Genomic DNA, 236,531 nt, shown 5'->3' with positions numbered 1-236,531 from the left:
CCCCCCATGTATTCAAACATCAAAAGATTACTGACATCTCAAGCAATGATTTTAGTACCTTTCTATGTATAGGAAGATGCAAGAGTCTGGGCTCACTGAAATTATTCTTTTGATATGCATTTTAACTATCTAGGGCCAGTATCCTGTTTTTCTCCATCCTGAATTCCCCTCAGGTTGCACCATCAGGGGCTGCTGCAGTAGCCGATGGCTTTATGGCTGCAACATCCTTTGTTTACTGAAATGGCAGGCGACATTCTTTGTCCACGGTGTGTGATATCACTTATATGTGGAATCAAAAAAAGAAAAGAAACTAGTGATTATAACAAGAAAGAAACAGACTCACAGATGTTGAGAACAAACTAGTGGGGAGAGGGAAAGGGGGAGGAGCAAGATAGGGGAAGGGGACTAAGAGGTACAAACTACTATGTATAAAATAAATAAGCTACAAGGATAAATAGTACAACACAGGGAATATAGCCAATACTTTATAATAACTATAAATGGAATATAACATTTAAAAATTGTGAATCACTATGTTGTACACCTGAAACTTATATAATATTGTACATCAACTATACCTCAATTAAAAAAAAGTAAAATCATTTGAACTCAGGCTAATGACATCTTAGATATAGACTTTCTATAATCTATAATCCTCAGAACAACCCATTTTACTGACAGAGAAACTGAAGTCACTATGAGCTCTATGTTGGCAAATCCAAAGAACATCTCCATGCCCCTTCTCACTTAACCTCTCAGCATCGTTGGCCATGGATGACCACTCCTTCTTGGGAACACTCTCTTCACATGGCTTCTATGACAACATACTCTCATAGTCTTCCTCCTATAGCATCAGGCAATCAGTCTCTTTTTCTGGCTCTTTTCTCCAACTTTCAAATGATGGAGCTCCAAAACTGGGACTTGCATCTCCTTCTTTCCTCTATCCTGATTCTCTCCCTAGGGGACCACTTCCCCTTCCATGGCTTTAAATACTGTCTACGGGCTTGTGCCTCCCTAAACTCCAAACTTTCATCTAATTACCTACTTCACATCTCTACTCGGCTCTCTAAAATATATCAAACAAACATAATATATTCAAAGCAGAGCTCTTAATTCCCCACTCCGAAACTTGTTTCTCCTCAGTCTTCCCCACCACAGCAAATGACATACCATCTACTCATCATCTATTTGCTTAGGCCCCAAACCCAGGAGTCATCCCTGATATCCTCTAAGACTAGTATAACTGTTGAGAATATAGACTCTGCCAAAGGCAAAGGTTTCCTGAAGAACTTTGCATCGAAGGTGGAGCCTTTTCCCACAATTAAGAGATCAAGGATTTTTGGCAAAAAGAATGGTAAAAAATTTGCCCCAAGTGTTGGCTGTCAACTTGCATATTAGCTCAAGCAGATTTTTCACCTGTGAGGTAGCCCAGGGCCATCCAAGGCCCCACAAATTGGCATCCAGATAAGTCTTTGCCTATGAAACAAGATAATATTTGTGAAAGTGCCTACTACAGTGCTTCAGGAAGTGTGATGGTGAAGAGGGCTTGGGACTGCTCAGACATACCCCAAGACTGCAGGACAGATCTACCAGCAGTTGGTTTTCTAAGCCCTCAGACCCATCCATGTATTGCCAAAGTGTCATGTGAGACAGTGAGCATCAGATGACTTATTCAGTGTTGATGGGGTCTGCTGATTGAATTTGATGGACTGACTGATACATGAAGAGTCTTCTCTTCCCCCATCATCCAGACCTGAACACAGGCTAACTGTGCAAAGAGTAACTGTGCAAAGGCATAAAACAGGCTCTCTTCCTTACATGGGCTTCTGGGAGTCGATTAAGTGTTAATTAATTAATTATTTTTGTTTGTTTGTTTTAAGAACTGCTTGGTATCCCTGGGCACACAGACAATACAACCTAATAGGGCTTAAGATATATAAAAAAGAACCAAACAAAAAATTTTAATTCTCTAATTAATTAAGAGGCTAAGCCTGTTGAGAATAGCATTAAAAAAAATCAACACTGGCCCAAACCCTAGTGAGGTGGCCAGCTGAATGTGTTTATGCTGACCTTTGGCTAACAGAGTGGCTGTAACTAACTGAAGATGAACTATAGCTTGTCAGCTCAGTGGTTCTCAACCTTTTTATGTAACATCCCAACCATCACATTTCAACGAATATTATCAAACCTGCTTTAATCCTGGGAGAAACTATATCTGACAGAAGAGACTGCAGAATGAACTCTGTATCAGGCTGAATAAGCCAGAACATTTTTTTTTTAATCAAATAACTCAAACATAAAAAATAATAAAGGTGAAGCTTCTGGTTCTTTCCAAGATGGAATAAGACCACTACATCCTCCGTCTCCTATGGATTCAGCTAATAACTCTGGACACAACATGAAAAGCAACTACATGAGGATCTGGAAAGTAAACAAAAGAAGATAAACTGTCAAGAGAAGTCAAAACTTAGAGAAATGAGGCATACAGATGTGAATTTTTTGATTTTTAAAAAATTTCCTCCTTTTTCTCATAGCTTTGACCGGAGGGCAGGTACCAGTTATAAAACTGTGTGGTGGTGGCAGAAGAGGCTAAACTTGTAGTAGAAACCCCACCTTTCTAAAAAGAAGAAACAGGAAAAGAGGATTGACGAGAGTATGTGTATGTGATCCTCATTTTTTTCCTCTCTTACCTTTTCTTTGAAATGGGGCCCTAGTTGTGGAAATGGGGCCCAAAGCTGTACTTTGATGGTAATGTAGGCAATTAAAATTCCAGTTAAAATCCTATCTGGTCAGAGGAACTGGAAAAGGTGGCCCTGAGGGCCTGAGAGTGTGAGAGGACTCATGCGGAGGAGAGAACTGGAGAAGGGATCACTTAATTCTGTGTATGAACCTATACATGTCATGGGCTGATGTTGAACTGTGCTTGCATGGGACAGACTGAAATCAGTACAGCAAAGGCTTTGAGAACTGAACTGAGATTGAAACTACTGCCCACAGAAGGTGAAGCAGAACTAGCAGTCTGACCCTAACTAGGTTGACTGTCTGCTATAATGAAAAAAAATCAACATTCTTAAGAGGATTTTAACTGGACCCAGACCTTATACAGCATAATATTAAAAATGTCTAGCATATAATCTAAAATTACTTTACATAAAAAGAAAAGGTAAGTGTGACCAGATCTCAAGGGACAATTAACAAATGTCAACCACAAGATGACCCAGATGTTGGAATTATCACACAGACTTCAAAGCAGCTATGGTAACCATGCTTCATGAGCTAAAGGTAAACATACCTGAAGTGAATAGAAAAATAGAAGTTCTTGGAAGAGAAATAAAAACTGTAAAAAAGAACCAAACAGAAAATTTTTTAAACTGAAAAAATATAGCACATGAAATTTAAAAATTCATTTGATGGGCTAACAGCAGAATGGAGATTATAAAAGAGAGAATCAAGGAACCTGAAAATAGATCAATAGAATGTATTCAATCTGGAGAACAAAGAGAAAAGCAGTTGGGATGAAAAATGAACAGTATCTCAGGTTTCTGTGGAATAAAAAAAATAAAAAAAATTGTAACATTTATGACATTGGAGTTCCAAAGAAGAGGAAAGACAGATTGATGCAGAAATATGTTAGAAGAAATAATAGGTTAAAACTTCCCAAATTTAATGAAAGATATAAATTTGCAGATTCAAGAAGCTCGGTGAACCCCAAACAGGAAAAACTAAAACAACAACAACAACAAAAAAAACAAAACCCCAAAACCCCTAACCGCACACATGAAGACACATCATAATTAAACTGCTAAAAACAAAATATAAAGAAAATTCTTCAAAGCAGCTAGAGAAAAATGAAATATAGCGGACACAGAGATGAACAACTATTTGCATTACAGCAGATATCTCATCAGAAATGTTACTGAGTCCAACCTTGTACTGCTTGTTGCACAACAGGCCAGTAAATCAAGAGATGATGTGTTGGGGCAAAGAATAACAATTTAATTCAGTAAGCCAGCAGACAAAGAATATGGTGGACTAGTGTCCCAAAGAACCATCTTACCTGAGTTAGAATTCAGGCTTCTTTTATACTAAAAGGGGAGGGAGTGAAGTTGGTTGCTGCAAACTTCTTGGTGCTGGAACCCTTGTTCTTGCAGCTGTCCACGTAGGTCTGGTCAAAATGTTCCTATAAACCTCCAACAAGACAAATGTTATTCTCCGTTCTGCAACTTTTTAAAGGAAAAGGGTTACACCTTTAAAGGTCAGAGCCTTGAGAATGGACTATCCTGTATATTTCAGACTATAGGCAACATTCTTTTGCAAAAGGTGCAAAGCCAGCATGACTAAGCACAGGCAACAGAGCACAAAGGTTAGAGCATATTGAATAGATACAATATGGAGTCAGGTTTGTTCATCTCTGTTACAGAAACTGTGGAGGCTAGAAAACAGTGGAACAAAATCTTTAAAGTACTAAAATATCTGTCAACCCAGAGTCCTACATTCAACAAAAATATTCTTCAGTAATGAAGGCTAAATAAAGACATTTTTGGGAATTCCCTGATGGTCCAGTGGTTAGGACTTGGTGGTTTCACTGCCATGGCCCAGGTTCAACCCCTGATCAGGGAACTAAGATCCTGCAAGCTGTGCGGCACAGCCAAAAAAAAAAAAAAAAAGACATTTTCAAATGAAAAAAAACTAAGGAAATTTGTCATCAATGGACTTATTCTAAAAGAACAGGAAGAAAGGAAGTTCTTGAAGCTTAAGGGAAACAATGCTAGAGGGAAACTTGGAAATTTAAGAAGAAAGAAAGACCAACAGGAGTGGTTAATAGCTAGGTAAATATAAAAGTCTATTTTTTGTCTCTCACGTTTCTTTAATATATATGACTGAGTGAAAGCAAAAACTATATCATTGTCTGTTGGAGTTTTCAAATGTTCCTATAATACATATGACAGCTATAGTATAAAGGAGAAAGGGTAAAGAGGCCTATATGGTTAAAAGCTTCTACATATTATTTGAGGTAGTAAAATATTTACTCTGAGTAACTGTGAAAAGTTAGATATATATACTGAATTTCCTAGAGCAACCCCTAGAATAAAAATCCAAAACAATATAGCCAAAAGGCCAATAGATAAAGTAAAATAATAAAAAATATTCAAATAATCAAAAAGAAAGCAGAGCAGTGGGGGACAAAAACAGAAAAAGAAATAGAAAGGAAAAGCAGAAAACAAATAATAAAATGGTAACCCTAAATCCAATCATATTAATAATTATATTACATGTAAATTGTCTAAATATACCAATTAAAAGGCAGAGATTGTCAGACTGTATTTTAAAAAGACCACATCACGGTTGCACAACCTTGTAAATTGTAAATTGTACTAAATATCACTGAATTGTTCACTTTAAAAGTGTTAATTTTATATTATTATATTTCATTTCAATAAGTGATTTCTTAAAATTACCACAACATAGGCTACATACAAATACAGTTGACTTTTGAACAATGAGGAGGTTGATCCTTATATAACTTAGAGTTGGCCCTGAGTATCCATGGATTCAACCAACCACAGACCATGTATTTACTATTGAAAATTATCTGCATATAAGTGGACTCATGCAGTTCAAACACACATTGTTCAAGGGTCAACTGTAACCCACTTTAAATATAAAGACACAGATACGTTGAAAGTAAAAGTACAGAAAGGGATGTAATCTGCAAACACTAATCGAAAAGAAAGCTGGTAGGGGAAAAGGAATGGCTCTCCCTTACAGATAAATGCCAGTTAATAATTGTAGAGGGAATGAAGGAAATAGAAAATTATCATTATGAGATGACTGTATTAATTGTCACTGACAAGATTCACCAATAGATGCTAAAATTAATGGGAGAAAAATTGAGGAGAAATTAGGTATGAGAATAGTTTCAGTGTATCTTCCCCCAGATATTTATTTATTACAAAGCTGAAGACAGTCAATTTTCAGTGGAGAAATCTTGCAGACACCACCTAAATCAAGTGATCAAGTTAGACATCACCAGTAATAAGACATACTGACATCATGTACCTGCAGATGTAATGTACTGAGAAGGGCACATCATGCTGAAAGATGTAAAACCTCAATCTAATGATGAGAAAACATCAAACACAAATCAAGGAATATTTTGCAAAATAACTGACAGGTACTGTTCATTTAAAGTGTCAAAATCATGAAAGACAAGGCAAGAATGATGAACTTCCACAGACTGGAGAAGCCTAAGAAGATATACAATTAAATGTTCTGTGGGATCCTGGAATGGATCCTGGAACAGAAAAAGGACATTGGCCAAAAGCTAATAAAAGTCAAATAAAGTGTACAGCTTAGTCAGTAATATTGTACCAAGGTTAACTTCTCAGTTTTTATCGTCATATCACAGTTATGCAAGATGTTAATATTAGGGAATGTTGGATGAAGGATATGTGGGAAATCTCTGTATTATTTTTGGAATTTTCCTGTAAGTCTAAAATTACTTCAAAATAAAAAGGGTTAAACATTTTTTAAGTGAAAGAAAGGAAAGAAAGAACGAAGGAAGGGTAGAAGGAAGGAAGGAAGGAAGGGGGGTAGGTAGTGGCTATATTAATGTCAGATAAAGTAGACTTCAGAACAAGGAATATTACCAGCAATAAAGAGGGACATTAAATAATGACAAGAGTCAATTCACTAAGAAGACATAACAGGGGCTTCCCTGGTGGCGCGGTGGTTAAGAATCCGCCTGCCAATGCAGGGGACATGGGTTCGAGCCCTGCTCCGGGAAGATCCCACATGCCACGGAGCAACTAAGCCTGTGCACCACAACTACTGAGCCTGCACTCTAGAACCCTCGAGCCACAACTACTAAGCACACGCACCACAACTACTGAAGCCCTCACACCTAGAGCCTGTGCTCTGCAACAAGAGAAGCCACTGCAATGAGAAGCCTGCGCACCACAACGAAGAGTAGCCCCCACTCGCTGCAACTAGAGAAAGCCTGTGCGCAGTAATGAAGACCCACAGCAGCCAAAAATAAATAAATAAAAATAAATTTAAAAAAAAGAAGACATAATAATCCTAAACATGCATGCAACTAACAATAGAGCTTCAAAATACATGAAGACAAAATGGGTAGAACTGAAAGGATAGATAGAGAAATCCACAATTACATTTGAAGATTTCAACACTCTTCTCTGAGTAGTTGATAGAACCAGTAGAAGGAAAATCAATAAGGATATGTATGACCTGAACAACACTATCAACCAATTTGACATAACTGGCATTTTCAGAGCACTCCACTCAGCAGCAGATGAATACGTATTTTTTGTGTGAGAGATTCTGCAAAATTAGAACACACTTAGAGACTTATGTCTTGATCTGAGATTATCAAGAACACATACCTCTTATAGGGAATCAGGGTTAGCCAGCACACCTGTGACAAACCCAAGCTTTTTGTCAGAGATTCTAAGCATCTAAGTGTAAGCTACTCAGGGATTTTTTAATAAATTTAGCCAACTGGAGACCTCCCCTGATGTGTCTGCCTGGTATCTCCCAGGGCATTGGTGGCTCTACGTGGTTGCTTTCTGCTTTGATGTTTGCTGTGACTTCCAGGAAAGGAAGCACCTCCACTAAATTAATACCCTATCTGGTACATAATCTAAATCAGTTTATCAAGAAACCAGCAAATGTGCCAGGCCTAGCAGCCATCTTCCTACTCTCAGTTTTTCTTTTAAAACCCAGATGTGTGTGTACGCCTATGTGTGCACATATCATTTTACTTTTCTGAATCTTATAACAGAGTTTCAGATGCTATCAGCTTCATCTATCATCAGATATGTTAATCTGTTACGTAGTTGTGGTAGACAAAATAATGTCCCTCCCAAAGATGGTCATGTCTCAATCCTTGGCATTTGTGAATATGTTACCCCACGTGGTAAAAAGGACTATGTGATGTGACTAAGTTAATAATTTTCAGATGGGGAAATTATCCTGGATTATCTGAGTGGGCCCAATGTAATCACAAGGGTCCTTATAAGAGGGAGACAAGAGACAAGAGAGGTGAGAATCAGAAAAGGAGGTGTAGGGAATTTCCCAGTGGTCCAGTGGTTAGGCACTTTCACTGCCTGGGCCTGGATTCAATGTCTGGTCGGGGAACTAAGATCCCGCAAGCTGGGTGGCACCGCCAAAAAAAAGGAGATACAACAACAGAAACAGGGTTGGAGTGTGTGCTCTGAAGATGAAGGAAAAAGGCCATGAGCCATGGAATGCAGTCAGTCTCTAGAAGCTGAAAAAGGCAAGGAGCCTCCTGAAGGAATATAGTTCTGCTGATACCTTGATTTTAGTCCTGTGAGACTCATTTCAGACATCTGACTTCCAGAACTGTAAGATAATAAATTTATGTTGTTTTAAGCCACTAAGTTTATGGCCTCAGAAAACTAATACAGTAGTCAAATTTATCAATCTTTCTCTTATAGCTTTCTAAGTTTGGGTTCATGTTTAGAAAGACCTTTGCCACTCTGAGATTATAAACCTTTTCCCCATGTCTCATTTGAAACTTACATGGTTTTAGATTTTATTACTTTAATAGATTGACTAATTAAAGGAACCAGCCAGAGGTCTGTATCTTGTACTGATATAATAGAAAAAGGAAACATAGATGGAAGAGTCTTTATCTGTTTGACCTTTGGACTGGGTCTGTCTTCCTCTATAGGAATCTACTAGCATAGGTAGGGATGGTCATTTATTGTCTGTCCAGCTGACACTGAAGCCTGCAAAACCTAGGCTTGGGGCATAGAGTGCTGGGGAGAGTGAAGGACTGAGGGAGCCAGAGCTCTCTTTGTGAGAAAGGATGTGTTTCTTGAGGTAAAGAGGTAAAGGAGGTAAAGGATGTGTTTCTTGAGGTAAAGGAGGTAAAGGATGTGTTTCTTGGGGTAAAGAGACTCAGTACTTTGTTTGGGCGTGGCAAATTATGCTCAGAGACTGAGATTGTTCTTGTTAAATATTTTATTTAACACAGGTTCACTGTGGGAATTACAATGATTTCACAAGCCAATAGCATACAGGAGAGTGTCTCTTAATAAGCCAGTAAAGAAACAACATACTGGGCTTCCCTGGTGGCGCAGTGGTTGAGAGTCTGCCTGCCAATGCAGGGGACACGGGTTCAAGCCCTGGTCTGGGAAGATCCCACATGCCGCGGAGCGGCTAGGCCCGTGAGCCACAACTACTGAGCCTGCGCGTCTGGAGCCTGTGCTCCGCAACAAGAGAGGCCGCGATAGTGAGAGGCCCGCGCACCGCGATGAAGAGTGGCCCCCGCTTGCCGCAACTAGGGAAAGCCCTCGCACAGAAACGAAGACCCAACACAGCCATAAATAAATAAATTAATTTAAAAAAAAAGAAAAGAAAGAAACAACATACTCCAAACCAATGATAGATTGCTCCAGGCAAGGGGAGATGAAAAAAATAAAGTCCAAATTTAGTTTAGGGAATACCTTTTCTATGAGTTTTGATTTCTTGGAAGAGTTGACATCCGATGCCAGCGCAAAAATAAAAGTCCCTGGTTGCTAAAGCACGTTGCTAGGGAACGATGGTGGTTGTGTTGGCAGGCGGGCTGGTCTCCCAGCAGTTGGTCACCACTGCCAATAAAGAAGTTGCCTTTACCAAAGCAGGGGCCAACGCCCCAAGGTCTTTGGAGAACTAGGTTAATAAAGAGTAGCTCTGCCCAGACAAAAATCTCGGTACGCATAGTCTAAATGTTCCCTGGCCATAGTTCCTTCTCCACATGTTCTATGGAAAAGCCCCCTTCCGGATCCTTCAGCCATTAAGCTACTGACTGCTTATCAACAACAGATGAGATGATGACATCCTGACACAGCTTACTTCATTCTCATATCAAAACAACTTTACTTCTAAAAACAACATTTTTTGTCTTAGTCATAAACAAGTAGATTAAAACAACTTCACTTAGGTCATAAACACCTGGATTTGAAATCATATCAAAACAATACACAACACTGGGGCAAGCACATAAACTGGAGGGCAGGGAAAGAAGGCCCCTGGGAACAGGGCCACATAGATAACTCGTGAGGCCCAATGCAAAATGAAAAAGTGGGACCCCTTATTCAAAAATCAGGAAAAAAAAGTGTTGTCAGAGGTGCTAAAATAGAAAACTTTTTCCTTTCTTCTAGCCCCTTGACTTGTGTTTTTTCACTTACTACTTAATGTCATTCTAAGTAAAGCTTGAATTTTAAATTGTTAACATAATTTTACCATTCAACTTTATATTGTACAAATGCCAGTTTTAAACGTAAACATATCAGCATTTAACTAACTCATCAGTGGAATCACCAAAATTACACAACTTTTATTTTGTAATTTGTACATGCATACACATAGTTGATCCTCACTATTTTTAGATTGTGTGTTTGTGAATTTGCCTACTAGCTAAAATTTATTTGTAACCTCAAAATCAATACTCAGTACTTTTGGTCATTCATGGACATGTGCATGCACAGTTTGGGAAAAACTGGAATTGGACAACATGCATATTCCCTCCCAAGGTTTGTTGACCTAAAACAAATAGACTGCCAGATATTTCTCCAGCAAAGATGGGTTTATTCGGAAACAGCAGAGAATTGCAATTCGAGGTCTGTGAACATGGTGTGCCATGTGCAAGTCCCCACATGGCAATGGAAGGGTACTTGACAAGGAGGAAAAGGAAATTGGGAGGGCTGTAGCAAACAAAGAGTCCATGGCTTTTCATTGGCTCCTTGCTGAGAAAGATGAGGAGTCTTCCTTTTTCCTTTTGGGCTCTGCTATCATCCCAGGGGTGAGAGCTTCCCCTTCTCATCCCCCACTCTATTCAACTGAGGTTTCTGTTTATTTTTTTACAGGTTGAAAGAGGTGAAGTTCTGCTTTCTTGTTTTAGGTCTCAAACTGTAAACAAGTGTCTTTTTTGTGGTCTATTTAGTGCCACATTTTTTGCATTTTTGTGTTTTTTGTTCATGATTTCACTGTTTCAAATGACCCCCAAGTGTAGTGCTGAAGTGCTGTCTAGGGTTCAAAGGGCAAGAAAGCTGTCATGTGCCTTATGGAGAAAATATGTGTGCTAGATAAGCCTCCTTTAGGCATGAGTTAGTGCAGTTGACTGTGAGTTCAAATGTTAATGAATCAATACTGTATGTTAAATAAAGTGTCTTTAAAGAGAAACACACATAAAAGAAGGTTATGTATTGATCAGTTGACGAAAATGTGATCAGAAGCTTGCAGGAACCGAACTCTGTATTTCCCTTGGGAGCACTGTGGTTCAGTATTCACCAATTCAGTGTTTGTGGTAACTTTCTAGACCATAACTACTGTGAATAACAAGAATCAATTGTATTTTGTTCTTACCAGAGCAGTGGAGACACTGTACAAAACTAACGTAACTGTTTTAACTCCTGTGATATAGTGACCTATAGTAAGAAATATATATTTGGTCTTTGTCCCCATTTCTGGTACAGAGATCTTAAAACTCTTAGAATTTCCTAAGTGATGAGAATGACAGATACCTTTTGTTATGTTAATGAGGTGACTACTGGACCCCACCTAAGGAAGGGGGCTGATTGTCAGGAGAACAAACCATGTGATTAGAGGGAAGGAAAGGACAAGGAGGGAAGGGAAGGGAGGGAAAGAGGAGCTAGAGGTTGAATCAATCGCCAGTCATCAATGATTTGATCAATCTGCTTGTGAAACAAAACCTCCATAAAGCCCCAGAAGGACAGAGTTTGGAGAGCTTTCAGGCTGATGAACCAGAGTGCTTCCACCATGATGATAGAAGCTCCTTTGTTTGGGATGGCACCCTGTGTATTGATGTCTGTCAACTGAAAAAAAAATGCACAATGTAAAAGCTGTGAGTTGAGTTTATTCAGTGTCTTACTGACAACTAGAGCCTGGGAGACAGCCTCTCAGATAGCTCTGAGAAACTGTTCAAAAGGTAAGGGGGGAGGTCAGTATGTATGTGATTTTGGCAAAGGGTGTAGGTGATTTTGGCGAAGGGTATAGGTGCAATCAAGCACACATCTCAGTAGAAGGTTGCTGCTAGTCATAAGGAACTTAGATAGCTTAGATAGCTTAGTTAACAGTTTAGTTGCAGGAAGGGGGACCCCCTTCCAGGGCCCCAGAGTGGGCTCTTGTCTAACACTCAGAAACGAATTGTTTGAGGAGACACACTTGCTGACAAAGCAAGAGACTTTATTGGGAAGGGGCACCGGGCAGAGAGCAGGAGGGTAAGGGAACCCAGGAGGACTGCTCTGCCATGTTGTTCGCAGTCTCGGGTTTTATGGTGATGGGGTTAGTTTCCAGTTGTCTCTGGCTAATCATTCTGACTCAGGGTCCTTCCTGGTGGTGTGTGCATTGCTCAGCCAAGATGGATTCCAGCGAGAAGGATTCTGGGAGGTTGGTAGGATATCTTCACTTGCGTCTCCTCTCTCCTTTTGACCTTTCTTAAATTCTTCCAGTTGGTGGTAGCTTGTTAGTTCTGCGTTCCTTACCAGGACCTCCTGTTGTAAGATAACTTGTGCAAACAGCTACTATCTTGTCTGGCCAGGGTGGGCGGTTTTGGTCAGTGTTTCCCCTAACAGTTTTAGTGACTTTCTAAGAATGGGAAGATGCAAGACTGCAGATTCATAACAAATTTCTCCTGAAAATATCTAACTATCTGAAGGCCTGTTTTGCCAGTTTTTCCAGAGCACAGAATGCCTAATTCCTGATCTCCACCCTGAATTCCTTACAGGGTGTGTTGAAGGTCAGTGACTGAGAGGCTAATGACTTAACTCTTATAGAACTGATGCTGAAAACTGGGCCTCTGTGCACCGGTGCCAAACTGAATCTTGGAGACAGAGTTTTGGGTGACGTAGAAAAGAATAGCTTTATTGTTTTGCCAGGCAAAGGGGGACACAGCAGGCTCATGCCCTCAAAACTATGTGTCCCAACCCAGGGGGGATTTGGTGAGGAGTTTTATAGCAGTGGTTCAAGGGCAGGGTTGCTGATAAGGATCAGGGTGTGTGCAGGGCCTCCATTCCTTTAATCTGGCCTCAGGTGGTCTCCTGATGAGGTTCTGTGATTCTCAAGGTTATCAAACTGTGCCCTTCTCTCTGGAATGAAGAATGCTTCGTCAAGTAGTTAACATCTTCCAACTGTTGGGGGTTTCAGTTCTGCAGAAGAGCTCAAAGATATTGTTATGTGTATCCCTTGAGGCGGAACCAGGACTCTGCCCCAAGGCTGCACTATATTTTCTTGATTCCTCCTCCCTTGTCTCTGCATCACCTCCCTTCCCTGATTAGCAACTGTTTGAACCTGCCTTTTGGTACTCAGGGAAGTTTATGGAGGCTGAAGGGTATTCCCTACAAACAAGAAATGGGGGACACAGAAAGGCTTCTGTGCCCAGGAGCGCCACAGGGTCCTGCTCGGTTTCAGAACCAGATGGTGAGTAACTTCTTTAGTTGGCATATCTCTTCATCTGGTTATTGAGTCATATCCTTTAATACCCTTTGTAAGAAACTGGTAATCTAGTGAGTTAACTAGTTTCTTGAGTCCTGTGAGCTGCTCTAGCAAACTAATTGAACCCAAGAAGGCAGTTGTGAGAAACTCTGATTTATAACCAGAAGCACGGGTAACAACCAGGACTTGCAGTTGGCATTGGAAATGGAAGGCAGTCTTGTAGGACTGAACCCTTAACCTGTGGGAACTGATGTTATCTCAGGGTAGATAGTGTCAGAAGTGAATTGAACTGTAGGATACCAAGCTCTGTTGGAGAATTGCCTGGTGTGCAGAAACTCCCCACATGCCGTAATCGGTGATTAGAATTGTTAACTCTGGATTTCCCTAGTGGCGCAGTGGTTAAGAATCTGCCTGCCAATTCATGGGACATGCAATCGATCCCTGGTTCGGGAAGATCCCACATGCCACAGAGAAACTAAGCCCATGTGCCACAACTACTGAACCCGTGCTCTAGAGTCTGCAAGCCACAACTACTGAGCCTGTATGCCACAACTACTGAATCCCGTGCGCCTAGAACCCATGCTCCACAACAAGAGAAGCCACCGCAATGAGAAACCCGTGCACCACAACGAAGAGCAGCCCCTGCTCCCTGCAACTAGAGAAAACCCATGCACAGCAACGAAGACCCAATGCAGGGAGGTAGAGTCAAGATGGCGTACTAGGAGGATGTGGAATTCGCATCTCTTCACAACTAGGGTATCTACCAGGCACCGGTGGGGGACCATGGACACCTAAGGGGACAGGAGGAACCCCCAGCAACCGGGTAGGACGTGCAGCGTGGGGGGAGTGAAGGGGGAGGAGAAGTGGAGGTGAGATGGGACTGGCGCCCCTGAGGGGCAGCTGGGGGAGGGGAAGGGATCCCACACCAAAAGGGGTAAATTGGGGAACCATTGGGAGGGCAAAGGATCAAAAGGGAGCATGGCCAGGGTTCCCCTGCCCACTTGGGCTCCCAGGAACCTGCTGAGATCCCGGGCCTGATCCTCTGCCCACCGAGGAGCCCTCCAGCTATGCTGGTCCTGAGGGAGTGGGAGGGGAGGAAGGGGGAGCAAAAGTAAAGGCCGGACTCCCAGGAATGGCACCCCTGAGGGGTGGCTGGGGGAGGGGAGGTGTTCCTACACCCAGCGGGACCCACAAATGGTTAGGGGTCCATTGGTGATGGGGGAGACCCTGGGGGAGACAGTGGGGGAGGGGCGCAAAGGAACGGAAGGGAACACGGCCAGTGCGTTCCCTGTCCACTTAGGCACTGGGGACCCTGCTGGGCTCCAGGGCCTAATCCTCTGTCCTCGGAGCCTCCCTCCTGCAGTGCAGAACCCAAGCCCCACCCCTACACCCCCACCCAGGGCCCCACCTCTACACTCGGAGACCCCCTCTAATGGCACTGGGCCTAAACCCCACCGACACACCCTCACTCAGGGCCCTACCTCAAAACTCCAGAACTCCACACTCCAGACGCCCTCCATTCATCGTGCCGCCTCTCTCCTTCCGCTCAGGTCCTAAGCAGAGGCCCTGCCCCACGCTTGAACGTTGCCCCGCCTAGGCCCCGCCTCCAGGGCTTTTTCCAGCTACATGGGTCCAGAACCTAGGCCCCGCCCCACGCTCAAACGTCACCCTCACCCACCCGCCTAGGTCCTGGCCCACCCTAAACCCCACCCCTGCCTAAGTTCCACCCCCGCCTAAACTCCACCCCCCTAGCCAAGACTTTTTTTTTTTTTTTTTCTTTTTTCCTCTTTTAGATTGGGGTTCTGTTTTACCTTGTTGATTCACTGTTGTTGATTCTTTTATATTTTTATTCTTCCTAACAAATCTTTTATTTTTCTAATTTTATCTTATTCTTTATACTTTGTTATTGTTCTCTCCTTTTGGCTTGTTTCCCCCCCCCCCCCCCCCTTTCTTTTCCTTTTTCTATTGTGGTTTCATTTTACCTGTTGCAGCTGTTTCAATTATAGTTTTATTTTTCCTAATATATTTTTTATCTTTCTAATTTTATTTTGTTTTTTATTCTTTGATATTGTACTGCTCCTTTTTTTCTTTCTTTCTTCCTTTTTTTTTCTTTTTAACCACACCACGAAACTTGTGGGATCTTGGGCCCAGGCCAGAGGTCAGGCCCAAGCTCCTGTGGTGGGAACTCTGAGTCCAAACCGCTGGACTAACAGAGAACCTCAGACCCCAGGGAATATCAATCGAAGTGAGGACTCCCGGAGGTCCTCATCTCAGCACCAAGACCCAGCTCTATCCAACAGCCTGAAAACTCCAGTGCTGGATGTCGCAGGCCAAACAACCAGTGAGAGAGGGATACAGCACCACTCATCTAAAAAATAAATAAATAAATGACAAAAAATATGTTACAGATGAAGGAGCAAGGTAAAAATCTACAAGACCAAATAAATGAAGATGAAATAGGCAACCTACCTGAAAAAGAATTCAGAGTAATGATGGCAAAAATGATCCAAAATCTCAGAAACAGAATGGAGGAAATACAAGAAACATTTAACAAGTATCTAGAAGAACTAAAGAGCAAACAAACAGTGCTGAACAACACAATTACTGAAATTAAAAATACTCTAGAAGGAATCAATAACAGAATAACTGAGGCAGAAGAACAGAAGATAAAATGGTGGAAATAACTGCCAGGGAACAAAATAAAGAAAAAAGAATGAAAAGAATTGAGGACAGTCTCAGAGACCTCTGGGACAATATTAAATGCACCAACATTCGAATTATAGGGGTCCCAGAAGAAGAAGAGAAAAAGAAAGGTCTGAGAAAATATTTGAAGAAATTATAGTTGAAAACTTCCCTAACATGGGAAAGGAAATAGTCAATCAACTCCAGGGAGTACAGAGAGTACCATACAGGATAAACCCAAAGAGAAACACACCGAGACACATGTTAATCAAACTATCAAAAATTAAATACAAAGAAAAAATATTAAAAGCAGCAAGGGAAAAGCAACAAATAAAATACAAGGGAATCCCCATAAGGTTAAGAGCTGATTTTTCAGCAGAAACTCTGCAAGCCAGAAGGGAGTGGCAGGACATATTTAAAGTGATGAAAGGGGAAAACCTACAACCAAGAGTACTCTACCCAGCAAGGCTCTCATTCAGATTCAATGGAGAAATTAAACCTTTACAGATAAGCAAAAGTTAAGAGAATTCAGCACCACCAAACCAGCTTTACAAAAAATGCTAAAGGAACTTCTCTAGGCAGGAAACACAAGAGAAGGAAAAGACCTACAAGAACAAAAAAAGACCTACAAAAACAAACCCAAAACGATGTAGAAAATGGTAATAGGAACATACATATCGATAATTACCTTAAATGTAAATGGATTAAATGCTCCAACCAAAAGACATAGACTAGCTGAATGGATACAAGACCCGTACATATGCTGTCTACAAGAGACCCACTTGAGACCTAGGGACACATACAGACTGAAAGGAAGGGGATGGAAACAGTTATTCCATGCAAATGGAAATCAAAAGAAAGCTGGAGTAGCAATATTCATATCAGATAAAATAGACTTTAAAATAAAGAATGTTACAAGAGAAAAGGAAGGACACTACATAATGATAAAGGGATCAATCCAAGAAGAAGATATAACATTTTTTTTGAATTTTTGAATTTTATTTTTTTATACAGCAGGTTCTTATTAGTTATCCATTTGAAGATATAACAATTGTAAATATTTATGCACCCAACATAGGAGCACCTCAATACATAAGGCAAATGTTACCAGCCATAAAAGGGGAAATCGACAGTAACACAATCATAGTAGGGGACTTTAACACCCCACTTTCAACAATAGACAGATCATCCAAAATGAAAATAAATAAGGAAACACAAGCTCTAAATGACACATTAAACAAGATGGACTTAATTGATATTTATAGGACATTCCATCCAAAAACAACAGAATACACTTTCAAGTGCTCATGGAACATTCTCTAGGATAGACCATATCTTGGGTCACAAATCAAGCCTTGGTAAATTTAAGAAAATTGAAATCATATCAAGTATCTTTTCTGACCACAATGCTATGAGACTAGATATCAATTACAGGAAAAAAACTGTAAAAAATACAAACACATGGAGGCTAAACAATACACTACTAAATAACCAAGAGATCACTGAAGAAATCAAAGAGGAAATCAGAAAATACCCAGAAACAAATAACAATGAAAACACAATGACCCAAAACCTATGGGAGGCAGCAAAAGCAGTTCTAGGAGGGAAGTTTACAGCAATACAATCCTACCTCAAGAAACAAGAAAAATCTCAAATAAACAACCTAACCTTACACCTAAAGCAGGTAGAGAAGGAAGAACAAAAAAACCCCCAAAGTTAGCAGAAGGAAAGAAATCATGAAGATCAGATCAGAAATAAATGAAAAAGAAATGAAAGAAACAACAGCAAAGATCAATAAAACTAAAAGCTAGTTCTTTGAGAAGATAAACAAAATTGATAAACCATTAGCCAGACTCATCAAGAAAAAAAGGGAGAAGACTCAAATCAACAGAATTAGAAATGAAAAAGGAGAAGTAACAACTGACACTGCAGAAATACAAAGGATCATGAGAGATTACTACAAGCAACTCTATGCCAATAAAATGGACAACGTGGAAGAAATGGAAAGATTCTTAGAAAAGCACAACCTTCTGAGCCTGAACCAGGAAGAAATAGAAAATATAAACAGACAAATCAGAAGCACTGAAATTGAAACTGTGATTAAAAATCTTCCAACAAATAAAAGCCTTGGATCAGATGGCTTCACATGCGAATTCTATCAAACATTTAGAGAAGAGCTAACATCTATCCTTCGCAAAAACTTCCAAAATATAGCAGAGGGAGGAAAACTCCCAAACTCATTCTATGAGGCCACCATCACCCTGATACCAAAACCAGACAAAGATGTCACAAAAAAAGAAAACTACAGGCCAATATCTCTGATGAACATAGATGCAAAAATCTTCAACAAAATACTAGCAAACAGAATCCAACAGCACATTAAAAGGATCATACACCATGATCAAGTGGGGTTTATCTCAGGAATGCAAGGATTCTTCAATATATGCAAATCAATCAATGTGATACACCGTATTAACAAACTGAAGGAGAAAAACCATATGATAATCTCAATAGATGCAGAAAAATCTTTCGACAGAATTCAACACTAATTTATGATAAAAACTTTCCAGAAAGTAGGCATGGAGGGAACCTACCTCAACATAATAAAGGCCATATATGACAAACCCACAGCCAACATCGTTCTCAGTGGTGAAAAACTGAAACCATTTCCTGTAAGATCAGGAATAAGACAAGGTTGCCCACTCTCACCACTATTATTCAATATAGTTTTGGAAGTTTTAGCCACAGCAATCAGAGAAGAAAAAGAAATAAAAGGAATCCAAATTGGAAAAGAAGATGTAAAACTGTCACTGTTTGCAGATGACATGATAGTATACCTAGAGAATACTAAAGATTCTACCAGATAACTACTAGAGCTAATCAATGAATTTGGTAGCGTAGCAGGATACAAAATTAATGCACAGAAATCTCTTGCATTCCTATACACTAATGATGAAAAATCTGAAAGTGAAATTAAGGAAACACTCCCATTTACCACTGCAGCAAAAAGAATAAAATACCAAGGTATAAACCTACCTAATGAGACAAAAGACCAGTATGCAGAAAACTATAAGGCACTGATGAAAGAAATTAAAGATGATACAAACAGATGGAGAGATATACCATGTTCTTGGATTGGAAGAATCAACATTGTGAAAATGAGTATACTAGCCAAAGCAATCTACAGATTCAATGCAATCCCTATCAAACTACCAATGGCATTTCTCACAGAACTAGAACAAAAAATTTCACAATTTGTATGGAAACACAAAAGACCCTGAATAGCCAAAGCAATCTTGAGAAAGAAAAACGGAGCTGGAGGAATCAGGCTCCCAGATTCAGACTATACTACAAAGCTACAGTAATCAAGACAGTGTGGTACCGGCACAAAAACAGAAATATAGATCAATGGAACAGGATAGAAAGCCCAGAGATAAACCCACGCACATATGGTCACCTTATTTTTGCTAAAGGAGGCAAGAATATACAATGGAGAAAAGACAGCCTCCTCAATAAGTGGTGCTGGGAAAACTGGACAGCTACATGTAAAAGAATGAAATTAGAACACTCCCTAATACCTTACACAAAAATGAACTCAAAACGTATTAAAGACCTAAATGTAAGGCCAGACACTATAAAACTCTTAGAGGAAAACATAGGCAGAACACTCTATGACATAAATCACAGCAAGATCCTTTTTGACCCACCTCCTAGAGAAATGGAAATAAAAACAAAAATAAACAAATGGGACCTAATGAAACTTAAAAGCTTTTGCACAGCAAACAAAACCATAAAAAAAGATGAAAAGACACCCCTCAGAATGGGAGAAAATATTTGCAAACGAAGCAACTGACAAAGGATTAATCTCCAACATATACAAGCAGCTCATGCAGCTCAATATCAAAAAAACAAACAACCCAATCCAAAAATGGGCAGAAGACCTAAATACACATTTCCCCAAAGATTTACAGATTGCCAACAAACACATGAAAAGATGCTCAGCATCACTAATCATTAGAGAAATGCAAATCAAAACTACAATGAGGTATCACCTCACACCAGTCAGAATGGCCATCATCAAAAAATCGACAAACAATAAATGCTGGAGAGGGTGTGGAGAAAAGGGAACGCTCTTGCACTGTTGGTGGGAATGTAAATTGATACAGCCACTATGGAGAACAGTATGGAGGTTCTTTAAAAAACTATAAATAGAACTACCATATGACCAAGCAATCCCACTACTAGGCATATACCCTGAGAAAAACATAATTCAAAAACAGGCATGTACCACAGTGTTCATTGCAGCACTATTTACAATAGCCAGAACATGGACGCAACCTAAGTGTCCATTGACAGATGAATGTTTAAAGATGTGGCACATATATACAATGGAATATTACTCAGCCATAAAAAGAAACAAAATTGAATTATTTGTAGTGAGGTGGATGTACCTAGAGTCTGTCATACAGAGTGAAGTAAGTCAGAAAGAGAAAAACAAATACCGTATGCTAACACATATATATGGAATCTAAAAAAAAAAAAATGGTTCTGATGAACCTAGGGGCAGGACAGGAATAAAGATGCAGATGTAGAGAATGGACTTGAGGACACGGGTAGGGGGAAGGGTAAGCTGGGACGAAGTGAGAGAGTAATATTGACATATATACACTACCAAATGTAAAATAGATAGCTAGTGGGAAGCAGCTGCATAGTACAGGGAAATCAGCTTGGTGCTTTGTGACCACCTAGAGGGGTGGTAGGGAGACACATAGCTGATTCATTTGTTATACAGCAGAAACTAACACAACAGTGTAAAGCAATTATACTCCAATAAAGATGTTAAAAAAAAAAAAGACCCAATGCAGCCAAAAATAAATAAATAAATTATATTAAAAAAAATTAACTCCACTGCTGGATAGACGTGCATTCTATCAACACTCTCCAATTTTGACTTGATGAGTAAGGGCAGACAGAAGAAAAAACCACGGATTCCCCTATTTTTCCCTTTCTTGATAATGCAATTTTTTCAGTGGGGGCAGGGAGGGAGATTTTCCTTCTCCCCTTCTAAGTTTCTTGGCTGGCCTAACTGACGTAAGACAGATTAACAGAAGAAAAAAAATCACAAAAGTTTAATAACATGTATACTTGGGACAGACCTAGGAAAAGTGAGTAACTCTCCAAAATGGTGGAAAAGGGCACCTTAAATACCATCTTCAGCTAAAGACAAAGGACATGGTGATGGGGAGTCAGTTATGGGCGATCACCAGGAAAAGCACAGTAAACAAGGGTAAGGTTGTTATGCAGATTTAAGTTGCTGACTTCTCCAATGATAAGAGTTTCTAAAGATTTAGTCATCTCCCTCTTCCTGGTACAGTGAGGGAGACACCCTTCCATTGGAGATTTCCCTTATAAATGTCAATGTCTCTTACAATGGGATAAATTTTTCTCAGTTTTCAGAGCTTCTCCTGTGTCTGCAGTTTCTTTAAAATAACCAGTTTAAAATAATCCTTATGACAAAAGGGCATATTTTGCAGTGGCAAAATTCTGCTCCCCTACAAACATAAGTGGTTAACCAATACAAGGAAATAATGTACATAGATAGGGTAGGGGGTCCCAGGAGGAAAAGACCCAGATATAGCTTTTTGACATAAGAAAAGCCATTTTGGCCAAAGCCATTTTGTGATATAAGCCTGGCCATAATTCTTGTCCTTGAACAAATCTCAGTAATGAATGATCTTAACGGAACACAGGAAAAGCAGCCAAGAAACAATAGTTCAGTGATAAAACAGAGTTATATAAAAACAGTTCCTCCTCATGGAACTGTTTTTATATAACAAATACACATCTTTGAGTTGTTCTACAAGAACTAAGGCTCCCAGCCAGGTGGAGGATGGTAAATCTTGCTAAGACCCCAAAATGGCTGGAACCTAAAGAATGATGATATTGACCTTTTCTGGCCCTCGTGACTTCAATCAACTAAGTCTTGGACTCTAACCTTTTCCCAATTCAAAACTTCCCCTGGGCCGCCCTGTTGGTGCAGTGGTTAAGAATCCACCTGCCAATGCAGGGAACACGGGTTCGAGCCCTGGTCTGGGAAGATCCCACATGCCATGGAGCAACTAAGCCCGTGCGCCACTACTACTGAGCCTGTGCTCCAGAGCCCGTGAGCCACAACTACTGAGCCCGTGTGCCACAACTACTGAACCCCTGCACCTAGAGCCCATGCTCCACAACAAGAGAAGCCACCTCAATGAGAAGCCTGCGCACTGCAACAAAGAACAGCCTCCACTCACCACAGCTAGAGAAAAGCCCGCGCACAGCAACGAAAACCCAATGCAGCCAAAAATAAATAAATAAACAAAATAGATACAACATTAAAGAAATAAAAAATGTTAAAAAAACAAAAACAAAAACAAAAACAAAAAACTTCCCCACTTTTGCTGTTTGAGGAGACACTGCTTTGGGAAAGATCCCCAGTGTTTTCCTTACTTGCTGTAAGTAATAAATCCTTCCTTCTCCTGCTCCTTGGCTTGGTTGAGTCTTTTGGCTTGACACCCACAAAGAGGTGAAGCCAGTATTTGGGTAATAGTAACAGAAGTAAGAATAGCTATGATAGATTTCCTTGGTTGTTTGTGCTTCCTAGAACACCATTGCCTTCTTTCTGTGACACCAGCTTATTGACTCATTTAAGACTGAGAGTTTCTGGAAGTATTTGCAAGTTCATACAGGCTCTCAGCCCAACGGAAAACCAGAAGTGACAATAAAGCACCGTGACACTAATGGAGTGTTCAGGAAGGAGACATGCCAGAGGGAATGTCCTCTGCTCACCATTAGAGGGTGAATGATAGAGACAGAAGGAGGAGACATAGCCAGCTTCTGTATTTGATACTAAACAGTACTCTGAAGGAAGTCACAATCTATATGGTACAAGTTTGAATAATTAACTTACTATATTTAACTAATTAAGGACTCATAATGAATAAGTTATTTTTATATCTACTTTCTCATCCTGATCTTGAAAAAATTTCTTCATATTTAGCATTATCAGGCATGTGAGATGGGACAATTACTGCAGCTGAAACTGCACAACTCAGATGGGACATGAACCCATGTGCCAGGACTCAAGCCCAGCCAGAATTCAGATTGGGGCTTGAAACCACGGTCTTTTAATTGAAATCACACACCTGGTCTCAGGACTTAAGGAAGCTCAGGTTCTTTAAGTTTCATTGCAGAAAGAATTCAGTGAGAGACAGTGATAGGTAAGAATGGATTTAATTAAAGAGATACACATTCCATAGACAGAATGTGGTCCATCTCAAAAGGTGAGAGTGACCTTGGGAGAAATACACTCAACAGACAGAGTGTGGGCCATCAGAAGGCAAGAGGCCTCGAAGTACGGGGTGGTTAGTTTTTATGGGCTGGGTAATTTCATAGGCTAACGAGTGGGAGGATTATTCCAAATATTTTGGGGGAAGGGGTGGGGATTTCCAGGAATTGGGCCACCACCCACTTTTTGGCCTTTTATGATTAGCTTCAGAACTGTCATGGTGCTGATGGGTGTGTCATTTAGCATGCTAATGTATTACAGTAAGTGTATAATGAGGCTCATGATCTACTGGAAGTGGAATCTTCCATCATCTTGGACCTAGTTGGTTCTAACCAGCTTTTGTCATGTCCTATGGCTATGTCATTCTTTTAAAGATTGTGCCCTCCCCCCTTCGCTCCTGTTTCACAACTGGGCATTCAATGTAACTAAAAATTTCCTGGCAACTAATGTGAGAAAATAAAACTGTTGGGGAGGGCTTCCCTGGTGGCGCAGTGGTTGAGAATCCGCCTGCCAATGCAGGGGACACAGGTTCGAGCCCTGGTCCGGGAAGATTCCACATGCTGCGGAGCAACTAAGCCCGCGCACCACAACTACTGAAGCCTGTGCACCTAGAGCCCGTGCTCCACAACAAGAGAAGCCACTACAATGAGAAGCCCGCTTGCCGCAACTAGAGAAAGCCTGTGTGCAGCAATGAAGACCCAACACACTCAAAAATAAAATAAATAAAATAAAATAAACAAAACAAACAAAAAAAACTGTTGGGGAAACACTGACTGAAACCGCCCACCCTGGCCAGCACCACAGTAACAACTTGCATGAGTTATTTTATGATAGGAGATCCTGGTAAGGAACACAGAACTAGCAAGCCACCACCAACCGGAAGAATTTGGGAAAGGTCAAAAGGAGATGCCAGTCCATCCTACCAACCTCCCAGCATCCTTCTCGCTGGAATACGTCTTGGCTGAGCAATGCACGCGCCACCAGGAAGGATCCTGAGTCAGAATGATTAGCCAGGGACAACCCGGAAACTAATCCCATCACCATAAAACCCGAGACTGTGAGTCAGGTGGCAAAGCAGTCCTTACCCTCCTGCTCTCCTCCCAAGTGCCCCTTCCCAATAAAGTCTCTTGCTCTGTCAGCACGTGTGCCTCCTTGAATAATTCATTTCCGAGTGTTAGACAAGAGCCCACTCTCGGGCCATGGAAGGGGTCCCCCTTCCTGCAACAAAACTGTAAGGGGAAAGAATTATAATAAAGTCTTTCATCCATTCATTTGTAAAAATTCTCAGAACAAGAAATAAACAGAAAGGTTACCTATCTGAGAAAATAATTTATTAATTATTCTCAGTTTGGGAGAATGTATATAAGGGTAACTGATATTTAAAAAAACAAAATTCAGCCAAGTAAATTTGAGATCTAATTAGCTTTATTGGGCGATTCAAGAATCAGGCAGCATCCCATCTAGCATTCCAGGAGTGGTACAAAATGGAAAGCTTTTATAGAAAGCAGGGTGGGACAAGAAAGCTATTAGCAAAAGAAAAAGGTTACTTTGGGCCAGGTCCTCTTCTTTTTGAGGGGAAGGGAATAGCAGGGATCTTTATCATGCAGATTACCTCACTTGTACTGATCAGGAAATTTCATATTGTTTTACAGGTCACATTTCTGGGCAGAACTGACACTGCAATTAAGCCGTGGTTTGATGTAGTGGAGGGCAAATGACTCCATTTGGGGCTTGTTATTTCTTTTTTATTGAGGTGTCCAGCTCATTGGGGTATAAGCATGAGCTGGCTTTCTTTTTTCTGGGACCTGCCACCCAAGTTGTAGGTTGAACCTCCCTTTCTTACTGGGTGGTAGCTCTCTTAACAACTCATTTTGATCCCATAATTTTTTATCTCATAACTGAAACTGAAACAGGAGGGAAGGGGGGCAGGGCACAACCTTTAAAAGAATGACAAAGCCATAGGACATGACATAAACTGGTTAGAACCAACTAGGTCCAAGATGGCAGACAAGACTTCAGCTAGACCTTGAGCCTCAGTATATGCTCATTGTAACACATCAACAAGTTAAATGACACACACACAGGCGCCATGACAGTTCCAAGGCTGACCATAAAAGGTCAACAAGTAGGTGGTGGCCAAGTTCCTGGAAATCCCTGCCCCTTCCCCAAAATAACTAGAATACTCCTCCCACTCATTAGCCTATGAAATTACCCACCCCTATAAAAACTGGCAACCTCATACCCTGGTGCCGCTCTCGCCTTCTGAGATGGTCCACACTCTGTGGAGTGTGTTTCTCTCTAAATAAATCCACTTCTTACCTATCACTTTGTCTCTCACTAAATTCTTTCTGTGATGAGACATTAAGAACCTGAGCTCTGTTAAGTCCTGAGACCAGGTGTGTGATCTCAATTAAAAGACTCTGGGTTCAGACTTCCCTGGTGGCACAGTGGTTAAGAATCCGCCTGCCAATGCAGGGGACATGGGTTTGAGCCCTGGTCCGGGAAGTTCCCACATGCCACGGAGCAACTAAGCCTGTGTGCCACAACTACTGAAGCCTGCATGACTAGAGCCCGTGCTCTGCAACAAGAGAAGCCACTGCAAAGAGAAGTCCGCGCACTGCAACAAAGAGTAGCCCCTGCTCTCTGCAACTAGAGAAAGTCTGTGAGCAGTACAAGGACCCAACGCAGCCAAAAATAAACAAACAAACAAATAAATAAATTCATTTATTTAAAAACAGACAAAAAAAAAAAAAGAGACCCTGGGTTCAAGTCCCATCTAGGTTTTGGCTGGGTTTGAGTCCCCCTAAAACTGAGTTCCTCTGCTGAGTTTATGATTAACCTCTCTATCCAAAACTTTATTCCTTTTCTTGTCCCGCCCCTGTTCCCCTCAAGATTGAGGAGTATCAAAGAAAAGCGAGGATTGACACCGAGCAGGATCCTGTGGGGCCCTCCCAGGTACAAAAGATAACCCCCCACTTCTTGTTTATAGAAGAAGGCTTTAGTAGTCTCCTAGGCCTTCCCTGAGTTCCAAAGAACAGATTCAAATTCAAGCAGTTACTAATTAAAGAATGCAGAAACACAGGAAAAGCAGTCAAGAAACAATAATTCAGTGATAGAAGAGTCCTAGTTCTGCCTCAGGGAATACACATAACAATCTGATACATATTTTCGAGTTGTTCTGCAGGAACTAAGACCCCCGTCCAGTTGGAGGATGGTAAATACATGCTGAGACGCCAGACTGGTGAGAACCAGAAGGTTGATGATTGAGATTCCTGGAACACCACCCTGTTTACCTCACCACCAACTAGTCCGAAGAAAGTTGTACACCCTGCAGCCCTCACCCCAAATATTGCCTTTAAAAACTCTTCCTTGGGAATTCCCTGGCAGTCCAGTGGTTAGGACTCAGCGCTTTCACTGCTGTGGCCTAGGTTCAGTCCCAGGTTGGGGAACTAAGATCCTGTAAGCCAAGCGGTGCAGCCAAAACAAAACAAAACAAAACAAAACAACTCTTCCCTGAAAACCATTGGGGAGTTCAGGTCTTCCGAGCATGAACCACCCATTCTCCGTGCATGGCCCTTGCGATAAACCTTTTTCTGCTCCAAACGCTGACATTTCAGTTTGTTTGGCCTCACTGTATGTCGGGCACATGGACTTGGGTTCAACTACATAACTGTCTCTTGGTTATGAGAATCCTTACATGCCAGTGTTTTTCAGTTCTGTCTGAATCTTCATCTCACATCTGACATAAATCTCTCCTTACTTGACTGAGTGAGGTTGCCATCCTTCCTCTGTGCTTATTGTTGCTTCCCAGGCCAACCTTTACTGGCCATCAATATCAGACTGATGTGGTGCCCTCTGTGTGGCAGGAATTTAAATGCTGGTCACATGCAGAGTGAATCTGAGAGCAATGAAGAAATCTACCCAAAATATAGCCACCAGGTATGAGAGAGCTAGCTCCTGTAAAAATCTGTCTTTATCCCACCGTCTTGGTCTGCTTGGGCTGCTATGACAACAATACCATAGACTGGGTGACTTAAACAGCAAACATTTATTTCTCACAGTTCTGGAGGCTGGGAAGTCCAAGATCAAAGTACTCACAGATTTGGTGTCTGGTGAGAGCCTGACACCTGCTTCATAGGCAGCCATCTTCTTGCTGTGTCCTCACAGGGAGGAAGGGGTGAGGGAGCTCCCTTGGGCCTCTTTTACAAGGGCACTAATCCCATTCACGAGAGCTCAAACGTCATGACCTAATCACTTCCAAAGGCCCCACCTTCTACTACTCTCACAATGGGGATTAGGTTTCAACATATGAATTTTGGGGGCACACGAATGTTCAGTCTATAGCAACCACCCAAGTGTTTGTGAAGCCACCTTAGATGGTCTATACCTCACAGATTTATCCTAGAGGCCCCTTGCCTTGGCACCCTGTTGAGGTGGTGCCAACAAAATGACCCAGGTCCAGATGCCTTCCTCTGGTGACACTTTTATTGTTGCCATGGCCAACGGTGGGTGGCCAGCTGCTCCACAGCCCTTTCTCTCAATTCTGGCAACACACTGCTCTTTCTCCCTTTCCTGGGGCATCAGGTACTCTGCAGAAGAGATGGTTAGCATCCCTGGGGATGGGGGCAGTGAGGGAGGAAAGAAACTCTTCCTGACCAGCATGTCCTCAAAGGCTAATCGCAGTCACATCTCAGTCCTCTCCTGTGGAGCAGGGATGCGATGTGGTGGAGAGCAGTACATGGTAGGACTAATTTTCCTACTCTCAGTAAGCCTTGAGTGGTGTTGGCAGACCCCTAACAGCTGGTGGTGCTCTGAACTCAGAATGTGGGATGTTTTTATACCTTGGGTACTTAGCTTTAAGCCTTAGTCTCCATTCCTGAACCACAGAAAAACCTCACTCAACATTTTATAAAGACATGCACTGAAACCACATCATCAACTGTCACATCGATAACCTGACTTTATCTTGGGCCTTGTGCCAAGAACTAGGGTGAATACAAAGGATTTAATTATATTTTCCTACAGGCAAAGTGATTTCAGTTTGATAGGAGAGACTGAGTACATACATTAACAGAACAATGCAGAAAACAGACAAATATCCAGAACAATTACAGTAGCATATGCTTTATATTATGTCCATTTTGCAGAAAAAGGAACAGAGGCACATTTACTTAAGTGGAATGAGCCTAGATGTCTTCACTTCCAGCTTTGTCCATGTTTTAAAATTATTTTTTGTTTTGACATAACTTACAGGAGAGCTGCAAAGATAGTACAGAGAGTTCCTGTATACCCTTCACCCAGCTTCCCCTAATGTTAATTATATAACCATGGTACATTTATCAAAACTAAGAAATTAACATTGATACAATACTATTAACTAAAATATGGACTTCCTTTTTTTTTCATTTCACCATTTTTTCCACTAATGCCCTTTTCCTGTACTATGATCCAATCCAAGGCATCATGTTATATTTTAGTCGTCATGTCTTCTTAGTCTCCGCCAGTCTGACAGTTTCTCCAGTCTTCCCTTGTCTTTCATGACTTTAACACTTTTAAGAGTTCCAGTCAGGTATTTGTAGAATGTCTCTCAATTTGAGTTTTCTGATGTTTCTCATGATAAGACTGGGGTTGTGGATTTTGGGGAAGAATACCACGGAGGTGAAGTACCCTTCTCCTTGATCATATAGCAATATAACTTATTACTGGTGAGTTGACCTTGATCACATGGTTAAGGTGGTGTCTACCAAGTTTAGAAACCAAGGTCTGAGAGCTAAGTGCATTCACTGCTACTGGACCATGATTGCTTCTAGACCCTCCAGTGGACAGTTAGGAAATATATATGTATACTAGCCTATGTATATACACGTCTATATTTCCTTTTCTACTTGCTTATTTGTCACTTCTTTCTCTGACAGTAAGAAACCTGCCTCTCCCTACCTGTAATATATTTACTTATTTGTTCAAGTATGCCCTACAAATTTACCAACTAGACTGCAGTGTTTGTTTTCAGTTCTTTGTGTCTTTATCTTACAGTTGCAAGCAAAACATTGTTTTCCAAAGTTACTTAGGCCCGCTCATTTCTTCCCCCACTCCCTTCAGTGAGATTATGTCATACATTTGTGAAGCAGTTAGATTCATTTTTTACAATCTGCATTTTATTGTGGGTTCCCCTGACAGCCTGGTGAATTTTTTTAAAATTTGCATATAATAAAAGTCACCCTTTGTGCTATACAGCCTTTTTTGTGTGTGTTTTGACAAATGAATACAATCATGTATCCATCACCATAGTACAATACAGAACAATTATCCTAAAAATTCCCTTGTACAGCTCCTTTGTTGTAAACCCCTTCCCTCTCCCCAAACCTGCCAACCACTTATCTGTTTTCCACCCCTATAGTTTTGCCTTTTTCAGAATGTCATATAAATGGAACCATACAATATGTAGATTTTTAGGTCTAGCTTCTATCACTTAGCAAAATACGTTTAATATTTGTCCATGTTATTGCATGAACCTACTTCACTCCTTTTTACTGTTGAGTGTGGATAAACTCATTGTGTGGATATAGGACACTTGTTTATCAATTCACCTGTTGAAAGACATTTGGGTTATTTCTAGGTTTTGGCAATTATGAATAAAGCTGCTATAAACAGTCATGTATGGGGTTTTTTGTGAATACAAATTTCACACTTGGATAAATACCTAATAGTGGAATGACTGGGTTGTATAATAGGTTTATGTTTATAAGAAACTGCCAAACAGTTTTCCAGAGTGAATGTTATGCCTTGCAATCCCTTCAGCAATGAGCGAGAGTTCCTATTGTTCTGCATTTTCTCCAGCGTTTGGTTGTCCACACTCATTTGAGAGCGGCAACTGTCCCCCCACCCCAACCCAACTTCCTCATTCCTTTTGGCCTCTGCCTGGATTACCAAATAATCTGTATTCCTGCTTTGCAGCCTGCTGGTATTAGTGAAGGTAATGATTTTAGACTACTTCATGTTTCCACTGTCTACTAAAGTACTCTTCCATTTTTAACCTCCTCACAGTCCTATAAGGCAGTTTCAGCATTCTTAAGTTGGTATGAGAGATAACAGCACCCTGCCTGAGAAGAATTTCTTTCTGACTTTTTCAAACCTCTGCTTTTGTGAGCCTCTTAGCTCCCTACTCATTTCAGCTTCTTTTTAGCGTAACCAAATGAATCCACTGAAATACAAGGGTGGTCAAGGGTCTTCACTAGACCCTGTAATGGCTATGGATCTGGCAGGATAGACCACTCCATGTGGCTTTCCAGCTGGGTGGCTGGGTCTTAATTCATCAGGAAGGAGCCATGTGTCAGGCCCCTGCTCAAAGTCCCTACCTCCTACCTTGGCAGCTCACACATTCTTGTAGTCACGAGAGTCTTCATTTGACATCTCTTCTCCATGTTTCATCTGACTGTTCTCACTCTGTGCAGATGACTGATAGGTCACATAATCCTTTAAGGCCAGGAAACTCCCTGACTGCATGACAGGTTGGATGTGGGTCTCGGGACCATCTGTCCTGCCCTCTACATGGTCTGTGTTTGAGGATGTCGCTTCCTTCTCCTCCTGCTGCTGGTTTCCACTGGGATCTGGTGGTACATTTTCATAATCTCTGCAGCACTGAAAAGTTCCCCAGGGCTGCTTCCCTTGGATGGTCTCGAGATCCAACACTGCCATGTTGACATAATCGTTTGAGGTCTGAGAAGACCCTTCCCCATCGTTGAGTGGATCACTGCTCTCAGTTCCTGGAGACCCCAAACTGGTGCAGTCACTGGCGTTACCACAGCCCTCATCTATTTCTTCAGTCAACTCCAGCACCTTGGTACTTGGGAGGATGAAGAGGTTCCCAGGAGGGCTGTTGGTAGAAGCTAAAGTCTCAGCAATCTCCTTTGCTGTGGGGATATTGACATAATCTCTTGAATCCTCTGAAGAAGTGCTTGGGCAATCTCTTGAAGCTCTGACATTGACATAGTGCGCTGAGGGAGTGAGGTTTCCACACATCTGGGGCCCCATGGCATTGTCATAGATGCCCACTGCATACCCCATGGCATGAGTATGGGCTCTGTGCACATGGAGGGCATCACCTGCTTGGGAGGGCTATGAGTAAGAAGAGAAAGCCAGTGACAGGATAGAAGTAGAAACATGGACAAAACCTTTCTTCTTCCCCGCCCAGTACTACTACATCTAATGGTTCTTTCTCTCAGTTCTTCACTTTGGAGAAAAGGTCTGAATCAGGGGTCTCAAACCTCAAGGCTTCAGATGCTAGGTAGGAATAAGTGAAGTAGGCTGAGTTTAAGGAAAGCAGCAGTGTAAATTTGACAATAAATTGCAACTGTTTTCTGGCCACACTGTGGGGTTTCAATGGGGAGTGGGGGAAGTATTATGAGTTGGAGACAGCCTTCCACCCCAGAGCACACTGAGAGGCGCGGCATAGTGGTTAAAGGTAGAGGCTTGGGCTCAGACTGAGGGTGCAAGTCCCAGGCCTCACCACGCTGTGCTGAGTTTGGGAAAGTCACCTAATCTCACTGTGTCTTAGTTTCCTAACTTATAAAATGGGTATAATCATAATAATATCTACACCATGAGGGTTTTGTGAGGAGTAAATGGATTACTGACCGTAAAGTGTTTAGAATAACTCCTGGAACAAGAAAACACTAAAAAATGCTTGTTGTTATGTTAGTATAGGGGCAGCTGACACGCAGATCAGCTGATTATGGCCAATTAGAGATGCTAGTCTGTTGTTTCCAGAACTTCTGATTTTCAAGAAAAGCTGGACATCTGGACTTTAATGTGAAATCATTTGGGTTTTTAAATGTTGCCAACTGGTTCAAAATGTCCTTCAAACACTACAGAGTACAATCCAAACATGTTTGTGGGCTTAAGCCAGTTTGAGATCTAAACTCTAGATGCAAAATTCCCTCAGGGCCCACCTGAGTCCTAGAAGTAGCTTTAGCAATGGAGTTTCCTCTGCTCTTCCTTTTATCAGCCACTTAGACTTTCTGCCCCAGGAAGTCTTAGAAGCAGGAGCAGAGCCCAAGGATGGGACATGCAAGAGGAAGAGGAAGCAAAGGTGGCGACATGGAGTGGCCGCATGGTAATCAACCTAAGCCCCTGAGTAAAGAAAGGCTGGGTAACAACCGAATTAGCAGCAGCTGCAGCATGGCTGTACTTACCCAAGGACGGTCACAAAACCAAAGGAACTGATTCTTTTCACAAGCTAATGAGAACTTATCTATGGAAATAAGCACCCTGATCTTCAAAACAGTCCCTCTACTGTCCCTGGTGTGACTCCTCCTGGGGAGCTGCCTTCAGAGCCAGACTACAAGACACACGGGATTATTCTTATTAATTGCAATAGTCCCCTTGTAACCTCAAAGGTATCCCCGACGTGCTCAGTGCTTTCTACACCAGTTACAGTGCTGAGTGAACTTACGAGTATTTCTGCTATGGAGGAGGATTGAAACAATTTGACACAGGCTCAGAAGTAATTGCCAAAGTAGGACTTTAAGAGTATTTTGAGCACGAACAGCACTGCTGGAATATTTAGGTACCCTCCCAAGGTGATGACTTTGAAGGGGACAACACTCATTTGGAAAACACATTTCAGTTCTAACATCGTGTCCTTGAATACATGTGCCCTGGTGCCTTTCCTAAAATCCCAAGTGCTTGCTCCTCTCTTTCTAAGTTTTTTGCCTTGGTTGGGAGGGAAGTCCTGAGGCTAGTCGTCCCAATTTATTAATAGGGCCTCGAGGGCGGGGGGCAGGGGGAGAGTGTGTGTGCCAAAGGACATGCTATTTGCAGTGAAACAAGAGCCAAGACCTAGAACTCTTGCACTTCAGCTCTTCTGCCAGAGACATATCATTTCTCCCAAATGGGTTGTCATTTCTCTTGACTCTTACCACATGCTCAGAGGGAGGGCTGTCAGAATTTCTGGAGAGGAGGCTCTCGGTACTGAAAATACGAATACTTCTTGACGGATGTCTTCCTGAAAGGACAGAGAACAAACCCTGAACATAGTCAGCCCGAGTCCTCCGAGTGCTTCAGCCTGTACAATCCCTGCATCTTGGGTGAAGTGGGTTTGTGTGATGTCTGGTGTTTGGGGCCTGGCGTTCTGTGGGGAGAGGGTCAGGGCTACAGGGATGATGTGCTAGGAGACCCGGAACCCTCCTCAGCTAGCTGAGGACAAAAGGACACTAGCACAGGAATTGAGGAGGCTGGGAAGGAGGCTCCTGGGGCGAACCCTCCCTGCCTTGAGGCTGGAGGCCATTTTCTCCTTCTGTATGTCTTTCCCAATGCTAGACATACCCAGCTGTCGCCTGCTAACTTACGTCAAGAAAAACCAAAGCTGCTGTCTATGTAATCAAACCATCATGCTGTACTCCATAAACTTATACGGTGATGTATGTCCATTTTTTATCAATGAAATCGGAAAAAGAAACAAACAAAACCCCCAACCCAGATGACCCCCCGCTCCCTTCTTCGAGCTCTCCAAGTCCCCACTGGAGTTGCATCTTGCAGTCTATCTATCCCATTCTCTCTCATGCTCCCTGAAGGGCAGAAAGGTCTGCAACTTTAGAGAAAGTTGCTTCCAGGTGAGAGGTACATTCCGGGGGTAGAAGTTCTGTAGGTCTGGACTCCAGGGATTAGAAAGAAAAACCTACCCAGCTCTTCTTGTCTTCGGGGCAAGAGGTCATAAATATTTTTGGTTCCTTGTCTGGGTCGAGGCAGAGTCAGCAAGGGCATGACGGTGACTTGGAAGTAAGGAACTTGCCCTGCAAGGCAATGAGAGACACGGAGGTCATGGCTGGGCCCAGCTGCACAGAATGCGGGGCCCCTGGGGATGAGATGGTCCCTGAAAATATTGCCCACCCTCACCATGTATCATGAAAAATATGTTTTCAGACTTGACCAATTCCCTTTGAGCTAGAAGCATAGGGGACTCAGTGGACAGAAGCAGGGCACAGGGATACCAGGGCAATGACTTTCAAAATGGAACTCTACTCAGCACTGAGCCTTATGGAGCCACAGCTTAGGATCCCAAGGGAGACCATGACCCGTGTGTCAGGTAAGAACAGAGGACTACCCAGCCCAACAGTTTATCTCTGGAGGGTAAACTGGGCTTTAAATACCAGGCTAGTTGATTGATCTTAGTGTGTCTCAACTTTGGACAAACAAGGGACTCACGCTTCTTCCATTTACTCCAGTTCCACAGGATGCAGAAAACTGCGACAACCAGGAGGATGGCAAGGAGTCCCGCAAACCCAGAAAAGATGCTGCTGTAGTGGTCTTTAGCTCTGCGAGGAAAACCAAGTGCCATGACCCAGCCATAGGAGGGTGGGAAATTGGAGAAGATGCTTCCTTTAGGAGGTAGGGCTCGAGGATTTGGAATGGGAGCCCGGTGAAGGAAAGCTGAGGTGGGATGGACTGGGTGGTGGAAGAGAGGGTCATCTTCCCTTGGAGAGAGGGAAATAGGACATGGGAGAAGGAATCTATCCCTTTTGAATGCCTACTGGATGCCAGTGTTTTGCATGTGAACCTTATTTAATCTGTACAACAATCCCATTTCTCTTTGTGACCAAGGAATCCGAGAATTAGACTCAGAAAGGTAGAGTAACATGTCAAAGATCACATAGGTAGGAAAGAGCATGATGGAACGTGAGTCTAGGTCTGTTGGGGCCCAAAGACTGTTCTTTCTATGGCTTCACGCTGTCTTCCAAACTTGTAATGTCAAGTCCACCTGCTCCTGCTTCCCCCATTCCCTGCTCCTGGGCTTTCTGTCTTGCTCAAAGGAGAAGATTACCCAACTCACAATTAGGGAGCAGCTCTGGGACAAGAGTCCAGGTTGCCTGCACTTGAATAACCCCTGTAGCACCAACTTGTGGAGCTGGTCTCTAAGCAACACTCTGGTGTTCTGCGGAATTTAACCAATGCAAATGCACGGAGCAAGTTCTGGGTTACATGCAATTCCCAGGCAGGCACGGAGTTACTGCTCTGCTTTGCCTATAAGAAGCAGCCAATTGAGGTTACAGAAGGACTCACTAGCAGACCTGCTCCCCCAATTACTAGAAACCAGGTCATCTATCAGGGAAGATTTTTGTCCTCCTGAGTTCTAGGCTTGTTTACCCAACTGTGTATTGGACATTTCCACAAGGTTGCCTAATAGACATTTCAAACCAAAAATGTCTGAAACAGAACTCCTGTTCTCCCCCCACAAACCTGCTCCTCTGGTGTTTCCCATCATCTAATGACTCGGCCAAAAACCTTGGAGCCATCCTTGAATGTTTTCTTTCTTTCACACCCCACTTCTAGTTAACCAGCGCATTCTGTCTGCTCTTCCCTGGGCATCTATCCAAACCAGCCACCTCTTGCTCCTCCATTACCACCACCCTGGTCCGAACCACCGTGCATTCCAAGTGGACCTTTGCAAGAACCTCTCTAATGGGTCTCCTTGCTTTCACTCTTGGCCCCAACACACTATCTTCACACACGGGCCAGAGTGATCCTCTAAACGGTAAATCAGATCACGTCCCTCCTCTGCTTGCTATGATACCCTCCATGACTTCCTATCACACTTGGGATAACATCCATAGTCCCTACCCAGTGAGGACTTCATGGCCTCTTCTATTCCGGCCTCTGCCTGCCTCTGACCTCATTTCCTACCACTTTCCCTCTGACCTTGACCGCCAGGACTCCGTGCTGTTCCTGGCAAAGCAGTCTGGTCTCTCAGACCTGCTGCTCCCTCTCCCATAGCTCAGTCCCTCATTTCATTCAGGTCTCTTCTGAAATGTCACCTCCTCAGACAGGTCCTCCCTGGCCACAGCCTCCCTGGTACTCTCAATCCCCTTACTCTGCCTTGGTTTTTCCTCATAGCACTTATGACTGACTGACATTATGTTATCCATGCATTTGTTCATCTGTTTCTATCTGACTCTCCCACTTGACTGTAAGCTCCAGGAGGTTATGAACTTGTCTGTCCGGTTCACCTGGTGCCTGGAACAGTGCCTGGCACTCAGTAGGGGCCTGATGAATATTTGTTAAATTAATGAATGAGTAAATTATCAAACAAATGAATCAATATAGAAATAGGATTTTTTTGCCGGGGGAGCTGCAGGGTTCTGACACTTTACGAATTCATTCTCCATCAAGGCCTCTGTCTACCTGCAAGTGACATGTATTTGTTTGTCATGGTAATGATATTTACCTCCCCAAACTACAGTGATTTAAAATTTATTATTTTGAGCTGTGCCGTTATGATAGCACTGAAATGTATACCTCCCACTGTCAAAGTTTCAACGGCTGATGAATATTTTATTTAATATAATATTGAAGCTTTTAGCTGTAAAATTTATATCTACGATTAGTTCTGTGGGGTTTTATGTTCTAGGGATATATCTTTACCATATCTATGATTCCATTTTTATTCATGGCAAGTTTTTAGGGCCTAAAACACATGAAAAAAGTGGGCTTTTTGTTTCCATCAGAGTGGGAACTAGTTTTTGTTTTTGTTTCTTTGAGGAGTGATTGGTGGGACCTGAGACAGAAATGATCGAGGACAGCAATCAGGGCCTCTGAGCATGAGAAATCCAACCAGGGCAGGCAGACAGCTCTAAGGAAATGCAGTGTTATCATATTTCGTCTCCTCCTATCAACTCCTTTTTCTCCTCAATACCCATTTCTTTCCTCCAAGCAGTTCTGAGTAAACTTCTCTGAGCCTAGAGTTTATTGGTCTCAGGGGACCACTCTGGTGAGGGGTGGCAATACTGCTGGGGTAGAAGCCTCCCAGGGTAGACCAGGGCCCTCTGTCTAAATCAGGGGAGGGGAGAGCTCACCACCCGGGCCACTTACCTGTCTGGGCTGCTGAGGGTTCCCTGCAGAGTGCTGGGCTGTGAGGTCCTCCCTCTGATTTCTGAGCGGGTCGGTATGGTGACATCCATTATCCCAGGACCGTCTCTGGCTTCAGCTCCTCCTTCTAAGCCTTCTCTTAATCGTCATCTGCTTGCCAGCCTGTCTGCCACTTTCCCTGGCTCTTCCTAAATTGCTGACTCCTAGGAGAAAAGGCAGAATTGGTTTGTGTTTTACATATAATCCTGTGTGGTATAACCACTTTTTGTAGTAGATAAGAATGACAGAACTCCTCCTGGTCTCCATGTCTTCCGAACATTCCCTAACATACAACTTTTTACTCTCAAAATTCATCTTCTTAAATCTTTATTTATCAAAGTCCCTCACAAATAAAGTCTATTGGTTTTTATTTCTTTCTTTCTAAAGTTTCCCATCTATCTTTCTAGAACTTTCTACCGCCCAATCAACTCCCTACCTTGCCTCTATCCCTTAAATGTCAGGCTGACTTGACCCAAAATATGAAACAACAGGTTTGGTTCTACCTGGATGTAGCTGCGATGCCGACTGCAGGAGGGGCAAGCTCGTCTGGGTGTGGTGCTCCGCAGAGAGGCTCAGGGGAAAGCCAGGGTCTCTGCCTTGTTGCGGGGATGTGAGGAGCACTGATGGGGAAACTGCCAAGAAGGCAGAGACAGGCTCCGTGAGAAGCTCATCTTCCCCCAACCCCCAAAGCAGAGAGAAGAGAGCAAACACTTTGCCAGAATGGAAACAGAGAGTCAGCTACAGGAAGCAACACCGCCAACGTGCTAATGAAGCACGGGGCCCAGGAAATGCTGCTCAGCTCTTAATAAGGTAGAAGCAGTCATGTCTGCACCCCGTTCCCTGGGCTGGCCGGCGCGCTGTGTTCTGGGCGGAGCGTGATTCAAGATGGGGCAATGTGGTGAGGGATCTGTGATTGTTCGCCCTGGGTTTCTGAGACACTGAGTTTTATAAGCCTCCAGATTTACCATGTTTGTTTCAGCAGACCTAAAGAGCACTGGGGAGGTGCTTTTTAGAAACAAATGCAGATCCCTGGCACCCGCTGCTGATTCGTGGGCGGAGGGTGCAGAGGGGGACCGGTGGTTTTCATAAACACTTCCCAGGTGATTTTGACAGAACTGGTCTGTGTTTCACATTTTGAGGACCTCTGCTCTGGGTACGAGCCCCAGAATGAAGCCCCAGAATGAAGCCGGATTGACATGGCCCCGGGGGCCTGACCTCGGGGCCCCCGGCTGCTGGCTAGCTTGCTTACAGGGCTCTTCAAGAGAAGATCCATCCCAGTCTGGCCTGTTGTGCACCTGTCTCAGAAGCTGGAAGATTCACTCCCCGTGTCTACCCAGTGTCCCAAATATCAAAGCTTTTTTAAAATAAATTTATTATTTATTTATTTATTTATTTATTTTTCGCTGCGTTGGGTCTTCGTTGCTGCACGCGGGCTTTCTCTAGTTGTGGCGAGAGGGGGCTGCTCTTCGTTGTGGTGCACGGGCTTCTCATTGCAGTGGCTTCTCTTGTTGTGGAGCACGGGCTCTAGGCGCGTGGGCTTAGTACTTGTGGCTCACGGGCTTAGTTGCTCCGCGGCACGCGGGATCTTCCCCCACCAGGGATCGAACCTGTGTCCCCTGCATTGGCAGGTGGATTCTTTTTTTTAACATCTTTATTGGAGTACAATTGCTTTACAATGGTGTGTTAGTTTCTGCTTTATAACAAAGTGAATCAGCTATACATATACATATATCCCTATATCTCCTCCCTCTTGCGTCTCCCTCCCACCCTCCTGATCCCACCCCTCTAGGTGGTCACAATGCACTGAGTTGATCTCCCTGTGCTATGTGGCTGCTTCCCACTAGCTATCTATTTTACATTTGGTAGTGTATATATGTGCATGCCACTCTCTCACTTCGTCCCAGCTTACCCTTCCCACTCCCTGTGTCCTCAAGTCCATTCTCTATATCTGCATCTTTATTCCTATCCTGCCCCTAGGTTCTTCAGAACCATTTCTTTTTTTGTTAAGATTGGCAGGCGGATTCTTAACCACTGTGCCACAAGGGAAGTCCCTTCAAAGATTGTTCTAAGCTTTTTTTCTAGCTTTCTCCCCCTCTTCCTTTTACGCATTTCCTGACACTCTTTCGTCTTGGGAGAGTCCAAGGAAAAGGGGCCACTAAGACTACTAGTGAAGAAGAGCCTCTGATGTCACTTTCCACAAGGAAATGGATTCCCAGCTGGATGGCAGGGAAGCCAGCCAGTGCCTCATCACATGCTTCTCTCTTATGTCATCCCAGTGGACACTGAGGCCTCAGCTTCCCTGAGGTGTCGGTGCCTGCCCGGTGTCCAGGCTCCCAGAGGGCTCCCAGGGGAATGGCCTGCAGGTTGGCCCTGGCCAGCTCTCCCCTGGGCTCTGCCAGTGCAGGTCTTCGCTGACTTCCCTCCAAGTAGCCTTACCTGGCAGGAAGCAGAGATGACTCAGAGGCAGCTGGTTCTGGAGCTGGAACCTGGGTCTCTGTCCACCTCTCCTTTGGATGGGTCTGAGTAAGAACTAGGACTCCTCACAGGGGAAGAAGATCCATTGCTGCATCACACTTGTGGCTGGGACCGAAGGAAGAGAGACAGCTCTACAGGCCTGTCCGGAGCCATTGGTGCCAATAGGGGATGGTGTGTGAACTGGGAACTTGGAAGATGGTACATGGGAAGTGCAGATAGAACCAAACCTCAGCACACTGACAGCTACTTAAAAAAAAAATTTTTTTTCAAGCACTTCCCCCTGCCTGTGATCATCTCAAGGTCTTATCATGTTATCTTATCTACCCAGTCGGCTTGAGTCAGACTAATCTCTCCGGTCTAATGATTTTCTCCTGCCCCCGCGCTTGAGTGAGACAGCCTCCACATAGAAAGTTCCCAGGGTTCACAGTGAGCTCTGGGTTTCCAGGCCCTGGCTGCGCCACTTTCCCCTGCTCTCCTTTCCCTCCCCATGGTACGTAAACCAATCAAACCTACCATTCAAAACACAAAACAGATACCTGAAGTTATTCATCGTGATAGCGGAAGAAAACTACTCACTCCTGGGTGACAGGGTATGTGTTTTAAACCTGATTGCTCTAGTGTTGGCTTTTAATCACTCTTAATGACTTGAGGGGTTGAACGTGACATATGATTCTAAAGTGTTAAGATTGGTTTTAAATAGACAGAACTTACGTGTCCAAGCAAGCAAAGCCCTTTGAGGGGGCGGGGCTACACGCTAATCGTTGTTGCTAATACCAAAAATCTTTCAGAATCCTCTCAGGAAAGACAGAGCACTGGGTTAAGAGTATCAGATCTTAAATTACTACCTGGGTGATGTCGGGCAGGTCCTCTATAATCTTTTTGGCTGTTTCCTTGGATGCAAAATGACGATAAAAATAGTGTTTAGGTAATGCTGTTGTGAGAATTAATTGGTCGAACAATGAAAAATGCTTGGCTTATGCAACAGCTCATTAAATGGGGCTGCTATTATCATGTCATCTCCTGATGCATGAGACTCATTTCTTTACACTTAATGGACTGCTCTCTCAGGCCTTTCTTTCTCTCTCGATGCTTAGTCTGCCTACCTTCTGCGTGGTCCTTTATTCTTTAAGCACATATCTCTGGGACATCTCCCACCGCACAGTACCAGGCACTGGCTTTGCACATAAAACAGAAGCGGTCCCGGCTCTGCTGCCGTGGTCAGTCTCAGATGGCCACCCCCTTGCAGGCACTCTGCACTCCAAGCAGACCCAGCTCATTGTTACTTTCGGACTCTAGGCCTTTGCACTAGTTCCTTCATTTTACCAGCAGATTCTTTTTCTCTTGTAGAATTCCAATAAAATCACATTTTAAGAGTTTATACTGGTTATTTCTGGGATGTGGGGCTTGAGGTATTTTGTTATTTTCTTTTTCAGACCCATTGTTTGAATTATTGCAAAGATCAAGTGTCATTTTTATAAAAAACAAAATTGTTATTTTAAAAAATGTGCCCTAAGCATCACCAGTTCTGTGAAGCCCTTTGCACCTGGAACTGGATTCTTGGTCTTCTGTGTCCCCGTGGCACCGTGTGTAACAGCACCTCTCAATTGTTGGGATTAGTTGTTTAAATGTGTGTCTCCCCAAGTAGACTCTGAACCCTCTCAGGGCAGAGACTGTGTTTTAATTTATTATATCTCTGGCATTTGGCACGGTGCCTGACTGGAGAAGTTCTCTCAGGCACTTATTGCTGCTGTGAATTTATGACTTAAGTGTGTAACAGGGTGAGATATTGAGAAAGAAATGAGTGTCCTTGTCTTTTTCCTGCTGTGCACTAATGGGCCAAAGGACAAAGCCATCTCTGCACTGCTCTCCCTGCACCTCACAGGAAGGGCAACCTGAGGTCCTGTGTTGGGTCTCCTTTGTCCTAGGAAGGGGTTAACGGTGGCTTTTGTATTTCTGGGCCCCCCAGAATGCCAAAATTGCCCTGTGTGAAAGACAACCGCAGTCAGGCTTTGTTTTTGAAGGTCTGGGGGCTGGGACAGTGGAGCAGGATGACAGCTGGAGCCTTAATGGCAGCAATCCCACCCCTCTATGCTCATTTGCTCGTGTCCTGGAGGCCTTCTCCAGTCCAGGCATGTCTGAAACAGAACAAAGGCAGAGAATACCTTCCTTTTAAGTTAACGTTGTGAGAAAGCAGGATTAGGACAAAACGATTTAGAAAGTACAGAAATATTTCTTTCACCTCTCTTCTCCCTGCCCCCACTCAACCAAAGGTCCTTGGGAAGAGTGAGGAGAATTTGGAAGCAAGGAGTGTGACCAGACTAGGGGATAGCTTCTGTCCCCTCCGCTAAGCCCCAGTGGAGGAGGTGGGTTGGCACTGCCGACAGGTAAGCGAGCCCTTTCCTTAAGCCTGGTGTCCTGAAAGAAGGCCGACCTCGGCCAGCTTGGTCCTTCTGGAGTTCTTCGTTTGGCAGCCTCCCCCTGAGTCCTGGCAGCTGGAGAGCCACGGAGCATAGATAGCTGTGAGGCTGACAGCCCGGTCTTCCCTCAGCCCCAGAGCTGTGAGAGAGCTGGCTTCCATCCCCTGAGCCCATACAGGCAGAGAGGCTCTGGCAGGAGGGTGATGACTCCTCAGCAGAGGGAGCAGGGTGGGTAGTCACATCAAGAATCAGATTAGAGCACAGCGCAGGTCAGAGGAGGCGCTGAGAGCAGAGGGCCTGCCTGGGGACCAGGCAGCAGCATGACAACAGGATTGGGAAGCTGGAATGGGGAAGGCACAGGTCAAGATGGTTTTCTTTGTTTCCTTCTTGTGTGAGTGAATAAAATATTATTTCAATCATTTCATTAACTAGGACATCCTGAACAAGCTGGGGTGGCAAGTTTTTCTGAATAAGCATTTTCTTTTCACTATTTTGTGTGTCATAGGACAACAGCATGACAGTGGGGCTTGAATTTACCTGTATCCCTTAGTATTAGCCTAGGCCCATGTGTGGCATGTGTGCTAGCTAAAGCTGCATTACTGTCCTTCCATTTTCCCTTGATTGCAGCCACACAATAGCCAAAGTGATCCCCTTAAACTGTAAGATAGATCTTTGGAATCCTCAGTTAAAACCCTCCAATGAATTCCTGTTTCATGAAAGCCAACCTTATACTGGCTTATAGGTTCTTGCGTCCACTTCCAGCCCTCCATCTCCGAACTTATCTCTTCACTTTCCCACTTGGTCACTCAGTGCCAATCCCTGGCTTCCCTGCATGTCCTCAAACAAAGCAAGAGCACCTGCCTCAGGGCCTTTGCACTTGCTATGCCCTTTGTTTTGAATCTCTTTCCTCTCCATATTTACCTAGCTCACCCTTTCACTTCCTTTGCTTCTCTTCACAATCTTCTTTGTCAGAGAGGGCTTCCCTGACCACTCTACAAAAGAGCAACCCTCTTGCCCTGTGCTCCCTATTTTCCTTACACCACTTTACTTTTCTCCTTGGTCCTTGTTACCGTTCCATATGCTCTGTATTTACTTGTTTGTTTTGGCTCTCTCCACAAGACTAAATTCAAAAAGGTCAGGGTCTTTGTTTTGTTCCCTGTTGTATCCCCAGTGCATACATTGGTGTCTGGCATAATAAATACTTGATGAATGAATGAGTGGACCAATATTCAAGTGGAGGAGATGAGACCATAAAAAATGACTAGCAGAGGCCACTCACAGGCCTTGGCCAGTGCTAGCTAGTTTGGTGCTAGACTTGACTTGATTTAGAAAAGAAGAGAAACAGATTTCTTGTACTTTAGGGGCTATGGAACAATTTGTCTTTGTTGCAGGTGTGAGTGGCTGAGCCCCAAGTGAAGCCTGCAGGTACTGTCCCAGTATGCGGTAGCGCTCAATGCACACACAGTGCCGCATTTCAGGGAAGATAAAGCAATGGAGAAACACCATCTAGACATTCTCTTATGGTTATTAATAGCAATTTTAGACACCAGAGCAAGAAAGAGTGTCAGAGTTGGAGAGACCCTTAGGTCACACAACAAATTAGCAGCAGGGTTGGGATTATAACACAGGCCTTCTAATTCCCAGGCCAGCTCTTTCCACCAAAGCTCAAATGAGCCACTTTGCTTCTCTAATTTTATGCCATTCCATTGGGTTAGATCTCTGGATTCCCGAACTACTGTTCTTCTTCACAGCAAATTCCAAAGCAGAACAGCCAGATAACAATCTCTGCAGAATGGACTGTAATCACTAAGTTTTACTCTATATTATTTATGCTTACGTTGATAATTATAATGGGAGACGATGAAGACGGGAACCCAATTATGCTTGCTTGTGTGTTTAATCACACAACTTGTGACATTGTCACCTAAGTTTGGATCATTTCAGCACTGATTATTTGATTTGTTAATTAGAACCTTAGCATTCCAGAGCCGGGGGACCTTAGAGATAACTAGTTCATAGTGCTTTTAAGTCATTTTTTAAAGCTACAGCTGACCTGGAAGCCAAACACTTAAAAAAAAGAAAAAATGAACACCGTGGGCTCTGAATCATTGCTGAGGAATCCCTTTCAGGTCTTCAAAGTATAACTGGAAAATGATTGATGTAGTTCCACTTTCTCATTGTAGAGATGGAAAATCAAGCCAGTCAAGAAGCAGACTTCACATCAGGATTTTACTCTATCTAATTTTTCTGTTTAAGCTCCTCCACCAAAGGGTGAGCAGAAGAACATTCCAACCCCTTTTCTTTCCTACCTGATTAGCAGCAGTTTCAATTCAAAGGTTTAATGCAAAAGGTGCAGGAATGCTTGACTCAAATTAAGGGTTTGGATAACCATGGCTGAAGACAATCACTAGTTTCCAGACCTTCCCTCCTCACCTTCACGTTCTCTTTCAAAAGTTTTCATATATATTTACTTTATTTTTTTAATTTAATTGTTTTGGCCACGCCAAGCGGCTTGTGAGATCTTAGTTCCCCGACCAGGGACTGAACCCATGCCCTCGGCAGTGAAAGCATGGAGTCTTCACCACTAGACTGCCAGGGAATTCCCTATATTTGCTTTAAATAAGGCCAGGATATGAAGATCTGGAATTAAAACAAGAAACTTAACCTAATCAACTGTGCTGTTTGGAGGATGGTCTGCATGGCCATTAGTACAGGGGACATCAGAGAAACCAAGTGGGGCCTGAGCCTGAACTCAGGGGCCAGGTCTAGCCGAGTAGGGACGGTGCAACTGGCTCTGAATGTGATGGCGCCAGCCACTCAGACAGCTCATGAGCATCAGTTAAACTTCTGATTCTAAGTTGGGCTTCCAAATACGTGGGTCATTTAAATTCTCATTGTAAGTAAGTGTGAAGTGGCATTTTGGTTTTGACACCAGCCTCCCAGGAGGTGACACTGGGAGGACATTCCCAAGAGACCACTCCCTTCTATGTGTGTATTTACTGAGGATTGGGAGGTGTTCTTTGAAATAAATTTCAGAGAAGATTTACAATTAGTTCCAACAAGATATGGGCAAGCCCAGAACCCAGAAGTCACTGCCTAAAAGGCTAAGAGTCAAGGCTAAAAGTATTCTGGTCTATGAATCTAGCTAGTTATTACTTCTTGGGGCTTAGGTGCATGTTGGGGACAACTGGATGTTAACAACATAACACAGAGATAGTAATAGGTGTGTTTTATTTACAACAGGGTTTCAAAGTTTGCTGGTAAAGGACATAGCATTTTTATCCTGCTTGCAGTGACATGGACCCAGGTCAGAGGTAACCAGCATACTGGTTGCTAACCAGCTTACTCACTCAAATCCAGTGAGTAATCCTTGGATTTGCGCAGAGTTCAAGTCAGGGAGTTCCTAGTTGTGTGTATATACTTGGGGGTGGGGGAAATCAGTCAGTCTTGATGGAGAGTTTCAAACAAACCCGATGGCCACAGGGAGAGGATATGGTAGCTGAGAAAGAGGAGATTCACAAGCCATTATTAAAGATGGAGGGCAAAGAAACTACTTTTTTTAGAAGCAGGGGTAGGGAAAAGATGGAAGGAAAGAGCATGCTTTTTTTCCATATGGTAATTTAGGCCTAAGGAGCTGAGCTGGCTTTACACCCCATGAAACCAATGTCTTAGGAAACACTGGTCTCTTCCGGAAAGCTACTTTGTAGCTCTTCTTCATGCCTCACCACACACTGGGGTTAGGAGGTATGGATCCTTAAGATCCTGTTTGGCGGACTTCTCTGGTGGCGCAGTGGTTAAGAATCCGCCTGCCAATGCAGGGGACACGGGTTCGAGCCCTGGCCTGGGAAGATCCCACATGCCGTGGAGCAACTAAGCCCGTGAGCCACAACTACTGAGCCTGCGCTCTAGAGCCCGTGAGCCACAACTACCGAGCCCGCGTGCCAAAACTACTGAAGCCCATGCGCCTAGAGCCCGTGCTGCACAACAAGAGAAGCCACCGCAATGAGAAGCCCGTGCACCGCAATGAAGAGTAGTCCCCGCTCGCCGCAACTAGAGAAAGCCCGCGCGCAGCAATGAAGACCCAATGCAGCCAAAAAATAAATTAAAAAAAAAAAAATCCTGTTTGGCGTAGCAGAGAGGCACAGTTCTAGGGCTCAACGAAGACAAGGTGAGAGTAAGAGGGGAAATATAGGACCAAGCTTTAGAAAGGACTCTAGTTTTGTGTGTGTGTGTGTGTGTGTGTGTGTGTGTGTGTATTTTGTGTATTTTGCACCCCTTTTAAGCAAGGGTATTTGGGATGGAAGCTACAGTGGAAAGAAAGAGACTTTAGTTCTGTTTTGTGAATGATTTGTTATCAAATAAGTCCCAGCCCGTTTGTTTGGTTGGTTATTAATTATTTTCTCCCCAACATGTTTCAAAGAAACTAAGGCAGTGTGGCTGTGCCTGTGGAGAGCAACCTGGGACAGGCAGGAAAAGTGGGGATAAGGCTTCTCACTACAGAAGACTCTTTCAAGGGCTCGTTCCTCCTTCGGAACCAGCCTGTTCAAACAGCCAGGAGAGTTGGGCTATTCTTCAACATCATACTTTTCCTAAAATACCTTGGGGAGCCAACAAAGTCCTTTCCTTCCTTGCTGTTCTATTTATTTATTTTATTTTAAAAAAAATTATTTATTTTAAAATTTATTTTTGGTTGCATTGGGTCTTTGTTGCGGCACGTGGGCTTATTGTGGTAGCTTCTCTTTGTTGCAGAGCACGGGCTCTAGAGTGCAGGCTCAGTAGTTGTGGCATGTGGGCTCAGTAGTTGTGGCACGTGGGCTCAGCAGTTGTGGCTTGCAGGCTCTAGAGCGCAGGCTCAGTAGTTGTGGTGCATGGGCTTAGTTGCTCCGCAGCATGTGGGATCTTCCCGGACCAGGGATTGAACCCGTGTCCCCTGCACTGGCAGGCGGATTCTTAACCACTGCACCACCAGGGAAATCCTCCTTGCTGTTTTAAAAGAGAGAAGGGGACTTGATTGTGTGCCTGGATGAGAGTTGCTGGAAGGAGTTCTGTCTTCTCAGATATGAGAGCTCAGAACTTAAATGACCTGCCAGGAAGCTGTTTTGACCTGAAACTAAGGCCTACTATTAGTCATGCTAGAGACCCAGTGAATGGAACAGCTCAAACAAACAACAAACAAACTCCCAACCTCTCCAAAAACCTTTGGGAAGGTGGGAACTGGAGAACCCCAGAAGGAAGACAGGGAATAGCTGCTATACGGGAAACTAATTTTCCCGATAGGCGTTTTGTTAAAAACAAAAAAAAATAAAACAAAGAAAAGAAAGAAAGGACTGCCAAGCCTGACTCTTTTTCATCCTTCCAAATTCATCCTTTCTTCAAAAGCTTCAGCTTCACAGTTCTCTGACTGCAGATTCTAACCAAGGTGGGCAGAGCAAAGCTTGTACTCCAAGGGAACGAAACTGGCAACCAGGGCTGCGAGTCACCAGAGGCAAGCGTTGGCAGAGAAGCATGTCAGGGTCCAGTGACAGGCTAAGTTCTGGGCTTGCACAGGTAAGCTCTCCATGTAGCTGTGGCAGACCCCTTGTCAACTTTGACAACCACTGACATTACCCAAAAGTGGATACACATTGAGCACAGCACAGTCTCAAGTGGGCATGGGTTTTTATTCTCAGTGCACGACAGTTTGGTTTCTGCTCGTCAGCAACAGCTTTATTGGTTCCAAAAAAATTACCCTTTTTTTCCCCTTCTTTTAAAACTCCCCTTCTATTCTTCCTTTCTCAATGGAACAACATATTTGAATTTCAGATTTGCCAGTTTATAGCATTTTTTTTCTAAGAACCCTATAAATACATGCAAAACATTGTACAGAGAGCTTAAATAATATCAAAATGCAAATACAGATTGGGTGCACAGTTTAGCTGAACTGCAGATTACGGCAACACACACTGGGGTACACGTTGCTTTGATATCACCATTTGTTTGTTTATGTCATGCAGATCACAATAGTCAATCTTTTGTTTTGTTTTTTTTCCTTTTATACAAAAATACCAGTGCCTGTTATACTAGTTACTGAAGAAAAAAAAAAAAAAAAAAAAAAAGAAGAAACTCAAAATTCCTATCTGCTGATTTGAAAAGAACAACACAGATAGATTTGTTGGCACATATATATGGCATATTCACATATGGCATATATACATATGGGGAGAAACATGAACGAAAGGCCAATTCAGCCATGGGGAGCTCACTTCCCTCCATCTCTCCTAATCAGGAGGAAAGGGGACAGCAGGCCCAACAGCAGGGCTGGAAAGGCAAAGGACAGCACTGAGCTAAATGGAAGGGTGTCTGGTCTTTTCTGAGGAAGAGCCTGGAATGGCTTAAGAAGAGCAGACATTTATAAGTGCCCCACCCCCACCACAGTAGTGGGGTGGTCCTCAGATACGGAGAGTGAGGAAGAGTGAGGACGTACGCACTTCGTGATGGCATCATGGGCTGCTTCAATCACTAGGCAGGGAAAGGAGGAAAGAAAGGAAGTGACGTGTTCAGAGGTTTCAGGGCACATGTGAGCTTGCCACACCCCTCTGGTTTTTGGCAGTAAGGTCATCACTCAGATTTAAGTGTGCAGACTCCCCCCTCTGAAGCTCAACGGGAAGAAGGAACGCAAACTCTAAGGAACTCACAAGTGCTGGCGGGATTTCTCGGTGGTCTCTCTACAACCTTTAGAGTTGGAGAGTCATTTCAGAGGGCAGAGGGCACCTGTGCGAAGGATCTAGTCAAGACTGTCACCCAGGCTAGAACCAGCCTTTATTTTTCCACTTAGAGCTCTACCTCCCAACTAATATATTACGTGAAACTTTTCTAGGGCAGGGAAGGAAGTCTCAAATCAAATCCTTGCACAAAAAGTCGCTAATGGAAAACTCCAGGGGAAACAGGAGGTGAAAAGAACCATAAAAAATGCAAACCCCAAATCAGAGAGAGTATCCTTGCAGCCCAGTGTCTTGGGTACCACTCTGCCAGCTGTTCTTCAAGAAATATAAATCTATCTGAGGTCCCTGATCCTGATCACGAGTTCCTGGTACCCATTTCCATGGGGGTGCACACTCATTTCCTGCTGGCTGTCCCTTCTTCCTGGATGCCTTCCTTCCCATCCGTAATCCACTGCCCATTCTTCTAGGTTTATCAAGAGAGGAATCTAGGAAAATATTTCCCCCTTTTCCCCATCAGACCCTTTTCAAATCCAAAGCACCGTTTTTGGGGAAAGCTTTATTAACTTATGCCGTATTTATTCACTGCCAGTTGGATCACTGAAACTGAACAGGAAAAAAAAATTATATAAAAAACATATGCACATAAACACTTAAACTTAATTCCACATCAACAAATTTATATTAAAAACATTCTAGAACCCAACAAATTTTTTTCCCCTAAGTATAAAGATGGCTGTTTGGAGAAAGGAAGTTTGGTGCACTGGTTTTAAAACCAATTGCAAATATACTGTAAGTCACCTGCCATGTCTAACAGCTGGTTATGTGCTCCCTTCCACAGGGTTACATGACAGCACTTTATTCTAAATCCTTTAAACAAAATACATATGGCTGACTCAAAAAATATCAGTTTCTCATCTAAAGAAAACTATATTTTTTTGCATAATATGTCTATATTTTCTCTCCTACTATGGAAACTAGAATACACACAAAATCCCCATTGACTTTAAACAAGTAGACACAAGCCCTCACAAGTAACCTGTCAGGCACCATGAGAGTCTTTTGGGAGCAGGAATGATAAAATAGCCTCCAAAGTTTGTTTTAAAAACTGATCTGAGGTAATAAAAAGACTCGACAGAACTAAATCTTCCACTGTACTTAATAAATATATATGTGAACACCTAACGCCTTGGGTGAGCTATTTTTTCCCCCATTAGTATTGAAGACAGAGAAAAGATCACTGAAACATGTAACCTTTACAAAACCAAAATCAGATCGGTAGCTGATGTAGTAATAGGGATGTGCAGGGGAAACTGTTTCTTTATTCTTCCTTCCTAGGGCAGCTCAGGTGAAAGGGTGAGGGAGGAGGGATCCAGAAGAAAAGGCCGGAGAGGAGAGGTTCGGGTCACCTGACTCCCAAATGGAAATTTGGCAGTTCCTAACAGCCTCAAGTCCCTTCTCCCTACTCCCATCACTCTAGAAAGAGGGGGTAGGCTTCATTTACCCAGTGGGAGATGGGAATTGGCAGACATGAGCTGACCCCTACACGGAAGAGCTTACAGCAGCATGGTAGGGATAGAAATGGAGATCCTGCAAACGCGGCTCCACCCTGTTGCATTAAGGAACACTTAACAAATCTCCTAGCCAAGTCCCTGGCTCCTGAGAGACCGGTGGGAAGGGGACGCTTTGGGCAGTGTTCAGGGAGAGAAGGCACAGGGCTTAACAGTGCAGCATTGAGCACATTCTGGAGGGGGCTTGAGTGGGGTGTGCAAGAGGGAGGGTGGAAGGAGGCGAGCTTTTCAGGGTGGGTCTTTTGCTCCTTTAAGTCGGCAAAGCGTCACTGAAGGCTCCCACTTTGGATACATGTTTTCAAAATCAGAATATTTGAGAAAGGCTGGGGCCTTTTCAGAGACTGATGTTAGCGGACATGGCAAAGAGTAGAATTAGAAAACTAAAGGGCATGTCAAAGCTGGTCCCCAGCCGTCTAAGCTCAAGGTTTCTGGTTTCTGAGAGGAAGGTTTGCTCAGATGCTGCTGGAATGGCACTTTGGTCTCTCCCAAGGCTGCTCAGTACTCACTCTCCCAACAATCAGGTCCTGCCCTGGAAGAGCCTTGGTGGATGGCTTTGAAAGCAGTAGTGGTCACCCTGAGGAGGACTCCACAGAGTTGACTTTGATGGTCTGTTTTCCAAGTCCAGTTAGGAGGCAAGGTCATTCTTAATTCATTCCTTTGCCACCACTTTAGGAACAGGAGAAAGCTCAGGCTTCAGGTAAAAACTACAAACCGCATATATGCAAGCTTCACGTCAATGCTGATCTCCCTGGCACTTAGAAACCACACACACCTGACAAGATGGCAGTTTAGAAGTAGATAACCTGGCAACAACAGGAATATATTTTTACCAGCTCTCAATTGCTTCCAAAGGACCCTGTTAGCAAAGAAACTTATCTGCCTCTAGAACTAAATCAAGGGCTCCACTGGGGCCAGAAGGGAGAATGGTCAAAGTCGACTTAACTCATCCATGTCCTTTCCATTTTCTAATCATCACAACTTAAAAAAAAAAAAAAATAGTGAAGCTAAGGAAGACAATGGTCACAAAAGACCAAGAGACCATGGGGAGGCTTGACTGGAAGGGCAGAAAGAGGTAAAGGGCTTTAGGTATAAGTTTTCAAAATGGAAAAATTGTTTTAAAACAATCACTCTATAGGCTGATTCTATACCTTCCATTCTTACCTCAACACATTTCATTTGAGGATATTTGTCACTCTGAACTTTTAACTGAGCTTGTAAACAGCACAGACTCATAGGGTAAAAATCCAGAAATGAGGAGATGGATGACACAGGTATGAATACTGGTAAGAATTTGGGTTGGGGTAAATGCCAAAAGGATTCTTGTCATTTCTTTAAAAATGACAACTGATACAGGCAAGGAGTAGATCTACCATTCATTACTTGCCTGGGGTCTAACTGGGTCCTGCTACAAACCCCAACTCAGGTTTCAGCTGAAGTCCTCGTAGGTCTGTGCTCTTGCCTCTTCATGGCCAGGTGGGGGTTCACACATACTTGGGAGCAGCTGACATGACAGTGAAAAGTCCCATCATCCCCTTAGTGACGGGGTAGATGAAAAGGGAAATAAGGAAGGCAGGAATGGGAGTCAGAGAATGAAGTTCAAACTGATGTCTCCAGGCTGTGTAGAGGGCTGTCTGAGTGGCAGGCAACAATTTGCACTTGGCAGCAATCCACTGCATTGTTGTTTTTGTTGGCTTGTGGAGTGACCTCACCATCCAACGCAAGCATCCTAGTCCCAGGCTTAGAGACCTTTTCAAAATTTTCCTCTTCTTGCTCATCCAGGAGTGGTGTTCGTGGCCCCTCCTCATCTATGGCAAATTCAGGGTGGGTCATGAAGTTGTGGATGGAGTTTTGGTTCTTGGGTTTCTGAATGCTTTCGTGGAGGGAACTATGGAATGCTTTGACCACTTTGATCTACACCAGGGGAAGGAAAAGGAGGATGAGAAAATACGGAGGCAAGAATTGGTTAGTAGAACAAGGAACTGGGGGGTTTGAGGACAGAAACAAAACCCAAACTACAAAACACTATTGCTCAACAACCAAAACCAAACATATGAGAGGAGATCATGAAACACTAGAAACATCACGTGGCTCAAATTTCAAGCATTGAGGTGGGGTGGGGAGAGTGAGTAATGGCAAACAACTGGAATATTTCAAAAGCTGCATAAAAAAAAAGAAGAAAACCCAAAGCAAAGTTAGCATTCCCAAACAATCCACTCTTAAAATGAAACAGGAAACAAAAAGATTCATTAGTTCTTTTGGATGGAGGGCAAGGACGCTGGAACTAGGTGCAAATTAATAGCCGAACTTAAAAGATAATTCAGACATGTGGATTTTTGTGTTGAAGCCAAACATTTTGTGAATGTGGAATGGAAAATTACACACTGAAGTTTAGTTATCTGTTTAAAACCCTCAAAGAGCCAAACACATATCAATTCACACACAATACACTTTGGGTGATAAGTGACCATGAATACCATTCAGCAAGGCAGACAAACCAATCTTCATTTGTGTCAGCAGCATGCAAGAAATGAAAACTCTTATACTCTACAATTTAATAATTGCTCTTTCAGTCAGGAAACATGCATATATTTATATTCCACAGCCTCCACCATGTCCTCTTCCCCCAAAGAAAGTAGAACTCCATTCCTTCAGTCCCTCCCCTGGAAAAGGTGAATGAATACAGGCATCAAAAGATGCCTCCCCCTGACGCTGACAGAAGGCCCGCTCTCTCAGCTCAGATGAGGCCGGACACGCATGGCCATGTCTCTGACACACAGCAGCTGTGTCCAGTCATGCAGCTTTCTCCAGCTGTTTGTAAATTATGAAGAGGAATGTGATCTTATGTGGAGAAGGGAAAGGATGGGACCAGGACAGAAAACACCCCATCCAGGAGGCAGTGCTACAAACAAGAGGCTTTTCTGATGGGGTGGACCAAGAGGATGGGGGAAAGGAAACAATTTGCAGTTTGACTGGGCAAAGGGAAATGCACTGCCCTATAAGTGTCAAAGTCTTTGTTCTACTGCACAACAAAGGAAGGGATTCAGTTTAGAGAAGAGGAAAAATCGACAATAATTGATCCCTGGGCCTAGCCTTCACCTTATCCACAGGGAGGGAGCAGCTCCTTTGGCAGCTGCTTTTCTGAACTGGGGGCCTCGCTGAGGGATGCTTTGCAACTTGGGTTGGTAGAATTGGAGGAGGGGAGAAGGTTGGATCCTGAGAGTTTGGAGAGAGAGGCCAGGGGAAAAGAAAGTGGTCCTAGGACAGTTTTAGTTGTTGGGAGGTGGCTGATCCTAGTCTTGTCCCAAAGTTCTTTCCTCAGAAAAGAAATGGAAGTAATGCAGGAGAAATTGTTGAGGTGGGGAGGGGGATAAGGAGAAATGATGAGGGTTAGGGTAGGGCACATCTTTCGTTACTCTGCTCTTAAAGCAAAGAATATGTTCCTGGAAAAGAGGCAAGAATATGGAGACATCAGAGCACCCAAAGAGGCAGGCAAATAAACTGGTTGGATTGCTTGTCTCAATGTTTCCTATCACTGTACAGAACCTTCAAAAGTAATGCACAAAGAAGGTTCATTAAAGTTGTGTCTCCACTGGCTAAGGTTTTCCTTACCTTGCCTCACTCCACAACAGACTGGCAGACTCACCCAGGATGGAGGGTGCTCAGAGCTCAGAAGGCAAAGGACTCTGTCACTCAATGGAATCCACTCAACGCTTCAGCCAAGAAGAATCAAGGAACCTGGGCACACATTCACCATGCTGCACAGAAAGTTAGGACCTACATTTCCATCTTTAGGTGAGATCAGATGGAATATAGGTTCCATCTGGCTTTCAGGAAATCCCAAGTTTTAATGGATCTATGTCAAACATCTTAGAGCAAGGCAACTTGGATTAAATGAGCCCAAACCCAGTGCCTTCTCCCCTGGCCCTAGTCAAGAAATGGGCTCAAAGCCATACCACCCCCTGTAGGAGTGATAATATAGCCCATACTTTTCACTCACTCTTCAGATCTCAACATTTCTAACAAGTGCTACAGGAGAACAGGCACCTTTATACCATGAGTTGATCATCTTCAATATCAGTGATTTCCAAACTTCCTGTTTCTATTTTTTTTTTTTTTTGAAGCAATTGAATACAGGTACCTTTATACCATGAGTTGATCATCTTCAATATCAGTGATTTCCAAACTTCCTGCTTCTATTTTTTTTTGAAGCAATTGAATACTTTGTTAAAATAATTATATGTGAAGTCCTATCTAGAAAACAGATTTTTAAAAATAGGAGTTGGAATGGGGGTCTGGAGCCCTGTTTGCTGGCTTTTCCTCTCACCTGTTGGGGTGATCAATCACTGTTACAGGTAAACAATAAGGGAGATAAGAGTGAATTGGGGATGGGTAGATGGAAAAGATAGGGACAATTTCTCTTTTGGGGGAGCAAGGAACAGTCATCCAGCTAGATAACAGGACTTCTGGAATCTAAAGGGAAAGCAGCCACCTGTAAGGGAAGCTCAAGAGAAGAGGAGTCAGAGAGCTAGGAAGCACCATCTTGTGGCCTGGCAGGTGGAGAGAAGGGTGGGGCTGCGCCAGAATGCTCCTCAACTCCAACACTGGCCTCAGAGACTATATAGTACGTGCCGATGAACAATCACACAGCTGCATCATCACCAATCCACCCCAAGTGGTGGCATCTTCCTTTCTTGATGCATGGTGCCTCGTGCATGAGCAGTGTATGGGGAATAAGACACAGATAGTGAGGCGGGTGCTGTGAAAGCTTCAGGTCCTCTCCACTCGGTCAATCAACCCTTCCTTCCCCAGTCATCATCTCTCAAAGTCTCTGGGAAATGTCTCTTCTGTGGCCCCTATCCTACAGGTGAAAGTGGATGACTGAAGGACAACCTTTTCTCATGGCTCAGAAGCCCAAACCAGGCTGGACCTTAGGTTAGGTATGAGCACTAAAGACCACTCTCTGGAGCTCAATGAATGGGCAGATGAAGACTCCATTTCCTCAGCTGGTATTCTGTAGGTTTCTGCTCCTTTGTCAGAAACCAGGGGAAGAGAAGGGATTAGGACCTTCTTACAGAGAGAAATCTTAGAGATTTATCTACTTGAAGGTTAGATAAATAAATGAATTCATTTGGAACTCTGGAATGGGAAATGGGTTTTAAAATGCATGACTATAACTTCTAGGCCCTCCAATAGGAAGGTACAGCTGGAGAAAGAGCAGGTGCGGCCTGACTCTCCTGAGTTTCTAGTCTTTGAGGGTTTTCACCATATCCTCCACCAGCAACTCTACTACATGAGCCCAGTGGGCTCTGTCTTTTCCTTAGTCTCCTTCTACCTTCAAGTTACCAGGGCAGCTGACACTACCCTTCCTAACGGAGAGGCATGATTTAAGAAAGAACAGTAACTAGTTAGAAGGACATGACAAAACTAGAAGAAAAAAGGAAATGAGAGGAATATGGAAGGACTAGAATGAGAGGCTCTTGCATATTTGTAGGGTAAGACTTACTTAGTTCTTTGACTGCCTTTGAGCCTAAAGAATATGCATCTATAGAAATCTCCTCTCCCGCTGCCCCTCATATCTCACACGAGAACACTTAGAGTTGGCTAGAAAGAAAACAGATAAGCTAAGTCTGATCAGCCTACACACTCACAATCAAGTGAACCACAGATAGTGCAATTGTTCTTTCTTTATCCCCCATCCCAGGGTTACGGTGGTGGTGATTGGGAGTGGGGGAGGAAGAAACAGACTAAACACTCAGATATTTGAAGCCCACAACATACTTAACACAGAGAGGCTCCTTCCCCACCAAATACCTTAATAGCATTATCAGCAAAGAGCTTTCCATTTCCTCTCTGTGTCCCACTTGGGGAAGGTAAAAAGATCAGGAATAGGAAGGCATAAGCATTAGCAAGAATCCAATAATCTACCAATAATCCACCAGATCTTAGGTTGAGCCTTCACAGCTTTCCGGTTGATAGGCTGGCTGAGAAAGGGGTTCCTAAAACTTTACATGCAAAATAAGATATGAAGTGCTGGCTATAAGTAAAACAAACTAGAGGAAAGGAGAAGGAAAAATAAAAAAGTTTGCTCTTCAGAAATTCCTAAAAGAAAACAAAAGACTTCCTGAGTCTTCATTTGGCTTAACCTTACACCTAACCTTGGGAGATAGAGTTGAGACTCAAAGGAGCAGAAGGAGAGAAGAGGAACAACAACATATTCAAACAAAGCAACAAACAAACAAAGTAAAGTAAAACAAACAAACAAAACTCAAGGAAGGACCAGGCAATGCAGAGGAACAATCAGAAAACAGGATTACTGTCTTTAAAATGGTTACGGTTTAATAGCTTTTCAACATTAAAAAAAAATAATAAAATTAAATAAAATGGCACACAGCCCAGTTCTGGAGTGGAATTTTTGCCCCGCTTTTCTTCCCTTAAGTCAAAGATCAAAGGGAAAAACCAAAAGGAAAAGATAACCACAGCTGGTTAAAGTGAATGCCACGTGCTCTCTTGTGGTCATTTTAGCAAATCATGCATCATAATAGACCATCACTCACTGCCCAGAGTAGGAGATGAAACAGCAGCAGCAACAGAAGTGGTGGGGGGAGATTTGACTGGTGCAACTGTTACATAGGATGAGCTAGGAACATGTTTTACATCAAGGTGTTGACCCATGGTCTGGCGCTTTAGGACTCCCTTAAAAGAGGCTCCCGTCTGGAATGTGTTAATTACGTCGATCTGCAAAGAATCAGAAAGTGAGACAGCTTTGCTCCACAGTCAGAAACAAGCGAAGAAAGAGGAAGGGAGGGTCCAAGAGGGTTAGGGAGGGGGATGGAAAGAGCTGGGAAAAGGGGACAGGAGACGGAGAGCAAGAGAGAGAGTCCCTTACACACAAAACAATGGTGAAGAGAAGGGGGAAAAACATTAATTGCACATCACACTTCATTTAAGGAACAATTTGCCATGGAGTCTAAATACCCAGCCAGAATCCAGTCTTCTCTTCCCTTTTAGCCTATGATGGACATTTTAGGTGTGCTGGTATCCAAAAGTATCTAAAAATTTAAATGGACTTTCCCACTCATGATTCCTGACAGAGAGTGACAGCTTATTCATTGCTCTGACCTGTACTGTCTTCTTTTTTTTGACCTGTACTCTTAAAAAAATAAGGCATGCAATTTAAGATAGTAGGCAAAGTGTATATATTACTGAATTTTGAGGCTCAGGAACCTCTAAACCAATTAAATTGACTACCTATTTTTGCAGATTTTCCAGGAAAACAACTCATGTGTTTAAACAGAGGCATGTAGTAGTCCATACACAGGTGCCATGGTGGAAAGGCTCCTGGACCATGAGTTGCTGGGCTCACCCTCTTCTGGGTTCTTCTCTGAGACTCCCTGTCCTTGGGCAGAAGTGGACAAGGCCCCTGAAAGTGGAGCTCAGGAACCCAGTGGCCAGGCTCTGTGGAGAGAATGCCACTAGCAGCATTCGCACACTGGAGACCCTGAGAGGCTGGCACAAGTGCAGGCGAGAACTCAGCAGTTAGACGGGGTGGGGGGAGGAAGAGTTGGTTGGCGGTGGTGGCAGTGGTCAGCAGCTGCAAGTCCAGCCCCATACAAGTTGTCTCTGGTTTTCAGTGTCCTACTCCTCAGAGACAGAGGCAATGAATGCCATTTGTTTTCCGACAGCGGTCTTGATCTAGGGCCTCAGTCAAACCTACAATCCTCATCCCTGACCTCTGCCTGACCAAGGGCCAGTTGACCAGGGATGTAGGAAAGGTGCTGATTTCACTCATCTAACTTTACTTCCCCAGGTGAGAAGGTGGGAAAGCAGGTACCTTGTGAGTCAGATAGTTGTTCTTACTTATAAAGCTTCCTGAGAAGCCATGAAATGTTTAGGGCTAGTTTCTGGACTCAGACCAAGTATGAGCTAAAATACCACTCTTCATCACATGATACAGTTTTCAGTTCCAGGGGACCGAGGAGCCTGATGCTATAAGAGGAAAAGGTCTGCATGTGGGGAGGGTTCAGCCACATGGAAGAAGGGGCTGGAGAGTCACCTTCTTCAGTGCTTATTAGGGTCACAAGGTCCCAACCTCCACAATGAAACTGGACCCTAGATTTACCTTCCCAAGATTCTAGACCTCAAGTTTCCCAACCTTCTGCTTTCTAGTGCTTTTAGCTCTCCCGAAGCTAAAGGGACCAGGATGGGACAATAGCCTGGCAACACTTCCCACCCATAAGTGTTGCAAGAATGACAACAAGGAACAACAATCGGATGGCAGGGAATTTCGTTAGAACCCTTTTGAGGTGAAGAGTTGATGCCAGGAGAGAGCTTTAGGATCCAGGATGCAGGTTAGCACCGTCATCTGCTTATGGAGTCAGGTGGGATGGCATAGATATGCTCATCATCGCATCTTTAACAGGTTGCCTTTGCTGCCTAAGTTTAGGCTTTAACGTCATTCTGGTCCAACTGCCTTTTGCTCCAACAGAGAAAGGTAGTATACCTAGAGCTATGTAGACAGCGAAACCAGAGAGGTATACAGTCGAGGGAATGGAAATTGGTAGTGGAGGGGAAGGAAGATCCATGAATCTCAGCCCCGGGAGAGAAGATTGGGAAGGAGCCAGGAGACACTGGAACGAGGGCATTCTGGCTAGGAAAAAAATTACATAGTAGAAGAGGAGGCAGATGATCCTGAAGGGAAGAAAAGCAGACAGGTTATTCTGAAAAGAGCAGACCTACAGGGAAGCACCGAGGCCTTAGAGACATGAGCCAAAGATGCCAAGTTCTCTGGGCACGTGAGGCCCTTGCTCGTGATGGACTTGGCAGCCTGGAGGGTGGAGTGTGTGTGGAAACTCTGGACATGCTGAGGTAGTGTTTGCAGGTCCCATGTGATTTCCCTCTCTGGGAGGGGGAACTCAAGAGAGGGGAAAGGAGCCCCAGTGCTTCCCTCCCTAGCCCTGCTTTCCCATTTCCATCTGTTGTCTTGTCTATAGGAGACAAATTCCCAGCTGCTACAGTAGTCCTCCCTTATCCATGGGGGATATGTTCCGAGACCTGCAGTGGATGCTTGAAACTGCAGATAGTGCTGAACCCTGTATATACTATGTTTTGTCCTAGAGTAATGGGTGGGTAGTGTATACAGCGAGGATGTGATAGGCAATGGGATGACTTATGTCCAGGGCAGGACAGAGTGGGGGGTGTGAGATTTCATCAGCTACTCAGAACGGCATGCAATTTAAAACTTAAGAGTTATTTACTTCTGGAATTTTTCATTTAATATTTTCAGACTGTGGTTTACCACGGGTAACTAAAACCAAGGAAAGCAAAGCCACGGATAAGCGGGGTACTACTGTATTTAGCTTAGACTATTCATTTCACCTCTTCCCTAGGAAGTGGTGGGCTCCACTAGGGAACTTTTGAGACCATCTGCAAGGCTAATTTTAGAGAGTGAAATTTACTTCTGGGATCTCTAGCCAATCAGCAAAGAGGGATAGGCCTGTTCTCTGGTGAACACCTTTGAGAACTTGGAGATTTACAATTCCTTGAGATGGGAAATCTCAGGACTAACACAATAGAGGTATGTGGGGTAAGAACAGGGAAAGTGATAGGATTATCAATGTCTAGACCAGCCCATTTACCCAGGAGAAGGTAGTTACAGTTGCTGCGCAGGAAGTGGGGAAAAAAAGTTACTGTAGGGCTATAGGAGGGGACTTAATAGCAGCAGGAGCAGCTTCTATCCCATTTTAGAAATTGCAGGAAGGGAAAAGGTTTGAAGAAATTATAGCTTCTTCCTTTCTGGGAAGCAAGTCTGAATCCTGTAAAAGATACTCAGGCGCTTAGAGACTATTGTCGTTTATATACACTTAGCCATCAGATTCCCCATCATGGCCTTAAATTTTGAGTGGGGAAGACATAAGAGAGCGAGTTTCTTTTACAAAGATCAATCCAGATAACACCTACATTCCCCTAATAGCAGCTTGAGGATATACAGTAAATGTCTGCTGGGGATGCTGGCATAGAGATATTGTCTAAATCCTTCCCTCTGCAGGGTCAGGAAAGACTCTGAACATTTCCCACCCTGAGGTTAGGCCTAGTGCTTACAAGAGACCTTATGCAGGAAGATGGCCCACCCGACAGAGGGTGGGAAGTGGGCTTCAGACGAACCCAAAGCTAGAGGATGATGCTAGCACTTAGTGTCCCGTGTTTTCGGCCCCCCATGATCACTCTCCTCTCAGAGGAGCCCATACCACTGCCTCTGCCTGTCTGTCCTGAAGCAAGGGAGCTCGGGCCGCCCACCAGTGAGAGGGCCTTAGGAAGGGGAGAGACGTTGGCCAGCAAGAACTGCTGCCCTCCCAACACCTCTCAAGAAAGATGGTGGAGATTCCTTCTCCCAGGGCGAGGATAGGCCACTATCACAGTACCTGAGTCTGGATACGGTTCAGGCCCCGGAACCAGAGGATCTGGCCTCGGCGCAGCTCCATCTCTGCATGGTCAATCTCGTCCAGCCCCTCAGCATCCTTGGTGATCTCCTCTTTGGTGGTGCCATGCCCAGCCTCCTTTAGGAACTTCAGGGATTGGGTAGGTATTGTGGAGATGACCTGAGAACAGGTGCAGCAAAAGGGTAGACACCAGAATCACGGCGAGAAGAGCTGTCACTCAACTTCATGGGTCAGGCCCTTGGGTAGGTCTCTCTTTGCCCTATCAACCTTTCCACTGGGAAAGCAGTGGGAAAAGTGCCAACCCATTCAGGCAAGCGTTTGCCAAGTGCCTACCAGCTGTCAGGCCCTCAGGAAGATTTTCTGTATTTGTGGACGTACAAAGGAGAACTTATAGTCTAGTATTTGACCAGCCATCTGCCTTGTTACATACTTCATTCTCTTCCTCCTGTCTCAGTTCTTTCTTTGCATTTTGCCATCTGTCTCTTAAAGGAAGTAGAACCATAATGCATGATACACAGTAGGAAGAGACAGAGACAAGGACCTGGGAGAAAACAAGTCTGGAGACAGGATGGTCAAAATGTATGTGTATGGGCAAGGGGAAAAGAAGGGTGTTGGAGGGGAATGACCCTCTTCTTAGTTACCATATGCTAAGTAATTCCTCTTTTATAAAACTATAGTGAGAGGATACTAAAAGTTTTCTTGGGCTTGGGGTGAGGAACTGGGTGGGATAGCCCATAGAAGAAGGGACATATGAGTATTATCAGAAGACATGGAGCAGTAGGTTGGGACTTGCAATTCAAAATAAATCACTCTATAAGCTGTCAGTCAGTTCTCCTTTACAAATAAGACAAGGGCTCAGCTGGGAAAGGGGGACTGTGTGAGCAGTCCAACATGGAGTCAAGTGTTTGAAATAGAAAGAATGTCCACGTTCTGCTTTTAGATGTTAGAAGGAGCTGTTGTGATACAGAAGGAAGGCTGTTGTTACCTGGCATCAAGGCCACATGGCCACATGTGAGACTAGACCCAGGTGAGAGTTTCAAACAGTACGTGAAATAATCAAGCTCCACCCAAGTGTAGAAGTGCTTTAGGGACCCACTGGTAAATAAACTTCAGCAAACAGAGCAGGGTGGAAGGACCTGTTAGGAACGGGGATAGGGATTAATCAGGGAGGCATCTAGGAGCTATGAAAGAAACAACTAGCAGGTCTATGGGGGAAAGCCTGCAGCTCTAGGGAGGGATCTTTGGGGCCAGTTAGAGCAAAGCCTCCATTACCCAGGTGGCTGGGCACCAATCAGTAGAGACCTGGGGTCTGCAAGCAGAGGTAAAGGCCAGGCCAGAGCTGAGGACGAGAGGGACTCGCAAAGTGGTATGAGGGAAGGAATGAAACTCTTATCAAACCTGATTATATTATTATAATATTAATAGCTAACATTTATTGAGTACTTACAGGGTACTAGACATTGTTCTAAGTCATTTCTGTATTGAAACTGATTTGCTGATTAACAATGATTCACAATGATCCTGTTATCCGGAGTTGAGGAAACTGAGGCAGAGTTGCTAATAAACTTGCTCACTATGATGCAGCTTGTAAAAAGAAAAACCGGGATTCAAACCTAGAGAGTCGGTTCCAAAGTCCGTGCTTTGAACCATACGCTATACTGCTTCTCTAGAGACCTTGTGAGTCTGGATTTATCTTAGATGACAGTCAGGCACCCATCCTGGATAAGGCGATGGTGAGAAACAGAAGAGGCAAGGGAGCCCTACATTATGACAGCACAGCAGCTCACGGCCAGACTGCGGCTTCATTGAAGACATATGCTTTGCAAACTCTTCTACTTCTAAGACCCTTAATTTTTTTTAAGCAAAATTCCATTGAAAATTTCCACTTCCATCTCAGAGAAGCTAGGGGATTTGTCTGTCTCCAGGCATGATTAGAGAAGAGATCAGAAGCCTCTGAAGAGGTGGGCACTGATCATTCTGCTTTGGGATCCTACAAGATGGAAAGAACTTGCAAACCTGGTGGTAGAGAGAAGAGGGAAGAAGAATATGAAGGCGAGGAGCTGGGCGTCTCCACAGTTGCTCGTTCCATCTCATCTAGGGGAGGGGGGGGTCTGCCGGCCATGTGACTGCACGGGGAGGGTGTGCCCATACTCACCTGGCCCCACAGCAATTCTCCAATACCGATGAAGAGACACCAGAACCACTGGGACAGGGTGAGGTTCGTACAGCTGAAGGGTTTCCCCCCAAATTCCACAATGATAATCTAGAACAGAGAAAGAGGCAGCCCATCATTGGGAGGTAACAGGTAGCCAGCCCTCCAGTCAAGGCCATCAAAGCCACGTCAGCCCCCTCCCCCAGGATCCCTGTGGTGTAAACCCTGATCTGCTTGTTGGGAAAGGAGAGAGAAGATATCCAGGTGGGGAGAAGGGAAGACAGACACAGTCTTTATAGAGCACTCTGATGGGGAGACAGATACAGCTACTATGAACATTATTAATGCAAAGGCTGGGGGATCAAGGGGAGCTGGAGGCTTCTTATGACTAAAGCCAGTAGGTGACAAAGAGAAGGCACAGTGATAGAGAAGAGGAATTTAGGAGCGGGCAAATAAGAGTGAGGCAGGAGCTCTTTTGTTACAGGGCAGGCTCATAATCTCTTGTATTGGCAGATGTCTTAGTGTACCTCTGACTGGGGCAAGAAGGAAGGGGCTCAATCCTTTCACCACCAGGGCAGCCATGCCCTTGAACCCACTTCCCACAGAAGGAGCCTACGTCAGGCTTATCTGTCAACTACATATGGCAACATTCCATGTCTTCTCCTTTTCTCTGAATTGCGTACCATTATCTACCATGAGCCCTTTCAGAACAAAGGGGCAAGGAGGGACAGGGAGAGATCCCATATAGCACTTGCATGCACATTTCAAGTATGCTGGCAGGAGGCATGGAAAGGGGTTAGAAGACAGTGATCTTCCTCCTGGTCACTATGTGAAATTGCTGTGTTTTAGAAAGATAAGGAAAGGATTCCACAAATTTTATTTTATTCACTACCAACATGCTGCCTTGCACTGGAGCACTTGACACAGCAGGATCCAATTCTAGAGCAATGAGCAAACAGAAGCATTTGGGAACCCCAAAGTGTTCAACCCACAGCCTGAGTCCCCATCACTCCCTCACTCTTTTCCCCGGGCGCTCAGGGAATCCTGGCCCCCAGCTTCTGGCCTTTATCCTCCCAGACCTCCTATCCAAACTCCAGCTAGAATCCCACCTGGCTGACGAATGTGCCCAAGACCACAGAGCAGAAGATGAGGTTGCGGAAGATGCCCGAAAAGACATTCCTCTCTCCATGGATCTTGCGGGAGTTGATTTCATTGAAGAGCTGCATCAGCACGAAGGTGTTGAAAATAATGGTGTAGTGCTGGCTGGGTGGTGAATGCAGAGGTGCTCTCCTCCCACTATCAATGTCAAAGAATTTCTCACCTAGTTGGGAGAAGGGATGCATCGGAGGATAAGTATGCTCTCAAGGAGGGTTCAGGTTGAGTCAGAACACTTGAGTATGACCTCACTGGTTGCTTATGACTGGTGTCCATTCTAACTGGTCAGTATCCAAACCACAACAGTCATCAAATATTTTCAGTGTTAGCCCTGGTCTCAACATTTCTTTTTTTTTTTTTAATAAATTTTATTTATTTATTTATTTATTTTTTGCTGCGTTGGGTCTTTGTTGTTGTGTGTGGGCCTTCTCTAGTTGTGTTGAGCTGGGGCTACGCTTCGTTGTGGTCCGTGGGCTTCTCATTGTGGTGGCTTCTCTTGCTGCGGAGCACACGCTCTAGGCACGCGGGCTTCAGTAGTTGTGGCGCATGGGCTTAGTTGCTCTGCGGCATGTGGGATCTTCCCAGACCAGGGCTCGAACCCGTGTCCCCTGCATTGGCAGGCGGATTCTTAACCACTGTGCCACCAGGGAAGCCCCCCCCCCCTTTTTAAAATTTTTTTGGCTGTGCCATGTGGCATGTGGGATCCTAGTTCCCCGACCAGGGATCGAACCTGTGCCCCCTGTATTAGAAGGTGGATTCTTACCCACTGGACCACCAGGGAAGTCCCTCAACATTTCTGACCCTCTCTCTCAGTTTGCTCCATCGCTATTTGCCTTCTCGTAGTGCTGCATTGCGGTAGAACTATGTGCACGAGAGTCTGGAAGACATAGGTCTGAATCTTCGTGCCACTATTTACTCAATATGTGACTTAAGCTTCAGTTTTATGATCTAAAACAAAGGTAACATAAAGCCACCCTTTGGAGATTCTTAAAAGGAGTAATAAAATGGCACAATGCACCACGTAGCGGGAACAGAGGATGCACTCAGTAAGTGAAGCTGCTATCATTCCCGTCTTGTGCTCAGCTTGCTCCCTGCTACTTTCTTTCCTTGGGCTGCTGTCTGCCCCCATCTCCCTCTAGCACTCCAAACGCCGCCGCCCACCCCCCCCCTTGGCTCACCGGCAAAGACAAGGAAAAAGATGACAGTGAGCTGATAGACGGCGTGACCCAAGATGTTCTTCATCATAGTGCGTGAGATCAGAGGCTTATTTCGGCCATAGGGGCGACGCTTCAACAGAGAGTCTGTAGGAGGCTCTGTGGCCAGGGCCAATGAGGCAAAAGTGTCCATGATGAGATTAACCCACAACATCTGCACGGCTTTCAGTGGGGAATCCTGGTGGGAAGAAAAACCACTCCTTTTAGCTTTTCTTGGAGACCACCCCCCACCTCACTCATCAGCCTCATCTTTGCCCTTGAAATGGCCTACCTCCTGCTATCCACCATTTATTAGCTGAGTGACATTGAGAAACTTATTTAACCTCTTTGAGCCTTGGGTTCTTCACCTGTAAAATGGGGATAATACCTACTTTGCAAGGTTGTTTTTGAAGAACAGAGAAACTACATATAAGTGCTCATCACACTGGCTAACATGTAAGTGCTACATTAATGGTAGATAAATTATCATCATCCCACATGAGCAGATGGAGACCTAGTAGAGCTAATTCCTGCCCCAACACCCCTTCGGAAGCTCTGGTCCTTACTCCTCAGTCGACATACTGTACCCCGCACCCCCTGTTCCTTAGCCCCAGCCTCATCCCTCCCATCTCAGCTCACCCCACATTCCCTTCACCTGGGTGATACAGGCGCCAGTGAAGGCCACAATCACAGCCACCACGTTGACAGTGAGCTGGAACTGCAGGAACTTGGAGATGCTATCGTAGACGTTTCGTCCCCACATCACTGCCTTCACGATGCTGGTGAAGTTGTCATCTGTTAGGATGATGTCAGAGGCCTCCTTTGCCACATCCGTGCCTGCAATACCCTGAGGCAAGAAGGGGAAGGAAAACAGTGAGGAACTGGACAAAATTCATGTACATTCTGAACTCATATCTTGACCTCCAAGAAGCTTCAGAACTCAGCATAAACACTAGAGGGCACACTAGCCACACAAATCCTACAGACTAAACCACCATATTTTGAGCGGTCTTCTCTCCCAAAGAAAATAAAGGGAAAATGTGTCACTGTCACTCTGTGGGAAAGGGGACTGGGCCATGATGCCACCACCTTACTCCTGAACTCAGACTGGAAATTACAGTTATCTCTGATATTCCTTTCTCCCGTCCCTCCTACTTCCCCATCTTAGAAAATAATTAGAAGATAGGGAAAAAGTCCTATCTGTTCTACCTCTAAATTTTAAAATTTCTTTTGCCACTGCCAATATTTAATTTAAATCCTTATCTCCCCCGCACCTTGAAGTTACTCTACATTTTTTCCCAGGAGGAGTAGTCTGGCAGTACAGTTCAGATGTCCTGTCCTTATTCAAAATCCTGTCACTGGGGAACCACTAAAGGTTTCTAAATAGACAGATCAGTGGTTGAAAGCAGTGTTTTAGAAACAATAAGCTTTCTAGTCTGGTAGTCAAAGCCCTCAACAAGTGAACTCTGGTTCATTTTCCAACCTGCTATATCTTTCTGCTCAAAACCTACTGCTTTGTTCACAATTCCCTGAATCTCTCATTCACTTCTAGAGTCCAGTCTTCTACTTACACCCTTTTCTCCAAGCCTGGAACATCCTCTTTCCCCATCTATTTAAATCCTATCTGTCCTTAAGGTTCCATTAAATTAATTAAGCCCTGCTTGCTTGGCAAAGCTGTCCCTAACATCCCCAGCCTATTCTTCTATTCCATGTCTTACCACCCCTATAAACTACAGAGGGGCTTGTTTGTGAATCTGACCTGCACTAGTAGATTATTTGTACTGTTTACCTGGTAGTATTATTTTCCTATCCAGATTGCAACAAATGAATATCTGTCAGATAGACTATACAATTCAATTTCCCCATCAAAAAGTTCTCTAACACATCCACACAATGCTGTACCATGCACTGTAAAGAGAAAGGACGGAAAGAAAGAAAGAAAAAAAGAAAGAAAGAAAGAGTATCTTTATATATGTACTACTGCAGAATAATCTCTAAGTTAGGTTGTTAAATGAAAAGAAGCAAGGTGGAAAAAAGAGTATATGGTGTGTATATAGATAAATATAGATAAGTATCACTTATCTAAGAGAGTGGGATATAAATAAACTACACATTTGATTGTATTTTAAAGGAGCAAACAGAAAGATAAACCAAAAATCAAAGAAGTAAGTTATCTGTGGGATTAAGAAGGAGGCAACAGGGTAGAGGTGATAGGGATAGAAGCTAGACTTCTATGAATAGACCTTGTTGGTATATTTTACTTTAGAATTATGTAACTACTTTATACAAGTATAAAACAAAATTAAGTTTAAAAGAAGCAATCTCAAAAATGGAAGAAAAAAAAAACCCATAATATAAATGAACTGGTATATAACCAGTTGGTAGCACAACCATACCAAGGGAAAAGTTCCAAATGACTTTTTGAAAAACACAGTAACTTGATGTTAGGATACAGTAGGATATACCTACAGGATAAAAAGAACTACAAGAAAAATCTTTAACTGTTTTTAGTAGAGTAATTGTATTATTATTGCTATTTTGAGCCTATTACATATATTTTAGGATAAAGCAAATAATAATTATGTTAATGCCGTTAGGAATCAAACTTTTCAGCTTAAGAGATAAATATAAAATCAGGGAAGTAAAATAGGAAGTTAGAGTTCTAGAATTCTAGATTTGAATTGGAAATGCCAATATGAATTCATGAAGTATTTATCTTTAAAACAAAGAAACACAAAAACAAAAAGAGACATAAAAGACATATTTCCTAGCTTTGTCCACTGAAAAGTTCTAGAAACAATAATTTACTCAGAAGTAAGGAACATCCTGACATTCAGATTGTGTTCTCTAAATATCATTTCTCACTGAAATGAAGCAGAACTCCTTTGAGAAGTGGATGATTCTAGATCTAGGACAAGAAATATGCATGATGAATCTGGAACATCTTATCATACAAGAGACCAAGAAAGCTATTAAAGACAGACAGCTGAGGTTGTACCCAAAGTACTTAGCAGTGTTGAAGAGGCTAATGATGGGTCAGTATAAACATCAAAATAATAATAAGGGCAATGGATCAAAACATATCACATATACTTAAAACCATGAGCTCATAATGATATTTTAAAAAAATAGACAATTAACTTTTAGTAGAGTAGTTTAGTAAATTTAAAAAAGTGAACAATTCATTGGTCACCTTTGGAGGATCCTAAAAAGTCAACTCATTATTTTGAAAACTGGTAAATAAAGGGAAAAAAATCAAGCATTTAACCTGTCTTTCATGTAGGAACTGAACCACACGGTAACCAAATAGTCGACGAGGGCAAATTTCTTTTTACAGAAGTATTCAAGTTAATAAATAAAGAAAATCAGAAAATTGTCATTTTGCAGCCCCTAATGAAAGATGGGATGTAGAATCTGATTGCTCATAGAACTAAGTACTAGTTTATAGGAAATACAAGAGCTAAAAGAACAGGTTAAAGGACACTGTAGGGATACAATCAACAAAATCCCTGCCACGGTATATTCTATGTAGAAAAACAACCTTATTCCTTCAAAACTAAGTAGCTAGAAAAAAAGATGGAAAGGGATTGTGCAGAAAAGAGTTAACATAGCAGGCCTGAGACTGCTTTCTTGAGAAAGTCCTGTTTGCAAGGTTGGCCCTCGGCTAGCACCTGGAAACTTGGCCCTCAGTCAACAATTAACTGAAAATTAATTAGTGATTCACTGTGCCTAGACTGTGCCCAAACATATGGTTTCCACTGAAAACCTGCTTCCTTCTGGAAGTCTGGAATCTTAGCACGTGCTAGGCAGAAGGTGCCTATACGACCAACCCCAATAAAAGCCTACGACACCAAGTCTCTGGTGGGTTTCTCTGGGCAGAAACATCACATGTATTGCTGCATTTTCATTGCTGGGGGAAGAAGGTGCTCTCTGTGACCCCTCACGGGAAGAAGAGATCGTAAGGGACCTTGTGTGTGGATTCCAGACTCTACCTGTGACTTTCTGCCTTACTAGATTCTTACTGTACCAATGGACTAAATCTTAACCATGAGGACAACTATATGCTGAGTCCCCTGAGTCCTTCCAGTGAATGCGCAAATGTAAATGGTGGTCTTGGGGACCCCTAACACATAGATCCTATAGGGTCAGTGGCTGCCGAACTTTAGGATGTGTCAGAATCACCCAGAGGGACTGTTAAAACATGGACTGCTGGGCCCCAACTCCAAGCTTTCTGATTCAGTAGATCTGGGGTGAGGCCTGAGAATCTGCATTTCTATAGGTTTCCAGGTAGAGTTGGAAGGAAGAGCACACTTCAGGAAATACTGTTATAGATTAATAGATTCAAGAGATATATCAACCAATTGCAATGTATGGATCTTGTTTGCATTCTGATTTAGACAAATAATCTATAAAAACAACATTTATGAAGCATTTGGGGAAATGTGAACACTGACTAGGTATCTGATGATAGTAAGGAATCAATTTTGTTGTGAGACAATGGTACTATAATTCGTTTAGATATATTTTATTGATACATATTTATTTTTCAGAGACACATACTGGATGAAATGACATAATATCTTGGATATGCTTCAGAGTAATTCAGGTGGAGATGGGGAAATGTGTATGTGTGGGCCAAGATTGGCCAAGTGTTGATATTTGACGCTGGGTGACAGATACATGAGGATTCAATAAACTATTCTATTTTTGTATATTCTTGAAATTTCCTAGAGTAAAAACTTTTTAAATTTATCTTTTGGTTAAAGAGAGCACCCTAAAGACAGATTTCTTCTTGAATCTTCTTCCCCTGCTTAAAAATCACCAACAGTTCAATGTGTATGGGAAGCTTACAATCATAAGTTACTTGAGTGTGAGAATGTACTTTGCAATCCGGGGACTTCTAAATGTTCCTGAGCATTAGAATCAATAAGTGTGCCTGTTCAGAAAATCCAAACACTTCCGGGACCCAGCTCAGATGCTACTGAATCAAGAGAGCCGACTGTGGAACCTTGGAATATATGATTTTAAATGAACTTTCCAAGTGACTCTGATGCTCCGGGCCTCACAAGTGAAAAGCAGAGTGACGAACAGTGCTAACTATAGAGTGCACATTTTCCATATAGAGTGTGAATTTTCTAGTGTGCCTAGGCAGACAATATCATCATGTTCATGGGCAAGTTTCAGTTGGTCTTGCTTTGCTGGGTAATGATACCTCATGATTTCCCTGCCTTTATACTTGATGGGTCCCTCATTATACATATTATTATTGGCCAGGTAGGTAGGCGAGATGGAGTTAGAGAAAGAGCACAAAGGGGGATGTGAAGGTACAGGAAGCATCAGGTTACCAGGAGCCTGTCCTGGCTTCCCACTGGAGGAGGCAGCTTGCAGCAGAGAGAGACACTACGCTGAGCTGCTTACCATGGCAAAACCAACATCTGCTTTCTTCAGAGCCGGCCCATCATTTGTGCCATCCCCAGTGACAGCCACCACCTGCCGCTGTTCCCCAACAGTGCTGTCGATGATGCCTGGGAAAGACAGACACACTACAGTGAGTTCCACATGTGCCATCTGAGGCCATTTCCCCATGAAAGGCAGTTTTTTGGTCTTCCTCTCCGGTCCCTGCCACCACCTCCTTTTCTATGCTCTTTCCTTCTTTTTTTCCCTATGCTACAGGTTCTATAGTGTCACCCGATGGCAGTAAATTGTTTCACGGGTAGCACTCTAAGCTAAGAAAGTCTGACCTTGTCGAATATCCTGTCCAGTGCCCCAAGGCAGCTATTATGTGGTGGAAAAAGCACTGGATGATTTGAAGGCAGAGACCCAGGGATTGAATGGTAACACTTCGACTTACCAGTTGGGCAATTTGGATAGGTTACTTGTTGTCTCAGCCTCAAACTTCCTTATTTGCAAAATGGGACTAGCTTAACCTGTACTGCTTAATTCACAGTACTATCAACAAACAAGATAGGATAATGTTTAAAAACAACTTTATTATATTATATACCTTATACTCACCAGGGCCTCAGATGTTTGCTAAACTGTCCCATGAGCGGGGAAGCTCTCCCAGGACCCCCCTACTCAGGACGGGAGAGTTGCTTTGGTTGATGGCTCTTATCTGTGCTCATCCCGGCCTGCCTTCCTCTATCCTAGGCACCTACTCAGGAACCAACCTCACCTTTCACCAGTGTGTGCTTGTCAGTGGGGGAAGATCGCGCCAGCACCCGGAGCTTAGGCCAGATCTTGTCCAGCTTTTCTTGCTCTACCTGCCAACACCAGACCACACCTGGGTCAGTCAAGCTCAGAACAGCCATCTGGGAAAATCTTACTTCTTTACCCATGCTGAGCTTCTGGGAGAGCTGGTATTCCATGGCCCCCGGGGGAGTGTTATCCTGGCCTCCAGTGGAGGTGAAGCAGCCAACTCAGGCTCCAGGGCGGATTCATGGATGGTGACCATTCAGGCCCTGCTTGTCTTCTTTTTCCTACCAATTCCCTACCTGGGAGCCAATTCCGTACTTCTTAGACCCTTGACAGAGGTGGGCCAGGGTTAGCTGTTGGCTCAGGTGGCTAAAGTAGTGCTTCTGAGGTCTTAGGTTCAATTTCTACATTGACTAGGAAGCTTTGGCCTGCTCCACACCCAGACCATGTCCTCTTACCAACCTGTGCCACTGTCAGTCACAAGGCAGTGACATAGGAGGGGTGAGGTAGAAGGAAATCAGTACAAAATCATCCCACAATTGAAAAAAATGGAAAGACATGAAAAGTTAGTGACACTGTCTCAAAAGATAGCTTGTGAATGAAGATAGAAGAAAAAAATCCAATTTTACTGTCTGAACAGCTTTGGTAAAAGGGACCTCTCACTATGAATAGATTTTAGTTTAAAAACCACCCACTTTCTCCCACCTGTCCCAGATGCCTTACACATGAACCAGCCCTCCGCTAATAAAAGAGGCCCTGATTCCTCCCACCCAAGACCCACCTCGCCCTTCTCGTTTCGGATGAGTCGATTGAATTCTTTGCCTTCTAAGCACAGAAAGTCATCCCCAGGTGTCACAATGCCACATTTGGTGGCGATGGCCCGGGCTGTGTTGATGTTGTCACCTGTCACCATTCTGACAGTAATGCCAGCTCGTTTGCATTTGGCAATAGCTTCCGGTACCTGTGGAGAATGAGGCAAGAGGAATGGAGGAGGTGGGGGTCGTGAGGCCTGGTAAGCTGCTCCTGTTCAGTTGTCCCTTCATTGTGGACAGGGGAGAGGCACCCTGAAAGCAGAACCATGGGGCATGGGCTAAGTCTGGTCATTTTTATATTGCTTGGTGCCACCTCGCTTCTGTCCTATCCATGATACTCACATTTGAATTTGCCTTATTGTACCATGAGTTGAAGGGGAAATTTGCTTCAGGAGCCAGGTGTAAAAGCTTACTCTCCCACTTACAATCTAGATTTCTTAGCAGGGCACGCCTGGCCTTTTGAGATTTTGCCACTGCCTTCCTTTCTAGCAGAAGTTTTAACCACCTTCCACCCCCCTGGCACATACTCCAACAATATCAATTCTTTTAAGTTTCCCAAATGCATGACACACTGTCATGCCTCTGGGTCTTGATGGTTGATAGTCCATTGGTCTGAACTCCTTAGAAGCAGAGACTCTTTCAATGCCCTAGAATTGAGAGTAACGCGCAGCTATTCTAGGGGTGCTCGACAAGAATGTGTTGCTTGAAAGAAGGTGGCTAGAGACAAAGTTGGTGTTCCAGTTAATTCCATCTCCTGACGATTCTTGAGTACCAAACAATAAGCCCAGTAAAACCTATGCTTCTTACCCGTCAGACAGCATGAACCGTAGGAATGCCACTTTCTATTAGTTCAGTACTCTACAGCAGTTCTGTGAAGCAGGAAGCACAGAAACATCTATCCCAGCAAATGAGAAACAGTTAGGTAACTTGCCTAAGTTTCCTAAGTTACAACTAGAAATGGAGCTAGTACCCCAGTTCCTGCGACTCCTGGGTGGCCTCGCATTAGGTCACACTGGGCTGGCGCATGGACCGGGGCCACTGGAAGACTTCCATTCATGTTTCCTAGCCCTTTTTTCAAGTCAAAGCCTCACCTCTGGGCGCACAGGATCCTCAATGCCCACCACTGCGATACAGGTCAGTTCAGTGAGGATTTCGCTCTCGTTGTCCCATGGGGGCTCTCCGTCATTGAAATCCCGGTAAGCTATGCAGATAGTCCGGAGTCCCTCACTGGCCATGGGCTCGATGACGGTGTGGACCATCTCATCTCGGTCCTTATTCTTGAATGGCACTGCTTCCCCTTTCTTGTCCAGGATTCGATTACACCTGGCAGGGCACACAGTCAGAAAGCAGCATCCCCCCTATGTGCTTGCATAGTCATTTACAGACATTCTGGCCACTCTGCATTACTCCTAAAGACACTGTTCTGTGGCCATAAATCTCCACTCATAACCCAAAGCTGAGCCCCTTTTTCCAAGGTGGGGTGGCCAGTAGGTGGGTAATGTCTAGGTGGGCAGAGCATTTGATTCTCCCATGTTGTCTGCTCCTACTCACATGTGAATACAATATCAAGGCTCATTTGTGGATCGCCTGCTCTTTTGAGCTTCGCAAAGGTGGAGACACTTCCTCAGTCCTCAGTATCTAGAGTGCTCAGTGCAGAGGGTGTTCTCAACAAGAACGTGTCACTCGAAAGGGGGTGGCGAAAGCCAAGCTGGGGCACTGGTTTTTAGCTACTGGCCCTATATCCACGTAGGTGATCCACGTAGGTCACCTTTTAATGACCTATGGATCATCTAGCCACTTTGATTATGCAACTTCCTGTGATCAGAATTGAGAATAAAAAGGAAAAGGGAACACAGAACTAACATTTCTAGTATCAATACTTGCTATGTGCAAGGCATTTTACATTCATTGAATCATTTAATCAGAGTAACCCTGTGAGATGGGTGGGTATTATTATCTCTTTTCAGAATAGGAAATGGAAGTTTGGATTGCCTAGGTCTGAACCGTGGCTGTGTCACTAAGAGCTGTATCACTTCCAGCAAGTTACTGAACTTCCCAGCACCTCTGAATTCTCATCCATAAAACAGGGATAATGACAGCATCTACCTCGCTGAGCTGTGAAGAGTAAGTACAGTATCCAAAGTACTTAACAGCAAGGCTTGGCCTGAACCAAGCTCAGATGTTAGTCACGATGTCACCGCCTGGAAGGAGGGTTTGCTCATCATCCAGGTGGATTCAGTGTGAGGCCTGGCACCCTGACCTCCCTGAGGGGAGGATCCTGAAGGGAGGAAGAAGCGGGGGAGGGGCGCTCACTTGCGCAAGATGATCTCAGAAGCACCCTTGCTGTACATGCGGTAGCCACTGCGGGGCTTCTCGATGACGGTGCTCATGGACTTGCGCACCGAGTTGAAGGTGTACACCTTGTAGAGCTTCTCCTCGGGCACCTCACTGCGCACGGCGTGGTAATCCTGCTTCAGGTCCGTGACGAAGCCCAGCAGGGCGCACTCGGTCTTGTTGCCCACCTGCCGCGGCAGGCCGCCCTCCTTCTCTGGAGGCTGAGAGGAAAAACACACGTGGGAGTGTTGGATGAGATGCCAAAGCTGGGGAGAGAACCTAGGAAGGGAAGGACTCCGCTCAAGGCTTTCACACATGTACCCAGGGCCCGTGGGGGTGCTGATTGTGGTCCCTGAGCCACCCAGGGCTTGGGGATTTTTTAGTTGCCCTGGGGCTGGTGCTGGTGTCTCACCCTGTGTGGGTCTTATTCTAACACTCTCTCTTAGTTTCTAGAAACTGAGTCATTTACTCCTGACCAGCATGAGGTCTCTTTTTATTTATTTATTTATTTTTTTTTAAAAAGATTTTTTGATGTGGACCATTTTAAAAGTCTTTATTGAATTTGTTACAATATTGATTCTGTTTTTTGTTTTGGTTTTTGGGCCCCGAGGCATGTGGGAGGGATCTTAGCTCCCCAACCAGGGATCGAACACACACCCCCTTCATTGGAAGGCGAAGTCTTGACCAGTGGACCGCCAGAGAAGTCCCAAGATCTTTTTAGAGATACTGCCTTTACCTGGTGATTGGAGGTCATTTCATAGCTATAGATTCCTACCTGCCTCCCCCTTTCCCTCCCATCTCCCAATCTACTCCCACGGATTATTTCCTAGTTTCACCCCAAACATGTTCACTGGGGAGTGGGAAATGGGATGTGGTATGGCAATTCAGGCAGAATAAACAAGAAAAAATTAATGGTTCCCTCCACCTACCCATTTTAAGTGTCCTGGCAAAGGAAACGCTTACCAGAACCTTGGAGGTGTAGGCACTGTTGATAGAAATACCATTGACAATAAGGTCCAGGACCTTGGGCACGAGGACATCAGGGCTTGGGATTTGATGGTGATGGGTTTCTCCGATATAAGCCTGCACCACAGTCATGCGGTTCATGGTCAACGTGCCTGTCTTATCAGAGCAGATGGCTGTGGCATTGCCCATTGTTTCACAAGCATCCAAGTGCCGTACCAGGTTATTGTCTTTCATCATTTTCTACAAAGGAGAAGAGAAAAGACTTCCCAAATACAGGTCAAAGGCCATTTCCTAGCCAGCATCTCTCCACATTTCATTCTCTGGTCCCACACAAAAATGCAGGATACCATTTTTGTAAATACTCTTAAGATTCTACTGGGTTACTTAAACGTTGATGCAACTGATCCAGACGGTCCTTCCAAAGTGCCAGTGGCTTCTGCTCCTGAAGGCATCACCCAGAGTTTATGAAGACAGAGTGGCCCATCCTTTCACCAGAGGCTATACGGTACCCTCCCCTCCAGTCTCTGTTCTGAAAGAAGACACAGTTTCATTCCAGTCTCACCTTCACAGAGTAAGCCAGTGAAATGGTGACTGCCAGTGGCAGCCCCTCTGGCACAGCCACCACCAGCACAGTGATGCCAATGATGAAGAACTTGACAAAGTACTGGACGTAGATGGGAGTACACTCAGCCAGCCATGGTCTGCGCTGTATCACAAAGTTGTCGATCACAAAGTACAGAATCAGGATGAGAACTGTGATTGCAGACATGATCAGACCTGTCCAGGAAACAAGTCAAATGAACCCAGGCTTCAGGGTATTCCTAGGGCCCTAGCCAGAGATGGATTGGCATAAATTGTAGCCTTTGCTATCCATTTTTAAAATGACTATCTAAGTCATACCCAAAGCCCCTATCCATTCTCTGGTGCTTGTACATTACAGTGTAGGGGAAAGAGGTGGCTTTGCATTCTAAAGACATGGGTGCTATTCTCAGCACTGCACCAACTTGACTCGTGGCTTCGGACTGGTCTTGACCCTCCCTGGGCCTATTTCCTCATTCATAAATAAGAGGATTGGTCTAGTTTTCTAAAATAGTATTCTATGATTCTATCTCAGACCTACTCTCTTCCTACAAATCATAATGTAGTGACTACAGGTGCCTATTTCCTAGTAGTTTATCAATTTTAACTTCTTCCCTAGTAGCCTGAGAATGTCAGGCAATTCACAACTTGTTCACAGTGTTGCCCCTATGGTGTTAGCACATCACCTACATAACTATCCCTTAGAGCGGTGCTTCCCAACCTTTCTCCTGACATGGCATAGACAGAAGATGACAATAATAACAACTACTAATATAGTGCTTACTATGAGTCAGGCAAGCACTTCACAGGTATTAACTCATTTAATCCTCACAACAATCCTGTGAGATGTTACTATTATCATCCCCTTTTATGTGTCTCTCTAAGGCACAGAGAGGTTTTGGTATGGCACACTGGAGGGGGACCAACCATCCTGGTTTGCCTGAGACTGAGCAGTTTCCTGGGCTGTGGGACTTTCAGTGCTAAAACTGAGAAAGTCTCAAGCAAACTGGGATAGTTGGTCATCCTACATATCCTACAATGGAAGAATCTGCTCAAGATCAGAAAACAACTGGTCTAGGGGCTCCAACTGTCTTGGGTGCTGCCTGGCTACTCTGAGGGCTGAGGGGATCAGTATTTGGGCATCTGTATCTACCTGTGGCACAATATCTGGGAAAAGTTCCACTTCAAATCATAGTTCGATTTGTGTCTTTGCTTTTCCTGAGGGCCCAGTGATTCAGAGGAATCAGAACAAGGCTAGAGGTGATTGTATCACTGAAAGCATATTCTTTTGTACTTTGCTTCATCAGGGTCAGGCCTAAGAGGTGAGGCAAGCAAGGCACCTAGGCTGCAAAATTTAAGGAGGCATTCACTCTCAGGGTGGTGCAAGGCACCTTGTTTCCCCCTGGTCCTTGTTTCCCCCTGGTCCTTGGTCTAGATAATATGTGAAATGAATAAACAGAGGAGACCAGTGGCCAGCCCTCAGGTAGCTTGTACTCCCTAAAGAATAAGGTAGGGATTAGGAGCACAACAGTAGGATCTGTTTAATGTTTCAAACCCGTGTGCCAGGCTCAGCAATTTGATTCCACACTTGCAATTTATCTCATCTGTGTATTGTTTTTTTAAAAATTAATTAATTAATTTATTTTTGGCTGTGTTAGGTCTTTGTTGCTGCACGTGGGCTTTCTCTAGTTGCGGCGAGTGGGGGCTACTCTTTGTTGCGGTGCGCGGGCTTCTCATTGCGGTGGCTTCTCTTGTGGAGCACGGGCTCTAGGCGCGCGGGCTTCAGTAGTTGTGGCACGAGGCTCTAGAGCACAGGCTCAGTAGTTGTGGCGCACGGGCTTAGTGGCTCCGCGGCATGTGGGATCTTCCTGGACCAGGGCTTGAACCCATTTCCCCTGCATTTGCAGGCGGATTCTTAACCACTGCGCCACCAGGGAAGTCCCTCATCTGTGTATTGTTTGTATGCAAGAGACTTCATGGTGGTCAAAATTAGCTAGGTACTAGAACTGGATGAATAGGCCAGACTGACGCTCTATAAAACTCTCTGTGGTGCTTAAAATGTTCTCTATTTGCACTGTCCAATATGGCAGCCACTAGCCACATGTGGTTATTGACCAACTGAAATAGGTTAATGTGACTGAGGAGCTGAATGTTTAACTATATCTAATTCTCACTAATTTCATTAATTTTCATTAATTTCAATGGAAACAGCCACACATGGTTAGTGGCTGCAGTAGTGGACAGCATAGGTTCTTGCTATTCAATGTGTGCTTAGCGGCACTGGCGTCACCTGGGGGATTGTTAGAAACGCAGACTGTCAGGCCCCACACAGAAATGTACTGGACTAGACTCTGACTGTAGTAAACAGAGAGGTGAGGTCAGCAAATAAACCGTGGGAAAAGACTGTAGTTTAAGGGATATGTACGCTGAAGGAGCAATCTTCCTTTGTTCCCTCCTCCAAATCCCCCGCCCCACCCCACCACTGAAAGAAGGCAGGAGAGAGGAGAGTGCAGAGGCAAGCGATGGAGAAGCTGCTTCCTCTCACGATGCACAGGAGTGCCTTTACTGACCTCTGCTCTGCAAAGCACCTCTTTAATCACTGTCTTCCTTTTCCCTCCAGTCCTTATTCTGAACTGATTGCTCTATGCCTGGCCATTCCTATGTAAGGAGTTTATAAGCCAGTACACAAGCAGGTGAGTAGCTATTAAAGTCTTCCTTCTTGCTAATGTAAATCTCCCATTTGTTTGCACCTTTAACCCTAACACACAGGAAAACATCTCTCTCTGCAAAAGCTAAACAGTAGCAGAGAGAGACACAGCTACCTGGACTGCACTAGCCACTTGGAATTTTTAGCTTCTTTCTGCCAGACCTGGTTGGTGTAGAAAGAAGGCAATCAAAGTAGCCAGGATCCAGAATAGCACTGATAAACAAACCAAGAAGGCTCCACCCTACTCACCAGCTTTCCCAATCTGAACAGCCAAGCGCGTCAGCTTGCCCTGCAGCACCGACTTCTCCTTTTTGGGCACCTTGGCTGCCTTTTTCTCCTTTTCCTCATTGTCGATCCCCTCCTGGCTGTTGAGTGGCTGGATTTCCAAGGCCACTCCATCCTGAGTCTTTGCTAGGGTGTACACACAAATAGGACAGGTAAGCAGGCAAGGTAGTAGCACTGAGTAGCAGGCAAGTGGAAACTAACAAATCCTTCTGTCTTATTCCGGGAATATACCTTGGACCCCTGACATCAGATCTGACCACCCTCACCCCATGCCAGACAGGGAACTTGACTTTGACCCTCTATTAGGGCTTTTGGAATGATATCTTAACAACTGGAGGTGAAATGTGGTGCTTTTAGGGTATGGATTTCCGCTTCAGTGGCAGCTTCCTGGCACTACCTCAGAGCCCCAAGCCATGTTTATTCCAGCAAGAGGATTAGTCATGCCACTAAGTGCTATTACCAACAACCATCCTTCCTGGAATTCAGTGCTTAATATAGTGAATCTTTACTGCAGAAAAGGGGCTGAAGGGGAAGGCTGGTAGATATTCCTAGAGCATAAGGGTCCTAGTCAGCTCTTTGAAAGGTTCATCTCTCTCTCACTATATCTATAGCTATATCTATATATATATAGACTGTCAAGGAAGAAACACAGACCCCAGACACAGGGTATTTTCCAGTTCCCTCTCGTATTAGTTGAACGATAAGGGAAGGAAATCTCTTTTCTCCCCTGTCTGATGAAGGTAGGGAGGTACAGAGTGGGACCTAGGGGAAAAGGGAAGAAGCTGGTGCGAGGGACTCCCTGGAATAAGAGAAAGCCAGGATAAAGACAGACATATAAATCCACTTTGCTTTAAAAAGAAGAGTTAAAGAAATCTAAAATTAAAGAATTATTTTTGTGGAGCCCTGGTTCTCCGACATGATGCCTTTATTTCTAAAAACTACTATGATGTGGGTTACAAAAGGAAAAAATCTCTAGGAGCCGTCTCAAGAGAGCAGTTCTTGCTGGTTCCTGGCACCCCTCCAGTTTCACCCCTGCAGAGCTCGACCCCTTTGGTTAGATGCCCTTCCTGAGATACTGTCTCTGCTGTCAGACTCACAAACAAGACAGAGACAGGATGTAAACACAGCCACCAAAAAAGCAACACACATCAGATTAGGAGGAAGAAAACAGACTGTGGAGAGAACAAAGAAAGAGGTGGGGAGCGAGGTTATGGAGAAAGGGCTCTCTCCAGCCCCGAGAAGACTAGCTGAGAAGGAATCCAGATCAGAAGAGGACACCGATGAGGAAGCCAACAAGAGGAGGGTGCAGGGACTGCCCATCCCAACTCCTTCCACCATAAGGACCCTGAAGTCTTCCAACCCAGAAACTGATGACCGTTGTTGTTTACATCTGGCCTAGGGCAGTGAAGCAAAGAGTTCAGCACCCTGGGAAGAGCAGATCAATCTCACAGGCTCTCCAAGATTGACATGAGGTTCCTTGAGCCAACAGCAGAGGATGCTGTTGTCCCATCTTAGATTGGGTTTGAGAGCTTGAGACCACCCCCAAATCTCTGCACCTTCCTCAGGATAAGGCATCTGGGCCACAGCAGCAGATAACAAATTTATGGAGAGGAAAAGGGAGGAGGCAGATGGCCTGGGAAGGCCTGGTTTGAGTGTGGGCAGGTAGAGATGGCAAATGAGTGGGTGGAAAGGTTACCTTTGTTGCGATTTTCAGGGACTCCTTGTTTTTTACCTGTTTGAACAAGAAAGAAAAAAATGGGGTGGAGACCCAAAGTGACTATTAAGAGATCAGATATCCAATGTTTCGGTCCTGCTCAGAGCCCAAAAGGGCAACAGCAAAGGGGATGAGTTGCAGGAAAGGGAATGTAAAGGAAGCTCACATCTGTTTACCTCCATTTTCATTAGGGGCTCTCATGATTCCTTGGGGTATGGACCAGGCCACTCATGCAGGTGAGTGCACACCCACTTCTGAGTTGCTTTCTTCTGGAGCACAGTTGCTGTTGGGAGGGTGCTCCCAGCCCGAGTCACACCACTTGGAGAAATGGGGTGGGGGTTAGGAAGCGAGAGGTTTGAACTGTTTCTGCCTGGTGGCAAAGGCCCTGCAAGGTGCCTCCATGTCAGTTTACCAGCGCCAAGCAAGCGGCCTCCTTATTCACTTGCAGGCAGCTGCAGAAACGGATAGTCTAGTTCCTGAGTGAATGTGTTTTGTCTCCTTCTCATTAACTGCCCTTCCCTAAACAGCCCAAGATGGTCCTACAGCCAACTGGTAGAAATCCTTCTCTCCTCCAAGGGAAGAAGGAATGCTTAGGGAAAGGTGTAGATATGGTTTGGTATCTTTTTTTGCCTTCTGTTTTTCCTTCTTTCAGGAACAAGTGAATGGCAAAGACAGGGCTAACTTCGGGGTAGACATTCCCTCTCTGTTCCCACTCTCCTGGCCGTGTCTCTCTTCCACTGACAGCCCATAGTTTCAGCAGGAATCCAGTTTCTTCTCCTGGACAGTTTTCCCTTAGCCTTGATGATTCATATAATCCCCCATGTCTGAGGCAAAAAGGGGCAAGGGTTGGAGGACTACACAGAGGGGAGGTGAGCACCTCGCCAACTCATTTGGGGCAGGCTTTCTACCTCATCCCTTTACAATCCACCAATAGACACGGGAATCAATGCAACCTGACTGGGGAGCCTAGAGTCAGGATCTGGTTTTCATTAGAGCACAGTGGGGAGCCAGGGATGATACCCTTAGCTCAACAAGGGGTTTGGATATCTGCACTCATCATCCTGCAGATTCTTCCAACCAGGTACTGCATCCAGATCTGCTCCCTTTCCTAGTTTGTCCATGGGGGTGGGAGGGAAAAGACTCTCATCCCGAAAGCCCTTTACCTTTCTTCTTCTTCTCTTCCTCTTCCCCCTCACTGGCCCCCAAGAGGGTAAAGATGATTCCAGTCTGAGAGTTGATACCCACAGCAGTCACTACCATTCGGCCAGAACCTTCCATGACATGGGTCCCTAAATGAGAAAGAAGACGAGAGATGTGTTGTTTTTTTATACCTGGCCATTCTTTGGTGTGAAACATAAACCTGGAAAAAAGCAATCCCTCTTTCTTCTTCTCCCATGGATAGTGATATACTCAGCAGATAGTAGGAAAAGATCAAGAACAAGCAAACTGGGGGGTAAGGAAAACAATGTGTCTAACTGCTTTAGGGTAAGGCTCCTTTCCCACCACCCATCCCCAGCCAGCAGAGCCCTTCCAAGGTCCCTATAGCACCTGCTTCATAGGCAACCTCTTTTAGGTTGCTTGATATCCTTGTATTCAACCCACTAATATGCTACTGCCTCAGTTGAACCTTGGGGCAGGGCCAGAAGGGAGAGCAAGGTCTGGATATGGTTTCTGTGGCTGACTGTCTGGGGGGGAGGTAGAATAGGAACTGGTGTAGCCAGAGGCCATACCTGAGAGCAACATGGGGTCTCTTTCCAGGGACTTTTTGACATGGTCCGATTCCCCAGTCAGAGAGCTCTCGTCAATCTTGAGATCATTGCCCTGGATCAGGATTCCGTCTGCAGGCAGCAGGTCACCTAGTACACAGAGGTGAAGGGGCAACAGGGAAAGAGCGTAGGTAAGGACCATCCAACCCCATCTCAGGGCTGCTCCCATGGGCCCTGCCTATAGGGCAAAGGCCCAGGGAGAATCTGGAGAGCCTTTGAAAGACAACTTCAGCTCTGACAACCTGGGATAAGACTCCATTCCGGGTATTATAAATTCAAACAGTTCCTGATCCCCAAACACCTTCCCGTGGACTGAATATTATATACTTTTAATCTAAGACACACAGGGTACAGTCTAACAGTCTTTGGGAGTTTCAGTTACTGCTTTCTGTGAATTTCTCTCCCATAACCTCCTTAAACTCTAACCTAGAAGCTAACACAATTTGGGGTCTTATCTTTTTGGGTCCTCAGCAATTCCAAGCAGCCCCCTTATGCCAAAGGACCTAGCCTTCAAATAGGGAGGGTGGCACAGGTACAAGAAACACAGAGCTCTCACCGTATTTGATTTGGGCAATGTCACCCACCACGATCTCAGCCACAGGGAGCTGAATGATGTGACCATTTCGGATAACGGAGAACTTCTGTTCCTTTTCAATGCGGTTCTGCAGCCCCCGGAATTGCTTCTCTTTGCTCCAATCATTGAAGGCAGTCACTAGCACCACGATGATCACTGAGAATAAGATGGCTGCCCCCTCAATCCAGCCGGCTTCTGCCTCCCCTTCATCTTCTGGGCTAGTTACGGCTAGACCACACTCTAGCCCAGGGAAAGTAGAGAAAAGAAGGGTCACCTAGGGGCTTTTGTTGACATTAAAAATGGGGGTTGTGCTTCTGCAACCCCCCAGGATAGAAAATCAGGGAAAGAGAATAACAGCTATTCTCTTGGGTAGAATAGCTCTCCTCTGAGGATACTGGAGGACAGCAGGATTGGGCGTCATCTCACCACCAATATAACTATTTATGTTTACCCAAAAGAAGCAAATGACTAAATAGCATGAAACATGTCAATACAAATTACAGGCAAGTCACATATAAAGAACTTGTGACCGCCAACATGGTAGCTCCCACTACTACTTCCTAAGATGCTCACACAACCGGGGGAACTCTGAGATGCAGGGCTTTGTTGGTTGAGTGAGCATAGAGGATTTAAGACATTCTGAATAAGGATTTGATGGGAAAAGGGGGAAAAGACCCTGGAATCAGGATAGGTTGGAAGAATAGCTTACTAGCTACTTGTTAGTTTCCTTTGGAGAACCCACTCTGGATAATGGGGGGGCATTTTTAAGCTATAATCTGTCAACGTGAATAATAAGTGCTTTTCGGTGGTGCTGGAAAGAACCCAGATCAGAGTCATGCTGGTCTGTTCAAGATACTCACGTTCATTTTCTTCCCCAGGGGGGCGATAGAAGGACAGGACCAGGGAGATGATGGCTGCGATCTCCAGGATGATGAGTGTGACATCTTGAAGGGCTTCCCACACTAATTCTAAAAAGGTCTTGGGCTTTTTGGGGGGAATCAAGTTTTGTCCAAATACTTGTTTACGTTTCTCCAGATCTGCAGGGTTTCCAGATAGGCCTGAAAAAGACATAAGAGTGGAGCAAATGAGTGAGAAAAAAGGGGTAGGGATGAATGGCAGAAGAAGGCAGTTAAAAGATCCCTTTAAAAAAGATCCCTTGCTTCCCGATCTGCCCAAGAATGAGATCCAGTTAGGGTGACTGGTCTCTGTGGCTGACAGACTTTTTGCTCAGACTCAGGGGGTGTGAAACTTTCAGTCTAAAAATGGGGGCAAACCAAGACAAGTTGGTCACAAGTTGGTTACCTCCTCTTGGTCTCCAGGGTAAGCTAACCTAGACCTAAAACTTCATCTCTTCCTCATGGAGTTTGCTCCAGGCTCCAGCTCTAAGAGCACAAACATTAAAATGTTTCCTGAGACTCACACAGAACTTTCCTCTCACATTAACATGTAAATGCTGGTAATGATTTAAAAACAGAGCTGGGACTTCCCTGGTGGCGCAGTGGTTAAGAATCCACCTGCCAATGCAGGGGACATGTGTTTGATCCCTGGTCTGGGAAGATCCCACATGCCGTGGAGCAATTAAGCCCGTGTGCCACAACTACTGAGCCTGTGTTCTAGAGCCTGTGAGCCACAAATACTGAGCCCACGTGCCACAACTACAGAAGCCCACGCGCCCTAGAGCCTGCACACCGCAACTACTGAGCCCACGCACCACAACTACTGAAGCCCGCGCGCCTAGAGCCCATGCTCTGCAACAAGAGAAGCCACCGCAATGAGAAGCCCATGCACCGCAACGAAGAGTAGCCCCTGCTTGTCGCAACTAGAGAAAGCCCGTGCACAGCAGTGAAGACCCAACACAGTCAAAAATTAAAAAATAAAATAAAATAAAATAAAATAAAATGTTAAAAAAAATAAAAAAATAAAAACAGAGCTGGCTTCCACCCACTGGCTCATACACAAAAGCCAGAAAGAATAAGCTATCTGCCCAAGGTCATGCTAGGAGGCTAGGAGACAGAGCCCAACCAGTTGTCCTGTCCAAGTTTCAGTGGTTTCAGGAGATCAACAGAGTAGAGGCTTCGAGACTTCAACTTTGGGCATCCCTGTTTTGCACACAGCCATCCTTTTCTGTCACACACAGAGGCATACATGCATAGACACACACACATCGCTAAGAGGTACTACTGTTCTGCTAAGTACTATGTACTTAGAGATGTACTAGGTGCTAAGAGAAGTACTACTTAGACAAAGTACTAGGAGAAGCACTATTATTCAGGCTGAATAAAAAGAGAACAATGAAGGTGAAGCCACTGAGTTAGTACTCAGTCCTTGATTATCAGCATGCTCCCCACTAACACACGTGTGCTTACATACCTGTGTGAGTGTGCACACATAGTCCAGGCATGTTGCCAGAGAGAAGAAGAGTGAGGCAGAATTATTCCCAGTGTCTTCCTTATATTTAGGCCCTTCTCCTGGGCCCCAGGGGTGTTATACTTTAAGGGAAGAGGAGACAGCCTCTAACTTTAATTAATGCCAGGTGACATTTATCAAGTTGTTTACACAACTTGATTAGCAAATTAGCCCTGGTTTTGGCACTGGACATTGTTGGCTATACTGTGGGTTCCCCACAGGCAGGGTGAGGCAACCTTTGTCTTGAAAAAAGATCAGCAGCTGAGGAGGGTTAGAATCAAAGGATGGGGACACTTAACACAGCTTCACACAGAGGTGCAAGAAAAGCAGATGACCAGAAGCTGCAAGGAGAAAATGGGGATACTGATGCCAGAGGACTTCTTCACACTTTGGTCAACGTGAAGGGCTACTCCACTGGTGGGGAATGGGGGCTTAGCAGGAGGGCAGACATCTATTCTCCATCTCCACTGAATAGGATGCAAGAGTGTCACTTTAAATGGCAAGGAGAGAGATTTGGGTTAGAACTAAGGAAGACAGAGCAAGATTTTGAAAATGGGAAAATAGGTACCCAAGGGAGTATTGTTTGCAGGGTCCATTTCTCCACCCTGAAAACAAAAACCATCAGGAGAGTTACTTGAAATCTACCTGGGGACCCTGCCTGGAGGTAAAGTGGGGATGTGCACTGGCACCCACGATTGTGGAGTGGGGACTGCAGACCACTTCCTCTTGCCAGTGCTCGGGAGAGGGAAACAGGGGAAGTGGCACCTGATGCTCTTATCCAGGGCCTCCTGCCTCCTTGGACCCAAAAGCACCACCTTGGCTGGAAATCTGAGAGGCACAGCAGAGCTCTGCAGGGGAGCAGGTTTGGCCAAAGCACTAGAAGCAAGCTGGGCTGCTTGCCAGAGAATCCCTGCCTCCACCACTCTGAGGAGTCAGTTCTCAGCAGGAAAGAAAATCCAGGGCCTGGGAAAGGAGTGTTTCTGGGCAGGGCATCTTGATCCCCAGGCAGGCAGAGGCAGAGGTGCCAGGGGACAGGGCCTTGCTGCTTCTCTCTCTCAGGGGCCTGAGATAGCAAGTCTGTGCTAACTTGGAACTGCTGTGCTGGATGGCCAGGCTTGCTGGAGGGAAATAGGAGTTCTGCTAATTTGTTAATCTACCTAGGATGTTTCTCAAGAAAGCAGGATTCACAGTGTAAAGGAAGGAGATGTTATTCCCTCCTTAACAAAGGTGAGTAGATGACTATGAGGGCAAATCAAGACATCAGATATTAGAGGTTATCATCAAGGGACATCCCAATAAGTCTAATGAAGGCCAAAATGACATCAACAACAACAAGAACAGTCTAGCTAAAAGTACCCCATCTGAGGTAGCCCTGCCTCTCCCTGCTCTCATATTAATACCTTGTAATCACCCTTGACTCCTCTCTCTCTCTCATCCACTATATCCATTTAGTCAGGGAATCTGTCAGCTCTACCTTCAAAATATATCCAAGGTCCCCTCACTTCTCATTTTCCACAGCTCCCATCCTGGTCTAAGCCACGGTTATCCCTCGCCTGGACCACTGCGACTGTCTAACTGGCCTGCTGCTTCCACCCTTGCCTTTCTGTTCTCAGTCTCTTCTCTTTCCAGAATGATCTCTTACAGCCCAACCCATGACACTCATCTACCCAGAATCCTCTGGTGCCTTTTACTTGGAATGAAACTGGGTACAGAAGACCTTACGATGGCCTATAAGCCCCCTTTATGAGCCCCCAGCCCCCCACCCCTTAACTCCTACCATTTTCCCCTTGTTCATTGAGATGCCGTCAAGTTAGCCTTCCTGCCATTCTCTGCATGCACTAGACACGTTTCTATTTCAGGGCCCCTGCACGCATTTCCTTTCTCAGATTCCTCTTCACTAGGTAGGGCTCATCCTTTCACCTCCTTCAGGTCTTTGCACAAATGCCACCTTCCTCATGAGGCCCAACCTGACCACCGTATTTAACACAGACTTTTCTGCCCCTAGCACGTTTGATCCCCTTATCCTGCTTAACTGTTTCCCTCTACAGGTCTTCTCTCAGAACAGATTATATATTTATCCTACATTTGTCTATCCCCCTCCACAAGGGCAGGATTTTTGCCTTTGTTCCTTAGGTCTAGAACAGTGCTTGACACATAGTATGCACACAAATTTATTGACTGAACTGCATGAATGAGTAATAAATAAGATTGTGAACATTTAAGCGATCACAATTGTGCCAGATGCTTCACCAGGCACATTTGTGTCTTCTCAGTGAAACACTGCAAAGCTCTATGTAGTAGCTGCTATTAACCCCACCTCACATATAAGCAAACTATGGCCTGGAGAGGTTTTGTAACTACTCAAGTAAGTACGCGGCAGTCTATACCGCTCTACAGGAAGCAGCTGGATGCCAACCTACACACAGTGGGGCTGGGGTGTGGAGGCAGCTGCACTCAGCTGAGGTTTCATTCTGGTGTGACTAACTTGTCCTGGTTTGTCTAGGGCTTTCCAGGTTTTAGCACTGGAGCTCCAGCCTCCTGGGACGGCCTCTCAGCCCCAGGCAAACAGGGATGGTTGGTCACCCACCCTCCTTTATTTACCTCGGGGCAGGCCCACATGCTGCTTTTCTCTACACCTCTAGGCAAATCAGTCCTGTTCCCACTCTTTATTTACAACCAGGGTGAATTAGTCCCATCTCTACCTGTCCTCAGGGATGGTGACACCAGGTCTGTCAGACTCTAACCTATGAATTTTGTATTCAATAAAAGGTTCATTATTGGCCTTTTTTGGACCCAAGCAAATGAAACAAGACAGGTTATGGAAAACAAAAAAGGTCAGGCCTTGCTCTTACCTAGATGCCCTCAAAGTCACACATTTACTTCCCTTTTGCCATTTTCTCTCATCTCTCTGCTCCACCTTAAGTCACCCTACGCTCTTACAATAGCTACCTTAAGAAGTCAAGTGGCTGCCCAAGTTCCCAGCATGCCGTGTGGCAGGGAGGGGCAGTTTGGGGCTGTCAGCGTAGTAGCCTTGGGAATCCTCTCTGACATGTGGCATGGCACAGGAAAGCCATGTGGGACCGGGAGCTCGGCCAATCCCCAGTTTTGGGCTTTCCATTCCCATTCTTCCTGCCCCCAAGAGGCTCTCAGGCCTTGATCTCAGCAGCTGTGATTTCACATAAATACTTGTCCAGCCCAGGAGGGGGTTTTAGTCCCTTATCTCCACAGTTGCTTCTAAAATATACCGCTTCCCGAAGAGGGGAAGGAAGACTTGGCAGGGAGAAAATGCTGGAAACACTGGAAAAGGGTTTCCCCTAAAAATACATCAAGAAAATGAGAAGAAACCTTGTCCCCAAGAACATAAGAGAGAAAATCCACCCAAATCGGGAGTACATCTGGCCCCAAGAGCCAGACTTAACACATGAGCTAGGAGAGGTGACAAGAATGTCAGTCTGTGAAGTCATCGCCCCCACCCCACGCTGGGGAATTACACAGCCCTGCCCAGGCTGGCGGGAGACGGAATAAGCAGCAGTGGAAAATCTGTGTCTGCTATGAGCCTGTGCGGGGACCCAGGGCTTGGGAAGAGAAGCGGCAGCCCAGCCCTCAGTGGCCTGGCTCCAGCAGGGAAGGACCAGGGCCAGCTTCCCTAGGAGGCCGAGGACTGTCGGCAGAGGCACCCCTTATCAGAGCCAGCTCAGGCCCAGAAAGGGTGAGGCTAGGTTAGACATCATGAGGGACTTCCCAGCTGTCTGAGTTATGATACCTTGCCAATGGGACAGCAGAATCTTCTCCTACAAAAATAGTATAAGGGAGAGGTTTCTCTGGGTTGATTTGAAGGCAATCCTATTTGGTATATAAGAACAGACATCAGAATACCTTTCAAGTCCTACCTTAAAAACCCTGGATTAGGGGGCAAAAGGGAAGAGTAGCCTAAAATCAACATAAGGACTGACAGCTCCTGCTGCTAACCCATTGCCACTCCTCCGAGGATTCAGAGCAGTTTCCCTGCTTCTGCATCTCTAGCTTAACACACCCACAGCTTGGAGATGTGCTCTGTACCTGCTGGCCTTCCAGCCCCCCAGAGAGAAGGCAGTCTCCCTAAGGTCACAACGAGAGGATGATGGACTTAGAGAAGAATGCCCCTTTCTCACTCTCAATCCTAAAGCCCTGCCCTAGGTGGACAGCTTCCTCAGGGAATGTCTCCCCTTATCTGGCCCTCTGCTGTATGCCTTTTTTGAACACTCCAACTCCGGCATAGAGAAGAGACAGCTCCCCGGAGTGCCCTCCTCACCCTCTGCTCGGCCGCCCTCTCCCACGCTGCATGCACACACTCCCCTCCGGTGTCACACCCCCCAGTACTCACACCTCAGAGCTAAATAAAAAGAGCGAAAGCTCCACTTCCAAGGGTGGATGCAACATCTGCCTCAGCCAAGGAGGGAATGCTATCTTTCTTCCCTCCCCTAGCTGACGGTTCAGTGCAAGGCAATGACAAGAAGGTTTAAAGCAAAACAAAACTCGCAAGAGTTTCTGCTGAGTTGCCAAAGGAATGTGGCACAAAAGGTTCTAGGCCTGGTGGAAGGGGAGAAAGCAGGGAGGGCTCTCAGGTTCAGGAGATGTAACTATTCTCCCTGCCTCCAGACTTCTCTACCCCCTGCTTGGTAGCATTATGCCAGCTAAGCCAGAAGCCCAACTCTGGGCAAGGAGGAGCTGGATAGAAAAGAATTCACAGAGCCTGGGGTTGGCCTGGGAAAGAGCAGGCCCACAGCTGTCACGCACGGTTGGCTTAATTCAGCCCTAGGCATATAACTCAAACCAGACAGGGAACTCCCAGGATGCAACGGGGAATTCCCTGCAGGGGGAGGAGGGACTGAGGGAGGGCGCTTTTTCTCTCCTGTCTTTCTCAATCATCTACCATCCCACTGTTGATGCTGCTTCCCCCAGGTTTTGTGAAAACCTTTCCCACCCCTCTGCCAAGTACTAAATATTTCACAGCTACTCACATCACAGAGTAGCTGCTCTCTGGCTGTTTGAGCTGGTCTGCCCATCTCTACCCCTTCTCCTCCCTCTAAGATATTCTTTTGGCATGTGTCTCTGTCATACCTTAAACTTAATATGTCTGCCCAAAGTGTGATGGGCAGAGAGGACCACAGATTGTTATTCTCAGCAGTCATGCCCACATGAATTGTTTTTAGAATAATTTATTTGGCATCTTCCAGGTGACGGCTATGGGGCAGAGGGCATGAGGAAAGAGAGGTAGCTTGGCTATGCTTCTAAGTTGAAATTGATGGACTCCTAAAAGTGGATTTTCTAAAACAGACTATAAGCCCTACAGATAGGGAGGAAAATCTCAGAGAAGCCAGTTGCCCATCTTCTTCTCATATCCGTTCCATCCCATATCCACTTGCCCATTTCTTTACATCCCCTGCAACATCAACATTCTCTAAAGCAGTGGTCTCTAAATGGGGGGCATGCATTCATCTGTTAGAGCGTGGGAAAGGTACTGGAACTTTTTGTATTACTTCATCCATTTCTATTTCTTGTAGATCCCATTATGTAAATAATATTAGTGTTAGAAGTACTGTAGGTGAACATTTATTGGGGCTACGTGTGCAATTTTCTTTCAGATTGACAATGCTACTAGAAATTTCAATCTCCCACACTGAGGAAGAGCCCAATCCCAGTATGTCCCAGCTTATGGGAAAATGGATAGTTCTTGGTAGAACATGCCACTGACCTCAAAAGGCATGGCAACAGGAACACAGCTAAACCCCAGAGACCTTAAGATGGCAGGAGATATTAACCTAAATCCTGCAGTTAATGAACCAAAATCAAAGTTTGGGCTGTCTTAAAACAGATTTTTTCCCCCTCCTGCTGTTTACTCCCCAAAGAATCTCAGCTCCCAAAACCTAGTAGGTGCTCAGTAATTAGGCAAGGCAAAGATGCTTGTATCTTATGCCAGGAACATTTAGTAAGTGGTAGCAATTACCACAGAGCATGGCCAGGCCAGAGCTTCCCTAGGCAATCACATGATGGAGGAGTCCTATCTCTGACTCCTAGGCCCCCTTTTCCTTCCCTACAATCCCCTCAGCTTAGGTCCCTGTACTATGTGCTCCCATAATACCATCATAGCACTATGACAATATTTCTGAAATTGCCTTAATTTTTGTGTATCCTCTTATTGCCTGTAAGCTCTATGGAAGGAAGAACTGTCCCTGTCGTGTTCACCATTGTGTCCCCAGCACCTGCTGGACATTAAATATTTGTTTAATGTGGTTGAAAAGAAATTAGAAACCCTCTGTATCCCACTGTCACACCCTCAACTCTGCAGAGGAGAAAAGGAATAGCAGGGTACAGAGGGAACATGAAACAGAAATTCCCACCAACATTCTTGTAGATCCAAATTCAACATAAATAGTCTTTAGCTTTCTGAAAGAAGCCCACAGGTAATGATTCATTGTTTAGTCAAGGCTCCCCTTCTCTGCCCTTTCTCATCTGGGCCCAGACCTCCCCCCTAACTGCTGGCCTAGCTCCTCCTCAGAAAACATCATTCTTCCTCCTAAAAAGGGTAACACAGCTGAGGACCAATGTGGAAAAGTTCTATGGGGAAGAAGAATTCATACAACTTTCTATCTAGACCAAAGAATCTCTCAACTAGGATTCTCTCTTCTTCCTGCACACAAAGGGAGACTGAGACTAAGGAAAATACCTCTCCTTTCTTCCCCTTAAGCCATGGGTAATTCTCATTCCAGATTCACAAAGGTTTCTCTTGCTCTTGGAAGCCAGGAGATAGCATGCAAAACTGATCAGAAGATAAAAGGCTATCTTCTAGCAGGTATCATCCAAAATGCTCAGCTCTTTGGGGATTGGAAAGATTGGTTGGGGTTGGGATGTAATGGGGAAAGAAGAGGCAATAGAAAGAGGGGGAATAAAGAAATTGGAATGAGGAAAGAAGCAAGCAAACTAAAAAGATTCCATTGGCGCAAAATGCTCAGGTTTTCCCTACTGATAAACCTCAGGCAACACAACAACCACTTATCCAGGAACTAGAGCCTCACCTCTGCCTCTCTGCTTCTCTTTAACCTGGCCATGAAGGCTGAACTCTTTAGTGGCTTAGATGAAAGCATGTGTCGTCTTTCACATCTCCCCCACCCTTTTTTGTTTCCCCAACTTTCCTTCCCTTTTTTGCTCACACTCAGCCTTGTGTCTGGTCGTTGCTGAATGCCATGGAGGCTGAGCACCTCCACGTCGTCTCGAATGTAACCAACTCTTGGCCACTGGGGCATCTCCTCTTGTTCCAACTAGCCATTGTACTCAAGGAACACAAGCCAACATTAAATTCACATTAGCATTGGGTCACGGTTAGACATTTTATCAGGCATTGGCATACAAAACAAATTGTAAAATTATCTGTGATTCTGAGATTCTCCGTGTTGCTGCTCTAGCCAAAGGGGCAGCAGAACATTAATGGACTGTGAATCAGAAAACATGAATTATTCCATCGAGTTCTACCCTGTGGTAAGACTTTAGGCAAGTCATTTAAACCTTTTGGTCTGTTATGAGCAAGAGAGAGAGAGAGAGACAGAATAAAAAAAAACATGTTAGCGTTTGAAATGTTATAAACTCCAAGTTCCATAAGACCCCTTAGTAGCTATGGTTTAAAACAATCTACCAATCTATACTAAAGATACTATCAATCCAACAGAAAATTAAGGGGAAGAGCCATATTCTAGGAACCAATCCCCCCTATCTTACTTCACCTTGGTTTCCAATCAGCAGAATTCTAACACCGGGAAAATTTCTTTATTCTTATTATTAGCCTGCAGGGGCCTCCCACAGCTATGCTAGGCTGTCAGGCACCTCAGTGGTCTTCTGTGAACAGGCGGTTTTTTTATGGCACCTGGATATTGATGCTCTTTTCTCAGCCTGTCCACCCAAACTGCTCAGCACCATCCCTGTCTGGGGAGAGACTTCTGTGTCATAGCTCTTCTGTGTCTCCTTTGCCTATCCCTTTACCCTTCTCACATATGAGGGGGTCATTGTTGGCACTGGGGGCTAAAAATTACTCGCAGAAAAGTTATTTTCTGACACCCTGCCTCAGCAGCTCCAGGACCAGCCCTATGGGTAAGTCGTAATATTGAAATAAATCAGGATACATATTTGTGATCTAAGGAAGCAGGAGAATGGCAGTGGACAACTGTGACAATGGTAGGGGTACTGGGATATAGGCATGGCCAGGGTCTGTAGCAACAGAGGCACCTGACATCAGAAGGGTGACTTTCAACTACAGGTCTGAAACCAGGACTGGGAAAGAATCTAAGCATTTGATATCTGATGTTGAGATTAAAGTACAATAGATATGCTGGCATTTGGGAATGGAAGCTCTCTGGGAATCAGGAAGTTAACAATAACAGCTATGAGAAAGGGTTTGGAAAATCGGCAGGAAAGTCTGGACCCTGTTCTTAGGAGTTTCTTAGGTTCCAGCTTATTTGGACTTCTGAGTTTCACTTTGTGAGAGAAACAACTGACCCAAGGGATAAGAACAGAAGAGAAAGGGGAAAAGAAAGATCCTGCTTAAATTCTGATGAGTGTTTCGAAAGTATTGCAGTATCTCAGTTAAACAAAATAGAATACCCTCTCTTTAAGGTCAATGCTACTGTGAAAGTGGCAGAATAAAGAAATCTAGCTGACAAGAAGTAGGCATTATCCAAAGGGCAGTCATTAGATACTAAACAGAAGGCCTTTGCTAAGCCACATGAAAGCAACTAAGCACTGCCATCTTAAACAGCTTTTTGACATCAACAGGTGAATGGAGAAAATGGACAGTGGTTGCAAGTAGACTGCAGCAGCCTCTCCAGATGTAATAACACATTGCACTCCATAGGCACTCATATTCTGGCAAATATCTTCAGACACATGGACTCCATTTTAATGTGAGACGACTAATTTATTGAACACCCATTATAAGCGTAAGCATTGTACATAACATTACATTATTTAATTCCAATAACTCTACAGGCTAGATACTAACATCATTTTCAAAGAAGAAAATGATGTTTACTTAGGGAGGCTGAGCAAACTGTTCAATGCTATTCAGCTAGTAAATGGTAGAGCTAATATTTGAACTTAGAGCCTATGAGATAAGAAACTGAATTCTAGAAGTACAGAGAACGTGTAGGGCAGCTCTCTTTGATTGCAAAAAATAAAATAAAATAAAATAAAATAAGGCATGGGCAATGTACAGATATCTAGATAAAAATCTCTTCCTTTTTTTAATCCTAGAGAGTCTGGACTCCAAGTCACTAACTTATAACATTGGCTAGGGGTCAAAACTTCTTAGAATTGGCAAGAAGTATGATGTGGCCTCCAAGGAAGGGTCAGAAATGGTATACCTCAAGAGGCTGAAGGCATCTAAAGGACAAGATCTTTGCTCTATCTCAAGCTACTCAACCGTGGCCTGCCTGACTGATAGGACCAAGCAAGGACCTGTAACAGATGCTGAAACCAGGCAAAGGAGAAAATAAGATTCCTCTGGTACTCTCTCCATTTCAATGAGGCAAAATTACCATGGCTCACTGGGCAACTGGGCTGAGCCAGGTAAGCATGAAGCTGGATTTTTCATTCTCTTTTAAGAATAGATTAAGAACAACTATACTAAAAGTGCATAGGACAGGGTTGAAAAAGTCATCAATAATTCCCTGAAAGAAAACAGAGTGAGTAATCCAAAGATATGGTGGGTACAACTCTCTAGGTTATGACTTACCATCCTGTTTGTAACTGTGTACCATAGAGAAGTGCTACATTAGGTAGATGGACTCACCCACTTTTCTTCATATTACACTGTAAGATCAGTGTGGGGAAGAATTATATCTTCAACCCTTCGCAATCAAAGACTGATACAGAATAAGGGACTTGATCACTGATAAAAGCATCTCTAACATAAACATTTATAAAACAGAGATCTTCTGCCTTCTGTACATTGATACAGAAAAAGGAGGAAAGAATGATCTTCAGAGAATACCACAGTCACTCAACATCATCTCTGGGAAAGAAATGACATTTCTCTCCATAGCCGCACCTCCTTTCAGCTCTTCAGATACTATACTTTACCCACCAGACACAGATATACCAGCAAGGTCTCCAGAAATGTTCCTTCTCTAGAAGTTGGGAAAATAATATATTTTAACACTAGCCACCTTCCTCCAATTCCCCACCCCTGGTATGGCCTTTACCTTCCACAGGGTTGGTTTTCAGTCTACTGCAGAGATTCATTACTCCTCCATAGTGGACATTGATCTGGTTTATTGCATCAGTTGAACGCAGCTCCATGAGCTTCCTCAGGTCCATTACTGTGCAGCCAAATTCCCCTTCATGGCTCTCAATTATCGAGTTGGCTGGCAAGGCGTGTTCTGTTGGGTTCGTCATTTTGCCTGCTGTTACCAAGCCCCTCAACCAGAGAAAATGTGAAATTTCCCTTCCACTGATCAGGGTCTCTTGCCTCTCTGCCTCACTTCTTCTTACTTTTTGCTTCACTGGGAGCCCAGATGGGAAATAGATCGACTATATCTTGTGCAATAAGCTTCAGAGTAGCAACCCGTAGCCCAGATCCTTTTCTGAGTATGAAGCTTGGCAGTGGGAGGAGGAAGAGGATGGGGGAACTGAGTGGAACCGGACCACGTGTCACGATGATTGGTGTCCCCAGGTGGTGATGGAAGTGGTTGTCCAGGGTAGGTAGGTTCCTAGCTTAGACCAACTTGCCCAGATGGAGGTGTAAACAGGATGTGCATGTTACCATGGAGGCAACCTTAGCAACAACCAGCGACTGCAGTGGTAGAGAGGCGGCAGGAGGAGGAGGAAGAGGAGGGTTCCCTGGATACCGATGACAACGGGATCTCTGGAATAAAGATTCAAAGATAGACAAAAAGAAACAATTAGAGCAGCATGGAGATCCAGCATCTGCAAGGGCAAGAGGTACTCATTCTAGCACAGGGTTTAGGTGACAGTTGATGTCTGAGCTGAACTGATAGCTGAGGCCTGAGCTGAGGCCCCTTCCTCCCTGGGAGGCCCCAGCAGCCTGTAGACTCCAACAATTTCAGATACACCCCAGTCTTCATACCTCACCTCTTCCAAACCAAGCAACACAAATCCTACAACTTCAGAAACTTGGAAATAAAAGGTTATGACCTCTAATTGTTCTAATGCACTCCCTGTCTATTTGAGGGACCTGCTACAGAATCTTTTAGTCTGACCTTACTTCTAAGAGGTGAGAAGAGGTCAGAAAAGGAGTCCAGACCAGAGTGATCTGGAGGGTGGCCTGCCAGTCTGCCACCCTCCCCCATACCCTGCACCCTCCCCTACTCCTAATACACACATTTACAAACCAGGAGGACAACCTGGTAGAAGATGCCCAATCCTCTGCAGCCCCTCAGAATACTCAGCCTGATGCTGTATAGAAATTCTTCAGGATGCCGCAGTTGTCCATAGATCAGGAGCTAAGCCCCCCACTGCTCCAAAAAGCTTTTGGGGGTAAAGGATGAGTAAAATGCTCTGTCAGTAGGTGATACAGGGTGGAACCTTTTTACATAAAGGGGACAGAAGGACCTCTGAGGAGGAAAGATAGTGAGTTTGAAGCCTATGAGTGTTAAAGTTCCTCTGGGGTGGCAGGAATACGACAGCTACTGATTCAGATAGAGCCTAGGGCCACAACAGGGTGAGTAGGGGAGCAAAGTTAGTCTGCGTGTGAGTGACACCGGAGGGTCTCAAACCAGCATTTCTCCCCAGGAAGGCATGTGTTACCTCTTACACGTGCTCACTAGGGAGAGAGGGTCAGGAGTATGTACAGGTAAGAACAGGGAGGATGAAGGTGAAAAGGCTTATCCTGAGCTCCGTTCTCAGCGTCAGAAAGGGGCTGCTGTGTGGCATGCAGGAGGACTGCCACACATTGGCTATTTAAATGTGAAGGGGCTCTTCCTGAACACAGCACCCAAACACTGGGGGCCCAGCCCCTCTCTAATAAATGGATGACATCCTTGCCTCTAGAAGGTGAACAAAGGAGCACAAGGACCATCAGATAAGGACATGACTCTTTTATCAATTAATTTTCCAAAAATCACATGTGGCCAAAGTTCCTGCTAATTATAATCAATCCTGTTCCTGGCAGGTTCCACTGGGATGGAGGTGGTTAAACCCCTCCCTCTCCCAGTCTGCCCTCTGCCTCCTCCTTCTACTATAAATTTTTAGAGCTACTCTGACTTACAAAGGGTTATGCAAGCAGGGTTTTGTTTTGTTGTTGTTGCTATTGTTTTTTAAACATCATATTCCCTTTCTTTTTAGATGTCATCAGAGAATCCTGGGGAACAAGGAGGTCTGGAGAGAACCTGAGGCAGAGTGTCAAACTCCCTTCAATCATACTGGCATAGGGATAAACAGTACCACAGACTTTTCTCTCCAATTCACCTTTTTCTCCAAGTCTGGAAGCAGTGGGAAGGGGTACAGCAGCAAGAAGCCCAGCTGACCCTTAAGTTGAACTCCTTAACCTTTCAAGAGGATGTTGAGGACAGTGCTGATTGAGAGCTTAACTGGAAATCAGAAGATTTTACTTTTTTTTACTCTCTACCCACTGCCATGTTTGTTCTATGAAGGCAGAGATTTTTCATGTGTCTTGTTCACTGCTTTTTCCCCAGTGCCTAGATGACCACCTGCATGAAGCAGGCATTCAGCTAATTTTTTTGGTTGAAAAACCAGTAGTAGATTCAGAACCAGATTCACCATCTTCCCAGGTACCCCTCAGGCAAGTCACTTGGCCTTCTTAGTGCTCAGTTTTCTTAGGGCTCAGCTCCTCCCATCTTTATCTGGGGGAAGAATCAGCCCTACCTTTTCGCACCATCCTAAGAAAGTGATAAAGGAAAGGGATTATAAATAGTAATAGTGCTTTGAAATCTTAGATGAAAGATGACCAGTGTCCAGTATAGGACACTCAAGTGATGCAAAAAAGCTTGATTTGATCTTAATGAACTTTTTTTTTTTTTTAAAGATTAGGTTTTTTTTTTTTAATACTTTATTTATTTATTTATTTATTTATTTATGGCTGTGTTGGGTCTCTTAGTTTTCGTGTGAGGGCTTTCTCTAGTTGCGGCAAGTGGGGGCCACTCTTCATCGCGGTGCGCGGGCCTTTCACTATCGCGGCCCCTCCCGTTGCGGGGCACAGGCTCCAGACGCGCAGGCTCAGTAGTTGTGGCTCACGGGCCCAGTTGCTCAGCAGCATGTGGGATCTTCCCAGACCAGGGCTCGAACCCGTGTCCCCTGCATTAGCAGGCAGACTCTCAACCACTGCGCCACCAGGGAAGCCCATAATGAACTTTTTAAATCTAGCCCTTAAAGCAGAAGAGCAATAATTTCCACGTGCCCCTCCATCTTTCCTTGCCAGGGGGAACTCCCACACCCCCAAAAGAATGGAAAATTCCAAAGCAGCTTCATTAGCAGTAACCATTAGCTAGGTTAGAACCATTAGCTATAACCACTAGGCAATGTGGCCTGGGATCTCTAGAGAAGTAGGGGCAGTCTGAAGAGATCAAAGAGGAGAGATTCTTCCACTCACGTAGACAACCAATGAGAAAAGGTCACTTAAGATTAGAACACATGGGACAAGTAGAAAGGAATGAGGTTTGTCTGCTTCAGGTTGCTCTAGAGACACATATCTAGGTCAAGCACTAAGCTGCTGGCACAAAGTCACAGGGACAGTGCCCATTTGGGACCCTTTCTTAAGTTGGGCTCTCCGTGAAAGTTCTTCCGGAATTCAGAGGCATAGCTGGTGCCAATACTTCTCTCTGAGCTCTTAGAATAAGAGCTCTCTGCAACTGCTGAGCTTGCCTAGCCCCTAACCTTATTAGGCAACTGGCAAAGAATAGTATGTAAATGCTCACACAGGCTCAGGCTCAGATGCAATGCTCAGATGCCTAGGAGGTACCACCTCTTGTCAGGTCAGGATTAGTCATTCGGCTCAGTGCCTCCTGGGTTAGGTATGTTCTCACTCCCCGTTTCTAGCATTTTGCCAGCTTAATGATGATGGGATGGAAGAGCAAACTCTCATCCCTTCCTGCAGGGGCAAGAAATCATACTAGTTATATGATCATTAAATCATTTTAATTTTTTTCCTCCTAAAGTTCTGTAACATCTGTTCTACAACTTGCAGTGACATGTAAAAGGATTGTCACATCAGTTTTAGGTAGGACAGCTGTGACTCCCACCTTACAGATGAAGACACTGAGGTCCAAAGACATAAAAAGTGATTTGTTCTTTGGCAAGTCAGTGGCCTTGACTGCCTGGTCCTCTTTTTGTTACACCTTACTCCTTCCCTCAAGTCTGGACCTCCCCATTTTCTGACAAATATAAGTCCTTTAAAAAGTAGGCAGCTTTGGGGTACAGAGAATACACATAACCACGCAGAGGAAATGCTGACTCTTACACTTGCTCTTTCTCTTTTAGAATCAACTACATCACATCACAGGCAATGAGGGTGAAAGAGACCCCCTCCTGTTCCTACACATACCTGAGAAGCAGACCACCCTATATTTCCTGATGACTCAATGTGCAGCTGAGCTCTCTAGCAAGTTCTAAACTGAGGCGCTGCCAGAGACAAAAACCTCATGCCTTAAGTCACCAAACCATAAACAACAGTCAGACACTGTTTCCTCCAATTTTGTCAAGAAATCCCTTACTCTTAACTTTCCTGGGGTGCATCCCCAGGCTATGAGGAAAAAGGGTAACTCCCTATGTAGGGAGTAGGGTATTCTGAGAATCTGAAAGGAACCCACCCCCTGAATCTCCCCTGCCAAAGGCTCCTAATGAATCTGGCATGATGCATGGGAAATGAAGTATGAATGGAAAGAGGAGAAAGGAAACAGGAGGGGCCAGGGGCCTAGGGCTTCAGGCTGGTGCAGCACTGCAGCCAGACCTGCCTGGAATAATAAGTAGCTATGCTCAACTCTGGCTTCTGGGCTGCAGGCAGGGGCTGTTCAGTGGAGCGGACTCTCATGCCCTGCCCCCTTTGCTGGGCTGGGAGCCTCTGCTCAGAAGTGAGTTGGTAGCACTTGGAGATGCTGTGGTTGGAGCATCAGTGCCAAGAAGGGAAGACCTTGTGCGGGTGGGGAGGGGGGTGGCATAGGAGTAGGCTGGTCCCACCTTAGAATGCACCAAACTGAAATATGAAACCTGCTTCAAGCCCACACTTCCCCGAGAGAAATCATATAGGTAAACACACACACATGCGCACACACGTGTGTACTGTATAGGCAGCAGCCTAGCATAGCAGCTGATATGTAGTGGCTGGTCCATAAATAGTAGTTATTTATCATTATTCTACATATTGCTTCACTGAATCTTCACTAACAGCCCTATAAGGAGGGCACCCCATTTTATAGCAGGGAAATAGAGATTCAGAGAACCAGGATTTGTGTCCTAGTCTGAATCCAAAGCTACCCTGCATCAAGTACAAGGACAATCCTGTAAGAAAAATGGAAACAAAGCTACAGATTTACTTTCTAAAGCTTGATCAGAAGGCCCGTATAAACCTATCTATCTGTCCCTGACCCACAACCCCTGAAGCCTCTACAACACATCAGGGCAGGCGTAGGGGCAGAGCTACAGCTTGTGAGGGGCAGACACTCCCCACTCCATCCCCACCCCCACACATACGTATCCCCCCAGCCAGAATACCCTTAGCTCTGGATTGGCATGATTCCAAGTATATCCAGTTCCCACCTAGAGACTGAAGGAGTGGGGCTTAGGGCTCCCTCCACTCCTCATCTCACACCCAGGGCCTGGCAGCCTGTAGGGACTGGGGAGAGGCACAGAGAGCCCCGGCTCTAGATTCTCTCCCTCCTTTCTCCAGCAGGGGCAGTTCCTCAGCCATTACCTACAGTGTCTTAAGCTTCACTCCTTTTCTCGGCACTGTCATACCTCTTAGAGGGGCTTTCAAGAAAGCTGGCAAGCACCTGAACATGGCAGGCTGCCCAGCATGAAACATCCCTGGTTGGCCCTTCTCTCTGAAGGTCGAAATTCTACACGAAGGCTGCTCTGCTCCCTCCTCATTACAGGCCCCTTATTCCCATAACCCAGAGTCTAGCCCACCTGTGCTAGTTCCCACCACTTGGGTGTAGCAGCCATCCTCATCGTGGTCCCAGGTTCTCTTTCCCTCCCCATGCCCGCCCTGCCCTAATTGCTCCCCTAATGCCTGCTGACTTGCAGAGCAGACCTGCACACATACCCTCCTTCAGTCTACTGAGGCCCTTTGGAGGCATATGGGAAGAAGGTCAGAGGCAGAGGATGTTGGCTAAAGTTCAGGTAGTGGGCGGCACCACCTGTCATCCTCAGCAATAGCCATGCCGGTGCCAGGAAGCCAAGTGAGGGCTGAGGCACCAAAACCATGCCTCTGTACTGACTACAGCATGGCACACTGTAGCCTGTGGTTCTGCTCCTGGTCTTGGAACTCGATGCTAATTCTCAGTCAGCCCCTAGGATTTGGGTTCTGGTGGGTACTCCCTTCCTAAAGAGAAAACATCACTTGCTGGTTAGGAGGTGGTATACATGAGGCTCCCTCCCTTACCATCCCCCTCCCCAAGTCTGCTACCCTGAGAGTGTCTTCTTCAACTCAGCAGCAGAAATGCAGTGCTAGAATCAAAGCATCTATCTGGAGAAAATGTCTTGTCCTCAACCCCTGGGTCTCAGGGATCCAGAATTTCCCCTCCTCCTTGGAGCCACCTCGTACTTGACCGAACTAAGTCTATGCATACCCTGGATCCAGTCATCAAGTGGGTACATCTCCCAAAGAAATTCTCACACAGGTTCAGAAAGGGGCATGTGTAAGGATGTTCACTGGGACATTATTTGTGGTGACAGAGCGTTGAAGGCAACCTGGAATCCCCTCTCCCAGTGATGGACAGGTAAAATATGTGAGCTAGATAAGAGGGGATATTATGCCACAGTTAGAAAGACAGATCAGATATACACACAACAATATTGCTATCTTAAAAACAGTGCTTAGTGGGGGTAAAAAAGGTGCTTTAACAAAAGTTAAAAACACATGCATCTAAAGCAAAACTATACGCTTTAAGGGATGTATTTAAACAAAAAGATACATATTAACACATTAGAATGCTGCTCCTAGGCAAGGAAGGGAAAAGACATGGGATACGGGGAAACAGTGAGCACAGGAAGGGCCTTGCATGGACCAACGATAATACTGGGCCATGAATCCATAGTATGACTGACTCAATAGTCTGTACCTGAGGTCTAAAAAAAAGTAAAACATACTATGATGCTGAAGCCTGGAGGGGCTGTACTGTCTAAGATATGCTATGACAATGAGGACAAAACTTATCAGTTCTGGCCAGATGCCTTCAGAGGGCAGGGAGAAGGTCAGGCGCATAGATAGCACAGCCTTCTCTAAACAGTGATACCAAGAATTGACCCAAGGCTGATGACAGTCTCTTCCTGATCATCTGGCCTGTTGATCCAGCCCCTCTCAGAGACTCCAGGAACCATCAAGATGAAGACAGGAAGCTTCACAGCATGGGGTGGGAAACGGAAGCTGGCATGTGCCTAGTGGGGCATTGTCACCCCCCTGCATTCATCCTAATAATAGCATCAATAGATCAAGATGAAAACGGGCAGTCCCTTGAGCCTAGAGCCATAGGGAATATACCCTCTTTTCCAAATATTATGAGTCATACTGGCCCGGGTCACCTCCGTGGCCTCCTGTGACTCAGGGGTGTTGAGGGAATGTTCACAGCAAGCCAGAGCTCAAAAAAATGTAGAGGATGGAAGAGCAACCTCCCACTCCTTCAGCTGATTAAGGAGGACAAGAGCTGACTTCAGCTGGGAGCAGCAGTGCCATCCAGAAGGTCTGTTGTCTAATGAAGGGAGTGCTGGCCAGATTGTGGGAAATGCTCAGGATATGGGTTAGAAGGGTACCTGCCTCTAACACTAAGGTGCAGCTGCTCGAAACTGGGACGGTTAGAGGCAGACCCTTGGGCAGCAGCATTCAAATATCCAGTACACACACTCTCCTGGGCAACACAGATTGCCTTTCTTGGGGCTATGGCGGTTTTTCCACATTTTCGTCCTAAGGGAAGCAAGGGGCTTTTTAGCAGCTGGATTGGATCCTGTGTTATTTTTAGAAACAAATTTCAGCAGAATCACGCCATGCTCGTGGAGGCGGGGGAAGGGCCAATCTCCCTTGACTACTGGAGTCAGTCAGGATCTCGCTGCTCCCGGGCCGCAGGCTCTGGGGAGGCCTCGGGGTGAGAGGGAAGTTGCCTGGCCTCAGACTGAGGAGGCCACATGGCATCTACCAAAAGAGGCTGCCGGGGCAGCTGTCCCAAGGGCTCAGCAGGAGAGGAAGCAAAATAACATTCCTGTGGGACCCAGACTCCAGCCAGAGTACCACCCCCTGGACACCGTGCCTGCCGGCGTCCCATCACCTCCCCCGCTCCAAGGCAGTCTTGCCGGTACAGAGTACAGAGAGCCAGCCCCCGCCGCTGCCTCTTCCAGCCTCTCTCAGCCCAGCTGCTTCCCGGTATTCCCAGGCGAATGGACAAGGGCTCCATGCTGAGAAGATGGAGTTCACCAGGAAAGAGAGCAGGGAGCATTCCCGAATAGCTGTCGCCTCATCCCCCAGCTTCACTCTTCCTTCTTCACACAGGAGGCGCTAAGTCAGCTGTGGTCTTTAGAAAGTGGGCAGACCATACTCTCTTGCACTTCTGTTGTGCCTTGCAGCAGTGATCCTGAAACTTGAGTGAGCCTCAGGACTCCCAGGAGGGTTCCCAGAGTTGCTGGTTCAGGAAGTCTGGGGTGGGACCTGGGAATGTGCATTTATAACAAGCTCCCTAACAAGGGGATGCTGATGCTGGTCTGGGTACCACACTTGAGAACGATGCAGAGTTTCCAACGTCGTGAGAATCTCCAGCCAACACCAGGCTAAAGCACTTTGAGAGCCTCGATTGGGGGCCCAGTCCCGACACTGTCCTCAGATCCAGCCTGACAGGGGACGCACAGGAGGCTCTCGTCACATCTCGCCCTCCTTTAGTCCTTCCAGAATGTTGATCTCTGCTTCCATTCATCTTGGGGCAGCCCCCTTTCCCAGAGAGACCCATGATCCTCCCAAGGAAAGCTCCTCTCCTGTGAGTCCTTGAGAAAATTAGACTTGAGAGGACCTCCCTGAACAGGCTGCAACTGAAGCCAAGATTTATACAGAAAGTTAAAACAAGATACCTGGTGAGAGTCAGAGGAAAACCCAGACCCCTTTCGGGTTCTGGTGCAGCTACGCACCCTCTGCACTCCTGTTTCCTACTCGGCAGGAGATGAGAGACGGTGTGGTACCCAGGGGTGGGGAAAAACGGACACAAAAGAGACCCACCACTCACTTCAGGCTCCCCAAATATTACTGCCCCCCAGCACATCTGAACCCCATGCTGCTTTTTTTCTTTTTTTTTTGAATTTATTTATTTTTGGCTGCATTGGGTCTCCATTGCTGCACGCGGGCTTTCTCTAGTTCTGGTGAGCGGGGGCTACTCTTTGTTGCAGTGCGCAGGCTTCTCATTGTTGTGGCTTCTCTTGTTGCGGAGCACGGGCTCCAGGTGCGTGGGCTTCAGGAGTTGCGGCATGAAGGCTCAGTAGTTGTGGCATGAAGGCTCAGTAGTTGTGGCTTGTGGGCTCTAGAGTGCAGGCTCAGGAGTTGTGGTGCACGGGCCCAGCTGCTCCGTGGCACGTGGGATCTTCCCGGACCAGGGCTCAAACCTGTGTCCCCTGCATTGGCAGGAGGACTCTTAACCACTGCGCCACCAGGGAAGCCCCCCATGCTGCTTTTGCTCTGTCAGTTCCCACGGCCCCCGCAGAAGGGCTGGCCTGTGGCCCCTGCAACACCTCTCGGGGGGTGCCTGCCTGCTGTGCTGAGGCCAAGGCAGCTGCTGTTTTCCAGTTGGGGCGACAGGCTGCTATAAACACTCGCCGAGGTTGCTATGGCAAAGTGAGTCTGCAGCCTGGCTATGGTGCAGCTATTTATGTGCCTGTAATGGCAGAGTGGTCTGTTTTGTATTATTTTACTTTTAAAGTTTTCCTTTCCCAACCCCCTAAAACAGCTTAAAAAAAAAAAAAAGAGAGTCAGCACAACTTTCTCAGGAACAAAAAGAGTATGGCCAGACTATCGAGCATGCGGTTTGAGCCAGCAAGGGGAACACCGAAGTGAGTAGAGTAAGTAAGCTCCTTTAAAGAAGGGGGTGTATGGCTTCTTGCCCCTACATGCCTCTGCCTCAGCTCGTCAAGGAGAAAGGCCCAAACTCAGGGTTTTCTCACCTCTGCACCACTCACACTGAGAAGAGACAAAGGCGCTTTGTCCTCTTCCTTCCTGTCAAAGGCTGGCTCCAGCCAGCAGCATTCCTCGCAGCCCCTTACTCCCCATCAGGCCCCACTGGCTGCCTGTATCATCAGGGTGAAGATACGGAGACCTCCACCAGGGGTCGTGGGAAGAGAGCCTCAAAGCAAGCCCCACCCCCTACAACCTGGGTGCAGTGCCACCCAGCATGGAGCCTGGTCACTCCTGGCTGGGGGGCTGCAGGAAATGACCTCTGAGGTACCTCTGAAGGGACACATGTTTCCGCCACTTGTACAGAGAACTTTCATCCAATTCTTACACCTCAGGGAGCTCTGGGGTGAAGGGATACCCCTGCACAACAAGATTCAAGGTTCTAGTCAGGGTGGTGAGGACCTCTCACCAGCACCAAGGAGTCAGATGCTGAAGGATGACCAAAAGCGAGGTTGATTTATCCTTGGACACATATGTCTCCAGGGCACTAGGCACTTGGGAAAAGATTTTGGTAGAAATAGCGAGTACCTCCTACCTCCAGCTACTGGATGGGGCACTATAGCCTCCTACCTTCTCCACTTGCCCAGTCAAACTTAGAGTAACAAATGAGAACAAAGAAATGGGCCATCAGGCATAGGCAGCTCAAGAGGGGCAAGAGAGTGGAAGATTACCATGTGGTAATCTCACACACACACATATACACACCCACACACATACACAACTGAGCTGAAAGTGTGTGCTGACTGATAAATATGCCAGCCACTAAATGATATCTAAGGAATAGAGAGACACCTTCCAGAAACAGCTGCTTGGAATACAAAAGATGCTGCAGGATTTTTACCATTCTTCTTTCTCCACCTTATTCCAGTTCCTTTTGGATTGTTATACACTTAGTAGGAGAAAAAACCCCACTGCTGATGGGCATATTAATCAGATTAAAAAATAAAGTTAGGGCAGTGTTAAGAAGAGCAAATCTCACAGACTGTTCAATTCTGTCCATCTCAGATTATAACTGAATGTCTTGCAGATACCACTATGGCTCAGAAAGGCTATCAATGAGAACAGCCCCCAAGGGGAAGAGAGAGGAAGAAGGGGGAAGCTGCTGCTGATTCCACAAGGGAAGCACCCTCTGCTGCCCCAGGAAAGGTCAAAGTCCTAACTGACAGCCGGGTGAGCTGATATCTTGCTGGGAAAATCAGAACTTGGGACACAAATCAGTCTTGGCAGCACCTTGAGGTCAAAAGAGCAGAGCAGGCATGGTTTCTAGGCTTGTCAAACCAACTGTCATCAGCATCCCGTTGTTCCTGTAGGGTAGGAAGGGAGCAGGGAGGAGGTAAGGAAAGGGCCCAATATGGGGCACCGTCCTGGATTGTCGGGAGTAGGCTGATAGCATCATAGACACCAGTGTATCTGTTCCTAAGTCTCAGGGTATTTACTCAGGCTGAGTGGCCGTTACTTGGGAATACATAAAAGACAAAGAAACAGACATGTCTCCGAACCCCCAAGGTAGAGTAAGCTTCCAAAAATCATGGTTAGAAAGAGCATCTATTCAAAAGCTCTCAGATCCACAGTGATGGACACCGGGCCCATTGTTGAAAGAAACAACGGGCAGGCAGAGAGGTGACTCAGCCCCAGCTGGTGGCTGTTTATGGAAATCTCACAGGAGAGAAAGAGGAAGGTACTGTGTATTCTTCTGAGCGAGCAGAAAGGTTGTATCACCTCTCTCTCCCAGTGTCTGTCCCAGTGTCCAACCTAACATGTGGAGTTCATGAATGAACCACCCTTCTCTGCTCCAGTATGCTTTTGTTTCTAAGGCAAGGAGAAAGATGGAAGGCCCAGAAGGGGACCCAATCTGCACAGAGAATCAGTTGTCTGTAAGTCCCAAGAAATACCCCCTCAGCACAGGCCCCATCTCCCCCTCTTGCCTCTGGGGCTATATCGTGTTGGTGTATTGGAGGCACATCACCCTTGTTCTCCAAGACACAGTCACGGGGCTTTTCTGGTGCAGACAGAAGGGAAACCAGCCATCACTGTAGGAATCATCTGCTCTCTAGGCAGAAGCAAAGGTAAACTATAAAGAATTCAAGTTCTCCTAACACCCATTTGATTCTAAACTCCCACACACAGCATTTTGAACATCACTGCCATACCTCCAAGGAAAAACCTGGGAGAACTATGATGATGGTGGTTGGGGGGAGGTCTGTAGGAAGTGGCAAAAAAGGATGTTTTCTGGATTATTTTTGAAGCACTGAGCTACCAGAAATCATGGGAAAAATACCCAGTACCAATCTCTTTCCACCTCCTCATTTTTCTCTCTATACCTCATTTCCAAGCCTCTCACTTTGTTTTTTCACATCTCTGTACATCCCTTTCCCCATCTCTCCCTCTCTTCTTGCCTCCTTCCTTCTCTCTCTCTCTTCCTCTCACCTCCTCTATCTATCTATCTATCTATCTATCTATCTATCTATCTATCTATCTATCTATCTCATTCTCAAAATCTCTCTCATTCTCTCTTTTCCACATCTCCGGGGACAACCTAATTGGACAGAATTCCATTCTCCTTACCTGGGTAATTTCTGAAACCAATCAGCCCTGTTAAGTCCACATTGGCTCAAATAGTGAAAGAGTATGGAAGTGCTGAGAGGCAAGCCGGGCACTCATGGGGCTGCCACAGCTAGCGCCAACACAGGGCCGATCTGTGTCATGGGTCATGGATGATGGGCCCAAATGCACACAGGATGAACTCTATGAACCAATCTGCATTCTCCAAATCTACCTGGAGCTTGCCTGGATAAGTCAAATATGTAGTATCTAACCATGCTTGAAGCAGAGGCAAACACTGAGGACTCAGAAGTGAGAAGCCCTAACAGAGATGGGGGGAGAGGAAGGATATGAGACTATTCTTATGGATTAAAAAGTAAAGTCAGGATTTAGTATGCTCAGCCAAGTTCCCAATCCAGTATAAATAGGAAGTGGCCTGATGGAGGAAGAGGCTGGGAGATCAGACAGATGTAAAATACAACTTGTGCTACAACTGGACTCTGGCTCCTTTCAGTACTCCCACAGAAGGTGAAAATTCAGAACTGAACATGATAAACGAGTCTTACCCAACCACAAGCTGCAAGGTGGCTCCACTATTCCACCTGAATTCCACTCTGAACCTATAAAACTGGGGCTGGGAATAGACAGATGGAGGCAAACGTTCAGCTCCCTGGTGACATGGCCACCTTCTCCTAGCTCTCCCCACCACTGTGCAAGGATTCAAGGATTTGCAGAGGGGACCAGAGGAGGAGCAGCAGAAGGCGTCCTAACCCAGCAGAGCCAGAACTCTGTAGGCATCTCACACTATTTACCTAACATTTGCTTCTGCAAAGGTTTGTGGGAGCTCCAGTCTCACATGCCCTGGCCAGCTGTTCCAAATCAGTTAAGACCTCTATCTCCAAAGAAAATCCTTTTCAGCATGGGGGGAGGGGTCAGTGCCCTCCCTTCAAGGCTTCAGCCACTAAACCCTCCCATGGCAAGCCTCCAAGTCCAAAGAGAAGCCAAGGACAGGCCAGCCCACTCTCTCCCCTCCCACCTCCAGTGGCCAACTCAAGAAAGAGGACTCCTTCGTGGGGGAAGTCCCTCGGCAGTGAGGCTATGGAAACTTTGCCGTCTAAGGCTGTGGAATTCTTCTACCGGGCTCCTGCAGTTAATCATCACAGCTCCCTGGATTCCCTACTTGGGGCTTTAAAAGGTAGCACCAGAGCAAGAAGTACAAACATGTCAAGAAGAAAAAGAGAAAAAAGTTGGTATAAGCTAAAAGATAAGCACCTCCAACAGAGTTTTCTAAGCAACCGAGTAATTGTGAGAAGGGAAAGGAGAAAAGAGCGTAAGAAAAATAAGTGTGGACCAGACGCTCCAGAATACGCTTCAGGATTCCCAGCTAATGCTGCCTATATTCATACACTGAATCTCACAGGGAACGTTGTTCCCATTCCTAACCAACTTGTAAAAGGATTATATAGGGGTTGGTTTGTTTGAAACTTTCTTCCTTTAGCAGAACTGAAAATTCAGAGGCTCCTGTCCCACTTTGGAAAAACGTGTTAGAGACCTCGCAGCTGTGAGTACAAGGCTTTGGAGCATTAACTTCCAAGGTGGTAGAAGTGGCCTCTTAGGCCAAGTTGCCATGGTTTCCAAGAGAACAAACAGAATATGGCCCTAAAGAGGGGTAGGAGGGTAAACTGCCTTTTTCTTCCAATGGGAGTAGTTTCAAGAGCCAAGACAGGAGGGGGATATCGTAAAATGAAGAGAAGTTTACAGAAGGTTACAGGGGACAGAAAATGGACTTGATAGTCCCCATTCTTCCTGGGGAGGCTAGGGCGAAGGCCCCATTTTTAGGATGATAAGGCACTATGTAGGGGGTGAAATAAACCTAGGAATTACACAGGAAGATGAGCAACTTCTCTTCTATATCAAATGCCCAGCCAACCTAACCTAGGAGGCAAGGAGAACAGAGGCTGAAACTGAGTTGCTTTGGGAAAGGCAAGGACCTCCAAAGCCTCTGAGTTTTGCCTGCAAGAGGACAGGTGAGACAACTATTCCCAGAAGTGATGCGTAGAGGTGCTGTTCCCCAGAACTGAGGCCCACCCCACTGGCCGCTCCCTACACCAGCATCAGTGTACTGACTCTCCAGGCCCCCTGGTCAGGACTCTTTACTCTCGTTCCAAAAGGAGCCAGATGGGGCAAAGTGGTGTCAAGTGCCAAAATGCTACCATGTCTTTCCAGCAGGAGCTGGCAGGTGAATGGGGCCACCTGGCCTAGGAATTCCCTTTCATGCTCATGGGCAGCTCTCTGCATTGTACAAGAACCCCCTGGATGCCTCCTCTAGAGCTGCTGCCAGCTTGACTCACGCTGGAGAGATGGAAAGGAGACAGACCTGCTCAGGACTCCACTACACCCAGAAGCAGTGATTGCAGCACCTTTGTAGGTTAAGTACCATGTATGCCCCGCTACCGTCTCAAAGCAGAGTGGGGCCAGGGGTTGACTGGCCACAAGCTAGGAGGCAGGCCAGACCTAATCACAACTTCATTATTAGTAACTGCACTCAAGAGTAAGTTCCTCGGCTTTTCAGGGAGCAGATCCTCTGCACTTCCTACCAGCTACAGCAAACACCTCACAGAATCCCAGAATCACAGCCCGGCAGGGAACTTTGGGGAAAGCCTAATACAAATCCCCTCATTTTACACTGAAGCCTCTATGAGTCAAACACTGTGCTGGGCACTAGGACAAAAAGACTATACAATCTAGATGGAGGACTTCCCTAGTGGTCCAGTGGTTAAGACTCTGTGCTCCCAATGCAGGGGGCCTGGGTTCAGGGAACTAGATCCTGCATGCTGCAACTGAGAGCCCACATGCCACAACTAAAACATCCCGCATGCTACAACGAAGATCCCACGTGCCGCAACTAAGACCCTGCCGCAGCCAAGTAAGTAAATATTAAAAAAAAAAAAATCTAGGGGCTTCCCTGGTGGTGCAGAGGTTAAGAATCCGCCTGCCAATGCCGGGGACACAGGTTTGAGCCCTGGTCGAGGAAGATCCCACATGCCTCGGAGCAAGAAAGCCCGTGCGCAACAACTACTGAGCCTGTGCTCTAGAGCCCGCGAGCCACAACTACTGAGCCCACGCGCCTAGAGCCCGTGCTCCGCAACAAGAGAAGCCACTGCAGTGAGAAGCCCGCGCGCTGCAACGAAGAGTAGCCCCCGCTCGCCACGACTAGAGAAAGCCTGCGCGCAGCAACGAAGACCCAACGCAGCCAAAAAATAAAATAAATTTTTAAAATAATTAATTAATTAATTTAAAAAAATCTAGATGGGAAAGCGGGGGGCAGATGATGCAAAGAAATCTGTCTTAGGTGTCAAATGAAGGGCGGAAATACCTCACTTACCCATTCACCTGTGTGTATCCAACACCTCCAGGGTCTGCTCTGCAGGCCAGCTTGCAGCCATCACGTGACTGCCAGGGAGCGCTCACTCACAGCACCCCCACCCCCCAACTCTGGGCTCAGCCCACACCCTGAGCAAAGCAGAGGTTTCTTACAGCTTTCCAGAGCTGCTACATACAGGTGTGCAGAGTGTGCCCTGAATATGATGAGCCATGGTAAGGAGGGGGTTGGGAGATGAGACATGCTAAGTTTTGCCAGGTAGGCTATGCACCCATGTGCTGCGTTCATCTGAAGGGAGCATCTTGCTAACATCTTTATAAAGGTGTCTTACGGGCTGGCAGTTGCGCTTAACCGTCAACCTGGCACATTGCCTTGGGTCAGTAGACCCTAAGAAATATCTAAAGAAGAAAATCAGAAGTGAATCCAGTGTGACCAGAGGATACACCAGAAGCAGCCAGTCCCGTGGGCCCAGGCCCTGATGGAGCTCTGCCTGGGGGCCAGATCTGCCCACTGTTGGCCAGGCTCCTGCCCCTCACAGCTCACAGGCTTTCCCTTAACAGTTCTTCCCAGGTAGCACTAGGCTTGCCTTCCCCTCAGCACACTCTCCTCCAAATCCATTCTGCCTAGGCCTTAATTTCCTCATCTGAAAAAAGGAGATAGTGAGAGTAACTGGCCTCATATGAAGTTGAGAGGGTTATTACTTCTTTTGTATCCAAAGGCCCATTGCCTTTGGATGAAGATCAGTTGCATTAAGAAGCTTTTGCAGAATGGAGGCAACCAAGGCTGCCCCTTTGTCAGAGGCTCACAGTGCCTCTGGCCACCTTGTTCCTATACCTCCCAGTACTGGGTCTGGATCCTGGCTCTGTGTGCCAGGAAGACATTGATACTCTCCATTCATGGACCTCTCCATAATCTCCAACTTTTGCAGCTTTATCTTGGGAATCTGTCTGCCTGAGGTTTTCTGTTAAGTGGTGTCAGGAAAACTGAGGAGAAAGGCAGAAAAGTTCATGAGAGTCAAAGAAGATTGTGGTAAGAACTCACATCCGGGTACTGCCTCGTAGTTTCAAAGCACTTTGATGTGCGATCTGAAAGCAGTCTTTTAAGATAAACAGGACTGATGATATTATTCCTTCTACAGACTTTATAACACATGGTCTTAAAGGTGACATGACTCAGTTAAGGCCACGCAACCACAGGAAGAGCCTAGAAGCGAAGACATACTACATGCTACAAGTTCCTATAAAGAAAGTGGAGAGAAACAGGAATAAGAGATAAGAGAGCAGCCTATATAAAACAGTCAGATGATTTTTGGCCCAACCCAGGATGTTGGGAGATTCCTGTCCTGATGAGCTCAGAGGATTAGTACAGGTTCTCCCACTTCCCCTGAGAAGTAACTGTGAGACATGCTGAGGGTATGTGTGATGACGGTGTGTGTCATCATCTTAGGCACGGACACCTTGAGGGTACAGATTGTGGTCCACATAAAGGCTATGCAGCTCTGGTGCATTGAGGGGGTGTGAAAGGGAGAGAAGCAGAGAAGGGAGAACAAAAAAGGGTGGAGGAAGATTCAGAGAAAGGAAGAGAGCCCTTCCCTTAAGGGAACTCCCAGATACAGAAGTCTAAATAAAGAAGACAGGATACGTCTCTATTAATAAACCCTACGATTATAGTATAGTACACACAGAAATACTGACGTGCCAAGCAGGAGACCAGAAATGACAGAGATTGATGAGAAGAAATATAAAAAACAAAAACATACGAACAAAAACTTAAAAATATAAACAGGAAAACCAAAGTTGCTCTAGAGTCTCTAGACCCTTTGCCTACAGCACTGAAAACAGAGCATCCCTGGGGCAGCAGTAGGCTCTGGACCCAAGAAGGCAGGCAAAGGCAAGCTTGTAGCCCCAGATAATCCCTTCTCTCCTTTGCCACTAGCACTTCTGGGTTCAGGTGACGTCAGCACATTATGTACCTGTTGGGAAGAGACCTCTGGAAAGGTGAAACCCCAGAAGAGGCTTCAGAGCAGAGTTTACAAACAGCACACTTGGCTGCACCCTCTCCCACCATCTGAGACAGTGACACTCCTCCGTGTTCTGCTGCAAGAGGCTGTTCTCTCCGTATTATTGCAAATTATGATATGCCCAAAGAAATTCGATTAAAGAAAAGAGAGCAGGGACTTCCCTGGTGGCGTAGTGGTTAAGAATCCGCCTGCCAATGCAGGGGACACGGGTTCGAGCCCTGCTCCGGGAAGATCCCACATGGCGCGGAGCAACTAAGCCCGCGTGCCACAACTACTGAAGCCCGCATACTTAGAGCCAGTGCTCCGCAACAAGAGAAGCCACCACAATGAGAAGCCCGCGCACTGAAACGAAGAGTAGCCCCTGCTCACCGCAACTAGAGAAAGCCCGCGTGCAGCAACGAAGACCCAACGCAGCCAAAAATACATATAGGCATAGGCATCTGCTTAGAACAGGTATAGCTAAGGCCTTCCTGACCCATGATGGAAATACAGGGTATCCAGTCTTTCTAAGGACCTCATATACGATCTCATTTGATCCAACAAACTAAGTGGATACTACCACCCTTATTTTACAGAGAAGAAAACTGGTTAAATACCTTGTCTAGGGCCACACAGTAAAGCAGAGCCAGAATCCAAACCCGAGTTTGGCAAAGGCCGTACTTTTCCCACATTATTGCCTTGAAGGTGCTTTCCAGACATGAGGGTTCTTTTTCTCAGGGACCAGTCACCTTTTAAGGTATAGTGCAGTGATCAAGAGCACAGGCTCTGTGGGCAGGTGGGCCCAAACCCCAGATCACCATCACTACCTGTTTGACCTTGGGAAAGTTAGTTAATGTCTCTGTTTTTCCATTTTGGCACTGATAAAATGGGGATGATAATAGTAATCCCACTTAAAATATTTCAAAAGATTTTGAGATAACTGAATAATCCATGTAAAGGCACACAGTGCTGCCACACAGTAAGCACTCAAATATAATTATTGTGGTTATTATTTAACACTATCAATCAGCCCATTTCAACTGTTGGGTCTGGAGTCACTAGAGACCTGCTCACCTTCAGAAGGTGAGTGGAGAAGCACTGCAGTATTTCCCTTGCTTCTGCTTAAGGAAGAAATGAACACCTTAAGGTCATCCAGACTAATCTCTTTTCCAGTGTTAGAAACCATTCTCTTCTTACTGCTCCCTAAAGCTCTTACTCTCTCTTATATTAAACTGGGATCTAATTTGTGATCTCCACCATCAAAGTGATTGGCATGCAGTCTCACAATCTTACAACCACCTTTTTTAATAGCTTTTTTTTTTTTATCCCCTTTCAACAGTTGCAGAAGTTGAGGCCCAAAGTCCTATAGTTTAAACTAAAGTCCTATAGTGGTCAAGCCCGGCCATGAACCCAGGTCTGCCTGAATCCAAAGCTCCTGCTCTCAGCTATTATGTGGATACTTCTGCATCAGAGAAGAGAGGGAAAGTGTACTACATGGAAGAGGGGAAAGTAGGTGTGGTTGAATTCCAAATACCTGGATTGGAATCCGAGCTCTGTGACTTTGCACAAGTTCCCTACCAATAGCATCTATCATTTAGTGAGCACTAAGCATTTAATGAGCATTGTCATGTGTCAATCACTGTTTGACTTATTTTCACAGATAAGAAAATTGAGGGGCATTTATGCTGAAAACCACAAAGCTCCTAAGTAGAAGAGCCGCCGAGTTTCATTCTCATGCTGCCTGATGCTTTTCTTTTTATCGTGTTTCTCAGAGACTCAGTTTGTTCATCTTTAGATAGGGATCAATATTCACTCCCATTTAATTCATTTTTCAATAAATGAGTGCTTACTAAGTTCCAGATCTTGTTTTAAGCACAGACATATAGTAATAATAGAAACTGACATTTTAATGCCTACTTTGTGCCTGGTACTCTTTTGTATATTACCTGAAATTATGAAGATTAATGATTCACAATGACTAACATGACATCTACTCAATAAATGGTAACAGTTATTATTTTCTTCCATAGCATAGCCTTAACCTTTTTAAACTGTAACATTTCCTATTGTCTTCATTCTTTTCTTTCTTTCCATTTTCTTCCCCTCCACTAGTTTGGAAGTTATATTATTCCTAGTTTTTTAGTGTTAGCCTAGAAATCTTAAAATCCTAGAATGTATATTTAACTTAAAAACTTCTGATAATCAATCTGATATCTTTAACCTCTTCCCAAACAATACTCGGACCTTAGAACACTTAAACTCTACTTATCTTCCAATTTATATGCTATTGTTACTGGCAATTTTAATTACAGCTTCACTTTATTGCTATAAATTAGACACTGTTATCTTTATTTTCTTTGTGAGTAATATTTAGATTTAGCACCATGTTTACAATTTTCTTTGCTTATCATTCTTCCTTGTACCTTCCTTGTGGGTAATTTTTCTTCTTCTTGAACTATTTCCCTTAGAAGTTGCTTTTGTGGAAGGCCTATTGGTAGAAACTTGGTTTTGTTTGTCTACAAAGGGCCTTATTTTGCCCTCATTCTTGGAAGATTTTCACTGATGACAGAATATTGTGTTAGCAGTTTTTTGCTTCAGAACTTTGAAGATATTATTCCACTATCTTCTCGCTTTTACTGTTGAGGTTGAAAAATCTGTTGTCAGTCTAATTGTCATTCCCTTGAAGATAATTTATCTTTTGGGTTACTTTAAAATTATCTCTGGTGTTTTGTAGTTTCATTATTGTGTGTCTAATGGTGAATTTTATTTATCCCTCTTGGGATTCATTAGGCCTCACAAATATAATGATTATACTTCATCAATTCTTGACCACTGCTGCTTTAAACATTGTCATACTCTTATTTTCTCTATTATCTCATTATGGAGCATTAATTAAGTGTATATTGGGATCTTTTTTACTCTATTCCTGGGGTGGGGAAACTATACAACCTGGGCCAAATCTGGCTTGCTGCCTGTTTTTGTAAATAAAGCTTCATTGGCACACAGCCACATCCATTCATTTATATATTGTCTGTGACTGATTTCATGTTACAACAGCAGAGTTGAGTAGTTATGACAGAGACCATATGGGCCACAAAGCCTAAAATATTTACTATGTGGCCAATCTCTGATCTATTTTCTATGCCTCTATACCTCTTCCACATTTTCCATCTTCATCTCTTCCATCTTCCATTGTCTATAGTTACTCAGAAATATCTTATAACTCGTTAATTTTATCTTTAGCTGCAAAATACTACTTTAAGCTATTCATTGAAATTTTAATTTCTTTTGTTGTATTTTTTTCATTTTTAGAAGTTCTCTCTGGATATCTGCCTGGTCAATTGAGTTTCCTGTCCCTGCATCATTCTTTCAATACCCTCCTATTTCTTTTAACATATTAAATATATTTTAAAATTTTCTATATCCAATAACTCCAATGTCTGCAATTTTTGTGGGTCTGATCTGTGAAGTGTTATTTCTGCTGTTCAACTTCATTGGTAATCAGAGCAATGCCAATCAAGACCACTAAGAGACACTATTTACACCATTCAGTTGGCAAAAATTTGAAAGTCTGATGATACCAGGCACTTGAGAGGACACAGACCAACAGCATCTCTTACACTTTACTGGTAGAGGCAGAACCACTCCAAACATATTGGGAACAATCTGTCATTATCTTATAAAGCTGAATATTCACATACTAAGACCTAGTAGTTCCCTTCTGAGACTGATACCTAGGAGTGACTTGCAGAGAAAAACATGAACAGGAAAGTTTGTGGTAGCACTTTTCATTATGGCGAAAAAGCGTGATAGCTTCGCTAATGGAATATTACATAACAGTGAAAACGAATGAACTGCAGCTACACTTAACAGGGATGAATCTTAGTATTATAATATTGAATGAAAATAAGCAAGCCCCAGAAGACTGTACACAGTATATATTTTTAATAAAGAATATGAAGATTAAATAATATATTTGTTTAGGCATACGTATGTTTATCCAAAGAATGGTAAACACAAAATTCTGGATAGTGGTTGGGATGGGTGATGAGGTAGGGGGATAGCATAGAAAGGGCTTACAGGTGGATGCAAAATATGGGAGTGATCTCATTTTTGGATTGGGTGGTGAGTTCAGGCGTCTTTAACAGGTTATTAAAATACATTAATAACCTATATAAATAAGTAGCAAAAGAGAGACATGCATAAACCAGTGAAGAAAATGTATCATGAACCATCCATTTTTGTGCACCAGAGAAATAAAAGGAAGAAAAAGAGCTAGAGATCAGAGAGAGAAGAAAGAAAAATGTTTCCAGTATTTCCGCCAGCAACATTTTTTAATCTGCGTGATCAAAGTCATGGATCTACCAAAAGTTAAGTTAGCAAGACTCTTTTAGATAAGACTTTCTGTTGTCGATTTCACGGTCTAAAGTTGCCATTTAACAACACAGTCAATATACTGCATTTGACCATGTTAGCTAGTAACATATCAACCAATTTAGAAATTCTGATTTTGGGCGTGGGGGCGGAGGGGGGGGGGGGCGCGGGCGCGGTGTCGGGTAGAGGTGGGAGTAAAGGGAAGCAGGGCAGAGGGCTGATTTGCATTATTCCTCTAGAGACCAGAGAGCCAGAAGGCGGGAGGGGCACAGAAGGAAGGTGGGAGGGAGAAGTCGGCAGTGACCTGGTCCCCCGCTTTGGGTGGGGAGAGGTGGAAGAGAGGCATTTCATTTCACAATGGAGGGAGACAGCAACTGGGGGCAGAGGCCTAAGCGCCAGTCTCCTCTTGGATCCAAAGTAAAATAGCTCGGGGAGAACCCCCACCCCTTCCCGCCGAGACTTCCTGGGTCCTCTTGCTGCCACCAACCCCACCCAGACAGGGAGCTCTATGCAGGCTCTGGGCGCGGGAGGCCAGCGATGAGCTCCCGAGCCTCCGCCAGCACGAAATCCCCGGCCCAGCCTCCACACGCTGCCGCGCCGGCCTCTGTACGGTAGGCGGGCGGAGCCCCAGGGTAGCAGCTGGGCCGCCGCAGCTGCCCGGGCCTCCCCTTCCGCTCGCTGGGCCGGTCTAGCCCTCGCCCTCGCCCTGGCCCGGGGCGGCCGGGTTCCGACGTGTCGCAGCTCGGCTCCCAACGCGCCCGGGCCCGGCCCCGGCAGCAGCTGGGGCAGCAAATGCCTCGGCCCTTTCCAAGTCTGGCTCTGCACCAAAGCCCGGGAGAAGGCGGGCGCCTCCACCCCTCCGCCCGGGATTGCTCAGAGGAGGCAGTGACTCATCGCGCCGTCAGGCCGGGCAGCCCCCGGTCCTCCCCCAGGACTCTTGTCCTCCCCGTGCCACACCCCGGGGAGGAATCGCCACCCTTCAGCCTCGGGAACCCTTCCAGGTCTCACCCCGCCCTTCACCTAGCCTCCCTAAACACTCGAGAGCTCAACCCTGCTGTTTCAATGGCTCAGCCGGCTGCTCAGCACAGTTTCCTCCAGAGAGCCCTGTCCCGGCGCTGCTGTGACCGCTGGGCGCAGGGCCGAGCTCCCCACTCTGCCCAGCACGTGCGCTTCACGAATGTTGATTTTCAGCGGCTGCATGATGTCAGAGGGCAGGGACAAATACTGGGGTGATTCTAGATGTTAGCATCCCAGTGGAAGGGAAGGCTGTGTTAAATCTGAGAGCCTGTGACACAGGACACTATGGTGTGTATGCAGAGTGCGTGATCTCCAGTGCTCACTCCTCCGCGCTGGGATGAGGGAGAGGTCAAACTGGAGGGCACCGCACTCATGTGGGGAACCTGGGCCCTAGAGTAGAGTGTGACCTGGTCAGGGTACAAGTGGGGACTGTGTGGATTCCCTGCACTCAATTTTTCTCGTCTCTAAAATTGAGGGAGTTGAGTGATAGCCCCTTCCAGTTCTGATATAATAGGATTCTAGGATTTGTAGTCTTAAACACTGGTTCATCTTGACATCCTCAGGAACACCTCTGAGCTCTAACAGTGTACTTTCACACATGTATAGTGCTTTTAACTTCTCAGAACACTTCTATTTAGATTCTACACTCTCCCCCTAGATTATCTATTAACAATTCTCATGGTTAGAAACAAATGACAAATGAAGAAACTGAGGTTCAGAGGTTAAGGGGTTTGCTCAAGGTCACGCTGTTAGCTAGTGGCATGGTGGAGTGGAACTCCATTAAGGGGCTCTTTTTAGTGCCTCTAGAGTTCCAGCTTTTTTACCTACTTTGAGCAAACCATTCACACTTGCTGGGTCTCACCCTCCATCTACAGCATGGAGAGAACCCACCCTACCTAAGAAAGAGGGCTCAAATTTTAGATGAGCTGGAGAAAAGGCCTTCCAAACCTCAGAGGAGTCACATGAGTGAGGAGGGGCTTCCCCACTCAAGAATCTTCGTTGTACAAAGTACTTTTACATCCATTGTCTCATATGATTCTTGTAATGATCCTGTAAGGTATTCAGAATTATATTATCTGACACTTTAAGGAGAATGAAAAGGCTGAAGTTTAGCAGTTGGGTGACACCTGCAATGATAACACCCAGTCTGTTATCTTCCTGTGTTATGGCAGGAGGTTCTGGAGTAACTAGTATAATAACAAAGATTCCTCTATTTCATAATGGAAACCAAAGCATCTCCCTCCATCTTCCTCATCTATCTCCCTAAGATGGCCTAGGAAGGAGGAAGGTACAGGGATGAAACCTCCCTAGGAAGGAGGAAAGTGCAAAGGTGAAACCTCCCTGTGGGCCAGGGGACAAAACGGTGGAAGGCTTCCCCAGAGTCACGTAGGGAGGTGGCACCAGCTCGTGGATGAACCCAAGACTTCGTGTCCCAGCCCTTGAGCCTGCACTGAACAAGTGCCAACATTCTTCGGATAAGCCTATATCCATCATGGTGGTCACCAAGACTCTTTGTCACTCTCAAATGTATAATTGCTGGTTTGTGCAACCTCTAAGAGGCTGACATCTTAGGCTTTCATTCCAAAGCATCCTAACTGTTGAGGGGTGTTGAGCTGCCTACCAAAAGCACAGGGACTTTCTGTCTCCATCATATGCACTCGACCTTGTCTTTGTCCCCAGCCCTACGTTTGCTAATTTTGGTGGTGGTGACAGCCTCTTGCTCTTCCTAGCTCCTTTCTCTCTGCCCCTCCCTGATCTAGTCCTCGATGATTATTTAAAAGACAAAAACAAAAAAAACCATTTCTTTTCTTTAAAAATACAGCCCAAGATGGGACTTCCCTGGTGGCACAGTGGTTAATAATCTGCCTGCCAATTCAGGGGACACAGGTTGGATCCCTGGTCCAGGAAGCTCCCACATGCCGTGGAGCAACTAAGCCCTTGTGCCACAACTACTGAGTCTGTGCTCTAGAGCCCGTGAGCCACAACTACTGAGCCCTCGTGCCACAACTACTGAAGCCTGCACACCCTAGAGCCCACGTGCCGCAACTACTGAGCCCGCGTGCCTAGAGCCCATGCTCCGCAACAAGAGAAGCCACCACAATGAGAAGCCCGCGCACCGCAACTAGAGAAAGCCCGTGCACAGCAATGAAGACCCAACACAGCCAAAAATAAATAAAAATTTTTTAAATAATTGAAAAAATAATAAAAAATATATACAGCCCAAGATAAAGTATACTCAGCCTCTTTCACACATACCCATTTAAGAGAAAGAAGACAGGAAAGCCATGTGGTTCTTTCCAACCAGGGGCTAGTGTGAGAGCAGGAGGAGCCAGCCTCTCTGCCGTTAATGAGTAATTCCACTCACAGGTTTATACGGGGCTTGATTTAGGGTGTTCCACATCTTCTTCCAGAGAGCCCGGCCCTTAACGGAGCCTGTGTAAAAGGCACTTTACATTTTTAACTCTCACTTCAAACACAAGTTGGCCTGGACCCTCATGTGGGATCCAGACACACAAAGGGAAAGAATTTTCAAAGGCAATTCAAGAATTCCAAGCTTTCTCCCCTCTCTGATCTCTTCATCCCAGGTTCAGACCCCTGTGCCCCACCCAGGTTGGCTCCAGACTGTCAACTTTCAAGGCAAAGGGTGCAGGCAACAGTATCTTTATTTCCCTTCCCAAATCACATCAACCTTTTGCCTCAGGTTGCCTGCTATTATTTGATTCCATGGACCATATTTTTAACTGACTTGTGGCCAGTTTCTTAGGATGTAGGAAAATGCTCATGACTTAGTATTGGGTAAGAAAAAATTTGAATCAGAAACTTGATATTCAATGTAGTCCCAATTTTGTTTTAAAAATGTTTAGAGTCACCTACATATATAAAAGAATAAAAGAGAATACACCAAAATGTTAACAATTATCTCTGGACTTATGGAAGTCTTACTTATCCCTTAAGAAAAGCATGCAAACCAGAAAGTACGAAAAACAGATTCTGTGAGTGGGTATGCAGGGGATGTTCTGCCTGCTTAGGGTAAGAGAGAGGCAGAGTTGCCTAGGGCTTAGACAGGATAACTAAGGAACTGAGTGAGAAACAGCCCTGACTTACACTGGGGCACAAGTTAGCTTCCAGTTAGACAAGGGATTTTGGGATTGGCCAGCCCTGGGGAGCTCTGAAGTGCAGCTGTTTACAGCAACAGGTGCATGAGATAAGCTGAGTAAGTTAACAGGAGAACGTGCACTTCACCAATCTGAATACAGCTGGAATCCTGGGTTGCCTCATGTTGTATTTATTCCAATGGTCTGATCTGTTTGTGCCCAAAACACTAGTGGAGGTTGGACAACAGAAAGAAGTGAAAAGGGAATTACCACCATTGCCACGGTTCTAAGATGGAGCCTCAGCCCTCCTCCCCACCTTGTAGTGGCCATGTAAAGTTATACAGAGGCAGCCCCAGGGAGCCTCACAATCTCCCAGCAGGGGTCCGAGGAAAAGGAAACAGGTGAAGTGGGGACAGCTTCCTCAGACAGGCTTAACAATTCTTGGAGGCCAACTCCCTAAGCAAAGTCTCCTGGGGCACTGGCTACTGTTTCTTTTCACAACCCAGTCACCAACCTCCCAGGAAGATCCCCCAGTCTCTGCCACCAAGCCCAGCTGAGCTGTTACCCACTCTTAGGTGCCCTTGCCTCCACCCTTAGAAGTTTTGCTTTCCCCATTCTAGGTTTGCAAATTCAAATGCCTACACAGACCAGGCAGGCACAGAAATGAGTGAAGCAGGCTGAGCATTAGGCAGTAGGCAGCAGGGAGAGGAGGAGTCCGTGGCAAACTAGAAAGCATACGCGTGTCTGAATGGGGCGGCAGGTACTCAGTTCCTGCTAACTGTTGCCATGGAAAAAAGGTAGGATTTTTGTCAGACTTCCACTTTTGGAGAAGAGGCAAGAAATTTGGATTTCTATGGGAAATCTTATTTTTAAAATTTGCTAACCAGCTCTAAGTAATCTGCAGGGTTGTTTGGGTATGAGGAGAATTGGGAGTTAAAACATCCCTGCAGTATACTTAGGCCAGACTATTCATTTTGCACCTGAACAAACAGCAGCCCTGATCTATCCCCAAAGTGACAGAGCAACTTAAAGGGTTCAAATTCCACATCTCGCAACTTCTAATCTAGAACTCGTTCCTCTAGACCACCCTGCTCGTCATTAGGAGTCCTTCGCAATTATTCAGCATGAGATGATGAAGTGTTGAACAGGGATGGTGACCCTGGGGAAAAAAAAGGTAAACTCTGCTGTGATCTTGACTCTAGTTTACAGAAAAATTTCTATTTGTTTATTCAGTCATTCATCCATCCAGCGTTTACTGATGATCATTCCTTGAACCAAGAACTGTGCTAAACACTGGCTAAACAGAGCTAACGAAGGCACCACTCCCCCCTTCAAGCAGCTCACAGGCTGTGCGTGGGCTAGGCTGATGCTGTAGCCAGAGCCGAAAAAGTTGACACGTCCCGGCAACCACGCTGCCATAGGCCTGCTCACACGAACTTGGTTAATAACTCACATGCTCACTTCTTCTGAAAGCATCTCCTGTCACTGGATGCCATCCCTGAGAGACTGGGAGGGGGCTGGAGAATCTCCTCCACTCCAAGAGAGCCTGGAGCACTTAAGTAATCCACAGGAAGCAGGAGCAAGAACCCAGCCTCTCACTGCCAAGCCCCTTCCAGCTCAGGGAGGGCAAGTTCTGGTTCATGCATTACCTTGGCCAAGCTGCCACTTCATACCAGCTAAAGTTTGTGTGGGTGCGTAGTGGGCAGAGAGGAGGAGATCCCAGACTGGGACTCTCCGGCCTGTTTAATTTTTAAAATTTACTTATTTATTCATTTATTTTTTGCTGCATTGGGTCTTTGTTGCTGTGCGCGGGCTTTCTCTATTTGCAGTGAGCGGGGGCTACTCTTTGTTGCGGTGCGTGGGCTTCTCATGGCGGTGGCTTCTCTTGTTGTGGAGCACGGGATGTAGGCTCACGGGCTTCAGTAGTTGTGGCTCACGGGCTTTAAAGCGCAGGCTCAGTAGCTGTGGCACACGGGCTTAGTTGCTCTGTGGCATGTGGGATCTTCCCGGACCAGGGCTCGAACCCGTGTCCCCTGCCTTGGCCGGTGGATTCTTAACCACTGCGCCACCAGGGAAGTCTCCTGGCCTGTTTATTAAGTAGCCTGCTTGGCAGCTGGCAGATGATCTGCATGATAGCAATGGCATCCTTGGGCCACAGCTTCTACAACCAAGTAGAGCACTGTCACCCAGTCTGGCTCCCTGCATCAACAAGAGATTTCCCGGCATGGCTCTTACAGTATCTACCTCCCGGGGGAGGAATGCAAGGCAGGAGCAAACAAGGTGAGGTGACTGTAGCTCTCCACCTGCCACTCTGCCTTATTTTGCCAGAACTCTTGCTGTGCAAGGATCAAGCACAATCTTGGAACTGGCACTGAGAGGGTAACCTGCCATGTGGAAACGATGGGAGTCCCCAGTCAGCCCCTAAAGTCCTTTGGTGGAGAGTTGCAGGAAGCTGGGGCCTTCTGGGCCTTTCAGTTACTTGGAGACAATGGGCTATGACCCTTTTATAAAGGTAGTCAGCCCAAAAGTTAGCAGGGAGCAGGTGGGCAGGCTTGTGGGATCCATGGAGAAGGAAGGGAGAACTGGAGGGATGGAAGAGGAAAAACTGAAATTCAACAAGGACCTACTATGGGCCAAGACCTCAGAACATGTAGCACTATTTATTAATATGTTATCCGCTTTTTTCAGAGAAAGTTGAGTCCAGTCACATGGAAAAACTTGTCCGTGGTCACAAGGATGGCAAGGCAGACTTGAACCCAGTTCCGTTTGACTCTCCCAAATCTGGGATTGGGAAGGTTGTCTGGGTGATTGAAGACAGAGAGCATTGCTATAGAGAAGGGCATGGGAAGAGATTCAGGATTTAGTAAACTCTGGACCCTGGGGCTGAAAACCCAATGGAAATTAGCATTATTTTCTCTAGGGCTAGAGGAGCTTGGCAACCTATTTCCTGTTCCAGTAAGTGAATTTTCCAGTGTTTGGGAAATCTCCTTTCACCTGCTCCCTTCACGGGGCTAAGTGTCTTAGGTCAGATGTACAGGACAGGAGACACAGATGGATATAGGGCCATACTTTCCTTTAGACTCCTCCATGTTGAGGGACTGTTCCTAATGTCTCCCATCAAAGTAGAGTTGAGCAGGGATCAGAGGCACACCCAGAGGGTTACCCCAGTTATTTCAGTGGCCCATCCTCCAACAGTTAGAATATTACCCTTTTCCCTCTGACCATGGGAAGCCCAGGAGTACAGAAGATACTAAAACAAAATCCACTCAACGATTTTTTTAATTGAGCACTTACTATATGCCACATACTATTTTAGGTGGGATACATAAGTGAACAAAAAGAATAAGACCTTTGCCCTCATGGAACATACATTACAGCAGGATCAACATAAAATATCTTTTTTTTGGTGAGTCTTGGTTAATAGAAAGGGTCTTAGTGTCAGACAGGCCTGGGTCAAATATCAGCCTAGCCCTAACTTAGCTTGCTGAGTGTTAGCTTTCTTATCTATAAAATGAAACAATGACACATTGTAGGGATGTTGTAAGGATAAAAGATAACGTACATAAAATGCCTGGCATATAGCAGAGTTCAAAAATGGTATTCTTATTTTTCCAGGCCCACCTGAACATGCAGATTCTGGGACAACTCACATGCTCTCTTCTTTAGGGGCTGCATGCAGGGCATCATCTCCACGATGTCCTTAGTGACAGTCCGGTGTGGTAAAGAGCATACTTGGGTTTGCATCTACCTAAGGTCAAGGATTTCCCCTCTAGAAATATCTGCTCCCACCCATAGCCCCTGTTGAAGGGATAGGCCTGGGTGGTCATGATTTGATTAGTCCACACTCTCCTCAAGCAGGCCACGGATAATTAGCAGGGGTGGACATTGGACCTGAGCTGGAAATCAGCATCTCTTGACTTGGATGGAGAAACTGAGTTAATTTACTTTGGAGAGTTAGGCAGGAAGGTCATATTGGAGAAACTGAGTTAATTTACTTTGGAGAGCTAAGCAGGAAGGTCATATCAATTTGGAGATTGAACCTGTTGCTTGGTGAACCACAATGGGTGCTGCGCATGTGGACCAGGAGGCAGAGAAGAGAGTGCTAGCACTTCCAGAGAAAAGACGCGGTCCACTGGGCGCTGCACTGCCTGATGCTAATCCTGTGATATTTCTCTGTAACCTCCTAAAGCCCCCTTTTACTTGTGCTTCTTTGGGTTGGTTCTGTTCTGCAGCCAGATGATGTCTAAGACAAATCCAGTACCTGTCTCAGACGGTGGTTATTGTGACATAATTTGAAATCAGCGTATTTAGCCGACATTCAATAAATGCTGTCGAATCTCTCCCTATTCTTGTCAACCACTCAATCATTCAGCAATGGAAAGAGGAAATTCAGAAATGGGCTACACTTGGGTTGCACCTCAGCCTGTGTTTTATGAACATCTTTACTAATCTGTAAAATGAAGATAATACTAGTATTACTTTACTGTCTGCTAAGAATATTAAATGATGGGACTTCCCTGGTGGCACAGTGGTTAAGAATCCACCTGCCAATGCAGGGGGCATGGGTTCGAGCCCTGGTCCAGGAAGCTCCCACGTGCCGTGGAGCAACTAAGCGCCTGAGCCGCAACTACAGAGCCTGCACTCTAGAGCCCATGAGCCACACTACTGAGCCCACGTGCCACAACTACTGAAGCCCACGTGCTTAGAGCCCATGCTCCGCAACAAAGAGTAGCCACCACAATGAGAAGCCCGCATGCCGCAACTAGAGAAAGCCCGTGCACAGCAACGAAGACCCAATGCAGCCAAAATAAATAAATTAATTAATTAATTAAAAAAAAGAATATTAAATGAGGTAATCCAAATTTAATACCTAGCACATAATTAATGGATGTTAGCTCAGACTATTACTTCTACTGTTGTTATTATTTAAGATGCAACAAGTGTTGTTTTAGATCTTGATCTAGGCAAGGAGAGAAGACACGGTAAGAGCAGAATCTGGAGTGGACAGTGAGAGATCAGAGAAGGATGTGCTGGCAAGTGGCGTCAAACGACTGGGCAGTAGAGGCGACCGAAATGCGAACTGGAAAATGAGAAGGGGGGCACTGGAATAATAAGCCTTACATACATCCAGCACTTCAGCGTCTACCCAATGCTGTCATCTACCGTATCTCATTTGTCCATCACAACACTCTACAGGGTAGATAAGGAAAGGTGATATTATATACACGTTATAGATGGGAAAACTGAGGTTCAATAAAGATGTGTATAACATGTATCAACTGAATCTAAATCCACTCTTTTATCCTTCAATATCACACTGCCAAGTAGGGTGGAAGGGCTGAAATGAGAAGTAAGGATTGGAGGAGAAACTGGAGGGTTTCTCTTGAAGTTTATTTTTTCATTCCGAGGTTCCATTCAGATGGAACTCTGCATATCCCTGCAACAGAATGTCTCTGCCCCATCAGATTCTGAGAACATAAGCAGGGGATTACAAAGTCAGATGACACTGGGATGCCAGCCCAAGGACTGGGTATACCAGGCTGGACCAACACCCAGCTCCAGCACCAGGCCCTGGCCCAGAAGGCAAAGGACAAGGGCAAGTCCTTCATCATCAGGCCACAGTCTCATTGGTAACACAGGGGTGCCTCTCCCAGCTCAATCCTTCATGGAATCTAGGCCTTATCTTCCTGAGTTCGGGGGTTAAGGGTATTCTCCAAGAACACAAATGCAAGTTCTCTGGAACACTGCTACAATCAGAGCTTGCTGTGGGCGCCCAGGCTCAGGATACTTGCCCTTGAGCTGAAAGTAGGTGATTTTTAGTCCTTCCCTGACTTCTGGATGCCACTTCTCTCCAAATACTAACATAGCACCTGGCACACAGTTTGTGCTTACTTTGTGTTTGTTGAATGAACAAATAAATAAATAAACAAGCAAATGAATGACAGATTGGCTCTGGCAATAAAATCGATCTGTGCTGTCCCATTACAGTGGCTCAACCATGCTGATTCTTAGCCCCAAAATCAGAGCTCCCAGCCAACCTGGGTTAGTCAGCTCCCAAGGAAGAAGTGAAGGTCAGAGCGCTTCCCCTCCACACTCCTTCCGAGAGGCCACATCCTGAGAAAAGGGCTGGGCTGGGGACACCCAGGCAGAAGGAGGTCCTTTTCCAGGACTTGTGCTTCCCCTCTTCATTATCCTGCCTCTCTCAGCTCAAGGCCCAGCTGCCTGGGAGGGGCTGTGGAAGAAAACCAGGTCCATCAGGAGCTACACAGTGATAAGGGTGGTGCCAAAAGTGCTTCTCCTTTGCATAGTCTCTAGTCCTAATGACCTTAATTGTTAATAATAGCAGCAACAATAGCAATCACAGCACAGCACTTTTATGGTTTCTAGCATCTTTCTTCCAAAAAGCTTCTAGCACATGACTTCATTGTGTCACACGTCATCCTAAGAGGGGCTGGAATAATTCTCCCAGTTACACGGGTAGAGAAATTGGGTACCAACACGGTTTGGTATTGATCTGGCTCACGCAGTGATGCACTGAGGGGCTCAGGGGCCCAGTCACAGACTTGGAGTGGGGAGAACTGGGCTTGGCCTCCAACTAGTCTGGTGTCCTTGGGCAAGTCTCTAGTTCTCAGTTTTCTCACTTGGGATAAAGGGAAATTGGACCATCTCTCCAACTCTATCCATCTCAAATGCCTGGCTCAATAAAATGAGCTACCCCCCCACCCAAAGCCTGGTGACTGACCTCCCCTGTACCAAGGTCAGAAAGTCCCTGGAAGTTTGGATGCCGGCTCTGCCTATCCTAGCATCCTAATAGATGTCTTATGAGTGCTCCCCACAAAGAAGGTTGTAGTACAGACAGTGGGGAGAAAACATCAAAAAATCATCCTAATGGTCCATGAGCACCAGGAGAGCAGGCAGGCAGCAGGCTGCTCCTGAGGCCAGATGCCATCCTGCTTGAGACCCAGGTGCTGGCTCAGACAGAGGGCTGGAGGCATTTCAGCAGGAGGGAGCATCACCTCACCTGCCAGAGCATCTGACTCTCCACGATGCTGAGTGTCCTCAGCCAGATGCAGCAGCACCACCCTTCCTCCCAATCTACCCCCACCCCCATCGTCTCCTTCATCAAAGCTATTTTCTCTCCTCATTCAAATCCTGTTTGGCAATCACCTCCCCCAAGAATAATTTTCAGGTGAGCCCTGCCAAATTCTGGTCCCCACATTCCCACTAATACCCCTTCAGCTCCTATATCACTGTGCCAGATGAGGCTTCAAGTGTGTGTCTCCGCTGTTGTCTGCCACTAGAGGGGGGAAATATTAGATGGATATTTCCCATTTCTTCCTTTCTTAGTTTCCTCCATTCTCAATCCCCAAGATATGAAGCAGGGCATTCAGGGCACAGGAATAGTGGACTATAGATGGACAGCACTCTCCTCTCTACCCATGGGCAGCTGCCCTGGCCAGTTACCAGAAATGCTAATGCTGAAATCTCAACCAGAGTCTGGACAAGGGCTCGGCCAATGTGTCTACCTCCAGGGCCGAAAGTCTGGATTGAGAGGTAGGATAGGCCGGCCTAGCAACTGGTGGCTTTACCCAAATTTCTCCAAACCCGATCCATTGTTCAGATGAAAATCTCATCTCTCCATCCCACGGCACTGACTGTAGTTCCTGATTTCCAATATCTAATAATATTAATATTACGTTGAATCACATTAAATTGCCTTTTATAGGTTAAAAGCGGTTGCAAACTGGCAATTTCATGTGGTTGGACCTAATAACTCTTTGGGGGGATCATGTTCCTTAGGAGATAGTAAACTACCTGAAGGCTTGGATTTCTGTATCTCTAGCTAATCTTTCTTTCTCTAGCTTAGGACGTAGCAGAATCGTGGCCTTAGAAGGTGTTGAGTAGGTACTCAATTGAACTTACAGACAGGTGGAGATGGGGACTCTAAGAACCTGTTCTAGTCCCAAAACTTGAGGGTGTGGTTGTCCACAAGGCAGATCTTTTTAGGTCTCCTTATGTCTGGTCATCCTGGGAAGAAGGATGGAACTTAGCTACAGGCTGTTACATTGTGCTAGACTATGATAAAGAGCTTGGTTTGGGTGTTGAGAGTTTTGCCTCTTTGTAGAAAAAGAGAATCTTGAATCAGAAATGCCTGTTTGGGACTTCCCTGGTGGTGCGGTGGTTAAGAATCCACCTGCCAATGCAGGAGACACGGGTTTGAGCCCTGGTCCGGGAAGATCCCACATGCCTCGGAGCAACTAAGCCTGTGTGCCACAACTACTGAGCCTGCGCTCTAGAGCCCTCGAGCCACAACTACTGAAGGCCACGTGCCTAGAGCCCGTGCTCCACAACAAGAGAAGCCACGGCGATGAGAAGCCCGTGCACCACAACGAAGAGTAGCCCCCACTCACCACAATGAGAGAAAGCACGCACGCAGCAACAAAGACCTAACACAGCCAAAAACATAAAAAATAAGAAATAAATTAATTAAAAAAAAAAATGAAATGCCTGTTTGTCCAAGCTTGGTTTCAATTTATAGTGGGGGAGACGAAGGCCCAGAGACATCACCTGCCTCTGTCAAGGTCACACAGTAGTCAAAAGCCCAGATCACCAGTTTTCTTTTTATTTTAAATAAATAAATTTATTTTATTTATTCATTGGCTGCGTTGGGTTTTCATTGCTGCGTGCGGGCTTTCTCTTGTAGCGGGGGCTACTCTTCGTTGCGGTGCATGGGCTTCTCATTGCGGTGGCTTCTCTTGTTGTGGAGCACGGGCTCTAGGCGTCTGGGCTTCAGTAGTTGTGGCACGCGGGCTCAGTAGTTGTGGCTTGTGGGCTCTAGAGCGCAGGCTCAGTAGTTGTGGCGCACGGGCTTAGTTGCTCCGTGTCATGTGGGATCTTCCCGGACCAGGGCTCGAACCCGTGTTCCCTGCATTGGCAGGCGGATTCTTAACCACCGCGCCACCAGGGAAGTCCCACGATCACCAGTTTTCTGACTCCCAGTCCCATGTTCTTCTGGCAGGCCTGGCAGCGCATGAGAACAAACTCCTCCCTGTCTGCCCCCTTTCAACTTCCTGGTTTCTGCTCTTTCAGCCTCCCTAAGCAAGACAGAAGGTGAATTGACTAAAGGATCAAGAGCCCTCTCCTACATGAAAAAAACCCTGAGTCACACAGGGCCTTAGTCCCAGGGTTTTCAGGGAGAAAAGAGAGGGGGAGTGAGAGATACGCCTCCTGGAAACCTGATATCTCCCCAGAGCTAGGACTAGGCTGAAAAGGCAGTGGTGAACAGCACAGTAATTTGGGTCAGTGACAGTGCAGCCGCTATGCAGGCTCCAGCAAGGGAGGATCTAGGAGCCCTTGCTTAGCCCACACATGAAGGCTCAGGGCAGGCACAGCTGGCTTCTCTCAGAAGCACCTCATTATAGAATTCAGAAGGGATGTGAAAGGTTGGTCAGAAACAACTTCTGGACTGTTGGTGGATTCCTCCTCTTACAATTGGGGACTCTCCTCAAAAGGCAGGTGGGTGACTCTGGAAGCCCTCAGTCCGAAGACTTCCTCAGCTGGCCCATGGCATTGTGGGGAAGTGCCTGCTTCCACCAGTTGCTCCTGGCCCACCCAGCTGCCCAGCCCATTGTGCCCCAGCTGCTCCCACCCAGAAAGAAAAGCCTGATGTTGACAGCAGTGAGAGTGAAAACAAAGACTCCCCGGGGAGGGTGGCGAGTGGCGGCTAGAGAGCTGAGAAAAGATGCCCCCTTTGGTCCGTTGGTCCAGAGTCAGGGCGATGAGTGAGGGCAGTCTAGGAATCTGGGAGTCCTTCTTAGCATGTACTTCTCTCCATACCTTGGTATTAGGAAACATTTCAAATTTGAAACGTTGAAAAAAATAGTACAATAAACAACTCCAGACCCTTCACTTAGATTCGCCAGTTGTTAGCATCTTGTATGCCCTGTCTTGAGGTATATATATACATTTTTTGCTGAACCATTTGAAAACCACTTGCAGACACTGTGCCCTTGAATACTTTTTCATAAAGATATTCTCCTATAAAACCATTGTCATGACCACTAGCACACCTTTAAAGATTAACAAAAATTACATGTCATCTAATATCTATATTAAAAATTCCCCAATTGTCCCAGAATGTCTTTTATGGTCTTTTTTTTTTTTTTGACCCAAGATCCAATTAAGGTTTCTGCATTACATTTGGCTATAATATCTCTTTAGTTTCTTTAAATCTAGACTGGTTTCCGCCTCCCCACCCTTCTCCCCAAACACATAATTTTAATGTTTTTTTTTAACGAATTCACTTTTTTGAAGTCTCAGTTGTCATGTAGGATGGCTCTCATTCTACCCCAGCAGATGCTTTTTTTGCTTTTTTTTTGTTTTTTGTTTGATAACATCCAGAGATGCCTATTTTATTTCTTACTAGGTGATTGCGTTTCAGGCTGATGACATCAAATAAGTCTAATTACCAACTAATTTTGTACCTCTGAACGCCTATGAGATTAGCTAAAACACTACCCCCCCCCAAAAAAAAGTGACCATACCAAGTGCTTGTAAGGATGTAGAGCAAATGGAATTCTCATACAGTGTTGGTTCCAAATGGTACAGCCACTTTGGAAAAGTTTGGCAGTTTCTTATAAATTATAACCCTAAAGAAGTGAATGATGTTCCCACAAAAACCTGAATCCAAAGTTTATAGCGAATTTATTCACAATCTCCAAAAATCTGGACACAACCCAAATGTCCTTCAACTAGTGAATGGATAAACAAACTGAAACAATGGACCACTACTCAGTAATAAAAAGGAACATACTCCTGAGACACACAAGAACATAGGAAGATCTGAACTGTGTCATGCTGAGTGCAAGTCAGACACAAAAGACCACATCCTGTGCAATTCCATCGATAGGACGTTCAGGAAAGGTAAACACCGTGGTTCAGTATCTCATGGCGGTGGTGATTATATGATGATCACTTTTGTCCAAACTCATAGAACTGGACACCAAAACGTGTGACTTTTACCACACAGGAATGGTTAAAAAGTGAATAAATTTGTTAGAAGGGTATTTAAAGAAAAATATTGTAAGGCTGTTACAAATATGTCTTAAAGAATGTGCACACATCTTTTTGTATTTGTGAATGTGCATTTTCTGGATAAATTTCTAGAAATAGGATTGCTGGGTAAATGCATATGTTGTTTTGTTAGATGTTGCTAACTTGCTCTCCATAGGGGCCGTACTAATTTGTACTCCTGACATGGATTTTGCAACCTAGGTGGAAGATCATAGCAAGATGCTAGGAAGTGTTCTGAGCTGAGAGTTACCCTGAACTTACCTTAGAGTCCTTAACCTCCCCACCAATAAACACACTACCCCAAGCTCCCTCTGCCCTAGCGATCCAGCAAGAAGGTAAAAGCAAAGGAATCTCACTGACTTCATTGCAGTCTATCTCCCTAAGTTATCCCAAAGATTTCTCTACTTAACTTGGGAAAACAGAGCAGAGAGAAATGATGAGGCTGAAGGCTGTAGCCAGAGAAGAACTAGAGTGAGGAGAGTCCAAATAGAGGGAGGGACCCTCGCCCCTTGACACCTATGTTCTCACCTCCCTTTTCTCTCCTTTGGCCTCTCTGCTACCCCCTCTCCCAACACAAATTGCCTCCAAAAGCTCCTCCCCTGACTGGGAGTCCTTGCCTCTGGTTCTAACTAGGTCCTGCCTGGTTTCCCTCCTCAGCCCGCCTTTATGTGGGCTGAACACAGAGGACTGGCTTAAGGTGGAGGCAGAAGTCCCCGTCATTTCTGTTTTAACACGTGCAGAGGAAATAAGTCAGTGGAACAAGAATGGCTCATACAAGGGAAAGAGGAAAGAGGAGACAAAGAGAGATGCTGGGAGAGGAAGCAGAGTACAAAACATTCCACACAAGCCTTTTGGACTCCAGCCCCGGGGCCAGCTTTATTCCTCTGACCCATTCTACAGAAGGGGGAAATGAGTGGGGAAAGGATGTCATCCCAGTTGACTCTGCCCAGGTGTTCTCCTTCCTTGTGACCCAGAGACCTTGCCTTTCTCATCCCTCCCTCCTTCTCACCTCTACCCACCAAATACCAATCAGAGATGACAGAAGTCAATGCATGCATGTCTGAGGAGCAAGGAACTGGCTGGGAAGAGAGCCCTGTCTCAGGGTAGGCTGGGGGGAAGAGGTCAGAGGGCGGGAAGAATTACTCCGGGAAGGCAGCGAGGCCTAGGGTAGGGCATTCCTCTTCAAAGTCAAACCAAATACCTGGGTCAACCTAAGCCAAACATGATTCTTAAGGTCCTGGGACCAAGAATGAACAACCTCCTTTCCTCCCTCCAAGGCTTTGGTGGATCTGGAATGCCCTAGATGGGCAGGCCTTATCCCTCTCTCTGGGTGCTGGGTCCAAGGCCAGGAGAATAGAAAAAAAGAGAAAAGGGGCCATGGGGGTTGCTGAGAGAAGCTAAATTCTTGACTAAGAGGCAGTTTCCTGTGTAATATTTGAATTGCTGGGTCAGTGCTGGGCTGAGTGGCCCAGGATCCCTCTTCTTTTCAAGAGGCTGCAGTCAGAGTGGGAAAGAGTAAGGCTCCCCCTTACCCTTGCTCAGGGACCTCTGCCCCTCCCCCACACCACCTGACTTCTGGCGCTCACACCTCAGGCAAACTGCGCCAGTTCTGCCCCTAACTGCGCCCTCCCATTTTGACTTTCTTCTGACACCAAAAGCCGTAGAAATCCCACAAATCTGACTCAGCACTCCCTCCCACCATTACTGCGGGAGCAGGCTTTCCACCGTGCAGGGGGTAAACCGAAGACGACAGGGCAAGCTAGGAGTCAGCCCGGATGAGGTTGATCCTCAGATCTGCTGATTCCCAGACTCCCCCAAAATGCCACCTCCTTCTTCCAACATTGACCAAGCGCCTAGGTGCTAGGAATCCCAGAGGTAAAAACGAGCTGTGTTCCTTCGAGTTGACCTTGAACCTAGCCAGGGACACGGAGATGGTAACTGGAGGGGAAGGAACCCAGGCTCAGCGCGGCCCCAGAGGCAGGAAACCTCCGCTCCAGCTCCGAGCGCCCGGTGCAAGGAGTACTCAGGTTCCCGCAGAGCCCGAGGGTGGAGCGGCGCTGCAGGAGTGGCTGCGACCGGGCGTGGCCGCAGAGCCGCCGAGGGGAGAGGGACGAGAGTGTGAGGCAGCACCGACCCCGCCCCGCGGCCCCGGCGGGAAGGGAGGGGGCTGTGGGGAGTTCCTCCCCGCCGCCCCACCCACCCACGACTCAAGGCCACGGGACAGGCGCCTCGGTGCGCGCCCTGCTTCTCAAGGAGAAGTCCTCCCGAGCCTACCAGAATCTACCCCTAGTCAGAGCACTGAAAACGGGAAGGTCGGCTGCAGGAACGGTGGGATTATGGGCCCCCAGAATGGGAGGGCGCAAGCAGGGGGGTGGCGGGCGGTGTGATTTCGGGGTTGTACCTCTGCAAGATGGTGGCAGGGACGATGGGGCTCCCGGGCAGAAGCAAAGAAATGGGTTCTCCTCCCTGGCTTTCTACAGAGCCAAGGCATGGATCCTGCCATGGGTCCCCTGCCCACTGGGTAAGGCCTCATTCCTTTCTCCAGCAGAATCTAGGGAGAGAGGAGCTGTCTGTCCTTGGGTGCAGGCGGACCAGTCATCCAAAACCTCAGGATGAAAACTGGTTCCTGTTGCTTCCCGGCCCCCATTTCTGCTATCCTCCAATTCTTTTGCTTCCTTCTTTCCAGTTTCTAACCTCTTGCCTTTACCACTCTTCCAGCCAAACTAGCTGGGGCAGGGGGCAGGTGCTTCTTTTCCACGCACACCCCCCCTCCCCAGCTTCGGTACAGGACCCACCTCATAGAGCACCCTTTACCCGCTCCCAGAGTCAGCTTCCCAGGCCACCACCCCTAGCCAACCAGCGAGGGAACCCAGCTCCACAACCCTTCCTGGCCTCCTCCTTCTCTTAAACCTTCCCCCACCCAGCTCCTCCTAACCCCTTAGGTCCCTCTCTGTGGCCTGTCGCAGCCTAGGGTGACCCAGGTCTCTTCCCTTCCCTTCCTTCCTCGTAAAGAGGGCCTGGAGCTGAGGGAGAAGTGGCGGGGGTGGGGGGTGGTTCCAAATAGGAAGGACCAGAAGGGGCAGCTCTGGGGAGAGGCTCAAGGAGGGAGAAGAGGATCTTGAGACTGCCTGCCAGACACCCCACCCAGAGGAGGAGGTAGCCTGGTAGAGTGGGATTTTACTTCCCCTCCCCCAGCGGTGCCAGTTGAGTGCCCGCCTATTTCTTCAGCTGAGCTTCCCCGCTACCAGGCTGGCTGGCACCGACTGCAAGTTATTGTAAGTCCGGCAGGAATGCCCACGAGGGTACTGTCTCTGGCCAGCAGAGTGCCCACTCTCTCCCAGGATGTGGTTAGCCACTCTCGCGTCCCCCACACCCAGCAAGAGAAGAGTGGTGGATCCTTCAGTGAGATGGAAGCGTGTGCGAGGCTGGACTCGTCTGGAAAGGATGCCAGCCTGCCTCTTCCACACCAAGAGCAAGCCAAGTGTTTCAGTGAGTATGTTTGTGGATGAAAGCAGGAGGGACAATCCCAGCCTTAATTTATAGCTCTTCAGCAAGACAGCGCAGTGGCCCAGGATGCTCAGGGACCCTCCCAAGGATGCCTGTGACCAACCCCCAACCACGCACCAGCCCCACAGTCACCAGCCTTGAAATTGCAAACTTTCCAACTTCACCTCTTCTCCCCTTTGGGAACAGCTATATATGGGGCGGTGCCCTCAGAGACACTCATACAGTTGGTTCTTGACTCTCCGCACACACTCAAATAACAACCAAACAACAACGGTACGAGGGAACTCCCAGCTTTTTCCACGACTAATTATAGACGTGAAAGTCTGAGGATGTTTTGCAAGCGGTAGAGAGAAATTGCGAGGTTTCTCTACAAAGCCAAGGAAATTTAATTTGTACATTCCCCTTCCCTACCCCCAACTTCTCCTAGCTCCTACCTCCAGCCATCCCCCCAGTGAGCCCCTCTCTCAGTCCCCACTGGTGTCCCTCCTTCCTGTTGAAGATTTCATACTCATTTTTTTTTTCCGTTTATCTTTGGTGCTTTCAAGAAAGGGAACAGACCCGGAAAATATTTTTGCAACAGTTTTCCATTCTGCGTCTCATTCCCAGGCCAGGGGGGAGGGGGAGGGCAGGAACGAATGGGGGAAAACAAATGCTTTTTCCAAAAGCTCAATTTGGGTATGAAGAATACAGTCCCTCCACTTCCCTACCCCCACAGCCCAGGAATGACAAAAACCAGGGGGGAAAAAAGGAGAAATCACTTGTTTGATTACATGGTTTCTAAGAGCTGAATCTAGGAAGGAAATACAGTATTTGACAAATCTGTGCACACACACACACACACACACACACACACACACACACATACATATACACACCCTAAACCCAGTCTCAAGAAATATGCTAGTCAGAGGAAATTCAGGGAGTTTTAGAAGCCATTCAGGGAGTTTTAGAGCCATTGAGAGGAAAGAAACTAAGTTTACAAATCAAGACTCAATTCATTTTCTGCAAGCCTACCTCTCTTTCTAGCCAAGATCCAGGCTTCTCCACGCGGGAATCTCCCTCTGGCTTTCCATGCACAGGGGTAGGGTGGGGGTGACCACCCACCGGTCCAATGTGGCAACCACGCCGGAGGTGCTGGCTGGTCTCTTCGGCCTTTCCAGCCACGACCAGGGAGTGGGCTGGGTCTCCTCCCCCGGCCCTCCCAAAGGGAAGGACCTCTCAGGTTTCTGGAAGGAAAGGGTGCAGGGGAGCTGGGCGGGTGTCTCTGGTCTTACTCTCCTCGGAGGGATGGCTCCCCAGGAAGTTCGTGCCCCCTTTCAACCCCCAGCTTTAGACGGTTTCAACAGCAGAGCTTTCTTGAGAAAATGCTTGTCATGGCAACAGCTCCAGCCAACTCCGGCAGACTCTGGCTCACCAGCCCGGCCGGAGCGGGAGGAGAAAGGGGCGGAGCGAGAAACGGAACGGGGGTGGGACTTGGCGAGAAGCCAGACCATTACTCCACTGTTAAGGTGGCTCGATTGCGAGCTGCGGCTGCTTCCTGGTTTGTTTTAAGGCGGAATGGGGAAAGAAGGGGAGGAATCCTCTTTCCTGTGGAGTTTCCTCCCCGCCCTTTCTCTCCCTTGTTGAAAGCAAAGTAGGGTGTGGGTGGAGCGGGAGTGGATGTGGGTGGCGGTATTCAACTGTTGCTGGGTGGAGGGAAAAAAGGAAGCTTCTGCAGGCGGTTGGCTTCCTGCAGCTCCTCTCAACCTCTTACTCACTTAGACCCAGGACCCAGAAACCCAAGGTGTCTGCGAAAACTTGGACTGTCCCCTGCCACCCTCCTGCCCCTGTCTGAGTAGGGGGCCCACTGGAGAAGGCGAAGGCATTGCTTTGGATGCACACACCTGTACACTGCTTTGCTTATACACACACATTAGTACACAGTCCTCACCCAGATTTCATACACACACTCCCAGGTCACATTTTGCTCCCTCCTGCCTCTGTACCCACATCCACCGTGCATGATAATAGCTGCCTACTTTTTTTTTTTTAATTTAATATTTATTTATTTGGCTGCTTCAGGTCTTAGTTGCGGCACGTGGGATCTTCGTTGGGGCAGGTGGGCTTCTCTAGTTGTGGCGCGCAGGCCCCAGAGCGCGTGGGCTCAGGAGTTGTGGTGCACGGGCTTAGTTGCTCTGCGGCATGTGGAATCTTAGTTCCCCACAGTTCCCCTGACCAGGGATCAAACCCGCATACCTTGCATTGGAAGGCGGATTCTTAACCACTGGACCACCAGGGAAGTCCCAATAGCTGCCTACTTTTGAGTTCAACTATGTGTGGGCTATGGCGCCAAAAGCTTTGTATATATGGTTTCTAATGATCATGGCAATCTTGAAGGGTCTTATTATCTTCATTTCAGAGTTGAGGAGATTGAGGATCAGTGACTCGCCCAAGATTACACACCTGGTAAATAACAGAGCAAGGATGCAAGGCCAAGTCAGACTGTCTCCAAAGCCTGTGTACTCTCCTGCACTTGTATCATGTTCCAGCACACATTTCCATTTTAGTTTGCACACACTCAGACATCCATGCACACTTATACATAGACTATAAACTGTTAATCACACCCAGCAGCCTCACACCCACCAGCATTGTGCAACAGTGCCACTCCTAGATTTTGCCTGAAAAATTCTGGCTTTCAGGTGCAAACATGCACCATCAACTGGTTCTCGCTGCATGTCTTCATTGACTGATATATCCCCACACCTACCTCAGCAGGCGCATACACACACACACACACACACACCCCTTCATATGCTAATGGAAGGCAGGTTAACACACACCTCAGAGTGTTGTAAACTATGAGTTTACAAACTAGAGTTGTAAACTATGCTGAGAGGTGACTGGCCACAACTTCAGGGTTTGGGAAGAGACCTCTTTGATCCTCCCATGCTAACTCAACACCTCACACCACACCTGTCCTCCTTTGCCATCCGATCTCCCTACCCTGGGATGAAGAACCATGTGCACATGGAGAAACAGAGTTGTGAATTAGACACAACTGGTTTCCCTTTGCCTATTAACACCCTTCCCCGTGTCCTAACATTGGGGTCCTTTCTTTCCTCTCTTTATTTTTCTATTCTAATATTTCTCAGTCACTCATCTATGTCCTATTTCTGAGCCAGGGAAAGTTAAAGAGACAAAAGTAAAGAAACTTTTTAGAGTGGTTGGGCTGGGCTCGGAACTCAGAGTTTCCTAATGTGGTGCTAGAGATTGCCTACTGCCATCTATTTTGGGAGCTGAATCCAAAATAAGCCCCTGCCTATCCTTGTGCCTCTCCTTTCCAGCCCAGCCCAGCAGATGGAAGGTTCCAGGGGTGTGGAGGGGAGTTTAGGGTCACCCTCTTTGAAAGCCATCATGGATTGTTTTCCAAGCAGTCCTTTTTTCCTAGGGATTGAAAGTCTCCTCCTCTTTGGCATTTAGAGGACACCAAAGGTGAGGTGTGCTCTCATTCACTCCCCGCCTCTCTCCCAACTCCTCTGGTCCATCCCACTCCACTCCCCAGGGCATTTCAGTGGAAGAACTGATGGCAGGGATAGAGATGGTACCTTGTTAGAGTTTGGAAGCATGTCAGTTTCAGGAGCCCAGATCAATTGTTGGGGAAGACAGGGGAATGAAAGGAAAGGAATCAGCAGAGCAGAGCTTCAGATTTAATGGCTTGTCAGGCTCCCTGCCGGATTGCAACAACTTGACATTTTAGTCCTCAGTGAGTGTCAGTTGCATCTTTATCATGAGAAAGGCAGTCTCTGAAATGGTGCTTTAAATGTATAAAAGTGTATTTTAAGCTTGTCTGCAGTGGCTGTGCCTGGAGGCCTTGCCTAACTGTTCCATAAACTTGTCTTGGAGGAGTAACAATTTAGGCCAGATGTGTGGGCCCATTAAAGGAAGAGTCTGCTTTGGCCGCCTGGCATGTGGGGGCCGGGAAATGATGCCTGGTTAGTATTTGAAAGGCTAGATCCTCTCCTCAAACTCCTTGGGTTCCAGGGAGGCAGGCTGTGCAGGGCAGGTGCTGCCAAAAGGGGCTCTGAAGTCTGTCCTACCTCTGGCTGGCTGGGGTCCCTGGGCCAGTGTCAGGTAGATCTGCCCAGTGTCTCCTTCACCGGTGGGGGGTTGCGGGATGAGGGAAGAACCCCCCCACCCCATCCCGACTCCAGCCCCCTTGTAGACAGGAGGGAGAATGTGGGAGTGGGGTGGCTGCCACCTACCTGATCTCCAGCCCCTGAAGCCTGTGTTTTCTGGAAACCCAGAAGCCTTGGTGCCTTGTTTCTTTTAGCAGTGGGCTTGAAATCTAGAATGGATAAAGATCAATAAAGATAAATCTACACATAAAAGTAACCGCCAAGTGTGGGAGAGTAGATTTGTGCCCCTTCCCCCACCATGGCAAGAGGGGGGTTACTGTCTCTAGCATCGAAAGTTCCTGGTTGGGCTGCTGTGTATGGCTGGCTGACTAGCCTCTGACTAGACCCTTTTCCTTCTTATCCCTGCCATGCCCTTGACTTTGCATGTTCTCTACTTCTTGAGCTCTAGCCCCGCTCTCCTCATCCAGGTGTCATGGCCTCCCCAGAGCAGGTCAGTCTAATGGGCTTCCATCACTGTGGACCCTGTCCTCAAGCTGACTCTTACTTGAAGAAAATGCAGTCAGCCTTGTCTCTCCCTTAGCTGTTTAACAGAGTGTGTTCCTCTGGCCTCTTGAGAGTCCCACTTTGAGTTCCCCAAATCACCTGTGTCATTTCTCGCCAGCTTTCTTGAATGCAGACTATACCTCTCCTTACTGTGAATATCTACTGTTTTATCTGTCTAGACCAGCAAATATCCTCCCCACACCCAGACCCAGGTCTTCTTTAAGGTGGCCTTTCTCCTCATTGTTAATATGGGAACTGTCATTTTATTAGAGGCCCCATCTCTACCTGACCCAAACTGAGCCAATTATATTCTTTCCTGAGATTTTTGAGTTTAAGGCCAAAAAGAAAATGAGGCTTGATTCTCTCCAGCAGTGGACACTCTGAGGAGTGAAGCTCTGGAAGTATGAGGGACTATATTCCCTGCCACATGAAAGAAGCCTGCCATAGGAAAGAATAAAGCTTACCTGCAGAGAGAGACAGAGAAGAAAGCTAAAGAGGAAGTTCTGGAAGCATTTGAATCAACTCTACCTCATATCCTACTGTACCCTTGCTGTTCCTACCAATGAGTTAGTTACATGACTCATTGTGAATGTATAATCTAGACGAAACTGGGTTTTTTGGTCACTTGTACTAAGTATTATAGAAATGTAATATAGAAACCTTTTAAGCTGGTACCTACTACTTAGATACACTCATTTCAGTGAATTTTATTCATTCGTTTTATTCATTACTGAATATCTACTATTCAATTCAGTACACATATATTGAATGTCTACTGTTTTAACATCTATTGGGCCCAGATGAGGCATACAGAGATAATAAAGCTTATAGTTTAGTGGAGGAAAAAGAGATATTCATAGCATAAATAACCACAATAGAAGGTGTTTAGTTATTTTAAACATATTTATTGAGTGCTTACTATGTGCTAGACAGTATATGTTGAAATATGAAGCATGAAAATACTTCTCTGGAAATTCCAGGGAGTGATTACTTCTGACAAAAACATTAGAAGGCTCTAGAAAAGAGATGGTATTTGGAGGTACCTGGAAAATCTTGAAGAGCAAGCTTTAGCCTGTTTTTTGGCGTTGGGGGGAGGGGTCGGGTTGGGGTGGAGCTGTGAGCGAAGGTCCAGAGGCAGAAAGTGTAGAGAGTGGAGGCTGGGAGATGGGCTGGGAATGGACTGCCCAGAGCCCTGAGTGGCTACTTCAGGTCTATGTTTAGCAAGCTGGCTGTGGCAGCATCGTGTCTGGTAGCTTGGAAACCTAGGTGGCAGGCAGGGATAATCCCCGCCCAGTGCAATGTTGGGCAATTTTGTATAATGTAGTTATATTTAACATAGTCCATATTTTCTAGAAGTTTCTGATCAGTTGTGGAGACACATAAAACAGATCACAAAACAAAGTGTGTGATTAAGTCAAACTTGGATCCAGGTGAAAACTCCAGTGAAGGTCTAGTGAAGGGAAAGCTAAAGATGGGCTGGAGCCTTTGGGGAAGGCTTTTGAGAGTTGGTGGGACTCCAGCTGGACTTTGAAATTCTTCCTAGTGTCTCTCCTCCCACTACCCTGCAGAACAATTCTGGTGATGGCTGAAGGCAGGATAGACAGAGGCATTTATCCAAGCAACATCTGCCTCCATGCCCTTTGTTTGTCCTTATACATAACCCAGGACAAGACTACTGATGGGGGAGGAAACTGGAAGACAGAACTTAGGAAATTAATTTGGCCGCAGGCTGGTCTCAGCGGTTGGGGGAGAAGAGTACCTGCTAGCAACTGGGGGTCAGAGTGCTAGGCAGAGAGATCAAGACAGAAGTCCACAGAATTAGCCTGGGCCAAGATGACAGGAGATAAAAGAAGGCTGCAACTAGATAAGAACACAGATAGCCAAGACAAGCTCATCTGCACTCAGACAGCTAACTCTCAAGTCTGTGGTGAGGTTTGTTCCAGGAACCAGATAGGGAGGACTCTATCCTGGAAGGCAATAGTGATTTCAACTGGGAGGGCCCAAGGACGATAAAAGGATGGAGAGCTCTGGCTGTTAGTATGAAAGAGAAGCAAATCACAGCAGCTGTCTCAGCAGCAGTAGCAGCAGCAAGCCAGGGCTATTTTTCCACTGCAGGAACCTTGCTGGGCCCTCCACAGGAGGCCTGGCTTCCAGCTCACCCCCTTGCTGAGTGTGGGTGGTCGTCTACCCTAGACAAGCAACAATTTCATTTTTTTCCACTTTCTGGGATTCCTTTGGAGAGGACTGGATGGGACAGTCTTTACTGAGATCGTTAGAAAGCATGTCTGAGCTGCAAGGGCATGATGCAGAATTAAATCAAAGGATGCTTTCTCTGCTGGCTGGGAAGGGCTGGTCTCAGGATCATCTCACCACAGAGGCCTTTGGGGCTCAACTTTTATTTGTTGGGTTTTTGGTGTTTTGTTTTATGGCTGGTTTCATGCTCTGATTCTGGCAATAATGAGGCTTTGTGGAGGTGCCGAGAGTTCCATCTTGCTCTGTGATCTCAGGCAGAAGAGGGTTTAGAGTGGGGAGGCAGTTGAGATGGGCAGTGAGAGCATGTTTGAATAGGAAAAACCTGTGTGTTGGGCCATAGGCTCCTGGAGGGAAGGGATTGTCTCTTCCTTATCTTTGCTTCCTTGGTGACTTAGCACATCTGGGACATCTGGGGCATCCTGTTAAATGAAGGAGTGCAGAATCTGACGTGGGAAAGCGTGGACCAGCAGAGGTGAGGGCCAGAAGCACTTTTTGGATCCAGGGCCTTTGATGATATGTAGAATCAGTTTGATTTACTTGGGAGCATATTTTGCTGTTCCAATTTCATTCTGGTTCAGTTGTTTTGGAAGCTGCAGTGGCTTGGTTTTAATTTCATTTTGAACTCATTAACTAGGTTTTTTTGTTTTTTTTAAACTCAAGTTTGGCTCATAATCTGTTTTTCTAACAAAATATTTGTCTTTCGTTTGTTTCAGTCTACATCAAATTAGTGACAGTTAAAAATAGTTTTTGGTTAATGGTTGTGCTCAATAGAGCTGAGGAAGTGAGCGTGGAAAGAAGGGAACAAGTGATGACTTTTAAATTTAATTTTTTAAAATAGATTTGTTTATTTATTTATTTATTTATGGCTGCGTTGGGTCTTTGTTGCTGCGCGCAGGCTTTCTCTAGTTGCGGTGAGCGGGGGCTACTCTTCGTTGCGGTGCGCGGGCTTCTCATTGTGGTGGCTTCTCTTGTTGCGGAGCACGGGCTCTAGGCACATGGGCTTCAGTAGTTGTGACACGCGGGCTCAGTAGTTGTGACGCATGGGCTTAGTTGCTCCGAGGCATGTGGGATCTTCCCCAACCAGGGCTTGAACCCATGTCCCCTTCATTGGCAGGTGGATTCTTAACCACTGTGCCACCAGGGAAGTCCCTAATTTTTAAACTTAGAGTGTCAGCAATGCCTTAAGTGCTCATTAAGTTTCAAATGAAGAGCAAAGAAAAACCAATTGGAAGGATTCTTTCTGGTCCCCCTGCCAGACAGGAAGAATTTACAATCTGTCCCATCTCACATGTCCTCTGTTCCAGAGCCTTTAATAGCTCTTCCGTGTTTGCACAGTACTTGCAGTTTACAAAGCCCTTTTTCTGCATAGAATAATTGGATCTTTGCAGTAGTCCTATATGGTAGGGAGAATAGGGTGTGAGCTCTTATTCTCATTTTCCAGTTGGGGAACCGAGGCTCAGACAGGATTGCATGAGATCACACAATTCATGTGGCAGGACTGTAATGAGGTCCTCTGCCTGCTGACCTAGGCTCTTGTCCCCTACCTTGAGTTGACAGGCTTTCTCACCCTGCACACCTCGGGCCAGTTCTTCAGGCTTCAGGCTTTCTAGGCTTGGGTGGTACCAGGGAGACCTGGGGAGAGCAACCCTGGCTGGGAAAGGCTGCAGCAAAGGGGAGGCAGCAGTAGTTCTGCCTCCATCCCAGGAAATGAATTCTAGCCCCTCTGGTTTGTTCTCAAGCTGACACTGGATCCTGGATTCCAGAAATCCTCCTTCCTTCGTGTTTTCACCTGGGATAGACCACAGGAGGTGGACCCTCACAGAAACCCAGGGTGGAATTTGCTCTGCAGAGGAGGCTCAGGCTTTTTACTCCGGGATCTAGGGCCCTTCAGTCTCTCCCCTTATTTAGGCAGCTCCTTAGGCCCTATCTTCATGACCCCTTCCAAACACAGAGTGAACTGAAGTGTTCCCACTGGGGCCTGGGCAAATGCTTAGGTTGGACACTTACCTTCCAGTCATTCATCCAACTAATATTTATGTGCCAGACAATGGGCAAGCCACCTCACTTGCCTTATCTCCTTTCACTCTGGTGGTCCTAAGACGTAGGTGGCATTATGCTCATTTCATGGGAAATGAAGCTCAGAGAGAGCTGCTAACCAGTAAGTCACAGAGGTGGGACCAGCTCTAGACATTCTGACCAAGCCTGCTGCTGTGCCCTCACCCTTCTGTGCTACTTAAAAGAAACAATGGACATATGAGTACAGTGTCCAGACCAACCCAGAGTGGCCAGGGCAGGGAGGAAAGAGAGGTTTTAAATGTCTGGCTAGTCTGCTTGTCCATCTCTGTTTTGTTTTTTTTTTTTAAATATTTATTTATTTATTTTCTTTATTTTATTTTTTTTGGCTGCGTCGGGTCTTCGTTGCGGTGCGCGGGCTTCTCTCTAGTTGTGGCGTGCGGGTTTTCTCTCTCGTTGAGGTGTGCGAGCTCAGTAACTGTGGCTCGCAGGCTCAGTTGCCCCGCGGCATGTGGGATCTTAGTTCCCCGACCAGGGATCCAACCCGTGTCCCCTGCATGGGAAGGCGGACTCTTAACCACTGGACCACCAGGGAAGTCCCTCCATCTCAGTTTAACAGCCTCCAGAAAGCAGGGACTGAGGATGGTGAACATTTCTGTGAAAAGGACACCTACTCCCTGTATTTGACCTGGGCGTGGGGAGGCTTGGGGAGAGGGAGAGTAGGCAGATGGAGGGCAGCCCCAGGTGAAGGGAGGGTCCTGAGGGCTGGGGTGGTGTCCCTCCCCAACGACTGTCTGCCCCGCTCTGCCCCGGAGCCCTTGGGGTCTCAGCCTGACCTCTGGAGGAGCCACGCCCTGTGCTCCTGGGAAGTCGCTTAGTCCACACCCCTGCCTCCAAACAGACCCTTGTAAGGCTCACCAGGTAGAGCGCCCTCTTCCTCAAAATCCCCCTGAGAAGGAAACTCTGCTGCCTCCTTGGGTTATTACACATTCCTCTTTTATCTATTAGAAATAAGTAAATTCTTCGGAAGGTCTAATCTGAATCCTTCTTATTCAGATCCTGACAGGCACACACCAGAAACAGAAAGAGGACGATAACTGAGATAGGGGGCATTTTAAGACTTGCTGAGTCTCCCCAGCACCCCGTGCCACGCTGACATTTGGGGTCTGCAGTTCTGCCTTAGAGGCACCCTCATCTGCTGGAGCTGAAAGTGAGGGTGCCGGAGAGAGTGCGTCCACCAGAGCCAAGGACAGGCGCGCATAGGGGCTGCTTCAGCCGGTGGCTCTAGGCTGGCTTCATTTATCTGCTTAGTTTCTTCTGGGATTTGGTGGTTGGGGGTGGAGAGAAAGTGTGTAGGCAGGAAAAGCTATTTTTCTTTGCATTGTGTGGAAGGGTGTGGCTTACCTGACCGATTGGAGTGGCCACAGACAATGTTCTATTTTTGGTTCCCTGAGTGGCCTTTTGCAAAGTGCTCAACTTCTGCAGGCCTCTGTGGGCTCCCCACACCTGCGGCATGGAAGCATGGGAGTGGGATGCATGGATGCCTTTCCTATGGTGGTGTGAAACCTGGCTAATTAGTCTGAGGGAAAGACCAATGGCAGCACTTTGAGGCAAGATCCTTGGGATAAGTTAGAAATAAAGAGCCAAATTCTGAAACTTCTTATCAGAGGAGCCTCCAGAGGTCATCTGGTTCTTCCCTTCCACATTCCAGGCCGGATGGTCCTTATCACCATCCCATCTAGCTGATTCTTCGTGAAGAGAAAATGATTCCACACCCTTCCCCAGTGGGCCACCACGCCCAATCTCTGTGAGGACCAGGCCTCCATTCCTGCACCTTCCATTGAACATGGAGGCTGCAGCAAGCCCTGTGGTGCTTTCCAACGGGACCACCTGCTTCTAGGACCTTAGGGCATCATTCACCATAAGAGTCCATGGTGCCCAAGTTGTCATCACCCTGGAATCACAGGCATTGGGCTGTAACTTCTGCTTGGTAATTACCCCAGTGCCTTCAGCGTGATATCATCTCCATGAGATAATCAGCCTGACAGTAACCAATTGTTAGGCTTCTTGTGTGATAAAGGCTGAGAAATAGTTCTCAAAGTAACTGTTGCTCAGATCTGCTTGCTCAGCAGTCTCTTAAGACTCAACTCAAGTGTCACCTCCTCTGAGATGCCTTCCCTGAGTTCTCTCTCCCAAACCCAGGTTAGGTGCCCCTCGGGGCTTCCAAAGTGTGCAGAGGTGACCTCTGTTGAGGCACTTACTGTGTACTATGATGATGGTCTATTGCTGTGTCTCCTTCCCACTAGACTCCAGGCTCCTTGAGGGCAAAGCATCTTATTCATTTTGTATTTCCAGCAGCTGGCATGGTGCCTGGCACAACAGGTGCCCAGTAGTTTATTATAGCAAAAAATGAATCAACACTGAATGAATACTTGAATGAATATAAACTTTGGTTGGTGCTGGAGGGTTTGCAGTTAGTCACAAGAGCATCCTAACTAACAGATTCCAGAGGCAGGCAGGCTGAGAAGTCTGCCACCTGGAGGTCTTTAAGAAGGAGCAACATGCCATCTGCCTGGTCTGGGCTAATATTGGTTTTGCCAGGCCTAGGAACAGGGATATAGGTCTCTGACCTCCTTGCAAGCCACAGATATTAAGTGAGGAGGTGAAGAGTAGGGTCAATGGTTCTCCCTTTGAGAACTCACCCTCTTCTCCCTCATCTGTTTCTGAGGCTGCCTGTGGCAGAACAATGTTGAAATGCTCAAAAACCTTTGAAATGGGAAGTCTTGGGTGGGGTCTATACCCACCATTGATCAGACACTTCTGAATTTCCAAGGTGATAAACGTTTTAGTTAGGCTACTGTATTTGAGTTTATGAAAACTCATTATCCTCATTTTATTGAAGGGGAAAGTGAAGGTCAGAGAGGTTCAGTAACTTATCCAAGGTCACACAGTTGGTATGTAGCAGTACTAGTTTTCAAACCTAGTTTCCTTACTCCAAAGCCCATATTTTCTCTTCCAAAGCCTGGGGCCCATGGCTCCTGGACTTCTGACTTTCCTCCATCCCTATCCCTCTGCCTTTACTTGCCCTCTCTTAACATTTAGTCAGAAGTTTAGAGTTCACAAAATAGTTTATTACTGGGTCTGGCATCTTGGTGTATAAACTCAACCCCAATGAGGTAACTGATGCAGTCTCTGCCCTCTAGGACGGGTTGGCAGGGGCTCCCTTACACACCAGCTATCACAGCCGCATTTCCAGTTCCCTTTCCTGGATTCCCATTCCTTCCATCCCAGTCCACGGCCAGGTATATTTCTCTTACCTTCTCCTGTCACACAGGAAGCAAAACCTCCTCTGTCTGGGCTCTGAATTATCTCGGCTTTCATCACAGCTCTCTCAATCTGAAGTCATTGCATCCCCTGAATTACGAAAACCAGAATTTTACAAGTGGTTTCTGCCTCTACTGGACACCCAGGAGAGATGAAATTTTTGCTAAACATTCTTCATTTTTCTTGAACTCACAGTTTTTTAAAAATACCTTGGAGGTATTCAAGTCAAATGCACTGACCTCTGTTTTAAGACCGAAGAAACAAAGGTCGATAAGACTGACTCTGGCTCTTGAGGGACCAGGAGTTTGTCAGAAGTTCCTCATAGCATCCATTTGTTTAAATGCTTCGCCTAACCCTGAAACATACTTTAGTAGTTAAATTGGATGTCTTCATATTAAGGAAACTTGACCCACTGATTAAAGATAGGGTCAGTAGTGGTCATTTGTACGTTTGTCTGCTTCTGGTAACAGCACTTTGATTTTTCTTTGAAAAATCACTGCTTCCTCATGCTAAAATCTTGCAGTTTGGGAACAGTTGACCCCACTCCTGACTCCAAACCTGGCAATGAGACTCAATTCTGGGACTTTGGTCGAAATCCCTTCAGGTAGAATCGAAGCTAGTAGGATTAACACCTGGAGTTGTGGGGCCATCTTGTCAATGCTTCCAGGAGAGTGGAGCCAATGTAGAAAGTCCAGCTGCAAATGGGAAGGAAACCAGTCCTGACCATGTCATGAGATCTCTGTACGCAGGCAGGCCTGATATACTCATGGATTTTGCTCAGGCCAGGTATAGTTGGGTTCTTTTCATTGCAATGGAAAAAATCCGGACTAATATTGGACCTGAGGCCCATATTCATTAAAAAAAAAAAAAAAAAAAAAAGTTGCCTTTTCCCACTAGCCTCAGGGAACAGGAGTGAATTCTTCTTCCTCCTACATCTCCTGCTATACACTGACCTTTTCTTACTTCCTTTCCGCTTCCAGGCTGTCCCTGGAGTTTGGTTTAACCTGACTTCATCAGGATAAGCATGTTAGAGTGTACAGATAACGGAGGAAGGGGCAAGCCTCCAGACACTACTGTCCTGATGGGGCAGGTGAGGCCATGGAGGGACTCAGAAGCAAAGTCCTCAGTTTGGGGTGGCCCCAGCTGCACTGACTTCCAGGAACAGCCCTAAGGATGGTAGGTCACTAAGACTGGGTGAAGGAGTAGCAGTCTGTCAATGGGCAATTGTACAGCCTCTTGAGATGTTGTCCACCCTGCACCTTCTGACCCCTGATACTGAAATAACTGTATTGTTTGCCTCAAAACTCCACAAAACCTGGAGGTCTTGCTTCTATCCTTTTCTATCCAAGACCCCACCATTCAGGGAATCATCTGGGGGTGGTTTTACCCACAAGAGCAAAGGGACCTGAAATTTTGCAGGTATGCATTATCACATCTAAAGGTCACATTTTGGACAGGTCACCCTATTAGGGGATTTCTCTACATACGAGATATTGTTTTAATGCATTAGACTAACAGGACTCTTTGGTGTATTGCAGACAGATTTGTCAGTCACTCCTTTTGTTTGTTCCTTCCCTCTGTCTTCCCTGGTTCCTGTACCTATCTTGGCTTCTGGCCATATCCAGTTTTTGAATTACCGTTGAGAGAAGCAGGACTTGTATTAATTATCTCCACAATATTCTTCCCCTCTGGCCTGTGCTGAGATGAAAGGAAGAATATCCTAGCTAGAAATGCCTGAGGGAGGGAAGCTGAAGAATGTTCCAACCTAGGACTAATGAGTCAGCCACACCCACCAGGCTCCTGTGTCCCCGCTGGGAGCCCTTTCCAATCAGACAGGGAACCAGTGCCTTTCTGTCTTCAGCTTGATTGTGGCCCAGTCCACAGGTGCCTCCCCAAGCCTGGATGCTACCTTGGCTGGGGTCCTTCTGTATTTCAACTGCTCTCCCAGTGGCCACCACCCTCGTGGACTCCAAATAATTGGCTGCCCCCTGCATTAGCTGCTGCTGTGCCCTATCAGGCTGATTAGATACCCAGCGCCATCTACTTTCACATTAGCACAGAGACACTTGTTCTTTTGGACTCTAGTCCCAGCCTGCCTGAGTTTTTCTCCAGCCCTAGTCTGTGTAGCAGCATCTGCATTGCTGTCTCAATCTGGTTCCATCTGGTCGTTTCCTCTCCTACAAGGTCCCCGTCACTTGGAACTAGATCAGTCTCACAGAAAGCAGTAAGGTGAAGGAGCAAAAGGCTCTGCGCCCCCTCTGCAGGGCAGGTGCCTTTGTTCTGGCTGTGGTGGTGGGAGGTGGTGGAAGGTTCATTCATGCTCACTTGTCCCATCCTTGACTGACCAGCAGCACAGAACAGCCTGGGTGGCCTGGACTCTGAGAACCATCTATAGCCTGGACCCTAAGCCCTGATCTCGTTAGCCTAATGCTCTAACTAAGCTCAGCTCCTTCGCTCATTCAAAATAGCTTTAGCATCAAGTATGTGACTAGTTTTGTTGTAGCTGCAGGAAGAGTTATGAAAAGGCTATGGTGTATCTGGCTGTAAAAACTTACACCCATGAAAATTACCCAACAGCATAATAAAATGAGATGTGAATGACACAAGAATGTCCCAGAATGGTCTGTGATTTGTTGTTGCTTGAATCAGAAGGGAAGTGCTGTGGGTGTTCCGAGGATGGCAAGATGCCTGGCACTGGGATTGTCAGGGAAAGTCTGTCTGGACTGATGCAGGTCTTGAAGTTTTGAAGGATCTGGACCAAGTGGGTCTGACCTTCCAGGGAGTGGCTGGAACGCAGGGAGGCCCAAACTTCGGGGAGGCATCCCTCTGAAGAATATCAGAGTTGAGGTCCGTCTAATTGAAGCCAAGGATTCTTGTCAGGGGCAGTGGAAGACGAGGAGAGAATGTGACCCTTCTTTCTCTAACTTTGGGGAAAATTAAGAACTCAGCTGTCAAAATAAGCAACATTTATTGCTAAAGGCTTTTGCACAGATTAATTCATTTAATCCCTAAAACAATGCTGTGCAATTGGCATTTAGGTTATCCCGGGTTTTTGAAGAATAGGAAGCTGAGACGCAGAGAATTTAAGGCCCCAAAGCTCTGTCAATATCTGAACCTGTGTGCCCTCAAAATACTTGCTTTTCTTACCATGTCATGCTGCCTACCCCACCCCACCCCTGGCCCTCCTTCCTGTGGGTCCTGGTGACTCATACTCCTTCTTGGCAGACGTGGTTTTTGATAACTCAGTAAATGAAGTCATCTTGATGTTGCTGCGCCCACTGGCCCCATGTCCGCGGGCTCCTCAGTGCTCTTGGCTGCTGGAGCAGGAACTCTGCAGCTAATATTGCCTGTTTTTTTGTTTTGTTTTGTTCATTTGTTTTGGTTTTTGGTTTTAGTTTCTTCTTTGAAAGAACATGGACCAGGTTCCCCAAGGGCTGAGCCAAGGCCATTTAAGTGATGTGCTCAGTTACCTAAAAAAGCCTTTCTTCTACATCAAGCACAGGAGTTCTCATCTCAGGTGAGTTTCTTGCCTTTCCGGAGCTCCCCATGCTCACAGTACTTGGAACAGACTTTATCTTCCCTTTTCGTTTGAAGCCTTAAGCCTGATGTGCCAGAAGCCTGCTCATTATTCCAAAGCCCTTTACCTTCTTCTCAGTGCCCCTCTCCTGGCCCTTGTAAACATGGTGTATTGGTTGTGTCCCAGAATTCCCAGGGTGCGGGTGCAGTTAGGTGCACTCTGCGTCTCGTGGAGGGGTGTGGAGGGAAGTAATAGCGAGGAAAGCAGAAGGGGGCTAATGCATACAGAGTGACTTCTATGGGCTAGGCACAGTACCTTATATATATTTTAAAGTTGAATCACAGTAGTAGAATATCAGTACTATTGGCCTCATTTGGCAGTTGAGGAAACTGACACTCAGAGAGTTTGCAGTAACCTTCCCGTCAAGGGCAGAGCCAGGATTCTCTTGGTTCTGAAGTTGTTTTTCCCTCGATGTCAGACCTCATCCAGCTTGAACTTTATCCTTTAGGCAATGGGGATCATGGTGCCAAGCAGGAAACCAAGAGGCTACAGGAGTATTTTAGGAAGATTAATTCGACAGCAGTGAGTGGGATGGATGGGAGAAAAGCGAGGCCAAAGCTGTGAGGACCAGTTAGGAGGTTACTGCCACAGTGTCACCTTGAGACACCTCCAGGAGGACAGCAGAAGTGGAAAGGACATTGAGAAGGAGAGGTCAGTAGCTCTCCACAGCAGAGAGGACCCAGATATGATGAGGAAACCCTTGCTTCTTTCTGACCATTTAGGGTCTCACTGGCTTTGGTGGCCTGTGCCAGGGGAGAGACCCAGTTGTCATTTCTGCTCAGGTCAGTTCATCCAGGAGCAGAGGCACATGTGTGGTGAGAAGGTACCTTGCTGTGCTCCTTGGCAGGGCTGGGCCAGTTTGGCTGCTGTTCCTGGGCAAGGCCTAGACCTTTGAAAGATCTGTTTATCCAGCCCAGGAGACTGCATCTGTGTGCTCAATAAACTGTAATTGACAGTGGTGAGCTCAGAAGTGTCTCTGAAATAGACTGAGTAACACTGTTTATGAGCAACTCACCTCCTCAGCTAGGGACGCAAATGGGTCTAATAACTCCTCCTTTCCTGTTGGGGAAACCGAGGCTCAGAGGTTATGCCACTTTCCCAGGGTCGCCAGGAGAGCCAGAGGGCAGAGTTCCAATTCAGATGCATTGACCTGGAGCTCTGCTGCTTTCCCAGCTCCTCTCTCTGTGGTGTCCGACAAACAGGGGAAATTAATGATAAGCGTTCACACGAGTACGGCAGTTTACAGTTTACAAACCTGCTTCCCATTCATTATCTCATTTGATCCTCACAGCAACTGGGTATTATTATACTCATTTTTACAGAGGAAGAAACTGAGGCTCAAAGAATTGAAGGCTATGGTCATTCCACTGTGAGTGACAGAGCTGGAATTCAAAATGAGGTTTTCTGACTTGAAGTCCACAGCTCTGTCCCGGAGCCATGAGAATGAGGAAACAAATGAAAACCAGGGCAGCAAAGAGGAGAAATGGAAGAGTCAGGGAGGCAGTGAACACAGCTTAGATGGTGCTGGAGGCCTTCAGGTTCAACATAATAAAAGCTTCTGGGCAGCAAAGATTATTCACTATAGGTGTGAGCTACCTGGGCAAATCAGTCTATCTGCTGAAGAAATGACCTCTAAAAAGTCTCCCGCTTCCTACACGCAGATCTCGTGAAGAGAAAGAAGCCAGAGGAAGAGGAAAAATGGACGTCAGCTTTTGTCTGTTCGGTGTCCAGTAAATTAGGTTAAGTGGATGAATGGATGGATGAGACTTAGGGAAACTGCACATCCTCTCAGGCAATGCACCGCATGGTCCTTCTTACAAGTCCTGAACAACTCTCCCGGCTCCCCAGTCCTTTAACCCATCCACAAGATCTCACGTTATAAACGACAACGATGTTCCCAGCCAAGGAGGAAGAAATAGGTGTGGCACTGAGAGAGAAGCTGGGAAGTAACTTGCTCTGTCGCAGAAAGGTGGAGGAATAGATGAAATGGAATCCCCCCCGCCCCACGCCTCTTCTCATTTGCTGAAGCCCTGCTCTGAACTGAGTCAGGATTTCTTCCCACCCGGCCTCCCGTGGGGTGGTCAGTATGGCATTTGTGGTTGGGCTTAGAAAGGTAAAGGCCCAAGGAGCCAAGAATTCTGCTGGCTCAGGCTTTCTTTCCTCTTGTTCTTTGTCCACCTGTCAGAGAAGCTCTGCAGTGGGGCCCCTCTCAAGCCAAGGAGGGGAAAGGCCAAAGGGTTGGAGATGTTCCATATAGGGCTGTGCCTTTGCTTACTGCTCAGGCTCAACCACCACTTACCAGTTGAACCAATAACTCTGTCCTGAAGGCTGCATTGTGGTTTCATCATAGAAAACTCATGGGCGTGTGTATCCCGACCCTGGGTTCCAGTTCTAGCTGTCACTGAGTATGCCCAGTATATAACATGACATCTGTAGGTAGTAGGTGCTCACTAAATATCTGATGGAGTGAGTGAATGCATGAAATAATTAGCTGTGACCTTGGGCAGATTACTTCTCCCTCTGGATCTTGATTTCCACATCTGTAAAAGGGGCATTATAATGCTGGCCCTACCTCTCACTCAGAGCCATCCCCCAAACCTCAGGAGGAAATGAATGGATGGATGTTTATGCACAGTAAGTTCTGGGCACACACCAGTAGTTGACATTTGAGCCACTTCCCCTCAGGTCACATTACTGCTTGCTCTGTGGTTAGGATGGGCCCTATCCTTAGGCTCCTGGAAGTCCTAACCCATGGCAGAGTCTTAAATTTTTTTTTAAATTACTTAGTTTATTTATTTTTGGCTGCACTGGGTCTTCGTTGCTGCACGCGGGCTTTCTCTAGTTGCGGAGGGCGGGGGCTACTCTTCGTTGCGGTGCATGGGCTTCTCATTGCGGTGGCCTCTCTTGTTGCGGAGCACGGGCTCTAGGCGTCTGGGCTTCAGTAGTTGTGGCACGCAGGCTCAGTAGTAGTGGCTCGTGGGCTCTAGAGCGCAGGCTCAGTAGTTGTGGCGCACGGGCTTAGTTGCTCTGGGGCATGTGGGATCTTCCCGGACCAGGGCTCGAACCTGTGTCTCCTGCATTGGCAGGCGGACTGGCAGAGTCCTAATTTGCCTGGTCACCTGGGCACCTGGTCGCTGCTCTCCAAATTAACCTGCAGTTTCTTTCTCTCCTGAAGAGCTTACCCACCTCTGGGGAGAACGCTTCAACGTACTTGGAGGCCTCCTCCCCGCCCTCACTCAGCCCAGGACTTGGTGCTGGTAAGGAAAGGAAACAGCTCACTTATAAACTCATTCCAGCTGAGCCTCTTATGGAAACACTGACAGACCCTTCAAGACTAGACGCCAGCTCCTGAGGCGCCTTTGTAAAACCCCCGCCTCTGAGCTAAATATAGTCACAGGAGGCAAGGTGGTGCTGGTTTGGGAGGTGGGGAGGGACTAAGGAGAGGGGGGAATGAAGCCTGGAGGAGAGTGGGAGGAGGGAAGAAAGGAGGGAGAAAGAAGAGGCAGCAGGGGTCAGAGGGAGAGAGAGAGAGAAGGGGAGAGGCAGAAAAGAAATGGAAGAAATGGGGAGAAAATACGAAGAGATGCAGAAAAGAGTTGCAGGGAAAGAGATGAGAAAGAGAGCTGAAGAGATAGAGATCAGTCAGTTGCTGGGAATGACAGTAAGTCTCAGCAGTCCCGACTGTGGTGAAGCGTGCTAGCTTGGTGGAGGGAGCGCAGGGGGAACAACAGAGGTCGCCTGGGTTAGGGATAGGTTGGGATGGCCCGGGTCTGGGGTCTGGCCACCTGCTGAAAGCCCTTGCTAATTGATTATCTGCTGCAGTGATGACTAGCACAGAGACAGTGTGCTTCTCCAGACCCCTGCCTGCCTCCCCACATCTTCATTAGGAGCCAGACCTGACATTACCTTAACCCCAAGGCAGTACTTAACGGGCCTAGGGTCCCAGCCAGTCTGCCTTTGGCCTTGGGTGGGGGTAGGGTGGTAATGATGGTGGTGGTGTGCCCTTCAGGATGGCCTGTCCCGAATGAGGGTAGGATTAAGATATAGTATAGTGAAAGAGTGCAGCCTCAGAAATCTTCTTCCATGGCTTCAAACCCCTCCCTGTGGAGGCCATGGACGTAACAGGCAGGTGGAAGCAATGACCTGGCAGCACTGATGTGGAAATGAGTCGGGGCAGACCAGCTGAGCTGAAGCCAACTGTGAGCTGGCTGAACTGGTGGGTTGTGGAGAGCCCAATGTGGGGGAGTTCTGTGGGGAGAGAAGGAGGTGCTGAGGCACATGGGAGAAGAAGGAACTGGAAGACTGTCAGAGGGGTTTGGAGAATCCACTGCATTTTGGTCTAAAACCTAAAACCGCGTGAACATCATACGCAACTAGGTTTGCTTTCAAGTGCTCTGGCCCCTTGGGGTGTGGGGTAGGCTCTGACCATGGCCGCTGGCTCTGTGGGGTGGAAGGTGAGTGTGGGGATCTGGAGGGAGGGTGGGTGTGTCGGCTGCTCTGGAGTCAGTTTGGGGCGGTGGTGAAGGGTGGGCATATCCAAAGCCTCAGGGAAGCAGGAGACTGGCGCTTTTCTCTTCCTCATCCCATTCCCTTTTTCTCACAGATCCTGGGAGGGAGAACCGGGCAGGGAAAGAGGGGAAGGTGGCTTGTTCTCTCACTGGTGTGTGAGCACAGGAGGAGATAGATAAATTAGCCTTGTCACCCTTTCCCCAGGCTCCACAAGAGCAGAACGGTTCCTGTCCCCCGAGGGAAGATCAGCCATTATTTATGAGCTCCTCTGAAGGGGGCACTGCGGGAATATCCATCTTTGCTCCCCTCCCCCTAGCCTGGGAAGGGGGAGGGGAGGAGCTGGTGGTGCCTGCAGGCTCCTGCTTTCTTTTCTTTTCCTTTTTCAAAATTATTTATTTTTGGCTGCATTGGGTCTTTGTTGCTGTGCGCAGGCTTTCTCTAGTTGCGGAGAGCTTCGTTGCGGTGCGCGGGCTTCTCATTGCGGTGGCTTCTCGTTGAGCATGGGCTCTAGAGCACAGGCTCAGTAGTTGTGGCACGTGGGATCTTCTGGGAGCAGGGCTCGAACCTGTGTCCCCCTGCATTGGCAGGTGGATTCTTAACCACTGCGCCACCAGAGGAGCCCCAGGCTCCTGCTTTCTTAAAGACACAGGAGACCCTTGCTGGAGAGACTGGGTCCGGCCCACACTGGAACCCGGGGCATCTTCCAGTTAAAATAGAGAGGTGCAACTGAGACCTTCTGCAGGAGGTGCCGCTGATGGCACAGGATAAGAGACACCCGTGTGAGTGATGCAGGGAGCGTGGGGGTTTTCTACACCTGGCATCCTCAGGAGCAGTTTCCCTGGGTACTGCTAGCTTTGGCCCCAAACACAGCCAGCAGGATAGACAGAAGTTCAGTGGACCGACTGGCACGAGCCAAAGATTAAAGGCTGGGAATCTGGGGAATGGGTAGAGGCCTAGGTACAATCGGAGGATGGAAATGAAATTTTTCCAATCCTAAGTTTGGGGGTCAGGAAACAGCACATGATAGCCTGGCCTTTCTCCTTGTTGGTAAGGGTCCAAGACCCCCAAAAAAGGAGCCCAGGCAGAAAAGGGAGAGAATGAGGGGCTAAGGGAAAGTAAGAACGCAGTGGTTAGAGGAGCTGGAATGGGAAAGGAAGGGAGGAGAGAGAAGAAAGCAATGGCTGAATGGCAGGAACTTAGGTGGGCCGGGGATCTACAGCAGGGTGAGGAGAAGCAAGACGTGAGGTTGGAGAACCTGGAGACAGGCTAAGGGAAGAGGCAGAGGGTGAGAGTGACAGAGCTACTGCAAGGCAGGCAGGGGGACAGACAGAAAGTCAGGAACGCTGGGGAAAAGGAAAGGAGGAGGCAGGTGCGGAGGAAAGAGATGGGGGGTGTGGAGAAAGAGGCCTGTGAGCTCTGAGGAGTGGGCCGTCTCAGGCCCCAGGGAAGAAGGTAGGTGGGAGGGCAGGGGAGGGAGGGCAGTGAGCCAGCAAAGGAGAGATTGCTGCTTTTTTCCGTCTCTTTCATTTCAATCGCTATCAATAATACATTCCCAAGGAGCCGCCTTTGACAGCAATTAAAAAAGCATTTATGCTTCCAGAGAGAAATCGAAATGATTTCCTCCCACCTCCCTACGCTCTCTGGGCAACGGTCCCTAGCGATGATCTTCCTGGTGGTGTGCGGTCCAAACCTGGGACACACTAGGGAAGGGATGGACAGGCGCCAGGGAGGATCCTCCACCCCCTTCCCGGGGTGGAATAGCTGAATGCTTTACACCGAGCTCTGGGTGTGGGGGTGGCGTGGGAGATGGGGTGGGGCGCAGAAGCGGGGATTTTAAATATGGCACCTTTGGAAAACCTTTCCTGATTACCAAACCTCAGAGAGCGGCACAGGGAGGCTGGTGGCCTCTTCAGCCTGACGGCTGGAGGTGACACCTGTCTTTGCTAAAGTACCAAGAATCCAGTAGGCTGCACCGTGAGGAGTAATTTCCAGAGCTGATTTCAGTTCAGTAGACTTTTACCAAGCTTCTACTGTGGTGGTGAGGGCGTTTCAGAAAGAGTAAGAGGGTCTTGGTCCTCTAGGAACTTATTATCTGATGGGCAAGAGACATATTGAACTACACAAAGAACTGTGGTACCAGGCAGATGGTGCCAGGAGGCACTGGGAGCACCACAGGTTGATACAGGAGGGGGATAGAGAAGGCGAGAAGGACAAGTCGATGGGAGAAGCTCTTTCCCCGGACGGGGAATGGGGCGGGAGGGGGGCAGGGATGATCATTGCTCCATCGCCTCCTTACCCCCGTGAGCCAGGCTTTGTGCCTGGCACTTTATATACATTACCTTTTACTTGACCCCTCATAGCTACCCTACAAGGAAGCAAATATTTTAACAGACTAGGGAACCAAGGATTTGTGAGGTCATATAGCTTGCTGGAGGTCACCCAGCTGGTTAGTGACAGAGCCAGGCTGAAAGATAGCAGTCTATTCCTCACCATTCTGTTCTGCTTCCCATTGGGAATGTTTAATTCCAGAGCCTGCCACTCAGCAATTTCATGTCTAGGAATTTATCCTACAGATGTCCTTGCACATGAGCACAATGACCTTGTATACAGAGTTGCTCACTGTAACATCCTTTTTCATAGCAAAGGGTTGGAAATGACCTAGTGTCCATCATAGGGGACTGGTTAAATGGATTTGTAGACAATGGAACACCCTGCAATCATCAAGAGAAGTGGAGAGGTACTTCCCTGGTGGCGCAGTGGTTAAAAATCCACCTGCCAATGCAGGGAACACGGGTTCTATCCCTGTTCTAGGAAGATCCCACATGCCGCAGAGCAACTAAGCCCATGTGCCACTACTGAAGCCCGCGTGCCTAGAGCCCGTGCTCCGCAACAAGGGAAGCCGCTGCAATGAGAAACCCGCACACTGCAATGAAGACCCAATGCAACCAAAAATAAATAAATAAAATTGATTCTTAAAAAAAAAAAAAAAAGAGAAGTGGAGAACACTTTATGTATGGATATGGAATAATTACAGGAACACATTGTTTAGTAAAAAAAATATACAAGCACAGAGCAATGTGTTTAATATACGATCATTTGTTTTAAAAGGGTGGGGGAAAGAATATTTATACATTGCTTCTTTTGCACAATGTATCCATGGAAGGAGATACAGAAAACAGGTAACAGTAGTTGCTTCTGGGAAGAGTAACTACATGTTTGGGGATCAAGAGTGGAGGAAGACTTTTCATGGTATGTTCTTTTGTAACGTACGAGTTTTGGGCTTTTTCAATATATGACCTATTACAAATAAAGAAATAGAATTAAAAACAAATGTCCTGGCCTAGGCGAGGTGCAGTCTTAATGAGCAGGGAAGTGGAGATGACAGTTTATGGAAGCAGTGGAGAGGCTGTTGATATTGGCTTTAGAAAAACCTGGATTTGGATCTGCACACTGACACAGCTCCAGGTCTTCACACAAGTTACTTCACCTCATCGAATCCCAGCTGACACATGTAACTAGGGACTCTCCCTCCTCGTGGGGAAGACGGGTGACGGTGCAGGCAGGCACTTAGAGTGCCTCTCTGTGCTGAATGCTCAGCAAGTGGCAGCTGTGACCACCATGGGCCCTGGAAAAAACAAAGAGAAGGAGAGCCTGGGTGCTGTTCATGTCTGGTCGAGACTAAGAACGCCTCGCTGCTTCTCGGTGCCTCACTGGTTCAGAGCACCCCGAGCATCCCTGTGCTGCTTGAAAACCTGGCGTCCTCTGAGTTGCTGGGGCAGGAGGAAGTATGGAGTTCATCATGCTGGCCGTGCTGGCTCAGTAGCAGCGCCCTCTGGCCTGGGCAGAGCTGGCCTCCACCGGGAACTGCTGGGCCCCACCAAAAGTCTCTGTCTGGCCAGAAACCCTGAGGGCAACCCCAGCCTTGTTCCAACTTGAAGGCTATGTCTGTCTTCTTTTTTGCAAGGAGCTTTCAGTTGTCTTCAAAGACTTTCTCTCCAGCCCAAAGGCGATGCCTTTCTGGAGGTTGCACTTTGTGTGACCCCACATCAGGTGGGGAGAGAGGCAGAGGGCTGTCAGGTGACCTGGCAGACTGGAGTCAGAAGATCTCTGTCCAAACTGTAAGCTCCAGGTCCTTCACTCCATCTCCCTAAGCCTCAGTTTCCTCATCTGTAGAATGGAGATGCACCTGTGATGATCAAATATACAGTAAAAGCACTGTGTTAGAAGGAAATCTGCCTGAAGCACAGACAGTTGTGGAGACTGAAATGGGCCTCAAGTCAAGTCAAACCAAAACAGGATCAGCCAGGGGTTTCAAAGGAACATGATGAGGCTGTGCTAGTTCTGCTCCTGCTGCTTGGGAGGGACCTATGGGTGGGCAGGTGAGCATTGGGTAGGGAAGAGAGGCTGAGTGGGCTAGCTGCAGAGACTTTTCTGGGGTTTTTCTCCACTCACTCAACAACCAGGAATGGGTATCCCTTTATTGGTTCTATTGGGAGATTCTAAGAAAAGATAAGACATGGGTGGCCCCATCCTTGAGAAACCCTCAGGCAAATGTGGGGGCAGAGATCATTCAGTCATTCAACAAACACTTATGGAGCCACTTGTGAAAATGGTTGTGAAGGATGCACAGGATGGATCAGCCATGGTCCCTGCTTTCTAGAAGCTTATAGTGTGGCAGGGAAGATCATTCATGGCACATAAGGCTGTATTTTCATAAGAGGAATTACCACTGTGCCAACTAATTTTGTGAGAACTGAACGAACATGGGGCATGAGTGCTCAAGGCCAGGGAGGCTCGACTAAGAAAGGCTTCCTGAGGAGGCTGGAGCTAGGCTAGTGGGACCAGAACCAAGAGGCCACACTGAGGGGAGGCGGGGTGTCCCTTCAGGAGAGTGATGTGTGACGAGCTAAGAGGGCTGCTGGTAGGTGGACTGGGGCCCTGGGGCAGTATGGGCCCCTCTCCAAAACTCCTGTCAGCCATGCAGCTGTATTGCTGCCTTGCTCTGTAGGGGGGAATAAACTGCTTATTATTTTCCCCTCAGCCTCACCCAGGCATCTCACCATGCTAAACACCAGAGTGAAAAGGAGCTGTAAATGTCTAGCAGGGGCACACATCAGATCTGGCCACTGGAGTGGCAGGGCCTGGTTGGCTCCTGGCTCATGCTGACCTCAGTCTAGCCAGAGGCACCAGGCACCTGGGTCACCTGCTTTGTGTCTGAGTTAAAACCCGCCCATGTTGGGGATGGCGACTCTGCCTCTGTCTGCTGGGTCTCTCTGTCCAGCTGGCCTGGTGGATTCACGTAAATATTGATTGTCTGCTCAGCCATCTGGGAAGGGAGAGAGAGAGATAGAGAGCGAAGCCGGGCAGTGGGGAGAGCCCTATCAGGCAGCCTTGGATGAATAGAGTGCTCATGCTGAAGGCTGACCGAGGCCCTCTTTGGCTTTCTCCCCGTAGGAGAGGCAGGAATCCTAGGGTGGAGAACACCCTGGAGGTTGGTATGCACCAAATTCAGAAGAGTGCTAACCTCGGAGCACTCATGATGAGAAGCATGTCAGCAGAGAGACAAGGGGGTCTATGGTGGTATTGGTGGTGGTTTATTTATTAAGCTAAGAAAGGCTACACACGTGTTCCTGATCTTGTTCTTTGTATCTTTCTCTGTGTCTGAATAGTTCATAATACATTTTGTTTAGTGACCTTGAGAGTTCACTGACTCCTTCCTCAAGCCTCTAGGCAAGACTTCAGCAATCTACTGGAAATTGGTGATGTTCTAGCCTAAGTTTAAAGCTTTGAAGAAGGAATTCCCAAGACCCCAACACAACCCAGGCCGCGTCCTGCTACCTGCTCCTCCTCCAGCTTGGTCAGGGGATGTTGTTCCTTCTCTGGGCTCTGGGCAGCAGCCCTATAGCATTCCTTAAGTCCCCCAGTCAGACTGTAAACTCTGTGGGGGCAGAGACCCCGCCTGTGATGGTGCTGGGCACACAGCAGGCACTTAATTAGTGCTTGTTGAAACGCTGGGAAAAAATCAGCCCAGGTGAGAGTGCTTTCATAGCTGGGGAAGCGTGACACAAAGATCACAAGCTTTGGAGTCAGACTTGGATTTGAACCTGAGCCCTGACACATATCAGCTGTGTGACAGGGGGTGTCACTTCACCTCTCTACTCTGGGGTTCCCTGATCTGTAAAAAGGCAATAATGATAGTGCCTACCTCATGGGGCATTACACGGTTAAACGATCTAATGTACAGAATGCAGCTGGTCCATAATAGGTGCTCAAATCCTAAAATCCCCAGCCCCCATCTTGAGCAGTTCAATTCCCGAGAACCTTCTTGAAGCTCCTGATGGAGATGTTCTTATAGCTTTGTCCTTGTCTTAGTCTGTTTCTGTGCCGTCTCGTTTCTGATTCTGTCATAGCTCTTTTTTTTTTTTGGTCAGTTTTTCTTTCTCCCCTTTCTGTTTCTCTCCTTATTACCTTTCCCCCCAACCCACTTTCTTAAGTATCTTCCTCTCCACCCCTTCCCTTCCTCCTTCTTTCCCTCCTCCTTTCTCCTGATTCCTACCCTCCAGGCCCTCTGTGTGACTGTACTTCTCACCTTGCTGGCTCTGTTTCACATTCCTCTATTCAAGGCATAGGATGAGTCTCCTTAGGGCATTCAAGGAAATGAGCGAGAGGAAACCAGACAAGGAGCTGCTCTCCACGGAGGCCATGTTTGATAATCAGTCATTTCTGGGAAAAGCTCTTAACTCTTGGAACCCAAATGGCTCCTATCCCATGGTTATTGCTCCTACTTCCCAAGGGCCCCAGTCTCCATCAGAGTCCTCTGCAAACCAACAGCAAGGCCTTGAAAATCGTGTCGTCCAGGCAATGGACTCCTTCTCTGAGTCCAATCCCAGGTCAGGATTCTGCAGGACCCTGGAGGGGGGGGACGTTGTTTGGAGGATCAGGAAGCTCTCATCTAATGGGCGAGTCAGCACTCTCATGAGTCAGACCTGACACAAGCTCAGAAAACAAGCAATAAATAGAAAGCAATCTTCTTCCTGAGCGCTGAAGAGCCGTGCCGTTTAGAGCAAAACAGATTTAATCAGAGAAGACTTCTTGGAGGAGGTGAGTATGGGGCAGGGACTGAAAAGAGGTACTGGGGGGGCGGACACCAAGATAGAGGATAATGGCCCAGGTCCTCTCAGAGGGCAGGTGAGGGTACCCAGGTTGTGTTGTGTTCAGGAACTGTGCATTTAGTTTCACAGGTTGGAGCCAAGAACCATCATAATGAAGTTAGATTGGTAGGGAAGGGACAGCGGGAAGACAGGTCTCCCCAGAGCAACTGGGTCAAATCCAAGGATGTCAGGCTGTCAGTCTCTGGGACATGCAGATGCTTGGGCTGCTGGTGCCACTCCCCTCCTGGAAAAAATGCAAATGGTGCAGTTACTCCCCTAACCCTGAGCCCCCTAGACTGCTTTTTGGGAGAAGCCCACCCTGCAGGAGGGAGGGGCAAGGTGAGGTGGGGTAGAAGATGAGTGATTTCATTTGACTTTCTAGTATGTGGGGGTGGGGGGGAGGGTATATCAGGATCTTAAAGTATGCATCTCTGCTTTTATGAGTCTATGTGTGAACTAAGATCCCACATGCCGCCAGCATGGCCAAAAAGAAAACAAAAGTTAAAAATTAAATTGTACCTGAAAAAGACATGTTTTTGTAAATCTGTGTAAATGGGAGCATATGTGTATGTATATACATGAGACCCAGGGCCATACCCCGACTGTTTTTATTAACAAGCCCTTTTGGTCCTACTGAGGTGTCTCTCCTTTGTGGCCTGAGGGCCCATCTAGCTCTCCTGCTGATCAGGGGATGGGATCTGGGACCTTGGATTTGGCTGAGCCCAGTTGCATTGTTCTGCACTGTGATGCTGCAAATTGGCTGCGGAGAGACCCAGGCCCAGATGGAATCAAATGGGGAGAAACTCTGCTTTCCTCTCTGATGAGGCTGGTAACAGCCCGGCCTGCAGGGAGGAGGGGCAGAAGGATGGGTAGTTGTTTAGGAACTGATTCACCAAAGCTCACCCAACATGTGTTTTAATGAGGTTCTTTTTTGCTGGGTTCTGTGGGGAGAGTTGTGACAGAGCAAGGGATTCCTTACATCCAAAGTTTCCCTGGCTTTCTCCTGAAATTCTCCTTTTCCAGGGAAGCTCAGTAGCTAGAACTGGAATCACCAGGTTGGCACCTTCCCACCTTCTTGCCATTCTTCTCTCCTTGTCCCTCCTCCCTCCTACTGCAGCAGCCCAGGCTGGGCCGGGCAGAACAGAGTGGGCCCTCAGCCCCTTGAAGCACTTTGGAATGGGAGCGGTTGGGCCAGCCTGCAGCAAGCTGGGCCAGCACACACCAGCATCCAGGTCTTCCCCTCTGACTGTCAGAGAAGCCTTGGTTGCCTCAGATGAGAATAATCTGGGCAAGCTTCTGGCCCTTTGCCCTCAGGTAGCGCTTGGCTCTCTGCAGGTAGCTGTCTCAGAAAGCAGGGATCAGAGATCTGAGGCTGTTGTCATGAATTTTTCATCTGTTCCCTTGGGAGGGGGGACTGTGGCCCAGGGGAATGCTGTTTGTGGGCTCTTATCAGTAAAACCAGACAGGGCTGGCGGTCGGTGCCCAGGAGCAGTGTGGGCCAGGTGAACGGGGGTGTGTACTCACATCTACCCCCATCCTCTGCATCTGTCTCTATCACTGTCCTATACATTCTCCCTGGAAGAAGAAGACATGTTACCACATTTTACTTGCTGTTTCTGGGTCTTTGTGTCGTTATTGTCTTGAGAATGTGCCCTTCTCTGTACTTGTCCACCCTCTCAGACTGGAAATTTCCAGGGCAGAGGCCATATGTCCCCAGCATGGAGCCCCTTAAGGGCTCCTTACCTTTTCCCTATAGCCTGCCTTCTGGGCATGTAGGGAGCCCAGTGGGGTGGGGTGGGGATGGGGGTTGAGCATGGTTTTGACCGATTGGGAAACTTGCCTCCTGCTGGGAGTCCTGGGCTGGCAGGAAGGTGGTGGAAGCCTGGAGCAAATTCATCAGCTTCTTCTTCCAAAAACCTCCAAAGAAACCTCCAAAGCACTTTATGAAGATCTATATGTCCTCCTACGACGTCTGGGAAACCAGAGGACAAAATCACTACTTTTCTCTATCAGAGTAGGGAACCCCTGAGAAACCTAGCATTTTAGCCAGACAAACACATCTGGGAGTAACAAAGTCAGAGTTCAAATGCAGAACGCTTCTGTCTCCAGTCCTCAGCTTGGCCCCCCTACCCCTATCTGGTGGGATTTTAGTAAGTTGGAAAATTAGCTCATTGGCCTCAGTAAGAGCTATTGAAACAGCTCACCAACCCTCGGTGGTTTTATGCAGTCAGTCCACTCACTTGCTCCTGATAATGGATCATTCTGTCTGGCTGTACAGTGAGACTGGTCAGACGAGGGGCTGCGTGCATACAGAAGAGAACCACTGGTCTGACTGAAAGCAAGTTGCCAAACACCATAAAGGGAGACGAAGAAATAGAATAAAAGAAGAGGGGAGTGAGGCTTAGCGGCAGGCAAGGAATGCTGTGGAAGGACCTGTCTGCAAGGCTGACCTGGGGGCTGCAAGGGGAAGGCAGCTGAGCCTAAGGATGGACAGATCACTTCCTGCTGAGACCAAGAGCCAGATAATAAAGCAAGCTGGCCAGAGCAGCAGGCTGACAGAGGGGGGCCCGGCTCGGAGGGATGGATGCGGCCAATCCAAGGCAGAAACTAAGACTTGGCTGAAGAGGGCAAGGAGGGCTGGTAGGGAAGGGACCAAGTTGTCCTTGGTCACCTGTCTCCAGCTTCTAAGAGTGACACCCCTCAAGCTTTTAAGAGTATGGCTGAGAAGGGGAGAAGTAAATTGGTACTGAAGAGGATGGGGAGGTGTGGCAGGGAAGAGACAGAGGCAGGCAGGAAACCACTGGAAGCCTGGAGGGTGCAGGAGAGTGTGGGAGAGGTTTGCACCCACATCTTCTGGGTACCCAGCCCAGGCCTGACGATAGCCAAGACTGCCATGGGCAGGGGGTGGGGGAGGTCTGCTTTCCTCTTCTCACCGTGTGTCTGCCTGCCCCAGGAGGAAGAATGGAAAAAGATGCATTTACCAATTGCTTCCAAATGTTAACGCCTCTCACATAAGCACACCCCACCCCATCCCCTTGTCACCCTGCTTCCGCAAACAAACATTGGCTTCACTTTGTCTTACTTTCCTGGGACTGGGGGCAACAGTTGCGTGCACAGAGAAGAACTTGGTAAGTGCTCAGAATTCCTTTGGGAGGTTGGTGTGTTTTGTGATCTGGAGCTATTGTTATATCACATTAGAGTTTAAGCTTGCTCCTGTTGGTATCTTTAAAATCAATGGCAATACATAAAGGTTTTATCCAAATCAAGGCATGTATCTGCAGGTGCTAAGAATTCATGTGGGAGAGATCCATTAGCAGTGCATGAACAGCAGAAAAGGGGCAGAGAGGAGGCCAGGGCCTGAGATCAGAGGCTAGGACCCAGCATGGACACAGAGGTCCTTGGCGTTTTGTCTGACACCGGCCAAGTGGGGGCCTTGGAACTGCAGCCAGAGGAAAGCAAGCATTAGGGAGGCTGGGCATGGTCGCCTGTTCATCCATATCTCAGCCACATTCTGGGCAGATGAGACACTCGCGTTTCTTGAGGACATCCGAAGGAGTGAGATAACCTGAATGGAAAGCCTAAATGGGGGTGAGAGAATTCCAAGGGCTAGTGCTCCCTCTTTCCCAACAGAAGGTGGGCTGTGTAGCTCTCTGATCTGAAGCCAGAAGGGTGGGGCAAAGCTCCTACAATTTGAGTTTTTATGAATCTTATTACTATCAGTGATGTTGTAAATGATTAATAAGGCATTTGAAATGGAGGCTTGTCCAGTGGAGATGAGGAAGGAAGGAAGGAAGAAAGGGAGGAAGGGAAGGAAGGAGGAAGATTAGTATTTATTGAGCGCTGACATATCAGGCGCTCTGCTTGGAGCTTTCACACACCTTATCTCTGTAGTTTAACCTAGGCAGCTGCAGTCTAAGGGTAACTCCTTGCCTCCCACAGCTTCTCCCTGTTTACCTTTCCTCCATCTGGGCCTTTGGAACTCAGGTCCACATTCCCTCTGAGTTTCTGGCCCCAGGGGCTGTCTTGGAGTTGTTGCATCAAGGAAACAGTTTACAGGGCCTCCTGGTTGTCACTGACTCAAGACTCCAAGCCAGGAATGGAGCAGACAGTCAGCTGGAGACTTGTGGAACAGGCTTGGAGGGGGAGGAGAGGGAGGAGGAGGGAGGGAAGAGGGCTCTCAACACTACTCTTCATCTTCCCCAATCAGCACAGTAACCCTTGCCCTTGACAGGCGCTCTGGGAAGGATACTGGACTGGAGTCACAGCCTATGTCCATCCTCTCCTCTCCTGCTGCTGATTGGGAGGCTGGGGCTTACTCCTCACTCACTTTTCCTCTCAAGGCTTCAATTCCTCCTTGGTGGGAGCTCAGGAGCTATTTCTCAAGGCCTGGCACAATTCTGACCTCCCAGAATCGAACTTGCAGTAGAATGTAAGCTCCATGAGGCAGGGACTTTGCCTGTTTTGTGCACAGTTGTGCCGGAACAGTGCCTGGTGCATAGTAGACCGTCAAAAAATATTTGTTGAATGAGTCTCCTATCCTTTCTTCCCTCAGAGAGACATCCTTTCCTAGGAAGCCCACATCTCTCTGCCCTTGTACTTGCTCCTGGCAGCAATGTGGGCAGCACAGGGAGAGATGCAGGTTCTGGCTGTTCTCACACAGCTTCCTTGGGGTCCTGGCTTCCCAGCAGGCTCAGTAACCTGCTGTGGAAATACCAGCCTGTCCCTTCCTCTGGTGGAGCAAAGCACAGTGGAGGCCAGGGTTCTTCTTGGCAAACTCCAGACACGACCGCTCGAGGCTTTGCCACTGCAGAGTAAATGACTACAAACAGGTGTTTCCTCTCAACCCCACAAACTCTTCAGAGATGGCTGGGCTGGGGTGGAGGGAACCTCTCCCAGAGGCTCGGTTTACCAGGTGCAGAGAGCACACTGTTTCCTCACCCTCCCGGCCCAGGTCATGTTTGTGAAGCACCTTGAGCACCGTGGACAGGAAGAGTCCTCCAGAGGTCATTCCTCTGCCACAGGCACCCTGGGTGCCTCCCGACTGGCAAACTGGTCAGAAAGGGAGATCAGTGTCCTCTGGGTCATTCAGTCTTCCTGCTTCCCTTGCAAAGAATTCCCGTCCCTACATAACCCCTTTCCAGCCAGCTTAGGACCTGAGCAAGGTTACAAGTCCATCCCACTGTGGAGGGGCGAGCACATCCTTGGGCTCCAGGCGGCCACAGGCTCTTCATTCAGTGGGTGTGCCTGCAGTCTGTGCCCTAGGCTTCAGTGCCAATAGTCTGTGGCGCCCAGTGCCAGCACCATGGCAGAGGCTGGAACCTGGGCAGCCTCTTGCCGACGGCAGGCTGGACTCTCCCCGACAGATATAGAGTGAGCCCTCCTGTAGGTGGGAAGAAAACATGGCTGCCGTTCTACATGGTCTCCTGGAATCGCTGCCTGAGAAGGAAAATGGGGGTAGATTTGCTTCTCCCTACCTGCTACCCATGTCATACCAGAACTCAGGGAACTAATTCTGGGTCTTGCAGTCTCCCTGTTCATTGTTAGCCTCCTCCTCCCATGGTCTCCCGGGTCACCCAGCTCATCCAGCTCAGAGGAACTCCAGGTGGGGAGGCTCTCCTTAGAGGCTGGGAGAGGTGGCTGGGTGCTTCCACCACACTAGCCATCTGGTCTCTGGAGCGACCCCCCAAGGGCGCCGCAAGTTGGAAGCTGCTCTCTGTCTGTTTGGAATCTTTGCTTGGGTTCCAGAAGGACAATGGTGTCATTTTCATAAGCTTTGGCGCATTGCTGCACACTCCCTGCTCCTTCTAGGGGGCTCCCTCTCCTTCCTCCTCCTTGTACCTCTCTTCTTGGTTATTAGCAGGGCCTGGGAGGGCATCCTGCCAAGAGACGGCCAAAAGGCAGAGCAGGCAGCCATGGCAGTGGCCGTGCCAGCAAAAGGACGGGCGATTAAAACAAAATGATTCATCTTGGGAATGAGTGCAATTCGCTTTCCACTTACAGGAACTGGGGCTGGGCTCCAAACAGCCTCTGTGGACTCTGAGGGGAGATGGGAGTCTAGGCCATTGGCTGTTAAGTAATGAACTCCACGGAGTGCTCCCTGATGACTCTGTGGAGGGGGGATCTGGCTGGGAGCGTGGGTGGGTGAGCCAGAGAATGGGCAGGGGAGGCCAGAGGCTGTACAGCTCAGTCAGGACACAGGGGAGAGTGGGGGCAGTGCTTCTGCAGGTGCCCTGGAGGATCCAGAGCAGTCCTGGGCACCTCATTGTTGGAGACCTCCAAAAACAGTCAGGCTGGGGCCACCTCACCCTTTGCTTTGTCACCAGTGCCTCAGGAATCCACAGGCTATTTAAAGAGCATTTGCTGAGTGTGCCAGGCATTAAAGAGCTGGAGATTAATAAGGCGTGGATCTTGTCCTCAAGGCATTTATAGTCCAGGGGCGGGCAGTCAGCAGGTCAACAGAGGAGTGCAAAGGATAAAAGCACTGTGATGGAGACAAATAGAGGACATCATGGGACCCAAAGTGTGGCGATGCCAATCCTATCTGGTGGGGGAGGGGGAAGTGAGGAAAGGCACCTAGGTGACTCGAGCTGTATCCTGAAGATGACTAAGTGTTCTTCATGTAGATTGGGGCGGGGGTGGGGTGGGGCAGCAGGATGGAGTGAGGAATTAATTTAGCTAGAGAGATGAGCCTGAGGAAAGGACATGTGAAAAAGCCTGTTTAAAAAATGCGGACTTCCATGGTGGCGCACTGGTTAAGAATCCGCCTGCCAATGCAGGGGACACGGGTTCGAGCCCTGGTCCAGGAAGATCCCACATGCTGCGGACCAGCTAAGCCCGTGCACCACAACTCCTGAGCCTGCGCTCTAGAGCCCGTGAGCCACAACTCCTGAGCCCACGTGCCACAACTACTGAAGCCCACATGCCTAGAGCTCCTGCTCTGCAACAAGAGAAGCCACTGCAATGAGAAGCCCGCGCAGTGCAACGGAAAGTAGCCCCCACTCGAGGCAACTAGAGAAAGCCTGTGTGCAGCAACAAAGACCCAACGCAACCAAAAATAAATTAAAAAAAAAAAAAAAAGAATAGTTAAAAAAAAAAATGCTGGAATTTGAACGGCCTGACCCAGCTGCCGTTGGGGAGGGGATGCAAGCGGAGATGGACCTAGGGTTCAAGAGGGCCTGGGAACACCATGCTGTGGAGCCTGCCCTGATCCCAGCCACTGAAAAGTTTAAATCAGGGATGTAATGAGGTCAAGTTTGCATTTTTAGGCAACTTTCAGCCACCTTGGGTTTTTTCAATCATGTCTCATCCAAGCCCACTATATTCTAAAAAAGAATCTGAAACATGTATGTCAAACTGTTAGCATTTATTTAAAAAGGGCAGTGGGTACGTGAGTATATGTTATTTTATTCTCTGTACTTTGAGTTTTCAAATTTCAAAATTAATAATGAATTTTTGTGCATCCATATGATAGACTACTGTGCAGTATCGAAGAATGAAAGTGAAATACGTATTCTGTCACGACAAAATGCTTGTAATATGTTTTTTTTTAAAGAATTTTTTTTAATTAATTAATTTATTTTTGGCTGTGTTGGGTCTTCATTGCTGCGCATGGGCTTTTCTCTAGTTGCGGCGATCGGGGGTTACTCTTCGTTGCGGTGCGCGGGCTTCTCATTGTGGTGGCTTCTCTTGTTGAGGAGCACGAGCTCAAGGTGCGTGGGCTTCAGTAGTTGTGGCACACGGGCTCAGTAGTTGTGGCTTGTGGGCTCTAAGGTGCAGGCTTAGTAGTTGTGGCGCAGGGGCTTAGTTGCTCCGCGGCATGTGGGATCTTCCCGGACCAGGGCTCGAACCTGTGTCCCCTGCATTGGCAGGAGGATTCTTAACCACTGCGCCACCAGGGAAGTCCCTACTTGTGATATGTTTTTAAGTTGCTAAACAGGATGTATATAGTATGATTCTATTTTTGTAACAACAATAACAACAAGTAAATAAATAAAATGGATCTGGAAGGAAACTATTGAACTATTAACAATGGTGAAGTTACGTTTGAGGGGTGGAATTTGGATACAGACAGAGAGAAGGCAGAATTTTCTTTTTCTATTTTATGCCTTTTAGAGTTGTTTGATCTTTAAAACGAACCTGTATTATTTCAAACGAAAGCCTCCTTTTTTAATTGCTAACTCTTTATTTTGATGCAATTTCAAACCCAGAGACAAGTTGCAAGAATAGTAAAGGCATTCAACTATACTTCAATTAAAAATAAAAAAGAATAGTAGAGGAACTCATACTTTTTACCCAGGCTCATCACTGGCTTCCATCTTGCCCCACACAACACACATTTGTGAAAAGATTACCTCCATTTTGCAAACTCCAGTGGCCACTTTACAGTCTTTCCCTTCTAGACCTCTCTCCTGCTTCTGACCCTGCTGTCCTCATAGCTTCCTGAAAGGCCTGCTGTCCCTCGGCCTAAATCTCCTCTGCTCCTCCTCCTACTTCTCCAACTCTCCTTTTGTGTTCTCCTTCTCAGGGCCCTCCTTTCCAGCACCCATTAAACACTGGGGTTTCTCAGAGTTCCAGCCTGGGCCCACGACTTGGCTGTGTGTATTTTCTCTTTGGGAGAGCTCATCCACTTTCATTTACTAAAACTACTGTCTCTACGCTGATGAAGCCCACATCATATCTGCAGCCACCAGCTCTCCCTTTAGTTTCAGATGCCCATATTCAGATGCCTGGGAGACACATATGCCCTTAGATGGTCTACAAACATTCTGAACTCAACAGTCTCAAACGCATCATCATCTCCTCTCCCTCCTGCTAACTGTTCTCTTCTGTGTGTCCTTCATCTCAGGTAATAGCACCATCATCTTTCACTTTGACAACTGTAATCAACTCCTAATTGGTCTCCCAGACTACAGTCTTCTGCCAGATAATCCCCCTCTGTCAAAGTGACAATCCTTAAATGCAAATCTTACTGTGTCTTGCCCTGTCAATGGCTCTCATCCCCTGCAGGTCCAAGAACCTTAGGCTGGCACATGTGGCTCCTTCCAGCCTCTCCAGCATATCTCGCGCCCCTGCCTGCCCCATCCCCATCAGCCCATGCCTCCATGTGTCTGATGAAGTTGTTTTCCTGGCAGGGACCACCTCTCACCTTTCTTTCCTTGGTTAACCCATCCTTCAACACTGAGCTCAATGGGCATCTCCTATAGGTTAGGAGGAGTGTCCCTTTAATGTGTAATTGCATTCTTTTTCTTTCTTGTATCTATCCGTCTACCAAACAATTTTTAAAATCTTGGTTTTTGTGTTTGTCTCCCTCACTGCTCTGTAAACCCTGGAAGGTAAGGGGTTTGCATATCTTTATATACAATTATATACCTTTATATCCTTAGTGCCTTAGCACAGTGCCTGGCACATGGTAGACACTAATAAATGTTTGCTCAACTGAGGTGGGCATTCGCTCTGGCCTTCTCCACATCTCTCCCCCCTCCTCCTGGCTGCAGTACTCTTGACCACATGTCTCCTCTTTCTCTGTCCCAGCCCTTGGCTCCAGCCCCTGCTCCACCGTCCGCCTCTGTCCCTATCCTTGGGCTTTGCTCCTACGTGCTCCTTCTCCTGCTGCTTTCCTCCCTCACGTTCTCTTCTGCTTCTTCCCTTCTATTTTCAGCAGCTCTTGCTACCCTCTCATATCTTTCCAGATGCTTCTCTCCCACTATTCTCCCCTGTGGGGGCCACTCAGGGCAGTTCCAGCCCACTCCTGGCCCAGGGGTCTGGTGTAGGACTTTATATAATTACTTCACAATGGGGCTTAATGATTGTGAAGCATTTTCATCTCAACCCACACAATTCCAGATTTACAGCAACCAAGACTTTATGCTTACAATTGAACTCACACCCCACTAGGCCCCTAACTGGAGTGTCTTATGGAAAATGTATCTTCACAGCCCTTTAGGGAAGAGGGTAACTTGCTAACAGGCTTTTCTCTCTAACACCTGTAAGCGTAAGAACCTAACTTTGCTCTTTAGTTCTCCTTGGCACCCCATCTCTGTAAGGATCCCATTCATCACATGCATCCAGGCATTTACCGTGTTATAAGCTGATCTGCTACCATGTGAGGGGTCTCGGGGGTACACATTCATTCCGTCATTCACTTGTAAACTTACTGAGCTCCCACTAATGCCACCCACTGGATACAGACAAGGGGTCATGGATGAGTATGCCCTGCTCAAAGATCCAAAGGAACTCATGGTCTGGAGTGGAAGACAAATATGCAAAAATTTTTAATAAAATAAGAAGGGTGTGGTGGAGGTACCAGGTGCTATGGGAACATGGAAGGAGCAACTGAGCACGCCTGGGATGGAGGAAGGTTTTAGAGAAATGACATTTGAGGAATGAACGGGAATTGATGAGGCAGACAAGGAGACAGTGAAGCGGACATTTGTCATGTGTTTGATTGCCCAGTGTCTGAGTGCCTTTCTTATTTCAGAGGGATTCCCTATCGCATGAGTCTCGGTGCAGGCAGGATTCCACCTTCTACTCCACATGGTGGGTAGGGGCGGGGCGAGCATGGTGGTGCAGATTTTTTCTCTCCCTGCTTCCCCCACAGCATGGGTGTGGGCAGAGTAAGGGTAGAGGGAGGGTGAGCCCTGGAACCTGAGCTCAGCCAATCTGATGCCCCCACAGGGTCTTTGGGACTTTGACAGGAAGGGCAGGAACAATTGGGAATCATCACAGCAAAGATATCTAGCCTGGGGGGTGTCAGTTGAGGGTGGATGGGAAGGGGGCAGAACTAGCAGCAGTGTCTAACCAGATGCCCTTGTCACTGACCTTGGAGTGTTCTCTGCCATCTAGCCTCCCTTTGTTCCTGCTTGTGGTGGGAGCTGCCGCTCCAGCCTACCTATCAACTCTTGAGCCACCAGAATTTCTCTTTCCAGAATACTCCTTATCTGCTTAATTTTTGATAGTTGGTTTCTGTCGTTTGCAGCCAAGTTTCCTGTCTGGTCTAGGCTGGGAAGAGTCTTGAGGAAGCTAAGAAGAGCAGAGTGCAGTGTCTGGGGAAAGGTGGGCAGAGGGTGATATAGCTGGAGGACAGGAGAATGTAGAGAAAAAGGGTTCACAAGACTGGGAGGAGGGGCAGAGGCTCATGATGAAGGGTCTTGTCAACCAGGCTAAGACATTTGCCTTTTTCCTCATAGGAGATGAGCAGCCATCGAAGAGTTTAAGTGAGGAGGGTCATGGTGAGACTTGGACTTTAGGAAGATCACAGGAGATCAATACAGGTATCGATTGGAGCAGGGCCACTGCTGCCCCTGGGGGAGATTTAGCAAAAAGGTGCCTCTTCCAGGCAGCCTCTATCCTGTGGGTTGTATTGCTTGGCTAGCAGAATGTGACTGGATTTCAACTCCAGTTCGCTCGCTCTGTTGTGCAGAGCACAGGTGGTACAACAGTTCTCAATAGCCTGGAATTTAGGACACAACACTATCCCTGACCGTAAGGAGCTTACAGTATCACCTCTACTTTGCTTTCTTCTGACACAAAGCTCCTTCTATTCTCACCAGAGAGACTGCCTCTCTGTCTCTGATTTCTGAGGAAACGAAGCCAATTTTTTTAAAAAAATTTCTATTGGAGTATAGCTGATTTACAATGTTGTGTTACTTTCTGCTGTACAGCAAAATGAATCAGTTATACATAAACATATATCCACTCTTTTTTAGATTCTTTTCCCATATAGATCATTACAGAGTACTGAGTAGAGTTCCTTGTGCTATATAGTAGGTCCTTATTAGTTATCTATTTTATGTATAGTAGTGTGTATATGTCAATCCCAATTTATCACTCCCCCGCCCCCACTAACCACAAGATTGTTTTCTACATCTGTGACTCTATTTCTATTTTGTAAATAAGTTCATTTGTACCATTTTTTTAGATTGCACATATAAGCAATAACATGGTATTTGTCTTTCTCTTTCTCTGTCTGACTTACTTCACTCAGTATGACAACCTCTAAGTCCATCCATGTTGCTGCAAATGCCATTATTTTGTTCTTTTTTATGGCTGAGTAATATTCCATTGTACATATGTCCCCTGGTCGTCTAGTGCTTAGGATTCAGTGCTTTCACTGCTGTGGCCCAGGTTCAGTTTCTGGTTGGGGAACAGAGATCCCACAAGACACGTGGCATGGCCAAAATAAAAAAATTAAAAAACAAACAACCAAAAACCCCCCCCCCAAAACTAAGCCACGTTCTTCGCTGGTTCTCAAGACACAACCCTTCATTTCAAGTAGAAATTGGCTTTATAGTCAGGGCCTCTACCCCACGTGGTTGTGGTTCTCTAATTCCTACACCCAGAAATCTTCCACTGGGTTTTTCCTTAGGCATCTTCTCTTCAGTCTATTCAAGTCCTCCAGGAAAAACAGTGGCCAGGTCACTTGGCTGATCAGTGGGAAGGTCAGCTGCACTGGTGAATGCCAGTGTATGGAAGGAAGGGTTGGCCCCCTGCCCTCAGCCATCATGCACTGAGAGGGCCTGTTTCATGCAAAGACTCTGAACCATGGACTCTGGACTCTTCCTGCCACCAGAATCTCAGAGGTCATTTGGCCTAAGCTGCCACTCATAGTAGTCTTGTCAGTGGGCACCCAGCCTCTGCTTCCATACCTCCTGTGATGAAAAACTCAGTACTCATTGTAGCAGCTTGTGTCTTGGCTGGACAGCTCAAATCACTGGAAAGGCCCTTGTTTGATGGTGACCTTGGTCTGAGTTCTGGGATTTAGGAGCTGTAGAAAGATGCTAAACATGGTCCACTTTACAACCAGTTGCCTTTCACCATGCTTTTTTAGCCCATCTCCCCGCCTCATGGTATCTCAGTTCACTTTTGGAACATCTGGAGAGGCTGAGGTCCGTGTCCCCTGTCACAGAGGGTGATGTATTTGGGTGACCTTCTCAAGGTCAGACTCCACTCTGACTCCCACTGTGGAGCTTCTGGGTCATTTCTGCACATTCCTTTCTCTGCTTGGTGCCTCTTCCTGTTCCTAAGGACTCATCCCCTCAGGTAGTCTGACTTGTTAGCTCTCTCTGAACTGACCAGCCTGAGGTGGCAGGGTGCTACCCGAGTGGGTGGGCTGCCTGGGGCACCCAGACCTCGCCAACTCCGCAGGGCTCAGAGGAGAGGAGGATGGAGGTAATTGGGGCATGCAGCTCCACCGGGAGGCTGGCAGGGCAGATTTTTTTCCTGTTTGGTTTTCATTCTCTCTCCTCCTATTAGGTTCGGCTGGGCGATTGAAACTGCTGGTGTGTGTGTGGGCAGCACAAGCCTGTGTGTTTGTGTGCTTGCACGTGTGCGTGTGCGTGCGTGCGCACGTGCGTGTGCACAGCTGTGTGGGAGGACATCCGTGCGGGAGGCTTCAAGAGGGAGCGGCCTCTCCTTGCCGACCAACTCAGGCTCTGACAGCGCTCCCACTGAATTGGCCTTAGAAAGTTTCCTGGGTTTGACAGGAACAGAACAGAAGCTGCAGATAGGCTGCGCAGTTTCCTTGACAACCCCAAAACATGGATGGGAGAGGGAATGGTGGGAACCAGAGAGAAGGGAGTGATTTGGCTCCACCACCAGCTTCAGCCCCTGTCTTTCCCCCTCACAATAGCTTAGGATAAAATGTTGACCTGGGGCTTCCCTGGTGGCGCAGTGGTTGAGAGTCTGCCTGCTAACGCAGGGGACACGGGTTGGAGCCCTGGTCTGGGAAGAACCCACATGCCACGGAGCAACTAGGCCCGTGAGCCACAACTACTGAGCCTGCGCGTCTGGAGCCTGTGCTCTGCAACAAGAGAGGCCACGATAGTGAGAGGCCCGCACACTGCGATGAAGAGTGGCCCCCGCTTGCCGCAACTAGAGAAAGCCCTAGCACAGAAACGAAGACCCAACATAGCAATCAATCAATCAATCAATCAATAAATCTTAAAAAAAAAAAAATGTTGACCTGGTCCCAACGTTCTCCTGGGAAACGGGGAGGGAGGACAGACAGCAGTGAGGGAACAGAGGTGCCCCTCAGATAAGGGAAGGAAGAGCCAGGCTCCAGAATCAATTTCTGGAGGAATCTGGCACCCTCGGTTCTCCTTTCTTACAAAGGTGACTTCTCTCCCTCTACTATTCACGTCCCTCACTTTCTTATCCTGGCAGCTTTGAGGACCCCTCCCCTTCCAAACTAACCCAAGAAAGACCAGAACCCTGGACTCTCTCTACCTGAGAGGAGCGGGAGGGGCAGTGAGGGGCGGGTGTCTCTCCTGATCCCACCCGCTGAACTTTGGGACCGCTCCACTCCTAGAAAGCAGGAGGCGGAAAACTGAGACTGTTCACTAGGAACAAAAGTCATTTCTTAGTAGTTAGTAAAGCTGCCTCCTCTACTGCAAGGTCCCCTCCCAAGTGCATGTGCTCATAGCATCTCCCCAGAACCAACTCCCGGGAAGACCTGTGCCTGGCAATTCTTGACAGCCCTCTGGTCTTTCCCAACATGGAGGCCTCTGGATCAAATTAGCCCTGTCCTTGATCCCTGGTCCCTTGTCTTGGGCACTAGAGTTCCTTTACTTGAGAATTATGGAGGCTCTGTAGGCATTTTTGCATAAAATTTTAAAACTAAGCAACCCTGATGCTGCACTAGTCCTGCAATTAAACCTTAGTGCTGGTTGCCCAGCCCGGCCTTGGTGCAGAGCAGACACCAGGCTTTGGGCTCCTTTGGGCACTCAGAGAAGCCCTGCCTTGTTGAGGTGTCAGATGTATTTAGCGAGCAGGTAGAAGGCAGGAGGAGACACTCACAGTCTCCCCTGATGGGTTGGTCTGGGGCTTGGATGGAGGAAGGGGTGCTGGGCAGGGAGTGACAAGGCCAGGGTTCCAGTCTGGCCCAGGCTCCAACCAGCTGACTGGTTGGAGGAAGACAGCCACACTTCTGGTGGCCACAGTCCCGAGCCAAACATTGGAACACAGTCTGACACACATGTGGGGGTGGGCAGGTCAATGAAGCAGAAGATTTGCAATGAAACAGACGGTTGCTATGACCGTGATCCCTTTCTGAGTCTGGCCTTTCTGTCTCTCTCCATGCCTGCTGGGCCCATAACTCCCAGGATGTGTTTGTCAAGATCTGCCTGGCTTTCTGCCTCCATGGAGTCCAGGGTTCCAGGGCATGTTCCCTCTGCCTCCTCCCTATCTGCTGCCCCTTCCTCTCAGCTCCCCCACCCTCAGCAAGGCGTCATGGCCCAGGCCCCCCATCTCCCGCCCCAGCCCAAGCCCAGGCAAAGAGAAGCCAGTGCCCACCTCCTCCTCCTGGCTCCCAGGAGAGCAGCAGAGCTGGAAGCCCACCCAGGAGAACAGAGAAGACTGAGTCTTGAGAGTTGCCAACCCCCATGGCTCTAGGAGGGCAAGACAGCTTTGAGACTGTGATAATTTTAGGACACTCCAGTAGGTGGCTGAGAACTGCTTCCGAGGAGGGCAGTGTCTAACAGGAATGAGCACAGTATGGGGAGGGAGGGAGAATGACTCAGGAGATCAGGCTCCTTCCTAAGTAGTAGTGTAACCACGTGGGTTGCCAGTAGAGAGGCCTCAACGTTGGGCCCTTTGTCCACTCTGGAATGTTCTTCCCAAACATCATATATGCACATACACCCCATTAAAAGGGAAGAATCTTTCTCAGGTACCTTTATGGGAGGAACTGTGGACAATGGATAAAAGAGTGTCTTCTTTTGGGGGTTCTCTGAGGTCCCTACTTTGAGTGCTGGGATCTTGGTTTCCACCGGCTTTGACCTCCCTTAACCTTATACCTATGGGTCCGCTGCTTCCCCCAGGCCAAAGAGACCCCTGTGACTGGCAGCCCCGGCTGAGACTGAGACGAGAGCTGCTGGAGGTCAGGCAGGTGAGAGATCCATGATGGACAGTCACTATTTGGCCTCACCTCCCATCCTGAGACTCTGAGAAATCTGTATGGGGGAGGACTGAGCAAACTGAGGCCAGAAGCTGTGAGCAGATGTGGTGGTACAGAGAGGAGGTGGCAATCCTCAGGCTTGGCCTGAAGCCCACACTGAGTGGTGCAGAGGGCAGTTCAAGGTGGGGTTCATATGTGCCTGGAGTGGCTATGAGGGAGCAGGAATTGGGGGGACTATGTAATAGAATCTCTAACTTCTGAAGATGCTCTACTGAGAGATGCTGCAGACACTAAAGTGTAGGCCATTAAACTAGGTGATACTCCAGGGTACTTTGGGGCCCTTGGGGCACCTCTGGAACCCTTCTGCCCAATTCCCTTGTATTAGTTTCCTGGGGCTGATGAAACAATTTACCACAAACGTGGAGTTTAAAATAACAGAAATTTATTCTTTCACAGTTCTGGAGGACAAAAGTCAGAAATCAAGGTGTCCGCAGGGTTGGTTCCTTCTGGAGGCTCTGAGGGAGCCTCCATCCCATGCCTCTCTCCTGGCTTCTGGTTGTTGCTGGCAATCTTGGGCTTGTAGATGCATCACTCTAATCTCTGCCTCCATCTTCACATGGTGTTCTCTGTATGTCCTCTCCTCATTTTATAAGGATATCTGATGTAGAGCCTACCCTGAACCCAGGATGGCTTCATCTTGAGATTCTTAACTAATTATTCCTGCAAAGATCTTATTTCCAAATAAAGTCACAGTCTGAGGTTTCCGAGTGGTCATGAATGTTGGGGAGACACTCCTCAACCCAAAACATCCCCTAATTGCACCCTTACACCACAGCTCAGGAGGAGCTGAGAAGACCTCCAAAGGTTTGTTCACCACCTGCTTGTTGGGGTGTCGCAGGTCAAGGTGGTCAGAGGACACTGGGACCTGAAACTGAGACCCACCTTCCCCGCCTCCTTGTTACCCTGAGCCTCCCAGAAAGTTGCAAAGAAAAAGCTATTGAACCCCACCCCATCCATCTTGGGCAGGAATGTTCCTCCTCCATCCAAAAGAAAGACAAATGTCCAGAATGTTTCCTTGGAAAATAAAACTGTACCTTGAACTGCTTCTTGTTTGAACTGCTTCTTGTTAACTAGACAAGTGCCTTTCTCAAGCCTCCCTTAATCCACCTTGCAGCAGCTCAGCCATGTTTCCTCTTGGTCTGTCCATGAGGTTGGAGTAGAGCAACTTCCTCCTGATCTACCACTCTGCTAATGCTGAGGAAACATTTATCATCATGTCTTTCCCTGTCTCGGTGGCGGATATTTTCACCTGGAGAGGATACAGCAGAGGCATTCAGATGAAACAACCCACCTAAACGCACAGATTTTGAATTTTCTCTAGGAGCCATCTCGGCTGACTGCTATTTTTGCACCCCTCCCTTTGTCCCTCCCACCCCAGGATTGGTAACAAGCTGAGCCATGACTGTCTACTTGCCTCAAAGCAATTAGCCACCCCCACCCAGCACCACTCCACACAATTTCTCTCTAGTGAAAGAGTAAAGCCAGGAAGGCAAGTGTGAGGTAGCATGGCTGTCAGTCACCCTGATGCCCTAGAATCAGCAATCATTACTATGATAAATTTCTTTGGAGTTCCCATCACGAATAGTGCCTCAGAAGGGAGAAATCATATTTAGACACGAGGCCCCGCTGAGTTCATCTCCTTTCGGCATTTTAAGGAGAAAAAGGGCCAGCGCTGCAGTGTTAGGCTTTCTTCTACAGCACATGAGGGCGGCAAAGGGTCAGGGGAAGGGGATACTGTAGTCTGAGGATTGAGCAGCTCTCACTGCAGTCTTTTTAATCCTATAAACCCTAGAGCGTTTGGGAGTCTGGTGATAAGAGCAGATCCTGCTCAGGCAGAGCCCAGGGATGGGTGAAAACAGAAGAGACTGGAGCAGGGCCTGGGGAAAAGGAAGAGAGTGGGGCCAAGTGTTGCACCATAGATTAGTGTGTAGGCTGGGATGAGGACCCAGACCCCAGCTGCTGTGTGTCCCTTCCAGAACCATGAATTTCACCTACAGATAAACAAAGGAACTACCATTGTTTTGTGCTTTATACATTATCTGATTTAATCCTTACAACCCCACTGTGAGGTAAGTGTAGTTATGTATATTTTACTGATTGGAGAAATGAAGCTCAGAGAGGTTAAGTAATTTGCTCAAGGTCACACAGTAAGTGGCGGGAGTCTGGATTTGAACTCAGGTTTGTCTCACCTCAAGAGTCAGTAAGTACTCGCAAGCACCTTGCAGTCCAGCCTCTTTTTCTCCTTAAGGGCCAAGCTGAGGAACTCTGGAGCTGTGAGGTGGAAAGAGGGGAGACTGTACAGGTGGCGCACAGGAGCCACTGCAATAGGGCAGTGGGTAGGTTTGCTGATACAGAAGAGGAGGCGTCCAGTGACTGGTCCTGTGTACCCATGGGAGAGAAGTCTGGCTAAGTCACTGGAATCAGAAACTGGCAGATACTAGAAATGTAGGTTTTGTCAAGGAAATATGAGGTGGTGATTGACTGGGTCAGGATCTATCTCCTTCATGGAACTCTCTGCCCAAGCTTCTCCTCAAGCAAGACTTCTTACTTCTCTTAAATGACTTTATTTTTACCCCTCGGAAGCACAGAGTTAATCACGTCCCTTAAGTCACTGGCCTGTTCTAAGCCTGTGTTTTATGCTATTTTATTATTTTCTACCCTCACTCCTGTTAACTCCTTTACCATAGACACTCACTTCAGTGCATTAAATACATATCTCTCCAGTCTGCCTTTCATATGCTGATAGAGATATATGTGTATTCTTGAAAAAAGATTCATGATATTATTGTGTGTGTGTGTGTGTGTGTGCGTGTGTGTGTGTCCTTAATTTGCATCATTGGTTTTGTGCTCTAAATCTCACTGTTTCTTCGTTCACTCAATGGTAATGACTTAAGATCTATGCATGTTGTCATGCGTACTTTTTACAGCATAATAGTCCATCACATGCAAATACCATGGTTACTATCCAGCTCCTAGGCACTAGCAACAGTGCTGCAATGAGAATCTCTACACATCTCTTTATCAGCCCGGGGCAGTGTTTTTCCCACAGTGGGAATGGGAACGCTAGGCCATAGGGCAAATAGATGCAACCTCTCCTTGCACGAACTCCCTGTAACTCACATTCATCATGTTCTGCTTTTTAATTGCTGGTTGTATCTTCACTTGTACATGTCTTGTCTCTCCTGCTAGATCATCTCTTGAGGTCAGAGACCATGTTTCACTCATTTTCGTATTCTTAACAGTTCCTAATATACATCTTATACATAATTGGTGCTTAATAAAACATTTTTTAATAGACTGAATGAATATCCCCTTTCCCACTGGGGTGTTACTTTCTTTTTTATTATTATTATTTTATTTAATTAATTTATTTATTTTGGGTGTGTTGGGTCTTCGTTGCTGCGCTCGGGCTTTTCTCTAGTTGCGGCGAGTGGGGGCTACTCTTCATTGCAGTGCGTGAGCTTCTCATTGTGGTGGCTTCTCTTGTTGCAGAGCACGGGCTTTAGGCGCGTGGGCTTCAGTAGTTGTGGCACGCGGACTCAGTAGTTGTGGCTTGCAGGCTCTAGAGTGCGGGCTCAGTAGTTGTGGCACATGGGCTTAGTTGCTCCGTGGCATGTGGGATCTTCCCAGCCCAGGGCTCGAACCCATGTCCCCTGCATTGGCAGGTGGATTCTTAACCACTGCGCCACCAGGGAAGCCTGGGATGTTACTTTCTTGAGAGCAAGATTGACTGTGTTTCATTCATCTCAACCAAGTTCAGAATCTGACCCTTTGTAAACTGTTTGTCTTAGATCTGATGCATGACATTTCAGACGTGGAAAAATAGCACTGTTAAGAAAGAATTGGGTTGGGAATTAGGAGACTTGAGTGCCATGTGACTAGTTTTATGACTGTGGACAGGGTACATTTTCTCCTCTGAGCCTCGGTTTCCCTACACATTGGGAGGGGTTTAGTGGCTTCTTTCTCCCAGCCTTGGATGAGGAAAATGATGAGCTGTGTTGATGATAAGTGTTACCCGTCCATCTCCCCTTCAAAATACTGCTGGAGGAGAAGGGGAGCGAGGGGAAGCCGGGGCCGGCACACACCTGTCCCCTTTGGCCCCTCCTCTGTCCCCCATCGCCCAATGCAGTTTCGATTTACCCATTTCTAGAATATTTGTCACTGAAGACATAGGGTCTCTGAGAGGGATTAGGGCTCCCTTGAGAAGATCTAGACTATGAATGAACAGAGAAAGAGAAGAGAACGGCTGAAGGAAGACTAAAGGCCTGCAGTAGTAGTTGGGGCAACAACCAGAATTCAAGGGAGGCATCACTCATGGCAACCAGACTGGAACACAGAAGAAATAGGGCAAAAGTGTAGCCCATAGTCACCTCTGAAATGTGGGCACCAGGGCTGATCCAGGGGATCCTTCCACGGTCCTATCGGAGATACCTGTTTAAGGTCTAAGGGAGGAAAACCAAGTGGATTCAGGCTACACTGAGAAAATTCAATGGGACACCAGGGCCTAGTGTAGGACTGAATGGGTTCCCAATTAGGATGCAAGAAAATCACTACTGGGAGGTGTTTTGAAAGTAAAACCTACTCTCACAGAAAAGGTCAGCAGCTCTGGGAAAGTGGGGGCGGGGGGAGGGATGGGAGGAGAGTATACCTACCAGTACTGGGGTCTATGGTAACCTTTTTGGGCTCAGCACTGGGAGATGGTGGGATCTCCATGGTGACAGGCTAGTTAGTACTATGGGTGATAGGGTTAAAGATAGACCTGCTCAGGGCTCCAGGAGACCAAGGAGGAAGACCCCAGCCCCCTTAGAGTTTAGGCCTGGCACTGGCATAGCATCACTTCTGCAACACAGAAGTACAACACAGGCAACACAGTCACAGGCCAGCCCGGATGCAATTGGAGTAGCAATAGATCCACTTCTTCCTGGGTGGAATGCCAATAAACTCTTGGTCATTTTTATTCTCCCACACATGCCTCCCACTCAGCCCTTTCCCCTCCTACTTCCCTATTACCTGCTCCTAACCTGTTGCCTCCTGCATTCCTCTCACCTGGCTTAAGCACAGACCCTTTCCTCTGGCCTCTGTCTCTAAGCCCTCTGTTCCTGCACAGTCATTACCACCCTCCAGGGCCACCCCCTTTTCCCTGCCCCCTCTATCTCAGCCCCTCTATTAGCTCCTTTCACAGGCCCATCTGGACCCTCTTCTGTTGTGAACTTCATTTTGGGTAATCCTTCCCCTTCCTCTTCCCACATGAAATTGAACTTTTCCTCAGACAGAACCAGATCTTTACTGGCAATTTTCTTTTTTTCTTTTTTTTTGGATTTCTATTTATTTATTAACATCTTTATTGGAGTATAATTGTTTTACAATGGTGTGTTAGTTTCTGCTTTACAACAAAGTGAATCAGCTATACATATACATATATCCCCATATCTCCTGCCTCTTGCGTCTCCCTCCCACCCTCCCTATCTTACCCCTCTAGGTGGTCACAAAGCACCGAGCTGATCTCCCTGTGCTATGCAGCTGCTTCCTACTGGCAATTTTCAATGACAGCTGCTGCTTCTCTCATGAAGAGTGCTCAGCTCTCTTGCTTCCTATCGTGACTTCAGACTCTGCACAAAACAGTACATAATGGAAATGAAATTATTTCATTAAAGTCTCTCAATCCAAGTGGAGGATGAAGATAGAGATACAATTAATCAGTCAAAAACCTTTATTGACTGGAATGCCCAGTCCAGTGGGGAACCAACCACTTAATAGATAATCAGTTTACAGTGTATGACCAGTGGGTATGAACAAAGTGGTAGTGAGCTCCTCGAGGTCAGTGACCAAGTCTCATTTATTTGTGCCTTGGATCCCAGCTCAATGCCCACCAAATGTAAATGCATGAGTGAATACATGAGTTAATGAATGAATTTTTGCATGCTTCTGGATATAAAATTACCTCTAGAAAGCCAATTTCTCTTGGATTAACTGGCATTCACATGAGTCATGTAGAAGTCTCTGGAGGGCATTCAGGATCAAGAATTAAGACTCTTCTTTTAAAAATCATTGCCATCTGGCTCTCTGCTTATCCTGGCTTCTCCCCATCTGGACTGATGATGCTCATAACTCCAGGACTTTCCAAATGACCTCAGTATCTGACTCACAGTTCTCTTGCACACCATGCACACTCTGTTCTCAATCTCAGCAATTCAATATCTGTGTTTAGTTGTTTCTTCTCTAGCCTCCCGATCTAATGATTCTTGACCTTGGCCCATTTTTTTGTGTTGGTTGCTAGCTCAGCTTTCCAGCCTTCCTTTCAAGATTACTTTTTACACGTTGTATTATCAACCTAGGTGGCCATGTCCCCTAACACAGTTGTCCATGTTGAATGGGCACCATCCCCATGAACCAACATGCCACCCATAATTCACAGGCAAGCTTAAACACTGCCTTCTTCACAGGACTTGTGCTGATTCACCCAACCAGCTGTGATCTCCTCTTTCCTGAAAATTGCAGAGAATCTTAGTTGTCCTTCTCTTATGGAATTTGTCATAGTCTGCTGTCTTAGTCCATTCAGGTTGCCACAACAAAAATTCCATAGTGTGGATGGCTTAAACAACTAAATTTACTTCTCACAGGTCTGGAGGATGGGAAGTCCAAAATTATGGCATTGGCAGATTTTGTGTCTGGTGAGAGCCTGCTTCGTGGTTCACAGGTGGAGCTTTCTAGCTGTAAGCCTCACACAGCAGAAGGGGGGCAAGGGAGCTTTCTAGGGTCTCTTCTAAGAGGGTACTAATCCCATTCATGAGGGTCCCACCCTCATGACCTAATCACCTCTCAAAGATCCCACCTCCTAACACCATCATATTGGGGATTAGGATTTCAACATATAAATTTTGGGGGACACAAGAATTCAGTCCATAACATCTGCCTTCTAGTATTGTTATGTGTGTCTTTGCCTCACCTTCTATAGTTTGATGTAAGTTTTCATGGAGGGGAGGCTGTGCCTCACCCATCTTCTTGTCACACCCCTTCATAACAGCACCTAGCACAGAACAGTGGACAGATGTTATTTTGTCTTCACAGCATCCCATCTTTTAAGGGATCCTCCTTCTGTGTCTATATGATCAAAGTGGGGCTGTAAATTATGGTGTCCCACAAAGTTGGGCAGAAAATACAGGCTGGCCAATGAAAATACTCCATTCCCAGCCTTAGAGATGACACGCAACCTAAGCAGAACCAAAGAGTCTGCCTTGAGATTTGCTACATGCATACACTGAGAAAGGTCTTTCTTCTTCTAAGACCAGAAGCTATGGGGAAGAGGTAGATTGGCCTTTCTGTGGCCATCTCTCTAGACAACATGGAGGAAGCTACAGGAGAGAATGAGGCCTACCTCAAAGGGAGCAGACACAGAAACAATAATAGCTGGCATGTTCAGAGCTGAATTTACACCAGACACTATTCCAAACACATTGTGTGGATGATCTCATTTACTCCTCACAAGGACTATGAGGCAGATACTATTATTATAGCCATTTTACAGATGAGGAAACAAGGGTACTAAGAAGTTAAGCAACTTGTTTTCAGTCACCAGCTAGATAGGTGGTGGAGCCAGGATTTGAATCCAGCCTGTGGGACCCCAAAACTATCATGCTATGCTGTTACATATGAACCAAGGTGAACATAAATGGGAGATAGATGGATTTATTCATTTATGAACAAGTGCAAGGGAGAACTGACAACATCATTTGTGCCTGGAGCCAGCTGACTCATGTGCTTTTTAGTTAAATAAGCCAGTGCATTCTCTTTTTGCTTAAAATAGTTTGTGTATCAGTCACTTGCAACCTCCTGGGTTCATGGAAGAACATGTCTTAGAGATAGAGCACTACTTCCAGGCCTGCATCCTGGCACTACCCCTCAACCCTTGGATGAATTACTTGACCTCTCAGGGCCCTGGAGGCAAATGCCCCAGACTCTCAGGGCTGAGGGGACTGTGCTTGGAGATGAGATTACATGTAAATACACTTAACATAACATTCTGCTAACACAATTTAAGTACTCAATAATTGCTAGATCTCTTCTCTTCTCCTTTCCCTTATGAGGAGTACCTGTCCAATAAGCATTTGTTGAATTGAATTAAATCCTCAAGAGGCTGCAGGATGTAGCCTGAGCTTGAATGCAGCTGGAGTTACAGAGTCTCTAATCAGGGGAAGCTCCTCAGCTTGAGAGGGCACCTAACAACCCTATTTGGCCATTAGAAAGAAGAAGAAGGATGTTGAGCATCTTGTCATGTGTTTGCTGGCCATTTGTATGTCTAACAAACACATGAAAAGATGCTCAGCATCACTAATTATTAGAGAAATGCAAATCAAAACTACAATGAGGTATCACCTCACACTGGTCAGAATGGCCATCATCGAAAAATCTACAAACAACAAATGCTGCAGAGGGTGTGGGATGGATTGGGAGACTGGGATTGACATACATACACTACTACGTATAAAATAGATAACCAATGAGAACTGACTGTATAGCACAGGGAACTCTACTCAGTGCTCTGTTGTGACCTAAATGGGAAGGAAATCCAAAAAAGAGGGGATATATGTATACGTATAGCTGATTCACTTTTCTGTACAGCAGAAACTAACACAACATTGTAAAGTAACTATAATAAAAAAAAAAAAAGAAAGAAAGAGGAGGAGGGAGAGAGCGGGAGGAGGAGGAGGGATTCTGCCCTTCTTTGGTCTCCATCTCACTGACAGTCTTAGACTCTCTGCTTCCAGATCACTCCAGCCTAGAGAGCAATGGCTGTCTGCAGTAACTTCAGAGATGCTCTGGCCCCTCCATGTCCTCTTTTGTAAGATAGGGTGGGGGTCCTTTGAGAAAGAGAACCAGGCGTGGCTTTCTTAACATAAGAGAAGACATTTTTTTGCCTAAGCCATTTTGTAATCTAAGCCTGGACACAATGCTTGCCTTTGAACAGGTCTTAGTAATTAATGATCTTAAGGGAAGTGAGGAAATGTAGGAACAAAGGAAAAGCAGTTAAGAAACAATAGTTCAGATAAGCAGCAAGGTCTTACCGTATGCCACAGGGAACTATATTTCATATCTTGTAATAATGAAAAGGAATATGAAAAAGAATATATACATATATATAACTGAATCACTTTGCTGTATACCAGAAACTAACACAACATTGTGAATCAACTATACTTCAATTAAAAAAAAAAAAAGAAAAGAAAAGAAAAATCAGAGTATATAAGCAGATCATCTGATTTAAAAACAGTAAAGAAAAAAAAAAAAAAGGAAAGAAACAATAGTTCAGCAATAAAACAGAGTCCTAGTTCCTCCTCAAGAAAAACACCTCACAATCAGATATGTATCTTTGAGTTCTGCAGGAACTGAGGCCCCCACCCAGGTGGAGGAAGGAACGATGATGTTGACCCTCCTGACTTCAGTCAACTAAAGCTTGGACCCTCTCAACCTTTGCCCCACTTCCATGCTGAATTCTCCTCTGCTGAAGCCCCTCCATGAATATGCAAGTACTCTTAGCTTAAAACTTCCCCACTTTTGCTGTTTGGGGAGACACTACTTTGGGAAGGATCCCCAGTGTTCCCCTTACCTGCTGCAAGTAATAAATCCTTCCTTCTCCCAATCTTTGGCTTGGTTGTATCTTTTGGCTCAACACCCACCAAGAGGCAAACCCAGTTTTTAGGTAACACTTTCCCTCCTCCTCACAGTTTCTCTCCTATCCAGATACTACTGATTAATTAACCTTCTAGTTCTTTCTCAGACTTGCTCTCTCTTCTTTACCCCAACTGACAGTGCCCTTCATCTCCTTTCTGGATGTTTGCCTCAACCTCCTCACAGCCTCCCTCCCTCCAGCCTGCCAGCCCCGTGGTGCAACCAGGAACACCCATGTTCAAGGTGACCAAACCACTCTTCACCTTAAAACCGCCATTGCCTACAGGATAACGGGCAAACCCTTAGCAGTCACGCAAGGCCCTCCTCAGCCTGGTCCCTACCCACATCTCTAGGCCCATCTCCTACCTTGCTATTTTATGCCTCCGTGCCATCCTCACACTGTTCCCGCTTCTGGAAGACCCTGCGCCACCCACCTCCTGCAGCCCCTTCCCCCAGTTCTTACTCATCCTTTAAGACTCTGCTCAGTTGTTTGGGTTTTTTTTTCTCCTGGAAACCTTCCATAAACTCCCAGCCCACTCCCTGGGCCAAGTGCCTCTCCTCCGTGTTCCCACAGCACTGGTACATAATTCTGTCTTCTCACATATCTTTTTATACTGATAAGATCACTTTCTCCATCTCTCCTGAGAACTTTGCGGCCAAGAGCGAGGTCTTACTCAAGTTTGTAACCCTTGCACCCAACACAGTGCCTGGCTCCCAGTCGGCCCCCACATGCAGACACTGTGAAAGCTGATGCAAAGGGACTAAAAAGGAGAAAGAGGAGCCATTACATGTCTTGCAGATGAAAATCCTGGTTTCCGGGCTTCCCTGGTGGCACAGTGGTTAAGAATCCACCTGCCAGTGCAGGGGACACAGGTTTGAGCCCTGGTCTGGGAAGATCCCACGTGCCGCGGAGCAACTAAGCCCGTGCGCCACAACTACTGAGCCCGCGTGCCTAGAGCTCGTGCTCCATAAAAAGAGAAGCCACCACAATGAGAAGCCCGCGCACTGCAACGAAGAGTAGCCCCGGCTCACTGCAACTAGAGATAGTCCGCGCGCAACAACGAAGACCCAATGCAGCCAAAAATAAAATAAAAATAAAATAAATGAAAGAAAAAGAAAAGAAAATCCTGGTTTCCTTTTTTCCCCTCTGGTTGATTCCTTAATTGCAGGACTGGGGCCGGTGGTTAATACAACACTTAGGGTTTAATTGTTGGGGGGAAGAGGGAGTGGTTTACTCACTTTCTAAACTGAGGAAGGGGTACTCTCTCCACTAGTGGTGGAAAAGGAAAAAAGAATTTTCTCTGGGATCCTGTGTGGTTGTAGCATTGTTTGTGTAATTGTGTGATTCTCCATATAGTTTTGCATGCATGATACATGACTAGGTAACCTTTGGCTGCCTTAAAATAGCCCCCATCTCAGTTTTAAAAAGGATAAAGTTATTTCATTACATCTAAATATAGGCAAAGAGTTTGTACTGACGCATAACTTAAGCAAATGCATGCAAATCCCTTGCAGGCTGGTGGGACCTGATAATGCCATCACCGTAGTTACGTCTCAGGCCCCCAGTGTTCCTCCTCCCTTCTGCTGCTGACCTTGAACAACCATGTAACCTCTCGGAGTCTTAGGGTTCTCCTTGACCTAGTGGGCTAGTGATTCCTGTCAGCCTGCCTCACAGAGCCCTTGGGAGAATTGGATGGAAAAATGGGCAGTGAGAGGGCTGTGCACAAGGAGATGAAACCCTGAGGAGGAGGAACTGCGTGGGGTGGTGGGCAGGCCACCGTGGGAAGTCCTGCTGGGCCAGCTGCCCGCTGCTCTGCTGGGACTTCTGGGGTTTCATTCCTCTATAATTCTCATTTTTCCCCCTCTCAAAACTGTTTTCCATCAAATAGAAATGTGTTCTCTCTGCCTTTCTCCCCGAGCCGTGCCTGGCCTCTCAGAGCTAGGCTGCATCTTTTGGCACCCACTAATTAGAACCAAGAAGGCAGGAGGCGGACTAGCCGTGCGGCCACCCCTCGCGATCCCCCTTTCCCCCAGCTCGCCCTGATTCCCGCCTTTCTCCCTGGATGGAAAATTTGGCCTCAGACTGTCCTTGTGACCGGAAAAAGCAGGGTCAGCTCATCAAAGCAGAACAGGGGTTGTTAGTTAGCTTTCTTCTTTCGGGAGGTTATTAAGAAGGCATCGCTTGGGAAGGGGGGTCACCCGGGCCCAGCTGGCTCCAGCCAGAAAGGTGGCGGCGTGCTTCATCAGGGAGAAGGCCTGCCAGGGGCAGGGAGGGCGTTATCAGCTGGTGGCGAGGTATTGAGAGGGGGTGGCTATGGAAGGGAAATGTGTGTGATGAAGTGGTCGCTGTCCCAGGCCAGGAGGGAAGGCCAAAGGGGAGTGACTTATTCTACATCAGGCCAGATTTCTCTCGAAAGATGCTGGGGCCAAGCCCAATGCTCCCTCTTTCTGTCTTTCCTGCTTCCCTGGGAAGAGGAAGGAAGTGTGTGTGACGATGAGGAGGAGGGCTCTGTACCTCTGAGGGGACATTTGGGGCCAGCTGCTGGGTTTTCCAGTTTTCATGTCTCAGTAACTGCAGGAGACTGTCTCTTTCTAAGGGACAGTTGCGATATTACCTTAGGAACATCTGGGTGGCCATCTTGTATTCCTGGATTCTCCAGCAGTACAGTGGGGCTGGGGTATAGCCTGGAAGGGAACACCTAGGGTGGGAATAGAAAGAAGGAGACGTACATGGTGATCATTTTGAAATGTATAGAAATACTGACTTACTATGTTGTGTACCAGCAACTAACATAGTGTTGTAGGTCAATTATACTTCAAAAACAAAGAGGCAAACAAACAAACTTATCAAAAGAGATCAGATTTGTGGTTACCAGAGGCAGGGGTTGGGGGTGGGAGTGGGGAGAGGGGAATTGGTTGAAGGCAGTCAAAAGGTACAAACTCCCAGTTATAAGATAAATTCAGGGAATTCCCTACTGGTCCAGTGGTTAGGACTCCGCGCTTCTACTGCCGGGGCCCAGGTTCCATCCCTGGTTGGGGAACTAAGATCCCACAAGCTGTGTGGCCCGGCCAAAAGAAAAAAGATAAATACATACTAGGGATGTACAACATGATAGATATGATGAACACTGCTGTATGTTACATATGAAAGGTGTTAAGGAGTAAATCCTAAGGGTTCTCATCACAAGGAAAATATTTTTTTCTACTTCTTTAATCTTGTATCTATTTGAGATGACAGATGTTCACTAAACTTATTGTGATGATCATTTGATGATGCATGTAAGTCGAGTTACTATGCTGCACACTTTAAACTTATACAGTGCTGTATGTCAATTATATCTCTATAGAACTGGAAGAAAAAGAAAAAAATGAAATAAAAAAAAAGAAAGAGGTCTGGACAGGAGTCACCTGAATTGGGGGACAACAGAGGATGGGGTGTGCGGGAAAGGAGGCATATGTCTGTCGAAGCTCAGTGGTCAAAGACTGAGGCAAGAAGAGCATGGTCAGAGGGGGAGGGGATATTACAACCTCCACCAACCCCCAGCGCAGTGTTCTGTCCCTGTTGAACTGCCGTAAGCTCTCCCACATTTCTATTTTACCTTTAGAGATCTGAGAGTTTTCAGGAACTAATTCTGGGAAGTTCTGACTCTGTGTGCAAGGCAACAGCAGAAACAACAGCATATCAAGGCGTGATTATGGTCCCTAAAAATGTATCCATCCCTTCTTTGAGTAATTAAACTCAGAGTTTCAGTGAGGCACCTGGCTCCTCAGCTCAAGACCCCATTTCCCAGCTTCCCTTGCTCCTAGCTGTGGCTTTAGGGTGAAGTTTTAGCCGATGGAATGTAAGTGGAAGGGATGGGTGCCACTTCTGGGTAGTAACCTAAAGGGAAAGACATACACTCCACTTCCCTTTTCCCCCTTCACTCTGACCAGATGTGGATGTGATGGCAGGAGCTGGAGCAATTATCTTAGATCTTGAGATGGAAGCCACATGTTGAGGATAGCAGAGTGACAAAGTAGGATGAGTCTGTCCTGGACTGCTTATCCTAGGACTCTCTCTTGGTGAAGCCACTCTTATCATGGCCTTTGTCACAGCAGCTGAACTTGTATCATACCTATATAAATAACACAGCCAACAGTTACTGAGAGCTTTCTACGTATCCATCACTGTACTGGGGGTTTTACATGTAGCATTTAATGTAATCTCCTCCTAAGCCAAAGAGTTGGTGAGCAGCATGCTGTCCTGACTCTCAACACCCCAGACATATCTCTTCTCCCCTCCCTATCCTATCCAGGCAAGGTCAGGTTGTTGGGGTATCTGCCTCACAGCCCTCATTGTCTCTGCCACATACCAGGCAATGGATCATGCACATATGAAGGACCCACATCTATGAATGAACTCAGACTAAGACATAGCCCCTCCCCCCCAATTTAACGATCATTCACGTGGAGTAGGAGTGGCGATCCCTTCTTGATGGCTGTGGTTACGTGCAGTAGTCTGTATACCGGTCCTACCCCCACCTTTCCTTCCCACTCAGGAACGCCTATTGCAATGCAGGGTAGTTGGAGTGACATTATTGAGGATGAGTCTTGAATTTGTTCTAATTTATTTTTTAAAAGGTGGATTCCTCCAAAAGTATTTTGAGCACTATTAGTAACAAATCTTTCTTCACCCTCGCATATGACTGTGGTGGGTCAGTTGTCATGACACTGCTGTGGGGAACCACCAGCCTGAGGGACTGCTTCAGTGATTGGTCATGTCTGCAGCTGGTCAGCTTTCCCTCGCACGGTCTGCAGCACCATAGGGCAAGGACAATGGGGTGCTAGCTCTTCAGTGTGGACAGAACACACAGATGTCATCAAAAAGAACATCTGCTGGTTTTGCACCCCCTGAGTATTCCTTCTGCCTTCTGCTCACAGCGTCTTGCTTTCCCTTCAGGGAGCACCTACTGCCTATTCCATGTGATCAACGTCTGCTCTTTTCAAAGTTTAGGCACGTGACCCAAACCTGACTAGAGTCTCTCTCTCTCTCTCTCACCCAATGTTGTGTCCCAGGTAACAAGATGTATAACAGTTGGGACTGAATTGTCTTGACTCATGAATTCTCACTACTCTGGATACTGAGTATTAATTTACATAATTAATTAATTAGAGCAAATTCAAGATTATCCTTAAATGCAGTCACTCTCTCTTGCATTTCAATATATCTTCTTGAAGAGGAGAGAGAAGACTTACACTAGAGTTAACAGGTAGGAAAGCTGCATAATGGGCAGGACCCCAGGTCCTGTCCTTCCCAGGCATTGTTGCCCAAATCCCCCTCTCATTCTGGGAGCTTCCCTGTAATCTGAGCAACCACACTGCACAATTTTAGGAGGAACCATTCACATGTCACCTCTGGTGTTGTGCAAAGAGGTGGCATTGCCCCATAGCCTTCCAGTACATTCCTCGTTGTTGTTTAAGATAGCCCAAGTCAGTTCTTGAGGGTTACAACCAAAGAAGCTAAGCTGGAATCTTTAGCCATTCTCCCGCAGCCCACTGCTATTCAACCATCCAGCAACTAGACTTGCTTCCCTTTTCCTTGAAGTGCTCCAGGAATAGGATTATCAGATTTGAAATATAAATAAGTAAACAAAAATACAGGATACCCGGTTAAGTTTGATTTCAGATAGACATAATTTTTTAGTATAAGTATGTCTCATGCAATTTTTGGGCACCCTGTGTTGTATCTGGCAACCCTACCCAGGGAAGAAAATGATGTCTCATCTTTTGGGGTTGCTCTAAAGGCACTCACCCACATTTACCCTTTTCTCCTGCCCCTTACCACAATATGTAAAGTGCATCTTTAGGAGTGGCCATATAATTTACCAGATGGTTGGTTTAAGGGTAGGCACCTGATACAAAATGGACCAGGGTGCCTTCCCAGAATTTTTCAGACAGGAAGTAAGAAACAATTAAGTACTCTCAGGTGTAGGAGTTTGGAAAACACTAAGCTCAGGGACTAATGGCAGCCTCGATTTCTTACACATGAACAGGACTGGTCTTTATTGAGAGAATAAGTTGGATGTGCAGGCAGAAGCAGAGTGGAGAGAGGCAGACAATTCTGACAGTGTTCAAATCGCAGGTTCCAGCTGTTCTTGAGACCTCCCTGCCTTGGCCATGTTTTGATTTTTAATCTTTCTTAGATTCTATGAACTATTCAGTTCTTTTTTGCCCAAGAGGTGAAAGCAAATTAATACAAGTTGCAACCCTTATTTCATTGTATTGGAGTAAAGTTCTTAAGTTTCCATCTTCCCAAGATGTGAGTGGGAGCCGTATCTTACTCATCCTGGCCACCGCAGCACCTAACCCAGCACCTGGCATAGACTAGGAGCTAGATTATATTTTAAGTAAATTAATAAATGACTCCGTGGGCTTGGAGGTCAGCAGCATAATGTACATTTGACGAACTTCATTTCTTGAAAGATACTCACACCAGGAATTTTCTCAGCAGCTCACTGAAAAGCCCTGAAACTTAGAGCATCTGCCACCCACAGCTGGCCTGTTTGGAAGCAATACTATGTTGGGTCATGTGTTTTTATAGAGGGTGGAGAGTAATGAGCCTTTATGATAAGGATCGTGTTACTGAAACAACCTTGCTTCAAAAGCTAACCTCCTTGCATTTTGCAGTGGTTTCAATTCCTTTCTAGACAGATGAGAATGGAATAGGAGCAAGTCCTGTTAGGCCCTCCTAAGGAGGCCCTGGGAAGATGGCCCTGGCACTCCTGGTCCAGACCTAGCACAATTCCTGACAGCAGGAAGTGTAGGGAAAGGTCCAGGTGTAAGCGAATAGGGTAGGGGTCCCCGGAGAAAGAGAACCAAGCCTGGCTTTCTTGACATAAGAGAAGCCATTTTGGGATCTAAGCCTGTCCACAATTCTTGCCCTTGAACAGGTCTCAGTAATAATGATCTTAAGGGCACAAAAGAACAAACGACTGTTATCAGGAAAGAGAAGTAACAACAGCAAAGATAATAAATCAGTTGTAAAGACCCCCAGTTCTGTTTCAATGTTAAAAATTAGCCTGAAGCATTTTCTTGAGCTGTTTTGCAGAATTTAAACCCACCTCGAGTGCTCAACCACCAGGTCTACTGGAACCTAAAAGATGATGTCATTGACTTTTCTGACCCTGGTGACTTCAATCAGCTAAAGCTTGGACACTTGTAGACTTTTGCCCCAATTCTATACTGAATTCTTCTGTTCAAGCCCCTTCATGAATATGTATACACCACTCAAGCCCCATCATGAATATGCACGTACTCTTAGTTGAAAATTTCCCCCATTTTGCCGTTGGGGAGACACTGCTTTGGGAAAGATCCTGGTGTTCTCCTTACTTGTTGCAAATAATAAGTCCTTCCTTCTCCTGATCTTTGGCTTGGTTGTATCTTTCAGCTTGACACCAACCAAGAGGTGAACCCAGTTTTTGGGTAACATCTGCAAGGCATGCCCAGGTGGTGCCATCAGGAGCAGTGGTATGTAACCCTCAGCCCTCCGACATCCTAATTGTTACAGAATGTCCTGCCTGGGCTCTGGCCCTTCAAACCCCATTACCCTGGCTCAGGCCCCACAAAAGCCTGAAATTTTGTTGCCAGAGGTTCAAAGGTCTCAGGTTACAACAGAGGCGGGGCACCTGGAAGCACAGCCCCCACATCCCCTAACAAGACTTTCAGGAAAGAGGAGTCGGCTTTCAGCTCCAGTGCCAAGCTGTCTAGAAAGGGGGACCAGCGAGTGTCTTGCCCTCCCTAGAGAGCAGTAGCCCCTGTCTCCCAAGCTGTGCAGGGAGACAATTCTTTATCTCAGCCAGTGGAAGAATGAACTCTGTTGCCCTCTGCACTTGAGGAATTCCATCATCCTTAAATTATTTGTGTCAACCGTTTGAATCGAAAGAGAATTTTAGAGCTGGGAGAATTTGCTTATATTGTTGCAATTTATAATGCTCGTTTTGTCACAGCAGTTTGCCTATACAAAAGGATGACCTAACATTCACTTATGGAGAGAGAAAACACAAAAAGCAAACTAAGGCTTTGCAACATCAAAGTGAATATTATTTTTGACAAAATGTACAGAGATGTGGAAAAAAGGCTGATTAGAAGGTTTCGTTAATAATGGGCTTGTTGGCTGATCCGTGAGGCCCCCTTCAGCTCTAAAGTTATAATTCCTTATCCACAGTCTTTGTTTCTTCTGTGCTCATCACATTTGCATGCTGATTTTTGTATCAATGGTGAGGAAAGACTCCAGTGAAAATGTCAGCACAATGCGCTGACAGAACAGTTGTGATTTGTGGAGGTGTCCTCCCAACTATCTTATCTCTGTTAAGTATATTCTTGCTGGGAATTTCCAGGAGAGAACCTGATCATTTACTGACCTATTGACCTACCTACCTACCTATTGATGTCTCTTCTTTATCATCAACTACTATTGTTATTATGCTAAGTGTTTCAGATATATCATCTCATTAAAAATTCTCACTTAAAATTCTTTTCAATCTTATTAAGAGATACTATCTTCTCATTTGACAGATGAAGAAGTTGAGTCCTAGTGAGATTAACTTGACTGATGTCACACAGCTGGTAAATGACCAAGCCAGCATTGGGACCCAAACCTTCCTGACTTCAGAATCTTAATGTTTGTGTAATTGGCTCCCTTCCCTGATCCACTTCCTTAAATTGTATGTTACCTTCTTCCTTGTCCCTTAATACATTTCAGGGTCTTTATATTCTCCAGTGCAGAGGGTCTTAATCTGGGTTTGCAGAAGAGTTTCAGGGAATCTGGGTTTGCAGAAGAGCTTCAGGGAATCAGTGAAGCCTTTGAAAGACACGCACATTTTATGTGTAGATACTCACGTATGTGTTTCTGGGAAGAGATACCATTGCTTTTATTGCATTCTTGAATGGTTATGAGACCCTGAGTGTTGGTGTGAGTTGGCTCATTCCAATGAACTCTAGTGTCAAGTTCTAGGACAGAGGTTCCCAAATATTAGTGAGCATCAGTCTCACCCAGGGAGCTTGTTAAAATGCAGATGCCCTGTCCCACTCCAGGTGATGTTGAAACTTGGTCTCTGTGCACTGGTGCCAAATCAAATCTCGGAGACAGAGTTTTGGGTGCCCAGGAGCCCCACAGGGTCCTGCTCAATTTCATAGGGAGTCTGATTTGGTAGATCTGGGGCCAGACCAGGAATCTCCTTTTTTTTTTTTTTTTTTTTTTAAATGGAAATTATTTATTTATTTATTTTTGGCTGTGTTGGGTCTTCGTTTCTGTGCTAGGGCTTTCTCTAGTTGCGGCAAGTGGGGGCCACTCTTCATCGCGGTGCGCAGGCCTCTCACTATCGTGGCCTCTCTTGTTGCGGAGCACAGGCTCCAGACACGCAGGCTCAGTAATTGTGGCTCACAGGCCTAGTTGCTCCGCGGCATGCGGGATCCTCCCAGACCAGGGTTCGAACCCGTGTCCCCTGCATTGGCAGGCAGACTCGCAACCACTGCGCCACCAGGGAAGCCCTCCTTTTTTTTAAAATTTAATTATTATTTTATATTGGAGTATAGTTGATTTATAATGTTGTTGTTAGAGGAATCTACATTTTAACAAGCACCTCAGTTGATTGTGATGCCGGATATCTGGGATACACACCTCACTGGGAGACTAGATTATTTTATTTGATGAGTTACTCTGCAGTTCCCACTCATTTCCCGGTGACCTTAGATCCTACAGTTACCCTTGTGACATTATTGTAGCAACCCCTTTGAAAAGAATCCAGGCATTTTCCACTCCTCCCACAAAAAATGCTTGAACCTGTCCGTTAATGTCAGGGTTGTGCTCCATAGAAAGAGGAGATCCAGAGGATAAAGACAAATCAAAAGGAATTTCAACAAATTCTCCCAAATGGAAATACTCAAATTGTTGGATATTCCAGTACTGATGCCATCAGCCAGTGATTCCTGATTCTTCATACAGGAGCCTTTGCCCTGGTGAGTTCACTGGGACCCAGGAGGGGGCCTTACCTTGTATGTTCCTAAATCTTCACGGCAGACTGGTGGGTTAGTTTGCCCTGCCCAGGCCTTTTGTCTAACCCCTTTTGTCTCCTTTCATCGCCAACAGGAGGCTAGTGGTGTATGAAACTCCATAACCCTTTTCGTTGCATTTTGCACCAGGCATGGCTAGAGTGGCCACCCGAATCGCACTGGGTCAATTAAATTGTCTCAGGATTTTGAAATGGGGGGAGGGGGCTCAGAAACCCTAAACTTTCTGGAAGTGGGAAGTTATGTGAATTTTGGTTGAGGCAGCTATGTTCATTTTAATAAGCAAATGGAACAGAAAAGGTCTATTGGGGAGAAGGAGGAAAGTTTCCAGTTCCCATTCGTTCTGAGTTCCAGTTGTGTTTCCTGTTTTTGGTTTTATGAGACATCTCCATGGTCTTTCAATATGAGACATCTCCATGGTCTTTTTTTTGCTAAAGCAAGTTTGAGTGAATTTTACTTCTTCCAATCAAATGATTCTTTACTAGCATGCTTTCCAAAACATTTCCATTGCAGACAGAAAATACTAGTACTTGCATAGCACAGTCTCGGACCACTTGTGGCACCACATCTGGAGAGCTCTGCTTTACTAAGACGTAAAATAGTATAAAGAAGAGGATTTGTAATCAGTAGACTGACAGAGAAAATATCGAATGGGCTGTAGAGTTGAGATGGGATATGGGTTTGTGCTGAAGCGGAATGGTGTGTGAAGATCTCTTCCTTTCAGGACAAGTGACCAGTGGCCTTTAGTACCCTCAGCCTCTCAGAACCTAGACATGGTCTAGCTCACCGAGATCAAGGTTTTGGGGAACTGTACAGCTGTAAAACATGAGACTAACTGTGCTGGTTCTTTCCTGAAAACTTGCATGGAGTATGGCAAGAAAGGGAGAAACTCCAGCCTAAGTTACCCAGTTGAAAGCACATAGGGCAATTATGTAGTTAATCTCTTTGTGGGATACCCTTTTTGAGCTGATGGGGACCTTATCAAGAAATTATTAATTCATCTTGCCAAATTATAACAGTTGAATTCTCTGCCATCCCCTTTTTGTGACTCAAGTTAATGCCTTGATTAAAAAAGAAAGAGGTCCTGATAAGTGGAAATATGCATAACTGAGAAGTGGGTAAACTGGGCCCCTCCAGAGAGCTTCCCACTCCATACCCTGTAAATCAAAGTCATGTTGCATTCCACTGTAAAATGCATTCTTTGACCAGGCCAAGTGTATAGTGAGTTCTGGGTGTCAAGCTTGAGAGCAAACATGAGAAAGGAGATCTGGTCCATTTTTCCCCCCTGAGGAAGAGTAAGTAAGAAACAAAGATAGAGCTGGGTGTAGCCTAGGTTGCTGCTAAGCAACAGAGCCCCTGCAGAAATGGTCACCCCAGAACACTTGCAGTGCTGTTTCTAAACAACCCATCAGGCCAAGCATTGAGGAAGCAGTCTGACTCAACAAATTTCTGTCACTGGCTTGGAACCAATAGAATTCCTTAGAAGAGACAGACAGCCCACTGGGTTTCTATGGAAAGAACACACTTCTGTGCTTGATTCAAACAAATAGTCAGGGAGTCTTACTCTGTCCAGTTTCCAGGCACCAGGCAGAAGTGAACTCCCACACTCTTGAAGCAGAGCACCAATATATTTTACAATGGGAAATACAGTGCCACACATTAATGCTTATCTGAGGGGAAATGTGCAATAGCCAAGATATAGTTAATGAGAATAATGACAGAGAATCTCAAAATATACCACAAAGCTTCAGTAATTAAAACAATATGTATTAACATAGGAATAAATAAATCAGTGCAATAGAATAAATAATCCAAACACTCTATATAATTGGGAAGTTAGTAAATGATCACAGTGGCATTTCAGATCATTGGGGATAAAATGTTGTGATTTTTAGTTATTAATTTGGAAATAAAATAAAATTAGAATTACAACTGACACTGTATCCAAAGATAAGATTCCAGGTGAATTAAAGATCTAAATATAAGGAAAAATAACCACCAAATTATAAAAAATAGTACAAGAAAATAACATTGAACAGGGAAAGTTTTTTTTTTAAAGTAAGCCATAAATACCAGAAACCATAAAAGAAAATATTGTCAGATTTGACAGTATGAAAATTTCTTTTTGAAAAAAGACATCATAAATAAGATCAAAAGACAAACAGCAGAGGGGATTTCCCTGGTGGTCCAGTGGTTAAGAATCTGCCTGCCAATGCAGGGGATATTGGTTCGATCCCTGGTGGGGGAAGATCCCATGTGCCACGGGGCAAATAAGCCCATGCGCCACAACTACTGAGCTTGCGCTCTAGAGCCTGCAAGCTGCAACTACTGAGTCCACGTGCCACAACTACTGAAGTCCGCGTGCCTAGAGCCCCTGCTCTGCAACAAGAGAGGCCACCACAATGAGAAGCCCGCACACCGCAACGAAGAGTAACCCCTGATCGCCGCAACTAGAGAAAAGCCCATGCACAGCAATGAAAACCCAACACAACCAAAAATAAATTAATTAATTTAAAAAAATTCTTTAAAAAAAAACACATATCACAAGCATTTTGTCGTGAAGAGTAGCCCCTGCTGGCCACAACTAGAGAAAGCCCACGTGCAGCAACGAAGACCCAGTGCAGCCAAAAAACCAAAAAAACCAAAAAAACCAAAATAAAGACAAGCAGCAGAGAGGAAGAAAATATTTGCAACATACAGAGCAGAGAATAGGTTACTATCCATTATATATAAAAAGTTTCTACAAGTTAATAAAAACAATCCAATTATTTGAAAAGATAATTTATAAAAGAATACGAACAACTTAGAAACTCATCTCACCAGCAAACTAAAATAAGGCTGATTTGCTATTTTCTACCCATCACACTGGCTAAAGTTCAAAAGCAAAATAATATATAATTCATGCTTTTGGGAAATGAGCAATCACATACATCCTTGGTAGGATTAGAAATCTAAATTCATACCAAGTTTTGGAAGGCAATGTGTAATATCTATTCAATTTTAATTCAATTTCTAGGAATTCATCCTATAGAAATACTTATCCATGTACAATCATAAGTAATATATGGGTAAAAGATGTTTTATTTAGCAGTTGACAAGAATAAAAAACCAAGACAAAACTAGTTCATTCCCTATTTCTGTTACATAGTCTTTCTTTGAACAGGGTACAATTGATTAAGCTTACCCTCAACAAATTACAATTTTATCTTTCTGAAATTACACCCAATTTACTTTGATTGGAGGGCATTTCTAAACTCTTCAGTCACACTTTCCACACAACACCTCATTCACTGTGTATGAGTTTTGCTATTTTAACTCTCAGACGGCAATCTTATTTTCTAGCACCCACGTATGAGCAATTAGAAGACTGGTAAAATGCCACATGAATTCAATATATTATTAATTTTCCTTTCCCACTTTTGAGTCAAGAGGACTGTTTCTCTTATGGACTCATCATCACATTGCTGAGGCAGAGGAATCTTTGGTGGAAGGTATGGTGGTAGGGGATGCAGAGGAGAAGGGAACCAAAACATAATAAATTGTTAGTAAGTGCCTGGCACCATAAAAAGCACTGGGTCACACCTTGAATGATTTTACTCTGCAGGAGACATTTGGCCATATCTGGGGATATTTTTGGTTGTCACAACTAGGAGGTTCTTACTGGCATCTAGTGGGCAGAGGCCGAGGATGCTGCTAAACAACCTAAAATGCACAGGACAAGCCCCCACAACAAAGGATTATCCAGTCCAAAATGTCAATCGATACTATTGATATAAGGCAATATAAAGCATCTTACATGGATATCTCATTAATATTCCCAACAACCCTATGAAGTTGGAACAGTAGAAAGTCTCTTAGTAGACTTGCACTAAATCAACTCACTAACCCAATTAACTGGCATTCTCCCTTTCCTCCATAAAACACAATGAACTATGACCAGGGCACACAAAGTGCTCAAGGCTGACCACTGACAAGAATGCTTGTGCACTTCTGCTTCATCAATACAGCTGTGCTTACCAAGTTGCTTTTGTTACTGGACCTTCTAATTTTCTTATTATCGTAATTATGTAATTTAATAACATATCACATGAATCAGAATTTTTCAATCTTGACACTGACATAAATCAATGATATCATTACAGGAGTGCAAATATAAAAGGAGGGACTTCCCTGGTGGCACAGTGGTTAAGAATCTGCCTGCCAATGCAGGGGACATGGGTTCGAGCCCTGATCTGGGAAGATCCCACATGCCGTGGAGCAACTAAGCCTGTGTGCCACAACTACTGAGCCTGCGCTCTAGAGCCCGTGAGCCACAACTACTGAGCCTGTGTGCCAAAACTACTGAAGCCCTTGTGCCTAGAGCCTGTGCTCCACAACAAGAGAAGCCACCACAATGAGAAGCCCACACACTGCAATGAAGAGTAGCCCCTGCTCGCTGCAACTAGAGAAAGCCTGCACGCAGCAATGAAGACCCAATGCAGCCATAAATTAATTAATTAATTAATTTAAAAAAACCAAATATAGAAGGAATTGTTTCTATGATAACTGACACGGCAGAGACTGGCTAGACCTCATTAACTTAACTCCTCGACATACAACTGGACCACATTTCCCAGACCCCTTTGCCTTGGATGGGACCATACTTCTACTTCTCACCAGTGGAGTGTGAACAGAGGTGGTATGCACCTCTTCTAGGCTGAGGTAGTTAAAGGGTGGGTATGCCTTCATTATCCTCTTTCCTTCTCTTTCCCCTGCTTGTCACCTGATGCACCCAAAACAGTAACTTCAGAAACCACGTATTGAATACTCCATGGCCAAAACTGAAGGACCTTGCACCCGTGAATCACGTTTGGAGGAGAGTCACTCACCAACTAGGAGCAACGCTTTTGGCCTTTATGTGAATAAGAAAAAAAATTCTATTGTTCTTGAACCATTATACATTTTGGGGCTTGTTGTTAGAGCAAGTTGTGTTTCCTTAATTACTTAAGTGGGTTAAAGACTCTGGAAATACAGGCATGCCTTGGAGATACTGAAGATTCAGCTCCAGACCACCGCAATAAAGTGAGTCACACGAATGTCTTTGGTTTCCCAGTGCATATAAAAGTTATGTTTACATTATACTGTAGTCTATTAAGTGTGCAATAGCATTATGTCTAAAAACACTGTATATGCCTTAATTTAAAAATACTTTATTGTGGGAGGGAGGGAGACACAAGAGGGAAGAGATATGGGGATATATGTATATGTATAGCTGATTCACTTTGTTATAAAGCAGAAACTAACACACCATTGTAAAGCAATTATACTCCAATAAAGACGTTTAAAAAAATTCCCAGAAATTTAAAGCTGAGCCAAAAATAATGAAAAAAGAAAAAACTTTATTGACCCCCTTTTGCGAGAGCACCAGAATCACAACTAACTAACTACTGAACAGTCATCGACAGGAAGACATTGGAACTCACCAAAAAAGATACCCCACATCGAAAGACAAAGGAGAAGCCACAATGAGATGGTAGAAGGGATGCAATCACAATAAAACCAAATCCCATAACTGCTGGGTGGGTGACTCACAAACTGGAGAGCACTTATACCACAGAAGTCCACCCACTGGAGTGAAGGTTCTGAGCCCCATGTCAGGCTTCCCAACCTGGGGGTCCGGCAATGGGAGGAGGAATTTCTAGAGAATCAGAATTTGAAGACTAGCAGGATTTGATTGCAGGACTTCGACAGGACTGGGGAAAACAGAGACTCCACTCTTGGAGGACACACACAAAGTAGTGTGTGTACTGGGACCCAAGGGAAAGAGCAGTGACCCCATAGGACACTCAGCCAGACCTACCTGCTAGTATTGGAGGGTCTCCTGCCAAGGTGGGGGGTGGCTGTGGCTCACTGTGGGGACAAGGACACTGGCAGCAGAAGTTCTGGGAAGTACTCCTTCGTGTGAGTCCTCCCAGAGTCCACCATTAGCCCCACCAAAGAGCCAGGTAGGCTCTAGTGCTGGGTCACCTCAGGCCAAACAACCAACAGGGAGGGAACCCAGCATCACCCATCAGCATACAAGCAGATTCAAGTTTTACTGAGCTCTGCCCACCTGAGCAACACCCAGTTCTACTCACCACCCGTCCCTCCCATCAGGAAGCTTGCACAAGCCTCTTAGATAGCCTCATCCACGAGAGGGCAGACAGCAGAAGCAAGAAGAACCACAATTCTGCAGCCTGTGGAAGGAAAACCACATTCACAGAAAGATAGACAAAATGAAAAGGCAGAGGACTCTGTACAAGATGAAGGAAGAAGATAAAACCCCAGAAAAACAACTAAATGAAGTAGAGAGAGGAAACCTTCCAGAAAAATAATTCAGAATACTGATAGTGAAGATGCTCCGGGACCTCGGAAAAAGAATGGAGGCAAAGAGCGAGAAGATGCGAGAAATGTTTAACAAAGACCTAGAAGAATTAAAGAACAAACACCTAGAAGAATTAAAGAACAAACAAACAGAGACGAACAATACAATAACTGAAATGAAAAATACACTAGAAGGAATCAATAGAAGAGTAACTGAGGCAGAAGAACGGATAAGTGACCTGGAAGACAGAATGGTGGAATTCACTGCTGTGGAACAGAATAAAGAAAAAAGAATGAAAAGAAATGAAGACAGCCTAAGAGACCTCTGGGACAACATTAAATGCATCAACATTCATATTATAGGGGTCCCAGAAGGAGAAGGAGAGAGAAAGGACCCGAGAAAATATTTGAAGATATTATAGTCGAAAACTTCCCTAACATGGGAAAGGAAATAGTCACCCAAGTCCAGGAAGCTCAGAGAGTCCCAGGGAGGATAAACCCAAGGGGAAACATGCCAAGACACATAGTAATCAAATTGACAAAAATTAAAGACAAAGAAAAATTGTTGAAAGCAACAAGGGAAACATGACAAATAACATACAAGGGAACTCCCATAAGGTTAACAGCTGATTTCTCAGCAGAAGCTCTACAAGCCAGAAGGGAGTGGCATGATATACTTAAAGTGATGAAAGAGAAGAAGCTACAACCAAGATTACTCTACCTGGCAAGGATCTCATTCAGATTCGACGGAGAAATCAAAAGCTTTACAGACAAGCAAAAGCTAAGGGAATTCAGCACCACCAAACCAGCTCTACAACAAATGCTAAAGGAACTTCTCTAAGTGGGAAACACAAGAGAAGAAAAGGACCTACAAAAACAAACCCATAACAATTAAGAAAATGGTCATAGGAACATACATATCGATAATTACCTTAAACGTGCATGGATTAAATGTTCCAACCAAAAGACACAGGCTCGCTGAATGGGTACAAAAACAAGATCCATATATATGCTGTCTACAAGAGACCCACTTCAGACCTAGGGACACATATAGACTAAAAGTGAGGGGATGGAAAAAGGTATTCCATGCAAATTGAAATCAAAAGAAAGCTGGAGTAGCAATACTCATATCAGATAAAATAGACTTTAAAATAAAGATTGTTACAAGAGACAAAGAAGGACACTACGTAATGATCAAGGGATCAATCCAAGAGGAAGATATAACAATTATAAATATATATGCACCCAACATAGGAGCACCTCAATACATAAGGCAACTGCTAACAGCTATAAAAGAGGAAATCAGCAGTAACACAATAATAGTGGGGGGGTTTAACACCTCACTTACACCAATGGACAGATCATCCAGACAGAAAATTAATAAGGAAACACAAGCTTTAAGTGACACAGTAGACCAGAGAGATTTAATTGATATTTATAGGACATTCCATCCAAAAACAGCAGATTACACTTTCTTCTCAAGTGCACACGGAACAATCTCCAGGATAGATCACATTTTGGGTCACAAATCAAGCCTCAGTAAATTTAAGAAAATTGAAATCGTATCAAGCATCTTGTCTGACCACAACGCTATGAGATCAGAAATCAATCACAGGGAAAAAATCGTAAAAAACACAAACACATGGAGGCTAAACAATACGTTACTAAATAACCAAGAGATCACTGAAAAAATCAAAGAGGAAATCAAAAAATACCTAGAGATAAATTAGAATGAAATCACGATGACCCAAAACCTGTGGGATGCAGCAAAAGCAGTTCTAAGAGGGTAGTTTATAGCAATACGATCCTACCTCAAGAAACAAGAAAAATTTCAAATAAACAATCTAACCTTACACCTAAAGGAAGTAGAGAAAGAAGAACAAACTAAACCCAAAGTTAGTAGAAGAAAAGAAATCATACAGATCACAGCAGAAATAAATGAAATAGAAACAAAGAAAACAATAGCAAAGATCAATAACACTAAAAGCTCATTCTTTGAGAAGATAAACAAAATTGATAAACCTTTAGCCAAACTCATCAAGAAAAAGAGGGAGAGGACTCAAATCAATAAAATTAGAAATGAAAAAGGAGAAGTTACAACAGACACTGCAGAAATACAAAGCATCCTAAGAGACTACTACAAGCAACTCTATGCCGATAAAATGGACAACCTGGAAGAAATGGACAAATGCTTAGAAAGGTATAACCTTCCAAGACTGAACCAGGAAGAAATAGAAAATATGAACAGACAAATCATAAGTAATGAAATTGAAACTATGATTAAAAATCTTCTAACAAACAAAAGTCCAGGACCAGATGGCTTCACAGGTGAATTCTATCAAACATTTAGAGAAGAGCTAACACCCATCCTTCTCAAACTCTTCCAAAATATTGCAGAGGAAGGAACACTCCCAAACTCATGCTATGAAGCCACCACCATCACCCTGATACCAAAACCAGACAAAGATACTACAAAAAAAGAAAATTACAAATCACTGATGAATATAGATACAAAAATCCTCAACAAAATACTAGCAAACAGAATCCAACAGCACATTAAAAGGATCATACACCATGATCAAGTGGGATTTATCCCAGGGATGCAAGGGTTCTTCAATATATGCAAATCAATCAATGGGATACACCATATTGACAAACTGAAGAATAAAAACCATATGATCATCTCAATAGATGCAGAAAAAGCTTTTGACAAAATTCAACACCCATTTATGATAAAAACTCTCCAGAAGGTGGGCATAGAGGGAACCTACTTCAACATAATAAAGGCCATATATGACAAACGCACAGCAAACATCATTCTCAATGGTGAAAAACTGAAAGCATTTCCTCTAAGATCAGGAACAAGACAAGGATGTCCACTGTCGCCACTATTATTCAACAGAGTTTTGGAAGTCCTAGCCACGGCAATCAGAGAAGAAAAAGAAATAAAGGGAATGCAAATTGGAAAAGAAGCAGTAAAACTGTCACTGTTTGCAGATGACATGATTCTATACATAGAGAATCCTAAAGATGCCACCAGAAAACTACTAGAGCTAATCAATGAATTTGGTAAAGTTGCAGGATACAAAATCAATGCACAGAAATCTCTTGCATTCCTATACACTAACAACAAAAGATCAGAAAGAGAAATTAAGGAAACAATCCCATTCACCATTGCAACAAAAAGAATAAAATACCTAGGAATAAACCTACCTAAGGAGGTAAAAGACCTGTACTCAGAAAACTATAAGACACTGATGAAAGTAATCAAAGATGACACAAACAGATGGAGAGATATACCATGTTCTTGGATTGGAAGAATCAATATTGTGAAAATGACTATACTACCCAAAGCAATCTACAGATTCAATGCAATCCCTATCAAATTACCAGTGGCATTTTTTACAGAACTAGAACCAAAAATCTTAAAATTTGTATGGAGACGCAAAAGACTCCGAATAGCCAAAGCAGTCTTGAGGGAAAAAAACGGAGCTGGAGGAATCAGATTCCCTGACTTCAGACTATACTACAGTGCTACAGTAATCAAGACAATATGGTACTGGCACAAAAACAGAAATATAGATCAGTGGAACAGGATAGAAAGCCCAGAGATAAACCCACGCACCTTTGGTCAACTAATCTATGACGAAGGAGGCAAGGATATACAATGGAGAAAAGATCTTCTCTTCAATAAGTGGTGCTGGGAAAACTGGACAGCTCCATGTAAAAGAATGAAATTAGAATACTCCCTAACACCATACACAAAAATAAACTCAAAATGGATTAGAGACCTAAATATAAGACTGGACACTATAAAACTCTTAGAGGAGAACATAGGAAGAACACTCTTGGACATAAATCACAGCAAGATCTTTTTTGATCCACCTCCTAGAGTAATGGAAATAAAAACAAAAATAAACAAATGGGACCTAATGAAACTTCAAAGCTTTTGCACAGCAAAGGAAACCATAAACAAGACGAAAAGACAACCATCAGAATGGGAGAAAATATTTGCAAACGAATCAACGGACAAAGGATTAATCTCCAAAATATATAAACAGCTCATTCAGCTCAATATTAAAGAAACAAGTACCCCAATCCAAAAATGGGCAGAAGACCTAAATAGACATTTCTCCAAAGAAGACATACAGACGGCCACGAAGCACATGAAAAGATGCTCGACATCACTAATTATTAGAGAAATGCAAATCAAAACTACAATGAGGTATCACCTCACACCAGTTAGAATGGGCATCATCAGAAAATCTACAAACAACAAATGCTGGAGAGGGTGTGAAGAAAAGGGAACCCTCTTGCACTGTTGGTGGGAATGTAAATTGATACAGCCACTATGGAGAACAATATGGAGGTTCCTTAAAAAACTAAAAATACAATTACCATATGACCCAGCAATCCCACTACTGGGCATATACCCAGAGAAAACCGTAATTCAAAAAGACACATGCACCCGAATGTTCATTGCAGCACTATTTACAATAGCCAGGTCATGGAAGCAACCTAAATGCCCATCAACAGACGAATGGATAAAGAAGCTCTGGTACATATATACAAGGGAATATTACTCAGCCATAAAAAGGAACGAAATTGAGTCATTTGTTGAGAAGTGGATGGATCTAGAGACTGTCATACAGAGTGAAGTAAGTCAGAAAGAGAAAAACAAATATCGTATATTAATGCATGTATGTGGAACCTAGAAAAATGGTTCAGATGAGCCGGTTTGCAGGGCAGAAGTTGAGACACAGATGTAGAGAATGGACATATGGACACCAAGGGGGGAAAACTGCAGTGGGGTGGGGATGGTGGTGTGCTGAATTGGGCGATTGGGATTGACATGTATACACTGATGTGTATAAAATTGATGCCTAATAAGAACCTGCAGTATAAACAAACAAACAAACAAAACAACTAATACTAAACTTTCATTGGGTTATTTGTATGGAAATATGTTAATATAAATGTTTCAGACATTACATGAAATTTCTAAAAATCTTATATTTGTATTTGTATGGAAATATGTATGGAAATATGTTAATATAAATGTTTCAGACATTAAAAAAAAAAAGATCACTGATCACAGATCACTGTAACAAATATAATAATAATAGTAAAATATGATATATTGTGAGAATTAGTAAAATGTGACACAGAGACACAAAGTGAGTAAATGCTGTTGGAAAAAATGGTGCTGGCAGACTTGCTTGACGTGGGGTTGCCACAAACTTTCAATTTGTAAAAAACTGCAATAAAGCGAAGCACAATAAAACAAGGCATGCCTGTACTTCTAAAAGCGAGTTCCTCAAAATTTGCCATTTTATTAGGTGTAGGGCAGAAAATGGTATAATATTGGGAATGAAATCATAAACATCTAAAGTACATTTTATAGTCATATTTCTTTTTAAGTCTTTTCAGCTCTTACACCATTTTGAAGAAATCATTAACTACGCATTGCTAGCATGGTTCATGCAAGAAAGTCATCTTGGAATCCAGCCAGCAAACCCAGAGGCCTGGCCTTACATCAAAAGATTGACCTATACACGTACTTCTAGCTATTTTAAGTTGAAATGTTTAAAGTAAATATGTACTGTTTTTTAATGATTTCTTGCTTTAACTGAGTTTTTGAGATAACCTACTTTCCACTAGTCCCAATCAATCCCACTGAATGAGAGGGCTTCCAGTGTTCAACCATTTTACAAATGAGAAAACTGAGGTTCAGGAGGTAAGGTGACTTCACAAATCTCCAAAGCAAGTGGCAGAGCTAGAATCCACCTCCAGACTCCCAAACTCTCCACTGTTACTCCATGTGGTGGCTCTCCTTCCTCTTGGGAGCTCTGACACTGCTGAGCCAGACACAGGCCACCGTCTCTGTATCTGATGGAGAAGCCAGTGTGGCTTTCAGAGGCTTATTACAAACAAACAATGAGTTGCAAATGCTCCCATGGAAGTTGATCATTTGGCAAATGCTTTAGTTTACGGAGGTATTTAACTGCATGAAGAATGGAGCCAAGCCGCACAGCCCTGGCTGCATGTCAGTCCTGCCCAGAGCCCTTAGCAGAGGCTCCTCCCCCTCAGTGCAGCTGGTGTCCCGTGCCTGCAGGGCTGTGGCTGCCAGACCTTGGGAGATGCTCTTGAGTCTCAGGCTCCCTCTCACTGACACAGAACTTTCTGTACAGTTTACAAACAGATTTCTGACATATTACTTTTTTTTTTGGCACGGCTTGCAGGATCTCAGTTCAGTTCCCAGACCAGGGATTGAACCCAGGGCCATGGCAGTGAAAGCCCAGAATCCTAACCACTAGGCCATCACGGAACTCCGCCTGACATGTTATCTTGGTTGAGCTTCTCAACCATCTTTAAGGTCAGTGGGACAGATTTTACCTCATTTTGCAGAAAATTGAGCTGAGAGAGGTTAAGTAATTTCCCTAAGTCCCATGGCTACTATGTGTCAGGGATAGAGCTGAGCTATAAACCCAGGTGTGTGCTTTCAGCTCCGTGTTCCTTCTGCCACACCACATGACCTTCTCCTGCTGCCCTGCCAAATCCCATCACCCCAAAGCCTGGTGCCTCTTTAGTGGAACAGCTTGGTGTCCCAGTGAGAGAAGAACACCTTTGAAGGTGAGCAGCCTCAGTTTGAGTCAGGGCTCTGACTCTTATCAGCCTGAGCTGCAGTTTTCTCATCTTTTGCATGGGAAAGAATAACCATACCAACTCACACAGGAGTGGTGAGGATCGTGCGTGCATTTGGTGAAAGCCACCATCACAGTGTCTGGCTCACAGTAGGGCATCAGTCCCCACCATTGTCTGTACCTGAGTGTTGATGTCTGCTCTGCACCGGTGCCTCTCGTTCCACCCTCACAATGGGCTATGTGTAGGGCCTTCCAGCCTGGCTGGGAATTTCCCAAGAGCAGGGACCATGTCCCCTTTATGAAAAATACTTTGAAGTGGCTCCTGCCTTTGAGCAGGAGACCTGAATTCTAGTCTTGTGTCACTTTCTTCCTCTGATCCTCAATTTTCCCATTTGTAAACTGAAGGGGTTCGACTAGATGATCTCTAAGGTCCTTCTGAATGATGATATTCCATGGTTTCCCTCACCCAGACTGGACCCTGAAGACGGAGGAACTGTGGCCACTTTTGCCCTGGATACTTCCTACCCCTAGCCCAGTGCCTGGGAGAGGGCTCCGCACATTCACAAATGTTTAGGTGCACAGCATTGTGTGCTGAGTATGATGCTGCCATCTCTGGGGAGACACACAAGGAAGAGAAAGCAGTCCTATCCCCCAGGACTCCTACCCACCAAGAGTTCCACCCTCTGGTCTCATTGAGGAGACAGCAACAGCCACATGAAAACACCAAGGGTACTTAGTTCAGGCCCTGGGAGTCTCTCCCTTGGAGGAATCCAAACAACCCCCTAACAGACTTCCTCACTTCTAGTATCTCCCCTTGCTAATTCATCCCCATGCAGCTGCCAGATACACAAAGGCCAGATATGATCAGATCACTTACTGGCTTTGAAGCCTTCAATGCTCCTTCTCTCTTTCTGGTGAAAATCTGAACTCATTAGCATGGCACCAAACCCTTTGCTGTCCGATCCCAGCCTGCCCCGAGGGCTCCAGTCATCATCACTACTCATTGGCACCCAGACGCTGATCATTTGGAACTTCCTACTCTCATTCCCATCCCTAGCCCCAGTCTTCCAGCATGCTTGAAAGCCTCTGCAACCCCCATGATTTGCTTGACCTGTTTAGGTACAATCCAATCACATTTCATTTACTTATTTCATCCCAACATTTCAGCCTGAAGTGCCCTTATCACCAGGAATTCCAGAATCTTCCTTTCCTCTCTCATTCCCCGCTATTCCACTGTACACAATTGCCTAGCAACCTGGGCGCTACTCAGTCCAAAGAGATTAGAGTGTGAGAAAAGTCAATGTATAAGAAAGATCAGAGTCATGCAAGATAAACCAGGACGGGTTGCCTGGAAACAGAGAACTTTCAGCAGGATTTAGAGTGTACGAGAACTTCGGCAGGTAGATGTGTTGGCAATGGGGAAGGGAGGACCCCTGAAGTATGGGATCAGTAGCTAAGGGGTGGAAAAAAGCAGCGCCTCTGGCTCAGAATGCAGTGACTTCACTTGATAAATTCCAGTCTGGTAAGGCTTTCAGAAAGTGGGTGAGCTCATTCAATGCTGATATTGTTCCAAATTGGTATAGTCCTTGAGAGCCATAAAATATGTTCATGTCTTTGACAAGTAACCCTGCCCATGAAAATTTATGCTTTAAGGAAATAATTCAATGGAACACCAAATGCTCTTTGAACAATAGTGTTCATAGAGGCATTCTACATAGTAGAGAACATTTGGAAGCAATCAATAGTTCAACAATAGGAGCTGGTTAAATAAAATATGAAACGTCTAGATAATGAAGTGTTAGGAGATACTAAAACTGATAATTAAAGTTTGTACTCTTCAATTCTGAATTAACAATTCAGCAAATATGGATGGAGGGTGCTGTATTAGTTTGTTAGGGCTGCTGTAACAAAGTACCACAGACTGGGTTGCTTAAACACCAGAAATTTATTTTCCCACAGTTCTGGAGGCTGGAAGTCTGAGATCAAGGTGTCAGCAGGGTTGGTTTCTTCTGAGGCCTCTCTCCTTGGCTTGTAGATGTGTCGTCTCCCTTTGTCTGCACATGGTCTTCCCTCTGTGTGTGCCTGTGTCCTAATTTCCTCTTATAAGGACACCAGTCCTATTGGATTAGGCCCACTCTAATGATTTCTTTTTAACTTAATTAATTACCTCTTTAAATATCCTATCTCCATATACAGTCACATTCTGAGGTATAGTGAATTAAGACTTCAACGTATGAATACTGGGGGGACATGATGGCTTTTTCTGTATCTGAGACTGCACCGTGGGTTTGGGGGACTGATATGAAAAAGACACAGTCACTGGTTGCCAAACATCTATAGACAAGAAAAAGTCTGGCTTTGATGGAAGGATAGAACTCTGACAAGGCAAGAGGGTGGGGTGGGCAGGGAACAATTAGGGCAAAGGCCCGGAAGCAAAGCACAGATCGCACTTGACCTCTGTGAAGTGATTCTTGGGTGTTGTACACACAGGGTTCAAAGGCTATAATTCCAAAGTGATTTTATATTTTCTCCTACTTCCCTTTAAAATTTATTCAGCTGGGAAATTTCCTCCTCTGCTCCTGCACAAAAACTCATACAGTCTTATGACTTTCTGGTCACTCTTAGGTAATAAGCCTTTTGGGTCATGTTAAGTTGTTATACTCTGTCCCAGTTTAGAAATTAATAATTTAAATAATCAAATTGATTAAATCAAAGCTTCCATCTTAAGTTACAGCCCCTTGTCTGGCTGGGCCACTTGCTGCGGATGGGCTATCTGGGGCAGGGAGCTGGGTGATGTTAACATTTTCCCTCTATTCATCTTCCTTCTCTCTGCCTCTGTTTCTGGCCCCTTCTGGATTGGGGTTGAGGGAGGGAGAAGAAGATAGACTATTCCTATATGCATATTATCTCCATGGCTAGAACAGGATCCTCTTGGCTGGGGAAGATTTTTGCCAGGTGTGGACTGGTCAGCCAAGAGCAGGGAGAATAGGAGCCAAGATCTCTCGGCTGCCAAAGGGGTGATGCAGCCCAGTTTGTGGTTTCTCAAATATTACTTCAATCAACTCCGATCATTAATGATCTTATGACTGCAGCTGGCTCTTTTGAGAACCTCTCAGGCCAAGAAACAAAGTCAACTCCAAAGGAAACTGCAATGCAAATTGAGCTTCTGGGACCATATTTAACTTTACATTCTCCATGGAAGTGGTAGGAGAGATCAGAGGCAGTGAACCTCATGGAAGAGAAGCAAGGTCAGAGCTTGTCTGGGGTCTCACAGTGGAGAGGCGCTGTGTCCTGGATCTGCAGACCTCTGGCCCCAGAGGTGTTGCATTACTTGCTTGAATGAGGCAGTATGATGTTAAAAACATAGGCTTTGGGGTCACACAGCTGATTCTATCTCTATATTAATTAGCTCTGTGGCCTTGAATAAGTCACTTAGCCTCTCAGTTTTATCTAGTTTTCAGAGTTGGCATGAGGAGTACAACATATAAAATATACAAAAGCATCCAGTACCTGGTATATGAAAGGTCATAAATTAATTTTATTTGTTTCCCCTCCCCTCATTAATGCTGAAATGCAGACGTTTCCTGAGTCAATGAAAGACTACAGTCATGAGATGTGGTTGGGCTGATTCCCCAGGATGTGGGACCTTGTTGAGAGTTTCCAGGACCTGAGGGTAACCCAGGTAACAACATGGGGAAGGATATAGTTAGAGCTGTCCAGGCAGCAAGGATACTCGGACAATCTGTTTCCCTTCCTGAATCTCGACCTACTCCTAGTGCCCTGATCTCACCCAGCCCCAGGCCCAGAAGGCTCACTCTCTAGGCAAATGGATTCCTAATAGCCATTGGCCGAGACTTCAGGGTTGTGGTCCTCATGGCCTCACTAGGAGAGGTCCACTTCCTGCCTTTCTCCATTGGACACCAGCCAAGTGGCCAGCTTCCCACCAGGCTGTGGCTGTTCCTCCTGTGGGCCCAGCTTGGTAGGGACACAGTCTCCACTCTTCCTGTTTCCACGAGCAAGGGCTTCTCTGGGGTATCACTCCTGGTTTCTCTCATTCCACCCGAGGATCAAGGGATCAACTTACTCGATTAATGATTTTGAGGAAGGAACTGAATATAAGTAGGGAGTCCTCCTGGATTCTGTCTTGAGATCTGCGCTCTGAACTGTTCTGTCTACTCTGTGTGAGCTTAGAGAGCATGACCTGTATCTTCAGAACAGGCTTACTGCAGGGTGGGGAGTGGGGTGTGGTGGGGGGATGGAGAGTGGGTCAAAGTATAATTTTAAAAAACGTTAAAAAACATTACTTCTATACAAATATGGAAGAATATATGTCAAAGCTCTGTTTAACTCATTAATAAGAAAATGTTAAAGCTGGGTCTTAAAAGCATTTGATGAAGAAATTTATATAGTTAGAAAAGGAATGCTGAAATAAGTTAGATGCAAAATATACTCCCATGCAATAAAATGATAGCCTTTGCAGTTATCTTCTCTATCAAACAGATATAGCTTGGGTCTCTATCAGACAAAAATCTACATATTAACATGTAATATTAATGAATGTTAACAAATCTGGGCCCTAATACATAGTCAATAAAAGTCAAGCAAAGACTAATTTCTCCTGGAGAATTAAATAAATCTTGGTGGGGCTGTTAGACAGTGATCCAGTATAATACTGAGACAACAAGTAGTCATGTTTTTGCATTATTTCCAAGATTTTGATAATTCTGGGTAATTCGTTTTTTTTGTTGTTGTTTGTTTGTTTTTATTTTTGGCTGCGTTAGGCCTTCATTGCTGCGCGCGGGCTTTCTCTAGTTGCAGCCAGCCGGGGCTACTCTTCGTTGCGGTGCATGGGCTTCTCATTGCAGTGGTTTCTCTTGTTGCAGAGCATGGGCTCTAGATGCGTGGACTTCAGTAGTTGTGACTCGTGGGCTCTAGAGCTCAAGCTCAGTAGTTGTGGCACATGGGTTTAGTTGCTCCATGGCATGTGGGATCTTCCCAGACCAGGGCTTGAACCCGTGTCCCCTGCATTGGCAGGTGGATTCTTAACCACTGCGCCACCAGGGAAGTCCTGGGTAATTCTTAATAAGGGATAAATTCAGTACCGGGGAGGGGATATTAGCAAGCACAGCACATCTGAATATTTTGTTAAAATATTTTTTTTTACTATCTCCATCTTTGTGATTACTGGGTCTATCTCTCCTTTGCTTTTTTTGTTTTTGTTTTTTAATATTTATTTATTTATTTGGTCTGTGCCGGGTCTTCGTTGTGGCACTTGGGATCTTTGTTGTGGTGTGCAGGATCTTTACTTGTGGCATGTGGGATCTAGTTCCCTGACCAGGGATCGAACCACCAGGGAAGTCCCCTCTCCTTTGTTTTTGTTTTTGTTTTGTTTTTTCACTTGGGTAGAGAAAAGAGGGGTGTTATTTATTGAGGCTCCCAAACTCCAGTGGGCATCCTCTCCCTTTGGTGAATCCCATCTCTGCCCTAGGAGCTGCTCCAGGCTAACTCTGGTTGGGTGATGGCCCAGATCTCTTTGTTCCTTCCAACTGTCAGGCTAGGAGTCACCATCAATTCAGCTCTCATACTGTGAAAGCACAGGAGGAAACAGACTTATTCATTTTTCTGCTATGAATTTGCCAAGATGTCAGTTTAATAAACAAAATAAATATCTCTTGTCAGTGTTTTCTCCCATTATGAACATGTATGAGCTCTTAGAACTTTGGGAAGAGGCAGGCTTCTGAGGATAACTCCTGGATTTAGGGCCCCCTAGACAGAGAATTGCAGAGGGCCTGTGTGCCCTATTCTTTAACACCCCCCCCCCTTCCACCCTTATACTGGGCCTCTGAATATGTTTAGGAGGAAATGAGATTGGGTGAATAGCCATATCAATAAACACTCAGTGAATGCCTATTATTTGACAATCACAAAGATAGGACCAAGATGTATAGACTAAAATGACCAAAATATATAGTCTCAGTCCTTCACAAGTCCATGGTCTTCTAGGAGAAAAATGTATAGACAAACAAATTACAAATGCAATGTGGTAAACATGGTAATGGAAGCATGTGTGTGGTGTAGGCTTTTGCTAGGGTAGAGAAAAAATACAGACTGTGCAAGAAGACACACCTAGGTTCCAATTTCTGCTCCACCATTTAGTTGAATGTCTTGGACAACTTATTTATAAAATGAGGTCAGTGCCCTCCTTACTGGTTTTGTGAGTTTGGGAAAGAATATATTTAAATCACTAAATGTAGTAAGTAGCACCTAGTTGGCACTCAATAAATTATAACTATTAATAAGGGGCATTTAAAAAATTCCTTCTTTCTTTCTTTCTTTCCTTCTTTCTTTCTTCCTTCCTTCCTTCTTTTCTTTCTTTCTTTCTTTCTTTCTTTCTTTCTTTCTTTCTTTCTTTCTTTCTTTCTTTCTTTCTTTCTTTCTTTCTTTCTTTCTTTCTTTCTTTCTTTCTTTCTTTCTTTCTTTCTTTCTTTCTTTCTTTCTTTCTTTCTTTCTTTCTTTCTTTCTTTTTCTTAGCTACAAAAAATAACTCATGATAGAATTGCCCTTTGTAATGTATAAGGCACTTTCATTTTTTTTAAAAGATCAATCTCAATTACATTTTTAAAAGATTTTTCTTAATTTTATTTTTTAATTTTTATTATTATTATTTTTATTTTTACTTTTGGCTGTGTTCAGTCTTCATTGCTGCACGTGGGCTCTCTCTAGTTGTGGCAAGCTGGGGCTACCCTTCGTTGCGGTTCACTAGCTTCTCATTCAGTGGCTTCTCTTGTTCCATATGTGATGGAGGGGCTCAGTGGCAGAAGACCGCTGGGAGCTTTCAGAGAAGTTCTGAGAAAGGTCGAATAGTTGGACATTGGCTGGATCTGCTGCTGGACTAAGAGAGGAGGAAAGCTGGGGAAGATGGCCTAGAGGTTGTCCAGCTCGAAGGCTCCCTGAGGCATGTGCAGAAACACTCTCAGGCAGCAAGACTGGGAAAGTGCTGCATTGTGGGGAGTGGCCTGAGTCCTGGGCCCAGCACTGCCACTAATCTATGCTACTCATTCATACAACTTCCGGTGCCGCAATGTCTTCACTTGTAAAATGGGGACAAATAATTCCAGCCCTAACCATTTCATAGTATTCTGAACAAGGAACAAGAACCAACTGCAGTTAACAGATATAAAAGAAAACTGAAAATTGTAACAAATTCTTTTTTTTTTTTCTGAAACATTTATATTAACATATTTCCATACAAATACAAATATAAGATTTTTAGAAATTTCATATAATGTCTGAAACATTTATATTAACATATTTCCATACATATTTCCATACAAATACAAATATAAGATTTTTAGAAATTTCATGTAATGTCTGAAACATTTATATTAACATATTTCCATACAAATAACCCAATGAAAGTTTAGTATTAGTTGTTTTGTTTGTTTGTTTGTTTATACTGCAGGTTCTTATTAGGCATCAATTTTATACACATCAGTGTATACATGTCAATCCCAATCGCCCAATTCAGCACACCACCATCCCCACCCCACTGCAGTTTTCCCCCCTTGGTGTCCATATGTCCATTCTCTACATCTGTGTCTCAACTTCTGCCCTGCAAACCGGCTCATCTGAACCATTTTTCTAGGTTCCACATACATGCATTAATATACGATATTTGTTTTTCTCTTTCTGACTTACTTCACTCTGTATGACAGTCTCTAGATCCATCCACTTCTCAACAAATGACTCAATTTCGTTCCTTTTTATGGCTGAGTAATATTCCCTTGTATATATGTACCAGAGCTTCTTTATCCATTCGTCTGTTGATGGGCATTTAGGTTGCTTCCATGACCTGGCTATTGTAAATAGTGCTGCAATGAACATTCGGGTGCATGTGTCTTTTTGAATTACGGTTTTCTCTGGGTATATGCCCAGTAGTGGGATTGCTGGGTCATATGGTAATTGTATTTTTAGTTTTTTAAGGAACCTCCATATTGTTCTCCATAGTGGCTGTATCAATTTACATTCCCACCAACAGTGCAAGAGGGTTCCCTTTTCTCCACACCCTCTCCAGCATTTGTTTGTAGATTTTCTGATGATGCCCATTCTAACTGGTGTGAGGTGATACCTCATTGTAGTTTTGATTTGCATTTCTCTAATAATTAGTGATGTCGAGCATCTTTTCATGTGCTTCGTGGCCGTCTGTATGTCTTCTTTGGAGAAATGCCTATTTAGGTCTTCTGCCCATTTTTGGATTGGGGTGTTTGTTTCTTTAATATTGAGCTGAATGAGCTGTTTATATATTTTGGAGATTAATCCTTTGTCCGTTGATTCGTTTGCAAATATTTTCTCCCAATCTGAGGGTTGTCTTTTCGTCTTGTTTATGGTTTCCTTTGCTGTGCAAAAGCTTTGAAGTTTCATTAGGTCCCATTTGTTTATTTTTGTTTTTATTTCCATTACTCTAGGAGGTGGATCAAAAAAGATCTTGCTGTGATTTATGTCCAAGAGTGTTCTTCCTATGTTCTCCTCTAAGAGTTTTATAGTGTCCAGTCTTATATTTAGGTCTCTAATCCATTTTGAGTTTATTTTTGTGTATGGTGTTAGGGAGTATTCTAATTTCATTCTTTTACATGGAGCTGTCCAGTTTTCCCAGCACCACTTATTGAAGAGACTGTCTTTTCTCCATTGTATATCTTTGCCTCCTTTGTCATAGATTAGTTGACCATAGGTGCGTGGGTTAATCTCTGGGCTTTCTATCTTGTTCCATTGATCTATGTTTCTGTTTTTGTGCCAGTACCATATTGTCTTGATTACTGTAGCTTTGTAGTATAGTCTGAAGTCAGGGAGTCTGATTCCTCCAGCTCTATTTTTTTGCCTCAAGACTGCTTTGGCTATTCGGGGTCTTTTGTGTCTCCATACAAATTTTAAGATGATTTGTTCTAGCTCCGTAAAAAATGCCATTGGTAATTTGATAGGGATTGCATTGAATCTGTAGATTGCTTTGGGTAGTATACTCATTTTCACAATGTTGATTCTTCCAATCCAAGAACATGGTATATCTCTCCATCTGTTGGTATCATCTTTAATTTCTTTCATCAGTGTCTTATAGTTTTCTGCATACAGGTCTTTTGTCTCCCTAGGTAGGTTTATTCCTAGGTATTTTATTCTTTTTGTTGCAATGGTAAATGGGAGTGTTTCCATAATTTCTCTTTCAGATTTTTCATCATTAGTGTATAGGAATGCAAGAGATTTCTGTGCATTCATTTTGTATCCTGCAACTTTACCATATTCATTAATTAGCTCTAGTAGTTTTCTGGTGGCAGTTTTAGGAATCTCTATGTATAGTATCATGTCATCTGCAAACAGTGACAGTTTTACTTCTTCTTTTCCAATTTGTATTCCTTTTATTTCTTTTTCTTCTCTGATTGCCGTGGCTAGGACTTCCAGAACTATGTTGAATAATAGTGGTGAGAGTGGACATCCTTGTCTCATTCCTGATCTTAGAGGAAATGCTTTCAGTTTTTCACCATTGAGAATGATGTTTGCTGTGGGTTTGTCATATATGGCCTTTATTATGTTGAGGTAGGTTCCCTCTATGCCCACTTTCTGGAGAGTTTTTATCAGAAATGGGTGTTGAATTTTGTCAGAAGCTTTTTCTGCATCTATTGAGATGATCATATGGTTTTTATTCTTCAATTTGTTAATATGGTGTATCACATTGATTGATTTGCGTATATTGAAGAATCCTTGCATCCCTGGGATAAATCCCACTTGATCGTGGTGTATGATCCTTTTAATGTGTTGTTGGATTCTGTTTGCTAGTATTTTGTTGAGGATTTTTGCATCTATATTCATCAGTGATATTGGTCTGTAATTTTCTTTTTTTGTAGTGTCTTTGTCTGGTTTTGGTATCAGGGTGATGGTGGCCTCATAGAATGAGTTTGGGAGTGTTCCTTCCTCTGCAATTTTTTGGAAGAGTTTGAGAAGGATAGGTGTTAGCTCTTCTCTAAATGTTTGATAGAATTCACCTGTGAAGCCATCTGGTCCTGGACTTTTGTTTGTTGGAAGATTTTTAATCACAGTTTCAATTTCATTACTTGTGATTGGTCTCTTCATATTTTCTGTTTCTTCCTGGTTCAGTCTTGGAAGTTTATACCTTTCTAAAAATTTGTCCATTTCTTCCAGGTTGTCCATTTTATTGGCATAAAGTTGCTTGTAGTAGTCTCTTAGGATGCTTTGTATTTCTGCGGTGTCTGTTGTAACTTCTCCTTTTTCATTTCTGATTTTATTGATTTGAGTCCTCTCCCTCTTTTTCTTGATGAGTCTGGCTAATGGCTTATCAATTTTGTTTATCTTCTCAAAGAACCAACTTTTAGTTTTATTGATCTTTGCTATTGTTTTCTTTGTTTCTATTTCATTTATTTCTGCTCTGATCTTTATGATTTCTTTCCTTCTGCTAACTTTGGGTTTTGTTTGTTCTTCTTTCTCTAGTTTCTTTAGGTGTAAGGTTAGATTGTTTACTTGAGATTTTTCTTGTTTCTTGAGGTAGGCTTGTATAGCTATAAACTTCCCTCTTAGAACTGCTTTTGCTGCATCCCATAGGTTTTGGGTTGTCGTGTTTTCATTGTCATTTGTCTCTAGGTATTTTTTGATTTCCTCTTTGATTTCTTCAGTGATCTCTTGGTTATTTAGTAACGTATTGTTTAGCCTCCATGTGTTTGTCTGTTTTACGTTTTTTTCCCTGTAATTCATTTCTAATCTCATAGTGTTGTGGTCCGAAAAGATGCTTGATATGATTTCAATTTTCTTAAATTTACTGAGGCTTGATTTGTGACCCAAGATGTGATCTATCCTGGAGAATGTTCCGTGCGCACTTGAGAAGAACGTGTAATCTGCTGTTTTTGGATGGAATGTCCTACATATATCAATTAAATCTATCTGGTCTATTGTGTCATTTAAAGCTTCTGTTTCCTTATTTATTTTCATTTTGGATGATCTGTCCATTGGTGTAAGTGAGGTGTTAAAGTCCCCCACTATGATTGTGTTACTGTCAATTTCCTCTTTTATAGCTGTTAGCAGTTGCCTTATGTATTGAAGTGCTCCTATGTTGGGTGCATATATATTTATAATTGTTATATCTTCTTCTTGGATTGATCCCCTGATCATTATGTAGTGTCCTTCCTTGTCTCTTTTAACATTCTTTATTTTAAAGTCTATTTTATCTGATACGAGTATAGCTACTCCAGCTTTCTTTTGATTTCCATTTGCATGGAATATCTTTTTCCATCCCCTCACTTTCAGTCTGTATGTGTCCCTAGGTCTAAAGTGGGTCTCTTGTAGACAGCATATATATGGGTCTTGTTTTTGTATCCATTCAGCCAGTCTATGTCTTTTGGTTGTGGCATTTAATCCATTCATGTTTAAGGTAATTATCGATATGTATGTTCCTATGACCATTTTCTTAATTGTTTTGGGTTTGTTTTTGTAGGTCCTTTTCTTCTCTTGTGTTTCCCACTTAGAGAAGTTCCTTTAGCATTTGTTGTAGAGCTGGTTTGGTGGTGCTGAATTCTCTTAGCTTTTGCTTGTCTGTAAAGCTTTTGATTTCTCCATCAAATCTAAATGAGATCCTTGCCGGGTAGAGTAATCTTGGTTGTAGGTTCTTCCCTTTCATCACTTTAAGTATATCATGCCACTCCCTTCTGGCTTGCAGAGTTTCTGCTGAGAAATCAGCTGTTAACCTTATGGGAGTTCCCTTGTATGTTATTTGTCGTTTTTCCCTTGCTGCTTTCAATAATTTTTCTTTGTCTTTAATTTTTGCCACTTTGATTACTATGTGTCTCGGCGTGTTTCTCCTTGGGTTTATCCTGTATGGGACTCTCTGCGCTTCCTGGACTTGGGTGGCTATTTCCTTTCCCATGTTAGGGAAGTTTTCGACTATAATCTCTTCAAATATTTTCTCTGGCCCTTTCTCTCTCTCTTCTCCTTCTGGGACCCCTATCATGCGAATGTTGTTGCGTTTAATGTTGTCCCAGAGGTCTCTTAGGCTGTCTTCATTTCTTTTCATTCTTTTTTCTTTAGTCTGTTCCGCAGCAGTGAATTCCACCATTCTGTCTTCCAGGTCACTTATCCGTTCTTCTGCCTCAGTTATTCTGCTATTGATTCCTTCTAGTGTAGTTTTCATTTCAGTTATTGTATTGGTCATCTCTGTTTGTTTGTTCTTTAGTTCTTCTAGGTCTTTGTTAATCATTTCTTGCATCTTCTCAATCTTTGCCTCCATTCTTATTCCGAGGTCCTGGATCATCTTCACTATCATTATTCTGAATTCTTTTTCTGGAAGGTTGCCTATCTCCACTTCATTTAGTTGTTTTTCTGGGGTTTTTTCTTGTTCCTTCATCTGATATATAGCCCTCTGCCTTTTCATCCTGTCTATCTTTCTGTAACTGTGGGTTTTGGTCCACAGGCTGCAGGATTGTAGTTTTTCTTGATTCTGCTGTCTGTCCTCTGGTGGTTGAGGCTATCTAAGAGGCTTGATGGGAGGCTCTGGTGGTGGGTAGAGCTGACTGTTGCTGTGGCGGAACTGTAACAAATTCTGAAGGACTAGGAGAGAATTTTGTGTGTTTTTGTTTTTAATTAATTAATTAATTTTTAAGACACTAACCCACTAGTGTGGCAATATGTCATTTATTGTGGACTTGGAGCTCTCTGATCCTGGGTGCTCCAGGTGTATGTCCCCATCTAGACTGCATGGTGGCAGAGAAGACTGAAAATCATACTTTTCCATTTTTCTCCCACCCCTGTCCCACCCCCTCATTCCCCCATCCCCCACCTCCAGCTGCTCAGCAGGGCAGCTGTGCCGCGGCATCTGCTGAGTGGCTGACTAGTTGATAGCTTGGCTGCAAGTATGTCGTAATATCCAGTTTTTCTGTGGATTCATAGTCACTGCCTCTTTTTTGGGGGGCCTGGGGTGGGGGTTGGGTACAGGTGAGCAGCCAGTTTCCATGACAGCGAAAGTTAGAACAGAATGGTACGTGCTTCATTTGCAACAACATGGATTTAGGCTAGACTTTAGATAGATTAGGTTAGTTGGAAGGCCCAAGGAAAGAAAAGGGAGAGACTGTGTGAAGTTTTGAGAATTCTCTTCTAAGATTTCTTTTTTTGATCTTTTTTTTCGGAAGCATTTTACAGTAGATCACAGATATTATAATTTTTTATCCTTAGTTATTTCAGTTTGCATCTCTAAAAATTTAGGGCATTTTTGATGATGAAGGTGGGGTGTGTGTGTGTGTGTGTGCAAGTGCAGGCAGCTCATTTTGAGAGGATTTGGACACCGCTCTACCCAGAGTCAGGAGAATGAACCATATATATTCTCCTCACATCCCTCCTGGATTTCAGTGGCTGCCATCTCATTCTCAGCCTGGGTTTCCCCAAGCTCTCAGGGAGGGGAGGCACCTGGAGCTGGAGACGGGAGCAGACAGGGAAAGCTGACTCAAGGGAAATTCCCCTGTTTCTCTGTCTCCCATCACAGCCTTTCCCTGAGGCACTAAGTATCCATTGCCAGTGACTCCATAATAATCTCTCACTGAGAAACCTGAACAAAAACGAGTGCTGAGTGTGGTACCCAAATTGCAAATCAATGAATTCTGAATTACATATTGATTTCCCCCATTTTCTTTCAGGGAAGATTCTTTAGAGTAATTGCCTTGCTGGTTTTGTTTTTTTACCTTTAAATAATCATTCTGATCTTTAAACCCTCTAGGGCTGAAAGACTAATAATCCTGTAAGGCAGAGCCCCATCTTCCCCACTCCCAGCCCACCCTCCTCCTGACCCTCCTCCCTCCCCCTCTGGTAACTTTCCTCTCCAAAAATGGAATGTCAGGAAGTGGGAGATGTGGCTCATTAGGAAGGACTGTGCACATCAGCCCACAAGGCTGTGCTGGGCAAAGGGCAGCTGCCCCCACCCCCAGGGGCCCTGGCATGGACGCCTAGTCCCAGAAGGAAGAGCAAGGCATCATCCCTGCAATGTTTAAGATGTAATATATAAACTCTAAAATCCTTTAGGATAACTGACAATATATATCAAAAACATAAATATGTTTAAACTATTTTTTCCCTAGTAATTCTCTATTTTGACAATCAAACCCAAGCTAATAATCCTAAATACACATGCACAAAAGCTTGTTGCAAGAGCAAGGCATCATCCCCAAGGCCAAATAAGAGATGCAAACTAAGCCTCAAGGGGGCTTAACTTCAGTGAGATCCCCCTAGACTGCTCTCTTCACACTCCTTCAGGAAGTCTTTCTTGATCTGCCCCTCCTAAATCTCAGGGTTCTCATCCTCGGATGTGGACCTGCCAGAGCCAGAGGAAAATATTTAGGAAGTCCTGAGCCTTAAAAAGACTATGGTGCTTTCTCAACTGCCCCGACATCCTGATATAGCAGAAAATGAAACATGAATTAAGGCAAGAAACTCCCAAAGAGTTCTGACTTTCCCATAATGCTGACTAGAATGTCAAACATGAAGTCACTCGAATTGTTTTTCCTGTGTCTGCTTTACTGGGTGTCCCGTAAGCGTTGGAGCACTGGGTATGGTGAGAGGGCCAGCTTGTTTCTGAGCAGAGGCTGGAATCCCTGCACCGTTGCCTGGTGGCCTGCGATCCTGGGGGCTTCCCCAGCCTCCCTGGAGAAGCTGTCAGTCCCAGGCTCTAGGCAACAGGGAGAGCTCCCCCACCTCCAGATCCACTTTCTCTCCCCGTGTGTGCCAGCAGCTTCCTGGGCCTCCAGCACTTCCAGTCAGCCACTGGCTCTGGCCGCAGAAAAAGAAAACAGTCAGGTCTCTATTCCTAGAGGAGCAGTCTGGAGGCGAGGCTGTTCCAGGACGAGCATGTTAGCAGAGAAATTTAATTACTGCCTCTCACCAGGCCGAAGGTTCTGTTTCCACAGTGCGTCCCTCTCGAGCGCTCCAGTGTTGGTTACGAGCAGGTCTGTGACTACCAAGGTGCAGGTGTGGAGAATGGGAAGATGGTGCCAGCCCAGGGGATTTCAAAGTTCCCCCAGGAGGAGAATCCAGACTTTGTGCTTCCTCCTGCCCTGTTTCATTCACCTTTGCTGGAAATTCCTCAGACTTCAGAATGGGCCAAATCTGGGTTTGAATGGCAGAGAATGCATTCATTCACTAAACTCTTATTGAGTACCAGGACTCAGGTAAAGGAGTATGGAGATAAAATAACACAGCCTGTGATCTTAGACACCTGGCTAGGGAGACAGACACATATGCAATTACAATACAGCGTGGTAAGTGCTGTGATAGGTTTATCCACTGACACTCGTAAGAGGGACACCAAACCCCATGTGGGGTCAGGTGGGGTGGAGGTACTTGGGGTCAGGGCTGATTCTGAGCTGATTCTTATGAATGGGTTAGACAAACAGAAAAGGTTGCGGAATGTGGATGGGTGTTCCAAGGTTCCAAGAAGAGGAAATGGCGTGGAGTGAAAAAAGGGAGATTTTCGGGAGCTATGCATTGTCTGGAATGGGATGCCTGGTGCTGAGAGAATGATGGGACATGCAGGTAAGCCTGGGGGGTGGGTCACACGGTAAGACCAGGCGTCCAGGTTCTGTGATCTTAGGAAGGTAATGAATAAATGAGCACTATATAAAGCACTATACAGATTGCCAACAAACACATGAAAAGCTGCTCAACATCACTAATCATTAGAGAAATGCAAATCAAAACTACAATGAGGTATCACCTCACACCAGTCAGAATGGCCATCATCAAAAAATCTACAAACAACAAATGCTGGAGAGGGTGTGGAGAAAAGGGAACCCTCTTGCACTGTTGGTGGGATTGTAAATTGATACAGCCACTATGGAGAACAGTATGGAGGTTCCTTAAAAAACTAAAAATAGAACTACCATACAACCCAGCAATCCCACTACTGGGCATATACCCTGAGAAAACCATAATTCAAAAAGAGACACATACCACAATGTTCATTGCAGCACTATTTACAATAGTCAGGACATGGAAGCAACCTAAGTTGTCCATCGACAGATGAATGGATAAAGAAGATGTGGCACATATATACAATGGAATATTACTCAGCCATAAAAAGAAACGAAATGGAGTTGTTTGTAGTGAGGTGGATGGACCTAGAGTCTGTCATACAGAGTGAAGTCAGTCAGAAAGAGAAAAACAAATACCGTATGCTAACACATATATATGGAATCTAAAAAAAAAAAAAAAAAAATGGTTCTGAAGAACCTAGGGGCAGGACAGGAATAAAGACGTAGACATAGAGAATGGACTTGAGGACACGGGGAGTGGGAAGGGGAAGCTGGGACAAAGTGAGAGAGTGGCATGGACTTATATACACTACCAAACGTAAAATAGATAGCTGGTGGGAAGCAGCCACATAGCACAGGGAGATCAGCTCAGTGCTTTGTGACCACCTAGAGGGGTGGGATAGGGAGGGTGGGAGGGAGATGCAAGAGGGAGGAGATATGGGGATATATGTATCTGTATAGCTGATTCACTTTGTTATAAAGCAGAAACTAACATACCATTGTAAAGCAATTATACTCAAACAAAGACGTTTAAAAAAAACACTATATAACATGCTTAACACAGTGTCTAGTATGTGGTTAGCCACCTATACATTTTAGTTGCTATTATTACTGATGAGTTGTATGACCTTGCAACGGTTATTTTAACAGCTAACTCTCATCTTTAGTTTTCACTTCTGTAAAAAGGAATTTAAAAATTCTATTCAATTGTGAGCAGATCGAGGGACTGTCTTCTTGACTTGGACCCCCAGGTGCTACAGCAGTGCCCGGTATACAGACGCTGGTTTCTCTTCCTGATGATGGTTTCTCTTCCTTCCCTTGCTTTTCCTTCTGCCAGCCCCACTTAAGGCCTAAACACTTGAAAACGGTGGCAGCTATTCGTTTTCCTTTCAGTTCAGCGTACATTTTGCTTTATACTCACCTTCCAAAAATAGATCGGATTCTAAGTTCATCCATCTTTCCACTAAACTCCAGTTGCCATGACATATTTTTAGTCTAACAATGACGTGTAGGTTTTTGCCTAACAAATTAGCAATGCATTTTTTAAAAATCCAGTGGAGGTAGGAATACAGAGAAATGGGCTCGTTTTTATGTTGCTGGTGTAATGTTTAAGGTGTAATACATTAACTCTAAAATCCTTTAGGATAAGCTGACAATATATAACAAAAACAAAAATATGTTTAAGCTATTTTTTTCCTCAGTAATTCTCGATTTTGACAATCAAACTCAAGGTAATAATCCTAAATACACACACACAAAAGCTAGTTGCACAAATATTCAATATACTTGTTGCTGCATTATTGTTAGGGAAAGACTGGAAACAATCTGTACGATCAATCCTAAGGGAATGGTTAACTAAATTATGACAGAGCCATCTACCCAAACTTGTGCAATTATGAGGGCCCTGTAGCAGTAAAATTCACGGAGGCTGAAATTAGAATGGCGGTTACTAGGAGCTGTGTGGGGGAGGGAATAGGGAGTTATTGTTGAATGGGTATGGAGTTTTAGTTTGGGAAGATGAAAAGAATCTGGAGATGAATAGTGTTGATGATTGTACAACAATGTGAATGTCCTCAGTGCTATTGAACTATACACTTAAAATGGTTAAACAGTCAATTTTATGTTATGTATACCTTACACAATAAAAAAAATGTGCATTGAAGAAAACTAAAAAGACATTAAAAATTCTCTTTCCTAAAACCCAATTCATTTAAGTAGAACTTGCTTGGAGTTTGGAATATGAAATAGTGAATGAGAACAAGGAGAAAACTTGTTCATTCATTTGTTCTTCCGTATCATGAAACACACACCTATGCACCAGGCACTGTGCTCCGAACAGGGCGCACAGTGGGACAAACATGACAGACCTGGATGCTGACCTATTTTCTCCTCAATAATGATCAGAACTAGGGGAATTGCAGTTCTAGGGGAACCAGTTAAACTATCGGAGATAATATGAACTGTGAGGTCTCATGTGCCCTGATTTTGCATGTTGGGGCTGGAGAGGTGGCTAGGTCCCAGGTGGACAAGGTGGGCACGGACATTTCCAACAAACCCCTCTGTATTGTCCCATCTCCAAGAAAACTCTGCCTCTGGAAGATGGCCGCTTCCAGCTCACTTAGCTTTAGGTTTTGAGTGCAGGTGAGATACATGAATGTAACTGTAGAGGGTTTCTGGGTTGGTGTCATGGTCCCACAGCCATGAGGAGGGCATGGCAGTGTTCATGACTTAGCCAGAGCTGGGGAGAAGGGATAAGGCAGTGCTTTCCCACAGGCCTCACTCCTGTTCACCAATGCTGCTAGAAAGCGTTTTAGAACATGCCCAGACGCTGGGATGGGGTTAGATACAATAAAAGCAGGGGGCAAGTAGTGCTAATACCATAATTGGGAGGGACTGGGGGTAGCTTAATGCTCCAGACAGCCAATGAGTCTGGTGTCTACTATGTGTCAGGCACAGGGGTTACAGAGGCCACATAGAAAAAGGGTTCAGGGCACAGAGAGTAAAGCTGGGCCATCTAGTTCAAGTCCTGGATCTGCCACTTCAGGCTTAGTCACCCTGGGCAAATTATTTAACCAACTCTGTGACTCAGTTTCCTCATCTGCACAGTGAGGACAATAAGAACATCTACTCTGTGGGTTGTTATGAGGATTAAATGAGTTTACATTTGCAAAATGCTTAAACTAATGTGTGGTGCATGGTAAGCACTATGCAAGTTTCTATTAAATGAGATTCAATAAATTATCAGCCCCGTGGAGCTCATGGAGCAAGAAATTCTTGAAGCCTGAACAGACTCACACCTATTAGCAGTCCTGGCCTCCAAGTGAGGAGTTCTCCACGTCCTCTCTTTCCCTCCCCTCCCCGCTGAGATTCACTTTTCCTCCTCCCATCCAGGCAGGGAGCTTTTCTCCAGATCAGTGAATAAAGTGGGTGTTGGGGGCTGCGGCGCCCCCGGAGGCTGGGAACAGGGTGAAGCCAGGCTGCCTGCTTGGGCTGGCATCCCTTGCCCCTCCTGACTGGCTCCTGGCGAGGGCACGCCAACAGCAGGAGGATGCAGAGGGGGATGGAGTCAGATTAATGTAATCGCTGTATTACCAGCCCCACTCACTCCCTCACTCTTTCCCTTAATGGTGATTGTTATACTTTTTAGAGGCGCAGCTGCCAATGGTTATTGATTCTCCCTGCTGCAGCATTTTAATCAGGGATTTGCAGCTATTGTTAGTAATACAAGCCTCTGTGGATCCCAGGACAGAGGCAGAGCTGGGCATTGGGACCTTTTCAGTCAGGCAGGCAGGGTCCCCAGGGTTCCAGAGTCATACAGAGCACTTAACCCAGAAACATCCTGACTCAGTCTGGTGGCGGGGAAGTGGGGGATGGAAAGAGGGATGGGGCCACCCTGGGCTTCCAGTCATAGATGCTGGTAGGCAGTTCTTTCCAGCTGGGGCCTGGCTGTGCCTGGCTCTGCTGGATATGCCACCAGCCCCCTCCCCTAATCAGAGTGCTCTCTCTTCCCTGCCTCCCTTCATGGCCATGCAGCTTCCTCACCCACACTCCTCCCAGATGGTGTGGGGGGTGAACTGAAGAGCGTCTGGGTGTCTGCAGAGCCAGTAAGAAGCAGTGATGCGGGTGAGGTCGGTGTGGCCACGACACCCTGACCATTTCCCAGGGTTAGGGGTGAGGGTGAGAGTGAATGAACGTTTGTTGTACTCCCACTATGTGTCAGTCATAGCATTAGGAGCTTTGCCCATGGTATTCCCTTTAAAGCTCACATCAGCCTTTCCAATGGCACATTGTTAAAACCATTTTATAGAGGAAACTAAGCTCGGAGAATCAGAGTGACTTGCCAAAGGTCACTCAGCTAGGAAAGGGCAGAGCTGGGATTAGACTCAGGTCTTGTACTTTGTAGGTGAGGAAAACTCTGCTTCAGAGATAGGTGGTGGCAGAATCTTCTAGATCTTTGATGTTGTCAGTCCTGCACAGCCCGACCCTGTCCTGTCCAGGCACTGAGGATGCTCAGTGAGCTTCAGGCTCATCATACACTTGAGCCCAGGAGAGTGGAACCTGTCCCATGTGAGAGCCACCTGCCTAGGCTCGGAGGTTGGGCAACAGCCCTGAGTGGCCGGGAAGAGCCCCCATGGCCCCTGCCCTGGGCTTCAGCTCTGGCTCCTGGTGTGCACCCGAGTTCCCCTCCCCCATTGGTGTGCTGAGGGAAGGCCATTCTGGTTGGCTGAAGCCTCTGTCCATTACTGCCCTGAGAGCCCTCATGGTCCCAGGGTCCTGCTGCAGGCTGGCACCTGGCACTCTCTCACTACCCAGGATGCCATCCTCTCTCCTGGCTGAATTTGTGCAAACAATTACCCTGCTCTGTGAAGCTCTTGTAGCAAGTGCAGCGGGGGAGAGTGGCCAATAAAAGTCAAGTGAAAATCCAATAAATCAAAAAATATTAAACATTATGAAAATGGATTTCCTACACCCGCAAACAATGGATGTCTAAGGTGAACATTTTTCAGTTCTACTGAAAATATTAAGCAGGTTAGGTGTTAGCAGTTAAAAATGATTGCAGGCCTTTGTGGTTGACACTGGTGAAATCTGGGTTCTTCTGGTGGCCCACCCACTGTCCTGCTTGTGGCAGAGGGGCCAGGAGGACAGTGTCCTAGACACACGGCTGCTGAGTGTCTGTACTAGAAACGTCACAGAAATCCTATAGCGGGGATTTGTCCCTCCACAGAGTTGTGCTCTAGTGATCTTTTGACACCCAGGCTCCTCTACTTTCAGAGAGGACAGGATGGGGGAGGCAGCATAAATGCCTCCAGGGGCACTCCCTCCACCCCGACCCAAGAGGGGGTCCCTTTCCTCCTCAGGGAGCAGGAGAGCTCCAGCTCTCCTCTCTGTTTCCCTGGCTTCCCTTTCCCTTCCCCTTTCCCTGTGTCCTCTGAGTTGCCTCAGGGCCTAGTGCAAGGCTGGTTATGCTGTCATCTCTGGGGTCACACTGGGAGAGCTGCAGGCGGGGCTCCAGTGCTTTCAGCAGGATGGCCCACATCCCTGTTACTGCGGCTCCCCCTCCAGCAGGGGCGGCCCCGGCCACAGCCAACCTTCCCAGCCCCAGCCCCCAAGCCTGGGTCTCTTTTGGCATTGGAGCCAGCCCTATTTATTTATTTATTTTTTTTTGGCTGCGTTGGGTCTTCGTTGCTGCGCGCAGGCTTTCTCTAGTTGCGGCAAACGGGGGGCTACTCTTCACTGCGGTGCGCGGGCTTCTCATTGTGGTGGCTTCTCTTGTTGCAGAGCATGGGCTCTAGGTGCGTGGGCTTCAGTAGTGCAGCACGCGGGCTCAGTAGTTGCAGCACACGGGCCCTAGAGGGCAGGCTCAGTAGTTGTGACGCAGGGGCTCAGTTGGCCGTGGCATGTTGGATCTTCCTGGACCAGGGCTCAAACCCGTGTCCCCTGCATTGGCAGGTGGATTCTTAACCACTGTGACACCAGGGAAATCCCTTTTTTTTTTTTTTTTTTTTTAATTGGTTGAGCTGTTTTCTCTGCCACTTCCACCACCCCCATCTTTCAGAGAACCACATGGTGCTCTGGGCCCAGCTCCCTACCCAAGGGGCCTCTGGTGCTGATTGTCCCCAGCCCCCAGCCCCCAACCTGTGTGCTGCTCAGGGCCCCTGCCATTCAGGCCCAACCACCACCAGCCCCACTAGCTCACCAAGCTTCACCGTGCTCTTGCCCACTGACCTCCATCACTCTCTTCTTGAACCCCCGGATGCAGCCACCCAGCCGCCCAACATGCTCTTGGTGAGGAAGTATTCCTCCCTAGGAGGGTGCAGCTTGGGCAAGTGGAGGAGTAGGGCTGGAACCCCGCTGATTAGCTGTCTGTCATGTAGCAAACACATCACCCTTCTGAGCCTTAGATTTTTCTTATCTGTAAAATGGAGATACAGCTGATTGAAGGTATGGATCAAATTAGATAGTGGGTATATAGTGCCTAACCCAACATCTGGCACACAGGGGGAGTTCATCGGTCTTAGTTCCCCATTTCCCTTTCCTTATTTTAGCTTATTTGTGCCCTTCTAGCATCTGATTGGGGTGGGGATGCGATAGGCCTGGGAGTCAGTCAGCACCTGGGAGGCCAATGCTGGCTAGAGCTGCCGTCACCTTGGCCTCATCTATGCCACCTGAAGCTTCAGGCCTCTGTTCCTGCTTCCCACTTCCAAGATGTGATATATCTGGATCCACATAGCCTCAGTGGCTCCTAATGCACCCTGGGACTTGGAGAATGAGTCACAGAAGTCGATAGCATGGAAATGAGAGAAGCTCATTTGAGCTATGATCTCAGTATGATAATGAGCATCATGAAACTTGGAAATGAGTCAGAGAGGCAGGCTGCTCTGATCCTTGCCCTTACCAATTGGGATTCCAATACAAAGGGTCTCTATAATCCCTCCCACCACTCCCCTCCCCCCACCGACATGCTGCTCCTAGGCTGTTTCTGTGGCATCAGAGGGAAGTTGGAGGTCTCCTGGGAAGGTAACTTTTCAAGAAAGGGGAGTCTGAGACCCACCCTCCAAGAATTGTCCTGCAGTCTCTCAGAGGCCCCAAAATAGCCCCATGCCTTGGTCACCATGACTGCTTGATGAGCCCCAAAGGGAGTTCAAAGAGGGAGGATTTAGGGCACGTCATACTTCTCTTAAAGCACAATAACAATCACTTCTGTTTGTCAAGCTCTATGTGCCAAATAATGGTAAGCACTATGTGTGTGTACATTACTTAACTTAAGCCTCATAACAACCCCGAGAGGGAGTGGTATTCCCATTTCACAGATGCAAAAAGTGAAACACAAGAAAAATAACTTACCTTGTAGTAGAACTAAGTTTCAAACCCAGATTCGTCTCTAAGTTAACCAAACTGGGCCTTGTTCTGGGGCAGCGGTCTAAGGCATCTTTTCTCCCTATTTCCCACTGGTGAGGAGAGCAGGGGCAAAGTATGCATTAGAGGGGCTCCAGCAGGAAAGAGGTGGCATATACACCGCGGCAGGGTTGTGGGACACCAGCAAGGGAAGGTGAAACACCCTGAAGGAATGGGGGAGGGCCTTCCCTGGGACCTGGAGAGAGCTGCAGCAGCGGCAGGAGGAGGCTGCCGGACAGAGGAGAGCTGAGGGCCGGGGAGTAAACGA

At 45.7% G+C, this 236,531-nt stretch overlaps 2 protein-coding genes and 1 long non-coding RNA gene across 4 annotated transcripts; 1 reads left to right on the top strand and 2 right to left on the bottom strand.

The window, feature by feature from the left end:
* Window positions 1–30,859: 30,859 nt before the first annotated feature.
* Window positions 30,860–34,778, bottom strand: LAX1 (lymphocyte transmembrane adaptor 1). The gene is made up of 4 exons (XM_068538462.1): window positions 34,691–34,778; window positions 34,168–34,278; window positions 33,406–33,491; window positions 30,860–31,603 (listed from the first exon to the last, which is right to left on the bottom strand). The coding sequence occupies exons 2-4, from the start codon at window positions 34,247–34,249 to the stop codon at window positions 30,860–30,862; spliced, it is 912 nt and encodes a 303-aa protein (XP_068394563.1). The 5' UTR covers window positions 34,250–34,278; window positions 34,691–34,778.
* A 13,142-nt stretch (window positions 34,779–47,920) lies between these two features.
* On the bottom strand, window positions 47,921–138,580 carry ATP2B4 (ATPase plasma membrane Ca2+ transporting 4). Of its 2 annotated transcripts, XM_068541542.1 has the most exons (22): window positions 138,181–138,580; window positions 96,052–96,713; window positions 84,277–84,474; window positions 83,399–83,656; window positions 82,807–82,932; window positions 82,240–82,365; window positions 81,059–81,094; window positions 79,327–79,488; window positions 76,354–76,568; window positions 75,789–76,031; window positions 74,805–75,046; window positions 73,583–73,814; window positions 72,461–72,640; window positions 71,660–71,747; window positions 70,903–71,009; window positions 66,140–66,331; window positions 65,470–65,683; window positions 64,246–64,457; window positions 63,140–63,247; window positions 60,967–61,143; window positions 57,176–57,283; window positions 47,921–52,459 (listed from the first exon to the last, which is right to left on the bottom strand). In XM_068541542.1, exons 2-22 carry the CDS (start codon window positions 96,242–96,244, stop codon window positions 52,145–52,147), a joined length of 3,732 nt encoding a protein of 1,243 aa, XP_068397643.1. In that variant the 5' UTR covers window positions 96,245–96,713; window positions 138,181–138,580; the 3' UTR covers window positions 47,921–52,144. The 2 variants fall into 2 exon arrangements, with proteins under 2 accessions (XP_068397643.1, XP_068397642.1); XM_068541541.1 differs by lacking the exon at window positions 57,176–57,283.
* LOC137762958 (uncharacterized) lies at window positions 136,912–190,203 on the top strand. Its single transcript, XR_011073655.1, has 3 exons — window positions 136,912–137,148; window positions 175,841–175,924; window positions 189,987–190,203. It is a non-coding gene; the product is annotated as an uncharacterized lncRNA (long non-coding RNA).
* The last annotated feature ends 46,328 nt before the right edge of the window (window positions 190,204–236,531 follow it).

The sequence above is a fragment of the Eschrichtius robustus genome, chromosome 3, assembly GCF_028021215.1.
Source record: "Eschrichtius robustus isolate mEscRob2 chromosome 3, mEscRob2.pri, whole genome shotgun sequence".
NCBI lineage: Eukaryota > Metazoa > Chordata > Mammalia > Artiodactyla > Eschrichtiidae > Eschrichtius > Eschrichtius robustus.
The sequence above is the reverse complement of the archived record's forward strand: the minus strand, read 5'-3'. Positions and strand labels throughout refer to the sequence as shown.

Excerpts from the sequence above, each read along its gene's own strand:
- LAX1 (XM_068538462.1), bottom strand. The coding sequence starts at position 34,249 with ATGCCCTTGCTGACTCTGCCTCGACCCAGACAAGGAACCAAAAATATT. Across the intron at positions 33,492-34,167 it reads CCGAAGACAAGAAGAGCTGG|GAAGACATCCGTCAAGAAGT; the intron begins GTAGGTTTTTCT and ends CTGTCCTTTCAG. Across the intron at positions 31,604-33,405 it reads GCCCTCCCTCTGAGCATGTG|CCCTCCCAAGCAGGTGATGC; the intron begins GTAAGAGTCAAG and ends TCTTACTCATAG.
- ATP2B4 (XM_068541542.1), bottom strand. The coding sequence starts at position 96,244 with ATGACGAACCCAACAGAACACGCCTTGCCAGCCAACTCGATAATTGAG. Across the intron at positions 81,095-82,239 it reads GGAAGAGAAGAAGAAGAAAG|GTAAAAAACAAGGAGTCCCT; the intron begins GTAAAGGGCTTT and ends TTGTTCAAACAG. Across the intron at positions 64,458-65,469 it reads CTTTTTCCTTGTCTTTGCCG|GTGAGAAATTCTTTGACATT; the intron begins GTGAGCCAAGGG and ends TCTCCCAACTAG.